Here is a 288358-nt window from a genome sequence, read left to right as displayed (position 1 = left end):
TTGTGTGGTCAGATCAACAAAGAAATGCTACATGTGCTGCAGTGCATACAGTGTACTTACAAACCCTTTCAAGATACTACCTCAATTCTAGTTGTCAATCACTACATACTGTATAACATTGTTCCCATAATTTGCCTATTGGTTAGCTTAGTGTGAGAACTTACACTGTACATCCAACAGGCCTGGATACACTGTATCATCGTAGGTGAATGAAATTTCGGAGGAATTGGTATTCTGTCCAACAACAGCAGTCAATATGAAACGGTAGCCCTCTAGTATTACTTTGGTAAATGAGGAGACATCGCAGTGGTAGAGGGAAGTGTTTGAACAAACCAAGGCAGCACTGAAAGATAGAGGAAAACAATTGTTGTGGGTTAATGGCAACCTCTGATTTGGACTGAAATGTTAGTTCACAATTACAATGGAGAAGCTGACAAAGAACTGTTGACAGGACTTTACATCTGTATGGGTCTGACAGTGCATGTCAATTTTCCAATTTCTACTTGAAATTGTGTCAAGAGAGACTTAATATTCACTAGCTATATAACCTACATTGGATAACATAGGCCCTATTTGGTGAGAGATTAAGCAACCAATATGCTGCAGCACCTACCCAGAATATTTTCTTGTCATTTCCACATTGAACTGTGGCTGCAGAGATGGTTCACTGTAGTTCCAATAGATCACATTGTGAAAATTGTGGCACATGAGGCTCACGTTGACGGGAGGAGGAACTGTAGGACAAAATAGTAGAAAGTCAGTCCGAATCAACAAGCTCAGTCCAGACAGAGATGTATACTTACCATATAATGACTACGTTTCTAAAACTGTGCTATATCTATAACAGCATAACATACTAGCAATTAAATCTATCCAAGTGATGTTGCAACGACCTGCATAGAAGCGGTTCCCAATTAGTCAGCTGTGGGCCAATGTTTTCTTGAGCGGATGTTAAGGGGACCAGAACATAGTTATAAATAATTTGTGCACTTCAAAATTACCGCAAGAATCCCAAAAAAACAGAACCATGATTCAAACCTGGATTACATTGGGATACAATCATATATGCCTCTCTATTTATGTGTGGGAATACCTGGGAACAGATTTCCTAAATGGAGATTTTACAGTCTTGTCCAACAACAAAACATTATTAATTATTATTTTTGTATTATTATACATTATTTTAGCTCAGAAAACTTGGGGTGCGGGGCAAATAACATTTTGTTGAAATATAATTTGATCTGAGAAATTAAGCTTATTGATTGCACCCAAATTGGCCATTTTAATTTATAGGATTCATATAACTCTTCAATAAATGTAGTACCTAACATCCGATTTGGACCATACATTATACCAACAATCCAATACACTGATCAAAAGCCACCCACGTACCCTCCACACCCCACCCAAACAGCCAGTATACAGTATCGGTTTTCTATGTTTGACAAGTAGTATGGAGCTGCTGCTTGGAGTATTGCTTCTTCATCTGGTGATGTCCCCCCCCCCCTGTTCAGAGAAATTAGCCATTGAAGTCGCTCATATTATTTACTATAAATTAGTGTGAAAGTACCAAGTTTTGCCCACTAGATGCTGCTGTTCTTGCTACTACATTTCTTCATGTGGCTGGTCTCTTGTGTTTATTAAATTAAATCACAACCTTTTCTTTGCAAATTTGGGTAGAAAACCAATAGTTTTTGCTAATGATGGAAATAGATTGTATGGTCCTCCTCAAAATTGAAGCCAGTCCTCCATGAAAACAATTTAGTTTGTCATTTTGTTAGGCTTTTTTTGTGTCCAGGACACAGCCTTTTGTGTGTGCTTTAATCTCTCCTAAAAGGTATGGATTAGTTAGACCATTTCTGGTGAACAAGCAAAACATTTGGCTACAGCAGATCTAATGGTTCAATTTTATGGTCACTAATGTTCTTCAATGGTAAAAGTCCCAAACACACACTGTATAGTGTTTTGAAATGGTAATAATGGTATTGGGTTGGGTTTTATGGTAAATGTCACTAATCACATATAAATACATTTTCTAATAATTGTATTGAAAAACATATATGACTGTCATGCAATGGTTCACAACATTTTAGTCACTAGTCCATTTCTCCATCATAGTTTTGGGCAAAATCTTCATATGAGAATTGCACCATACAGCCCTCAGAGAGCTGCCATTTGTTGGACTATTCAAAGTCAGTTGGGTTGAAGCATTAGGTCGCAAAGAGAAGGACAAACTGAATTGCTTTCATGGAGGACTGGCTTAAACACACAATTAATTTTCATCATGAGCAAAAGCTATTGGTTTTCTACCCAAAGTTGCAAAGAAAATGTTGTGATACATTTAATAAACCAGCTGAATGGATAAAAGCATGTGGTGGCAGAACCAGGAACAGAAACAAGTGGGCAAAACCTGGTACTTTCACACTAATTTAATTCCGAAGTACTTAGATGGCTAATTTCTCTAAAACAGGTGCGGAGGGGACATCAGATTCACAGGGAATACATTACAAATGGTGAAGAAGCAATACTCCAAGCTGCAGCACCATACTACTTGTCAAACATAGAGAACTGATACTGTATACTGGTTGTTGGGTTGGGATTGGAGTGAGGTGTGGAGGGTCCGTGAATGGGTTTTGACAATTTTGTTTGATTCCTTGTGTCTCACTCAATTGCAGGAATAAGTTTGGTCCAAATCGGATGTTGGGTACTATAATTTGATGAATATTATGTGAATCCTATCATTTAAAGTTGACAATTTGCGTGCAATCAATTACCTTAATTTCTCTGAGACCAAATTAAATTGCAACAAAATAATGTTTCTGGGATGCTAAACTTATTGGTTTCTAATAGCAGAAACAATTTCAGAACAATTTGAGATGGTGAGTGTCATAGCTTGCTGAAATGACATGGAATGACCCAGATGCCATGTGTTCTGGTGTTTTCCTGATTGTTTTGTCCCGAAGCAATGTATTTTGAGAGTTTGGCCCATAGAATTAGGCATTGAAATACTAGAATGGATATGAACCTTCTTATGATGGGATAAAGGTCAGGCATTTTGGTCAGGAAGTTGGTCAAACATGGTTTGCCAGTGCTGTGATAAGATATTTTACACTAAGGAATTTGAATCATTTATCTGCACTTTATGCTTGTTTGCTAATTAGCCAGCCAGTTTTAGTTTTATTCCATTAATAATTTAGATGAACTGACAATTTGCCAACATTCCATTCAAACAATGTAATCAATTCACAGCCATACACTGGCTGAAATCAGTTGAAGATTAGACAAATTGTAAATGCAACAAGTACTGATACTGTATCATATAATAGCACACATCTTTCCAAGGAAACAAAAACTACATTTATGGTCTGTTTACATAGCCTCTAAAATATATTTATACAGAAAATGTGTATAAAACATGTATAAACTACAGGCTCTGTCGCAGCCGGCCGAGACCGGGAGGTCCGTGGGGCGACGCACAATTGGGCTAGCGTCGTCCGGGATAGGGAGGGTTTGGCCGGTAGGGATTTCCTTGTCTCATCGCGCTCCAGCGACTCCTGTGGCGGGCTGGGCGCAGTGCGCGCTAACCAAGGGGCCAGGTGCACGGTGTTTCCTCCGACACATTGGTGTGGCTGGCTTCCGGGTTGGAGGCGCGCTGTGTTAAAGAAGCAGTGCGGCTTGGTTGGGTTGTGCCTCGGAGGACGCATGGCTTTCGACCTTCGTCTCTCCCGAGCCCGTACGGGAGTTGTAGCGATGAGACAAGATAGTAATTACTAGCGATTGTATACCACGAAACTTGGGGAGAAAAGGGGATAAAAAAAAATTAAAAAAGAAAAGAAAAAAACATGTATAAACTGTATTTATAATAATGACAACATTTGATATATCATACCATCATTTTATTTTCCTGCATAAATAAAATTAGGATTAAGCCTCTACTGCCAGTCATTCCAATTTACCAAGCCTCACCCCAGAATATTGGGCAACCAATCGCAGTACTCCGTTGCTTAGCAACCATCTTTAACCAAGCTCGTGTCTGACGTCTTTGGACAAGATCTCGTTTCAAAAGCATGGAAGCCAATGAGGGCTATGGCAAAAACTGAGTTCTTAAAAACAAAATGAATATACTGTATATTATTAACATAGCTTTAATAGCCGTGTTTATGTGCATTTGCAACCTTTTGTAGCCTCATGCTACCATGTACTGTAGTGAAGGGAGGGTGGGGAATCAATACAGTTACATATTGGGATATTATGTTTGATAATATATCGTATTGACGATATCATTTTTGTGCTAGTTGGCTGTACCTGCACCAAAACGCCAGTATTTTTCCTTTAAAAGGTTGTTCTCCATCTTTTTAAAAATGGGGAGCCAATTTGTTTTCAGAACTTTATTTCCATGATTAATAAAAACTTGTTTTCAAATGGCTCTCTCTTGTCCCTCTGCAGCAAATTGTGTTGCACCCCACCTTTTGTCTTCAGAACAACCTTATTTCATCAGGGCATGGACTCTACAAGGTTCCTCGGGGATGCAAGCCCATGTTGACTCCAATGCTTCACAGTTGAGACAAGTTGGTTGGATGTCCTTTGGGTGGTGGACCATTCTTGATACACACAGGAAACTTGAGAGTAAAAACTCAGCAGCGTTGCAGTTCTTGACACAAACCAGTGAACCTGGTTTGTGTCAATACGCCATTCAAAGGCACTTAAATATTTGGTCTTGCCCATTCACCCTCTGAATGGCACAATTGTTTCAAGGATTAAAAATCCTTCTTTAACCTGTCTCCTACCCTTAATCTACACTGACTGAAGTGGATTTAGCAATTGACATCAATAAGGGATCATAGCTTTCATCTGGATTCACCTGGTCAGTCTGTCTGTTTTGTATATTTAGTTTATACCTCCACAGTTTACTGGGCCTGTATATTGTATGTAAACCTATAATGATGGTTATTCCTTTCTATTCTTTTCCATAGAACCACTTATACACTCTCACTTTTACTGTGAGCCATCAATACAGAGGAGCGTGGTGTAGCGAACCATTATCTGAATAAACCTTGTCTGAAGATATCTTGGACTTCTTGCCGGACAGACCTGTGGTGGCTGAACGTTATCTATTGGCACCTAATATAACTGTAATAGAGCCCGTTCTACATTGTCCTCTCGGTCCAGCCTTTACTATTTTTCAGACCAACTGCAGATACAGATTGATGATCGGTCTAGCTTCTTATTTATTTGTAAAAGATTTTGCTAAACTCAATCCACAGGTAAAGCATGCTCGTCTCTATCAATTAAAAGAAAAAAGATAACTGATTCAGATCAAAATTGTAACAGGGAGATCCACAAAAATGTTTTTTACTTCCCCGAACAACTCTGGGGATCATTATGTCTGATGTTGAACACTATGTCTGAAAAGTTTAAACAGAACACAGCAGCACTTCACAAGTGCAGGTACTGTCTTTTAAGTCCCACAACTCCATTTAAAAAATGTATAAAAATATACTCCATGCAGAGTATGTCGACTTTTCTATGCAGGTATACTATAGAATATATTTAAAAAATGTCAATTGAAAAAATTCCCATGCCAATAAATTATGGTTTATGATAGCTGGTTGCTAAAATTCTAAAAGTTTATCTTATTTCAGTTTGTGACAAAACAAGCAATGCATAGTGTAGAGAATAATTGCACCATCTAAACCACTGTGAAATACACTGCTCAAAAAAATAAAGGGAACACTTAAACAACACAATGTAACTCCAAGTCAATCACACTTCTGTGAAATCAAACTGTCCACTTAGGAAGCAACACTGATTGACAATAAATTTCACATGCTGTTGTGCAAATGGAATAGACAACAGGTGGAAATTATAGGCAATTAGCAAGACACCCCCAATAAAGGAGTGGTTCTGCAGGTGGTGACCACAGACCAATTCTCAGTTCCTATGCTTCCTGGCTGATGTTTTGGTCACTTTTGAATGCTGGCGGTGCTTTCACTCTAGTGGTAGCATGAGACGGAGTCTACAAACCACACAAGTGGCTCAGGTAGTGCAGCTCATCCAGGATGGCACATCAATGCGAGCTGTGGCAAGAAGGTTTGCTGTGTCTGTCAGCGTAGTGTCCAGAGCATGGAGGCGCTACCAGGAGACAGGCCAGTACATCAGGAGACGTGGAGGAGGCCGTAGGAGGGCAACAACCCAGCAGCAGGACCGCTACCTCCGCCTTTGTGCAAGGAGGAGCACTGCCAGAGCCCTGCAAAATGACCTCCAGCAGGCCACAAATGTGCATGTGTCTGCTCAAACAGTCAGAAACAGACCCCATGAGGGTGGTATGAGGGCCAAACGCCCACAGGTGGGGGTTGTGCTTACAGCCCAACACCGTGCAGGACGTTTGGCATTTGCCAGAGAACACCAAGATTGGCAAATTCGCCACTGGCGCCCTGTGCTCTTCACAGATGAAAGCAGGTTCACACTGAGCACATGAGCACGTGACAGACGTGACAGAGTCTGGAGACGCCGTGGAGAACGTTCTGCTGCCTGCAACATCCTCCAGCATGACCGGTTTGGCGGTGGGTCAGTCATGGTGTGGGGTGGCATTTCTTTGGGGGGCCGCACAGCCCTCCATGTGCTCGCCAGAGGTAGCCTGACTGCCATTAGGTACCGAGATGAGATCCTCAGACCCCTTGTGAGACCATATGCTGGTGCAGTTGGCCCTGGGTTCCTCCTAATGCAAGACAATGCTAGACCTCATGTGGCTGGAGTGTGTCAGCAGTTCCTGCAAGAGGAAGGCATTGATGCTATGGACTGGCCCGCCCGTTCCCCAGACCTGAATCCAATTGAGCACATCTGGGACATCATGTCTCGCTCCATCCACCAACGCCACGTTGCACCACAGACTGTCCAGGAGTTGGCGGATGCTTTAGTCCAGGTCTGGGAGGAGATCCCTCAGGAGACCATCCGCCACCTCATCAGGAGCATGCTCAGGCGTTGTAGGGAGGTCATACAGGCACGGGGAGGCCACACACACTACTGAGCCTCATTTTGACTTGTTTTAAGGACATTACATCAAAGTTGGATCAGCCTGTAGTGTGGTTTTCCACTTTAATTTTGAGTGTGACTCCAAATCCAGACCTCCATGGGTTGATAAATTTGATTTCCATTGATCATTTGTGTGATTTTGTTGTCAGCACATTCAACTATGTAAAGAAAAAAGTATTTAATAAGTACGTAAAGAAAAAAGTATTTAATAAGAATATTTAATTCATTCAGATCTAGGATGTGTTATTTTAGTGTTCCCTTTATTTTTTTGAGCAGTGTATATTTTCAACAACCCAAAATATTGTATTTTCAGCTGTTTGAAGCTAGTGTACAAAACCGAAAGTAAAAGATGCAAAAAGGAAACTTAACTGGAAGCATAGAAATAGAGCACATAGAACAGACACCACTTCTTAGATATGTTTTCAATGAGAATGACCAATCTATAACTCACATTTCTATGCGAATTTGGTACATATTGCAACTTTAAGTTTGCTGGGAAATATTCAAGATATGGGCTGCATTGTGTGCAAGTTAAATAAACCTATAAATCTTCCATCACAACATAAGACGTTATTGTAAGTGATTGCAGGCAAGCTAAAATGTTGGTGCAGCAGGTATCCTAGTGGTTAGAGCGTTGGGCCAGTAAACAAAAATTTGCAAGATCAAATCCCTGAGCTGACAATGTAAATATCTGTAATTCTGCCCCTGAACAAAGCAGTTAACCCACTGTTCCTAGGCCATCATTGTAAATAAGTTGTTCTTAACTGACTTGCCTAGTTAAATAAAGGTTCAATTAAATTTAAATAAAAACATCTCACTTGCAGTAGAAGCCTGGCACTATTAGCTAAAGAAGGGGAAAATATCAGCCTGTGAAGTCAGAAAGGAAATTACCTTACTGTCAAGGGAAATAATTGGAATTGGACATAACAAAGCCTTGATTTAAAAAATTATAATTACAGAATAATTACTCATGTTCCAGTGGGCCATTGTGTATGGTATGTAGTGGACATACAGAGGTGGTACTACAAACAATTGGACATTTCCAATGGTGGAAAAAGTACCCAATTGTCATACTGGAGTACAAGTAAAGATACCTTAAAACCTCTCTGGTGGGACATTAGCATCCCACCTGGCCAAAATCCAGTGAAAATGCAGAGCGCCAAATTCAAATACATTACTATAAAAATACAATTTTCATGAAATCACACATGCAATACACCAAATTAAAGCTACACTTGTTATGAATCCAGCCAACGTGTCAGATTTCAAAAAGGCTTTACGGCGAAAGCAAACAATGCTATTATCTGAGGGTAGCACCCCAGCAAACAAACCCAGACAATCATATTTCAACCCTCCAGGCGCGACACAAAACACAGAAATAAAGATATAATTCATGCCTTACCTTTGACGAGCTTCTTCTGTTGGCACTCCAATATGTCCCATAAACATCACAAATGGTCCTTTTGTTCGATTAATTCTGTCGATATATATCCAAAATGTCCATTTATTTGGCGCGTTTGATCGAGAAAAACACCAGTGCCAACTCGCGCAACATGACTACAAAATATCTCATTGTAACGGTCGTCTTGTGGTGAATGAGCGGACCAAGGCGCAGCGGGTGATGAATACATGATGATTTATTTTAAGACGAAGACGAACACGAAGAACACTTTGAAAATTACAAAACGAACGTAGACTGACCTAAAACATGAGAACTTACAAATACACGAAGAACGCACGAACAGGTACAGACTACAAACAAACGCTACAGTCCCGTGTGGTACGAACATACATACAGACACGGAAGACAATCACCCACAAACAAACAGTGAGAACAGCCTACCTTAATATGGTTCTCAATCAGAGGAAACGTCAAACATCTGCCTCTATTTGAGAACCATATCAGGCAACACAATAAACCCAACATAGAAACACAATACATAGACTGCCCACCCCAACTCACGCCCTGACCAACTAAACACATATAAAAACAAGAGAAAACAGGTCAGGAACGTGACACTCATAAGTTACCTGTAAGCTCTGTCCAAACATTTCAAAATACTTTCCTAATACAACTTTAGGTATTTTTTAAAGTAAATAGTCGATCAAATTTAAGACGGGATATACTGTGTTCAATACCGGAGGAAAACAAAGTGTAGCATGCTTTTCAGGTCACGCGCCTCTATAAAAGAGTACACTTCCCTCTACCCTCGTTCTGAACAGTGCTACTTCTTAATTTCTCAAAGGAAAAACCTCAACCAATTGCCAAAGACTTGACATCCAGTGGAAGCGATAGGAACTGCAAAAAGGTCCCTTAGAAATCTGAATTCCCAATGAAAACCCATTGAAAAGAGAGTAACCTCCAAAAAAAAAAATCTGAATGGTTTGACCTCGGGGTTTCGCCTGCCAAATAAGTTCTGTTATACTCACAGACATGATTCAAACAGTTTTAGAACCTTCAGAGTGTTTTCTATGCAAATCTACTAATGATATGTATATCTTAGCTTCTGGGCCTGAGTAGCAGGCAGTTTACTTTGGACACCCTTTTCATCCGGATGTGAAAATACTGCCCCCTATCCCAAATAAGTTTTAATAGGAAATGACTCAAGTAAAAGTGAAAGTCACCCAGTAAAACACTACTTCAGTAAAAGTATTTGGTTTTAAATATACTAAAGTATTAAAAGTAAATGTACTTGCAAAAATGTACTTAAGTATCAAAAGTAAATAATATTATTTTAAGCAAACCAGATGGCACAATTGTTCATATTTTTTAAATCTACGGATAGCCAGGGACACACTCCAACACTTAGAAACAAAGCATTTGTGTTTAGTGAGTCCGCCAAATCAGAGGCAGTAGAGATGACAGGGATGTGCAAGAATTGGAGCATTTCTGTCCTGCTAAGTATTCAAAGTACTTTTGGGTGTCAGGGAAAATGTATGGAGTAAAAAGTACATCATTTTCTTTAGTAACGTAGTAAAGTAAAAGTTGTCAATAATAGAAATAGTAAAATACTTTAAAGTATTTTTACTTAAGTACTTTACACCACTAAACATTTCATCACACATCACTGTGCCGTTTTGCGAAAATATACTTCCGGATTTAGTTCCACAACATTAATGTTACTTTAGAGTGGGGGAAAGGCAATGTACTGTAAGTCCTCCGTTCTGTGGAGCACAACACACTAGAATAGAGGTTGACCGATTAATTTGCATGGCGGATTAATTAGGGCCGATTTCAAGTTTAAGTTTTTGACCGCTTCTATATTGCAAAAACTGAAGAAAAAATGTAACGCCAGGATCTCTGAACAAATAGGTTCGGGAAAGAAAACATTCCAAAACTGAGAGGTTCCGGTGTTGTGCCCAAAATTTCCCCCCTGCCAGAATTCTCCCCAATTCGCGTTCTTCATTGCAACGACTTGCTTGCTAGTTTTTGATTTCAGATCAAGCTAGACACCCCATTCCACCTCTCACTGCCTATAGACATCTAGTGGAAGGCGTATGAAGTGCATGTATATCCATAGATTTCAAGCAAATGAATAGGAAGGCCCTGGAACAGAGCCTCGATTTCAGATTTTTCACTTCCTGACAGGAAGTTTGTTGCAAAATGAGTTCTGTTTTACTCACAGATATAATTCAAACGGTTTTAGAAACTTGAGTGTTTTCTATCCAATAGTAATAATAATATGCATATTGTACGATCTAGAACAGAGTACGAGGCCGTTTAAATTGGGCACGATTTTTTCCCAACGTGAGAACAGCGTCCCCCTATCCCAAAATATAACACACATACATTCATTTTTAATTTCGGTTGCCTATCCTGGCGTGAAGTTTGTTCTATAGAAAGTATTTGACTCTGATGTGTGCCACAGAAAGTATTTCGCTCCAGCCACAAAATTAAGGAAATTAGAAGGGGGGATTCTGGCGGGGGGAGGGGGGATTTTCGACACACCTGTTTTTGTTAGGCAAGCAAGTCAGTTAAGAACAAATTCGTATTTACAATGTCAGCCTTTCAGAAGGCAAAATGCCTCCTGCGGGTACCGGGGCTAGGATTTAAAAAAACATAATTTTTTTTTTAATATAGGACAAAACACACATCACGACAAGACCGACACCACAACATAAAGAGAGACCTAAAGACAACAACATATGGCAGTGACACATGAAATCACAGCATGGTAGCAACACAACATGACAACATTATGGCAGAAGCACAACATGGTAACGTTAGCAGCCCAAAACATGGTAACGTTACAAACATTATTGGGCACAGACAACAGCACAAAGGGCAAGAAGGTAGAGATAACAATACATCACGCGAAGCAGCCACAACTGTGTTAGGCCAAGAGATCCTACAATATATTTATATATGAGTATACTTTTGGAATAGCTATATAATTTCCAATAACATTAGCATATTGTACAGTGGCCTTCAGCCTGCATTATGTTGTTGAAAGAATTAAGCAGGAATACTGTACTAAATACTTACAGTAACATCAGCTCCAATTGATTAATCAAAGCGTCATTTAAAATGACTTACCGTAAGAGACGACCTGTTGGCTTAAAACCAAGATCAGGGAAATGCGGAATATCCTTACCCCGGCCATTTTTAAATTTTGTCGAGTCTATGTAAAACTAAATGAAATGTATCTGAATGCCCATATGAATAGGCTATACCTATTTGAGAGCCTTTTGTCTGTCTAACTAAAAATACAGACAAAATGCATTTCCAGCACAGCCAACCCCCAGGATATTGCTCAAACCGGCAGGCTACACAGTTAACAAATTCCAATGAAATGTTCCAGTCGCAACTACCAGACCCGCATACTACACATTTTTACAGGAACAGGAAAAGTCACGTGCGGCGATATGCTGCTGCAGTGCGTCGTGATTAAGTTTCAGATAGCTACGCATCGAGGATCAAAGGTGAAAATGTCGATCTTCGTGGTCAATCTTTGTGTAAATACTTACACATTTCGAATACAATCTTGGTACCAATAATTACTTATATTACACCAGATGTATGTCTCTGAACCGATTATTTTAAAATTGCACACAGTCAGGGATGGCCTGAGCCTTTTGGGGGCCCTAATAACATTTTAAAAAGCATGAATTCTCCAATTCTACACATTTTGCCATCGGGAAGAGAGAACATTTTGCCATTTTACAGCACATTTTCTGCAATTCCACCCATTTTGCCATGGGGTGGAAAGAAAATGTTTGCAGTTTTGAATCAAATTTCCTGCAATTGTTAGCTGGCATGGCTAATTGAGTGACTATCAGTGACTGAAATAACAGGAGGAAAACTGCTTATGCACAACCAAATGTCGAAATGGAACTTTGTGTATTCTACTATTCTAACAGTTGAAACCCCTACTGAGTCGTTGTTCCCCCCCATAAAATTTCTTATATAAAAACTAAAGGTTAAATTGATACACACCTTTCTAGGGTTAGGCATCACACAACCAGATTTCCACGTTACAGCGCTTGTTATGGAAGACAGACCTGTGCTAATTAGTTATCTGCGTCTTTTAAGACCTGTATGTAAATGTAACATGTTGTCACTGAAAAATACTGTTGGCTACAACTCTTACAACCGGTTAAAATAGTGTACAATAAGTATATATTTGTGAAATTATTTTGACGTGAGGGATTTATGTTTCCACAACCGAACTGCAATTGAGAATCAATATACGTTTAGATGGAGTATTTGTCTTCTGTGTTGACTTCGAGAGGCAATTTGCCCTTTAAACAGAAAATATAAGGTCATTGGACTAAGGAGTAACATTATGCTCCTTTAGTCCAGTATTGGGCTAGTTAGTGTTCTTAACGAGCTAGGTATCTATGCTGGCTGTTAGCTTTTGTGGACTATACATTTACAGTCAGTGAGATTAATTTCTGACAGAATTATCAAATTCGGTTTAAGCCTCACAGTTTGATCAGATTCAATAGCAGCCTCAGAGGCTGCCATGTAAATGTTTTTTTGGGGGGCAAGTCAGTTAAGAACAAATTCTTATTTTCAATGACAGCCTAGGAACAGTGAGTTAACTGCCTTGTTCAGGGGCAGAACAACAGATTTTTACCTTGTCAGCTCAGGGATTTGATCTTGTAACCTTTTGGTTACTAGTCCAATGCTCTAACCACTAGGCTACCTGCCACCCCATGCTAATTAGGCGTGCCTTATAGGCTGATGCATAATATATTAAGTAATTATTTTTTCTTTCTTTTTTACAATATTGATAGATATATGAATATTGATATTACATTTTGATGAATGGATATAATATTTATAAAAAGGTATGCTATCAAAATGACTGATGCTGAATCTCTTCTCATCTTTTCAAGTTAACATGGAGGATTTTGGGGAAAATTCTGTGAAGGACAACCTACAGAAAGAAAATTAGTGTCGAAGTGTCGAAGTGAAGCTAGGGTGCCTAACTGTTTCAGCGTTTAATAATACCACTTAACTACTTAATATTCTCCAGCTTTCTTTCATTCTCCTGTACTTAAACTGTAAACAAGTTATTTGATATATGGAAAACAATGAATTTGTACTTTGTAAGTATTTTTGTACTTGTTTTGATGAACCATACCATCAGATAGTAAATCAGTCTTACACACAAGATTGACCTAAAGAGACCCTCATCTCATTCATGATTATCATGCACTAAATATCTGCTCGGAGCACATGGAATATACCAGCCCTTTTAAATAAAACTCACCATTGTCTTTGGGACCAGATTCGGACAATTGTCATTAATAAAAACATGGCGACGTCCTGCGCATGTGCTACACAAAAACAAACATAGTTTTCTGTTAATGGACACCCCTCCCTAGCACCATTCACTTCCCATGATTTTCCAAACTTTGTTCTTTTAATCTTGTACAATTCATTGTGCTAGATTAGAGCAACTGAGAACAGGAGCTGGATAGTGGTTTCAGATCACAGGAGAGTCAATTTGTCATGTTCTTGGGCAGTCCAACTGATTCTTTGCCCAATTATTGGCAGACGATCTGATTTGATTGGTCAAAAGACTAATAATCATGACGTGTTTGCTGTGGTGAGTGATCTGAATATTCAGTTTGTAGCTGTACATCTATGAAGTCCCCATTGAGTGGCATAATGTACAACATCCCTAACTATAACGGGTAAGACTCAATTGTGTAAAGGACAAGACAGACCAGCACAAATGTCAGTCATACGCAGTAGATCACCTGCTGGGTGTCGACAAACAGTGGCCATTTAACATGTATAGTCATTGGGAAATGATCAGAAAATTACTGCTAATATTCTGTGGTCTGAGGCTGCGCAACCGCTGTGCAAGGCCGACGTTAATGTTGGTCTGTCGGGTCCTTAACAGGAAACAAAGTAAGACGAGACAAGCCATCATCTTCAACAGTGCATTTATTGTCACAGGTCTAATTGAACATTGACTCCACAGTGCTTCTATCAGAACACAAGCTGGGAGGATTAATACCACCAAAATGTACACAAGAACCAATGTGTTGGAATATAATAGCAAAAAAAAAAAACAGTGCTTAAATAATGAATTAAATAATAGTTAAAGTGCAAACGATTTCACCAGGAGGCAAATGTAAACCCAAGGGGGAAACCTTGATGGTATCCTTGTTGCAGTCTCGGTAAGAGTACTCATGCATATGTCCCCACAGGTAAGGCAGGGAAGTCCTCGGGGTGGTCTGAGTTTGGGACTAGGACGAAAACCTGGAGAGAAGCACAACAGGACATACAGTTGAAGTCGGAAGTTTGCATACACCTTAGCCAAATACATTTAAACTCAGTTTTTCACCATTCCTGACATTAATCCTAGTAAAAAAATCCCTCTTAGGTCAGTTAGGATCACCACTTTATTTTAAGAATGTGAAATGTCAGAATAATAGTAGAGAGAATTATTTATTTCAGCTTGTATTTATTTTATCACATTCCCAGTGGGTCAGAAGTTTACATACACTCAATTAGTATTTGGTAGCATTGCCTTTAAATTGTTTAACTTCGGTCAAACATTTTGGGTAGCCTTCCACAAGCTTCCCACAATAAGTTGGGTGAATTTTTGCCAATTCCTCCTGACAGAGCTGGTGTAACTGAGTCAGGTTTGTAGGCCTCCTTGCTCGCACACGCTTTTTCAGTTCTGCCCACAAATTTTCTATAGGATTGAGGTCAGGGATTTGTGATGGCCACTCCAATACCTACAATACCACTCCAATACCTAGTTTGTTGTTCTTAAGCCATTTTGCCACAATTTTGGAAGCATGCTTGGGGTCATTGTCCATTTGGAAGCCCCTTTTGCGACCAAGCTTTAACTTCCGGACTGATGTCTTGAGATGTTGCTTCAATATATCCACAACATTTTCCCTCCTCATAATGCCATCTATTTTGTGAAGTGCACCAGTCCCTCCTGCAGCAAAGCACACTAACAACATGATGCTGCCACCCCTGTGCTTCACGGTTGGGATGGTGTTTTTCGGCTTGCAAGCATCCCCCTTTATCCTCCAAATATAATGATGGTCATTATGGCCAAACAGTTCTATTTTTGTTTCATCAGACTAGAGGACATCTCTCCAAAAAGTGCAATCCTTGTCCCCATGTGCAGTTGCAAACCGTAGTCTTCCTGTTTTATGTTGGTTTTGGAGCAGTGGCTTCTTCCTTACTGAGCGGCCTTTCAGGTTATGTCGATATAGGACTCGTTTTACTGTGGATATAGATACTTTTGTACCTGTTTCCTCCAGCATCTTCACAAGGTCTTTTACTGTTGTTCTGGGATTGATTTGCACTTTTCGCACCAAAGTACGTTCATCTCTAGGAGACAGAAGGCGTCTCCTTCTTGAGTGGTATGACAGCTGCATCGTCCCATGGTGTTTATACTTTCATACTATTGTTTGTACAGATGAACATGGTACCTTCAGGCATTTGGAAATTGCTCCCAAGGATGAACCAGACTTGTGGAGGTCTACAATAATTTTTCTCAGGTTTTGGCTGATTTCTTTTGATTTCCTCATGATGTCAAGCAAAGAGGCACTGCGTTTGAAGGTAAGCCTTGAAACACATCCACAGGTACACCTCCAATTGACTCAAATGATGTCAATTAGCCTATCAGAAGCTTCTAAAGACATGATATAATTTTCTGGAATTGTCCAAGCTGTTTAAAGGCAAAGTCAACTTAGTGTATGTAAACTTCTGTGATACAGTGAAATAATCTGTCTGTAAACAATTGTTGAAAAAATGACTTGTGTCGTGCACAAAGTAGATGTCCTAACCTACTTGCCAAAACTGTAGTTGGTTAACAATACATTTGTGGAGTGGTTGAAAAACGAGTTTTAATGACTTCAACTGTATGTACATAAGTGGTGTTAGAGGATAGGATAGGATTCTAATACAGATTTATTTCATGCTTCTAGAAAGAGAGGTTTCTTCACCTCACTAAATTGTACATTTATCGTTGTCTTATAATTGTTGTTATTGTCTTGTCTGTATTTCGTTCAATAACACTTTGTTTTATTATTATTATTATTTTTTTACCATTGCCAGCCATGTTCACTTAAAAATAAAACTGCTCTGCGATGAATGGGAGGGATATATGATATACAAAATTACCATCACTAAAATTTGAATTATACACCTGTTGCACTGTGCATCTTCCCAGTATCAATCAATGTTATTACCCCCAAAAGTTGTTCAGTTGTGGTGTGTGCTGTACTCACTGGTTCCCCCACATATATTTCCTGTGTGTGTGTGACTCACTGATTCTCCACCTCCATCTCCACAGGCTGTTGGGCGCCCTTAGGATGCCTACTGCATCAGGCATCACGCCCATCCCTACATCACTACCAAGGGGACAGCAACCATGCTAAACCATTTATCACAGCACTAGCATTTATAATGAAAAATCATGAAACTGTTATGTTTACTTTCGTAACTTATCTCCATATGGTGCTAACCTCACCCCATGTCCATAGGGTCTTAAACAGAGCTAAAGTTTGAGGTCCCATGGCCTCCTCTCTTCTCCTCAGGGGAGATGCCTCTGAAAGACAGGAAAACAACTTTACATTTACCATGTGGTAAACAATGATGACACATGATCTCATTTGCTAGATTAATAAGCAATCACATTCCACTGTGGCGTTAGTATTCTCTCTTCCCCCTCAGGTTGAAGCTACCGGTAGTATCCATGTTTCTGTGTCCTCCTCTTCTCCCTCTGCCCTGTCGGACCTGGTCGTCAGTCTGCGTAATAGGCTGGCCTGGTGGCCTCCTATTACGCTCCTATTACGTGGTCTAAGGCACTGCATCGCAGTGCTAGCTGTGCCACCAGAGATTCTGGGTTTGAGCCCAGGCTCTATCGAGCCCAGGTCCATGGGGTGATGCACAGTTGTCCGGGTTAGGGAGGGTTTGGCTGGCAGGGATATCCTTGTCTCATCACGCACTAGCGACTCCTGTGGCGGGCCGGGCGCAGTGCACGCTGACCAGGTCGCCAGGTGTACGTTGTTTCCTCCGACACATTGGTGTGGCTGGCTTCCGGGTTGGATGTGCGTTGTGTCAAGAAGCAGTGCGACTAGTTTGGGTTGTGTTACGGAGGACGCATGGCTCTCAACCTTTGCCTCTCCCGAGTCCGTACGGGAGTTGCAGCGATGAGACAAGCCTGTAACTACTAACAATTGGATAGGCCGGCCTGGGGAGAACATCAGTGAGAGAGTACAGTTAATCAATTTTAATCAATAGAGCTAATAAAACATTTTCACTAAGCAATACACAATAAAACATTTGGTACGTACATACCACAACCAGAAGCCATTGATTACAGGCAACATTCGCACTGTGCTAAAGGGTAGAGCTGCCGCTTTCAAGGAGCGGGACTCTAACCGGGATGCTTATAAGAAATCCGATGAACCATCAAACAGGCATAGCGTAAATACAGGACTAAGATCGAATCATACTACACCGGCTCCGACGCTCGTCAGATGTGGCAGGGCTTGCAAACTATTATAGACTACAAAGGGAAGGATAGTCGAGACCTGCCGAGTGACACGAGCCTACCAGACGAGCTAAATAACTTACATGCTCGCTTCGAGGCAAGTAACACTGAAATATGCATGAGAGCATCAGGACGTGTATTCCGAGCACGCGCTGACCAACTGGCAAGTATCTTCACTGACATTTTCAACCTCTCCCTGTATGAGTCTGTAATACCAACATGTTTCAAGCAGACCACCATAGTCCCTGTGCCCAAGAACACTAAAATAACCTGCCTAAATGACTACCGACCCGTAGCACTCGCATCTGTAGCCATGAAATGCTTTGAAAGGCTGGTCATGGCTCACATCAACACCATTACCCCAGAAACCCTAGACCCACTCCAATTTGCATACCGCACCAACAGATCCACAGATGATGCAATCTCACACCGCCTGGTATAGAGGTCCTGGATGGCAGTGATACATCCTGACGGGTTGTGTCACTGCCTGGTAAGGCAACTGCTCGGCCTCCGACCGCAAGGCTCTACAGAGGGTAGTGCGTACAGTCCAGTACATCACTGGGGCCAAGCTTCCTGCCATCCAGGACCTCTATACCAGGCGGTGTGAGAGGAAGGCCCTAAAAATTGTCAAAGACTCCAGCCACCCTAGTCATAGACTGTTCTCTCTGCTGCCGCACTGCAAGCAGTACCCGAGCGCCAAGTATAGGTCCAAGAGGCTCCTAAATAGCTTCTACCCCCAAGCCGTAAGAATCATGAACAGCTAATAACCCCCCACCCTCCACCCTCTGGAACGCTGCTACTACTTTCTGTTATTTTCTAAGCATAGTCACTGTTAAGATTGTCAATGTCGTTCTCCTCCTCAGACGAGGAGGAGCATGGATCGGACCAAGATGCGGATTGGTAATTGTACATGTTTAATGTAAATAACAAGAAAACACTACAAAATACAAAACAACAAACGTGACTAACCTCAAACAGTCCTGTGTGGCCCAAACACTGACACAGGAAACAAACACCCACAAAACACCAGTGAAACCCTGGCTGCCTTAGTATGACTCTCAATCAGAGACAAACGATACACACCTGTCTCTAATTGAGAATCATACCAGGCCGAACACAAAACCCCACATAGAAATAGAAAACCTAGACTAACCCACCCAACTCACGCCCTGACCAACTAAAACAAATACATAACAAAGGAAAACAGGTCAGGAACGTGACAGAACCCCCCCCTTAAGGTGCGAACTCCGGGCGCACCAGCACAAAGTCTAGGGGAGGGTCTGGGTGGGCGTCTGTCCACGGTGGCGGCTCTGGCGCTGGGCGAGGTCCCCACCCCACCATAGTCACTCCCCGCTTCCGTATCCCCCGCCCAATGACCACCCTCCAACTAAACCCACCTAAATGAAGGGGCAGCATCGGGATAAGGGGCAGCACCGGGATAAGGGGCAGCAGCTCCGGGATAAGGGGCAGCAGCTCCGGGATAAAGGGCAGCAGCTCCGGGATAAAGGGCAGCAGCTCCGGGATAAAGGGCAGCAGCTCCGGGAGAAGGGGCAGCAGCTCCGGACTTCGTGGCAGCTCCGGACTGAGTGGCAGCTCCGGACTGAGTGGCAGCTCATGACTGTAGGGCAGCTCATGACCGTAGGGCAGCTCCTGACTGGCTGGCGTCTCTGGCAGCTCCTGACTGGCTGGCGTCTCTGGCAGCTCCTGACTGGCTGGCGTCTCTGGCAGCTCCTGACTGGCTGGCGTCTCTGGCAGCTCCTGACTGGCTGGCGTCTCTGGCAGCTCCTGACTGGCTGGCGTCTCTGGCAGCTCCTGACTGGCTGGCGTCTCTGGCAGCTCCTGACTGGCTGGCGTCTCTGGCAGCTCCTGACTGGCTGGCGTCTCTGGCAGCTCCTGACTGGCTGGCGTCTCTGGCAGCTCCTGACTGGCTGGCGTCTCTGGCAGCTCCTGACTGGCGGGCGTCTCTGGCAGCTCCTGACTGACGGACGGCTCTAGCGGCTCGGGACAGACGGGCGGCTCTAATGGCTCGTGGCAGACGGATGGCTCAGACGGCGCTGGGCAGACGGATGGCTCAGACGGCGCTGGGCAGACGGATGGCTCAGACGGCGCTGGGCAGACGGATGGCTCAGACGGCGCTGGGCAGACGGATGGCTCAGACGGCGTTGGGCAGACAGATGGCTCAGACGGCGTTGGGCAGACCGATGGCTGAGACGGCGTTGGGCAGCCGGGCAGTTCAGGCACCGCTGGGCAGACGGCAGACTCTGGCCGGCTGAGACGCACAATCGGCCTGATGCGTGGTGCCGGAACTGGAGGTACCGGGCTGAGGGCACGCACCTCAGGGCGAGTGCGGGGAGGAGGAACAGGGCTCTGGAGATGCACTGGAAGCCTGGTGCGTGGTGTAGGCACTGGTGGTACTGGGCTGGGGCGGGAAGGTGGCGCCGGATATACCGGACCGTGAAGGAGGACACGTGCTCTTGAGCACCGAGCCTCCCCAACCCTACCAGGTTGAATGGTCCCCGTAGCCCTGCCAGTGCGGCGAGGTGGAATAGCCCGCACTGGGCTATGCAGGCGAACCGGGGACACCACCTGTAAGGCTGGTGCCATGTACACCGGCCCGAGAAGACGTACTGGAGGCCAGATACGTTGAGCCTGCTTCATGGCATCCGGCTCGATGCTCAACCTAGCCCTCCCAGTGCGGCAAGGTGGAATAGCCCGCACTGGGCTAAGCACGCGTACTGGGGACACCGTGCGCTTTACCGCATAACACGGTGTCTGACCAGTACGACGCCCTCTCACTCCACGGCAAGCCCGGGGAGTTGGCTCAGGTATCCAACCCGGCTTCGCCACACTCCCCTTTAGCCCCCCCCAAGAAATTTTTGGGTGAGCCTCTCGGGCTTCCAGCCACTCTGCCTTGCCTTTGCCTCATAAAACCGCCTCTCCGCTTTCGCTGCCTCCAGCTCCGCTTTGGGACGGCGATATTCCCCTGGCTGAGTCCAGGGTCCTTTGCCGTCCAGGATCTCCTCCCAAGTCCATTCCTCTTCTCTCCATTGCTTTAGTTCCTTCCTTCCTTCCTCAATCCGCTTGGTCCTGTTGTGGTGGGTGTTTCTGTTAAGATTGTCAATGTCGTTCTCCTCCTCAGACGAGGAGGAGCATGGATCGGACCAAGATGCGGATTGGTAATTGTACATGTTTAATGTAAATAACAAGAAAACACTACAAAATACAAAACAACAAACGTGACTAACCTCAAACAGTCCTGTGTGGTCCAAACACTGACACAGGAAACAAACACCCACAAAACACCAGTGAAACCCTGGCTGCCTTAGTATGACTCTCAATCAGAGACAAACGATACACACCTGTCTCTAATTGAGAATCATACCAGGCCGAACACAAAACCCCACATAGAAATAGAAAACCTAGACTAACCCACCCAACTCACGCCCTGACCAACTAAAACAAATACATAACAAAGGAAAACAGGTCAGGAACGTGACAGTCACTTTAATAACTCTACCTACATGTACATATTACCTTAATTACCTCGACACCGGTGCCCCCGCACATTGACATTGACTCTGTACCGGTACCCACTGTATATAACCCCGCTATTGTTATTTACTGCTGCTCTCTTATTTGTTATTCTGGTCGCTTACTGTTTTTTTGTTGGTATTTTCTTAAAATTGCATTGTTGGTTCAGGGGTTGAAAGTAAGCATTTCACTGTAAGGTCTACCTACACCTGTTGTATTTGGCGCATGTGACAAATAACATTTTATTTGATTTTAAGTAAACTTGGAATCATGCAATGAGATGTTGTGTGGTCCTCCCGCAATGACTCGTTGGGAAAGCATTACATTTTTTAGGCTACAGATTACCCTCACCCTAACTTCACAGGGTGGTGAAAGTGCAAGGTGATGAGCTTGCTGCTCCTTTCCAATAAATATTGAGGGTCCTATTCTGGTGACATGACGATCGATGCTTGGCTGCTATTTTACAAATAAGAATAATCTTATTCTTTTGTCCATAATAATCTCATCATGTAGGCTATACCTGCACTGTATCTGCGAGCTGTTGGCTAGAGCGCATCTACCAGAGTGGGCACACTCGCTATACACTGAGCGTGTGTACGTAAATCCGAGAAACTCCATTTAGTATTATATGTTATGATGGTTTCTTATTAAGGCAAAAATGAAAGGAGGGTGATTGGTCTGGGTTGATGGGTGCGCGTATGATGTGCTTGTCTAGCAACCCAAAGTTTGGGAGTTCGCGTCATGGAAAACTTTAGCATTTTAGCTGATTAGCAAATCTTCAATTAATTACTACTTTTTAGCTATTTTGCAACTACTTAGCATGTTAGCTAACCCTAACTCTTGTAGCTAACCCTTCCCCTTCCCCTTCCCCTAACCTTAACCCTTTAACCTAACTCCTAAACTTAACCATAACCCCTAACCCCTAGTCTAGCTAACGTTAGCAAGATAGCTAACGTTAGCCACCTAGCTAGAATTTGTAACATATCATACGAAATGGGTGATGGACATCCACAAATTAATACATACCATACGAAAGGTAACATATGATAATAAATGGAGCGTCTCGGATTTAAGTACAAAATAATACGAAATGCTGTGAGACCAGGTTGCACAATCACATCTGTATCTATTTCCTCAACTAAGTATCAAACACACGCAAACGTCTCAATGACAGATAAATATTTTATGGCTTCAAAATCCCAAAGGGTTGTCACTGATGGCCATCCTATGCCGTTTAGACCTAGCTTCATAATGCCATCTTAAAATCTCATGAGCTTCAACTGTTCTGATCAGTTGAAACCGCGAGTGAAACAGAGTGGAAGCTTACGAGTTCAGGATGGTCATGCGGGGCTACTATGACTATGAATTTGAGAGAGGAGTATCTCCTCCCAACAGCAGTATCTCTTCCCCACCAGATGTTCATGACCACAGAAGTGAACTTAAATGACCTGATGGATCTGGCCACTGTTTCAACCTTCATTGGGGATCCAGATTGCCCTATTGGAAATGACCCCGATCCCTATGAAGCTCCCTTTTTCCCAGATTATTCTTACAAAGTTACCTTTCGGGAGTTCCATTCAGAAAATTTCCCAAAAACCAGAAGGTTTTCAGTTCTGTCTGACAACAGCTCAGATATATCATGTATGGTGATGTTTATGGTTTCCATAGCATCAAAGGTTGTGGCAGAACTGAGGTGAGCTGTTGTAACTTCTCAAGCGTTATGTCATTGTTCTGTGTTGGACTGTGACATACATTTCATAGAATCCTGTTATCACCACACCTTAACACAAGGCCATTATGTTTTGGAACTGTTGCTTGTATAAAAGGACTGTTGTGTAAACAATATTATTGTATTATCAATCATTATTAATACTTATTAGCCTCTCCTCGTCCGAGGAGGAGGATTACGACTGCCGTTACACATAGGCTGGGATTCTGTAGCTGTTGCAAGAGCACATTTTTCACTGGCTTTCCACTGTTTTCAAAAACAATGTTTGATAGGCAGTTTAAACTTTTTGAATTCTATCATTATTGGGTGCATGGGCATCTCGACCCTCATAGTTAACATCCATTTGAAGAGCATAACCTGAAGTCTTTTTGAGTCGTTAAATCCGAGTTTCCTCTTGATTGCTAGCAATAGCATAAATTCTTCATTTAAGCTATTGTTCTTGGCAATGGGAGCACTCTCTATACATGCACTCTTTCTTCAGGTTCTCAGAGCACAAAGACTCAAACTTTTTCAATGTTGCTGCAGCTGATCACTTTGTGAGGCTGTAGTTTGTCTGCCATGAACTGGAGGTTGGCGTGGGTTTTGCAGAGACATGTGTCCCGATCCTGGACTGTTGGCTTGACAACCCAAAAAGGACTTGAATTGTGCCATTCAAGAAGCGCTTCTGCTTTTTCTTCTAGTTCCTCGTTAGTGTGTCCCTTTTCCCTGTTGCTCTGCTGTTGTCATCACGTTCATAGAATCTAGTGATTTTCTCTTCTGTGGCAGTGCTAATTCTGTTACACTGATTTTTCCTGGAGTATTGAAGACTTGATGGCCTGTTTTCATTTGTCCTCATTGCTTTTGCTGAAAATCCAAATTCTGTTTGCAGCTTTGACCAGCCCATACTTTCTCAGGATGTTGCCTCTGAGCATTTTTGAAGCCACTTGTTTGTCCTTGGCACTGCACATTTTTTATACTTTTGTTTTAACTCTGCAATGATGGCATTTTGATACAATAAAATCCTTCTCAAATTCTTCGGAGTTCCCTTCATTTTCTTCTTTGTCTTTGGGGAATCTTGTCTCTTTTTCTTCATCAGTCGATCATACCTTTTGTATTTCTCAGCTTTCCGTAAAGCATTATCAAGTTTGACATTTGTCATACTAAGATCTCTGTATGCTTTTGAGCGACCTCTTCCAACCTTTTTCCTTCCAGCAAGTATTCGACTTCTCATTCCTGTTGCAGATGATGAGGAAGGGGTATCAGGGTTTGCATCAGGGGCAGGTATGTTGGCCTCATGTTCTGGCTGCAAGTCATCTGGTGACTGAGGTGATGTGTTGCCTGATAGGTAGGTCTCCATTGCAACTGTTCTCTTTAAAGTCTGTCTTCTATTTCGTTGGTTACATTTCCATTGCCATCTCTTGTTACTTTGTTCTCACTTTGTAAGCTCAGAGATAGATTTCACTTCTCCCTTCCCTTTTTTCTTCCAGTATCTCTCCCTGTCTTTTTGCAGATGTTCCTGGTATCGTATAGGATCATTTTTTTATTTTGTTTCTATATGTCTGTGCTGTTTTATGTGGAATCTTCTAAAAAATAAAGACAAACTACTTAGTTTTCAACTTGTGCACACCGTGGAGCATTTTCTAGATTCAATTAATTTAAACCATGATTAAATAAGCTTAAAGTTTTTTTTAAAGTACAGTAAAAACTAATAAGGTAATGGATGTGTCATTTCCACCACTTTCTGTCATTTCCACCACACTTAAGTTTGATGGAAATGACTGTGATGGAAATGACATTTCTACAGTTTCTGGAGAAAATTGACATACAGCTTAGCATGCTTTGATTAGTATTACAGCTAGGATATCGTTCACACTAAACACATAAAATATTTCAAAAATTCTACCACAAATTACAGAAATTATAGCCTGTTTGGAAATGACTGACAATTAAAATATTCTCTACACAAGCCATATTTACTTCGATTTTTCTTCAACCTCTGGACATCACATCTGGAACAACTGTCCACTGCAGCCATGTGCTTCAGTGTCACAATATGTTTCCATGGTAACTGAATTAACATTCTCTTAAACTTTATTAATGAGGAAATGACACCACTCCCAAAGGACAGGTATATTGTGTGTAAAAAAAAAAGTATGTAAAGGGCATACTCACACTAAATATTGATTTGGATTTTATTTAATTGACTCTTTCTGTAGTACATAACATTATATAATGGGCAATTATAAATGACACCACTCCCAAAGGACAGGTATATTGTGTGTAAAAAAAAAAGTATGTAAAAGGGCATACTCACAATAAATATTGATTTGGATTTTATTTAATTGACTCTTTCTGTAGTACATAACATTATATAATGGGCAATTATAATTGTTTTCTCATAGAAAAACATAGTAGAAGCTTAAAAGTCTGGGTTAGGGACAAGGGGAAAATAGTGAAATTTAGGTATAAAATGCATCTAAAGTAGCTAAAATACTTGATAGGGAGGTGTTTTAAAAAAGTATGGGGTGAATTTAACTGAACTTAACATATTTTTTATAAAATCCCCCAAATTGATCCGAGGACATGGAAGTGCCCGTAGTTCACCCTAATATCAAAGTCTCTGTAAGAGTGTGTGGTTTCATAGCGTAGCTTGCCACTGACAGAGAGGTAGCGGAGCAGAAGACCCGGGAGATGGCATCCAACAACCCTTTGCGCCTCTGTAGTCCTAGTCAAGAAGGACGGCTCAAGGCACTTCTGTGCAGACTACAGGCAGCTGAACTATGTGACCATGAAGGATTCCTATCCCATCAAGTGCATCGATGAATACACAAGGCACAATTTTTCCTTTTAATATGTCAGTCACTCAATTAGCCATGTCAAATAACAATTGCAGGAAATTTGGTTCAAAACAGCAAACATCTCTCCACCCCATGGTGTAACGGATGTGAAATGGCTAGCTGGTTAGCGGGTACGCGCTAGTAGCGTTTCAATCAGTTACGTCACTTGCTCTGAAACCTAGAAGTAGTGTTGCCCCTTACTCTGCAAGGGCCGCGGCTTTTGTGGAGCGATGGGTAATGACGCTTAGTGGGTGTCAGTTGTTGATGTGTGCAGAGGGTCCCTGGTTCGCGCCCGAGGTCGGGGCGAGGGGACGTACTAAAGTTATACTGTTACAATGGCAAAATGTTTATAATTGCAGAAAGTGTTATAAACTTGCAAAATGGTATAATAGTAGGAAACGTGCTTTAAAACGGCAACATTTCCTCTACGCCCCATGGCAAAATGTGTAGAATTGAAGGAAATAAACTTTGAACATTTTCTCTCCCAAGAGAGTAGTGCAACCAAATCACGCTGATGGCCCACAAAAATAGATTCAATGATATTCATATGGTGTAATTATTGGTACCATGATTGTATTCGAAATGTGTAAGTATTTACACGAAGATTGACCACGAAGTTCGCCATTTCCCCCTTCACCAAAATGGGGGATCGGGCAAACAATGCCTGTAGTACCGCGGTCGGCCTGGAACTTCGTCTGCAATGAGAGGGTGCAGTCGTTCTGCGCTGGTTCCCTGAGTTAAGGTTAGGTTTCTGGGAGAGGAAGCTGATCCGAAATGTGGAAACTTCACTACGACGCAAGGCGACATGGTATCACTGCACGGGAGTTTTCCTACTGCCAGTAAACGTTTGTAGCAGGCGGGTCTAATGGCTGTTCCAGGAACATTTCATTGGAAGTTGCGTTGTGTAGCCTGCCGATTGGAGCAACGTCCTGTGGTCTGGCTGTACCGGAAATGCCTCCATTTATTTAGACAAACAAAGGGCCATCTAAAATAGTCATCTAAAATAGTAATAGCTTATCATATAGACATTCAAATACATTTCATATAGTTTTACATAGGACTATAGACTCGACAAAATAAAAAATGGTCGGGATAGGATTATCCCACATTTCCCTGATCTTCGTTTTAAGTCAAGGTCTTGTCGACTCTTACGGTAAGTAATTCTTGCCCTAAAATAGTTGGCTATAAATGTTGTTTGTGAATAATCACTTGGAGCTGATGTTATAGGAAGTATTTAGTACAGTATTCCTGCTTACATTTTTCAACAACATAATGCAGGCTATAGGCCACTGTACAATATGCTAATGTTCTTGGAATATATATTGCTATTCCAAAAGTATACTTAGTATGAAAATATGTTCTAGGATCTCTTGGCGTAACTGCTAAGGTGTTGGGGTTGACAGTAGCTGGACCTGTGTTCGAGTCCCGGTCGATGCTACCCCCCGAATTCGCTACAATATTGTCAGTCCATGTGTTTGCTTTTATTCAGGCGGTGGACTGATACACATACCGTTGGCCTTAAAGTAGTCAGTTGTTGTCAATAAATAAGGTGCTAGTTTGCAATAAGTGGTGAGCACAGTTTATTGTCAGTTGGTTTTGCATTATATTTGTATGCCAGTAGCCCAAGGCAATTTTTTTGTTCCTTCAACCTCAGTGGGGAATTCACTGTAGATTTCACACTTACACCACAGAGAAACATACAGTTACAGTAGACCTCTCTGTGGTCTGACACCTCTGTGATCTGACACATGTCTAACTTCATGTGTGGGTTATTACTGTGCCCTCAGTGGTTTTTATGGAGTGGTCTAGTCTAGAGTGTTGTGCTCCACAGAACAGAGGATATTGCCTTTCTCCACTCTAAAGTAACATTTATGTTATGAAACTAAATCCGGAAGTGTATTTCCTCAAAACAGCACAGATGCAATGTGAGGAAATGTTCAATTGTTTGTACGTGCACTACATACCATACATAATGGCCCACTGAAACATGAGTAATTCTTCTGCAATTCATTTATTAAAAACATTTTGTTATATCCAACATTCAATTATCCCCTGACAATGAGACCAGTTCCTTTCTGACTAAATACAGGCTGATATTTTCACCTTCCTCAGCTAATAGTGCCAGGCTTCTACTGCAAGTGAGATGTTATGTTCCCTGCAATCACTTACTATACCATATGTTGTGCTGGAGATTTATCAGGTTGTTTAACTTGCACACAATGCAGCCCATATCTTGAATATTTCCCAGTGAACTTAAAGCTGCACGTAGAAATGTGAGTTATAGATCTGTCATTCTCATTGAAAGCATATGGGGCGGCAGGTAGCCTAGTGGTTAGAGCATTGGGCCAGTAACCGAAAGGTTTCTAGTTTGAATCCCCTGTCGTTCTGCCCCTGAACAAGGCAGTTAATTAACCCACTGTTCCTAGGCTGTCATTGTAAATAAGAATTTGTTCTAAACTGACTTGCCTAGTTAAATAAAGGTAAAATAAATATCTAAGAAGTGTGCTTCTTAGGGGTAGAAGCCCCCCAAGCCCCATCTACCCCCTACCCCCATGTGCTTTGTTTCCCGTTCTTATATTTATTTTTGCGTCTTTTACTTCTGGTTTTGTACACAGTTTCAAACAGCTTTGCAATATTTTTGGTTATTGAAAATATATTTCACAGCAATTTAGATGGTACAATATTCTCTACACTATTCATTGCTTGTTTAGTCACATAAACAGAAATTCAAATCAAACTTTATTTGTCACATGCGCCGAATACAAGTGTAGACCTTACCGTGAAATTCTTACTTACAAGCCCTTAACCAACAGAAGAGTTAAGAAAATATTTACCAAATAAACTAAAGCAAAAAATTATAAAAAGTAACACAATAGCATAACAACAATGAGGCTATATACAGGGGATACCGGTACCGAGGTAATTTGTACATGTAGCAACAGTGTACAAAACAAATGGAGGGGGGGGGGTCAATGTAATAGTCCGGTGGCCATTTGATTAATTGTTCAGCAGCCTTATGGCTTGGGGGTAGAAGCTGTTAAGGAGCCTTTTGGTTCTAGACTTGGCGCTCCAGTACCACTTGCCGTGCAGTAGCAGAGAAAACAGTCTATGACTTGGGTGACTGGAGCCTCTGACAATTTTATGGGCTTTCCTCTCACACTGCCTATGATATAAGTCCTGTATTGCAGGAAGCTTGGCCCCAGTGATGTACTGGGCCATACGCACTACCCTCTGTAGCGCCTTACGGTCAGATGCCTAGCAGTTGCCATATCAGGCGGTGATGCAACCGGTCAGGATGCTCTCGATGGTGCAGCTGTATAACTTTTTGAGGATCTGGGGACCCATGCCAAATATTTTCAGTCTCCTGACGGGGAAAAGGTTTTGTTGTGCCCTCTCCATGACTGTCTTGGTTTGTTTGGATTATGATAGATCGTTGGGGATGTGGACACCAAGGAACTTGAAATTAGGCAAACTATTAGAATTTTAGCATCCAGCTATCATAAACTATAATTTATTGGCATGGGAATTATTTAGATGTAAAAAAAAATTGTTATTCTACAGCATACCTGCATAGAACAGTCAACATACATGTAAGCATACAGTATATATTTTTATTCTTTCTTGAAATTGAGTTGTGGGACTTTGGTGGTTCCTCAAAGACAGTACCTGCTCTTGTGAAATAACAGTGACATGCTGCTGTGTTCTGTTGAAACCTTTCAGACCTAATGATCCCCAGAGTCATTTGTAGAAAGAAAAACATTGTTTTGTGGATTTCCCCGTTACAATTTTGCTCTTATTAAGTCAGTTTTTATCTTTTGTTTTCCTTTAATTCCAAACTGATACAGGCGATTTTGATTTACCGGTGGATTGAGTTTAACCAAATCTTTCACAAATAAGGAGCTAGGCCGATCATGAATCTGTATCTGCAATTGTGTCTAAAAGATAGTAAAGGCTGAACCGATAAGACCATGTAGAACAGGCACTATTACAGATATATTAGGTGCTATGGGATAGGGTTCAACCACCACAGGTCTGTCCGGCAAGAATAAGTCCAAGATATCTTCAGAAGAGTATTCAGATAATAGTTCACCACAACACACTACTTTGTAAAAGTGAGAGTGTATAAAAGGGGTTCTATGGAAAGAATAGAAAGGAATAACCATGATTGTAGGGTTACATACAATATTCAGGCCCTGTAAACTGTAGAGGTATACAGGTAGCCTAGTGGTTAGAGCGTTGGGCTAGTAACCAAAAGGTTGCTGGATTGAATCCCTGTGCTGACAAGGTAAAAGTATGTCGTTCTACCCCTGAACAAGGCAGTTAACCCACTGTTCTCCTTTTGTGGCCGTCATTGTAAATAAGAATTTGTTCTTAACTGACTTGCCTAGTTAAATAAAGGTTAAAAAAAATACACTGAGTTTACAAAACATTAAGAACACCTGCTCTTTCCTTGACAGTCTGACCAGCTGAATCCAGATGAAAGCTATGATCCTTTATTGATGTCACTTGTTAAATCCACTTCAGTCAGTGTCAATGAAGGGGAGGAGACAGGTTAAAGAAGGATTTTTAAGCCTTGAGACAATTGAGACATGGATTATGTGTGCCATTCAGGCAATATATAAGATTTAAGTGCCTTTGAACAGGGTATTGACACAAACCAGGCACACCGGTTTGTGTCAAGAACTGCAATGCTGCTGGGTTTATCACAGTTTCCTCTGTGTATCAAGAATGGTCCACCACCCAAAGGACATACAGCCAACTTGTCACAAGTGTGGGAAGCATTGGAGTCAACATGGGTCAGCATCCTTGTGGAACACTTTCGACACCTTGTAGAGTCCATGCCATGACAAATTGAGCCTGTTCTGAGGGCAAAAGGGGGGGTGCAACTAAATATTAGGAAGGTGTTCCTAATGTTTGGTATACTCAGTGTACATGCTATTATCTATGTCTATAACGTACTAGTATTAACAGAATATATATCCTAAACAATGCAGATGGCACACAGCATAAATGAGCGATGCATGACTGGCTAAATAACTACACTGCCTTAGCAACACACAATTAAAGAGCAATGTCATGTACAATACTTACACTTAGATGCACACGCTAACACAAGTACTGATAAACTTGGATGTCAGACACAAGCTTGGTTAGAGACGGTTGCTATCCAACGGAGCACTGCAATTGGTTGCCCAATATTCTAGGGCAGACCTTGGCAATGGGTCAATTGGAATTAATGGCAGTAGAGGCATATTGCCTTACTTTAATTTTCCTGTAAAAATAAAATCAGCATGTGATATCAGAAATGTTGTAATAGAGTGAATGTCAGTATACAGTATCAGTTCTCTGTTTGACAAGTAGTATGGAGCTGCAGCTTGCAGTATTGCTTTTTCAACATTTGTAATGTATTCCATGTGAATATGGTGATGTTTTTCCCCCATTTAGATCAATTAACCATCTAAACAGTTTGTAATTATTTGCAAAAAAATGTGTGAAAGTACCAGGTTTTGCCCACTAGATGCTGCTGTTCCTGGTACTGCCCGAATGTTATTTTATCCATTTTGCTGGTTTATTAAATTAATCACAACATTCTTTTTGCGACAACCCTAATAAAATAATACAATTATAAACCATTACATGGCAATCATATGTTTTTCAATAAAATTATTAGAATCTCAATATGTGATTAGGGACATTTACCATTAAACCCAACCCAACTCAATAACATTATTACCATTGCAAAACACCATTGTGTTTAAAAAAAAACTTTTACCATTGAAACCATTAGAACTGCTGTAGCCTAATGGTTTGCTTGTTTACCTGGAAGGGTCTAACTAATCTAGACCTTTTTGAAGAGAATAAACCACACATAGAGGGACGTTTCCTGGACACAAATTAAGCCTAAAAGAATTACAAACTGAATTGCTTTCAGTAGGACTGGCTAAAATTGTGAGGATGACCATACAATCTATTTTCATCATGAGCAAAAGCTATTGGTTTTCTACCCAAATTGGATTAATTTAATAAACACAAGAGACCAGCCACATGGGCATCTAGTGGGCAAAACTTTGTAATTTCACACTAATTTATGGTAAATAATTCAAGCAACTTCAGAGGCTAATTACTTTGAACAGGAGGGAAAAAATATCACCAGATTCACAGGTCTCTAATGGATGAATTACAAAGGATGGCTGTTTGGGTGGGGTGTGGAGGGTACGTGGGTGGCTTTTGATCAGTTTATTGGATTCTTCATGCCTTACTCATTGTTAGTAAAACTTATGGTCCAAATCGGGTGTTAGATACTACATTTATTAAAGATTATATGAAACATATAAATTAAAATGGCCAATTTGGATGCAATCAATTGGCCTAATTTCTCAGAGATCAAATTATAGGAATTCTAATTTTCTGTTTCTAACTACAGAAAGGATTTCAGAACAATCTGAGATGGTGTGTGTCAATCCTCTTTCTTGTGCTTTTTGAGGTGTAATGACTCATCTGTATTCTTCAGATACAGGAGACAGGCCAGTACATCAGGAGACGTGGAGGAGGCCGTAGGAGATACAGGGTTCCGCAATAGGTGGCCTGCGGGACAAATTATTTGACCCCCCCCAAGTTTTCTGAGCAATAATAATAATAATAATAATAATACAAAAATAATAATAATGAATAACAATGTTTTGTTATTGGACATAAGACTGTAAAATCACCAATTTAGGAAATCTGTTCCCAAGTATCCCCACGCATAAATAGAGAGGCATATGTGATTGTATCCCAATGTAATCAAGGTTTGAATCATGATTCTGTTTTTGTTAAATAATGTATCTGTTTTTTTGTGTTCTTGAGGTCAATTTGCAGTCTACAAATTATTTATAACTATGTTCTGGTCCCCTTAACATCCGCTCAAGAAAACATTGGCCCACCGCTGACTGTAATTGGGGACGACCCCTGGTATACAGGTTGTTTCAACATCACTTGGATAGATTTAATTGCTAGTATGTTATGCTGTTAGATATATTATAAACTGGGTGGTTCCAGCCCTGAATGCTGATTGGCTCCCAATTACCTTTCCTTCTTACATCAGCTGATATCTCAAAGTGCTGTACAGAAACCCAGCCTAAAACACCAAACAGCAAGCATTGCAGGTGTGGAAGCACGGTGGCTAGGAAAAACTCCCTAGAAAGGCCAGAACCTAGGAAGAAACCTAGAGAGGAACCAGGCTATGAGGGGTGGCCAGTCCTCTTCTGGCTGTGCTGGGTGGAGATTATAACAGAACATGGCCAAGATGTTCAAATATGACCAACAGGGTCAAATAATAATAATCACAGTGGTTGTCGAGGGTGCAACAGGTCAGCACCTCAGGAGTAAATGTCAGTTGGCTTTTCGTAGCCGATCACATTCAGAGTATCTCCACCGCTCCTGCTGTCTCTAGAGAGTTGACTGCAAGGAGTCATCAGGCCAGGTAGTCCTGAGTGTGAATGTGTGAGAGAGTGAGAGATAGAACTTAAATTCACACAGGACAAGACAGGAGAAATACTCCAGATATAACATATAACATAGCCCCCCGACACATAAAATACTGGAGGCTGAGACAGGAGGGGTCGGGAAACACTGTGGCCCCATCCGACGATACCCCCGGACAGGGCCTAACAGGCAGGATATAACCCCACCCACTTTGCCAAAGCACAGCCCCCACACCACTAGAGGGATATCTTAACCACCAACTTACCAGTATATGGCCAATATAGCAAGGCTAATGGCTGGATCCAGGCACTCCGGGATGCATCGTGCATAAGAACAGCCCTTAGCAGTAGTATATTGGCCATATACCACACCCCCTCGTGCCTTATTGCTTAATTATAGCAAAGTTTTAGAAACGGATTCTGACTGACTTTCTACTATTTTGTCCTACAGTTCCTCCTCCCGTCAACGTGAGCCTCATGTGCCACAATTTTCACAATGTGATCTATTGGAACTACAGTGAACCATCTCTGCAGCCACAGTTCAATGTGGAAATGACAAGAAAATATTCTGGGTAGGTGCTGCAGCATATTGGTTGCTTAATCTCTAACCAAATAGGGCCTATGTTATCCAATGTAGGTTATATAGCTAGTGAATATTAAGTCTTTCTTGACACAATTTCAAGTAGAAATTGGAAAATTGACATGCACTGTCAGACCCATACAAATGTAAAGTCCTGTCAACAGTTCTTTGTCAGCTTCTCCATTGTAATTGTGAACTAACATTTCAGTCCAAATCAGAGGTTGCCATTAACCCACAACAATTGTTTTCCTCTATCTTTCAGTGCTGCCTTGGTTTGTTCAAACACTTCCCTCTACCACTGCGATGTCTCCTCATTTACCAAAGTAATACTAGAGGGCTACCGTTTCATATTGACTGCTGTTGTTGGACAGAATACCAATTCCTCCGAAATTTCATTCACCTACGATGATACAGTGTATCCAGGCCTGTTGGATGTACAGTGTAAGTTCTCACACTAAGCTAACCAATAGGCAAATTATGGGAACAATGTTATACAGTATGTAGTGATTGACAACTAGAATTGAGGTAGTATCTTGAAAGGGTTTGTAAGTACACTGTATGCACTGCAGCACATGTAGCATTTCTTTGTTGATCTGACCACACAATGTTCAGAGCCGGGAGATTTTGAACATATTTACTGACCTCAGATTTTTTCACAAAGTAATAGTCTTTTGTGTTTTTTAGGCTCATTGGATTTCCCACCTGTCAACATCTCTGCTGTATCCGATCAAATGATCAAAGTTCAATTCATTCACCCGTTTCACATCTACAAACATGCCATCATCAAAGATGAAAGACCGGATCATAAGGAATTTAATTACATGGTTATCACAGAATATCACTTGGTAAGAACTGACAGAAAATTATGACTTCGAAATGACTGGGGAACACTTGTAGAACACTTGTAGAAGCTGAGTTGAAGTCGAAGTTTACATACATGTAGGTTGGAGTCATAAAATGTACTTTTCAACCACTCCACAAATTTCTTGTTAACAAACTATAGTTTAGGCAACACCATGGGACCACGCAGCCGTCATACCGCTCAGGAAGGAGACACGTTCTGTCTCCTAGAGATTAATGCACTTTGGTGCGAAAAGTGCAAATCAATCCCAGAACAACAGTAAAGGACCTTGTGAAGATGCAGGAGGAAACAGGTACAAAAGTATCTATATGCACGTTAAAACGAGTCCTATATCGACATAACCTGAAAGGCCGCTCAGCAAGGAAGAAGCCACTGCTCCAAAACCGACATATAAAAGCCAGACTACGGTTTTCAACTGCACATGGGGACAAAGATGGTACTTTTTGGAGAAATGATGAAACAAAAATAGAACTGTTTGGCCATCATTATGTTTGGAGGAAAAAGGGGGAGGCTTGCAAGCCGAAGAACACCATCCCAACCGTGAAGCACGGGGGTGGAAGCATAATGTTGTGGGGGTGCTTTGCTGCAGGAGGGACTGGTGCACTTCACAAAATAGATGGCATCATGAGGTAGGAAAATTATGTGGATATATTGAAGCAACAGCTCAAGACATCAGTCAGGAAGTTAAAGCTTGGTCGCAAATGGGTCTTCCAAATGGACAATGATCCCAAGCATACTTCCAAAATTGTGGAAAAAATGGCTTAAGGACAACAAAGTCAAGGTATTGGAGTGGCCATCACAAAGCCCTGACCTCAATCCTATAGAAAATTTGTGGGCAGAACTGAAAAAGCGTGTGCGAGCAAGGAGGCCTACAAACCTGACTCAGTTACACCAGCTCTGTCAGGAGGAATGGGCCAAAATTCACCCAACTTATTGTGGGAAGCTTGTGGAAGGCTACCCAAAACATTTTACCCAAGTTAAACAATTTAAAGGCAATGCTACCAAATACTAATTGAGTGTATGTAAACTTCTGACCCACTGGGAATGTGATGAAGGAAATAAAACCTGAAAGAAATCATTCTCTCTGCTATTATTCTGACATTTCACATTCTTAAAATAGGTGGTGAACCTAACTGACCTTAGACAGGGAATTTTTACTAGGATTAAATGTCAGGAATTGTGAAAAACTGAATTTAAATGTATTTGGTTAAGGTGTATGTAAACTTCCAACTTCAACTGTATCTACCTGCTGCAAATTGTTTTCACTTGCAAGCAAAGCAAGTTTTTCAAAAGGAAACACATGTATAACCTTCAAATATAAATATTTGCATATTTATTTTTTATGAACATTGTTGTAATATAGCCTAAATACACTGCTCAAAAAATTAAAGGGAACACTTAAACAACACAATGTAACTCCAAGTCAATCACACTTCTGTGAAATCAAACTGTCCACTTAGGAAGCAACACTGATTGACAATAAATTTCACATGCTGTTGTGCAAATGGAATAGACAACAGGTGGAAATTATAGGCAATTAGCAAGACACCCCCAATAAAGGAGTGGTTCTGCAGGTGGTGACCACAGACCAATTCTCAGTTCCTATGCTTCCTGGCTGATGTTTTGGTCACTTTTGAATGCTGGCGGTGCTTTCACTCTAGTGGTAGCATGAGACGGAGTCTACAACCCACACAAGTGGCTCAGGTAGTGCAGCTCATCCAGGATGGCACATCAATGTGAGCTGTGGCAAGAAGGTTTGCTGTGTCTGTCAGTGTAGTGTCCAGAGCATGGAGGCGCTACCAGGAGACAGGCCAGTACATCAGGAGACGTGGAGGAGGCCGTAGGAGGGCAACAACCCAGCAGCAGGACCGCTACCTCCTCCTTTGTGCAAGGAGGAGCAGGGGGAGCACTGCCAGAGCCCTGCAAAATGACCTCCAGCAGACCACAAACGTGCATGTGTCTGCTCAAACGGTCAGAAACAGACTCCATGAGGGTGGTATGAGGGCCCGACGTCCACAGGTGAGGGTTGTGCTTACAGCCCAACACCGTGCAGGACGTTTGGCATTTGCCAGAGAACACCAAGATTGGCAAATTCGCCACTGGCGCCCTGTGCTCTTCACAGATGAAAGCAGGTTCACACTGAGCACGTGATAGACGTGACAGAGTCTGGAGACGCCGTGGAGAACGTTCTGCTGCCTGCAACATCCTCCAGCATGACCGGTTTGGCGGTGGGTCAGTCATGGTGTGGGGTGGCATTTCTTTGGGGGGCTGCACAGCCCTCCATGTGCTCGCCAGAGGTAGCCTGACTGCCATTAGGTACCGAGATGAGATCCTCAGACCCCTTGTGAGACCATATGCTGGTGCGGTTGGCCCTGGGTTCCTCCTAATGCAAGACAATGCTAGACCTCATGTGGCTGGAGTGTGTCAGCAGTTCCTGCAAGAGGAAGGCATTGATGCTATGGACTGGCCCGCCCGTTCCCCAGACCTGAATCCAATTGAGCACATCTGGGACATCATGTCTCGCTCCATCCACCAACACCACGTTGCACCACAGACTGTCCAGGAGTTGGTGGATGCTTTAGTCCAGGTCTGGGAGGAGATCCCTCAGGAGACCATCCGCCACCTCATCAGGAGCATGCCCAGGCGTTGTAGGGAGGTCATACAGGCACGTGGAGGCCACACACACTACTGAGCCTCATTTTGACTTGTTTTAAGGACATTACATCAAAGTTGGATCAGCCTGTAGTGTGGTTTTCCACTTTAATTTTGTGTGACTCCAAATCCAGACCTCCATGGGTTGATAAATTTGATTTCCATTGATAATTTTTGTGTGATTTTGTTGTCAGCACATTCAACTATGTAAAGAAAAAAGTATTTAATAAGAATATTTCATTCATTCACATCAAGGATGTGTTTTTTAGTGTTCCCTTTATTTTTTTGAGCAGTGTATATTCCTTTTTTTATTTCCCCAGAAACACAGCTTTGACTGCTCCTACAAGCAACCCCATGTGTGTGAGGCTGAAATACTAGTCGATGGAGAGATGGATAGGCACTGCATCAATATCAAAGGAAAAATGAACAATGTTCATGTCTCAGCTCACCAGAACATATGCATTGAGGGGAAGCATGGGGATTCTGGTAAGACTCTTAATTTCTCACATGATTGATACGTCAAAGTCATATTAGCTCTCTACGTCTGTTATCGTTTAGTATACATTGTCTGTAATCATTTGATAAACTACATCTGCTAATATCTGATACGTGCTTTGAAAGTTATATGTGTCTGTATTGTCATTATGGCTGATTTGATCAGCAAATGCTCAATTAGGACGCTGTACAGTTTTGAATGTGAGTCTAACTGCTGGACTTGTCCCCTGTAGGTCCTAACTACACTGCCCTCTACATTGTGATCCCTATCGTTGCCATGGTGGTGATTGCGTTCATCGTGTGGCTTATATACAGTAAACTGAGAAGTGTCTCATTCCCTCAACCAAAGATTTTGGTGTGTTCAGCCTTTCAACTGTTTGGCCTGCACTGCAGTGGATTTAGTCATAAAGCTACTACATATAGACTAGGTTATAGTCATGCAGAGATAGTTTCAGGAGAGCACTTGGTGGTACATTGTAGAAATGAGGAGTGTCATGTTCGTATTGGAGTTATCAAACTATTGATATGCTACTTCCTGTAAACACTGTCAAAACAATAGCAAATTTAAAAACATATTTCACCGACAGAATGTTTGACTGAATGTTGCATATTCTCCTTCTCTGGTAGGCTTCCGTGCTGTCACATATGAGTTCAGGTGAGTCCCTTATGCACCCTGAAAGAGACATTCTGAGTGAGTTACAAACAGGTGGCTCCCCACTGCTGCAGACCCCCGTGGAATCTTTGCCAAATGACTGTGATGGTCTCATCAGTACCCCCCAGGAAGAGGTCCTCCGTCTCCCCATTGGACTGAAGGACAAGGAGTGGAGCGGTGGGGAGGTCATGTTGCCTAACGAGGGGTCAGGCTCTTCACTGCAGGTAACGAGAGAGTTGGGACTGGAGGTGAAGAGTGACTTCTCTGAGCTGTCGGACTATGACTGCCCCCATAGACCTGTGATTATTCCTGTGATAGAGGAAATGAGTCCTGGGGACACTGTTACAGGATACAAGATCTGAGTTTCTCTCAAGAGAAAGGATGGTGATTTATTTACATATGCTCAGCTCGTGCATCTACTTAACCGCACCTGAATCTGTTTGGGGGAGAGCAGGGTATTCAGTTTAGTCTTTGATTGGTTGTTCTAGGCCCACAGCCTGGAGTCCTACCAATACTTTTCCTGTTCCTTTAACTATTTAAATGGGCAGCCTATGGTGGAGATGGAGAGGATAATCAGAGGGGTAACCTGGGACTGTTGCTTACTCAGGTGAACCAGGGATAGTGAAAACCAAGTGGTCTTGAATGCTGGGAACTGCCCCATTGTAATGTTGAATTTCATTAGACCGAATTAATGCATTTCCGACAGCACATTTGTAAAAATAAAAAGTGTTCCTCTTGTCCATCCTTTTACTGTGCCTACTTGAGTGACATGAATGTTTTCTAAGGTAGCAAGAGAATAAGGGTTGAGAGAGCAGAATGAATGATATTCATTAGGTTATTGTCTTGTGCTGTGTATATTAGTTCTCTTTGCACTTTTTACATGATTGTCATACATGTACAATGTTTCAAAATGTATTATTAGGTCCTATTATATTCAGATGACCAAGTTATACCAATGCAATTGGATTGCTGTGGTGATAATAATGTATGTTGTTATTAGTGACTTGCTGTTTGCCCTATACCTAATTATTTAGTTTTTAATTGTGTATAATTTTGACACTATACTTTTCATACAGCTAAAATGATATATTAAAAAATGATTAATGTTAAGGATTTTTCTATTTTGTGTGCAAACTAATTCTGTTGTACTTAATGTTTTAAATCACCTTTCCCCAATAATTTCCCTTACCTTTGTTTTTTTGTATTTTCTTTGCATAATATACAATAAAAAGCTAATTAAATGGATTATTGTAATTACTATGTCAATAAATGCAGATTTGAAAGAGCAAACAAATTGTTATCCTTGCAGGGTAGACTGAAGGACATTTGTCAATTAAATTCTATTTCATGTCAATTAAATTCTACCGTAAAGCAGTCAGACTCTGCAGATTCTGCATTGCGAAAAAGTCCAATAATGCTGGCCTGCTTCCTACAGAGTTGCACTTAAACAGCATGATGTGCCACACCTGCATGCTATTCAACCGATCACTGCTCGCCCGTCCAGCATCACTACTCTGGACGGCTCTGACTTAGAATGCGTGGACAACTACAAATACCTAGGTGTCTGGTTAGACTGTAAACTCTCCTTCCAGACTCACATTAAGCATCTCCAATCCAAAATTAAATCTAGATTCGGCTTCCTATATCGCAACAAAGCATCCTTCACTCATGCTGCAAAACATACCCTTGTAAAACTGACCATCCTACCGATCCTCGACTTTGGATATGTCATCTACAAAATAGCCTCCAACACTCTACTCAGCAAACTGGATACAGTCTATCACAGTGCCATCCGTTTTGTCACCAAAGCCCCATACACTACCCACCATTGCGACCTGTACGCTCTCGTTGGTTGGCCCTTGCTTCATACTCGTCGCCAAACCCACTGGCTACAGGTTATCTACAAGTCTCTGCTAGGTAATGCCCCGCCTTATCTCAGCTCACTGGTCACAATAGCAGCACCCACTCGTAGCACGCGCTCCAGCAGGTATATCTCACTGGTCACCCCCAAAGCCAATTCTTCCTTTGGTCGTCTTTCCTTCCAGTTCTCTGCTGCCAATGACTGGAACGAACTGCAAAAATCTCTGAAGCTGGAAACACTTATCTCCCTCACTAGCTTTAAGCACCAGCTGTCAGAGCAGCTCACAGATTACTGCACATAGCCCATCTATAATTTAGCCCAAACAACTACCTCTTCCCCTACTGTATTTATTTATTTTTGCTCCTTTGCACCCTATTATTTCTATTTCTCCTTTGCACATTCTTCCACTGCAAATCTACCATTCCAGTGTTTTACTTGCTATATTGTATTTACCTCGCCACCATGGCCTTTTTTTTGCCTTTACTTCCCTTATCTCACCTCATTTGCTCACATTGTATATAGACTTATTTTTCTACTGTATTATTGACTATGTTTTGTTTATTCCATGTGTAACTCTGTGTTTTTGTATGTGTCGAATTGCTATGCTTTATCTTGGCCAGGTCGCAGTTGCAAATGAGAACTTGTTCTCAACTAGCCTACCTGGTTAAATAAAGGTGAAATAATTATTTTTTTTAAACCTCAGAGTTGTTCAGCAGGAGAGCCACGTTGAGTGTGGACGTGTACCAGATGGTCAGGCATCTTATTTGCACCAAGCTGGGGCTGTCTGCCTGGTGCAGCAAAGAGAACGAGTGGTCTTTACAGGTACACTCTCGGGCTGATGACGCCACAGGCCACCAGCTCATGGACACCTGCACATTATAACAGGCTGTGGTCAGTCACGTGGGCTAGTTTGAACTCTGGCCTGAGGAGGCTGGAAACTTCCATCCATATCAAGCAGTACAACAGAGCCTGACCAAGGTGCCTGAGGGCCAACATCTCCAACAAGGCCCTCGCACAGCACAGCAAGCGTGATTGGCACTCAACTGTGTGTGTGGAGAGAGAAACAGACCACACAGTCCATTTAAACAGAGAAGCACATCTCAATGAAGTCAGGCCAAGATGGTGCCTCTGATCCCTTTATGAAATGGATCCTGTTCCCCAGCCAGAGACTGAGGAAATCTTCAGGCCTAAGTAAGCAGCTTTTGGATGATGAAGAGAGAATGTCCAATCAGTCTTTTTTATGTTTGTAGCTCTGTCCAGGCTGAGCTGTTCCATGCTCTGTTTAAGGCTGTCCTGACCAGCTGGAATGGAAGATATTGGCTCAGGAGCCTTGTTAGCACAGGGTCACATCTGTAAACAACAGAATGAACAGTAAATAGAAACAGTTCATCCTGGACCTCACTCAAAGATGACTCCCACATTACATCTATCAAGTCATTAGAAGTCTAACATGATTTTAATCTATATACTTGGCGCATTCATGTGTCTTTCCACATGTTTTTTATTTTTTTTAGGTCAACGTGTGTGATTAAAACCTCTACAGGTTCAGTGTCCCCCCGCGGGACGGTTGAGCTAATGTAGGCTAATGTGATTAGCATGAGCATAAGTAGCAAAAACAATTCCCAGGACATAGACATATCTGATATGGGCCGAAAACTGAAATTGTCAATCTAACACTGTTCAATTTACAGTAGCTATTACAGTGAAAGAATACCATCCTATTGTTTGAGGAGAGAATGTATTAATAAACCAATTAGGTACATTTGGGCAGTCTTGATACAACATTTTCAACATATTTGCAATGGTTCATTGGATCCGTCCAAAATGTTGCGCATACACTGTTGCCATCTAGTGGCCAAAATCTAAATTGCGCCTTGGTTGGATTAATACTTTATAGCCTCTCTTGCATTTCGAAGATGGAACAAATACAAATATGCATGTTTTTTTCTGTGTATTATCTTTTACCAGATCTAATGTGTTGGATTCTCCTACATTAATTTAAAATGTCCACAAACTGCTTCAGGTCCTGAGCTACAGGCAGTTAGATTTGGGTATGTCATTTTAGGTGAAAATTGAAAAAAAGGGTTGGATCCTTTTAAGTGACATATTGGCAGACATTAGCCTCATACATGCTGTAATTACCTGATTGTTTGGAGGTGTTATGCAAAACCACAAGAGGGCCTTGGATGGAAAACAGATTAGTTAGCAGTGTTTTTAGAGACAAGCTATTGCTTAGAAGTATATTTCTAGTATGTTCCAGGGATTCTGAGAACATCTATTAAAGATGTGAGATGTGTGCCAGTAACTAGTTTGAGTGTTTGTTGGTTGTGATCACTGATCAGGAACGCAGGACACACCCAGCTGTGGTTTATTAACTCCCTCCCTGAGAGATGAGTGTGTCCCTTTGTTTCAACTCGGGAGGGTCATTGGATACTATGTGCAGTTCCTTATGGAATCACATTCACGTGCCCGCGTGGACACACACACTTGCTGTTTAATAGTGCAGAACAAAAATGTCGTTATGGACAGGATTGCACAAAGGCTGTTATTTATATGCATTGGCTTGATAAAAAGGGTGATACAATTAATAGTTTGTTCAAGTTAGCCTTTGTTCAAAATGTTTGGAGGTCAAATTTCAATTTATCAGCCAATCAACGTAATAGTTTTTAATGAAGACTCCCTCATGACTGGTTCAGTTACAAAACAAATCAAGAGGGTCTTCCTGTCAATCACAGGTCTCCCCATAGAGCCAGAGCTTTGTTTTGGTCTCCCCATAGAGCCAGAGCTTTGTTTTGGTCTCCCCATAGAGCCAGAGCTTTGTTTTGGTCTCCCCATAGAGCCAGAGCTTTGTTTTGGTCTCCCCATAGAGCCAGAGCTTTGTTTTGGTCTCCCCATAGAGCCAGAGCTTTGTTTTGGTCTCCCCATAGAGCCAGAGCTTTGTTTTGGTCTCCCCATAGAACCAGAGCTTTGTTTTGGTCTCCCCATAGAACCAGAGCTTTGTTTTGGTCTCCCTATAGAACCAGCGCTTTGTTTTGCAGGCAGTTGAGCCCCAATAGAGAAATAGAAATCATCCCAGACTGCCAAGACCATGCAGACCAGACCCAGACTTTTTCATTCCTCCTAAGGGGCCATATCCAGACCTCTTTAGTTCTCATTCAAACCATGTACCACAGCGTGGCCAATGTGTACAACAGTCCCAATGCTCTGTTAACTGTTAATAATCCTAGCTTGCAATACGGTTTTGGAAAGCTTAGGAAGTCTACCTTCATATCACACAAAAATTATTTTACAACTACAAAAGATACAACTTACTGTGTGCTGTTCTAATCACTCCGCCATTTCATAGATGCAAAAATTCTAAGTTCGCCTAATTTCAGTTGATGTGACAAAACAAGCAATTTATAGTGTAGAGAATAATTGAACCATCTAAACCACTGTAAAATATATTTTCATTAGCCAAAAATATTGTATTTTCAGCTTTTGAAGCTGGTGTACAAAACCAAAAGGTGAAAAGAATCTACTTAAGAATGGGAAGCATATAAATAGCGCACATAGAACGGATCTACCGCTTCTTAGACTTGCTTTCAATGACTGGTCTATAACTCACATTTCTATGTACATTTGATTGGGTTGCACAAAAAGTTATATATTGCAGCTTTAAATTGAAGTTGAAGGTTTATCAAATCATATGCAAACAAGAATAGTTTTAAGATCGAGTATTTCACGCTTTGACCAATAACCCTGGAGCCCGAAGTGCGATTTTCCTTTTTGTAAAAGATGATAAAAATCATAATTTCGTCTGGACTGTCAAAAACACATTAGGCCTAGAAGAAAGCAGTGCTCCTGATAGGGCTACAAATCATAAACTGGGAAATAGAACTGGAAATGTATTTGTGAATAATAACGTTTCACTGACGTCCCTCTCCCGTAGCAACTACCGATGAACACTGCTTACAACACTGGAAAGGGGTTAGGGGAAAAATGCTTTTCCTGACGTCGGGACTTGGGAACTACTTGTCCCAAAAGGCCACGCTTTGACTGATGCTGCGTTCATAACAACTGGGAACTCCGAAAAATACGAAGTCAAATCATGACGTCAGTAATATTCAGGACAGAAAGTCTGAGCTTTATAAAGATGCCCGAGTTCCGAGTTGGAATTCCAAGTTGGATGACCGTTCAAAACGACTTTTTTTTCCAATCGAAGCTCGTTTTTTCCCTAGTTCCCAGTTGTTTTGAACGCACAGAATTCGGAGGTTTCTGAGTACCCAGTTCTGAGTTCCAGTTCTGAACGCGGCATTTGTAAAGTTGATATATTTATGGTACTTAGGTTTGTTCGGTCTGACAGCGGATTTGCACCGTTTACTCAATGTGTAGCTTGCCTGGCCTGTGCCTTGCGTGGACCTATCTACCAGCTCACTGGGCAAGCTACATCAAGCGCACCTATCAAATGCAATGGGCGTAGACTGAGTGGAAAATAGAGACCCAACTCGGCGGAAAATATGTCTCCCTCCAGCAGGTGACGTTTTTCGTTGTATGGGAGGTCAATGAGTGTCGAATTTGGTCAAAAACAAACATGAATGGCTTATTTGCTACGTGAGGTTTATTTGATAGAATAAAATGTTCGTAAGGCTTAAGTTGTTACGAGTGTAGTAATATAAGTAGGACACGTGACATCCCGGCAACTTTGAGAAAAAACACTTTATATTGGAGTTGTCTCGAGGATGCCTATGCATATTCATGATATGAGTCTCTCCATTGAACGCATGCAGTTGACGTCAACAACCCTCGTCGAATTGAGTACCACAGTTCGAGTCATAATACTGTAACGACCCTGGGTTTATAAACGCGGATATCGACTCTGCCGTTCGAGCATTCTTTTGCGGCACAGTCGATAGCGCGCCGGACCTCGGGCTAGAAGGTCGAGGGTTCGAGACCTGCTCCCTGCTGTTTCATTACAATACATATAAAACTAGCGGTAAAACCCGGAAATTATTCCAATTGTTTTTCCAATATACATTTTCCGTAAGGGGTTTTAGAACTACTTTATGTAAGTCTATGTTTCGTGTAGGATTACCCTTGCATGACGTTTTGCCTGTAATGAAACGCTAATCAGCCGCTAATGTGGCTATCATACAGAACTACACTTCCTGTCGCAACCTTTGACGTCATCACTTAAGCAGGGTAGGAAAAACATCCACATTTCTCCATGCAAACTCATTGCCAAGTAACCTAGAAAGTAGATATTATAGCCTTTTTAGTTTCTCGTGTAAATAATGGATAGTGTTTTCTTGGTTAACACTTTTCAAGTCACCTTGCTAGCTACCCTAGAATTTTACAATTAATATAATTTGTTTAATTACCCTGGCCTTTGTAGCTAACCTTAGGTCTCTTTGTCGATCAGAAGCAAGGATGGTTCTGTACCACTACTCCGATAAGCACATGTGCATTTTATCGTTTTCCGACCTCTAAGCGAGAGACGTTGCTGGAGCTGTGTGATAAGGGAAGACCTGTTTGCTAGCACCTAACCACAGATTTGACCTAAACAAAATTGTTTTAACTAGATGCTCCCACCAGACAATAGTTAGCTAGCTATATCCCGGCCCTGGTGGGCTAACTTTAGCTTACATGTCACCGCTTGAAAAAGTGGGACTACACAAAACACGTGCTAACGTTAACTCAATGTACTCGTCAACAACAAAATGTCACAAGTCATTATACTAGCCTATGCTGGTTTTCTTTTTACTTGAAAGGGAGGTAACTTGCGTTGTACACGTATCTACAGTCGTTGGTTACCTAGCTCATTTGCATAAGCATCTACAGTAGTTAGGCACTTTGTTTGGCAACATTAAATACATGTTTTTTTCCACATCAACCTACACACACTACCACACAATGACAAAGCAAAAACAGGTTTTTAGAAATTATATAACAATTATTTAAAAAACGGAAATACCTTGTTTACGTAAGTTTTCCAACCCTTTGCTATGAGACTCGATAATTGAGCTCAGGTGCACCCTGTTTCCATTGATCATCCTTGAGATGATTGGAGTCCACCTGTGGTAAATTCAATTGATTTAACATGATTTGGAAAGTCTATATAAGGTCCCAGAGTTGACAGTGTATGTCAGAGCAAAAAGCCTGCCACGAGGTCGACGTGATTGTCCATAGAGTTCCGAGACAGGATTGTGTAGAAGCACAGATCTGGAGAAGAGTAAAAAAAAAAAAAAAACTGCAACTTTGAAGGTCCCCAAGAACACAGTGCCCTCCATCATTCTTAAATGGAATAAGTTTGGAACCACCAAGACTCTTCCTAGAGCTGTCTGCCTGGCCAAACTGAGCAATCGAGAGGAGGGAGGTGAAAAATAACCTAATGTTCACCTTCCAGAAGGACAACCATCTCTGCAGCACTCCACCAATCAGGCCTTTATTTTATGGTAGAGTGGCCAGACGGAAACCACTCAGTAAAACGCACGACAGCCTGCTTTGAGTTTGTCAAAAGGCACCTAATTGACTCTCAGACCAGGAGAAACCAGGAGTGTTTAAACCCTTTACAATGAAGATCTGTGAAATTATTTGGATTTTTACGATATGTCTTTGAAAGAAGGGTCCTGAAAAAGGGACGTGTCTTTTTTGCTGAGTTTATAAACAGCCTTTGTGCTATCCTGTCCATAATTACATTTTTGTTCTGCACTATTAAACAGCACGTGTGTGTGTGTCCGCGTGAATGTGATTCCATAAGGAACTGCACATAGTATCCAATGACCCTCCCGAGTTGAAACAAAGGGACACACTCATCTCTCAGGGAGGGAGTTAATAAACCACAGCTGGGTGTGTCCTGCGTTCCTGATCAGTGATCACAAACACTCAAACTAGTTACTGGTATACATTTCACATCTTTAATAGATGTTCTCAGAATCAGTGAAACATACTAGAAATGAACTGCTACGCAATAGCTTGTCTCTTAAAAACACTGCTAACTAATCTGTTTTTCCATCCAAAGCCCTCGTCTTTTTGCATAACACCTCCAAACAATCAGGCAATTACAGCAGGTATGAGGCTAATATCTGCCAATATGTCACTTAATCACACACGTTGGCCTGAAAATACAAACCAATGTGGAAAGACACATGAATGCTCCAAGTATATAGATTAAAATCATGTTAGACCTCTAATGACTTGTTAGATGTACTGTGGGAGTCATCTTTGAGTGAGGTCCAGGATGAACTGTTTCTATTTACTGTTCATTCTGTTGTTTACAGATGTGACCCTGTGCTAACAAGGCTCCTGAGCCAATATCCTCCATTCCAGCTGGTCAGGACAGCCTTAAACAGCTAATGGAGCAGTTCAGCCTGGACAGAGCTACAAACAGATAATAAAGACAGTCCGTGATTGGATGTTCTCTATTCATCATCCAAAAGCTGCTTACTTAGGCCTGAAGATTTCCTCAGTCTCTGGCTGGGGAACAGGATCCATTTCATAAAGGAATCAGAGGCACCATCTTGGCCTGTGGCATCATCAGCCCGAGAGTGTACCTGTAAAGACCACTCGTTCTCTTTGCTGCACCAGGCAGACAGCCCCAGCTTGGTGCAAATAAGATGCCTGACCATCTGGTACACGTCCACACTCAACGTGGCTCTCCTGCTGAACAACTCGGAGGTGTAGCGTCTCACGCTGATCAAGTGCAACTCTGTAGGAAGCAGGCCAGTCTTTTAGGACTCTTTCACAGTACAACATCTGCAGAGGCTGACTGTGTCTTACCCCTTGTGTTGGTCTGGCCAGACACATGACATCATACTGGGGAGGGAAATGGGTGCACCTTACTATGAAGAGACCAGGCTAGGAATCATCCACAGCTCAGTGCTGCTGGGAGAATCCAATGTGGCCTATAATGTTCAAACTAATATAGACAGTAACGGGATTCTCCCTTTTTCATATCTCCTGTCTGAAGTCAAGCTACCAGAGACTTCCTGTATATTTGTAATTTTTATATACTGTACTAATGCAGATTATTTTTTCTATGCTAACATTGCCAATTTACCACTACCTATGTCTGTGACTACAATTTTCATAATCACTGTTGACCAAACGGAATGTTTCTCCTTGTGGTCATTTCAATATAATAAGGTCAAGGATTCAATCTTTGCAGATGGTATATTTTCGCACTTCTTTTTTAGGAGTAGGTTAGATTTACATAATAGCATGTCTAAAATTGTGCCATTACTTTTTTAAATATATGTTTTAGATATTTTCACTTCATTTAGACAGTAAGGAAATCAGAGGGGGAGACCGGTAGGTGGGAGGAACAGTGGACACGGGGATTGAACCCTGGTCCCCAGCGGGGAGTCTTACATGCGACTTGTTCCAGGGAATGTTTCCACTACAACACGGCTCTGCACAGAGAGTGCCATTTCTTGAAAAGAAAGTACATGTTATGTCGTTCTTTCTCTAAACATCAACAGCCTTGAAGGATACAGATGGGAGGACTAAGTTGTCCAACACTGGCTCACTGCCATAAATGGCCCCTGCTTTCCACTGGTACCAAAAGTCCTGTTCCCCTCATGGGAGGGAGACATGCATGCAACCTTTTTCTGCGTGACACTTCATAATTAAATGCTCTGCAAATTGCCACCAACTCTGTTCGGCGAGTTGTTTTGTATGCAGTTAAGAACATGTGCCTACTGGGTGCACAGTGCAAGCACATATGAAAGTAATATGAACAATAAACATGGTTGATGACAATGTTTACCAATTTCGAACAAACCCCTAAACTAAGAAATAGAAATCATGGCCCATTGTTAGTAATGCTATTAATACACCTTTTTTTTATCTTCAGTCAATCGCCATAGAAACTCAATATGTGATTTGTGTAAACTACATGCTTGTGTGTGTATAATGATGAAGCAGAACATCTTTTAGTTTTCTACACTGGATGTGGGCAGGACATGAATGTTTTCTCCTTCCATTAGCTTTTTTATTTAACTAGGCAAGTCAGTTCTCTTATTTACAATGACGGCCTACCTCGGCCAAACCCTGGCAAATTGGGACTCCCGATCACAGATGGTTGTGGTACAGCCTGTGATTGAACCAGGGTCTGTAGTGACACCTTTAGCAGTGCAATGCAGTGCTGCAGACTGCTGCACCACCCGGGAGCCCTGGCTTTATTGCTTTACGACAGGGAACACAACCTGATTGTTTTGTATGAATAATGGAAAGCAAAGCTCCCTTGCAAAAGAGACCTTGCTCTCAATCTGACACTCTGCTTAAATAACGGTCAAATAAAATAAAAAAGATAATCTTCCTCAACTTTTAATGGGATTGTGCTCCATCATTGTTTGAAAGAGAGTAAGGGGCTGCAAAAAATAACCACTTGGTGGCAGTGTAGACATATCTGAACTACGAGGCCAGTGTGTTGGCAGACACTTGTCCTAGTAAGTAGATTCAGGAACACAGGCATTCTGTTCCACCAGGGAGAGCACACGTCCCAGTACTCCTGTACATGCCCCTCTAGTCTTTTGCATTTTGGTCGACTCAACTGGGTTTATTGACCACTTGATATTTTTCCTTGTGGTCCTCTGTAAATTAGGTTATTTGCCTGAGGAGTTACCATTCAAATAGGGAAACAGTTTTTTTCCAAGTTTGAATTTCATGCCACACTTAATATTAGGGTTAGTTGCACAAACAACACTTGGTTGAATTGGATTAACATTTTTGGGGTACAAAATAGTGTATTAACTTTTACACCTGTAGCTATATAAAGTCTTCTCAGTAATATCTACAATTATTTAGGCTACCCTTCCCTTTCATGCAGCATATTCAACCCATCAATGTCTCCAACAGTCCTTTGATCCTGACACCTCTCCATCCATTCCTCCACAAAGACATGGAAATATTGTTGATATTAATGCAATTTCATAGATTTTTTGTGAGCGCTTGGCTCAGCAGCATTCTTGTGTTGTTGCTAAGGACAGGAATTGTTGAATATCATGTCACACATAACATTACATTGACCTTCCCTGCTGGGCTTTGAACTGATCCCATGGTCATTGTGACATTTACTGTGGCAACCGGGGGCTGGGAAATAGGCAGAGGCAGAAACAATTCATCCCATGTCACTCTTTAACTGCTTGACTACGTCTCCTGCCTTGACTGTTGCCTCACTCTCTGGGAAGGTATTCTTGAGACAACCCTCTTTTAAAGGTCTAGCTGTATGGTGACCTTAAGTTTCTTTTCATATGTATTTCCATTATGTTATTGACATATCATCAAATTATATGTGAACAATATCAGTATTTTAGTGGAAAATAGTACCAAATATCTTATGTCATTGCCACTATATATGAATTATTGTTGATAATGGCATTTCCCCATTTACTTGCAGTACACACCTCTTTTGAAGTATTAAATTACTAATCCAAAATTAAACATTTTCCTTGATCCTGCAATCCTGCCCCAACTGTTTTGTCAATTGATATTCAAATAATACATTGTTTATGTCAAGATGTCACATCTTCACCTGCTCTGACGCAATTGTATGTTGTTCGTCTACAGTGCCTTCAGAAAGTATTCACACGCCTTGACTTTTTCCACATTTTGTTCTGTTACAGCCTGAATTTAAAATGGATTAAATATATATATACACACACATTTCAGCTTTTAATTTTTAATTAATTTGTTTTTATATATAGAACAAATTAATTAAAAATTAAAAGCTGAAAGGACATAATTTGGTGATATGTCAAGAGTCAATAAGTATTCATAGAGCCATGACTACATGGAGCTCTATTCCACATCAGGTAACTGATGCAAGCAGTAGAATCACATTTTTAAAACAGATAAAATACACATTATGAAACAGTGGGGACTGTGAAGCAACACAAACATAGGCATAGACACATGCACACATACACATGATAACATACGTACTATACACACACGTACACATGGATTTTGTGTTGTAGATATGTGGTATTAGAGTATGGGCCTGAGGATTCACACTTAGTGTGTTGTGAATTCTGTAATACATGTATTGTAATGTTTTTAAAATTGTATAACTGCCTTAATTTTGCTGAACCCCAGGAAGAGTAGCTGCTGCCTTGGCAACAGCTAATGGGGATCCATAATACATACAAATACAAACCCCTTTGTTATGGCAACCCAAATAAGTTCAGGAGTAAAAATTTGCTTAACAAGTCACATAATAAGTTGCATGGACTCACTCTGTGTGCAATAATAGTGTTTAACATGATTTTATTTATGACTACTAATCTCTGTACCCCACACATACAATTATCCGTAAGATCCCTCAGTTGAGCAGTACATTTCAAACATATGTAAATTAAACCACAAAGACCAGGGAGGTTTTCCAATTCCTCTGAAAGATGGGCACCTATTGGTAGATGGGTAAAAGGCAAAAAACAGCAGACATTGAATATCCCTTTGAGCATATTAATTACACTTTGGATGGTGTAGCAATACACCCACTCACTACAAAGATACAGGCGTCCTTCCTAACTCACTTGCCGGAGAGAAAATAAATCGTTCAGGGATTTCACCATGAGGACAATGGTGACTTTAACACAGTTACAGAGTTTAATGGCTGTGATAGGAGAAAACTGAGGATGGATCAACAACATTGTAGTTTCTCCACAATACAAACCTAATTGACACCGAAAAGAAGGAAGCCTGTACAGAATAAAACTATTCTAAACATGCATCCTGTTTGCAACAAGGCAAACAAAGTGTACATAAAGTGTTATAATTGGGGGAAATCCAATACAACACATTACTGAGGCCCACTTAGTATAGTCAAATCAAATCCAAATTTATTAGTCACATGCGCCGAATACAACAGGTGTAGACCTTACAGTGAAATGCTTACTTACGAGCCCCTAACCAACAATGCAGTTAGAAAAAAAAATAAGAATAAGAAATAAAAGTAACAAGTAATTAAAGAGCAGCAGTAAAATAACAATAGCGAGACTATACACAGGGGGGTACCTGTAGAGAGTCAATGTGCAGGGGCACCGGTTAGTCGAGGTAATTGAGGTAATACGTAGGTGTAAAAGGGGGTGGGGGGCAATGCAAATTCTCTGGGTAGACATTTGATTAGATGTTCAGGAGTCTTATGGCTTGGGGGTAGAAGCTGTTTAGAAGTCTCTTAGACCTAGACTTGGCGCTCCGGTACCGCTTGCCTTGCAGTAACAGAGAGAACAGTCTATGACTAGGGTGGCTGGAGTCTTTGACAACTTTTAGGGCCTGGATGGCGATGTCCTGGGCCGTACACACTACCCTCTGTAGTGCCTTGCGGTCGGAGGCCGAGCAGTTGCAATAACAGGCAGTGATGCAACCAGTCAGGATGGATGGCTGCATCATGTTATGGGTATGCTTACAAATCGTTAAGGACTGGGGAGTTATTTAGGATTAAAAAAGGAGCTAAGCACAGGCAAAATCCTAGAGGAAAACCTGGTTCAGTCTGCTTTCCACCAGACACTGGGAGATGAATTCCCCTTTCAGAAGGACAATAACCTAAAACACAATGCCACATCTACACTGGAGTTGCTTACCAAGACACAGTGAATGTTCCTGAGTGGCTGAATTACATTTATTACTTAAATATACTTGAACATCTATGGAAATACCTGCAAATGGTTGTCTAGCAATGATCAGCAACCAATTTGAAAGAGATAATAATAATGGCCAAAGTATGGAAAGGTCTTAGAGACTTACCCAGAAAGACTCACAGCTGTAATCGCTGCCAAAGGTGCTTCTACAAAGTATTTCCTCAGGGGTGTGAATACTTATGTAAATTAGATATTTCAATACATTTGCAAAAATGTCTACAAACATGTTGACACGTTATCATTATGGGTTATTGTGTGTAGATGGGTAAAACTATATTTAATACATTTTGAATTCAGGCTGTAATGCAACAAAATGTGTGGAATATGTCAAGGGGTATGAATACTTTCTGAAGGCACTGTAGATATTATTGCATTGATGCAATGGGACAATACCCCCCAACCAACCAAAAGCCTCTTAGGCTTGTTCAGCGAGAGCTTAAGGAGGGCTTAAGAACGACCCTTTAGAAACGGTACTTCAGGGCTGCGTCTAGCCTTTACAAATCCATACTCTACTGTTTGTTGCCACAGCGATGAGACCAGGAAGAGCATGGGGACCGGGTCCCAGTTTCTGTTTAACGAATGGCCAGTGCTTTGAATGTCCTTGTTGGATATGGTGGCTGGGAGGCCCAGGAGCCATGTGGCTGCTCTGCAGACTTGGGGTGCCCTATGATGACACGTTCCAACTTCGCTATCAGCTCCCCTGCCTGGTGTAGACAAAGGTATCTGCAGGCTCTGAGCCAAGCACATAGATTTGCAAACTGTTGCGAGTCAGTTCCCAAGGCCAGGGGATGTGGGTTCCGTGACAATGGGGCCCTGAGTAGAGGGAGGGCTGTTTCACCCTGGAGAGAGATTGGCGCTTCTGCCCTGTGGGACACTTGTGGCTGTGGGAGGAGGGGGTGGAGGGAGGAGGGTGTTTATGGCATGGGGTGGGTGATAAGATATGAGAGAGGGTCCAGTCGTTTAGCAGCAATTTTGCATCAGGCTTTAAGCATTGAGTCATTTTAGTTTCAATATATTATTATTGATTCCTGGTTACAAATCAATCTCCAATTCAACATGCATTAGTAAATCAATATCAGCAATATCAATATTTGGGATTTGTTTAATGGCGTTTTGTCGGATGGCGTTCTTTTTTAGTATTACACCAAATGTAATTTTGATTATTGTAATGATTTTGTTTAACTTAAGTGGGAAGTTTTGAGGGGAAGATTAATTTGACATGTCTATCAAACAACTCCCTTTCAATTCGAATCACAAATGATGTTGTTTGTAGTAGATCTTGGCTTTCACTAGCTCCTCAGGCCACATTGCTGGCAGGCCCCAATGGCGGCACGAGAAAAAAGGCTATTGGTGTGAACACACAGTGTTTACTCTCCTCTGGCACTAGGGCACGGACAGGGCTGAAAGAGACCCAGAGAAGAGGCGCAGAGGCAGGGCCAGTGGGGCGCCTCATCACTCTCTCCACACTTCTGCTGTCATGCTCTTTGTGTGGGGAGCATTACTCAGACTCCAGGCTGCAGGCTCCCAGGTAACTGGAGTCTGTGGGGAGCGCGGCTGTGGCCCGCAGAGACTGGCTTTTGTTCACACCAGAAGAATCAGGCTACCTTACTTTTATCTGGCACCCCCAACATCAGTCAAACATAGGAGGCAACAACTTTAATGGAACTTTGTTTGTCTTTGCACATAAGGTATTTACGTCCATTATATTGCCTTACTGATGCCTTGATGGAAGGGTTTAACACTTTTAATTTGTGAAATTCCATCTGCAAATATACCCACCTAAAGAAAAACTTTGATTAGTCATGAAATGAAAAGTCAATTTGATAATAAATAATGAGAAAGAAAATGGTTTATTGTAGCTGAGAATTGTCAAGGAGAGATCAAAGTAAAACTGTAGCTGCATAGCCAAACCCTTGAAGACTTACTGTATTGATCGTGTTTGCTATTCTTTCCAAATCAGAGACATTTCATGTTGTTTTGATAATGTGTTGACTTGCAACAAGTTATCGTATTCTATCAAGGCGACAGAGAGAAACCGTCTAATGACAGGGTACAACTTCCTTTTCAGTTTTCTGCAATGACAAGGCAGCACTTTGTTTGGTAAAATACTTTGTGATTCAGTATGGATTTTAATGACTTTCTGTCTCATGATTTTTTCATACCTTCTCATTTACTTTCATTGACTGTTCAAATTGATATAAAAAAGCTTACCCCCTGGTGTCAAAGCATATAGAAAACACAATTGAATAAACAAAGAGGGAACATGTTAAATGTTTCTTTAGTATCAAGCTGTGTTTTTTAAATGTTTGTTTTCCAGACATCATTCGCCTTGTAATTAACTTTGCCTTAATTCACTTCAAGCAATTCTATATCCTTTTTCATTACCTTGACTGTTGCAAAGATTTAGTTTTATTTCACATTTTTAAAGTGCAAAATTACTTTTCCTTTCCGTCATGTATTATGAACTTCTGAAGAAAGTGAAAAGTTCAATTCACCAATATCACTGTTTTCTTAGGTAATCAACCTAAAGCAGAACAACACGGAATATTTAATGATGAAGGTACTGGACATGACAGTTATGAGCTTTTGCAAAAGAGGAGTGCATTTGGTCAATGATTTATCACTCTGGGCCAGACTGACTGGTTAAGTGCCATCACGACGTTACTGGGGACTGTCCTGTCCATCGTCCTATTTTAACACCTCGTTAGGGGGAATGAGAATAATTTACCCAGCAGCCTCGTGGGCCTGACTACATGGGCATGGTCTTCGGCTCCGATCTCCACAGAGAAACAGTGTGGAGTGGTCAGTGCGGGCCTGACCTATAACCCCTGCCTGTCATGCCGACCATCAGGTCAACAGTTGGTCCACAGAGCACGAGGGGCTGGCCTTTCTGTTGGTGTCAGGAGGCGCTGCCTGATATTATCCCAGGGTAATTAAGCAGTCTGCAGGTCAATGTAGACAAATAAATCATACTGATAGTTTAAACGCTGCCGCTCAATGCCCCTGATTGAGCAAAAACAAGGGAGCCGTCCCATGCTTGTTACTGCCTCGCTTGAGGTCCACCAGGGCGCTTCACATTACATCCCCAAAAGCAGCAAGTGGGAAAGCTTTGTGAAGGATCAAAAGCTGTGCAAAGAGACATGAGCCTTAATTGTTCAACTTTATTTTTAAGATAAAGGCAGACGGGGCATCAATTTAGCCTGTCTTTATTAGAGAACAAAGCAGAATGGGCTAACAGAATGCTAATTGGCAGAGGGATGATGAAAGTGATGTGGATTACTACATCAGAGGAGATATGGGTTTTGATCACGTTGCACATACAATATAAGCACTTGCTCGCATTTTCTCAGACTTAAGCACAGCTATTCTACAATATACTGTATCACAACTAACATGGTCATATCACATGTTTGTTGGAAGAACAACTTAATATTGTTTGTTTTATTAATTGATTTAACAAAGTTGCTATGCATATGGTCTATATCAAATGGCCTGTACAGTTGTTAAAGGCCCAGTGCAGTTAAAAACCTGATTTTCCTGTGTTTTGTATATATTTCCACACTATGAGGTTGGAATAATATTGTGAAAATGCCATTTTAGTGTAGAAGTAGTTTGTAAAGACCGCCTGAAATTTCAGCTAGATTTGGTGGGATGGAGTTTTGGCCTGCCCACTCAGACCACTGCCAGACAGTCATAGCAGAATTCTTGCTTGAGAAATTGGTCTTTGCTAAGAAGCTATGTTCGTTCCTTTTTTACCATTTTATTTGAAAATAATCACAGTAAGGTACTTCATTGTTACCCAGAAATGATTTGATACTGAGATATTATTATTATTTGTATTTTTTATTTAACCTCTATTTAACTAGGCAAGTCAGTTGAGAACAAATTCTTATTTACAATGACGGCCTAGGAACAGTGTTCAGGGGCAGAACGACAGATTTTTACCTTGTCAGCTCGGGGATTCGATCTAGAAAACTTTCGGTTACTGGCCCGACGCTCTAACCACAAGGCTATAAAACAGCTGTGTTGGACCTTTAAATGACAATGAGAAGCATATTATGGTGGTATAAAGCTGCCTTACTGGAATGACTTTAATTCTGAGATACCTAAACTTTCCTATTACACATTTTTGGAAGCAATAGCCTACTGTACGTATACATAGTATAGTTTTGGTTGGCTCTGAGTACTATTTCTATATTAAGTATTGAAAATAAACTCCAAATAGAGATAACTAAGTAATCCCCCAAAATAGTTATAGGGTGATAAAGTAGCCACAATTAATTTGAATTTTTATCTTATAAATATAATAAATAAGCAAACGAAAAAGTAAATTACGTGGTACCTAGCTGCCATAATACATTTCTGATTCACATACACACTGAATTTACTGTGGGATAGAGTAACTAAGGTCTGCATATGGAAATCAAATTGGAAAGCAAAATCTGGTGCAATGCATCAAAAGGCTGCATTTGACTGCAATAAAGTTGCATATGGTCCCTGACAAATAAAATAATTAAAATGTGTGGATGGCTGACATTCAAATACCAAGACAGTCACTGAATATGACCATTTATAGAGATATTGTTTCTGTTTTATCTTACAAAATACTTGTGTTCTGGTATCATAGTATTAACTATATTTTTATTGAAAGAAGAAAGCCAACCAGTTCGCTACTACTGTTAAGTAACCAGTTTAACTAAATCAAAGTGGAGGAGAAAGGCTTTTCCCACAACATGTCTGACATAAATATATTCTTTTTTTTTTTTTTCTATTTGAAAGGCATCCATAAGTTAAGTGGGCTTCCTTTTGGTCTGCCTAATGGCTAGTCTGAGGAGATGAAGGAAGAGCCTATACCATGTCAAATCGGCCTTTCTATCCAGGGTCAGGACATTCTGTCTGGGTCCACTCGCATCTCTGCCTCAGAAGTTTTCCCATTCACTCACACAATGTAACTGTCAGTTCCTGCGTCCACTGGCTCCAGCACTCACAGGGCAACACAATATTTCACAGCACCAAACAATCGCCTGTCTGCCCGGACTAACCATATGGTTACTATGGGGCGCAATATTGACACACATCACTAATTATTCATAGAAAGGGAACTGAACAGAGGTGGCATCCCAGGTCCCTATTCTGTCACAGCTTTGTACCTCTGAGTCTGGGATTCTATTTGGGACATATTAAAAAGACCATTCCGATTTACAGTGCCTTCAGAAAGTATTCAGCCCCTTGACTTTTTCCACATGTTGTTACAGTCTGAATTTAAAATTGATTAAATTTAGATATTTTTGGTCACTGGCCTAATACACAAAGTGGAATTATGTTTTTATTTTATTTTTTTACAAATGAATGAAAAATGTTCATCTGAAATGCCTTGAGTCTAAGTATTCAACCCTTTTGTGGCAAACCTAATTAAGTTCAGGAGTAAAAATGTGCTTAACAAGTCACATAATAAGTTGCATGGACTCACTGTGTGTGCAATAATAGTATTTAACATGCTTCTTGAATGACTACCTCATCTCTGTACCCCACACATACAATTATCTGTAAGGTCACTCAGTCGAGCAGTTAATTTCAAACACAGATTGAACCACAAAGACCAGGGAGGTTTTCCAATGCCTTGCAAAGAAGAAATAAGTGTTCATTCAGTATTGTTGTAATTGTCATTATTACAACAATACTGAATGAACACTTATTTTAAATTAATATAATACATCAATAAAATCAATTTAGCCTCAAATAAATAATGAAACATGTTCAATTTGGTTTAAATAATGTAAAAACAAAGTGTTGGAGAAGAAAGTAAAAGTGCAATATGTGCCATGTAAGAAAGCTAACGTTTAAGTTCCTTGCTCAGAACATGAGAACATATGAAAGCTGGTGGTTCCTTTTAACATGAGTCTTCAATATTCCGAGGTAAGAAGTTTTAGGTTGTAATTATTATAGGAATTATAGGACTATTTCTCTCTATACGATTTGTATTTCATATACCTTTGACTATTGGATGTTCTTTATAGGCACTTTAGTATTGCCAGTGTAACAGTATAGCTTCCATCCCTCTCCTCGCCGCTAACTGGGCTCTCACCAGGAACACATTGACAACAGCCACCCTCGAAGCAGCGTTACCCATGCATAGCAAGGGGAACAACTACTCCAAGTCTCAGAGCGAGTGACGTTTGAAACGCTATTAGCGCGCACCCCGCAACTAGCTAGCCATTTCACATCGGTTACACCAGCCTAATCTCGGGAGTTGATAGGCTTGAAGTCATAAACAGCAGCTGCTGGCAAAACGCACGAAAGTGCTGTTTGAATGAATGCTTACGAGCCTGCTGGTGCCTACCATCGCTCAGTCAGACTGCTCTATCAAATCATAGACTTATTTATAACATAATAACACACAGAAATACGAGCCTTAGGTCATTATTATGGTCGAATCCGGAAACTATCATCTCGAAAACAAAACGTTTATTCTTTCAGTGAAATACGGAACCGTTCCGTATTTTATCTAACGGGTGGCATCCATAAATCTAAATATTCCTGTAACATTGCAAAACCTTCAATGTTATGTCATAATTACGTAAAATTCTGGCAAATTAGTTCGCAATGAGTCAGGCGGCCCAAACTGTTGCATATACTCTGACTCTGCTGCATTGATCGCAAGAGAAGTGACACAATTTCACCTGGTTAATATTGCCTGCTAACCTGGATTTCTTTTAGCTAAATATGCAGGTTTAAAAATATATACTTCTGTGTATTGATTTTAAGAAAGGCATTGATGTTTATGGTTAGGTACACGTTGGAGCAACGACAGTCCTTTTTCACGAATGCGCACTACATCGATTATATGCAACGCAGAACACGCTAGATAAACTAGTAATATCATCAACCATGTGTAGTTATAACTACTGATTATGATTGATTGATTGATTGTTTTTTATAAGATAAGTTTAATGCTAGCTAGCAACTTACCTTGGCTTCTTACTGCATTCGCGTAACAGGCGGGCTCCTCGTGAGGCAGGTGGTTAGAGCGTTGGACTAGTTAACCGTAAGGTTGCAAGATTGAATCCCTGAGCTGACAAGGTAAAAATCTGTCGTTCTGCCCCTGAACAAGGCAGTTAACCCACCGTTCCTAGGCCGTCATTGAAAATAAGAATGTGTTCTTAACTGATATGCCCAGTTAAATAAAGGTGTAAAAAAAAAATGTTTTTTAAAAATGGCTAAATCAGCGTCCAAAATTACCGATTTCCGATTGTTATGAAAACTTGAAATCAGCCCTAATTAATCGGCCATTCCGATTAATCGGTCGACCTCTAATCAATACACTCAGTCACTACAAAGATACAGGCGTCCTTCCTAACTCAGTTGCCGGAGAGGAAGGAAACTGCTTAGGGATTTCACCGTAAGGTGACTTTAAAACAGTTAAAGGAGAAAACTGAGGATAGATCAACAACATTGTAGTTACTCCACAATACAAAACTAATTTGTAGAGTGAAAAGAAGGAAGCCTCTAGAATAAAAAATATTCAAAAACATGCATCCTGTTTGCAATAAGGCGCTAAAGTAAAACTGCAAGAAATGTGGAAAAGAAATTACCTTATTGTCCTAAATACAAAGTGTTATGTTTGGGGAAAATCCAGCACAACACATCACTAAGTACCACTCATCATAATTTCAAGCATGGTGTTGGCTGCATCATGTTATGGGTATGCTTGTCATCAGCAAGGACTAGGGAGTTTAAAAAAAATAATAAAAAAAATAAATGGAATAGAGTTAAACACAGGCAAAATCCTGCTTTCCAACAGACACTGTGTCATGCCCTGATCTGTTTCACCTGTCCCTGTGATTGTCTCCACCCCCTCCAGGTGTCGCTTATTTTCCACAGTGTATTTATCCCTGTGTTTCCTGTCTCTCTGTGCCAGTTCATCTTGTATGTTTAGTCAAGTCAACCTTCTTGTTTTTGCCCATACTCCTTTTGCTATTCTCTTTAGCTAGTCTTCCTGGTTTTGACCACAGCCTGACTCTGGACTACTTTCCCGCCTGCATGATCATCCTGCCTGTCCTGACCTTGAATCTGCTTGCCCTTCGATACCTATTGGACACTGAACTGGTTTTGACCTTTAGCCTGTACACGACCATTCTATCCCTTTTTGGATTAATTAACATTGTAAGACTCCAACCATCTACCTCCTGTGCCTGCATCTGGGTCTCGCCTTGTGCCTTGATACTCTGGGAGATATTCACCTTTCAGCAGGACAATAACCTAAAACACAAGGCCAAATGTACACTGGAGTTGCCTACCAAGACGACATTGAATGTTCCTGAGTGGTCTAGTTACAGTTTTGACTTAAATCCGTTTGGAAATCTATGGCTAGACTTGAAAATGGCTGTCCAGCAATGACCAACAGCCACTTGACAGAGCTTGAAAAATAAAAAAAAGAATGTGTGAATATTGTACAATCCAGGTGTGCAAAGCTCTTAGAGGTTTCTCAAGAAATATTTACAGCTGTAATCGTGTCACGCCCTGGTCTGTTTCACCTGTTCCTGTTATTGTCTCCACCCCCTCCAGGTGTCGCTTATTTTCCCCAGTGTATTTATCCCTGTGTTTCCTGTCTCTCTGTCCCAGTTCGTATTGTATGTTAGTCAAGTCAACCAACGTGTTTTTCCCATACTCCTTTTGCTATTCTCTTTTGATAGTCATCCCGGTTTTGACCCCTGACGGACTCTGGACTACTTTCCCGCCTGCCTGATCTGTCACGCCCTGAACTTAGATATCACTGTTTTTCTATATATTTTGGTTAGGTCAGGGTGTGACTAGGGTGGGTACGCTAGTTTTGTATGTCTAGGGTTTTTGTATGTCTAGGGTTTTTGTATGTCTAGGGGTGTTGTATGTCTAGGGGTTTTGTATGTCTATGTTGGCCTGATATGGTTCCCAATCAGAGACAGCTGTTTATCGTTGTCTCTGATTGGAGATCATATTTAGGTAGCCATTTTCCTCATTTGTGTTGTGGGATCTTGTCTACATTGAGTTGCCTGAGTGCATACCAGTAGCGTCATGTTTCGTTTGTGCTTGTTTGTTGTTTTGTTAGGTGAGTTTCTGTTGATTAAAATTATGTGGAACTCTACTCACGCTGCGCCTTGGTCTCATTTGAACGACGATCGTGACAGAAGATCCCACCAACAAAAGACCAAGCAGCGTGCCCAGGAGGAGGGAGTATCCTGGACTTGGGAAGAGATCCTGGATGGGAAGGGATCCTGGACTTGGGAGGAAATCCTGGCAGGACAGGATCGCCTTCCTTGGTGGGAGTCGCCTAGGAGCATGAGAGGACAGCAACCAGCAACCGGGGAGGTAGGCCACAGAAACCCCAATAATATTTTTTTTGGGGGGGGGGGGGGTCACATGGAGCAGTCGGCGAAGTTGAGGGGTGAGTCAGAGACTGTCGAGGAGTTATTGGACAAATTGGAGGAGAGTGAACGGAGGGGAGAGTTAGAGACCTTCGAGGAGTTGTTGATCAAATTGGAGGAGAGTGAAGAGAGAGCTGTTGGTATGACGTAGTATGCACGGCATTCGCCCTGAGGAGCGGGTTATGCCACCTGTGCCAATTCCTCGTACTCGTCCTGAAACGTGCGTTAAAGTTCCGGAACAATTTGATGCCGGCTATACACATCAGGTCTCCAGTGTACCTTCACAACCCAGTGCGTCCTGTGCCAACTCCTCGCACTCTCCCTTAAGTGCGCTTTCCCAGTCAGGTGTGTCCTTTTCCTGCTCCTCGCACTCTCCCTCAAGTGCGTGTCCACAGTCCAGTACGTCCTGTGCCTCCTCTCCGCACCCGCCTTGAGGTGCGTGTCATCAGCCCGGTGCCATCTATACCGGTCCCACGCATCAGATCTCCAGTGCGTATCCACAGTCCAGAGTTCCCAATCTAGAGCTTCCGGCAACAGTTCCCAGTCCAGAGCTTCCGGCTACGATCTACAGTCCGGTTCCTCCGGCGACGATCCGCGGTCCGGAGCCTCTGGCGACTATCTTTTGATAGTCTTCCCGGTTTTGACCCCTGACGGACTCTGGCAGAATTTCCCGCCTGCCTGATCATCCTGCCTGCCCTGACCTTGATTCTGCCTGCCCTTTGGTACCTTTTGGACTCTGAACTGGTTTCGACCCTTTTGCCTGTCCACGACCATTCTCTTGCCTTACCCTATTGAAATAATAAATATTGTAAGACTCCAACCATCTGCCTTCTGGGTCTCGCCTTGTGTCATGATAAATCGCTGCCAAAGGTGATTCTAATATGTATTGACTCAGGGATTGAATAGTGTTTTATTTGTCATAATTAAGACAACAATGTGGAAAAAGTCAAGGGCTGTGAATACTTTCTAAAGGCACTTGTATATGTTCTATTTGCTATGTTTTTCACATAAGTTTAAATGTGAGGTAAGTCATCTGCGAATTAATTCGGTCCATGTTGGGGCGGCAGGTAACTTAGTGGTTAGAGCGTTGGACTTGTAACCGCAAGATCCCTGAACTAAAAATCTGTTGTTCTGCCCCTGAACAAGGCAGGTAACCCACTGTTCCTAGGCTGTCATTGACAATAAGAATTTGTTCTTAACTGACTTGTCTAGTTAAAAAATATATATTGGTCTTGCTATACATCTTAGTGAACCACTGGGCCGATACTTAAAATGATGTTGTCGTATCTTGTATTCCCATGGGATAATTCCCAACACTGTAAACGCTGGACACACTATTTCAACACATGCTCATTTACTTAGAAATGTCTGCTGACGCTCGGTGGATAGTTTATTAGGTATACCCATCTATTACTGGGTCGGAACCCCTTTGGCTCCAGAACAGCCTGAATTCTTTTGGACATTGAAACGTTACTCAATTGGTATTAAGGGACCTAACGTCTGTCAGGAAAACATTCCCCACACCATTACACCACCAGCCTGTAACGTTCACACAAGGCAGGATGGGGCCATGGACTCATGCTGCTTACGCCAGATCCTGACTCTGCCATCAACATGACACGGCAGGAACTGAGGTTCATCGAACCAGGCATTGTTTTTCCACTCCTCAATTGTACAGAGTTGGTGATTACGTGCCAACTGGAGCCTCTTGTTTTTTGCTGATAGGAGTGGAACCTGTTGTGGTTGTCTGCTGCAATAGCCGATTTGTGACAAGGACCGACAAGTTGTCCATTCCTAGATGCCGTTCTGCACACCACTGTTGTACTGCACTGTTATTTGCCTGTTTTGCATGTTAGCTTTCACGATTCTTGCCATTCTCCTTCGACCTCTCATCAACGAGCTGTTGAATGTTTTTTGTTTGTCGAACCATTCTCTGTAAACCCTAGACACTGTCATGCGTGAAAATCCCAGGAGGCCGGCCGTTGCTTAGGTCACTTGTTTTGCCAATTCTAACGTTCAATTGAATAATAACTGAATGCCTTGATGCCTATCTGCCTGCTTTATATAAAAAGCCATGGTCACATGACCCACTGTCTGTAGGAGCTAACCATTTTCGTCAACGGGTTGGTGTACCTAATAAACTGAGTGTAAATTGGGAGTAATTGTTATTAGTGATGATGGTGAACAGTCCACTCACCACAATAGAACATTTGGTAGATGCGGTTATTAAGATGATGTCACTTGTCTGATTTTAACTATTGGCGTGTGTTTAATATCTAATTGATATGATACTCTTTGTATTTGCATGGATTTTAATTACTGGCCAGTAGATTTACCCTTATGAGTGCACTATGTGTTTTAACTTTGTGAGCAGCTTGCATTACTGATATATCACAGCTGAGTATGCCACCGTGTAAAATAAGAATAGCTAAATTAAAGGCCTTTATTGCATCAGTAAGTTGGATAATTGCTTGCTGCCTGTTGTAGTGTGAAATTGTTCTGAGATTGTGTAATTGGGCTCCAAACCTTGTCTATTATTATTTTTACCTAATGCAAAACATTTCTAAGACAACTGAAATAGATTTGTCATTACATTCTTTGTGGGAACTTTTCTTTATTATCTGTGTATTTCAGACCTTTTTTGTTGTTAAAGTTTTTCTTACAATTCAATTTTAATTTTTTACAATTCACAGAGAATAAGTTCACATTTGCCCTTGCTTGAAAGTGAACTGTTTATATCTGCTATCTGTGTAAGGCTTTGTCCCGGCTGACCCCCTATGAGGTCGGAAAATCCACTGGTCCATCAGCCCATGACAGACCCATGTTGAGCCAGACTGCATCAGACTACTCCAATGTAGAAAATAGTAAAAATAAAGAAAACGTGTGTCCAAACGTTTGACTGGTACTGTATATCTATATACTGTGTGTATATATATATATATATATATATTTATTTATTTAACCTTTATTTAACTAGGCAAGTCAGTTAAGAACAAATTCTTATTTACAATGATGGCCTACCTCGGCCAAACACGGACGACGCTGGGCCAATTGTGCGCCGCCCTATGGGACTCCGAATCACGGCCGGATGTGATGCAGCCTGTAAATATACAGTACCAGTCAAAAGTTTGGACACTCCTACTCATTCAAGGGTTTTTTCTTTATTTGTACTATTTTCTACATTGTAGAATAATAGTGAGACATCAAAACTATGAAATAACATATGGAATCATGTGGTAACCAAAAAAGTGTAAACAAATCAAAATACATTTTAGCCACCCTTTGCCTTGATGACAGCTTTGCACACTCTTGACATTCTCTCAACCAGCTTCACCTGGAATGCTTTTCCAACAGTCTTGAAGGAGTTCCCACAAATGCTGAGCACTTGTTGGCTGCTTTTCCTTCACTCTGTGTTCCAACTCATCCCAAACCATCTCAATTGGGTTGAGGTTGGGGTATTGTGGAGGCCAGGTCATTTGATGCAGCACTCCATCACTTCTTCTTGGTCAAATAGCCCTTACACAGCCTGGAGGTCTGTTGGGTCATTGTCCTGTTGAAAAACAAATGATAGTTCCACTAAGCACAAACCAGATGGGATGGCGTATCGCTGCAGAATGCTGTGGTAGCCATGCTAGTAAAGTGTGCCTTGAATTCTAAATAAATCACAGACAGTGTCACCAGCAAAGCACCCCCACACCATCACACCTCCTCCTCCATGCTTCACGTGGGAACCACACAGGCAGAGATCATCCGTTCAACTAAAACAAAAACAAGGCGTTTGGAACCAAAGATCTCAAATTTGGACTCATCAGACAGATTTACACTGGTCGAATGTCTGTTGCTTGTATTTCTTGGCCCAAGCAAGTCTCTTCTTCATGTCATTTTTATTTAATCTGGCAAGTCAGTTAAGAACAAATTCTTATTTACAATGACAGCCTACACCAGCCAAACCCAGACAACACTAGGTCAATCGTGCGCCGCCCTATGGGACTCCCAAGCACGGCCAGTGCCTTAGACCACTGCACCACTCGAGAGCCCTTCCTTCAGTAGTGGTTTCTTTGCATCAATTTGACTATGAAGACCTGATTCACACAGTTTCCTCTGAACAGTTGATGTTGAGATGTGTCTGGTACTTGAACTCGGTGAAGCATTTATTTGGGCTGCAATTTCTGAGGCTGGTAACTCTAATGAACTTATCCTCTGCAGCAGAGGTAACTCTGGTTCTTCCTTTCTTGTGGCGGTCCTCATGAGAGACAGTTTCATAATAGCTCTTGATGGTTTTTGCGACTGCACTTAAAGAAATTGTCAAAGTTCTTGACATTTTCCGGATTGACTGACATTCATGTCTTAAAGTAATGGTGGACTGTCGTTTCTCTGCTTATTTGAGCTGTTCTTGCCATAATATGGACTTGGTCTTTTACCAAATAGGGCTATCTTCTGTATACCACCCTTACCTTGTCACAACACAACTGATTGGCTCAAACGCATTAAGAAGGAAAGAATTTCCACAAATTAACTTTTAACAAGGCACACCTATTAATTGAAATGCATTCCAGGTGACTACCACATGAAGCTAGTTAAGAGAATGCCAAAGGTGTGCAAAGCTGTCATCAAGGCAAAGGGTGGCTACTTTGAAGAATTTCAAATCTCAAATATATTTTTATTTGTTTGACACTTTTTTGGTTGCTACGTGATTCCATATGCGTTTTTTCATAGTTTTGATGTCTTCATTATTATTCTACAATGTAGAAAATAGTAAAAATAAAGAAAAACCCTGGAATGAGTAGGTATGTCCAAACTTTTGACTGGTACTGTATATATATATGTATGTGATGGGATGTATAGACAATATGGACAGTATGTGGATGGAATATGTAGTATATCTGAAGAAAAGTATATGTACAGTAATAGTTAAAAAGGATATTTAACACAACAGGCATGTCTGACGCCGAAAAAGAAAGACAGTTATTGCCTACTTCACTCATGTTCTATTTTATTTTTGCAAAAAAAAGTATGGTGTAGTTCCAGCAGTTAGCTACACCGCTGCATGGCAAAAAAAAGTTATTATCTACTGAAAACACTACCTAGATTTGAATTTAGTTCACTACTCCACAACACTGGACCACTCAGCAGCCAGGATGATTGACACCCTTTCCCGCCATGCCTCACTCAAAGGGTAGAGACTCTTAACTGTAACTTGAAGTGTTGAGCAGGATGCGTTCATCCAGGGCAAAGCATGGCCCCTCTGAACTGTAGGGGTTCCTCTTCACTCAGCTGCTGTCCTAAGCCATAGAGACCCTTACATGGAGGAATGTTGATATGTCCTGACCAGTGGTGGAAAAAGTACCCAATTGTTATTCTTGACTAAAAGTAAAGATACCTTAAAAGATAATGACTCAAGTAAAAGTGAAAGTCACCCAGTAAAATACTACTTGAGTAAAAGTCTGAAAGTATTTGGTTTAAAATGTACTTAAGTATCAAAAGTAAAAGGATAAATCATTTCAAATTCCTTATAAGCAAACCAGACGGCACGATTTTCTTGATTTTTTAATTTATGGATAGCCAGGGGCACACTTCAACACTCAGACATCATTTACAAATGAAGCATTTGTGTTTAGTGAATCTGCCAGATCAGAGGCAGTAGGGATAACCGAGGATGTTCTCTTGATAAGTGCGTGAATTAGACATTTTTCCTGTCCTGCTAAGCATTCAAAATGTAACTTTTAGTACTTTTGGGTGTCAAGGAAAATGTAAGGAGTAAAAAATACATAATTTTCTTTAGGAATGTAGTGGAGTAAAAGTAAAATTTGGCAAAAATATAAATAGTAAAGTACAGATACAGCAAAGTACTTTAAAGTATTTTTACTTAAGTACTTTACACCACTGGTCCTGACTGGAGGTACTGCTAGGAGATGTGTGAGTCTCACTGCTGATCTGGCGCTCCAGCTCACCACCAAGGAGAAGTTAGCTTGTTGGCAGAGGGTGAAGGTGCCCACAGCTCCAGATGTTGGTTTGGTGCAGATTTTCCTCAGGGCCGTGTGATGCTGGGCGCCACATCTGTCCAGGCAGAAACGGGCCATATTGCGTCCCATCTGTCGAGTGGACTCAGTGTGGGCACAACCCTGCACAAGAACAGGGCCATTTCAATAAACGCCATAAATATTGTAATTCATAGGCATGAAACAGCAGGTTTTTAATACTGCTTTGAGAATGGAGAGAGCCTCAACCTTTGGCAGCTGAGAACCATGCCGCTTCTGTCGCTCTGGTGGTGATGCTAAACATTTGCCTTCGATTCTTCAGGCAACCTGGCGGTACCAAAAAATCCATGTCTCTCTCATGTCTCGTCCCAAGTAAAATAGAGCACAGGGCCAAGGGGATAGTATTAATATGAATGTCACCCCTGTCCCAATGTGACATCAGGGAAATTGACTTCGTAGCCCTGTGCTGTTCTCAGCCATATGCTGATGTTTTTATATTCCAGAAAAATGAGTTGAGGGACTCGTAAAGTTTCTTAAACTCTGAATTATACCCTGATGCAGCGGGATGAACGGAGCCTTCTGTCGCGCTGCAAAGACTTTTAAGTGGAAGACATTTCTCCTTTGGAAGGGAACTAGATGTGGCATTGTCCCAGCTTATCTATTTTTCATGCCTTTATCTGCACTTGTACTTTAATTAGGTAGTAAACATAGTTATACATCCCAGGGAAGGAAAGAACTTTCCTCATGCTAAAGTTATGCTGATATACACTTTTTAGATGTTGAGTAGTTTTGATGACCTTGCATTCAAGGTGCCGTAAGTTAGTGTAACATTAGTCTCTGTCTACTATCTCATCTTCTCCTCACAGTTTATTTCCAACAGGGTTAGGGCTATTCAACTCACCTGGTTTCCCAGACCTGAATCCCTGATTAGATGGCAAGAATGAAAACCAGAAGTGCTTTGGCCCACCAGGAGCAGAATTGAATTGTCCTGCTTTGGGGAAGGCATTGTATTGATAAAGAATCCATATCATAGCCTACTGTATACAATGTACCATGGCCCATGGGGCAAAGCCTTCATAATGTAACTCTCTCTGTCTCTCTCTGTCTGTCTCTGTCTCTGTCTCTGTCTCTGTCTCTGTCTGTCTCTGTCTCTGTCTCTGTCTCTGTGTGAATAGGTGAGACCAATCCAAGTAGGACTAAACCCTGTCCTTCCAGTCAGCCAGCCAGACCGTAACAGGGTATTTGCTTTGTGAAACCAGATCCAGGGTGAGTTTGACCACAGTCCAGAGAAGGGTGCCACACCCAGACACCCTGCACGGCAGCAGCTATAACTTGATGACTTTAAGCTGTGTCATTGCTCAAACCGTTCCCTGGGTTCTCAATCAGCACGGTTATGTAAGTCGTCAGATTTTTTAAACGCGGCGCTTCAATATCATTTGTAACAGATTATCTCTCCTTGCGCGGGCTGACAGATGCTTGGTCCAGCTGGTGGAGAAAAACTTTATAGCCCAGTTGGAACGAGGGTCCTTACACCCTCTACAATGTTGGCCACCATTGCCTTTTTTAATGAGTCACGAATTGCCTGTTTATCTTCTGCTCCCTGCTGTTTCGGCATTTTCCCTTCCAGAACAATCCCAGAAACACATGCTGGTACAGACGCAGGAGCAATGTGTGGAGACTTGGAGCCAAATTGTTACAAGGAACAAAGTTTTTTTTTCTTGAGCATAAAAAAAAGAGGGATCACATGTTCCCTAATAAAACAGCATTTCAAATGTTCATTGTGACCCCGGCAATATGGTCACCCAGAGAAAGCTGGACCAATCTGAAGCCTCAACAAACACATAAATGACTCTATAATTGGTGCGCTTTGTTTATCATGTGCTGGCTCTGCTGAAACTACGCTAAACACTTTGTGTAATGGCGCTACATTATGACAACACATGGCTCGAGCAAAAGAGACCAAAATTGGCAAAGTGATGAAAAGTAGCAGGTGGTGTTGACAATTTTGTTTGAAAAAGTTATGGTGACTACAGATAATAGAAGTCTTGAGCCCAACGTCAGTGTTGCCATCTGACCAAGGGAAGGGTCCACATTGCTATTAGCGATAAGCCTGGGTTTGTACAGACAAAACAAGTTGGAAAGGTATCAAATATAGCTAGCTGACACAGAAGGGAGCTTTGTAGCCTCTGTAGATTAACCAGTGGATATTCTCAAAGCTGTCCATTCATTTGCATTCATCATACCTTTTTAATCTAAGAGGTTGAGAACACTCATTAAAGGAGGAACAGGTGGCAGAAACAACTGTTTTCCGTTCTTGAAAACTTTGCTAAATAATTTACTGAAACATTTGGCTACCAAGTCAGTTGAATTATCCATTCCTCTGCTTTTTGTGACAATTTTGTTTTATATTTCATATTTTTTTATGGATAGTGGCTTCCATAAACACTTACATGCATTAATAGAGAAAACAAGTCAACATGTAGTGCCCCCTCGGGTCAATTGAGATATTGCGTGTGACTAACACATTTCAATTCATTACTATAGCTCCCGCCTTTGGCCAATAGGTGTAATTTTGTAAATGCCGGATCCCTATGGCAAGACGCATCATTCATCCAAGTTTAATCAAAATGGGCTCAGTGCTGTCTGAGATATCACGTGTGACTACCGTACTGTATGTACGAACGGACGAACAGAAACAGATTCACAGTCCCCTCCCCAATTTCCTAATTTTAGTGGTAGTAGCTAACAGTATTCATGTGGCCATCAGGCTGGATAAACTGTATTTATTTGTAAACTGGGTGGTTCGATCCCTGAATGCTGATTGGCTAACAGCCATGGTATATCGGACCGTATACCATGGGTATGACAAAACATTTATTTTTACTGCTCTAATTACGTTGGTAACCAATTTATAATAGCAATAGGGCACCTCAGGGGTTTATGATATATTGCCAATATACCACAGCTAAAGACTGTGTCCAGACACTCCGCGTTGCATTGTACTAAGAACAGCCCTTAGCCGTGGTACATTGGCCACATACCACACCTCCTCGGGCCATAATGCTTAATTATCCTATGGTCTCTCCAGTGTCTTGATTAACCCTGCATTGTGAAGAGGAAGTATGTTTTGCAACAATCACCTTTTCAATGGCTTGAAATGCCCAAAGGTTTATGATAATACTCTTACAACAATACACATGTGGCCCAAAGGAAATAGCAGGCCTAACCCATGATGTCCAGTATGGCCCATCTGTGTTACAGAATGCCCCAGATCTTTGCCATACTGTGTCGCTCTAAAGAGAGTGAATTACAATCCCTGAAGAACTGACAAAATATCCCTGGAATCTTGGCAGGGGAGAGCTATAGCACAGCACCGTGAAATTCTTATTCTGCGATTGTCCCTTTTGTGGGGAACGACAAGGTTAGGTTTTGCATTCTTTTCCTTGTACAGGTCACTGCGGCAGAGGCGGCCAAGTAGAAAAGATCCTTGTGGGGGAAACAATGGCAAAAGCCACCCCATAAATGTCTCTCCTTCACTATCGCCCCATTGACTCCATGATTCCCTACCAAGATGTCAGTGTTAGACCAGCTCTCTTTAAAACAGCTTAATTAGCTGAAAGCCGAGCGATGTCTAAGCATTTGTGCTGAAATAAAAAAGAAAGAGCCAAAAGCATCCCTCTCCCCCTCGCATTGTCCCTGTGCTGTCTCTTGACAGAAATCTTGGTTTCTGCGAAAGGGAATACAAATAAAACAACATTCCTTCCTGTCAGAATTAACTGCCTGACAACAGAATGCGGAGTGATATAGGAAGTCCTCTGGTTCATTCACCACTCTCTCATTAGGAATTCCAACAATCCTTTATCTAATGAGAAATTGTCGGTGTTTAAAAAATAATTTACACTGTACGATGAAATAGCATGAAAAATAGAAAATTCTCAATTAGTTTTATCACAATAAATTAAATTGCTTAGCTAGTCTATCCATGCAGTTGATATGACAATGAGCATTAGAGGCCTGAACAGTAGTTACAGAAGCAAGTTATTTTTGTGCATGTAATGTACTATAAATTTCACTGAGGTCTGACTACTTCTGCAATCAAGATAAGATTTTGCCCTAGATGTTTAAAACATTTTTTACATGATAATCTGAGACCCTGGTGTGAGTTAGACATCTAGAGACTTGTTGGGGAGGCCCTGATCGAGAGGTACAGTGTTGTCCACTGCAAGTTCTTTGAACCTCATTCCTTTTCAAATTTGACCCCCATCATTTTTTTTATTCCTCTTTCACTTAAAAAAAATGGAAACAGATTGATTCTCATGTGAACACAGCTGAAGCGAGGACCCTGGCCTTCCAGCCCGCTTTGAACCTCCAGCCGCCGTGTTTACTGGTGTTTGTTTTCCTCCATGTGAAGACTAACCGTGGAAATCAGAAAACAAACTCCCATTCAGCGGGCCATGTCAAAGGTGAGCGCCAGCCTATATTGTAGCCGTGGAACTAACACCACCCCTCGGTTTAGCTGGGCCCATTCTCAACTATCCCCTGGTCTCCGTGGTGATGTACCTGGCCGCTGTGGCTTTAAGTGTATCTTGTTTGTGTGGGAATGGCCCAAAGGACACTTTGTCATTGTGATGAATGGGGATGGTGCCCTCTGTGACAGCTAAACAATGGACCCATGTGCAGAGGAGGGGAACTTCCAGTCAGGCTCTGAGTGACGTGTCTTCATGTCTCCAGTCTCAGCTCTCACTCATCAATGATTTGTATTTTCTTTGATATTTTCAACGGTAGAGAATCAAATCAAATCAAATTGTATTTGTCAAATGTACGTAATACAACAGGTGTAGACTTTAATGTGAATGCTTACTTACGAGCCCTTTTCCAACATTGCAGAGTTAGAAGTAAGAAACATTTGCAGAAATGGTAACACAATAAAATATCAATAACGAGACTATATACAAGGACTACCAGTACCGAGTCAATGTGTAGGGGTACGAGGTAGTTGAGGTAATTGAGGTAATATGTACATGTATGTAGGTAAAAGTGACTAGGCAATCAGGATATATTAAACAGAGTAGCAGCAGTGTGTGCCTGTGTGTGTGTGTGGTGTCGATATACGTGTGTGTGTGTGTGTTTTAGTGTCAATGTAGTATGTGTGTGTGTGTGTGTGTGTGTTTGTGTTTGTGCATGTGTGTGTGGCGTCGATATGCGTGTGTGTGTGTGAGTGTATGTAGTGTGTGTGTGTGTGTGTGTTGTAGTGTCAGTGTAGTATGTTTGAGTGTATAGGTAGAGTCCAGCGAGTGTGCATAGAGCTGGTGCAAGAGAATCAGGGGGGACTAAGCATGCACCCCTGAAGGGACACTGTGTTGAGGGTCAGCATAGTGGATTTGTTGTTGCTTACCCTCACCACCTGGGGGAAGCCCATCAGGAAGTCCAGAAGCATTGATTTCGAGGACGGCATACGATCAGCTCAGTAGAGACAACTACTTCACAAATCCACAGGTTCCACTATTATATAATACTGTATTCTGTTAATATTGGCCTCATTCTTAATCAGGGGCTAAGCCAAGATTCAGGCAGTCTGCTCTCTTCACTTAAAATGCTATTTCATTGGTAGTCATTTGAAAAATGTGTATTGCTTGGATGTTTGAAGGTTATTTAAAGCCCTTAAATGGAATGTTAGTTATACCGACCAGTTACATTTTGAATCTCAACACTTAAACACCTCTCTTGACCTTTTCAGTGAAGTTTAGAGAACTTTTTTTGTTTTTCCCTATTCTTAGATTAAAAGGAATGCAATGAATTTAAATATTGAAGATTCTTATCTTGCTTTGATGATCAGTCCGATACATTTCTTGGAACCAATGTTGTTCAAGCATGAAGTTCAGACTTAGGGCAGCAATGTGTTACTTCGCCAGTATCGTCAATTTCCTGACTGCCAAAAGATATAAAGCCCACATAACTTATTTTTTTAACAACCGCGGGTACTGAGAGCTCTTTGGACGGAACCATACTTAACCCTCATGTGGCAGACCACCCGCCAGTGTCTGAGTCTCAGACTGACCATTCATAAGTGGCACTGAGACCTAACTGAATATGATATAGAGCAGGCTCTCAGACGGCACTGCAAAGGCGAGGTGGAGATTTATGAACTACAGAACCCAAACATCTTTAGAATATGTGTTGTATGGTTCCAGACAAAGCCTCCTTAGGCCACAATGAGAGTGCATCATAAATTGCCTTGTATTTGAGGTAGAGGGTTTTATATGGAAGCTCCCACATACTAAATCCCTGTGGTTCCCAGGTTAAGTCCCTCTGAGGGCCTCTCTGTCAGTCTCTCTACATTTGTAGAGAGATCTTGGGAAACTTGTGTAAACGTTGGCTTTAAAGGGACTTTGATGTCATGAGCTAGATTTCCATACAATTGGCGACAGATTTTCATGCGAATATTCTAAAATCTGCATAGAAACAATATGCATATTTTCCAACCAGAGATGTGTTTCCATGAAATTGACACATCTGCACGCTGTTGACTAGAGCGCACATATAGAATATATGATGGTTATTATATAAATATTTGTGCATAAAAGCATTTCCAGTGACATTTCTTGCATAATACATTTTACTGACCAAAAAAAAATCCCGCCTTGTCTAGCGTTTTGATTTGTGGACATTGTGGACATCAAGCCTGTCATGAATGTACTACTCAGATAAAAAGGTTGGATGGAAACCTGGTTAGTGTTTGCAATGAATTTGGAAATGTACCAACTTTTTGTGACCATAGAACTAGTGACTAAAATATTTTACCACAATTCTTTTCTGAAGCATAAGCTTTCATTTTCTGAAGCATAAGCTTTCATTTTCTGAAGCATAACATTTTGTAAAGAAGATATTCATGATGATATGGATGGAGTTCTATCACAAAAGTTGAGACAATAAAGCAGTTGGTAATTGTTTTACTTTAAAAACTAAAACTAAAAAGTGTAGCAGAGTATAGTTTTTTTGGGGGGGTGGCAAATGAATTCAATCAAAAATGTACATGAGGTGAACAATGTTTTATATAGAGCCAATGATATACACACACCGGTCCCCAAGTGGTAGCAGACTAAAAACTGACATTTGTTGACCCAGCATTTGTTGACAGCCTAAAGCTGTTTATGGGAGGCATCCAAACCCACACTTTCTCCCCCAAAAACCACCACATTGTTTCATCCCCACTGTGTCGCCCTCAGATGACCTTTCCCTGATGACCCTAAATGACTAAAAAGTTGCTGGACAATCACAGTGGATTAATAATTATTTGAGCCTCATGGGGAAAGGACTGTGGCTTCACTAAAACACAGCCAGGTTAGGTCAGCACATGCCAACGTTGATAGATTGACTCAGGCCAATCCTCTTTTAGGTTGCCATTAAAGCCAGGCAGGTAGAGTGATACCCCTGTGACTGATGAGCTCCCATGTTGTGCCCTTGACTGTGTGGGAATGGGAACAAACAGATAGGGGACAAACAAAGGCCATGCTCTTCCTCCGCAGCCTATTAATTAAAAAGTCCAGTCCACAATGGATATCTGCAGATCAGAGGGAATGTGTAAGCCTTCTCCCTTTAAGTCCTATTGTTACATAGTGCGCCCGTGGAAGCATACTAATGGCTACTTGTCTTAAGGATCGTAACCTGGACATTCATATTTACTCTTTTGTGCATTTTAAGCACCGTCTCAAGTGGTTGAAATACTACTAGACCTGTCAACTATATAATATCTTGGCTGAGGCTGCGCGACCGAGTCCCGCCACCCCCCGGATGCCTGTTTACCAGAACTAAACAACCAAATCACGCTCTGGGCATGTATTACTATACCTATGATGTAGCCTACATCTCTGCCTCATATTTCTGAACAGCGAACTAAAAACCCCACAGCGATTTGAATGAACATTCCAAAAAGATGTTGGCTATATTTCGTAGGCTAATTTAGGATATAGAACAGGGCTATACCCTTACGGGGGCCAGATGTAAAAAAAAATATATATATAAAAAAATAAAAGGTTCATTGCAGGGGGGCTGGACATTTTCCACATGCAATTATTCTTCGGAAGAATTGTATAAAAAAAGCAAAGCACGCACACCAATTTAGCTACTTTCTTAAAATTATATGTTGCTAAACATAATAAGAGACAACCAACGTGAGTTGAGTTGCATCCCAAAAAATGTGGTCACCATTGAAAAGGAAAAGGAGCAATGCTCTCCCCATTTATATAAAAAAAAAAATACTATTAAAATCTTCCAAAAAGCTATTAGATAATTTTAAAATCATTTGAAAACTATTCATCTCAATAAGTAACACCAAATATATGTCAAATCAGGTAATGCCAAATTAATGCCAGTATGCTTTCAATTAATTTTCCTCAGTCATTAGGTGCATTTTTTGTCACAGTCCCTTCTAAGGAGTACGGTATGTACGTGTTCCTGAGAATCTTAGCTTTCAGGAATGGGGTCATAATATTTTGTAGCTTAAACCGTTCCAATGCTAAAGCCAAATTCATGTGAAGAGAAAATAATTAACATGCCACACAATAAAAAACGCTAGAAACCACACTATAGACCAGGGGTTCCCAAACTTTTTCACTCACCTTTCCAGCATTGAGGAAAATCCAGCATGTCCAGTGATCCTTCCGACCGGCCGGGTCAGAGCAGCTGTTTATTAAGCTAGGGGGGGGTTTCTTGAGGGCTTGAACGCAGCCCGCGACGCCATTAACCATTGTGGCTGGGACAGCGGATTGTCTCAGGCTTGTGGCTGTCTAGATCCCTGCTGTTTGTTGTTTTTGTGTTCAATCTTCCCTGCGACCTGCCCTGTCTGGAACTATGAGGAGTAACAGTGTAACGTTGCTACCATGACAAAAAACAAAGCCGGCAGGAGTACCATTGAGGACAGTGGTGTCTCTCTTTCACAGGTGAAGGATCTTTTAAACAAACAAAATTAGCTCAACAAGCAGTTACAGTCTCAAGTCTTCTGGTGTATGACGCTACAAACTTGGCAATACTGTATTTGGGGAGTTTTTCCCGTTCTTCTCCGCAGATCCTCTGTCAGGTTGGATGGGGAGCATAGTTGCACAGCTATTTTCAGGTCTCTCCAGAGATGTTCGATCGGATTCAAGTCCGGGCTCTGGCTAGGCCACTCAAGGACATTCAAAGACTTGTCCCGAAGCCACGCTTGCGTTGTCTTGGCTGTGTGCTTAGGGTCATTGTCCTGTTGGAAGGTGATCCCTCGCCCAAGTCTGAGGTCCTGCGCACTCTGGAGCAGGTTTCATCAAGGATCTCTCTGTACTTTACTCCGTTCATCTTTCCCTCGATCCTGACTAGTCTCCCAGTCCCTACCGCTCAAAAACAACCCCACAGCAAGATGCTGCCACTACCATGCTTCTGTAGAGATGGTGGCAGGTTTCCTTCAGATGTAACACTTGGCATTCAGGCCAGAGAGTTCAATCTTAGTTTCATCAGACCAGAGAATCTTGTTTCTGATGGTCAGAGTCCTTTAGGTGCCTTTTGGCAAACTCCAAGCGGGCTGTTATGTGTCTAGAGTGGCTTCCGTCTGGCCATAAAGGCCTGATTGGTGGAGTGCTGCAGAGATGGTTGTCTTTCTGGAAGGTTCTCGCATCTCCACAGAGGAACTCTGGAGCTCTGTCAGTGTGACCATTGGGTTCTTGGTCACCTCCCCGACCAAGGCCCTTCTCCCCAATTGCTCTGTTTGGCCGGGCGCTTAGTATCTTAGTGGTTCCAAAGTTCTTCCATTTTAGAATGTGTTCTTGTTACCCTTCCCCAGATATATTCAGCCATATTCATTGACCTGGCCAAGGCTTTTGACTCTGTCAATCACCACATCCTCATCGGCAGACTCGACAGCCTTGGTTTCTCTAATGATTGCCTCGCCTGGTTCACCAACTACTTCTCTGATCGAGTTCAGTGTGTCAAATCGGAGGGTCTGTTGTCCGGGCCTCTGGCAGTCTCTATGGGGGTGCCACAGGGTTCAATTCTTGGACCGACTCTCTTCTCTGTTTACATCAATGATGTCGCTCTTGCTGCTGGTGATTCTCTGATCCACCTCTACGCAGACGACACTATTCTGTATACTTCTGGCCCTTCTTTTGACACTGTGTTAACCTGTCTAGGATGAGAGTGCCGCTAGCGGCACTCCCCCCCCCCCCCCCCCCCCACTGAAAAACCAGTGCCGCGAAATTCAAAAAAAATATTTTTTTTAAATATTTAACTTTCACACATTAAAGTCCAATACAGCTAATGAAAGACACAGATCTTGTGAATCCAGCCAACATGTCCGATTTTTAAAATGTTTTACAGGGAAGACACAATATGTAAAGATGTACATCTATTACCTAAAAACACATTAGCATAATCCACCATCTTTTATTTGTCCACCAACACCAGTAGCTATCACCAATTCGGCTAAACTAAGATATTTATAGCCCCTAACCAAGAAAAAAACTCATCAGATGACAGTCTGATAACATATTTATGGTATGGGATAGGTTTTGTTAGAAAAAAGTGCATATTTCAGGTAGATGGCATAGGTTACAATTGCACCCACCGTCACAAATGGACTAGAATAATTACTATGAGCAACGTGTTTACCTACTTACTAATCATCAAACATTTCGTAAAAATACACAGCATACACTAATCGAAAGACACAGATCCTGTGAATACAGACAATATTTCAGATTTTCTAAGTGTCTTACAGCGAAAACACAATAAATCGTTATATTAGCATAGCACATAGCACATAGCAGCCCAGCATTGATTCTAGCCAAAGTGGGCGATAACGTCAACATCGCCAAAAATATATTAATTTTTTCACTAACCTTCTCAGAATTCTTCAGATGACACTCCTGTAACATCATATTACACAATCCATATAGAGTTTGATCGAAAATGTTTATATTTAGCCACCAAAATCATGGTTAGACAATGTGAAATGTACCCAAGCTGGTGAGAAAATGTCCGTGCGCCACTTAGACAGTGATCTACTCTTATACATAAATACTCATAAACGTGACTAAAAAATATAGGGTGGACAGGGATTGATAGACAATTTAATTCTTAATACAATCGCGGAATTACATTTTTTTATTTATCCTTACTTTTCAATACAGTTTGCGCCAAGCGAAGCTACGTCAAAAAACATGGCGTCCTAAGCCACTAACATTTTTCGACAGAAACACGATTTATCATAATAAAAATGTCCTACTTTGAGCTGTTCTTCCATCAGTATCTTGGGCAAAGGATCCTTTCTTGGGAGTAATCGTCTTTTGGTGGAAAGCTGTCCTCTTGCCATGTGGAAATGCCAACTGCGTTCGGGATGAACTGGAAGCGTGCCCAGCAATTCACAGCGTTTCAGCAATAAATGTCCCAAAATCGCACTAAACGGATATAAATTGCTATAAAACGCTTTAAATTAACTACCTTATGATGTTTTTAACTCCCATAACGAGTAGAAACATGACCCGAGTAATATTACTCCCTCCACTAATGCTTGGAACAGGTGCGGCTCGGTGTCCTCTAGGCGCATGACGCAGCTCCAAAAGAGTGACTAGCCTCAGGGTTTTTTCATTTGTAGTGCCTGTGAACGCGCAATCGACCCCATTCAAATCGTCATCACGTAAAGGCATCCAGGGGAAGACGTAAGCAGTGTCCGTATACTCATAGCAATAACAGTGCCCTTTTAACTGACTCCAGATCAGGGGCCAAAATTTCTGAAATCTGACTCCATGTCAGGGAAATTGCTGTAGAATGGGCTCTGTTCCACTTAGAGACAAAATTTCAACTCCTATAGAAACTATAGACTGTTTTCTATCCAATAATAATAATAATATGCATATTGTACGATCAAGGATTTTGTGGGAAGCCGTTTCAAAAATTACACGATTAGCATAAATAGTCACAACAGCGCCCCCATCCTCAACAGGTTAACAACCCTCCAGGCGAGCTTCAATGCCATACAACTCTCCTTCCGTGGCCTCCAACTGCTCTTAAATACAAGTAAAACCAAATGCATGCTCTTCAACCGATCGCTGCCTGCTCCTGCCCGCCTGTCCAACATCACTACTTTGGACGGCTCTGACTTAGAATATGTGGACAACTACAAATACCTAGGTGTCTGGTTAGACTGTAAACTCTCCTTCCAGACCCACATCAAACATCTCCAATCCAAAGTCAAATCTAGAATTGGCTTCCTATTCCGCAACAAAGCATCCTTTACTCATGCTGCCAAACATACCCTTGTAAAACTGACCATCCTACCAATCCTCGACTTCGGTGATGTCATTTACAAAATAGCCTCCAAAACCCTACTCAATAAATTGGATGCAGTCTATCACAGTGCCATCCGTTTTGTCACCAAAGCCCCATATACTACCCACCACTGCGACCTGTACACTCTCGTTGGCTGGCCCTCGCTTCCTACTCGTCGCCAAACCCACTGGTTCCAGGTCATCTACAAGACCCTGCTAGGTAAAGTCCCCCCTTATCTCAGCTCGCTGGTCACCATAGCAGCACCTACCTGTAGCACGCGCTCCAGCAGGTATATCTCTCTAGTCACCCCCAAAACCAATTCTTCCTTTGGACGCCTCTCCTTCCAGTTCTCTGCTGCCAATGACTGGAACGAACTACAAAAATCTCTGAAACTGGAAACACCTATCTCCCTCACTAACTTTAAGCACCAGCTGTCAGAGCAGCTCATAGATTACTGCACCTGTACATAACCCATCTACAATTTAGCCCAAACAACTACCTCTTTACCTACTGTATTTATTTATTAATTTATTTTGCTCCTTTGCACCCCATTATTTCTGTCTCTACTTTGCACTTTCTTCCAATGCAAACCAACCATTCCAGTGTTTTTTTTAGTTTTTATTTTACTTGCTGTGTTGTACTCACTTCGCCTCCATGGCCTTTTTATATTTTTATTTATTTATACATATACCTGTTTGCCTTCACCTCCCTTATCTCACCTCACTTGCTCACATTGTATATAGACTTATTTTTTTTTCACTGTATTATTGACTATATGTTTGTTTTTACTCCATGTGTAACTATGTGTTGTTGTATGTGTCGAACTGCTTTGCTTTATCTTGGCCAGGTCGCAATTGTAAATGAGAACGTGTTCTCAATTTGCCTACCTGGTTAAATAAAGGTTAAATAAATAAAATAAATAAAAATAAAAATAAATAAAAGTCCCCCCTTATCTCAGCTCGCTGGTCACCATAGCAGCACCTACCTGTAGCACGCGCTCCAGCAGGTATATCTCTCTGGTCACCCCCAAAACCAATTCTTCCTTTGGCCGCCTCTCCTTCCAGTTCTCTGCTGCCAATGACTGGAACGAACTACAAAAATCTCTGAAACTGGAAACACTTATCTCCCTCACTAGCTTTAAGCACCAGCTGTCAGAGCAGCTCATAGATTACTGCACCTGTACATATCCCATCTATAATTTAGCCCAAACAACTACCTCTTTACCTACTGTATTTATATATTTTGCTCCTTTGCACCCCATTATTTCTATCTCTACTTTGCACCTTCTTCCACTGCAAACCAACCATTCCAGTGTTTTTTTTTACTTGCTATATTGTAGCAAGTAATGGCCTTTTTTAAATATTTTTATTTATATATATTTTATTTGCCTTCACCTCCCTTATCTCACCTCACTTGCTCACATTGTATATAGACTTATTTTTCACTGTATTATTGACTGTATGTTTGTTTTACTCCATGTGTAACTATGTGTTGTATGTGTCGAACTGCTTTCCTTTATCTTGGCCAGGTCGCAATTGTAAATGAGAACGTGTTCTCAATTTGCCTACCTGGTTAAATAAAGGTGAAATAAAAAATAAAATATGTGCCTCGACACAATCCTGTCTCGGAGCTCTACGGACAAATCCTGGGTTTTTGCTCTGACATACACTGTCAACTGCAAGACCTTATATAGACAGGTGTGTTCCTTTCCAAATCATGTCCAATCAATTGAATTTACTCCAATCAAGTTGTAGAAACATCTCAAAACATCTCGATCAATGGAAACAGGATGCACCTGAGCTCAATTTTGAGTCTCATAGCAAAGGGTCTGAATACAAATGTAAATTATTTTTTACATTTGACCATTATTTAACTACGCAAGTTAGTTAAGAACAAATTCTTATTTTCAATGACGGCCTAGAACAGTGGGTTAACTGCCTTGTTCAGGGGCAGAACGACAGATTTCTACCTTGTCAGCTCAGGGATTCGATCTTGCAACCTTTCGGTTACAAGTCCAACGCGCTAACTAACCACTAGGCTACCTGCCGCCCCTCCAAATAAATAAGGTATTTTTGTTTTTTTACCTTTAATACAATTGCTAAAATTTCTCTAAACCTGTTTTTGCTTTGTCATTATGGGGTATTGTGTGTAGATTGCCAATGATTATTTTTTTTTTTTATCAATTTGAGAATAAAAAAATGTGGAAAAAGTCAAGGGGTCTGAAAACTTTCTGAATGCATTGTATCTTCTGCATTGTATCCTGAAGCTGTGCGCCAGGAGGGAAAATAACTTATCCCAGTCATGAAAGCTCCCAGAGCATTTACATTTACATTTAAGTCATTTAGCAGACGCTCTTATCCAGAACGACTTACAAATTGGTGCATTCACCTTATGATATCCAGTGGAACAACCACTTTACAATAGTGCATCTAAATCTTTTAAGGGGGGGGGGGGTTAGAAGGATGACTTTATCCTATCCTAGGTATTCCTTAAAGAGGTGGGGTTTCAGGTGTCTCCGGAAGGTGGTGATTGACTCCGCTGACCTGGCGTCGTGAGGGAGTTTGTTCCACCATTGGGGTGCCAGAGCAGCGAACAGTTTTGACTGGGCTGAGCGGGAACTGTACTTCCTCAGAGGTAGGGAGGCGAGCAGGCCAGAGGTGGATGAACGCAGTGCCCTTGTTTGGGTGTAGGGCCTGATCAGAGCCTGAAGGTACGGAGGTGCCGTTCCCCTCACAGCTCCGTAGGCAAGCACCATGGTCTTGTAGCGGATGCGAGCTTCAACTGGAAGCCAGTGGAGAGAGGGGGACATTGCTTACGTCTGCTATGACAGGCTCATTGTACACCCTCCGTCCCAAAAGCCTGGAAGGGATGAGAGAGACAAACCTATGGGTTCGTAACTTCAACCCAGCAACACACACACACACACACTTACACACACCAACTGATTAATGTACTGCTGAATGTATTTTTTCTCTTGCTTTCTTTGCTCTTCCATATTATGTCTATATCTGATACACTACCCAGGAAAGGGCTGAAAATAGTCCATATTAATATATGTAGCCTTAGAAATAAGGTTCATGAAATCAATAACTCGCTAACATCAGATAACATTCATATATTAGTCATTTCTGAGACTCAGATAATGAATTTGATGGTAAGGCAGTAGCAATACAATGATATAACATCTATAGAAGAGACAGGAATGCTTATGGGGGATGTCTGGCTGTATATATTCAAAGCCATATCCATGTAATGCCTAGAGAAGATCTTATGTCAAGTATTATTGAAGTGTTGTGGTTATAGGTTCACCTGGCACATCTAAAGCCTTTTCTTTTGGGGTGTTGCTATAGGCCACCAAGTCCTAACAGTCAATATCTAAATAATATGTATGAAATGCTTGATAATGTATGTGATGTAAACAGAGAGCTCTACTTTCTTCTGGGACCTGAATATTGACTGGTTTTCATCAAGCTGTCATCTCAAGAGGAAGCTTCTCACTGTTACAAGTGCCTGTAATCTGGTTCACGTTGTTAATCAACTTACCAGGGTGTTTACAATCACTACAGGAACAAGATCATCCACATGTATTGATCACATTTTTACTAATGCTGTAGAGCTTTGTTCTAAAGCTGTATCCGTACCCATTGGATGCAGTGATCATAATATAGTGGCTATATCCAGGAAAGCCAAAGTTCCAACAGCTGGGCCTAAAGTAGTGTACAAAATATTTTGCTGTGACTCTAGTGTGGATGATGTTAAAAAAATATTTGTTGTTCTGATGTGATTAATAAGGAACATCCAGATGCTGGACTTTATGAATTTATGAAATTGCTTCTTCCAATTATTGATAAACAATGCACCTGACTGGCTGACTTACTGCGAATTGAGAAATTATGTGACTAAACTCAACAAAAAGAAGAAGAAACTGTATTATGAAGCGAATATCAATGATATGAAGAATGATGGAAAAAAAATGAAGTTATGGGCAGAAATACAAATTCAACTCTTTCATTGAATCAGATGGCTTATTCATCACAAAACCATTTGATCTTGGCAATTATTTTAATGATTACTTCATTGTCAAAGTGGCAAAGTTAGGTAGGAAATGCCAACAACAAACAGTAAGCCATCGTAGTCATGCATAAAAAAACAAAAAATGAAAGAAAAGCATTGTAAGTTAACATTATCGATCAATAATGACAAACATCCTGGCATTGACAACTTCGATGGAAAGCTACTGAGGATGGTAACTGACTCTATAGCCTCTCCTATCTTTAATCTGAGCCTAGAGGAAAGTCTTTGTCCTCAGGCCTGGAGGGAAGCCAATTACAGCCTACACAGGTCAAACCCAGACAACGCTGGGCCAATTGTGCGGCACCCTATGGGACTCCCAATCATGGCCGGTTGTGATACAGCCTGGATTCGAACCAGGGTGTCTGTAGTGATGCTTCAAGCACTAAGATGCTGTACCTTAGAACGCTACGCCACTCAGGAGCTTGCTGATAGCTCTTAGCAAACTGTTGGAAAAAATGGTGTTTGACCAAATACAATGGTATTTCTTTGTAAACAAATAGACAACTGACTTTCAGCATGCATATAGAGAAGGGCACTCAACTCATGTACTGCACTGAAACAAATGACTGATGATTGGTTGAAATAAATTGATAACAAGAAGATTGTGGGAGCTGTACTGTTAGATTTCAGTGCAGCCTTTGATATTATTGATCATAACATGTTGAGAAAACGCATGTGTTATGGCTTTACAACCTCTGCCATGTTGTTGATTCAGAGCTATCTATCTATCTATCTATCTAATAGAACTCAGGGGGTTTACTTTAATGGAAGATTCTCTAATGTCAAACATGTAGTGTAGTGTACTGCAAGGCTCTACTCTTTTCTATTTTTACCAGTGACCCGCCACTGGCATTAAACAAAACATGTGTGTCCATGTATGCTGATGATTCAACCATATACGCATCAGCAATTGCAGCTAATTAAGTCACTGAAACCCTTAACAAATAGTTGCAGTCTGTTTTGGAATGGGTGGACAGTAATAAACTGGTCCTGAACATATCTAAAACTAAGAGCATTGTATTTGGTACAAATCATTCCCTAAGTTCTAGACCTCAGCTGAATCTGGTAATGAATGGTGTGGCTGTTGAACAAGTTGAGGTGACTTAATTTCTTGGTGTTAGCTTAGATTGTAAACTGTCATGGTCAAAACAAATAGATTCAATGGTTGTAAAGATTGGGAGAGGTCTGTCAGTAATATAGAGATGCTCTGCTTTTTTGACACCACAAAGCAAGTCCTGTAGGCTCTAGTTTTATCTAATCTTGATTATTGTCCAATCATATGGTCAAGTGCTGCAAAGAATGATCTAGTTAAGCTGCAGCTGGCTCAGAACAAAGCGGCACATCTTGCTCTTCATTGTAATCAAAAGGCTAATATTAATATTAATGCTATGCAGTTGAGGAAAGACTGACTGCGTCACTTCTTGTTTTTATAAGAAACATTCATGTGTTGGAAATTCCAAATTGTTTGCATAGTCAACTTACACACAGCACTGACACACACACTTACCCCACCAGACATGCCACCAGGGCTCTTTTCACAGTCCCTAAGTCAAGGAAAATTCAAGGAAACATATAGTATTATACAGGGTCATGAGTGCATTGAACTCCCTTCCATCTTATATAGCGCAAGTGAACAGCAAACCTGGTTTCAAAAAACAAATAAAGCAACATCTCACAGCACAACGCCTCTCCCCTATTTGACCTAGATAGTTGTGTGCATGTACTGACATGTATGTGTAACTGATGCACACACACTACACGCTAATGTTTTTAAATGTATGTAAATTGTAAAGTCTTTTGTCCGTTATGTCTTTTTCGTTATGTGTCGTACCCCAGTAAGACTAGCTGTCGCCATTAGCGTCGGCTAATGGGGATCCTAATAAATAAAAAAAATCGAATTATTTCCTGCAGTTCTACACATTTTGTCATGGGGTGCAGAGAAAATGTAGCAGTTCTAAAGCAAATTTTCTTGTGATTCTATACATTTTGCCATGTCTAATGTTTATTCATGTGATATCTAAGTGACTCAAACATTCCAACAAAATCTATGGGCTAAAAAAAAACCTGTCTAAAAAACATTTGCTGACATGGGCTAGTTGATCTGGGCATTTCTTACACGTTATAGATAGCTCTCTAAGGTATGCAATGACTGACATGACAAGAGGAACTGATGATGCACTACTGATGATGCACTACCCAATTTTGAAATTGTACCTTGTGCATTCTACTATTACAACTTTAAGTTGAAAGCCATACTGAGTTTTCATGTTCAGAATTGATCAAAGGGCCAGTCTAAATTATACTGAACAAAAATATAAACTCAACATGTAGCAATTTAAATGATTTCACTGACTTATATTTCATATAAGGAAATTAGTCAATTGAAATTAATTCAATTGGCCCTAATCTATGGATTTCACATGACTGGGCAGGGGCACAGTCATAGGCCCACGCACCTGGGAGCCAGGCCCAGCCAAAGAGTTTTTCCACACATAAGGGCTTTATTACAGACAGAAATACTTCTCAGTTTCATCAGCTGTCTGGGTGGCTGGTCTCAGACAATCCCGCAGGTGAGGAAGCCAGATGTGCATGTCTTGGGCTGGCGTGGTTACATGTGGTCTGTGGTTGAAGCCGGTTGGACGTACTGCCAAATACTCTGAAACAATGTTGGAGGTGGCTTATGGTAGAAAAATTAACATTACATTTTCTGGCAACAACGCTGGTGGACATTACTGCAGTTAGCATGGCAATTACACACTCCCTCAAAACTGCAAAAAAAAATGTCCCCAGCACAAGGTGCACCTGTGTAATAATCATGCAGTTTAATCAGGTTCTTGATATGCCACACCTGTTAGGTGGATGAATTATCTTGGCAAAGGAGAAATGCTCACTAACAGGGATGTAAACAAATTTGTGCCAAAAATATTAGAGAAATACGCTTTTTGTGAGTATGGAAAATTTCTTGGATCTTTCTGTTGCACCCTCTGTTGATGTGATCAAGGGGACATCAACAGATTTTTGTTAGAATTTGAAACAGCAACATTGCCGTTAATGGCCCAATGCTCAGACCACTAGGCTATCTGCCAACTTCTACTTCATCACAATCCCGGATCCGGGAGCACCCCCATCAGTAAAAAAGCTGACTAGCATAGCCTAGCAAAGCGTCACAAGTAAATACTAGCATCTAAATATCATTAAATCACAAGTCCAAGACACCAGATGAAAGATACACATCTTGTGAATCCAGCCATAATTTCTGATTTTTTAAATGTTTTACAGGGAAGACACAATATGTAAATCTATTAGCTAACCACGATAGCAAAAGACACAACTTTTTTTCCCCACCATTTTTTTCCTGCATAGGTAGCTATCACAATTTCGACCAAATAAAGATATAAATAGCCACTAACCAAGAAACAACTTAATCAGATGACAGTCTGATAACATATTTATTGTATAGCATATGTTTTGTTAGAAAAATGTGCATATTTCAGGTATAAATCATAGTTTACTATTGCAGCCACCATCACAACTCTCACCAAAGCAACTAAAATAACTACAGAGACCATTGTGTATTACCTAAATACTCATCATAAAACATTTCTGAAAAATACACAGCGTACAGCAAATGAAAGACAAAGATCTTGTGAATCCAGCCAATATTTCAGATTTTTTAAGTGTTTTACAGCAAAAACACAATATAGCATTATATTAGCTTACTACAATAGCCAACCACACAACAGCATTGATTCAGGCCAACAATAGCGATAACGAATAAACCAGCAAAAGATATTAATTTTTTCACTAACCTTCTCAAACTTCTTCAGATGACAGTCCTATAACATCATATTACACAATACATATAGAGTTTGTTCGAAAATGTGCATATTTAGCGGCACAAATCGTGGTTATACAATGAGAAAAGTAGCCAAGCTGCCAACAATATGTCGGGAGAAATCTTGGGAGAGGCACCTAATCTAATCAGTAACTAATCCTAAACTTGACTAAAAAATACAGGTTGGACAGCAAATGAAAGATACATTAGTTCTTAATGCAATCGCTGAGTTAGATTTTTTAAATTAACGTTACTACGACATACAGCGTGCGTTAAATCGAGACCGCACCGAGATTAATGGCGGAATATGAGTTTAACATTTTTCAACAGAACAACGAATTAACATCATAAATAGTTCTTACTTTTTGATGAGCTCCCATCAGAATCTTGGGCAAGTTGTCCTTTTTCCAAAAGAATCGTTGCTCGGTTGTAGACTGTCGTCTTCAACGTTGGAATTAGCAGTAAACATTAGCCATGTGGCAAAGACGTGTCCAACTCACTAAAACGCAGCACTAATAAATATCAGAAAATCGCAATATACTGATATAAACTGATATAACTCGGTTTAAAATAACAACATTATGATGTCTTTAACACCTATATCGAATAAAAACAGAGCCGGATATATCTAAGGGCTATAACGGGAGCTTTCTAGAACGACATCCAGAGGTCCTTTTTGCGTCATGGCGAAGAGAAGAAAGGACAGACCCCACGTTGCCAGCCCATTTATAAGCTCTCAGATCTGCCTAGCAACACCATTTCAATTCTCACTATTCGCTGACATCCAGGGGAAGGCGTATGCAGTGCATCTCAACCAATAGAAGACAAGCAAATTAATAAAGGGACCTCAGAACAGCCTGCAGATTTCAGCATTCTCACATCCTCATAGGAAAATTGCTCTAACTCCAGTCCTGTTTTACTCACAGATATAATTCAAACGGTTTTAGAAACTAGAGAGTGTTTTCTATCCAATAGTAATAATAACGAGGCAGTTTAATTTGGGAACGAAATTATTACAAAGTGCCAACAGCACCCCCTATTGAGAAAAGGTTTTAATTAATTAAGCGCAAGAGTAGCTATAGCAAGTTTGATTTGCCTCAGTAGAAACCTACACTAGGCCACAATTCAATCAATTGCAGAGGGGCTCACTAAGAATGTTAATACTGTATCAGAATTGTTAAATGCACACCCTCACAAGCTGTTCCTCTCATTAATTGGGGCCATAGTCCACAGTATAATATCAAAGGCAAATGTTTTGCAAAGACTTGGAATCCCTCTAGTCATATGCCAATCACAAACTTTTCCCAATATTGTTGTCGCCAAATTAAGCCAAGGAACAGGCTAGATTGATTACATATTTTACCCAAGCAGTTCCATGCATGAACCTGCTTGGTTTCAAGTGGACTAATATTAAATGCACTGTATCGTCAGAGGCTCTGATATGACCGTGTACTCCTGCCCTGGCCTGAGGCTTTGTGGGCTGTCACTGCTGACAATAACTATAGTGTCAATACAGCTGAAGCTGTCAGTGGAAGGCAGTGTCCCAGCAGTCATAAATCATCTTGTAGTAGACAGCTCTGCTACATGCTCCTCTAATCCGTTGCATGGAGAACAGACGGGAACGCTCGCTGCCGTCATCCCAGAGGTGACCATGAAGGTGACAATGCGTACAATCATGGCTGGCCTGACTGGACTGGCCTTAAGGATATATACACCAAATCAAAAGACCATTTCAGAAATACTTTAGTTACACTGATATTATTATGACATTATGTTCAGTGTATCTTTTGACAGTCTTTGGAATTATAAATGAATTACCAGTATGTTAATTTCAGCATCAACGGTCTCTGTCACCATGTCAGTCAATGTGTTCATGTGTTTATAAGATTTCCTCCCCTCACTAAAAACATAGTCCATCTTTGTTTTTTAATCATCTGAGGCTATGGTTTGACTCAAAATGATTTCAAATACAGTGGGGCAAAAATGTATTTAGTCAGCCACCAATTGTGCAAGTTCTCCCACTTAAAAAGATGAGAGAGGCCTGTAATTTTCATCATAGGTACACTTCAGCTATGACAGACAAAATGAGGGAAAAAAATCCAGAAAATCACATTGTAGGATTTTTTATGAATTTATTTGCAAATTATTGCCCCACTGTATTTACCAGTGTAGTTCTAGTAGAATTGTTTAGTTGCATGTTGACCTTTGCCAAACCTTTTTCTGACAGCACATGGATTTGAAAATTCCCTCTCCTACTGTCCTCGTTTCCAAATGACCCTCAAAGCTGGTAGCCTAGTGGTTAGAGCGTTGGGCCAGTAAACAAAATGCTTGCGAAATCAAATCCCCGAGCTGAGAAAGTAAAAATCTGTTGTTCTGCCCCTGAACAAGGCAGTTAACCCACTGTTCATAGGCTGTCATTGTAAATGAGAATGTGTTCTTAACTGACTTGCCTAGTTAAATAAAAAAAATCTGTAGCATCTGATAGCATTTCATCAGAGGCACGTAGCATCCTAAAGCATTTCATCAGAGGCACGTAGCATCATAAAGCATTTCATCAGAGGCACGTAGCATCATAAAGCATTTCATCAGAGGCACGTAGCATCCTAAAGCATTTCATCAGAGGCACGTAGCATCATAAAGCATTTCATCAGAGGCACGTAGCATCATAAAGCATTTCATCAGAGGCACGTAGCATCCTAAAGCATTTCATCAGAGGCACGTAGCATCCTAAAGCATTTCATCAGAGGCACGTAGCATCCTAAAGCATTTCATCAGAGGCACGTAGCATCCTAAAGCATTTCATCAGAGGCACGTAGCATCCTAAAGCATTTCATCAGAGGCACGTAGCATCCTAAAGCATTTCATCAGAGGCACGTAGCATCCTAAAGCATTTCATCAGAGGCACGTAGCATCCTAAAGCATTTCATCAGAGGCACGTAGCATCCTAAAGCATTTCATCAGAGGCAAGTAGCATCCTAAAGCATTTCATCAGAGGCACGTAGCATCATGAGCATTTCATCAGAGGCATGTAGCAGGCAAATAAAGAAGATGTATAACAAAAGCTGAAAGCAAACAGATGATATTGTCATCACTTGCAGCCCTATTAGGCCAAATGAATGATGATGTCTTTAACTAACTGACAGATTACTTAGTGACTTGGATAAGGCTGTTTCCACACTTAGCAGGGTCCCTCCAGGGACAGCCTTACACAGTCCTCAGACTGCCAGAGCTATTTTTCACCCAATTTATTTCCAAATGATGGCTAACCTGAGGTCCTCCCTCTGGGCTGGGTTTATGCAATGATTAATGGCATGTTTAGCGGGCCTCTACCTGGGGGACTGGTCCATCTGCAGAGGGATGTCAGGTAGAATAGGGCCGCTTGCAAGTCAGAGCTGTTTGACTGGCAGCCTCCCCTCGCCTCAGGCTGCTACAGTGCGGCTACAGCAAGGTCTTAAGTGCCTTCTGGGCAGCGGCTTCTGCTGGCTATGACCTGTCACTGCCTGGCTGCCTATAGGCGTTGTACATACTGTAGAATGCTCATAGGGGCTGTGCTGATTCTGTCTGTTACTCTAGTCACTGATAAAGCAATCCCCACTACACACTCCCGCAAACCCTACATATATCACAATGACTTACAGATTCAAGATTGTTTAATCCAATGATGATTCTCATCACCTGATCCGAAAACTTTGTGACCATGCAGCTCCTGTCGACTCGGCACAGGTCTCTGCATGAAGATTATTTAGATGTCTATTATACGCATGAACGGCTTGTCTTTTTCATTTCATCACAACCGAACCCCCTCGAAAAGACCCAGATGCTGGTGGGACAGTAATCGAATTAGGTTTTGGACAGGTTCGTGGCCACTCGCTGTCAGGTTCTCTCTTCTTGGAGATGATCAGGACTAATGCTGTGTTGATGGTGATTAATGAGTGTGTTAATTCAGTGCATCGTCCCTCCACTGATGGACACATCACCGGGCCCTCTCGGCCTGCCAGAGTGCAGCCTGATTTCCTCTGGGTCTGGAGCCAAACAGGCATACTGAGCTAACGCTGCATGGGAAAACTGGCATCGGTTCAGTGGCCACTATGGCTATGACGCATTGTGATGGGAACCTGCTCTCAAACACAGACATGTTTATTAGTGATGGGGAAAAACTGATCCAGTTACAGATGGGATATTATTTTTGACGATATATCGTATTGTTTTGACAATATCGCAATATTATTTTTGCTCTAGTTGGCTGTACCTGCACCAAAACTCCAGTATTTTTCTTTCGTAGCTTTTTAATTTGTTTGCAGTACTTTTATTGACGTGACTGATCAAAACTCGTTTTCTCATGTGTCTCTCTTGTTCCTCTGCAGCAGACAAATGGTGAGCAATATGTTTGGAACCTCAAATCTCAATAAAATCATAGTATCGAATCACAATACATATGAGGTCCCTGGCAATTCCCAGCCCTAATGTTTATCAACAATGTGAATATACAGTAGTTAAAATGTCACCTAAAATGTATTTTTAACCCTCTTACTCTGGACATCTGCGTCATACAGTTTCTTTAAGCAATATTATTTTAGAAAAATGTTCTGCTTCATATTGAAATCGGTTCTGAAGCATAAAGAATCTGTCATTGTTGGGCGGCAGGCAGATCTGGATCAAAGAACCCTGCAGACAATGATAACAGCGCTCCTGGCCCCAGTCGCCTATGAGGCCCCGTGTGGAAGAGGTTTTGTCCTCTGAGATCTGAAGAAAAGCCACTTTGGACTTTGGAATAGGTAAGGGGTATGGACGGGTGGGGTGGAGGGGGGACAGGAAGGGGGTACGGAAGATAAAATCATATTTTCAGGGCGGACGTCCAAAAAATCTCCCCCCCTTCTCCTCTTTCCCCTTCCATCCTCCGGAACACAATGGATATAAGCGTTTACGCCACCATAAATCAAAGGTACCCACTGCTCAAGAGCAGCTGGCACATTTGCAAATAATTGTAATTATTAATCATGCTGATTTCACACCCTTCAGAATTTGGGGTGGGAGCTTTCAGTGGTGAGCCGGGGCTGGCGCCTGCAGCCTGGAGGCCAGGCTGAGAGAGAGGAGCAGGCAGGGCGTTGGGCCGCTGCAGGGCTTTGATGATTGTCTCATGACACTGCTGAGTGGCACACAATGGCTGTGCAGCCGCAGCACAACATGGGTCCAGAGGAAAAAGGAAGAAGGTGTCCTCCGCTTTATTCTGACCCCCAGGCTTGTTATCATTGCTACGCAATAGTTGTTCTTTATTCATAAATCACAGAAATATGTTACAGTACTTTTTAAAACATTCCCTTTTGTGTGCAGTATGTTATTTGTTAGATGTGTGACATCGAAAAAAAAGTGCTTTTCTTTATCTGTGTCAGAATGTCTTCCGTGTGTTTTTGACAACTTGAAATGAACCCTGACAAGCAATTGTCAATATTGATACAACAAACGATATTCTCCAATATTCCAGCATTGCTCAAAATTGCTTTACTGAATACAATACTGAATAAAAGACACACACACACACACAAAGCCTTGGAAGACTTGTATTTATCACACACATTATTTTATACAGATGTCAATGATATTCCATTCCTACTCAGAGTCTCTATGTTCTCCAGATGACTTCGCTCCCATATATGAATGTGTTTCTTTTGATCTGCCAGATTGTGGGATCTTTTCCCACTGTTACTGTGACAATAGAGTCATAATCAGTATTTCTTTACCATCTGCAAACATGACTTCGTGGTCAGTCCAGTAATGTGACAAACCAAGCACTGCTAACACACATCTCAGCTCAGACAACACAACAGATGGCCTGGACACTGGTCAAGAGCATGCCAGTGAAAGTGAAGGCAAAGTATCACTTTTCTCAAAATACTTGGTCCTACTTTAAACCAACTGTAACTCTAAAAGCTGAATGAGCCTTCATAAAGCCTTTAAAGGCCTTTACTGTAAATGCTGTGCTATTTAAATGGTGGCAAAACGGTTATGCTGCCCACTTTAAATAAACTACATTGCGATTTCTACCCCTTACGCCTTTCAGGTATAAAGAAGACGGTATAAAGAGAAGGCAGTATAAAGTAGACTGTATGAACTAGTCGGTCTAAAGAGAAGGCAGTATAAAGAGAAGACTGTATAAAGAGAAGGCAGTATATAGAGAAGGCTGTATAAAGAGAAGGAGGTATAAAGAGAAGGCGGTCTAAAGAGAAGGCCGTATAAAGTAGACTGTATGAAGTAGGCGGTATAAAGAGAAGGCTGTATAAAGAGAAGGCTGTATAAAGAGAAGGAGGTATAAAGAGAAGGCGCTCTAAAGAGAAGGCCATATAAAGTGAAGGCGGTCTAAAGAGAAGGAGGTCTAAATAGAGTGCGGTATAAAGAGAAGGCTGTATAAAGAGAAGGCTGTATAAAGAAGACTGTATAAAGAGAAGGCAGTATAAAGACAAGGCCGTATAAAGTAGACTGTATGAAGTAGGCGGTATAAAGAAGGCAGTTTAAAGAGAAGGCTGTATAAAGAAGACCATATAAAGAGAAGGAGGTATAAAGAGAAGGTGGTCTAAAGACAAGGCGGTATAAAGACAAGGCCGTATAAAGTAGACTGTATGAAGTAGGCGGTATAAAGAAGGAGGTATAAAGAGAAGGCGGTCTGAAGAGGAGGCAGTATAAAGAGAAAGACGTATAAATAGAAGGCAGTATAAAGAGAAGGCTGTATAAAGACAAGGCCGTATAAAGTAGACTGTATGAAGTAGGCGGTATAAAGAAGGCAGTTTAAAGAGAAGGCTGTATAAAGAGAAGGCTGTATAAAGAAGACCATATAAAGAGAAGGAGGTATAAAGAGAAGGTGGTCTAAAGACAAGGCGGTATAAAGACAAGGCCGTATAAAGAGGATGAGGTATAAAGAAGGAGGTATAAAGAGAAGGCCGTATAAAGAGAAGGCCGTATAAAGAGAAGGCTGTATAAAGAGGATGAGGTATAAAGAAGGAGGTATAAAGAGAAGGCCGTATAAAGAGAAGGCAGTCTAAAGAGAAGGCTGTATAAAGAGGATGAGGTATAAAGAAGGAGGTATAAAGAGTAGGCTGTATAAAGAGAAGGCGGTCTAAAGAGAAGGCCGTATAAAGAGAAGGCTGTATAAAGAGAAGGCGGTCTAAAGAGAAGGCCGTATGAAGAGAAGGCGATCTAAAGAGAAGGCGGTATAAAGAGAAGGCTGTATAAAGAGAATGAGGTATATAGAAGGGGGTCTAAAGAGAAGGCGGTCTAAAGAGAAGGCCGTCTAAAGAGAAGGCTGTATAAAGAGAAGGCGGTCTAAAGAGAAAGCCGTATAAAGACAAGGCCTTATCAAAAGAAGGAGGTATAAAGAAGGGGGTATGGTAAAGGTTGCAGGTTTTTATCTAGATATAAAAAGGGTATGAGACACAAAAGTCAAAACACAACATAATGAACAGCACAACACAACACGAGGTGGCGAACAACAAACACAGGTTGGAATAACAATGATACTTGAACATGGTTAAAATGTTTCATCAATAAGCTGTCCTAGCAATGTAACTACAGTAGTAGCAGAAATGTATGTGTGCACTCATATGCAAGCGCTACAAACATAAACGGTTTGTTAAGAGTTCCATTTGTGTTTGGCGCGGTGGAGAAGGCATTTTGAGTAGTGACTTCGACGTGGGGATGGTGCAGCAGAGTTCACATCACCACACAATTATAATAGTGTTTAAAGTGTGAACAATTCATCCATGAATGTTTCAAGACAGCAGTGGGGAGTGGGAGGGTGTGGCAGCAGTCCTATCCTCATAGCCCCCTCTCCATCAGATTAAAGCTACTGACAATCGTATGTGTGTGTGTGTGTGTGTGTGTGTGTGTGTAGTCTCTGGGAGGGGCACTGATCTCTCTAGGAGGTGACCACATTGACAGTAGGAGATGGATGAGCCTGGATCAACCCCATCCAAGACCACAGCAGCCCTGTGCATAACATAGGAGCTCCCTGGGCTCAGGAACAAAGACCCACGCAGGTATTCAAATGGCCCTCTTAACAATGTGATCTGGAGAGAGTGGAAACTGTGTCCCTACCTTTAATGAGCTGCTAATAGGGAAATCATGTTCTTTTCTCTGCCTGGATAAAGACAGATGGAGAGGGTGGAATTTGTCTCTCTCTCTGATTGACTGATTGATCAGGTTGGATGTGAGGAGGTGAATTATGACAGTCCTTTAGATGGCTGCTGGTCTTCACTGTCAGAAAGTGACAGTGGTGCCTCGTGTCACCTAGCCTTCCTGTTTTTCGAGAGATGTTCCAAGCTGTTGCCTTACGCCCCAGCCACGCTCATCCCATGTGGTTTAATCTGTGTCTATTATTGGTCAACTGTCATTGTCAGTCACTTTGTGTTGCTTTTTCGTGTATTGTGTCCGAACAGACTGACACAATACATTCATACATGCACTATATAGATGTACTGTTTATTTTGAGATTTAGATGGAATTGTCTGAGTATGTATAATTATAAAGTGGCAGTTTAAAATGCACCGCCATGGAAACATGTAAATAAAATCGGCTCATAAATGTAGAACTTTTCTGAAAAGAAGAAAACTAGCTAAAGCAAAATATTTAAACACATGGCTGCCCAGATCATTTGATTACCTGGGCATACTGCAAGCATCTCTACAGGTGTAGGATCTTAATTTGATCACCATGTTGCAGGAGAACTTGTAGTGTATTTCAGGATTAAAAAGGCGTCTGAAGTTTGTGATTTCCACTTTGAAATTTCAGACTTGATTTTCCCTTTACAAAATATGTATCAACCCTACAAAATGATCCTTTAATTATAATCCACATTATAATCTACATAATAATTATAATTTCCTGTTGCGGCAGGAATATTTTCCTGCTCTAGCAAACTGGCTCAAATTAAGATCCTACATCTGTATTTTCTCATTGAGTCTATCCACTGAGCCTGGCTGTTAAAAAGGAAGTGACATGCTGTAGTGTCCTGTGTGGCAGATGTGTGAAGTGGTATTAAAGCTCAGTAGACCAACAACACAAGAGAGAAGTGTGCCATTTTGGCTCATTGTCTGGAGTGGTGACAGAACTGCACAGAGCTTCCTCAGGCTGAGCCTGCAACACCATGGGGTCTGGAGCATGTATTCACATGCAGCTTCCAATAACATTAGGATCCAGTGGAGATGGTGTTTTACATTTAAGGCTACTTAATGACTTTCTAATGGGATAATCAGGCTGTGTCCTGCCCCCTGAGTGACAGGGATAGGGACAGATGGGGGAGTTCCTTTCTGACAGGCCAATGGCTCAGAACGGATGAGAGGTTTGAGTGATGAGGCATCGCAGGACATTTGAAGCTTGGAGTCCCCCCTGTCAGAAAGTGACAGTGGACACCTTGTCGCATATCCTCTGCTTGTGGAGAGAGGGTGCTGCATGGTGAGCCCTCTCAACAGGCCTGAGAGGGGGACCAAAACAACCAAGTTTAAATGCAAGTGTGTCGATGAATACCCTCTCACCAGTTACTGATGACTTCCTATCCAAACCAGGCTGGGCCATCATGCATGTGTTTTGTAGTCACTCTTGCAGGTCAAAACAACTCAAGGACACATATTTATGACACATCCAAATCTTCTATATTGAATAATCTCCTAGACTAGTACTCATAGTTGAGTCAGATGGTAATGTGGGCATAATGCATGTACACCTACAAATAAAGTGACACTTTACATACCAAATGCTTGGATCAGGGCCTTTTTATAGCAGTGTGTCACTATCCCCCCTGATTGGGACTGTCATGGTGACCAGCTGCTGGATTCCATCACAGCATCCAACACCTATCAGCCAACATCTGCTGCCTTTACCATAGCAGGTTAGATAGAGGCAGCGAGCTAATTCCACCCATACTATAACATCTCTCATTGCTGTGAGATGGAAGACAATGAGAGTGCCATGCTGTAACCATACTGACTGCTGTACTACCCGTCCACAGGGCTCAATAAACCAAACTACAGCTTAGGAACATAGCGGGGCTTGACGGCTGGTAAACATCCCCTTGTCTTTATTGTTCAACTCTTGGTTGTGAATTCAGATTAGAGAATGTCTAGTAAAGGTTTTCCTCTGTAAAAGTAAAAGTTAGTGTGGGACGACTTTCACATTTGCTAAGTAGGCTTCTAGCACTCTTAACTCCACTTACTCCATAGCTTTCCCTTTTTCTCTTTCTTTCTCTCTGTTTTTTTTCTCTCTCTCCCTCTCTCCCTCTCTCTCTCTCTCTCTCTCTCTCCCTCTCTCTCACACAAACACACACACAAACATACGCTACATCCCCCCATGTGATGTCTCTTCACAGATTAGGTGAGCTCCCAGGAGAGCCATTTGGTACAAAGCGCTAACATCTGGCAGCCATTACATTCCCAGATCAGTTGTGATTTGTCCATATGATGACTGGCCCATCCAGACGTCAGGGCTCTCGTTGCCATGCTGCAGGCAGGCCACTGGTGCTGTCGCTTCTGTTTTCATACCACTGTTAATTCCTGCCTATAATTAGCTCTGTTCACTGCTCCTAGCTCTCCATTCAACATTTAGGATTTATAGGGATGCATGGGCTGTGTGGTCCCTCTCTCCCAACAGTGTGCACTCTGGATGAAGGCGGATTCACTTTATATTCAATACACTGTCATTTAGATCGTAGCTATCATCTGATAAAGTGGCTGTTGGTATCAATCTAGTGTCTTCCCCTTTAAAAGCAGCCTTTCCAACTCATACAAATGTGTTGACATATATTTACATGTTTGTTTGTTGCGGCAAGCTGTCTGTCCGTTGTTTAAGTTGAAATTGATCAAAATCACCAACTGTGACGGACTCACTTTGGCACATGATTACTTTGGTGAGGCTTGCCAACTGCCGCTCTGCCAAGAGACTTGTGAGATGGAGTTAAGTGAGATGAGGGTAAGGAGGGACTGTGGTGTTGGCGCATGGCTGCTATTAAATAAACTCTGTCTGTTTGATAGAGCCACGACTGAGCCGACAGCGTCTTCTCCCTTACCTGAATCTCACCATACCTTAACTGTCCACGCGCGGTAAACTCCCATCAAGTCTATGTAATTTGATCACGGGCCCTCGCGGTCCCATCTGCATCCTCCTCATTTCCATAAGCATCATGTGGCGCTAAGGCAAGCACATTTTGCCAAGCTGTCAGCGCATCAGCCGTCTCCCTGCTAAACAGCTTCCCCATTATAGAAGCCAATGAGATGTGTCAGCTGAAGGAGCTACAAGAGGACCCTGCCATTCGGCCCCTAATTAGTGGTCCAGACTAGCCTTTGTGTGTGTGTGATTAACTATTCATTGTATCAATTCTGTTCAATCTGATGTATTTTGAAATCATATCCCTTCTAGGGAGCAAATCCATTTGCTTCCCTAATCGGAAATCATCAACAAAAAAAATCTGTGTCTTAAGGGTACCTGTGGTCCCCGGCCCCAATGAGGATGTCTTAGCTGATAGTCGACTTGTGTAGGATATTTGAGGGATTACTGAGCATGTCATACTCCCCAGTCTTCCAGTGCTGTAAGCAAGCTTACTGTAGATTTAAGATTTTGTAGATGATGGACCCTAGATCTAGTAGGAGACCCTCAAAAGGTTATAATCATCATTGATTCAAAAGTTCTGATTCATTTTAGTCTCATAAATTCAAATGAATTTATTCTATTTATTTTCCCCGCATTTAAAATGTATCGGCTTCTTTGTATCTGCCGTGTCCGTTTAACTTCTGTGGTCTTGGACACAGTGATGGCTTGCTCCTCACACGTCCATGTTTCACTTTGTCACACAGCAACTTCCTGCTGAGTGGGGCCAAGCCACAGTGCCCTCTGCCAGGCTAGGAGCTGGCACACAGACCACTGCCCACGGGCACCCCCTCTACCCCTTTAACCCTTCTCCCTCCTTTCCCCTCTCTGGGGAATGTTCCTCCACCTTCTGTCTACTAAGATTCACCCTACACACACACATGATGGATCACTGCGACTAAACGCTCTGTCTCACTAATGTCCAAGACTATGATAATGAGGAAATGCTTTCAACAAACAAAGTTCTGTTTGATGTGCATGAAAACACTATTTTGATTGTCTCTATTGATATAGGCATCAGATAGTCAGGTGATCATGAGTCATGTTGTGTCCTATGATCATTGGAAATGAGCCCCGCTGTCCTTACAACGATGATCCTTTGCTGAAAAGGACAAGAGGAAAATCTATCTTTTTATTCCGGGTAATAAACCTTGGGAAATTACAGGTAATCACTCAGCAAAGACTCTCCTGTTGATTCCCTTTATTGAACACAGACAGCACAAAAATCTTGTTTTATGTTGAACATGTCCCCAATATCATCATGGAGAGTGGCTTTATTCAGGGCAGATTTTAAGCATGTGGTGGCCTATGATTTAAATAGATATATCTCTCCTCACTGCACCTGCTCCCCCAACCTAGCCTTTCTGGCCAGAAGGTTGGGGTGGCGCGAGGGCCATGGTTGTCTGTGGTTGACAATCAAGGACAGTTCGTTTTCAGCGGTGTCAGGACAGTAACATTCTCCCAGGGAGTCCCTTAACCATAGGCTACTGGCAGACAGACAAACACTCTGTGACAGCCATTTATGGCCAACTAGTGAACGCCATCTGTCAGACACTGTGGGAGGACATTACTGCTCACAGAAACGGTAGCTTGATTTCTCTCTCTTCTGTATTTACACAAAACTGACACCAAAGCCGACTTGCATGTTGTGTTGGAAGTGTGTAAACAGCCTGCTATTCTAGCAGGTGTCTGGTTGACTGGTTCCGTGGATTTGAGTGAGATGATCGCCCCCATTTTGCAGTTGAAAATGCCTCAGACGTCTGGCATATTCCGTTATTTGTCTGTAAAGGTATCAATATATCAATAATATCTATCATAAACATAATTCTCCATAAATCAGATAAATGCAAGTAATGAGTCACCCAGAATTGCTAGGCCCTATCGCGAGCTTGAGGTGATATCTGCATTTGTCAAAATAGAGTTATATACATAGCCTTGTTCTGTTCCATGTTCTCTACCTATGTATCCCAATTGCTGTTGTTAAATTCAAAAGAATTGAAGATCAGAATTGTTGACACCATTCAAACCAATGAGGGTTCGGAACTTTAAACCCAATTATCTCAGGGTCATCTTTTTTGCAGATAGAAATTTATAGTCCCAAGCACTCGCTACATTAGATCAAGTTTATAATTTGCCAAGCTGGGTTGATGAGACAGTGGATTGCGCAGTCAAATGGAACTGAGTAAATAGACATTTTAACGTCAGATTTAGCCTGTGGTAACTTGTGGAATAGACACGGGCTGGAATGCACTCTTAACCAATAAGCATTCAGGATTAGACCCACCCATTGTATAATTGCAGATAGAACCTTATAGTCCCAAAGTCTCGCTACATTAGCTTGTGCAATGTAAATATAAATATGGCAGTATTTTATATTTGAGTTACATTTCTGTCAGAAAGCATGGACATTTCTAAATATGACTATGCAACACAGTTAGATTTTTTTGTGATGCTGACAGGCTCTGGGAGAATTATAGACTGATCCTTTTACAAATCCACCAATCCTCTAAATTGTGTAAACAATATATTATGACCAAACAACAATTGAACAAGCATAGAAAACATTTCCTAGTTCCATTTCCCCTCCAATCAAAACTTGAGGAAGGGAAACGTCAACATAGACCTCTCTAACTGCACAATTAACATGCAAATGAGCTCAGACACTAATGGCTGTGGCAAAATGTGCTTATGATGGAAATATGCTTTCTGTTTTGGCTATATGGGATAATTATTTGTCTATGAAATCAGCTGATGACAGGCATTCCCCTGTGGCAGAGAGGCAATGGCTGCTGCACCTGCCACCTAATTCAGACCCCAGACAGACTCAGAGTGCACAAGAACTGGCAAACATAATGAACTGCATTCACCCTGTCACTGGAGTCAATAACTTATCCCCACAACTGCTTTTGTTCTATGAGGGGGCAGCAGCTCCTCTGATGCAGCCAATGCCCCTTATTCAACTGAAATGTATTTTCAATTGCAGCCCCCAGTCTTGCCCGGCACAAGCCCTGCTTTGACGCAGAGCTTTTAGCTCTGGGCCAGCAGCATTGTTAGCATGCATATCTATTGTGCGGAACCTTTGAGGGGAATCTGATCTTAACAAGGCCACTCTCAAAGTGTATAATGTGGAGTGTTTCCAGTAACAGGTGTGTCCACTGAAGATGACTGGCCATTTGTCACTGCTGAAAAGAAGGGGGCTACTTAGCAGGGTTGTCTTTTCATTTAAACCCTTCAAGAAATTACTTGGGAGCATGAAAGTCCTTCTCATTGGTTCTTTAGTGACCCTTATGTTGTTTTAAGGCTATTTAGGCTCCCAATCTGCCTGGTTCTGAATAAGCACCAATAGCTGGTGTGGTGTAGCGAATCTCTATCTGTCTCACTCTTTCAGCCAGAGAATTGTAAGCCTGAACAATTAAGAAGTTTAAAAAAAATATCTACTGGATTCATATACAGCCCTATTTTTTACAGTTAATAAAAGTTGTTCGACCTGCATAGTCTAAATCAAAAACTAATAATCAAAGTACATTCAATATTTTTTGTATGGGAGCATTGCCTTCCCATGCATCACTGTTCTACCACAGCAGCACTTACTATAAACAAACTACTTTTGTTCACAGAGGTGTTATCATCATGACAATCAGCATGTCTGATGAATCTCCAGCAGGGAGCAATTTTATTAGCTGCAAAACTGTAATTAAAGAAAACAAAGGGAGTTGCATGGAGAGAAAACTACCAAGTAACGTCTAATTCATAGCAACCAAATAGGTTATTAGGCCGATACAATTACCTACAGTTTTCCTCCACAATCTCACAGAGATATTGTTCGAATAAAGGGCAAAACAAAGAAATTCAAACAGACTCAAAAAATTAGAAGAGTACTCATATCTTAACCCTCAAGCAAATGACTGGTCATTTTGACCCCAGAGGCATATTTTTGATCATACTGTATCTCAAAGGTGTTTTATTCACCCTTCCATTTTTCCATTACTTTGTTAATCCACTTGTTATTATTCAATTTAAATAATTGTTTAGTGTTTCTGTATCAATGTGGACTTTGGGGCCATTTTGACCCCAGACAAAAACACCTATTTCCGCTTATAGTATTTTGATCAATAAGCTCTTTATTTAAGTCTAGGTTTCTCTGGAGACATAATACCAAGTTATCCATACCCTCAGTATGGGTGGCAAGTGGTTAGAGCGTTGGGCCTGTAACCGAAAGGTAGTTGAATCGAATCCCCGAGCTGACAAGGTAAAAATCTGTCTTCTGAGCAAGGCAATTAACCCACTGTTCCCCGAGGATGTGGTTGTTGATTATGGCAGCCCCCTGCACCTCTCTGATTCAGAGGGGTTGGGTTAAATGCAGAAGATACATTTCAGTTGTACAACTGACTAGGTATCCCCCTTTCCATGTGATTTTGACCAGATAGACAGATCACCTGGTGAGCCTGAGCCCCTTACGTACTTACCTATGGTTATACGCATATATAGCAGATGTGACTGTATAGGAACTCAAAATGACCTTAAATGTATGCTTAGTTGCTGTCAAAACAGCTCATGTGTGTGTATTCTGCTAAAAACTGTTATTCTACTGAAAATGTTATATAAATACGAGAATTCCTATAATATCCTTGTAATGACATTTTGGTTGCTATAACATTTGGTTTGAAATGACATTGAGGACTTGGGCATGCTTTATGAAGCATGCTACCATAGCTCATTAGCCCCTATCACTCCCATTGGCTTGCTAACAGCAATGCTAAAGCTTCTGTGGGATAAGTAAATAAAGAAAACCAAGTCATTGTCTCTCAGGATCAATTGATTATTCACTTTTAAGACATATCATTAAGTACATGTTGATGTACTGCCCCTTTATATGGCAGTTGTTTTTACCAAATAAATATGACAAAATTCATATTTTCTTCAAAATTCTGAAAAATAAATGATACTATGATCAATTGATAGTAAATCAGCTTTTTAGTACTATTGTGGATTGTACTTCGGAAAGAAGCGACACATTACAAAAGGGAACATGTATATTTTTGTTTTACATAATGTGCTAATTAACTGTAATTTTGTTAAAATAACTGTCTGTTTTTGGTTATATTTTATTTCAGATAGCATGTCCAATGATGTTAAAGGTCCAATACAGCCGTTTTTATCTCAATATTAAATCATTTCTGGGTAACAATTAAGTACCTTACTGTGATTGTTTTCATTAAAATGGTAAAAAATAAACAAAATAGCTTCTTCAAGCAAGAATTTTGCTCAGACTGTCTGTGAGTGGTCTGAGTGGGAAAATGAAAACTAGCTGTTATTGGCAGATACGTTTGGAACTCTATTTCTTATTGGTCTATTAACTAATTTACCACCTGGTGATGTCACCTGGCAGGCCAAAACCATCCCACCAAACAGCTCTTACACTAAAATGGCATTGTCATCATTTTCACAATTTCACAGTATTATTCCAACCTCACAGTGTGAAAATATAAATAAACCATAGGGAAATCACTTTTTAACTGCACTGGGCCTTTATGATAAGAAATAAATTCATATTTTGCTGACTGTTGCTTTTTCCAATAGTTCATTATTGTTGGTGTAAAATGTGTTGGAGGAGTGAGGGTCAAACATCATAACATCTGTGTCTGAGTGAGAGTTCAGTCCCTTTCTGTCCAGATAGTTGCCTCTCAAGGGTAATCACACAACATGTTTGAAATGTATTCATGATATTTTTGTTTAACTAGGCATGTCAGTTAAGATCAAATTCTTATTTACAATGACAGCCTAGGAACAGTGGGTTAACAGAACGACAGATTTATACCTTGTCAGCTCGGGGATTCGACCTCGCAACCTTTCGGTAACTGGCCCAAAGCTATAACCACTAGGCTACCTGCAGCCCCAATATTTATTCTTTATTATTTACAAAGGTCAGATTATCCATATGAGTCCAATATATTTTCTGGAAACATTTACAAAATTGCATGCATGTGAACTCCCAATTTGGAGTAAGGTAAATCAATGTTACTACTTATGTTGCAGTAGTGATGGTAGAACTGCACATAATAATATTCACATGCATTGCTAATACTTTATACTTTATGATATAATTCATATTATGAACTACATCATCAAGCAAGCATCATTGTATATTAGCAATATCATAATTTTAATAATACTTCGCAGAGTAACAGGTTAAGATATGAAATAACTGCTGGCACATTTTTCTCACACCACTGGATTGTAAATGTTCTTTACTGCATGATAAATCTGAACTGATAAACTAAACTTTTTTTCTTTTCTTTTCTTTTTTTACATATCTCATGATTATAAGATTACTGCCAGGCAGAATTCTTCTCTGGCACCGTTTTAAGAACAAAATATTTAAAAGCTTCGTTTTGATGGTGCTTTTGCAACCCGTCTATATAAACCCCATCTGGCATGGACAGTCTAACCGTAACTGTTTGTATCCGTCAGACAACGTGTAAAATGAACTCCCCCTTTCACTCTCCCAACCTACAGCAGTTACTACGAGGAAAGAACTTGAGCTTTCCAACGACAAAGTTACAAAAGGCTTACTGGCTCATTTACATGCTCGAATAATGGCTGCTGAATGCATAATCTCTTGCATTTAGGATCCTGTAATCCCAACGAAGTCTTCTGATGTGTTTCGATCCACATTCCCCCATGAACAATTAACTTGTAATCTCCACAGACATACATTCTGTTTCTGCCTATCTGATCAGCGATGCGCCAGTGAAAGGACTCCAGGGACCTGCCAAAGCGCTTTCTGATCCCATGGAGGTTCATGTAGCATTTAAGGGCTCAACAGTTCCATAACGCGCATCTAATTATGAAATAGTTGAAGCACATTGTATGATCAGAAATATGTCGTATTAGTAATTTATTTGTTTAAAATATAGGCCTAGGCATATGGGACATGTTTGTATTTACATGTATTATTTATAGATTCTTAGTGAGGCTACTGTAGACCTATTAAAATGGTTGAGTTATTGTTGTAAGAAGTTGGCCTAATATCAACAGTTAGAAGTGGGGCTGGTGTTGGGATGTGCAATTATGATAAATATCATTATGTTATTAAAATATCATGAAATTGGAGTTAACAATGAAAGTATGTAATAATGTTTTGAGAAAGTTAAGCCAAACCATTCATTATCGGGTGTTTAGATCGATAGGCCTACTCTCGAGAAACTTTTCCGTCAACACAAGAAAATCACTATAATGCAAACATGAGGATTTTGTATGATTCTGGACAGAAAATGTTTATCTAGGTGAGCTACATACAGTATAGATCTAGCAATGTACATGATGGTTAAAATGTGCATTCAGATGTGATCAAAATAATGAGGGTCTAATAATTATGTTGATTAGTATAACATCTTAGATATATGTATATTTATTTTCTAGCCTACTGATAAAGATTAGCTTAATGAAGATTATTTTCAGTATGAGGATAAATACTGGGAATGTTCCTTTGTGGAAAATGTCAAATGTCTTCTGGCTAAAGGGAATCTAAAGGCAATCAAGGAGAATGCCCACACTTTCCTGCAGATGCTCCCAGGTGTTTAAGCAACGTTTTTACTGGTGTTAGTTGCTGCATCAAAACTCGTCTAACCCCCATGGGTGTAATTTGTATTCAAAACTCCTTCGTCTTCTATTTCTGCACTTGCGAAATCTAGTGGACGTTCAAACAACAGATTGTATTAGGCCCACGTGTAAACTTTGCCAACTGCACTGGATAATTATTTTGCCAGCCTGCAAAACAAATACTTTGCTGTCACTACACAACAATGAATGAACAGAAACAAATACAAGTTAGCAAGTATCCTACGTTGAGGAATCATTAGGTCTACCTCTTATGTGGACTGTAAACGTTGTATACAGTCTATAGATATGTTAGGACACGGTCTACATATTCATTAAAAAGTGACATTAAAATACAGGCATTATTGGCAGACTGCATGATTCCAATCCCTCAAGGCATCCATATTAGGCTACTAGACCAAACGTATATTTAGAAATGGCTTTAATCTATGAATAAATAATCCACCGGAATAAATGTCCTTAATTGAGGCCATACTAGATACATTATGGCATGGCATGGACAGACAAAGCAGCATATATGGTTCATTATATCAGTTTTATTGAAATTTCATCCAGGAACACTGGGCAATAATAAATATTTCATCAATCATCAAGAATGTACAAAAATAAAGACGCAAGGTCTCTGGGCATAACAAATTATTTCCAGCAAAACAATCATGCTTTAGTTGTTCTGAAGCCATGCTAAATAAGTTCTACATACAAATGGACACCGAATAACGCCACAAAGCTAAAAGCATTTTCAGAATTCTATGGAGTAATCAAGATCCATATAATGTCAACCTTTTTCGAACTAAATATATAATAATACAATGTTCATACACTGTAGAATGCGATTTCACCATCCTTGTTACAAGGAAAGGACATTCTTCACTTTCACAAATGATGTAAAAAACAAAAGTATTAAATCTGCATGCAACTTTTTCGCCCTTTCAGATCAGTAAGTATGTTGTGCTACGATCACCTTCAGTGCTCGAAACGTAAGGTTACATTCAGACATCTCCAGCTTAATGTTCTATAAATTGTTGTTTTTTTACAAAGAAACATATGTACACTGTGTGAATGCATCTCTGGTGACACCAAATAACCGGCAAAAGTTTTACCATGAAAAAAGTATTTTCACGGGATCTTTGTTACAGGGAGGATATTTATGGTATCTCATACGCAAAAACAAATAAACAGACAAAAGATAAACAGACATGCATTGAGGTCAATTCTTCATGTCCAATTCACAATTTACTGTACACGTTGACACCATTCTGTATCGGATGTCCCAAATTACTTCATCACGTCCTTGTTTTCACTTGTAAGTCTCGTCAGTCCCGCTGAACTGATAGGAATATGAGGGGGTGGAGGTACTTGACATATGGGGCACGGGCAAGGTAAACCTGACCAGTGCTGGAAACCGCTGCCGAGTTGAAGCGGGGGTGCAGGGGCACTCTTCATTAGGGAATGAGGTGCTCGGATGGAGGTTAGTCCCGGTAAAGTGGTGGTGAGGGTGGAGGATGTGGACGAGGACAGCGCGCTCCCGAGCAGTGGATGCACCTGATGCGCTGGGTTGCCAGAGTGCCCGCTCACTGTCCCGCAGTGGAACGTAGAATGATGTCCACCGTAGATTTCTCCAACCAGCCTTTTCATCTCGTCCAGTGAGCTGTTGAGCATCAGGATGTAGTTTCTGGCGAGCAGGAGAGTGGCAATTTTCGACAGCTTTCTCACGGACGGACCGTGTGCATAAGGCATGACTTCCCGGAGGCCGTCCATCGCCAGGTTCAAGTCATGCATCCTCTTGCGCTCCCGTCCGTTGATTTTCAGCCTCAGATGCTGAACCTCTTGCTCGGTCACTTGCTTCTTGAGTTTGTACTTGCTCCCGCCAGGTGACTTTTCCCCGTGCCTGGAAAGGTGCTCGCTCGTCATCTTCTGGAGGAGTTCGTTCTGCGTCGAGGACACTGAATTGAGGTGGTCTCTGAGATACATCCCATCCATGTCTGGTGAGGAAGATCTGCTCGAGCTGGAGTCAGAATGCATTTTATTAGCTCGGTTTGGGTAGGAGGTCGCTGCTTTCCTCTCTATCTCTGCCCTGTTTTTAAGTCACACTCGATCACCTGATTCTGTCGTTTGAGTTCCGTCCTCTTTTTGGGAAGGAGGTGTAGGTAACAACGAAGGAGTCGACACAGTGGGCTTGTTGGCCGGATAGCTGCGAGTAATCTTATCTCGCGGGTGCACCTCTTGGTCTGTGGTGAGGTAAAAGAGCGCTCGGAGTATTTATAGTGCTGCTTGAGAGAAGGGAAACAAAAGGAGCCCTCCTATTCATTTCATAATGGTCTTGTTAGGATGACGTCCCCATTATTATACAGGGCGGTGTCCTTTGACTGTCCCATTGACCAAAGGGACATCTATTCCTATTCATTGTAATGCCACCGTGGGGGGAACACTTCAGTCCTGGATCATCTGAAACCAAGACAACTTAAAAACTCTCTGCGGCTCTCTAGAAATAATAACGGGTTAGTTTGAAAGTATTGTTTGATCAGCTTCACTTTGTTTGTAATGCATTTAAAAAAAGTTTTTATTAAAACTGTGTAGCACTCAAATTCTGGAAAACTTGACATGTGGTGGAGCCTGGTCATGCATCGTGTTTTATTGATTGTGTGTTTGGGATCGACTACTATATTCTCTAAATCGCTAGAAAATATGTTAATTTGCAGTATGCACAATCTAACGCTGTCGAGAGAGAATGAATAACATTGATGAGTTTCGCTGCGGTTTAGGATAGACTGTCAATGACGGACGCACACCCGGACGTGATTTTTGCTCACGAGCAACATAATATGATATATTCCCTAATACCACATTAATAGCCTGATAAGCAAATCGATTCTAAGTCTATTCAGCCTCATGACGTTTCGGTAATTAGCAGCTAACAAGGGGACTTGGCGAAAACGGATAAGATATTGATTTAGAATTTGATAAAAGCAAATAAGGTAGCCTATCTCACACGTTCCCGGTACATAAATTAGACTAATTCATGACATGCTATCATTATAACGTGCTATAATATGTACTTTATTTGTTCATGAATTCATTTTCAGATCCTGTATGAAAATGCATCTGTTTGACCTGGTTTGACAAATCTCTTACTATTCTCAGCCATGCAGGAATCCGCATAACATTGCTTATATGTTATCTGACTCTCATGGTTGTATTTGTTATAAGTGAAGTGACCTTCCACCATAGGTAAACACCTGCCATAACATGACATTTAGATCGGAAATTAATTTATTATATCATCACAATTATAGGCCATGTATGACAGCCAAAAAATAGTTATCCCCATCAGAGGCCAAGCTGGAAATGGATTGGGCCAGGACGCTTGATGCACAACTGCAACAGAGTAGGTAGGCTACTCAACTTCCAATCAAAACTACATGTGGTTTTCATTTAGTTATACAAATGATTCACACAAATATGCTGTGTCATTGCTTATTAAATATAAGATTTAGTATTATGTTGAAAATAATTTTTAATTGATTATGACAACAACCACAACAACAACTATTATTATTATTATTATGTCTATATTAACAACAATGTTATGTCATTAGCCTGTTGTAACTGTTGTAATTCTTGTTGCTACATAAGGTGTGTAAAAATACAGACGTAATAGGCCTACCTTCTTACCCCTACAAATCTCATTAAGTGCCTTATTAAATTTGTGGGTAAAATGCGTCCACCTCCAGAATGGAAACCAAAGTTAGGCTTGAAGATGAATTGCTCAAATGTAGCAACGTAACCCGGTTTTCCTAAGGTGGTTGGTTTTAGTAGGCCTATACTCTATGCCTGCATAGCCTAATGATATTACATTAGGCCTAAATATATTGCTCATGTGGTACATGTGGCAGGCCTTCATGGCGTATTATACCACCATTCTGAACCTTGAATTGCGTATAGTTTAAATTAAATATCTGTTCAATTCAAACAGAAAATTCGAAACTTTTTATTGGCCTAGCTATAGGCTAATAGGCTGATTATTTACTTACTTTTTCTAAATATGTAATTTACATTAGCCTACATAGGAATTCCAATCCTTCAATAAGATAACTTTCAACGAATATAATGAATCCTTATACTGTAGTAGTCTCGTTTAATTTGTGGAGAGTATCAGCAATATTGTGATAAACTAGTCAATACATAAAACATGAAACATTAACGAATAAGACATTTAAAAAGTATATAGGAAAATGTTCAACATCATAATAATGCTAATTATTATAAAAGTAATAATACAAGTAATAATGATAATGATAATAATAATAATAATAACAATAATAACACCACCAATCCTCTAGTCGTGAATAATGTTATAATTGTGTTAATAATGTTCATCCTTAAAAGAATCTTATCCTGTAGAAATGTTGATGTAGAACTATAGAACTTGTTGATGAAAACTTGTGTCCCAATGTACAGAAAAAGACCACATTTACAGAAACCACTCATTATCACTAAATTATTAATTAGTAATTTCATCTGCATTATATTGGACACCAATGTATACAACCATTTGAAGGATGACTGAAACCTAGAAGATAACTAGATAGACATTTAACTAACTCGATAGAATTCGATAGAAATTGAACCAACTCTGTGATGAAGTATCATAAAACACATGGGAGATACTGGGAACAATATTACTGAAGTTTAAGAAAACATTGAGACTAGATAGTTCCTATCTTCAAAGGGGTATACTCTTTTGTCATGGAGGAGAGGAATAATTGAATGCACAGTAATTGGAGGGGTACAAGCATCATCCATCCAATAGTGCCAGCCACAAAAAAAAAATCAATCTCATATTCTACTTGGTGTTCCACAGCAATAAAATCCCCCACCATGTCATTGTTGGAATAGAAAAGAAACCATCCCTCATAAAGGTGCTGCAATGCAAAGAAAAGCGCTGGACTTCTTTGCTCTCTCTTGGTGGCATTTGAAAGTTTAAAGCTTTGAATACCAATTGCTTGAACTGGACATATGTGAATCCCTTTTAATCCTACTAATCCTGTCCCCAAGTGTTTCTTTGTCTGTGGGGCAACCACATAGATCTAAGTGAAAGTGTTCCTAATCCAGGCAATGTGGAGAAATGTCTCAATGAGAGAGAGCCAGGGGGAGAGGGAACTGCTCCGAGGCGCAGGGAGGTGAAAAGAAGGTGTTATGGTGGTTTGTGTGGCTGTGGAGTGGGGGGGGCTCACCTACTCACAACTGCCCCAGGGGAGGGAAACACCAATCAGCAGAATGAGTGAGGCCCCTCCCACCCTCCCACCAGTGCACTAGGCCCACGCTGCTTACCCTGCACCAAGGACCAGGACATTGGCCTAAATTGAGGATAAAAAAAAAAATCCCTCTTACTTAGCGGTACAGTCCCAGCAGGTTGCCTCTAATGTGCCTCAATTCATTTCTTAAGCCCCTCCGCTTTTTCATTATTCACCCCATCCCACGCTTTCTCTCTTCCCCACGCTCTCGGCGGCTTCTCCCAAAACAGACCTGATGCCATTTAGTCATACAACCCTGTTGGTCAGCTTAGAATGCTGGCAGAGAAAACAACTCCTTCAAAAGAGTCTGGTTTTTGGGCATAACAAGTGCTGTCTGAAAAAGCTTCATTGTGTGTAGCCATATGTTTTACCTGTTCATATACAGCTCATGCTAGATACTTGAAAGTTGTTCTTCAACTTTCAAATATCTTCTGTCCGATCAAAATCATCTGTAATAATCTTCTGTACGATCAAAAAAATGTGAATATAAAAAGTTCCGTATTGTGTCATCATCAAAAACAACATATAACACGCATCACATTTAATTTCCTGTGTTGCAGGAGTTAAGATGCTGTGCTCTCTAAAGCCCCGTTTATACCTGGTTCTAACATGTCTTGATCTTGTCCACATTCTGATTGAGCCCACAATTTTAGACAAGTTTAGACAATTAAAAGATGCATTGGGATCTGATCTTATAAGTGTAAACAGACAAGATCAGATCAAGATCAGGACAAGAACAGGACAAGATCAGGATTAAGGACGCATGTTAATGGCAGGTAAAAACAGGGCTTCTGTCACCATGGCCAGAATTGGAATTAAGTACTTTTATTGTGGACAGAATGAAACCTCTTGATGGACCACATTGTCAGCCCTGCATGGTCGAGGAAGTTGAACAGCCCTCCAGCTCTCCACAGTGTCTGGGTTGGATTGAAATGTACTGTATACAAAATAGTGTACTGTACACGAAAAAGTGGACTTTTACGTGAGCCTGTCTCCGAATTTAGAATAAGTAATTTGTGTCTATTTCACAATAATCTGTGATAATAGGTTGGTGTCTGAGGACCAGCACAATCCTCTGGCACAATGACCAACACTGAGCCACCCTGGATTTACTGCTTACGCCGTGGGTGAAGTGAGTTACACCATGGACAAAATTGTTTTCTTTGAGTCTTTGAGATTCTTTGGGCCTTACTGTTATAAAAAATGCTTCAACTATCTTCTGTTCATAAAGTTTCACTCTTAAGTTTCATCAATCAGAACAGACAACAGAAGAACAGATACAATACCTGATCAACAGCTTTTAATGAAAGTCCATGTAACTTTTTTTTGTATTAACCTGCGGCCATTCGAAAATGAATGTATTCAGATTGAAACAGTAATTTTATTCAGCAATGCATCCTGAACACAGAATATACACATGACCAAGTTCAAGGTCGGGGTCGTGTTCAGGAGTGTGCAGCATACTGAATATTCCTTACTCTAGTTTACATGTCTATTTTACACAACATATTTCTATCTGAACGGCCTGTTACTTTGGGACACTCCTGAACAGACCCTTGGTTCCCTGGTCTCAGCACGTAAGTCCTTTAAGAGGACCTATTCAGCAGAGACACAATATAATTAGCAGCACAACAAACCACATTTTTCAGCTGCTCCAGGGTGGCCCGCACGGCCCAGTAATGGCCCAATAACCCACGAAGGCCCAACAGTAGTAAAATGTGAATGAATCAGCAATAGTCAGCATGTAAAGTGAGTGTACTCCACCATCATCTTTGAAACCAGACAGAATGAGTTCAACATCCCTGGATTGAAAAGCCCTGGTCTTGGTGGGAAACATCCTGCCACTATAAGTCTGAGCGAGGGGTCAAGGTCAGAGCCGTGTCTTGGAGGCCGTCAATGTTTTGCTGAATGTTGAAGGAGTTGGTTTGATAGTGTTGCACAAGACAAATGTAATTAAATCGCTATTCTTTTCATTTTTATTTTGTTGCATCCATAACTCTGTCTATGAATTTGAGTGTTTACATTTCTCCAGACCCATCCCTCAGCTTTTCACTGAAATAGAGGCGGGGCGGCCGATTTTGTTATTGTTTCAATTAAGGATTCTATCTTTAAGACTTTTCCAATCCAGATACTGTACCATGGTGTTGCTGAGTTAAATACGATATATCAATAAAACTTTATGTTCCTTGATTCTGTATTCTGTTATATGACAAGTAAACAAATCTTCAAATTAGAAATATCTAATTAACATTACGATCAAACAATAAAAGCTCCCTAATTAAATGGCTCACAAGGAGCTTCACCATGAATATTTAGGTTCTAATTAATATTTGGAGAGTTGTTTTGTTCTGAGAAGACATTTACATTAATTAGGCAAAACAAGAACATTTACATTTCAGTGCTAAATATGCTCTTTCATGTTCTTTGTTGAATTGAAAAGTTCAGAAACAAAACTCTCTTAAGCTGTTTGAGGCATTCAGGGGTATTTAGTTCACAAAGCTGTAACTCACTTATTACTCACGCAATCAAAACTCCCTACCCAGGCCATTAGCACTGTTACTTTTTAAAGGCGTTGAAATATTGAGGCAAGCACTTGATCTAGTTGAAAACACTTTGAAAACTCTCAAGTAAGTCATGTCTTCATGATTACATTTTGAGCTTTGAAAAAGAATCTTGGAAATGCATGTAGCAGATTATTTTTACAAGAGGAAGCCTACAGTATGTCCAAGTCTGTTCTCACCCATCTCAATCTTTTCCATCCATTGATAGGATGGGCATTAATGTTGAAACATGTAAGTAATGACCTGTTGATTTTGGAGTTGTACGATGATAGAGTGGCATTACTGGTGAGGTCAGAGGTGTCAGGAGGAACAAACACCCTCAAAACCTCCCTTATAGTGGTTGTATAGTGGTTGAGTGCTGGTATGCCTGCTTGGTTGTGGTTCTGTGCCTTCTCTCAAGCAGCCAGATGGCCCACAGGCCCTGGTTTAGCTTTAGCATGGCTCTGTCTGTCTGGTAGGTAGAGTTTGCTCACTAGAGACTTGGACTCCATCGCTGTACCAGCCCCTCAGCGCCTTCTTTTAACCGTCCCTTTCACTGGGGACAATTGTTCATCTCCCATGCCTCTTTTCAGGCTCAGTTTCAGCCTGGCAGCCCCTATTCTGCTTTTTATGTCACTTTGTGTCTGGTTCGCCCCCTTCCTATGGGTGCACATGACCAGAAAATGAAGGTTTGCATGGGGGCTCCCCAAGAAGGGAGTAGGAGAGAACAGATTAATATGTAAGCTTGGCAGATAAGCTGGACAGAGGAGGGGTGCATTGTGCTAGAGTGGGGTTACATGTAAGGAGAATAGGGACTGGCCTTGCTTTGGCAGCCAACAGGGGCTGGTGAAAAGCTCACTGTCCATTGTCTGAGCCAATCTGAGAGGGGTTGTTTCATTAATTACACATTCGCACATATCGACAAAGTGGGAGGTAAGGAGTTGAAAATGCAGATGTGTGTGTTTGTGACAAAAAACAGGCTGAAAAAAAGCCTTGATCCTGTCCAAAGGCATTTTGAACCAAAATGACCTTGCAGTCTTCAGTAAAAGATGGAGGAGAGGGAGGGGTTCTCCTCCCCACCCATACTGCTGAAGAGCATGGTGGCCCTGCTTGTTCCTTATCAATGCCCATCGTAAGCAATAAAATGATCAGGTCCTCCAGAGTCCTCCTTGTATCTTGAAGCACTACCATCATATATTGCCTGGGTCGTTCCACGAAAAGAGTGCCTTTTGCGCAAGGGCGTTATGCACCCATTATTTTAGAGACCGCACTCCTCTGGAATTTTGCATTTTTCAAACACCTGAAACTGTTTTTTTAAATGCAATTTAGAGTCATAATCATTATGTCTAATTATATGTAAAAAAATATATATATATATGTATTTTATTCTGCAGCGGTTATCTAAGCATACCTCTTTACTTGTTCAATTGTCATTTTAATGAGGGTGTTATTCTGACTTGTGAATTACATATCTCAATATATTGCACTAACATGCCTAGGATATTGCATCCAAATGACACTATGTGGGACCATAACACACATCAATACAGGCATGTATCATGGTATCATAATTAATACACAAATATCATGATATTATCATAAAGTGCCAGAATACATTTAAACCAAGTATTTTTCTGCGTATCTAAGCATACCTCTTGAGCTGTCTGTATCCTCCTGACTGGTGGGTCGTATTTTAAACAAACTAAATGTGCTTCTCTGCATCTGCTAAAATCTGGATAAAGGATTGAAAGGAATGACAAGAAACTGCCATGTGGAGAATCATAATTGACTAGTTTCAGCAAATGTCATCTTGTTCTTGATACCATATCTTGTTTTGAGGTGTTTAGACTGATTTCATGTCAATGCTACTATGGCTCAAATATGCTAGCTAGTTATCCAACAACTGTAACAATGTATTTGAGAGACAACAAGTGCTCATTGTGCAAATGTATTTATGTTTTCAATAAACATTGGAGACTAAATATAGTTTACATGTTGTCAACAATCTAAGCCAACCCTGTCTGTTTTGTCCCATAGTTGTGCAAATGTTGGTTTTGTTAAGATGAAATCATCAGCCCTGTTACTTTATTTGGCACTTAATAGGCACTTACTATAGTCAAATTTGTATTTAACCACTTGAATTGGGAAAACATATTTTTTATTAAGTTGAACATGTGTTCTTTATGACATCATTTTAACAAAAAAGAATCCTACAAAATTACACTTCTTAAAAAACACCACGAACTGCCTACACTGCTGCTTAGCCACAGAACACGTAGGGCACAATAGGTCAAGACAGCCCAGAGAAGTATCATTTACTAATAACACATTGGGTAAACATTGTCTTTATCAGCTAAGAGATCCCCATCATGGATGGTATGTAATGCTTTCCAGTTGGAAGGGAACTTCTTCCTCCCAGTCACCATTACCATCGCTCTCCAGGCCACTAGCACACCCCTTGTAGACAGTCTGGGAGGGGACTCACTCTACATCTGTTCATAGCTATTTTGAATAGCTTTTTGTCATTCTTGATTTTGCAAAAGAATGTAACAATTCAGCTTTGACCAAATAGGAAAGTCCAGTGTTATCAAGTAGAGAGTACATTGTGATCACTCTGAGGAAGTTAACTAAACTTTAAGAGCAGTTACGATTTTTGCAAACATTTACCATTCTTTTACAGAATGAGGAAGTAGTTTGTGGCCATGAAGATTGTGTGACAACAATATGAACGAGCTACCCTGCTCATCTCAAGGAGCTTACTTGCAGCACCTTACTCTCCAAAGAAACTGATTGAAAATGTGCATTTATGAGCAGCCATGATTTTATAGCAATATAAAGCCTGTCAAACTCTCACCCCCAGTCTTTTTCTTTACTCTAGGCTGGATGTTAGTCCTGGGTGTCATTCCTGAACAGACTCTTAATGTTGGTGGCCGTTCCTCTCCTTCTACGCTCTCCTGTCTTTTTTTCTTTTTATCGCACCCAAACACAAGAGTCGCAGGCGGGGATGTCTCAACCAAACACAAGAGTCGCAGGCGGGGATGTCTCACCCAAACACAAGAGTCGCAGGCGGGGATGTCTCAACCAAACACAAGAGTCGCAGGCGGGGATGTCTCAACCAAACACAAGAGTCGCAGGCGGGGATGTCTCAACCAAACAGCAGCAACAGAAAGGGCTGCAGAGGAACAAGAAAATAAACGCACAGCCTTCCTGTAAATTCAGCAAATTAAGTCAAATCTCCCCGTACAGTATATACATGTACATGGAAACTTGTCTCCAAACTGTTACAACAAATGTACCAGAAATTAATGACTGAAAGTTTTCCTCTAGTCACAGTATAAAGAGTAGGAATAGTATGAAAGTATCATCTAGTCAGGCTGCTGCTCCAAAAGCTGATAGAGATTCTGTTGGGAAGGTTATAGGATGTGTCTAAAAAGAACATGTGAGCCTTGCCTCCGGCCTGTCAATCACACTACCCTGATGACTATAAGCTGGCCGTCATGTAGTCATTAGAACTAATGAACCCTTACATGAAACAGAGCACACCTCTCACTCTCTCCTCTTCACCTCCCGGTTCACCCTGTAGCAGTCCCCTGGGAGCCTAGACCAGACCCACCACTGAGACAACATAGCTCCTTAGCACTCACTTTTTAAAAAACATTTTTTTATTTCTTAGCACTCACTTGTCAAGGGCCATTATTTTGCGTCAGATACCAGTATGGCCTCCAGCTCACTTCATGGTTAAACTAATGTTGAGGTAATTAATGCACAAGGCAGACAGGAGGTAGTCGCAGCCTCACCTGTATAACTGTAGCATTGAGAGATAGTTGATATGCTTTTGACCAATCATAGGGACTCCTCTTGTCAATCACTAAGTTGTAGTTGGATTGGAAAAAAGTGTAACATCAGTATATAATTTACAGTATATTATTTATCTATAGAAAATAAGCAATTATCTTGTGTGGGAGATCTGGAAATAAATGCTGTACTATCCCAAATGTTCTGTGGTGTATTTCCAACATAATTACTTTATCTATTTTATTTGCATGGAATTGCATTTTTTTTAGTACAGTAGTTCCTTATCATTTCCAAACTATTTCAGTGCTTCAATAGAACCCGTACACTCTGTACATTCTTCAAATCATCTGCCGTGGAGTGAGACATTTTTGGCAAGTGTAATGAGTTTGAATATTCTTCTGGATACCCAAATTCCTTTTCAGATGGTCCACATAAAAATTGTACATTAATAAGACAAAAGCAAATTGAGCCACACCAATTCATTCATGGCTGTGGTTGTTTGAATCTTCGCCCATAAATGAATAGCTAATAGGCCTGTGATAGGAGATGCAGCAATTTGGGGTATTAGTCTCATTTGTCGCCGTTTCTTGTCAAAGCAGAATCGTCCTCTCTGTGTAAGGAGAAATTTTCAAAGAAACAAATAATTTGCATATATAAATGATCCCTCTGAGAGTAGCTTTAAAGGGATTGTGTATGTGTGTGTGTGCATGCGTGTGCGCACATAGGGGTGGAGTGGGGGGGAGGGTGTAGAGCGAGAGGTGGCTAAGCAAGAGAGACAACGTGTCACACAGACCATAGCGGCAGTTGTTGGAGAAAGCTCTCCGTGTTCCAAAATGATGGAACATACGGGTTAGAGAAAAAAAAGGATGAATGGTGCAAATCTTTCAGTAACGGTGGGGAGCAGTGAGAGACGGATCATTTGGGGATATTATGAGAGTCATTCTAGCCCGCCCAGGCAATGGAAGGGAGTATGGGACATGTCTGTCTGTGGCTCTCTCTTAGGGCCTATGTTTTTGTGCTCCTCCTGGCCCCGCTCTGTTTTGTCAGCACATCAGCTAATGGAGAAAGTTAATTGTGTTGGTTGTGAGGCCACCTGTCACACCAGCCTCATTTCCATACTAATGGGGTGAGAGTGGCACGGACAGAATGCCTTGCCGATGACTGGGAATCATGTGGGTTCTATTCACCAGCTTACTCCTAAAGATATATACATGTACGCATGCGTTAAATGTACGCACACACACACACACACACACACACACACACACACACACACACACACACACACACACACACACACACACACTATCAGAGATCCTAAAACTGATCTAAGTTACTAGAAGTACAATTGAAATCTCAAATCTCAAAAGCTGAATAATAGAATCAACCATTTTCATATATTTTTCTTCCTAATAGAAATGGACAACAGCCTGAAAAACAGACCAAAAAGATCCCAAAATATGTCATGTTTGTTGTTGGTTTGATCAGATTGTAAATCTAAACATATATTCAACACCAGCTTCTCTAATAAAATACATAAAAACAAAAGGGCTGAGTTTGAATGTGTGTTTTTACAGGGCCATCTGTACTCTTATAATTGTCCTCCAGTCCCTTTGGATACATCACTCAGTCAGTCAGTCAGTCAGTCTGTCTGTCTATTCCTGTCAGTCACAAGGTACTGGTGTAGGATCTTAATTTGAGCCAGTTTGCTACAGCAGGAAAATAATCCTGCAGCAACAGGAAATGTGAATTATTATATGGATTATTATTAATGGTCATTTTTGTAGGGGTTGATAAAAATAATTGTAAAGGAAAATCAAGTCTGAAATTTCAAAGTGAAAATTACAAACTTCAGAAGCCTTTCTAAACCTCAAATACACTAGAAGTTTGACGTTTCCTGCATCTCCTGCAAGAGGGTGATCAAATTAAGATCCTACATCTGTACCGTATCAGATGTATTGAATCTGTAGAATTACAAAGGTGCTCTTTAACTGATGATGAATAGTCTTGCGCCATAGCAATCATGTAGCTTAATGTCTTTAATCAAATAGTCTTAAAGCGATGTTTACAACTTCTTAAGCAAGAGGACAAAGGCCATCAATAGTTTTCTCAAAGTTGGATACTGTAACATATTCTGTTAGGCACATTTGAACAGAATCTTAATGGGACTTACTTAAAGTAATATACTTGTTCCTGTCCTTTTTACAAATTGTGTGTTGAATAATTGACAGTTTAGGCCTGTCAACAGAGTTAAGCATCTTTATGTGACATTGTGCAAAAACATTAAATCACAGACTTTCATATGGGGCTGTGGTGTGTGTGGCTGTGAGCTATAAAAGCCAACAGCGCACCCCACATTTTTCAAGTTTGTTTGACATATTTAAAATGCTAATAACCAGTTTATTATGTGCTATATCAAATGCAAATGCTTTGTTTTACTGCTGCAAAGTTCAGCCAACATTTGCATTAGCATATCTTATGTCTGTCTCCTTAGCATGCAGTGGTGGAATGAACCCAGCCAACAGCTCTATAAATTACATGAAACAGTCGCATTAGATAAACAAGCTAAAATGATGTTGCCATTAAGACCTGCAGCAGTGTCTCTCGCCTAAATGAAGGTGCCTGGCCCTGGCAGCATATGGTACACAAATTCCTTCAAATCAACATAATCCAAACATTATCTGGACGTGTCAAAAGAAGCAGATGGATTTGAAAACAATCATGTAAACAGCCTCTTTACGACATTGAAGAAAACGGCTAAATGTGTCTCTTTTAATATTCTCCTGCTTGCCAGCTCATGTGAAGGAGAAAGATGGGGGTTCATCCCATACATCTCTATTTAGTGGTAAACACAATGTAACTTTAGTTAATTATCAATTTACTTAGATGCACTGACTTCAATTTTAGAGATGTAGTATATCATACCAAAATTGTCTTTGATAGGTAGGTGATTATAGTTGGTTATTGTACTGTTTCACCATGAAAGGGGTTGTGTTAGCATTGTGTTGACTAATGGAGCTGGTAATAGTTTTTATGGTAAATTGGATGCAAATTATTTAAATGCTGTGTGGTTACTGTACTTTGTAAAATACAAAATGACTTTAATATTTCAACCATAAATCAATTAAACAGTGACACATTTGTTAGATAGGTTTAACTTTTTGTTACGCCGTTGACTGCATGCAGAATATCATCCCTGCACATGCTGCATGTATTACGTAAAACTTTGGATTTGACCTGTTGAGCGAGTATGGACGCACTGATCCAGGGACATCTATTCTTACCCTAATCCTCACCATAACCATGAAATGCCAAATGAATGGGATGACACAGTAAACAGTATAATGATCAGGGCACCACTCATGGTCATGGAACCCCCTAGTTCGGCCAATCATCCTCAATCTAATCCCAGCATTAAGCTAACAAAGCAAGCGCCTTCCTCCCCAACTTTCAACAGATGGCCTGACGTTCGTCTCCCTGGATAGGACGCCTAGCTGTGTGGACCACACTGGGTCACCAGAGGAACGAGGAGACGTGGCCACAGCCCTGTCTTCTGCTGACTGCTTGTCTTTGGGCAAGTCTCCACTCTGCCTCAGCATCTCCCTCTCTCAGACACACTCACCCCCGCACTGCAGCAACGTCTGGCAGATTGCAACAGAGACACCACTCTCCATCTGCACCTAAAGATCCGCATGCCCTGACAATGAGGTGACCATGTCATCGCCGGCACAGAAGCAGAGAGGCTAGTGGGGAGGGAAGGATGCTGTGTGTGGGTTAGGAGGGAGGGACACATTAACAAGCTATAAGCTCAACTGCCTTATCCATAATGCATTGTCTGGGCCAATTTACATGGTGTTGGACCCTTTGGGAAAAGAGGATCATCAATCACATTACTTTATTAGCTTTTCTCCCTTACCCTCTCCCATTTCTCCCTTACCCTCTCCCATTTCTCCCGTACTCTCTCCCATTTCTCCCGTACTCTCTCCCATTTCTCCCTTACCCTCTCCCCTTTCTCCATTACCCTCTCCCAAGTCTCCCTTTCCCTCTCCCCTTTCTCCCTTACCCTCTCCCCTTTCTCCCTTACCCTCTCAAATTTCTCCCTTACCCTCTCCCATTTCTCACTTACCCTCTCCCCGTTCTCCCTTACCCTCTCCCATTTCTCCCTTACCCTCTCCCCGTTCTCCCTTACCCTCTCCCATTTCTCCCTTACCCTCTCCCATTTCTCCCTTACCCTCTCCCCTTTCTCCCCTTTCTCCCCTTACCCTCTCCCCTTTCTCCCCTTACCCTCTCCCCTTTCTCCCCTTTCCCTCTCCCCTTTCTCCCTTTTCACCCCTTTATCCCTTTCTCCCTTTTCTCTCCTTTCTCCCTTACCCTCTCCCATTTCTCCCTTACCCTCTCCCATTTCTCCCTTACCCTCTCCCCTTTCTCCCCTTTCTCCCCTTTCTCCCCTTACCCTCTCCCCTTTCTCCCCTTACCCTCTCCCCTTTCTCCCCTTTCCCTCTCCCCTTTCTCCCTTTTCGCCCCTTTGTCCCTTTCTCCCTTTTCACCCCTTTCTCCCCTTTCTCCCTTTCCCTCTCCCATTTCTCCCTTACCCTCTCCCCCTTCTCCCTTACCCTCTCCCATTTCTCCCTTACCCTCTCCCCTTTCCCGCTCCTCTTTCTCCCTTTCCCTCTCCCCTTTCTCCCCTTTCTCCCTTTCCCTCTCCCCTTTCTCCCTTTCCCTCTCCCATTTATCCCTTTCTCTCTCACTGTTCTCCCTTTCCCTCTCCCCTTTCTCCCTTTCCCTCTCCCCTTTATCTCTTTCTCTCTCCCTGTTCTCCCTTTCCCTCTCCCCTTTCTCCTTTTCCTTTTCCATCTCCCCTTTGTCCCCTTTCTCCCTTTTCTCCCATTTTCTCCATTTCCCTCTACCCTTTCTTACTTTCCCTCTTCTATTTTTTTTTGTTCCCCCGTTTTGTCATGGTTGTTGTGCCGAGTGCAACTGGACCCATAAAAAACTCCAAACAGCTTAATTGCTGGGTTGTAAAAAATGTGCACGTTTGTGATGCCCAGAGTTAGGGATTTGAGGGAGTTGGTTACAGGGGTAGGAGGGAGTATTAGTGTTGGTAGTGGAAGTTAAAAATGTTTTATGTGGCATCACCCTCATCAAATACATTTACATGATTTCCCCCTGAATATATTCCCAACCGAATTACAAGAATCTGGACCAGTTTCAGGTTAAGGATCTGTTAGGGTCAAACACGGTTTTGTCACCATGAACTTGTGATACATGCCTGGATTACTAAACAGTCTCATTTTCAGACCAGTCTTTATAACAACAACAAAAACAACTAATCATGAATATTCTCATTATCATTAAATCCCTAGTTATTAAAGCAGAATTTGTCTGATGATGACTGGCCAAATAAATAGGTGAGGATAATTTTATAACAGTAAGTATATTGACAAAGGAAACACCAATTGGTTCCACATTTAGGTCAAGGAAATTGTTTTTTCTTTAGCGATAGAATTTTGAGAATGATGAATTGGAATTGGCATAATCTACAGAATTTACATGATAAAGAATGAAATTGAAGTTAAAGTTGTTAATATTTGTAAATCAATTAACTGAATTCATAAATTCTGATCTCATTACCAATAACTAACATAGCCTAATAAGCCACATTTATAAAATTAAATATGCGGACATTCTTTGATGAAAAATGTAATGTAATTATTTGCTAATGTAGCAAAATGTGGCAATGTATAGAGGCACTGTTGATATTTTTAAGTAAAATATGGAACACAAATGTTTTGAAAACAGTAGAAGCATTTATCAACACCTGAAATAAACATGTATATTTTATTCTAATAGGGGAAATTAAGAAAATAAATAGAGCACAGAATCTATTATCAGTTAAGATTTTTTTGTGTTTATATTTTTCTCAAAATTCCACTTTTAAAGAAGAGAACAAAAAAATAGATAATTATTGATGAAAAAGTGGAGTAAAGGAAAGATGGTTTACAAGACGTACAGTCTTGATGCGCTTGTGGAAGACGTAAAAGTAGCAAAATATAGTGTTTTTCCTATAGGTTGCAGCAAATGGAGAAAGTTGTGAGAGGCAGGCTACACCACAGTCACAAGCCATGCAGTGTGCTGCCCCAGCCTCACCTCTACAGCACCTCTCTACTAATGCCAGTCAGCCATACTAATACTGGTAATCACTGCAAATGAGAGGGATAGATGAGATGGTGAAGGAGCGCTGCTGCGGTGTGTGAGGGGAGGGCAGGGAGAGGAAGTCGGGGGTGGGCAGGGAGGGAGAGGAAAATCAACGGTGTCCTAAACCCATCAAAGTGCCAGTTTGTTTAATTGTTGGCACATCAACAGAGCAGACGAGAGCTCCCACCTTCCTCCCTCCCTAACTCACTCATTACCATCACCCCAACTCTGTCCATAATACACCAGACTCCTCAACACCCTGACAATGGGACAACAAACTGCCCTGAAAAAGGGGATTATAATTGCAATCATATATGTGGGTTTTTTAACATGCACAGCATACTGTACCATTAGTATCACAAATAAGTAATAATTTGCTAATGACAACATTATGTTGAGTCAGTTTAGGGGCAATTAAAGTGAGTGATATTTACATATGCCTAATGAATCACAGTGCGTGGCAGCTTGAGGGAGGCTAATGAATATTCATCCAGGCATTCTCACCCGCCGCAGCAGTTTATAAACTGAATTATGGTTGATTTGCCCTTTTAAAAAATGAACATGGGCGCATCTCCCACAAGGAGGGAATGAACAATAAAGGCTGATTATAAAAATGTTTTAGTGGTAAACTGCCGGTGAGGAGATCAGAGGCTGATTTTTATAGACTTCCCCAGCTTTCATAAAGAGCACGCCTTTGCGTCTTTGTGAAAAGTGAGGGACCAATCTGCCCACCTCCTTTTGGACTCAAGATGGCACTGGGGCCAATGGTATGGCAGTGATTTGCCCTGTAATTTCCCATGCTTGGCAGTTTAGTTCTAACCCCTCAGGTGCAGGTTCAACAGGCAATCAGTACATCACACAACTTACAGTATATGTTTTATCATGCAAATACTACTGTCAGTTTAGCAGGTGCTACACCACATGATAAAGGACAGGCAAGAATATACAAAAGGCTGTAGAATGTTCATAAATATAATTTTATTATTATGTTATTTGTGTGTGCAAAATGCATTTACTGCACTTTAAAACTCAAAATGTCAAGTTATGTGATCTTAACAGCACACCCAGCCATTTGGTTTATGTTTATGATACAAACTTTTTTCTTCCCATTGCTCACAGTAGATGAAAGGTACTTTAAATTTGTTTCATGAAGTTCTGAAACACTGGGACCCCTGTATACCATAATATAGTTCCATGAGTGTCACTTTGGTCCTGTTCACTATAGAGTGTCTTCAGAAAGTATTCATACACCTTGACTTATTCCACATTTTGTTGTGTTACAGCCTGAATTCAAAATGGACTAAATATATGGTTTTCTCACCCATCTACAAACAATACCCCATAATGACAAAAAGAAAACATGTTTTTAGAAATGTTTGCATATTTATTGAAAATGAAATACAGAAATATCTCATTTACATAAGTATTCACACCCCTGAGTCAATACATGTTAGAATCACCTTTGGCAGCGATTACAGCTGTAAATCCTTCTGGGTAAGTCTCTAAGGCCTTTACACACCTGGATTGTACAACATTTGCCCATTATTCTTTTTAAAATTCTTTAAGCTCTGTCAAATTGGTTGTTAATCATTGCTCGATAACCATTTTCAAGTCTTGCCATAGATTTTGAAGCAGATTTATGTCAAAACTGTAACTTGGCCACTCAGGAACGTTGACTGTATCCTTGGTAAGCAACTCCATTGTAGATTTGGCCTTTTGTTTTAGGTTATTGTCCTGCTAAAGGTGAATTCCTCTCCCAGTGTCTGGTGGAAAGCAGACGGACCCAGGTTTTCCTTTAGGATTTTGCCTTTTGCCCATTCTGTTTATTTTTTATCCTGAAAAACTACTCAGTCCTTAATGATTACAAGCATACCCTTTTCTCCTACCACAGCCATTAAACTCTGTAACTGTTTTAGTCACAATTGGCCTCATTGTGAAATCCCTGAGCATTTTCCTTCCTTTCCCGGCAACTGAGTTAGCAAGGATGCCTGTATCTTTGTAGTGACTGGTTGTATTGATACACCATCCAAAGTGTAATTAATAACTTCACCATGCTCAAAGGGATAATCAATGTCTGCTTTTTTTAACCAATAGGTGAACTTCTTTGCGAGACATTGGAAAACCTTCCTGGTCTTTGTGGTTGAATCTGTGTTTGAAATTCACTGCTGGACTGAGGAATCTCACAGATAATTGTCCGTGTGGGGTGCAGAAAAGAGGTGGTCATTAAAAAATCATGTTAAACACTATTATTGCACACAGTGAGTTCATGCAACAATTGTTAAGCACATATTTAGGCTTCCCACAACAAATGGGTTGAATACTTATAGACTCAAGACATTTTAGCTTGTCATTTTTTATTAATTTGTAAAAATTTTGAAAAAAAACATAATTCCACTTTGACATTATGGGGTAGGGCCAGTGTAGGGCCAATGACAAAAAAATCTAAACTTAATCAATTTTAAATTCAGGCTGCAACACAACAAAATGTGTAAAAAGTCAAGGGGTGAGAATACTTTCTGAAGGCACTGTAGGGCAGTGATCGAATACAGTAAAGCATTTGCTCTGTATGACTGTGGTTACATTTCTCATTGGTAAAGTCCATTGACCACCAGCCTCCCTTTAGAAAGGCAGCAGATAAAATGTTGCGGTTGGCTAAATACTGAATTCAATCAATGTAAAATACTAAGCAAGAACAAACTTGTATATTGTTCGTGTGCACCCTATCTCCACATTGAAGGCCCATTGACCAAACCATACAATTAGAAGTCTTATTCTATATGGACCAAACCCTCATTGTATACCATGTATCAATCAAGATTCTCTCATCTTTGTCTTGGTATGAATAAGCCATGGATTAATACACTGCAGTAACCAACCTTAACAATAAGATTGTAGTTATTAAACAGCTACATGTGGAGTGAATGCAACCACTTGATGGTGAGGGAACCAATCAATATTGAAATTCAAGACCTGCCTATACACCCTATCTATTTCATGCTGTTGAGAACTGTTTTTGAGTAAGATATTTTGGTACCATCTGTGTTTTGTACTTTCATGGAGTATTTAAACCATTGCAGAATATGGAGCATCTGCTTTGTGCATGTCAATTTGGATGATAGGCCACCTTTTATTCTGTGACATTCTCACCATGTAACATGTCTGCCCCCTTGTGTTACTTTTTGCATATTTCCCAAAAATCACTTTATACAACTTTATCCAATAGATGTCACTGCTGCTTAGGATTGATATCACCAAGCATTAGCTTTAGGCTAGCTAGACAATAGCAAAGATTGTCTATTATATTGAAAAGATAGTCAAGTGACCGCTCTAACAATGGAAATACATGTCCTCAAAGATGGAAGGCAGGCGGGAGGAGGCAAGATCAGGTGGGACCATTCTAGCCAATGAGAGGGCAGAGACGGGTGTGAACAACAGGCCATAGAGATAGAAGACTCCTCTTTGTATCTGTGCCATTATAGCGCCTGTGACAGCATGAGCAGCGCCATTTAGGCTATCTCCATTTTAAAGTAGTCCATTTTCTTCTTCTTTATTGGCTGATTGCGCCCAACTCATAGGAATCTCCACCCAGTTGACTACTTTAAAATGGTGGAAGCCCTAAATAGCAATGTCCATAATAAAGTGGGTTATATTCGGATGAGTCCTCTATCTATCTCTATGACAACAGGCACAACTCCCATATAAAGTCGTTTTTTTCCCCACTTATATCAGTGCATTTGTAACAACCGAACCATTACGAAACGTCTATTCGATCAAATAAGCCTCACGTAGCAAATTAGCAATTATATTTTTGTTGACCATATAAGACACCACACAAAAAATGTCCCACTTAGTGGGCGTATTTTCGTAGACGATTTTGGGCGGAGTAAAACCTCTCTCTTCGCCTCTTCCTCTTTGACTATAGTGACACAGCGCTAGTAATGACTCAAGTTTAACTTCAGTATTGTACTGTATACCGTATGAAATCAAATTGTTGCAGTTTAATTGATCAAGCTGTCTGTCATGATTTTGGGCCATGGATTTCATTAACAATAATGCCATTGCAATTCGTATAGATTTTGTTCTACACTGCACAGTTGTTATCTGGTAGAGGACCAAGTAAATTCTTTCCTGACTTCCTCTACAGTTGCAGCAAAATACCTTCATCAGACTGTATTACACCAGAGGGGGAGCACTTAAACACTCTTAGTTACAATGCAGTTAAAGTATGATGCTCTGTGTAGTTGGGGGTTGGTTATGAAAGCTGGTACAAATAATTGTCTATATAGAGTAGACATGAGGTTACGTGTAATTACACATATCCTTTTATATGCATTACATTTGTTCATAAACTCAAATGAATTGTGTGTAAACCCCTCACCCTAGAATAATTATTTGAGATTAATCAGATATCTCCATGTAAATGTGTTTGCAAATCCTTGAGTACAGTATGTGTAGCTTACCTACACAGTTGAGAGGATAGAGAGGCAGACCAGCAGCCATTCTAACCAATTGGACAATGAAGTATCAATTATATTATATTGCGTTCTTATTCTATTCATGGCAATGCATTTTGGGGCGGCAGGTAGCCTAGTGGTTAGAGCGTTGGATTTGTAACCGAAAGGTTGAAATATCGAAGGTAAAAATATGTTTTTCTGTCCCTGAACAAGGCAGCTGTTAACCAACTGTTCCTAGGCCGTCATTGAAAATAAAAAATTGTTCTTAAGTGACTTGCCTGTTAACTAAAGGTAAAATAGATTGTGGAAATACATTTCTCCCATAATACGAATAGCGTATGTAGGCCGAAGCCTACATTTTATGCATGAATCTAATTCAGTGTTTAGGTCAGATTCAGGACTTCTCTCATTTCAATGTAATTATTTGTTCTAGGGCTGGCTGTCTGTCTCACAAGGGTCAGAAAATGACGCTCCCTCTTTGTGGTCACTAACGCTCGTCTGTGCACGGTAGGTGGGACCAGGCATTTCAGTACGCTATTCGTCACCAACACGACCCGGAGAACGTAGCCTAATGGCGTTTCGCTCAGACACCACCTATTGTGTGTGAGATGTAACTACGTCTGAAGGTTGTGACAGAGATATGTGGAAAGTCCCTAACACTGGAAATCCCCTTTAGTCAGTTTTTTTTTCTCCGTCTACATTAACTAAATTAAGTTGGGGGACGTGATCTATGCTTTGACGGTCTATACAGTGAATCAACCAAAATAGAATTGATTGTGCAGAAGGCTGAATGGCGTTGTGTGGACTGCTGCGGTTAACCTGATTGAAGTGGCAGAGGACTACCCGGAGCATCCTTAGGCTTTGTTGGTAGTCTTAGTACCGACATATTGCACAGGTAATATTCATTCATATTATATATATTTATTTACCAAGGATTGTAACTCACTTTCGTTTAAGCATTTGAAATATATCTACTATTGGCTAACATTGAGAGGCCTTGGTCGTAGCATTGAGTTTCTGGGGACACAGACAGAGGTATGCGCGTTGGCATGGGCGCCATGGTTCTGACAGCCATTGTTTACGAAGACGTCACCCTCAAGCAATTAAAAAAACATTACCCAGTGGAATAAATAATTAATGTTACATTGTAACTATGTTTTTGACAATACTCGCGATGCAATGTTACAATGTTTCTACCGTTGCTGTCAGAGGAATTACGTAATCCGAACGTCAGCAGACTCCTGTTATTGTGTTTTGTGTAAACCGCAGCGCTCACCATTGTGCCAACGCTTCAATGTCTGCCAATATCGAAAGAGCGACAGTCTCCTTATTACATGGATATTTAGATGTTCTCCTACAATGACATTATGCGCCTTCAAGGTAATCTATACTGTAATTGATGAAGGATGCTTGAATTGTTTTGTTGCTTGAATTGTTTTGTTCTAAATAATGTATACGGTGCCCATAATATACAGTTACAGTATATATCACCAATTTGTAAGTCGCTCTGGATAAGAGCGTCTGCTAAATGACTTAAATGTAAATGTAAAATGTAAATATCACATTGTAGGTAGGTACCTCTCCATAAGGTCTTAACAGCTTATTGTCATATTATATGAAATGGGTACATATATCTGACAGACTGTTCTACAGATGGGAGATGACTTATGACTTATGTTTGATGAGCAATGTGTTATTCTTGATGTTAAAACATTACTTTCAAGTTCCTGTTTCAATGGTCCTCCATCTTGAATACTGAAAAGAACTGTAAGGGTTTTTAATAGTTCCATCCTGTGCAGTTCTTATGCATCATTGTCAGTATTACCGACTTTTCTGTGATGGTGGGTGTGAGTGGGCCTTATGTTTTCTACTAGCTACTGCCTAGCGGTGTCCTTTGGCTTTGGGTCTGGAAATCACCATCAGTTTGTAGAAGGCGTCTGTCATGTGCCTCAATCCCATTGGGGCGGCAGAGGCTGTGGGGAAATTCTAACTTGGAAAAGAACACAAAAGCCCTCTTGTTTGTCTTTATTCATTATCCACAATTTGTCTAGTATTAGAAGTGGCCCATATAGTCCAGTGATCAGAACCACGTGCTGCCAATGAAACCAACCAAAAACTTTTTATTTTTCTCCTCTTCAGTTCTGCGTTTGTACACATTACATCTGGTGAACACCATGTCCCAGGGACAGAATTTCCTGCCCAAGTTCCTCTTTGTGAGTAACCTGCTGAAAGCGGTCAAGATCCGGGAGCGGGTGCCTAACGATGTGGTGAAGCCAGCGGCCAGCGGAGGACTTATGCACCACCTGCGGGGCATGCACCGCTACACCCTGGAGATGATCCGCATGAGCCAGTTTCCCCAGGCCTTCCAACAGGTCATCCAGGCAGCCATCTTGGACAGGGCCATGCAGAGCTCCCTAGAGCAGGAGAAGAAGCTCAACTGGTGCCGCGAGGTCAAGAAGATGGTGCCATTGAGAACCAATGGTAATGTATTAGTTTGGGTTTCTGTTCCTCTTGCTGGTAGTAGGGGAGGGGGTATTTTTCAAAGGAGTTTGAAAGACCTTGACACTGAAGAGTAAGAGTTACTCATACTGTTTCCCCTATGAGTTCTTTCAGCAGCAGTGGCAGGGTAACTTGGGGGAGTGTGGTGCATTGGTACTAACGTTAGCACAATGACATACTAGCTGTTAACATAGACTTCCAGTCATTGAGCCAACAAATATCCATTTAAAAGTGCTGGGCCAACGCTGCTAAATGAATATAGGGGAAACACTGGTACTCAAACATTATGGTAAATTACAAAGGTGAGATTTGTTATCTTTTAGAATGACCATTAGCAGCTCTTGATTTGACTGGTACCTAACATGACTCTGAAGATTTACAGTACAGGATTTGTTCAGCGTATCTAAATCCTGACGTCTAGGGTAATTATGTGGGAGATCCCAAAGCAGTAATTCTATGGTGTCATAGTGATAATTTCCCCTCCATTTTTCTAAAGACCATGTTGACTGAGTTTATTCTGTTGACGCATTCAAACTCTGTAGTGCTCAGTTTCCGTCTGGTTAGATTCATACCTTGCAGTGGAGGTTTGGGTATACCCCTTCTCTCAATAAGTAGCTAAGTGAGTTGGACCTTTATTCACAAATCATACAGCAAACAGCCCCACCTGTCTTGACTCATACGTGGGTGAGTTACCATGTCAATCCTGTAATTCCATTGAATCATTGCAAATATGGAATGTTATTGTCAGGAGGAGATATAACCAGGTTATTAGGCTTGTTTGTGTGTTGTCTTATTGAGGGTAAATATCTTATCACCTGTGGAATAGACATCTTGAACTTTTGGTAATTTAATGCTGTCATAACAAAGTAACAGTACATGAAACATGAATCATATCCTATTGGCTTTTCTCTACATGTTGAAACTACAGTATTTCCAGTAAAATGATAGTGATAACAAAAGTTTGTCTTCCTGGAAATCCAATTCAGAAACAGCCTTTAACATGATACATATTTCCTTCCTAATGAAAGGATAACATTTTCTCATAGAAGTTTCTGGAGGGCCCAGCTAGGCCTTGATTTGGGAAATCAGCATATACAGTAGCCTCTCCTCTGAATGACACAGCAGCCATGACTTTCAGCAGAGGACTTTCAGACTGAGGAGGACCACCCTGTCTGTTGCTGGCTGGCTGCTGACTCACTGGAATTAATATATTGTGTCAGGTGACTGGTGAATAAGAACAGGACAGGAGAAGCAGAGCAGGACATGAGAGACAAAGCAGGACATTGTGAGCCAGTGGATTCCCACTGTTGCCAAATAATGGATGGTCATTCTGTTGCTGACAAAAAATTCACAGTATTCTAAACGAGAATACTGAGAATACCACATACTGATTTTAGGCAAAATCACAACTTTAATGTGTCACAGAATGGCCAAACAAAATATAAATGAAAATGTTGATGTGTGCATCTATAGGAACCCTTAGGGTGAGTGTATATCCCAAAAAGCGAAATTCTAAATATTGACATGGTGGAGAAATTAAGCAAGTAAGAGGCATTATGGATGTTGCATGAAATGGACAAGCTTTTTGGGAAGATTGTAAGTCTTAGGTCGAAACATGGATAGCCATTTCGAAGGATAGGCTTGGTTGAACACAAAACAATACTTTTGATAAGATTTTCATTTGCAATATTACTTTAGAAGGAAATAGCTACCGTTATGGATGTTACACCCTCCGTTATGAAAGTTACGTCTGAAATAGACATAAAAATGTTTGGTCATCTGGAATGTTTTTAAGATGTCAGCAGAAGGCATAGTAGCTTAGGACTATATAATTACAGGTAGCCTTGATAATATACTGTATAGGCTAAGGCCATACACCACATCCTATCAGGGTCATTGTTTTCCTTTATGTACACTACCGTTCAAAAGTCTGGGGTCACTTAGAAATGTCCTTGTTTTTTAAAGAAAAGCTAATGTTTTTGTCCATTAAAATAACATCACATTGATCAGAAATACAGTGTAGACATTGTTAATGTTGTAAATGACCATTGTAACTGGAAACGGCAGATTTTTGTGGGGAATATCTACATAGGCCTACAGAGGCCCATTATCAGCAACCATCACTCCTGTGTTCCAATGGCACATTGTGTTAGCTAATCCAAGTTTATCATTTTAAAATGCTAACTGATCATTAGAAAACCCTTTTGCAATTATGTTAGCACAGCTGAAAACAGTTTTTATGATTAAAGAAGCATTTAAACTGGCCTTCTTTAGACTAGTTGAGTATCTGGAGCATCAGATTTTGTGGGTTCGATTACAGGCTCAAAATGGCCAGAAACAAAGATCTTTCTTCTGAAACTCGTCAGTTTATTCTTGTTCTGAGAAATGAAAGCTATTCCATGCGAGAAATTGCCAAGAAACTGAAGATCTCGTACAACGCTGTGTACTACTCCCTTCACAGAACAGCTCAAACTGTCTCTAACAAGAATAGAAAGAGGAGTGGGAGGCCCTGGTGCACAACTGAGCAAGAGGACAAGTACATAAGAGTGTCAACAGTGAAGAGGCGACTCCGGGATGCTGGCCTTCTAGGCAGAGTTCCTCTGTCCAGTGTCTGTGTTCTTTTGCCCATCTTAATCTTTTCTTTTTATTGGCCTGTCTGAGATATGGCTTTTTCTTTGCAACTCTGCCTTGAAAGTCAACATCCCGGAGTTGCCTCTTCACTGTTGACGTTGAGACTGGTGTTTTGCGGGTACTATTTAAGGAAGCTGCCAGTTGAGGACTTGTGAGGCGTCTGTTTCTCAAACTAGACGCTCTAATGTACTTATCATCTTGCTCAGTTGTGCACCGGGGCCTCCCACTCCTCTTTCTATTCTGGTTAGAGACAGTTTACGCAGTTCTGTGAAGGGAGTAGTACACAGCATTGTACGAGAGCCTTCATTTCTCAGAACAAGAATAGACTGACAAGTTTCAGAAGAAAGATCTTTGTTTCTGGCCATTTTGAGCCTGTAATCGAACCCACAAATTCTGATGCTCCAAATACTCAACTAGTCTAAAGAAGGCCAGTTATATTGCTTCTTTAATCAGCACAACAGTTTTCAGCTGTGCTAACATAATTACAAAAGGGTTTTCTAAAGATCAATTAGCCTTTTAAAATGATAAACTTGGATTAGCTAACACAACGTGCCATTGGAACACAGGAGTGATGGTTGCTGATAATGGGCCTCTGTACGCCTATGTAGATATTCCATAAAAAATCTGCCGTTTCCAGCTACAATAGTCATTTACAACATTAACAATGTCTATACTGTATTTCTGATTAATTTGATGTTATTTATTGGACCAAAAATTTGCTTTTCTTTCAAAAACAAGGACATTTCTAAGTGACTCCAAACTTTTGAACGGTAGTGTATATCAAAATGAACCTTTACCAACTGAATGTAGACACAAATATGTAATTTTTCTTGTATTACACCTTATTGGAAATATGATATAACATTATGCAAATGAGGTAAAATACTGTAGATGTGCATATAACACCAATCCATTTTACTGGACCCTGAATGAAGTCAGCATATTTTGGGGGTTTCATTTGAATAACACTCCAGGACTAATCACAGATTGTGGATAAACACTCTTTTCATCTTTCTATCTTAAAAAAACTACTACCATGTATGGGAAATTATATCACATAATGTTCAATATATCAATATTACTTCTGTAAAAGTCTAAGAATACATCATCTCAGAACAAGCACACAAAATGTGTGAATGCACATGCTTTTGAAGCTAAGATATGATAAATCCATATCCATCACATCCACAACCGTAATGGATGTTACGACTATCATAACGCTGAAAAAGGATACTCATATATAAACAACTTGATGAAAGTTAACTTTGCAGAGAAAGTTTCAAGACGATCCGATGTACGGGGCATGGATGTTACATTGCTCCCCCCTCCCCCCCATCTTCACAAGATTGTAAGACTAGCAAATACAACTGAAGACATTCCATTAGGTCTGTATTACTTCATTAACATCTCAACCTTTTAACAAACACTAGTGGACAGCTGTGAGTGGGAAAACAAGCTCTCCTACTCTGTAATGGCCCAAATTCAACTGGTTAAATAAAGCTTGCACTCTAACATTTAGACCTTGGAAAATTATGAAAGTGGTTTCATTTGCAAATGACAAACTTTATTTTGCATGCTCAGGTTGACTTTCCCAGGGAATTGCCCATTTGCCAACATACTTTTATAGTCTGAAGGCAGACATTCAAAGGCAGGGTTACCTGGGTTGCCGAGGTTATTTGATTTTTTATTGTCTGAATAATATACAACTGTAGGGGTCTGTTCACAGTGTTCGGCAGAGTGCAACATTACAGAAAGTTCAGATAGAAATGTATTATGTAGAAGAACATATACAATTGCCATTTATCATTTAAAATAGGCAATTGTGTCAGATCTCATTCTATTTCTATCTGCAACATGTCAAATCTTTTCAAATCACTGAATACACCCCCGGTATAGGTTTTACGTCTACATATGAAGATTCTGACAACACAACAAGCATAGTGTTTTTACCAGAAATATGTTTTTCTTCAGTATGATTCAACCTTAAGATGGAACATAATCAAGATTTCCTGTTCTGTGCGGAGGTTTGTTGTTGCTTGGGTAGAATGTTCCCTTTACTGACGGAAAGCTTTCTCCTCATACATCAAATTATTTAAAGGATAGAAATAGAAAAAACATCTTAGGCCCCTTTCCCTTTTATCCCTACTAGGCTCATGTCCTGCCTCTATTGGCAGCAGGTATCTACAGACTGGGGTGCAGATATTACATAGGTATAATAGTGGTGTACATATTACATAGTGGTGCACACAGTAATACATATATAGCGGTGCACATATAGCAGTACATATGTAAAAACAGTAGTGCAACACAGTGTCCACCTCTACAGGCCCAGACTGGTTTTTCAGCCTGGCGGAAGACAAAAAAGAGGAAGGCAGAAGGTGTTCCATGTCAGTACTCAGAACTTCCTTTTTTAAGTAAAGAAATATGCGTGTGTAAATATAAAAATATATCATCCCACGCGAAAATGAGACCTCTACTGGTCGTCGGCGAAGCTCGTAAAGAGAAAGCGTTCCAGCCGAGCCAAGCTCCGCCCCTCTGGAAAGTCCAGAGTCTGATGTCTATGGAGCAGCAGACAAGGGAAGAAAGAGTCGAATGGCAGCCTCACGGCACTTAGTCACAGAGAACCACACTCAGGGAAATTCCTCTCTTTAGTGTGGCAGGCAGCAGGGTATTTCAGACGAGCTAGGCTCCCCGTACTCACTGATGTTTCACAATGACAAAAAGACCCGCCGCCCTGCAATAAGAGTCAACATTTTCTCCATACAGTTTACCATTGATTTCTTAAACTTGGATTAAAACCTGCATACGCAACTCGTAATTTACCTGATTTACTCATTCAGGCCCTGTCTGTCACCCTCTCCAGTCATCACTAAAGGCTGTTCTTTCATTCTCTTATTTAGTTTAGGTTATTTCAGTGTTAACGTGCCAAGGGACTATACGACTGTCTAATTAAAATACAGTTAGAGTTTAAACCAATACTGTATGTGTCTTAGGCCTAGTGGTCCAGTCTGTTTTAGCCATGTTGTATGGCATGATGACAACAATAGAAGACTGATGCATAAAGTGTGGGACCAGGCTAGTGTGTCAAAGCCCACAGTACCTGCAGTACTTGCACAAAGTTTTTCTCTGGTCTCTCAAAGAAGATTAAAAAGGAATGCAATAAAAGGACACCACAAAAACTAACAGTGCTGATAGAGTCTGTGACATCAAACTTTTTCAGGCCTTTTTATATTTCCTCTGTAAGGTGATGAATGATGGTCAGATATAATGGATGCCTAAAGAGCGCTGTGAGAGCTTGTCTGGAAATCCCCTCTCCTTTTAGACTATTTTCTCCAAGCGATACAGGTCTTTGTCTGTGATGGATAGTTTTGCCGTTAATGACCCGCAGTATTACCTCTGGTGATGTGAGGATGGGCACTTTGTATTTCACATAAACACAGATTCATATTAAAGGACTGGAGATAAACTTAACATCTACTGTACATGTCTGGCTCAAACCAGACGGAGTTCTACAAAGTTGAATGCGTCAACATAATAAAGTCAGTCGACATATTTGTTGACACAGGCTTGTTATTAATAAAGGATGTGATATCTTCCTCACGCTAGTCTAGGTCAAGAAACATGTTATTCTTGTTTACATGTGTTCTAGTGGGGATCCTGTTCCGTATGTAATATCTACCCCCATTTCTCATGGCTGTATATGTGTGTTGCAGGAGATGGGAACTGTCTTCTCCATGCTGCATCTCAGTACATGCTGGGGGTGCAGGACACAGACCTGGTCCTGAGGAAGGCCCTGTACAGCGTGCTAAAGGAGACAGACACGGGCAACTTCAGAGCCCGTTTCCAGACTGAGCTGCTGCAGTCTCAGGAGTTCACCCAGACTGGCCTGCGTTACAGCACCATGGTGAGGAACGGAGGCCCCGCTACGGCTAGGATGGTGTTACTATAGCAGACCTGGGTGCATAATGATAACTGCATAATGTCAGATACTTAGAAAGTATAGTAAGATGCGTGCTTGATTTAGTTTGGAGTTTGCACTTTTGGGCCTATTCCATTGGTGTCATTGTACCAGGCAAGCTAAGTCAAGTGCAGCCCAAGTATTTGAAAGTGTTTGACGTATTGTATATATTTGACCAAGGTCTGTTAGTAGTATCACCCAGGTCTGTTAGTAGTATCACCTGTTAGTACTATCACCCAGGTCTGTTAGTAGTATCACCTGTTAGTAGTATCACCCAGGTCTGTTAGTAGTATCACCTGTTAGTGGTATCACCTGTTAGTAGTATCACCCAGTTCTGTTAGTAGTATCACCTGTTAGTAGTATCACCCAGGTCTGTTAGTAGTATCACCTGTTAGTAGTATCACCCAGGTCTGTTAGTAGTATCACCTGTTAGTAGTATCACCCAGTTCTGTTAGTAGTATCACCTGTTAGTAGTATCACCTGTTAGAGGTATCACCTGTTAGAGGTATCACCCAGGTCTGTTAGTAGTATCACCTGTTAGTAGTATCACCCAGGTCTGTTAGTAGTATCACCTGTTAGTAGTATCACCCAGTTCTGTTAGTAGTATCACCTGTTAGTAGTATCACCCAGGTCTGTTAGTAGTATCACCTGTTAGTGGTATCACCCAGGTCTGTTAGTAGTATCACCTGTTAGTAGTATCATAATGTTCAAAGCAGCCTAACTCAAAAGTGTTTTTTATTTTCAGAATTGGGAGGAGGAATGGGAGAAGATCATCAAGATGGCATCACCTGTATCCAGCAGCAACGGGCTGCAGTTTGACTCCCTGGAAGACATACACATCTTTGTCCTCTCAAACATCCTCCGCAGGCCCATCATCGTCATCGCAGGTACAGCCTTTCTCAATGGAGCCTTTCATCATTCAGTTCATCAGAAGTTATGTTTACATTGTACAAGTATGCTCCGTCTCTATTCTGTTGGTTCAATTGTACAGGTCAAACTCAAGCACCCATTTTTGAAAGTGTTTGACAAATTATTTTGACCCTAGTCTGGTGTGTACAGTTTCTGTACCTCTTTCTGTAGGTCTGTCTACTATTGCAGTAGAAGCAGTCTGTCAAGTATGGTGTCCAGTATCTAACTCATGGCTGTATCCTTACAGACCAGGTGCTACGCAGCATGAAGTCCTGCTCCTCCTTCTCTCCCCTCAATGTGGGGGGCATCTACCTGCCTCTGCACTGGCCTCCAGGGGAGTGCTACAAGTACCCCATAGTGCTCGGCTACGACTCCCAGCACTTTGCCCCCCTCATCACCATCAAAGACAGTGGCCCAGGTGTGAACAGTAACTGTCATTGATAGATTACCCTGTTGAGGAGTGCTTGTAGAATGAGGGTGGATGTGACCTATATACCGCATCCTACTAAATTTAGTCATTTCTTCTGCTGTTTTTGTTGTACAGCGTCATTGGGTCCCAGAAAAGTGGTAGTATATACCTAACACCTATTTATTATTCATGTATTATTATGACTGTGTGCCCCAGAGATCCGAGCGGTGCCGCTGATCAACCCGGGTCGTGGGGGCTTCGAGGAGCTCAAGGTGCACTTCCTGATGGAGAAGGAGCAGACGCAGAAGGAGAGGCTGCTGAAGGACTACCTGATGCTGATTGAGATCCCTGTCATTGGACTGGGCTATGACACCACACGCATCATCAACGCTGCCAGGTGGGTGGGACACTAAAGGCATGGGGAACTACACTAGAACAGGATATTAAGCACAGTTTAAAAAGCACTACAAATCTGTTTTTAAAAGTATGTTTGTGGCATAATAGTACTTCATTTGTATTTACTTTATTTAATCGGGTGGGTCAGTTGAGAACCAATTGTCAATATTGACGACCTGGCCGAGAGGTGTGTGATTAGCCCATCAATAGTTCTGAGTGTGTTCCATGTTGCCTCTCCCAGGCTGGATGAAGGGAACCTGCCTGAGGACATGAACCTGATGGAGGACTACCTCCAGTTGGTCAACCACGAGTACAAGCGCTGGCAGGAGGACAAGGACCAACTGTGGGCCGCCCAGCCCCATAGACCACCCCCCTTCTCCGTGTCCCAGCTGTCCCTTATCGAGATCCGCTGTGCCACACCACGATGCACCTTCTACGTCTCCGTGGACACCCAGCCACACTGTCACGAGTGCTTCGAAAAACGCCAGGGCCAGCCCAACGGGAGGATAGAGGCCGCTCCTACGAAAGGCGGTGGTCAGGCTTGTGAGCCAGAGTGTAGTAGTGGCTGCCGGGCGGTGTTATCCAGCCCGCGCTCCGTCCCTCCCCCACCCACGGCGCCCAGCCTCAGCCTGTACAGCGAGACCCACGCCATGAAGTGCAAGACACCCGGCTGCCTTTTCACCCTCAGCGTGGAGCACGATGGTCTGTGTGAACGCTGCTTCAACACCCGGCAGAATGCACCCACTGCTGATGGCTCCTCGGGCATCCCCCTGCCTGCGCACCTCGGCTGGCCCCAGTGGGGCGCGGGACGGGAGCAGGAGACAGAGCGGTGCAACGTGTGCCACCAGAAGGCCTTCAGGATATTTAACGGACTGTGCCCCCCGTGCCTCCAGAGGACTGCTACGGAGAGGGGCGAGGATCCCCAGCCACCGGCAGCAGCCAGGATAGAGGCCTCCTCTGGGTCGTTATGGACTCAGCCCCAGCCAAGGGACTCTGAGCGCTCAGGCACCTCGGCTCTCAACGGCCACACGTCTGGCCGGCCCTGTAAGAGGTCGGGATGCCAGTTCTTCGGGACTCAACAGAATCTTGGATTCTGCACCATTTGTTACCTGGACTATCAGACCAACCACCGTAAGTCTAATCAGCCGCTCGTTCATAGTCATTTTAACAAGAAATGCTTTTCTAATAATTTCCCAGCAAAACATAGATTTCATCAAAGGGAATCAGGCCACATCAAACCCACAGCTGTCATGTCTACTATTAATCTACTTATATCAGTATACTTAGAGACAACATGAAACAAACAAAATGTTTACACCAGACAGTACTGGGAAAGCTGCAAATTTACTGGAATCTCAAGATAAGTTGATATTGTGTGTGGTCATATGTGAGTTTGACGTGTGGTTTTGCTGTGTTCACCTCCCCCAGTGGCGACCCCTCATCCTCCCCCTGCTCCAATCCAGAGCCGTCACGCGTCAGAGGCAGGTTTCCAGGATGCTTCGCGCTGTCGGGGCCCGGACTGTGGGGCCATGGGCAAGGTCATGCTGGAGGGTTACTGTAACAAGTGCTACGTAAAGGAGCAGAGCACCAGGCTCAACCAGGCTGCTACCAGGGCTCCCGGCACCCACTCCCCTCCACTGGTCATGGTGAGTGTCTCCCTCCCTCTCACACAGGGCCCAGTGGCTGTACACCACATTTTGAATTGCAGATAATTTTTTACACTGTTTCAGAGAGTAAATAAAAGTCTTAGATCAGATATAATGATTTGCTTCCACAAGTGACAATGTTCCTCTGTTTTTCTCTCTCTCTGCAGCGAACAGCTAAACCAGAAAGAACCAGACAGACTCAGACCCAGACCCAGGCGACATGTAGGCGGAGTGGCTGCAGTAACATCTCCCCCGGCTGCACAGACCTGTGTCCAGAGTGCCACACGCGGAACACGCGGGGGCAGAGAGAGAGTCGCAGGGAGAGGGCAGGGGCACCTAAAGAGAAGACAAAGCAGCGCTGTAAAACCCTAGGCTGTGACCACTATGCTAACCAAGAGAAGCAAGGCTACTGTAATGAATGTGACCTCTTTAAGCAGATCTACAGGGGGTGAGCCCAAAAGTTTAGGGAAGATTAAAATGGCCGTGCCACGATGCTAGTCAATGCATCTCTGAAACTAGTGACCTTACGGCCAAAAGCCCATTTTAAAATGTGTTCATGAAGAGCGGGGGTAGTAGAAATGGCCGGCAGAATACCTCTTCGTGCAATTATTATTATCTCACGTGTACAGGACGAGAGATTAGGTATACGTGTCAGAAAACTGACAACATATGTACAATATGTATCTAAGTACATACTGTATCATGCTGGACTACTGATTGTATCTTGAAAAAAGCGCAATGTGTAAACGGCTTAATAATACGGCCAAGGAATTATCGATCAAGCAGCTAGCTACCTACACAATAATGTGATAAACCACAGCTTTTGTTTAAGAACCTCATTGACCAAAGTCCTGACAAGTGCAAAGCTGTGCCAAAGCCATCACGCACTGCCAAAATGAGTTTAGTCAAAATTCGGGTTTAAACAGGAGTAGTTACAGTCTCAAAAACTGCACCTACCTAGACAGCTAATGTACAGTATCTGAGCATTTGCGAGTGGGCAGGACCCTTAAAAGTATGGTGCTACTTGTACAGAAATCAAACATGGAGGTTCTGTGACATGACAGAGAAAACAGTAGTTAGAACTCAATAATATTCAACCTCTCCCACCGCCGCATAGATGTCTGCTGGCAGTACAGATGCTGTTGCCTTTTGTGGTTGTGTTCTTGTTTGCTGTTGACCACTTTTGTATCTGTACTGTAGAAATACAAGTTAATGCTTGCCCTGAGAGTAGTACCGCGTTACAGTATGTTCTATATGTGGCCTCTGTTAATGCTGGGCAATTACCTTCACACAGACTCCTAGTTAATGACTAACTTACAGAGAAAGATAAGAGCAGAGTTCAGTTGATCTCGTCCAAGGGGATTGCCAGTGAAGAAAGGAGTGTGTGTTTGAAAGGAAAGGAAAGAAAACATAAGTGCAGGAGAAATCCCCTTAGAGCTCAATACCTCAGTCAGAGGAGGGAGGGAGGCCATGAGAAGGTAAACAAATACACCTGTGAGGAAAAAACGAAAGACTTGGTTCACACCATGTAGCTGTGGCATGGCAGCCAGTGCTCTTAACTACCATGAGCTGGTAGGCTCCAGCCTGCAGTAAAATACCTCTCCACCCGTAGAACCTGGCTTGCAGTACAGTACCACTTCATCATAGGGGCTCTGCTGAAATCTGCTCTGCTCACACGATGCCTCACTCCAGTACTCACACCTGTGTGATATGCGCAAGCAAACTGACATTCCTTTTCTTCTTTTATATCTATATATTTGAACTGACATTTTTGTTCCTGCCAAAAAACGTGCCATCATCTACAAAGCATTCTCGTGACCTCTTAACCAACGCAATGTTGAAACAAAGGAACGTCTGTTCAATATGCATATCTGACGTCTGTTAAAAATTAGATTTATGGTAGCCTAGATAGAGATCTGGTAATAAACATAATATAATATAAGGGCAATTAGTTGTCAGTTCATTACGAGACATCAAAGGAGTACGTGCTCTTTGGTTATGGGTCGGAACTCTGATCATCACGTACTACTTGCACAATACTTAATAAGCTGCTCCGGAATTTAGGATGGTACTTTCCTTGACATGCATAGGGACATTCCAATGTTAGACGTAAACACGCAAAGTTGTAACAAAACATGCAAAAGTTGTGAGATACATTTTTGTGTAACCTTTCAATAATAGGGTATTGTATGAAAAGCTTTGTTTTGTTTGTTAAGTATTTATTCATATCAAATATTATCTGTATTGTGCGTTTCAATACTTATTTATATGTTGTCCTGAAATGAATTATTTTTATTAAGAAAACCTGACATTGTCTTGTTGCTTATTTCAACACAGTGTGTGTATACATGTGTGTGCGTGTGCTTGCGTATCAACAAACTGTGTGTGTGTGTGTGTGTGTGTGTGTGTGTGTGTGTGTGTGTGTGTGTGTGTGTGTGTGTGTGTGTGTGTGTGTGTGTGTGTGTGTGTGTGTGTGTGCTTGCGTATGAACAAACTCTACAGAACATATTTCTACATTTTGTATGTGGGTAACTGGATATTGCTCAATGACTGGTTTTCAAAAATGACATTATTCTGTTTTTTTTGTTTTTAGAGTGATTCTATTACTGATGTGTGGTGTGTTTTCCAGTGGAGACATATGGGCCTATGGGCCTGTGCCAAAGTGCAGCTCAACACTACCACATTGACTTGCTCATATTTTTAGCTAAACCATCCACATTACGTTTCTAAAGCATCTTGGTTCTCACACACACATACGTGTTTCACTTTAACAAAATTCTCATTTAATTTTTTTTCACTCTTTCTAACAATGTAATTCTGAAAGTAAACCCACACGTCTGACCTCTCATGGCCTTGGCCCATAGTGCTTGAAAAGCAGGCAACCCCCTTCAGAATCCTCACAGTTGAGTCACAGCTGAAAGGAAAGTCTTCATCAGAAGCTACCGCTGCTGAGGGAGAGTTAGGGTGAGGGAGGGGATATATGTTGTTGGGCAGAGGTGACATTTCAGGAGTGCGTGGGAGGGAGGAATAGCGTTAGCGTGGGTACTAGGGGAGAATCTCAATTGCATACTCCTCTCGTCCTCTCTACTTGCCTCCCTACCTCTTGAACTTCTCCAATGGGTTTTGAGAAGGAGAGAGGACGTGAGGAGAATGCAATTGAGATTCTCCCTAAGTCAGCCAACAGCCGTTGACATGGCAGGTGGGCAGATGTGGTGGTCTGAAAATAACTTTGCATTCAAAGTGGGTGGCTGTGTTATCATCTGGCAGTTACACCATTGTTGCACATTATCAAGGGTTAAAACGTAGGTTTATGGTAGGCCGATGTGAAATTCTAGCTCAGGACTCTTGTATTCTGTTTCAATTCAGGAAGTTGAGCTGCGAGCTCTGTTTTGCAATCGGCAGTGGGTGTAACCAACGCTGACCGTGTTATCCAAAAGCAAGACAAACAAGGTGATCAGGGTAACTATGTACACTATGCCTATGGGGTAAATAACCTTAAGTACCTGCTGTAAATGAGACGTACAGTTTCATTTTGCATCATGACCATGTATGAGTATGAAGTACGGTATGACTAGGACCAGGAGTTTTGGGGCACTTTTTGAGGCACTGCTTTCACTGGCATTTCCAGCATTATTCACTAGAGTTGCTGAAGGTAGGAAATCCTAGGAAATGTTCTGTAATTGGCACAAGCTGTCTCCAATCAATCAATCAATCAATGTCTGGCATGTAGTTGAGGGATTGCCTAAGCCATGGGAAGCGTAGCTCTGTCAATATTAAATCGCACAAAACCTATTATTTTGCAAGGAATACTATTTGTAGATCAGAGGTGATACTCTCCAACGGACTCAGAAGTTGTAGGTAAAAATATGGGCAAGTCAATGAAACCGACCATGAAAGTATATTGTATGAAATTCGAGGGGTAGCTGTAGCCCCAACTGGGACTTGAACCCAGGTCCAGCAACTGTCAAACCAACCAGTCTGAATGTCTTCAGTATTTGGTCCCATATTCCTTGCATACAATGACTATATCAAGTGTGTGACTACAAACATTTTATATGCATTTGCAGTTTGTTTTGGTTGTGTTTTGGATGATGCTTTACCCTTTTGTCACCCTTTGCAGACAGTCATGTTCTTTTGATGAATGTATTTGCAATTTTGCTGATATATGGTTTTGATGAATGTATATACTGAACAAAAATATAAACACAACATACAACATTTTCAAAGATTTTACTGAGTTGTATAAGGAATTTAAATAAATTCATTAGGCCCTAATCTATAGATTTCATATGACTGGGAATACAGATATGCAGCTGTCGGTCACAGATACCTTTAAAAAAGGTAGAGGTGTGGATCAGATAACCAGTCAGTATCTGGTGTGACCATAATTTGCCTCATGCAGCGCGACACATCTACTTCGCATAGTGTTTTCTCCCCAATTTTTCGTGGTATCCAATCGCTAGTAATTACTATCTTGTCTCATCGCTACAACTCCCGTACGGGCTCGGGAGAGACGAAGGTCGAAAGCCATGCGTCCTCCGAAGCACAACCCAACCAGCCGTACTGCTTCTTAACACAGCGCGCCTCCAACCCGGAAGCCAGCCGCACCAATGTGTCGGAGGAAACACCGTGTACCTGGCCCCCTTGGTTGGCGCGCACTGCACCCGGCCCGCCACAGGAGTCGCTGGAGCGCGATGAGACAAGGATATCCCTACCGGCCAAACCCTCCCTACCCCGGACGACGCTACGCCAATTGTGCGTCGCCCCACGGACCTCCCGGTCGCGGCCGGCTGCGACAGAGCCTGGGCGCGAACCCAGAGACTCTGGTGGCGCAGTTAGCACTGCGATGCAGTGCCCTAGACCACTGCGCCACCCGGGAGGCCTACTTCGCATAGTGTTGATCAGGCTGTTGATTGTGGCCTGTCGAATACTGTCCCACTCCTCTTCAAAGGCTGTGCGAAGTTGCTGGATATTGGCGGGAACTGGAACACACTGTCGTACACGTCGATCCAGAGCATCCCAAACATGCTCAATGGGTGACATGTCTGGTGAGTATGCAGGCCAAGGAAGAAGTGGGCCATTTTCAGCTTCCATGAATTGTGTACAGATCCTTGGGACATGGTGCCGTGTCTTATCATATTGAAACATGAGGTGATGGCGCAGATGAATGGCACGACAATGGGCCTCAGGATCTTGTCACTGTACTTCTGTGTATTCAAATTGCCATCGATAAAATGCAATTGTGTTCGTTGTCTGTAGCTTATGCCTGCCCATACGATAACACCACCAACACCATGGGGCACTCTGTTCACTACATTGACATCAGCAAACTGCTCACCCACACAACGCCATCTGCCCAGTACATTTGAAATCAGGATTAATCCGTGAAGAGCACACTTCTCCAGCGTGCCAGGGGCAATCGAAGGTTAGCATTTGCACAATGAAGTCGGTTACGACGCCGAACTGCAGTCAGGTCAAGACCCTGGTGAGTACAACGAGCACGCAGATGAGCTGAGAGTTTGTGGAGAATAGTTTTTCTCGTGCAAACCCACAGTTTCATCAGCTGTCCGGGTGTCTAGTGTCAGACGATCCCACAGGTGAAGAAACCGGATGTGGAGGTCCTGGGCTGGCGTGGTTACACGTGGTCAGCGGTTGTGAGGCCAGTTGGATGTACAGCCAAATTCTCTAAAATGACATTGGAGGCGGCTTATGGTAGAGAAATCAACATTCAATTCTCTGGCAACAGCTCTGATGGACATTCCTGCAGTCAGTGTGCCAATTGTACGCTCTCTCAAAACATGAGAAATCTGTGGCATTGTGCTGTGTGACAACACTGCACATTTTAGAGTGGCCTTTTATTTGTATTTGATTTATTTAACCTTTATTTAACTAGGCAAGTCAGTTAAATTACAAACAAATTCTTATTTATAATGACGGCCTACCGAAAGGCAAAAGGCCTCCTGCGGGGACGGGAGCTGGGATTAAAAAAAATCTAAGATATAGGACAAAACACACACCATGACAAGAGAGACAACACTACATAAAGAGAGACCTAAGACAACAACATAGCAAGGCAACAACACATGACAACACCGCATGGTAGCAACACAACATGACAACAACATGGTAGCAGCACAACATGGCAGCAGCACAACATGGTAGCAGCACAAAACATGGTACAAACATTATTGGGCACAGGCAACAGCACAAAGGGCAAGAAGGTTGAGACAACAATGCATCATGCAAAGCAGCCACAACTGTCAGTAAGAGTGTCCCTTATTGAGATTTTGAATGAAGAGATTGAGATAAAACTGTCCAGTTTGAGTGTTCCAGTCACTAGCTGAGCTGCAGCGGACTGAAAAGACGAGCGACCCAGGGATGTGTGTGCTTTGGGGACCTTTAACAGAATGTGACTGGCAGAACGGGTGTTGTATGTGGAGGATGAGGGCTGCAGTAGATATCTCAGATGGAGGGCGTGAGGTCTAAGACGGTTTTATAAATAAGCATCAACCAGTGTGTCTTGCGATGGGTATACAGAGATGGCCTGTTTACAGAGGAGTATAGAGCATAGTGATGTTCCCTATAAGGAGCATTGATGGAAAATCTGATGGCCGAATGGTAAAGAACATCTAGCCGCTTGAGAGCACCCTTACCTGCTGATCTATAAATTATGTCTCCGTAATCTAGCATGGGAAGGATGGTCATCTGAGAGGTGCGATTACGATAGAGGAAACCAAGTCTAGATTTAACTTTAGCCTGCAGCTTTGATATATGCTGAGAGAAGGACAGTGTACCGTCTAGCCATATTCCCAAGTACTTGTCATTCATTCAAGATGGCATAGCAGTCAGACGTCCTTTGTCCTCGTCTTGTCGTGTCCCGTGTATATATCTATTTACATATTTTCTTCGCATATCTTTTTATATATATTTTTTTCTAAAAACTCAACTTCAAAACACTCTCCTGCAACCCGACTCACCAATTTAAAAAAAGAAGAAGTATTATTCACCTCAAATCTGAAATCCACAACAGAAGCTAGCCAGAAGTTAGCCAGTTCACTGAATCCCGGCTTAGGAAGAAATCTCCACCCCTAACTACAACATTTTCAGACAAGATAGAACTGCCAGAGGGGGCGGTATTGCAATCTACTGCAGAGATAGCCTGCGGAGTTCTGTCCTACTATCCAGGTCTGTACCCAAACAATTTGAACTTCTACTTTTAAAAATCCACCACTCTAAAAACAAGTCTCTCACCGTTATGCTATAGACCACCCTCTGCCCCCAGCTGTGCTCTGGACACCATATGTGAACTTATTGCCCCCCATCTATCTTCAGAGCTCGTGCTGCTAGGTGACCTAAACTGGGACATGTTTAACACCCCAGCCATCCTACAATCTAAGCTTGATGCCCTCAATCTCACACAAATGATCAATGAACCTACCAGGTACCACCCCAAAGCCGTAAACACGGGCACCCTCATAGATATCATCCTGACCAACTTGCCCTCTAAATACACCTCTGCTGTTTTCAACCAAGATCTCAGCGATCACTGCCTCATTGCCTGCATCCGTAATTGGTCAGCGATCAAACGACCTCCACTAATCACTGTCAAACGCTCCCTGAAACGCTTCAGCGAGCAGGCCTTTCTAATCGACCTGGCCCAGGTATCCTGGAAGGATATTGGCCTCATCCCGTCAGTAGAGGATGCCTGGTTATTTTTTTTAAATGCCTTCCTCACCATCTTAAATAAGCATGCCCCATTCAAGAAATGTAGAACCAGGAACAGATATAGCCCTTGGTTCTCTCCAGACCTGACTGCCCTTAACCAACACAAAAACATCCTGTGGCGTTCTGCATTAGCATCGAACAGCCCCCGCGATATGCAACTTTTCAGGGAAGTTAGAAACCAATATACATAGGCAGTTAGAAAAGCCAAGACTAGCTTTTTCAAGCAGAATTTTGCTTCCTGCAACACAAACTCAAAAAAGTTCTGGGACACTGTAAAGTCCATGGAGAATAAGAGCTCCTCCTCCCAGCTGCCCACTGCACTGAGGATAGGAAACTCTGTCACCACCGATAAATCCACTATAATTGAGAATTTCAATTATCATTTTTCTACGGCTGGCCATGCTTTCCACCTGGCTACCCCTACCCCGGTCAACAGCACTGCACCCCCCACAACAACTCGCCCAAGCCTTCCCCATTTCTCATTCTCCCAAATCCAGTCAGCTGATGTTCTGAAAGAGCTGCAAAATCTGGACCCCTACAAATCAGCCGGGCTAGACAATCTGGACCCCTTCTTTCTAAAATTATCTGCAAAATTGTTGCAACCCCTATTACTAGCCTGTTCAATCTCTCTTTCGTGTCGTCTGAGATTCCCAAAGATTGGAAAGCAGCTGCGGTCATCCCCCTCTTCAAAGGGGGGGACACTCTTGACCCAAACTGCTACAGACCTATATCTATCCTACCCTGCCTTTCTAAGGTCTTCGAAAGCCAAGTCAACAAACAGATTACCGACCATTTAGAATCCCACCGCACCTTCTCCGCTATGCAATCTGGTTTCAGAGCTGGTCATGGGTGCACCTCAGCCACGCTCAAGGTCCTAAACGATATCTTAACCGCCATCGATAAGAAACAATACTGTGCAGCCGTATTCATTGACCTGGCCAAAGCTTTCGACTCTGTCAATCACCACATCCTCATCGGCAGACTCAATAGCCTTGGTTTCTCACCTCGCCTGGTTCACCAACTACTTCTCTGATAGAGTTCAGTGTGTCAAGTCGGAGGGCCTGTTGTCCGGGCCTCTGGCAGTCTCTATGGGGGTGCCACAGGGTTCAATTCTTGGGCCGACTCTCTTCTCTGTATACATCAATGATGTCGCTCTTGCTGCTGGTGAGTCTCTGATCCACCTCTACGCAGACGACACCATTCTGTATACTTCTGGCCCTTCTTTGGACACTGTGTTAACAACCCTCCAGACGAGCTTCAATGCCATACAACTCTCCTTCCGTGGCCTCCAACTGCTCTTAAATACAAGTCAAACTAAATGCATGCTCTTCAACTGATCGCTGCCTGCACCTGCCCGCCCGTCCAGCATCACTACTCTGGACGGTTCTGACTTGGAATATGTGGACAACTACAAATACCTAGGTGTCTGGTTAGACTGTAAACTCTCCTTCCAGACTCACATCAAACATCTCCAATCCAAAGTTAAATCTAGAATTGGCTTCCTATTTCGCAAAAAAGCATCCTTCACTCATGCTGCCAAACATACCCTCGTAAAACTGACCATCCTACCGATCCTCGACTTCGGCGATGTCATTTACAAAATAGCCTCCAATACCCTACTCAATAAATTGGATGCAGTCTATCACAGTGCCATCCGTTTTGTCACCAAAGCCCCATATACTACCCACCACTGTGACCTGTACGCTCTCGTTGGCTGGCCCTCGCTTCATACTCGTCGCCAAACCCACTGGCTCCAGGTCATCTACAAGACCCTGCTAGGTAAAGTCCCCCCTTATCTTAGCTCGCTGGTCACCATAGCAGCACCCACCTGCAGCACGCGCTCCAGCAGGTACATCTCACTGGTCACCCCCAAAGCCAATTCCTACTTTGGCCGCCTCTCCTTCCAGTTCTCTGCTGCCAATGACTGGAACGAACTACAAAAATCTTTGAAACTGGAAACACTTATCTCCTTCACTAGCTTTAAGCACCAGCTGTCAGAGCAGCTCACAGATTACTGCACCTGTACATAGCCCATCTATAATTTAGCCCAAACAACTACCTCTTCCCCTACTGTATTTATTTATTTATTTTGCTACTTTGCACCCCATTATTTCTATTTCTACTTTGCACATTCTTCCACTGCAAATCTACCATTTCAGTGTTTAACTTGCTATATTGTATTTACTTCGCCACAATGGCCTTTTTTTTGCCTTTACCTCCCTTATCTCACCTTATTTGCTCACATTGTATATAGACTTATTTTTCTACTGTATTATTGACTGTATGTTTGTTTTACTCCATGTGTAACTCTGTGTTGTTGTATGTGTCGAACTGCTTTGCTTTATCTTGGTCAGGTCGCAATTGTAAATGAGAACTTGTTCTCAACTTGCCTCCCTGGTTAAATAAAGGTTAAATAAATAAAATGAGGTGACTACCTCAATCTCTAAACCCTCAGAGGTAGAAATCACACCTGTGGGGAGAGGGGCATTCTTCTTAGAAAACCACATGACTTTTGTTTTGAAGGTGTTCAGAACAAAGTTAAGGGCAGACAAAGCTTTGTTGAAGAGCATTCAACACAAAATCCGGGGAGGGGTCAGCTGAGTATAAGACTGTGTCATCTGCATATAAATGGATGAGAGAGCTTCCTACTGCCTGAGCTATGTTGTTTATACAATGCACTCTTTGAGAGAGGTAGTTAGCAAACCAAGCCAAAGACCCCTCAGAGACACCAATACTCCTTAGCCGGCCCACAAGAATGGAATGGTCTACCGTATCAAAAGCTTTGGCCAAGTCAATAAAAATAGCAGCACAACTTTGCTTAGAATCAAGGGCAATGGTGACATTATTGACGACCTTTAAGGTTGCAGTGACACATCCATAACCTGAGATACCAGAGAGAATGCTATAGAATGCTATAGTCATCAAGAAAGCTAGTCAGTTGATTATTGACAAGTTTTTCCAACACTTTTGATAAACAGAGCAAACTAGAAATAGACCTATAACAGTTAGGATCAGCTTGATCTCCCCCTTTAAATACATTGTCCTCAGCACATGGTGCACCTGTGTCATGCTGTTTAATCAGCTTCTTGATATGCCACACCTGTCAGGTGGATGCATTATCTTGGCAAAGAAGAAATGCTCACTATCAGGGATGTAAACAAATTTGTGAACAAAATTTGAGAAGAAAATAGGTTTTTGTGCGTATGGAAAATGTCTTTGCTCTTTTATTTCAGCCGATGAAACATGGGACCAATATGTTACATATTTTATTTTTGTTCAGTATATTTATGTTTTGAGATGGCAACTACAGTTTGAAAATGTATTTACTGTTTTGCGAAAGGCCATAAAGTTCTGTGTCTTGTGTAAACTGTTTTGAAAATCGACATTGTTCCAAGAAATGCTTGTACACGATTGACAAAAACAGTAACTGAAGTCTTCCATGATAAGAAAAGAGCTTTGACAAGAGAAAAACATTAATATGAATGTGCTGTTCCTCAAATGGCGACTAAGAAATGAAGGCACATGTCATTGGGTCACAGGAGCATCATGCCCATTGAAACTGAGAAGGGAATAGTTTCAAAACAGTTGCATTCTAAGGACAATACAATGTACAGCCACTCCCATTGATTGTTATCTGCGCTGACATTTTCAAAGAGCCAAACCAAAAGCTGCTCATATGTAAATGAGGCATGAGAAAAGAAGTGGGGAACAGGTGTGATTTGCATGTTGATTTAAATGTGAGTCCATCTACAGATTAAAACAGTGAGCTGACTAATTCTCTGCACATGAACTGTTGGATGGATCCCGTAAATCCGATCTCACTCCCTTAATTAACCCTGTGCATCTTCACCTCAGGGGGTTGTCCCCAGTGAAAAAAGCGTTTCTGAATAGACCTATGTAGAACCAGAGACAGTCCCTTTAAAGACACTCAAAGTGTGCCATGCATCTGAGTCTGCCAAAGTCCTTGATTAGAGGTTACAGACATAGGTGGGAGGAGGAGCAGGTACTGGCCCAATCTGTTAAGAGCATTGGGCCTGTAACCAAAAGGTCGCTGTTTCGATTCCCCATATGACTAAGTGAAAAATCTGTCAATGTGCCCTTGAGGAGGGCACTTAACCCTAATTGTTCCTGTAAGTCGCTCTGGATAAGAGTGTCAGCTTAACAACTAAAATGTAAAAATGAGATCATGGTATAGGTATATATCAGATTTTGAGAATGAGTTTACTTAGTTGTTTGTCCTAAAATCAAATATGTTTCTACAATGACGAAAGTGCAGATTAGAAAACGCTGTCGTGCTATCGCCTATCACCATTTGCGTGCTGACTCCATGCTAAATTATCAGGCCACTTTGCCACTAGGCATCCTCATAGAAAGGTGTTGATTGAGCTCATTTCATTCACAGAGCGGCTGTGAGTTGTCTACTTAGACATACCAATTTTGTTTTAACTGGATGTTCAACACAGTAGGAATTTCAACTATACCAGTGAAAGAAAAACAAGGCATTGTGCCAAATCAATGTTTTATTATTATTATTAGAATCATCACTAGCCATCTTTACTAGACTAGGCAGCCGATAGTGGGCACTAGATCTGCACTATCGTCTAGGCTTGATATGCATTGGCGTGAATGCTAATTGATTTTAGCTTTGTCAAATTGACTTAGTCTAGTAGTGAGGACACTATAAAACGTAGCTAGCTTCATAAACATATTTTGGGGAATTCTGAAATGTATTGGAATAAATGACCAAACTATAAAACTAGCTAGCCAGTAATGGGTAACTGTAGCAACATTCTGACTGGTTGCATCACTGCCTGGTATGGCAACTGCTCGGCCTCCGACCGCAAGGCACTACAGAGGGTAGTGCGTACAGCCCAGTACATCACTGGGGCCAAGCTTCCTGCCATCCAGGACCTCTATACCAGGCGGTGTCAGAGGAAGGCCCTAAAAATTGCCAAAGACTCCAGCCACCCTAGTCATAGACTGTTCTCTCTGCTACTGCACGGCAAGCGGTACCGGAGCGCCACGTTTAGGTCCAAGAGGCTTCTAAACAGCTTCTACCCCCAAGCCATAAGACTCCTGAACATCTAATCAAATGTCTACCCAGACTATTTGCATTGCCCCCCCCCCCCCCACATACCCCCCCCCCCACATACTCTCTGTTATTATCTATGCATAGTCACTTTAATAACTCTACCTACATCATTTACATATTAACTTAATTACCTCGACTAACCGGTGTCCCTGCTTATTGACTCTGTACCGGTACCCCCTGTATACAGTGTCGCTATTGTTATTTTACTGCTGCTCTTTAACTACTTGTTACTTTTATTTCTTATTCCTGTTTTTTCAGCTGCATTGTTGATTAGGGGCTTGTAAGTAAGCATTTCACTGTAAGGTCTACACCTATTGTATTCGGCGCATGTGACTAATACAATTTGATTTGATTTTGCAGCTAGCTAGCTACGTTCACTTGCTAAGTACATTAATAGCTTTAGGTTGGTTGTTTTAAAGTTCAATTTCAAGATTTCCACCAAGAACTTTGCTTTCCGATCATAACTCTCCATCGCTTGGTCAAGGGACATTTAGCGTACCCTCAGATGTTACGATGTAAAATGTCATGCAAGGGCTCAGGGTTTAGGGCCAAAGGCTGAAACTTTCAGATGATGTACCTGGGGTGGCAGGTACCCTAGTGTTAGAGTGTTGGGCCAGTAACTAAAAGGTTGCTCGATCAAATCCCTGAGCTGACTAGGTTTTTAAAAAATCTGTTATTCTGCCCCTGAACAAGGCAGTTAACCCACTGTTCCTAGGCTGTCATTGTAAATAAGAATGTGTTCTTAACTGACTTGTCTGGTCAAAAAAATGTTTTAAAAGTTTGAGTGAATTGCTTTCATGAACTTTTTCTCTCACTGCCCTGAGTTTAAGACAAGGGTTTAGCTATCTTGGAATTCAGAACATTTCCAATAACTTTATTTTCAAGAATATAATTTCTTCTTAACTTTTTGCTTAAGGAGAAACATAAGAAATAGCTCAAGAAATGTTGATCTCCACTATAAAAAGCATCTAGATTTTATCTCGCATTTCTTTTAGACTAAAATTTAGTTTTCAACAGTGGAGATTTGTATAAAACTGCGTTTAGGTCATGAGACCTTTTCTATTTCCTCTCTCAGTGAAATTCCACATTGCCTTTTTATATAAAGGAATCATGTCATACTGAGTGAAATTTGGGAATTACCCACCTGGGATTATTTTGATTGTTCTACCATTGTTCCCATCAAATTGAATAAATGTATTTATTTCCCAGTTTAAGTGTCTCATCTGGGGAGTTTACAGACACATGACATGAAATCATTAGGTGATTTCCATAGCATGATTAACATTTTATAGGAGTATGTATCATCAATTATACAATGGGTGGGTCTAATCCTAAATGCTGATTGGTTAAAAGTGCATTCAGCTATGACTTTAAAATGTTGATTTACTTGTTTCCATCTGATTGAGCAGTGCATTCAGCTATGACTTTAAAATGTTGATTTACTTGTTTCCATCTGATTGAGCAATCCACTGTCTCATCAACCCAGCCAGGCAAATTATAAACTTGATCTCCACTATAAACAGTATCTAGACATTATCTCACATTTCTTTTGGACTAACAGTTAGTTTTCAGCAGCTGAGATTTTTTTAAACCTTGCTGTCTGTTTCTCCAACCCAGTCTCTCATTAAGTATGTACTATATGTACAAATGCCAAGAGTGTGTGCTATTAGTACATACAAACATTGTGCTAATTTGTACATATAGTACATCATTAATGAGAGACTGGGTTGCGACCATCTCTCCGACATTTGCAAAAAAACAACAATATTCAAATTCGATCTCCAGTTGTCCCATGGCAATGAACGTGTAGGTGTCGGAAGTCGGAACGAGACAGACAGGCAGGCAGCGTTTCTCATCCAGTCAAAATCATGAATCAGTTGTAATAATTTCTATGGATATATACAAAGAAATGTAAATTGAAAAAAGGTCAAACGAAACGAAGTGCAGTTAGTCTGCAGTCTTTAAACTTCAGTGTTTGAAGTGATTGTGTTAGCTGAGTTGTTGGCTAGCTCCTCTGAACAACAGTGTCCTGACGAGAGAGCACATTTTCTATGCCAGGCGAAATCGCGCCTCATTAGCTCAATGTTATGAATGTATCCAAATAACTGTCACTAGAAAACAGCTTAAACAAATGCAAATGCAGCTACTGTTGTTATTCTTTTTATGTTTGACGTGACTGTAAGTTAGCCGTAGTTGGCTAGCTAGCAAGCAAGGGATAAGAACGTTGCATTTATCAAAATACCTTTTTAATTAAAATATGACAATCATTATTTGATTGTGTTGGTAACCTGTTGTATAAAAGTGATAATGCTCTCAAAGCCGGTGTTTGGAGTATATGTTGGCACAGTTTACCGGATTTGAGACAGACCCTTGCCAATATCCTCCAAACACCGCTTATCAGGCATTATCACTTAAATAATCCATTATTCCCAAACATTTTCTGTGTGGTCCCAGAGTTAATTAATACTTTTTGTGTCACTGGTCTTTCACACAATCCCCATAGTGTCAAAGTGGAATCATGTTTTTAGAAATGTTTACAAATGAATTTAAAATGAAAAGCTGAAATGTCTTTAGTCAATAAGTATTCAAACCCTTTGTTATGGCGAGCCTAAAGTTCACGAGTAAAAATGTGCTTAACAAATCACATAATAAGTTGCAATGACTCTGTGCAATAATAGTGTTTAATATGATTTTTGAATGACTACCTAATCTCTGTACCCCACACAATTATCTGCAAGGTTCCTCAGTCGGGCAGTGAATTTCAAGCACAGGATTCAACCACAAAGACATGGGAAGTTTTCCAATGCCTCGCAAAGAAGGGCACCTATTGGTAGTTGGGTAAAAAATGTAAAAGCAGACATTTAATATCCCTTTTGAGCATGGTGAAGTTATTAAATACACTTTGGATGGTGTATCAATATACCCAGTCACTACAAAGATACAGGTGTCTTTCCTAACTCAGTTGCCGGAGAGGAAGGAAACCGCTCAGGGATTTCACCATGAGGCCAATGGTGACTTTTAAAACAATTACAGGTGAAAACTGAGGATGGATCAACAACATTGTAGTTACTCCACAATACTAACCTAATTGGCAGAGTGGAGAAGGAGGCCTCTATAGAAATGTATCCTGCAAGGCACTAAAGTTAAGGCACTAAAGTAAAACTGCAAGAAATGTGGCAAGGAAATGAACTTCATGTCCTGAAAACAAAGCGTTATGTTTGGAGCAAATCCAGCACAACACAAAACTAAGTACCACTCATCACAATTTCAAGCATGGTGGTGGCTGCATCATGTCATGGGTATGCTTGTCATCGGCAAGGACTAGGGATTTTTTTAATGATAAAAATAAATGGAATAGAGTTAAGCACAGACAAAATCCTAGAGGAAAACCTGGTTCAGTGTGCTTTCCAACAGACACTGGGAGACATTAACCTTTCAGCAGGACAATAACCTAAAACACAAGGCCAAATATACACTGGAGTCGCCGACCAAGACAACATTGAATATTCCTGAGTGGTCTAGTTACAATTTTGACTGAAATCCACTTGAAAATCTATTACTAGACTGGAAAATGGCTGTCCAGCAATGACCAACAACAAACTTGACAGACATTGAATAGTTAAAAGATAATAATGTGCTAATATTGTACAATACAGGTGTGCAAAGCTCTTAGAGACTTTCCCAGAAGGATTTACAGCTGTAATCGCTGCCAAAGATGATTCAAACATGTATTGACTCAGGGTTGTGAATACTTATGTAAATAAGATATTTCAGAATTTCCTAACATTTCTAAAAATAGGGCCTCCCGGGTGGCGCAGTGGTCTAGGGCACTGCATCGCAGTGCTAACTGCGCCACCAGAGTCTCTGGGTTCGTGCCCAGGCTCTGTCGCAGCCGGCCGCGACCGGGAGGTCCGTGGGGCGACGCACAATTGGGCTAGCGTCATCCGGGTTAGGGTGGGTTTGGCCGGTAGGGATATCCTTGTCTCATCGCGCTCCAGCGACTCCTGTGGCGGGCCGGGCGCAGTGCGAGCTAACCATGGGGGACAGGTACACGGTGTTTCCTCCGACACATTGGTGCGGCTGGCTTCCGGGTTGGAGACGCGCTGTGTTAAAGAAGCAGTGCGGCTAGGTTGGGTTGTGCTTCGGAGGACGCATGGCTTTCGACCTTCGTCTCTCCCGAGCCCGTACGGGAGTTGTAGCGATGAGACAAGATAGTAATTACTAGCGATTGGATACCACGAAAATTGGGGAGAAAAGGGGATAAAATTTAAAAATAAATAAATAAAAACATTTCTAAAAATATGTTTTCACTTTGTCATTATGGGTAATTGTGTGTAGATGGGTTTAACACAACAAAATGTGGAATAAGTCAAGGGGTATGAATACTTTCTGAAGGCACTGTAAATGAGAGGTCTACCGATTATGATTTTTCAATGCCAATACCGATTATTGGAGGACCAAAAAAAGCCGATACCAATTAATCGGACGATTTTTAAAATATATGTATATCTATATATATTTGTAATAATGACAAATACAACAATACTGAATGAACAATGAACACTTTTATTTTAACTTAATATAATACATAAATAAAATCTATTTAGTCTCAAATAAATAATGCAACATGCTCAATTTGGATTAAATAATGCAAAAACACAGTGTTGGAGAATAAAGTAAAAGTGCTTCACCTGTTTGGCGAAGTAGGCTGTGATCCGATGATAAATTAACAGGCACTGCATTGATTATATGCAATGCAGGACAAGCTAGTTAACCTGGTAATATCATCAACCATGTGTAGTTAACTAGTGATTATGTGAAGATTGATTGTTTTTATAAGATAAGTTTAATGCTAGCTAGCAATTTACCTTGGCTCCTTGCTGCATTCGCGTAACAGGTGGTCAGCCTGCCACGCAGTTTCCTCGTGGAATGCAATGTAATCACCGTCCAAAAATGCTGATTACCGATTGTTATGAAAACTTGAAATCGGCCCTAATTAATCGGTCATGCCGATTAATCTGTCGACCTCTACTGTAAGTGCATCTGAGGGAATTTCCTTGTGTAGACCTACCATACTTTTACCAAGTAGGTGATGCTGCCATCGTGTGGCTTGTTCTGTCAATCCCGCCTAACATTAATATTTACTACACACTTCTGGTTTCACCAAAAATGTATTGTGAGGAGCAATTATGAGAACCCATTTTTATCGTCTTCATTCAAACATACCTGATCATAAGTATCATATGTCCTCAGTATCATAAAAAAAGCCAAAACAATATTATTTCCCAGTAAAGACTGACATCTAGTGGTTACTGTTCAGAGTCACGTTTAAAAAAGGGGGAAATTATACTTTAAAAAAAAATTCTATATTTAACTAGGCAAGTCAGTTAAGAACAAATTCTTATTTTCAATGACGGCCTAGGAACAATGGGTTGACTGCCTGGTCAAGGGCAGAATGTACCTTGTCAGCTCAGGGATTTGAACTTGCATCCTTTTGGTTACTAGTCCAACGCTCTAACCGCTACCCTGCCACCCCAACTTCAGTTATGCTATCCTGTTCACATAGGTTCAACCAGACCCAGGTCTTGTCCTGCATGCTTTTTTAATATTATATTTTGCTGTATAGCTTAAATTGTAATTTATTTCAAAGGCAAAATGCTGAAACAGTTCTCTTCCTGGATTTCAGAGTTTTGAAATCCAGAGCATGTACAGTGTACACTAAGAGGGTGTGTCAATTCCCTTGATTTGTATGTGCAACGTGAGATCATTAACTCTAAACACTAAACAGTCTTCAGAGTTTAGATGAGGACATGTCTGACCTGATCCCACACCAGATGCTTTTCTCTGCCTGATGAAGCTCCTGTCAGAGCATGCTGAATAGAAAACAGTTCTCGCTGTATCAAGAACTCTCAAGGTGTGGCGTACTGGTACTGACTCATGGGTGTGTTTACACAAAGATCAGACTGAATCATAAAAACTGAAAACAGACAATGGACTCATTTGATTCATATAGTTGGCTATCTACTGTACATAGTACAACTGTGTTTTTCTAGAGAATAAATTCCCCCCTCCACAGTGAAATGTTGCTTTAACTGTCTTTGTATTATCTAAATGTATTTTCCTTATGGAATGTGCTCTAGCTAGCTTGCTAGCTTTCTTTTGTGTATCAAAAGCTTTCTCCTTTGTTCTCAATGGGAATCTCACAGCAGAAGCAAGGGCTACATTCTTTCTAAAGACAGTCTTCACTGTCTGAGTGGAATTACTTTGACCACTTGGTCAATCTATGATAGGACCAATACGTCCCGCTTTTTTTTTACTGGTTGACTGATTTCTCCCGAGTTTTTGCAAGACCAAACTGCAGAGGCATCGCCATTTCCACTAATCCAAAACACATGGTTGATTTACTGATTAAAAGAATGCAATTAGATAAGATGGCTCAGTTACTTATCTAGTCATGTCTCTGTCCTCTGGCCTGTATCAATTCAGCAAGAGGATAAAGCAGGATGCAATTGTGTTATCATTGAAGTTGGAATACTCTGTTACTGTTAGTTGTTACCTCAAGTACCTCATAATATTCCAATTCTTCTAGCAATATCTGATAGCACCATGATGGACTCTTTCTTAGTGAACTGTATATACTGTACGTGCAAAACATGCAATTAGGATAATTTTGTAATAACACACACAAACAAACACACACGAAGTCTGAAGATTTAACTTGTGAAAAAAAACTATCTGTAAAAAAAGACACAACTGAAAATGATCTATTTAAACTACTAAATAAACAACGATGGTTACCAGAATGTTATTGAATATCGATATGACCTTTTCCATTTCAACTGACATGACTTGATGAGTTATGAGTCCATAGGAAGTCCTTTTCGATATGTCAACAACACCTTTTATGGAAAATGAAGGCACGTCTGAGTATGACATTACACTACTAGCCTTGTGTAGCAGACTCATAGGGCTCTCTTGATGCTGTTAAAAGAGATGTATTCTACAAGCCTTAATAAGTCAAATGCTGAATGAACTGTACATCTAACAGTCTGTGGTTGGGTGCTTCAAGTTGGTTACCATTATCAACAAATGTAATGGACATACGTTTTAAAAACATTGTATTTTCCCTTTATTTGTGTTTTAGGTTTCAAAAGGTGTCACTAACAATACAATACAGCAATACACATTGTCATACCCATTCATTTTCAATCAAGAAAATAAAAATATAAAAAAGGACAAAATATCTTGCTTTGAGATACAGCTTTGTGTTGCATAATACAATGACTATAAAGGGAATTCTTAAACTAATTTAATAAAAGCAAAAATACACATCTCTTCCTTGCACCATACTGTACATTAGGGCTCTCCAACTCTGTTCCTGGGGAGCTATCCCCTGTAGGATTTTGCTCCAAACCTAGTTGTAACTAACCTGATTCAGTTTATCGACTAGCTAATTATTAGAATCAGGTGTGCTATATTAGGGTTGGATTGAAAACCTACAGGATGGTAGCTCTCCAGGAACAGGGTTGGAAAGCCCTGCAGTACAGTATACATTCATGTTTCCATTTTCTCTACTGCACTTATGATAATTCAGTTTAGCCATTCAATGGCCTCAACAATTCAAATTAGAATTAAAGTGATTAAAGCTTTGAAAAGCAACATCTTAAAACATCCATTAATACGAGACCAAATAACAACGCTGCAGTCAAATGCATTAGCATTGTGTGTAGGACATACACCCTCTTACTCAGCTGGTTAGAACCCTTGACATAATCCATAAACTCTAAAGGATGGACTCCTTCACATTGATATTAAGTGCACTTCTGTGATTTTGAATTAAACTAATTTACAATGGAGAATTATAGCAAGGGTCTGGATAAGATTATGGAGGATTATGCAAATGTTTTATGTATAATCTGAAATATTGCATCTGGGTCACTTCAACTACTCTACACAAACGTCAAGCGTGGAAAACATCCAATGTGATAGAAACAAAGCCTCTGGAATAGCCATACCTGGCAGCCTCCCTTGGTAACATGTGGGCCACTCAAATCAATATGCGGGTCAGTATAGGGTCGGAAATAGGGCGTTAGACAGAGATACACATCTATGGGATCCTTCCAACGGAGAGGGCATTCAGCATTGTTGGAAATGACAAAATTGACATCCAATGATATGTCTAAGTGTCAGGGTCCTCTGTCCTCTGCAGTGGCAGAGGTGCTTCTGTCCTGGGGCTGCATCTCAATAGTCTAGAGTGGGCTTCCTCTCCTTGTCTCCTCTCCTTCATCTGCACTGATGTGAAAGAACCTGGCAGGTGTCCACTATTTTGCTTAGACTTACCCTGTATTTTCATCAGTGCAGATGAAGGGAAGGAGATGCGGAGAATTTAAGCATTTTCAGACAATTGAGATGTAGCCTGGGGGTGTCTGTGGTTCCTCTAAGCTGATGTATAGATGTATTTGGTCTTGGCGAGGCCGGTGAGCTCGTCCTCGTAGCGAGGCAGGCAGCAGAAGAGGATCCCACAGCCAATGGTGAGGATGGTGGCCCCCCAGCCGAAGCCATAGGCCCAGGTGTAGTCATAGTGGCCCTCGAAGATCAGGTCATTGAACTTGACTGGGTAGATGATGAGGGCGATGAACTGAATGACCACTGTGGTGAAGAACAGACAGAACAGAGAGGTTTGTCAGTGGTGGATAATTCCAAACAGGGGAGGAGGCTGACTCTGTGTAACTGTGACACATGAGTGCGAGAGCCTGCCAAAACTAGCGAGTGGGTGTGTGTGTGTGAAATAGTTTTGTACGCGAGTACTGTAGCTTTACGGGCTTAGATGAAACCACCAGCTATGTGTCATTTAAATCAGAAGGTGGGTAACTAAGTCAAGGAAATCAGAAAGAAAGTGTACTGTGAGGTAAAGTTGAGACACTGAGACTGATATTTTACACTTTCACTCTATGGATGGCAAATCACACACAAAGTGGGATCAAACAATGGATCACACATAACGATGACACTACTGTTACTATTTTATGTCCACAGGTAGTGATGATGCAGTCAGAACTAGTTCTAAATAGTAATACTTATTTACTACATTCTAAACACTGGCAAAACGCAATCATTCCCATGATAGGACTATGCATCAGCTTTATACTCAGACAACTCTATGATGTCTGACAGAAAGCTTCAGTGTAATTCTGACTGACTGTGTAGCCTCTCTCTTTCCCTCTGGGCATAGGCAGGGCTGGGCTATCAGGTTTCACACTAGGGTGGCAGCTGCAGAAGGGGAGCAGTGGGAGTGGCGAGGAGGGGGAGTGGTAATTCTCAATGACCTATGATCAGTGCTGTGACTCAGCCAGACGTTGAACATTCTCCCAGATTCCATGGTAACGCCATACCACAGCCCTTCTTCCCTGAACCTCAGAGCAGAGTAGGGACACAAACAACTCCCACTCCCTCTTGTCCTTGGCAATGGTTCAAATCAGAGGAAGACTAGCTTTAGGACTCTCCAACTCTACCGTAGCTTTGGATGCCATGCTACCTGAGCACCCTCTGAAAGTGGAGGAGCATAGAACGCACTAAAGTATGAGAGTGTTTGTAGTTTGAGGCTTGAAGCCAGACATTTTGAGGCAAGCTGAATTCACAAAGGAAAGGTAGTTGTTAATATTTCACTACTCTTGTCTTCAATAACTAACCTCTCCTCCATTAGCCCAGGCACGTGAAGTACAAAAACATAAGGAGGTGGTTTCCCTGACACAGATTAAGCCTAATACTAGACTAAAAAGCATTTTCAATGGAGATTGCTTTTCAGTCCAGGAGTAAGATTAATCCGTAAAACTGCCCCAAGAACAACAGGAACATTTGATTTATCTTACCAGTGATGAAGAGCAAGGCCCCAATGACGGGCAGCAGGCTGATGTTGAGGGTGCAACAGAGGGCGATACAGGAGATGATGAAAGCGATGATGAGGATGATGAGGCCGATGATCATAAGAGCTGCCACAGCCTGGGCCCAAGCTGAAAACACATCAACAAACAGTGTTTACTATCTATAGACAAGACTTGGGCTAAACATATTTCTAGAAAGATTGTTAAATCCCTATATACTTTGAGCTGGGAAGTACAGATGTAGGATCTTAATTCCTATTTGAGATTTAAAAAGACTTCTGAAGTTTGTAATTTCAACTTTAAATGTTCAGACTTGATTTTCCTTTACTAAAAATGTATTAACCCCTCCAGAAATGTGAATGAATTATAATCCACATAATAATTCACATTTCCTGTTGCTGAATAATTATTTTCCTGCTGTAGCAAAATGGCTCAAATTAAGATCCTACATCTGTATACTACGGAGCTGGAATTAAATGTATTTTGGAATTTGAAGGATAAGAGGTTCGGAAAAATTGGAGTGATTTTTGGGAAAGTGGATTGTTTTTAGCAAAGCACTTGACATAGAATTGCATAATGTATTTCCAGTTGTACACACGTGATTTGACTATACTTGTCACAAATAACTCTTTACACATAGCCCTACATTTTGAAATATCTTGAAAACTGATAAAGGTGCGTTCAGTAAACATAAACTCAGTCTGGAAGAAATATTGTAACAACATTTTTTTTTATTACGTAACACCACATTCTCCCAAAAACAACTGCAGCCCTTATGCACAAGGAGTCTCCACAGGAAGAGAAAGGGGTTTGATTGCAGTGATAGGTTTAACTGAAATGGGAACAAACATTTGTTCTACAGTATCACAACTGTATGGTATTTCAACACACATTAAGTCGCTCTGGATGAATGACAAAAATCTTTCATGTAATTACACCCATTACAGGTGGTAGGTTATTAACTGACATACGGTCACATCTGCTGCATGCACATGCAGAGCTCACACCTGAAATGATTCACCCTCTCTCTCTGACATCAGGATCAAATGGCAGGCAGCCTACGCCTGAGCCTCAGGCATTGCAGTCATGCACTAACATCCCTCTAACTAACAATGGGGTCCTAGTCTATCAAGTTTTATTCCCTGTGTGCTAAAACATAGTGTAGAGAGTATTATTAATCATTATATAGAAGTACAGAGAGGTGGTGTGAGAATGGATAATATGTCTCTTGTGGTCAGAAGATGTAAGTATTCTCACACGGAGACACTCAAAATGAAGTGCTTTTCTGGATATCAAGTCCATGTTTGAGAACAACTTTGGTGTATTAGTAGCCAACTGTTACAGTTGTGTGACTGTCGCAAAGGATCTCTTTAAATGTTAGTGTCAGTCAGCAAATCCAATCCAAACCGTGTGGTGAGCTTACAGGGCCGAAGGTAGCTCACAAATAGACCGGACAGTGTTTATACTCTCCAGATGGGGAACATCTGTCTTGTGTCTTTCTGAATCAAGTTCAAAATAAACAACCAATGGCTATCAAATTCTGTTAGTTAGAATAAGTATGGGTCTGAACATGAAGTGCTTGAATTAGTTGAGTCGTCATCTACAGAGATTATAATTCATTTTGGCACTGTTTTGTTCATACGTGCACTTTTGAGTGTTGATTTCATTCATGCACCATGCATTTTAAATGACAGCTACTGATTTGGGTAACACTAATAATCACACAAAAACGCTCAACTTCATTACTATAGTATACAATTTCAAAGAAATGTATAAATTGTGTGACAATGTTAATACAATGTTGATAGAACGTTGATACAATGTTAATACAATGTTGATAGAACGTTGATACAATGTTAATACAATGTTGATACAATAGTAATTACTGTGTTATTACACAATATACAACAAAAAGTTCACACTGGTTTGGTTGTGAAGACAAACAAATCCCATAACAGCATCAATCCAGCATGACACCACTAATTCCAGAGACTCCATCCATGCTATGTTCACACCGAAGAAGGGACAGGGAGTGGCCCTTGGATTGGACAAAATCCTGCTGACGTTGTTTAACAAAGTTGTGTTCCAGTGGTAATATGCCTATACTAGTTCACCTTGATGGCACAAGTCAGAAAGCGACATTATAGCCAACTGCACTCACTCAAACATTCATTACGTTTGGCCAGCAGCACTGACTCTACATACACTGCAGAGTAAAAAGGAATATATCTTTGCTCTTGATTTGTATTTGTTCCAATTGCATTTCTCAGAGTCCATTTCCACCTGTCTGCTTTGTTCACCACTGGGCTATGAATTCCCACAGTATAGGGTAAGTGAATGGTTGTCTTTATGTAAGGACGCCTTTAACCCCTCCTGAGAAGATCAACAATGTTGCCATTGTTTACCGAGGGCTGAAACTACTAGTCCATTTGGACTACTACTGTACCTGACAGACAACACAGCTGTTCTAACTGACTGACTGCAGGAGTACTTCCTGAGTTCTGAGTAAGAAAGAGCATGTGTTCAGTATGTACCAGACATGGATCTTTTTCACTGTCCAGTGAAGACAAAGAGACAATTTCTCACTTCTCTTTTCTCACCACAGCTTGTCTGGCAGTGGTTTATAGCAGGACCTCTCCAGCTTGGTAAAGGCACTCATCACACTTCTAAAAATAGCCCTGACAACATGATTGAGAAAGCCATCTTGATATGAATTCATCCTGCCTGTTAACACCAATATTCAAAGGCAATTCGATATTCTATTCGGTTATAGTCTATTCTATTGTTTAGAATGGGAAAATTGGTTTCACGTTGAAAGTTTGACACATCCTGCCATTGGCTATGATTGAAATTCTTACAATATATTTATAACAGCCAACATTTTAACTTAGTATGAGAAAACGATCTGAGTGGATAGTGCTTGATCAGAAATATTTTCTGATTACCATGATAAGTTGAGATGTAGTGGTTGATCTATTATAGTACCTGTACAATTTGGAGGAAAACAGCAACACAAATAAACAGCTACCAGTTTGGATTTATCTAAGCAAATGACAGGCTAAAGAGAATGGGAAACAGCCAGGATAAATAAAGTGTTGTTCAAAGTTCAGTCTGACTGGCTGCCACTTTGCCATTGAAAAACTCCCAGCAGAGCATTCATTTGCTTGTTGTAAAGAAATTGTGGACTTTTTGGAAATAAAATGTGGACCAAAATAAATAACTAGGTTGTTCATAGGGATATGTTTTTTAATTAAGTAGGCTAGGCCTATGCACTTGCCCTACAAACAATTAAAAACGAATTAAATACATCCATGGAATACCTTTTTTTCTGTATAGGTAGGTTATTAGTTATGATCTTCAGCCCTGTAACTGTCAGCACTATAGTCTCTAAATCCATGTCTGAATACATAGGCTACACATTTATTTTTCTTGTCACTATGATTAGGGCTGTGGAGTGGATCATTGTTTTTCCCCCGCAATATGAAACTTACAGAATTCCATGAGAGATTTGCAGTCCCAGTTGTCATTCCGCCCTCGACAATGGCTCCACATACTTGCGTAGTGGGACTTTGCACCCTCGTCCTCAACCCATCCCGAGTTAGCAGCAATGGCAATAATATCAAATATAATCGCAAAAAGCAAAAGAAGTGGTACGATCCACCTGCATCTTGGATACGCAATTCCACAGCGAAACATATTCGACAAACAGAAAAGACAGTGCGGATAGAAGCGGTCGAGCGTCCAGATAACGTCTGGGTCTGTGTACACCTTTTTTACTGATCAAATATAAAAGCCACACCCGAGTTTGCAATGTAATCAGTGCACAGTGAACCTGTTTAATAAACCTGTAAAACTGGTAATGTACGAAGGGCGAGAGTCAACCCAACCAGCAACTCCAAGCCCAACCCATTGACAATCTGTCTCATATTACCCAGCTCATTGTAACTCCTTCAGTGCCACACAGGCTATAAAGCGTGGTCTAGTCACTGTATTGACTCTTTATGACACCTGAAGGTCTACTGTAGGCTACTTTCTTTCAGGAAACACACTGGTTGAAGTAGTTGTACAATCAGTGTGGAGATTATAAATGATAAATGTTATTAAAGGTTCGGTGGAGCCGTTTTTATCTCAATATCAAATCATTTTTGGTTACTGTGATTGTTTTAAATTAAAAAGGTAAAAAAATAAATAAAAATAGCTTCTTAGCAAAGAGACATTTCCTCAAGCAAGAGGAAATATAGCTGTTATTGGCAGAGGTTTGGAACTTTCTTTGATAATGGTATATTAACAAATTAATAGGTCACCAGGCAGGCCAAAGCTCCATCCCACCAAAACAGGCTGAATATTTCAGGCGGTCTTTTCAAAAAGCTCTTTCATTAAAAGGGCATTTCCACAATTTCATAATATTATTCCAACCTCGTAGTTTGGAAATATATATAAAACACAGAAAAGTCACCTTTTTGACTGGAACATGCTATCATACACGTTGATCCAGAGCATCCCAAACATGCTCAATAGGTAACATGTCTGGTGAGTATGCAGGCCATGGAAGAACTGGGACATTTTCAGCTTCCAGGAATTGTTTACAGATCCTTGTGACATGGGGCTGTGCATTATCATGCTGAAACATGAGGTGATGGCGGCAGAGGAATGGCACGACAATGGGCCTCAGGATCTCGTCACGGTATCTCTGTGCATTCAAATTGCCAATGATAAAATTCAATTGTATTCATAGTCCGTAGTTTATGCCTGCCCATACCATAATCCCATCGCTACCATGGGCACTCTGTTCACAACATTTCCATCAGCAAACCGCCCGCTAACACAACACCATACTCGCTGCCTGCCATCTGCCCGGTACAGTTGAAACCGGGATACATCCGTTAAGAACACACTTCTCCAGTGTGCCAGTGGCAATCGAAGGTGAGCATTTGCCCACTAAAGTCAGTTATGACACCGAACTCCAGTCAGGTTAAGTCCCTCGTGAGGACGATGAGCAAGCAGATGAGCTTCTCTGAGACGGTTTCTGACAGTTTGTGCAGAAATTCTTTGGTTGGGCAAACCCACAGTTTCATTAGCTGTCCGGGTGGCTGGTCTCAGACAATCACACAGATGAAGAAGCCAGATGTAGAGGTCCTGGCTGACGTGTTTACACGTGGTCTATGGTTGTGAGGCCGGTTGGAAGTACTGTACTGACAAATTCTCTAAAACAATGTTGGAGGTGGATTATGGTAGAGAAATTAACATTCAATTCTCTGGCAACAGCTCTGGTCGACATTCCTGCAGTCAGCATACCAATTGCACACTCCCTCAAAACTTGAGACATTTGTGGCATTGTGTTGTACACATTTTGGAGTGGTCTTTTATTGTCCCCAGCACAAGGTGCACCTGTGTAATGATCATGCTGTTTAATCAGCTTCTTGATATTCCACAACTGTCAGGTGGAAGGATTATCTTGGCAAAGGAGAAATCCTCATTAACAGGGATGTACATTTTTTGTGCATAACAGTTTGGAGAAATAAGCGTTTTGTGCACATAGAAAATGTCTGGGATCTTTTATTTCGGGCAGCTACTCCATAGAATGTTTCAGGATTACATATGTCATGTTTTGCGTTGTGTTTGAAGTAGCAACAGTGAAGCTCGGTGATTACAAGTTACCAAAGTAAAAATTGTCTATGGTAAAAATTCCTGAAAACAATGGTTAGCAATGGAGTAAGTGTTATGTTTAAAATCTTAAAATCCTAAAAAATATATATAATTAGAAATAGGCTGGGTTTAGCCAATGATTTTATAAACATCACCCCTGTAATAATTTCGCTGATTATGTTGCAAAGAAACAATACACCAAATGGAAAACACAAACGAGAGTTTCTATTGGACAAATTCAGGTAGGCCCCTCCCGTTTAATTCCGTTTGCTCTGTTTGTTTCCGTTTGGTTAAACGGCAAATGGTTTCCGTAATGAATACACGCCTGGATTGCAGTTGCTATGTGCTGGCCATTGAGAGGCTCTAAAGCCGCTGGTTGGCGATACTGACATTATTGTGGAGCAGTCCTCCATAGGAATGAATGGAATTCTACAGTATTTTTATTAAATGTTTTAAGGACAAAATTACATGTATTTAAGTATGTTTTGTTGTAGTGGGGATTAGTAAACTCGAATGTAGACAATAATAAATGCATTTGTATAGCTTCCAACATATAGCTTTTACAACGGTGTGGGAGTACCAAGATGGAGGCGTGATAGCTTCAACACAGCGCCCCCTATTAGTCATTGAGTGTAAATATACATCATTGGGTTTAGCCATAATTGTGACTTGGTGGCTGTGGTAACTAGTGACGACCGTGAAGCCGGTGCGGTTGCATGGAGGGTGAGAAGGAATATAATGCATGGAATCAGATTCCATGGAATCGATCGGATGGAGAACGACTGTGTTTGCATGTCTAAATATCACTCAGTCTCGGAGATAGATTGTTTATTCTGAAATATTACTATCTTCATCCCAACAATATTTCCATGCTTAGGACTAAAACTGTAAAACACAATTGCAAGCCACTCTCGCAGACCACCTGCGTATGTCTTCAAAGCCGATCCATGGCCACAGTTTCAGAATTCCCAGAACGAATTAAGGGGGAATGATATGGACCATACATACTCAAATCAAGACAGCCCAGTAGAATGGCATGTCTTTTCGCAATAAATGCAGGTGTTTCGTTATGAGAATGATCAGGTCGCTCGGTTGCATCAATATCTAACAGTCCGAAAACCCTGGAATGGCTATGCGACGCTGTAAATGAACGCTTCCTACAGCTCAGCGGATTTCACGTTCAGTCTTACGTCACTGGCCTGGGAGTGAATCATCATAAGAGAATAGGAATGCTGCGCCCGTGAACTGGACCATCGCACTTATTTTAAAATAGCTCACTTTGTCATCTTAGTCTTATCATGGAAGAAATACTACGGAAGCTACAGAAGGACGCATCTGGAAATAAGCACAAAGCAATTCGGGATTCGTGCGTCTTCGCCTGTGGTGAGTAGCCTGTATTATTAGGTTGCTACAGACATTAGCCAATGTTGGACCTGTCATGTAATCGAAAACTGACCAAAGATAGGCTAAATATGAAAACTATTGTGTGGTACAGGCTTCCTGAAAAGCCCCCAACACAAACCCGTTTAATAGGTTCGCCATTCAGATGGTCAACTATTTTGACTATCGGCTATTTGTACCCGCTATGCCTGCTGTTGACTTTCCGGAAATATTCTCATCATGTTACTGGAAAGTGTAAAACGATCGTAGCATTATGTGCCATGGCCAGCTTGGCAGCACCGATATGGGTTGCTGTTGTTAAATGTTAAGTCCGTGCAACTAACGGTTGCTGTCGTTGCATTTTATGTCAGAGTAGCTAATACAGCACTCATTCACCTATTTGGCCACATTACTGGTGGGTATTTCTATTGCTATGAACGCAATTGACAGGTGGACAATAGTTGCGGCATAAATCATAATGTTTATGAATGTTGTTGAATGACGTATTGTAATATAATGTACTTTTCACGAGCCCAACACGTAGTGTGCCATATTGACTCTTTTAGGAAATTTAATTCACAGAATATGACAGGTATGCCGATTCAATAACAGCACAGCAGTTTCCACATCAATACAGAGCACATTTGCATGTTAACATTTCAGGCCAAGCTCTCTTACTGTCAACAATAACATTTTGCTTTCATTCAATACCAAAATGCAAGGTTGTTGTGACAGACATTACTGAGTACTGTAATTGTCCACCCCTTGGTGGAACCTGCTTTTTACAAGGCGCCTGTCACCTCTCTCTGAGGGAATACAGAGTGACATGATGGCACAGGCTGCCTGGCAGACAGCTGGCCTCATTGCTGCCACTGCATATCAATGGACAGCAGGTATTGCAGATTAATGCAATATTGCACATCGAGCACATGAATAAGGGCAAGGATAACTTATCCACTCCCACACACATACTACATTATTCAAGCTCCCATTTCAATGTGAATATCATCATATGGTAATACATTTTTATGAACTTCCTGTTTTTCTAGAGCACCTGGACCAAACTGACCTGTGTTTCTTATTCTGATACTGTACCATAACAAATACTGGGAACCATGGGTCCAGTTCTATGTGATTTGATATTATAACTTTAATATTTTTTGTTTGTTTTTGTGTTGTATATGATTACAGAAACCCTTCAGAAACAAACTGGATCAGCCACGATTCCACCGTCTCGGCTCAGGTAAGTTAGGAAACTGACTTAAGGCATCATCAAAAGTTGATTTGACGTCAGTCATGTTTGTGTGTTGAGGAGCTACTTAATTATGCAGCAGCGTGATTGTTGTGATGTTTCACATCCAAAAAGTCAAGCTCTCCACAGTCCTCCCTCTCCCACACATGCAGATGTAACCGGTGTGAAATGGCTAGATAGCGGTGTGCACTTGTAGCGTTTCAATCAGTGACTTCACTCCCTCTGAGACCTCAAAGTAGTTGTTTCCCTTGCTCTGCAAGGTCTGCGGTTTTTGTGGATCTATAGGTAACAATGCTTCGAGAGTGACTGTTGTTGTGTGCAGAGGGTCCCTGGTTCAAGTCCAGGTTGAGGCGAGGGACGGAAGCAACACTGTTACAAAAACACAGTCATGCACACAGGCACACAAGCATCACACACACACACACACACACACACACACACACACACACACACACACACACACACACACACACACACACACACACACACACACACACACACACACACACACACACACACACACACACACACACACACACACACACACACACACCCCTGCTGTGCTGGCAAGAAGGCAGTGTGAAAAACATGATGTATCATAGGAAGAACTGTGAGAGTGCTAGCACTCTTAATTAGTTAAACATTTGCAGTATTCACCTTTCTTCAAAGTTGCTAAAATTCTACAATTAATGATTTAGACTGTTTTGGTTCAGTTTGCATAAGAGTTTTCTCCAATAACCTTGCTAACATGAGTAGTTACTGTTTTCTTGTTTCACTCTTGCTCTTATTTCTACAATTATTAGTTTATTCCAAATAACTTATTACACAGTTTAATCCCCCAAAAACATTCTCTGGCTCACTCCCTTTGTGCCAGCTCAGCAACCGCAGAGACCCACACCTCTGAATCTCCTCCCTCCGCTTTCCTCAGTGATATTTCTGTCAGCAGAACATGCTGGAACTGAAAATGAATCCAATGTGTAAATACCAGTGAAGTATCATCCAGATCTGGAATAATGATATTAGCAAACTTGGCCCAACCCTGACTCTTCTGTTTGATGCTGTACTAGTGTTTGTGTTCAGGGAGGAGATTATAGAGACAACAGTCAACTCTCTCCACAAAGAGCCACTCTTCATTACAATCACTCAGTTAAAGGCATAGAGACTGAGCCACCACAACCCTCATATTCATTGGGTCATGATGAGGTTTTAATTTAAAACCACGAGGTGATCCAGCTTGGCTCGCTACACTGAGGGAGCACTCTTTGTCTCTGCAGTGTCAGAGTTATGCCTTCCGGATAAATTGGAGATGTGATAAGTCTCATCTGGGCTGGTGTTAGATCTGGATCTGGCAGTAATACCAGCACCTCAGTGTCTGTCTGTCTCCATCTAATCATATTATGCTTGCTGCCCTGTTATTTGGAATGCTGTCTGGTCATGTAGAGACCTTTTCATTGCCCTGCCTGGTGTGCCCTGTGATGTTAGTCTGGCAGTGCTAGTGGTAGCCTATTACAGGAGCTTGTCAAGAATCCCATTGCCGGACCCCATTGTCATTTTCTTTGAGGTTTCACCTCAGATCTTTTAATTCAAAGTTCAACAGCCTGATTTAATTTGTCACCTCAGTTAGCTTCCATCAATGATCTGACTGCCCCCTTTGAAACACATAGGACTCGTCTTCTACTGTCATGCAATTGAATCAATAGGTGAAACTTCCTAACATCAATAACATGAGTAGTTAACAGTAGGTATAATGAGCCTGAGCCTCGGCCATTAATAATATAGTGAAATACAGTGGGTTTTCAAGCTCAGTGACCTGCACACTGACCAGTGGTTGCATAACTCTTTCACTGCACCGACATTAGATATTTACAGTACATTGATACAGTATATCCATGACAGACCAGGAGCAGCCTCAGAGGGAAATATCTTTCCATCCCCTTTGATAGCAGTAATCCATGAAGTTGAACCTTCTCCGCTAGGCTTTTAGTCCATACTCAGAAATAAGTCGGCACTGTAGATGACTGGTAGCCTAATGGTGTTCTTCTATGGTTATGATTGAGTGCATCCAGTAATACTGAAGTTATCATACTCTTTATCTAAATCTAGTTATATAGTTTATGCTGAAGTTGTCATTTGATGTTCAGTATGTTGATTAAGGAAAAGGTTGTGTTGATTTTAGATATGGCATGCTAATTTCCTTTATACGTGGCAGGATACCTATTGTGATTATTTGTATTAATGTGTATTGCACTGTTGAGGAGGGCTTGCAAGTAAGCATTTCACTGTACTGTTTACACCCTGTATCCTGTGCATGTGACCAATAAACTTTGATTTGATTTGTTGTTCAGCTCAGCATGACGCATACGTTTGATACTGTAGAGAGAATACTTCTCCTTATTAAACAGGACAAACATGTCTAGTTAAGAACACTTGATATGTGTTCTCTCCCTGTAGCCACTTGGAAATGTAATTCCAGTTGGGTAAAAAGGGCAAAGCTTGTTTTGCTTTCCTTCAAAGGAAATGTATCTTCCTTCCTGCAATGTTCTCAAAGGAAAGCTTTTCCGTTTCTTTGATTTTCTGCATCAGCAATATCATTTTGAGTGCAAGCAGCAACAAGAATTCTCCCAAAACATATGAGTTAAAATGCCATTAATAAATCAGTGTTGTGGATTTGTGGCCTTGGTTTCAGACAGATTAAATGTCTCTTTTTGTAGGCTGTTGTGATATTATAATATTAAATTCCCAGCCTGTCCCCTGAAATATGGTTGATGTGAAATTATCGTTCTTATTTTTGCATCAGATTTGTTTGTGCTTTGTTTGCTCTTGTTTTGTTTAATGTGGACATGTTAGCTGTAATCTCTTGTTGGAAAGCCCCATAGGTAATATTGTCAGAGCCCTCAATCCAACCTTCTCCATCCTAAATATGAAAGCTTTGCCCCTCAGTGTTTGTATTTTCTCTTGGTAGCTTAATCATTTGTTCGCCTTTGCAGAGAAAGATGCCTTCTCCCTCTTCAGCTGGCACTGGAGTCCAAGAACATGAAACTGGCCCAGACTGCCCTCACAGGAATGCAGGTACAGTCCAGCAGCTATACATGCAGCAACAATGTACTGTACAAAGCAGAAGATATGGTTGAACCAGGTACAGGAAAAGGTCATTAATAGCCATGCATTTGTGAAACTACAGTACATTCTGAGAGGAAATTTAGGTTCATTACAATCATTACTGCTGCAGACCCAACCGATTACCCTTCAGTGAAGCCTAATTTACATTATTTTTTGGCATGAATTCTGATATTCTACACACAGTATACATTTTCTGACTGTGTATTGTCCAACTTTCTCCCTGTTTTATTTTTTTCTCTCTCCTCCATTTTGTGCCATTCTCCATCCTACTCCTTCTCGTTTGACTGCAGAAAATCCTGTGTGAGGACAGGTTTGTGGCTGTGGAGGCGGAGGCTCTGGAGAGCCAGCTGTTGAGTCAGATGCTGGATGCAGTGAGGGTGACCCCCATGCTCCACGAGGATCTGCAGGTCGAGGTCATGAAGGTCAGTCCTCTCTGCACACTGGGATTATTGAAGCGATCAGATGACTTAGTCTCTGTTATAGCTGGTCTAAACATTGATTAAAGGAGTGTACTTTACAATCCAATGAAGAATTTGACTTTTTCCCCTCTGATGCCGATGTGTGAAGACTGCTGATGTATTGTATTCTATTGTATTGCACTAACGGTCCCCATGTAGTAAAATGAAGCCAGGACCATCACCTGGCTTGTTGCAAGTCAGTTGTACTCATGGATACAGTACGTGCGGTCTCAGTTTGCCACAAATCACTCTACAGTAATTATGCTCCACCATACCCTTCTCTCTGCATCATACAGTACTGGGCACAGAGCCAACTCAGAATGGGGCATCCAGTAAATCATGTCACACAGCAAGATGTAACTGAATGGACTTCAACATGTTCAATTGGGGGACATTTTTGAACTGATGCAAACACTTGCTGGTGTAGTAAATCTGGCCAAAGTTGTTCAAAATGTGAGAACAGTGAAAGGTCGTCTTTGCCATGTGCACACCAATTCACAGTACTGTATTGATTACTTGTGGTTTGCTTTTGTGGCTCTCATGATCATGCCACTTGTACTTTTTTAAAACTGTAGATTATTTTACTGCCTACTTTACTAATAGCTGTAAGTGGACTGCACCTCATGTCTCTAGTGTCCACAGAGTTATTACTATAAGATCAGTGCAGTGTTCATTCTGCCTGTAAGACTACTCTGGGTAACCATGGGTAACCATGTCATTTGTCTTCTGCTCCACACTTACCTGAGACCCTATTGTTCCTTCATCCCAGATATGGCCATGCAAAAACAGCACTTTTGTCAAAAGAGACAGTAACTATATACTTCTAGCTAAATGTATTTTAAACTCTGTGCTATGCAGAGTATTTGAAGTGATGCTGTCTGTTTTGACAGCAGTGCCACAGGACTTTTCTCCAGTCACACAAGGCATTGTGTTTGTTCTATACAGAGTTTATGTTCCCTGGTGGAGATGATTATCTCTGAGAGCCTGGCCTTTATGCAGCTGTCCCCAATCTTCTTTCCCTGTTCATTTCGATGGGTGTTTTACAAGCCTTTGTCTCCTTGCCCTACAGGTCCTTCTCTGCATCACGTACTCCTCCACCTTTGAGATCAACGGAGACTCCATCCTGAGGATTGCTGAGGTAAGCCTAGCCTGACGGAGGTATCACTGATATGCAAAGGGAGGACAGGGAGCCAGTGTCAACCTGCTGGATGTTGCAGTCTATTTCAGATCTGGATAGTATTGATTCTCTTTCAAACACTTTAGCTGCACCTGAGCTTACCTACAGAAATGGAATAGTCCCAAAGTGCAACCCCCGCCCCCCCTGACACTCCAGACAAGCTCAGTCAAATACTTACAGTAATTTGAAAGAAACCCAATAGTGTTTGGACCCAGGTCTGGTCTGTATCTGTTCAGCCTTGCGCCAGGCTGCTGATTTAAGGCTGACTCTTGACATAATATGTCACAAAACACCATCTCAGTAGCATCAACTCCCTGCTACTGCTAGGAACAGCCTAACGAGGACCATCCATCACAAAGGTGAATTTCTGTGTTGCTGCTACGTGTCCGACGTTTATGGTAGTCAGTCATGGTAATCTAATGTATTATGAGTGAGTGGGAACATGAAGTGCTTGTTGTCATTCAACGAGAGACTACTAGTTTTCAAGCAATTATTTTCACTTGAGAAATACTGCACAAAACATTAGCTAGATATAAAGACTAAGACCTCCTCGGAAAAAAACACATTCATTACGCATTTCTTGATTTATCTTATTAATTCAGACTATTTTGAGGAAGTGTTTCTGACTATGTTGGCTCGAGAGGGACAAACAACAGTAAAATGTACGCTTTTTTCTAGTTTTTCAAGTGAGGGTCTTTCGGGAGTATGAGAGCACAGACGGTCGCTTCGCCTAGCCGAGTTCTGCTAGCAGCAAACCGAATCTGTATGCGGACGTGTTAACTCTGCTCTTGTACTGTTAACAGCCGCTCATAAATAACTGGACCTAATGCAGCCCTGGATGTAATGTATGCTCCTGCTCTGTCAATCTGGCACCGGGAACAGAAGGTGTAAAATCATGTTTACCCTGAGGGTTTTAATTTTAATAGAGATTACCCTCTTTAACCCTGCATGTTAAGATGCATATAACTTATACATCCCATTCTTTCCTAACACATTAGAATGTCTACAGGTAAAAACTAAATTATCATGATTATTTTGAGATACATTTTAATGTGTTCTGTGGGTGAATACTATTTCTCATCCATCTCTTTGCTGACGTTTTACAGAGATGGTCCATGCCCCGCTCTTCCTCATCCCTGGTACAGACACAGACAGAGGACCTTGAATGTCTCTTACTAATTCCTCTCTGTAACCTTAACAAACCAGGTCAAACAAGGTGCTCTTTCCTCCTCTAATCTCGTTGGCATGGAAACATGACATTAAAGGCCACTGATGTCTGAAGTGGTCTTTCCACTACGTCAGCACCAGGCAGGAGGGAGAAATAGCGAGAGTTGTCTTTTTTTTTTTCTGCATTTTAAAATAAATTTTTTAGGGGATAGATCAGCTTTAATATTGTAGCTCCATCAATGTAATTGTCTGCATCAATAGTACCCACAAAACACCAGCCTCAACGTCAACAGTGAAGAGGCGAATCCGGGATGCTGGCCTTCTAGGCAGAGTTCCTCTGTCCAGTGTCTGTTCTTTTGCCCATCTTAATCTTTTCTTTTTATTGGCCAGTCTGAGATATGGCTTTTTTTTGCAACTCTGCCTAGAAGGCCAGCATCCCGGAGTCGCCACTTCACTGTTGACGTTGAGACTGGTGTTTTGCAGGTACTATTTAATGAAGCTGCCATTTGAGGACTTGTGAGGCATCTCTTTCTCAAACTAGAGACACTAATGTACTTGTCCTCTTGCTCAGTTGTGCACCGGGGCCTCCCACTCTTTCTATTCTTGTTAGAGACAGTTTGCGCTGTTCTGTGAAGGGAGTAGTACACAGCGTTGTACGAGATCTTCAGTTTCTTGGCAATTTCTCGCATGGAATAGCCTTCATTTCTCAGAACAAGAATAGACTGACGAGTTTCAGAAGAAAGATTTTTGTTTCTGGCCATTTTGAGCCTGTAATCAAACCCAGAAGTGCTGATGCTCCAAATACTCAACTAGTCTAAAGAAGACCAGTTTTATTGCTTCTTTAATCAGCACAACAGTTTTCAGCTGTGCTAACATAATTGGAAAAAGGTTTTCTAATGATCAATTAGCCTTTTAAAATGACAAACTTGGATTAGCTAACACAACGTGCCATTGGAACATAGGAGTGATGGTTGCTAATAATGGGCCTCTGTACGCTTATGTAGATATTCCATAAATCAGCCGTTTCCAGCTACAATAGGCATTTACAACATTAACAATGTCTACACTGTATTTCTGATCAACTTGATGTTATTTTAATGGACAAATAATGTGCTTTTCTTTCAACAATTTTTATTTTTGTGTGTATGTGTGTGTGTATATATATATATATATAGATAGATAATGACACAAATATTAATTTTCACAAAGTATGCTGCCTCAGTTTGTATGATGGCAATTTGCATATACTCAAATGGTATGAAGAGTGATCAGATTAATTGCAATGTCCCTCTTTGCCATGCAAATTGAGTCCCCCCAAAAACATTTCCACTGCATTTCAGCCCTGCCACAAAAGGACCAGCTGACATGTCAGTGATTCTCTCGTTAACACAGGTGTGAGTGTCAACGAGAACAAGGCTGGAGATCACTCTGTCATGCTGATTGAGTTCGATTAACAGACTGGAAGATTCAAAAGGAGGGTGGTGCTTGGAATCATTGTCCTTCCTCTGTCAGCCATGGTTACCTGCAAGGAAACACGTGCCGTCATTATTGCTTTGCACAAAAAGGGCTTCACCAGCAAGGATATTTCTGCCAGTAAGATTGCACCTAAATCAACCATTTATCGGAGCATCAAGAACTTGAAGGAGAGCAGTTCAATTGTTGTAAAGAAGGCTTCAGGGCGCCCAAGAAAGTCCAGCAAGCGCCAGGACCGTCTCCTAAAGTTGATTCAGCTGCGGGATCGGGGCACCACCAGTACAGAGCTTGCTCAGGAATGGCAGCAGGCAGGTGTGAGTGCATCTGCACGCACAGTGAGATGAAGACTTTTGGAGGATGGCCTGGTGTCAAGAAGGGCAGCAAAGAAGCCACTTCTCTCCAGGAAAAACATCAGGGACAGACTGATATTCTGCAAAAGGTACAGTGATTGGACTGCTGAGGACTGGGGTAAAGTCATTTTCTCTGATGAATCCCCTTTTCGATTGTTTGGGGCATCCAGAGAAGACAAGGTGAGTGCTACCATCAGTCCTGTGTCATGCCAACAGTAAAGCATACTGAGACCATTCATGTGTGGGGTTGCTTCTCAACCGAGGGGCTGGGCTCACTCACAATTTTGCCTAAGAACACAGCCATGAATTAAGAATGGTACCAAGCATCCAGGAACAGTTTGGTGACGAACAATGCCTTTTTCAGCATGATGGAGCACCTTGACATAAGGCAAAAGTGATAACTAAGTGGCTCGGGGAACAAAACATAGATATTTTGGGTCCATGCCAGGAAACTCCCCAGACCTTAATCCCATTGAGAACTTGTGGTCAATCCTCAAGAGGCGGGTGGACAAACAAAAACCCACAAACTCCAAGCATTGATTATGCAAGACTGGGCTGCCATCAGTCAGGATGTTGCCCAGAAGTTAGTTGACAGCATGCCAGGGCGGATTGCAGAGGTCTTGAAAAAGAAGGGTCAAAACTGCAAATATTGACTCTTTGCATCAACTTCATGTAATTGTCAATAAAAGCCTTTGACACTTATGAAATGCTTGTAATTATACTTCAGTATTCCATAGTAACATCTGACAAAAATATCTAAAGACACTGAAGCAGCAGACTTTGTGAAAATTATTATTTGTGTCATTCTCCAAACTTTTGGCCACGACAGTATATTCGTTTTTTTAATATTCCATCATTAATAATTAATATGCTTAATAATGGCAACAGTTCTTGCAAAGGATTGTTACATATCGCCAGGATTGCCATAGCATTACATTTTTGTCAAGCAATTATTATTTTAGAAAACAATTATTGTGATTCATCCTATATTGTACCTAACATCCCTAGCAAAAATATGTTGTCTTTTATTATCAGATCTACTGGTCTGGGGTCAGGTTGACCAGGATTCAAAGAGTGACGCATGTTTCATGTATTTGTTATACACAGAACTAACAGATGCATATCTTTGGGATCATCACTTTTCTTAGTGTCAACACACTCCTTGAGATGTGACCTTGACTATGACTATACTTCAAGATACAGTACCCCAAAGAAAGATGTTTCTTTTTAGAGAACAACAGAGTTGATATTTGGAATCAGATTTAAGGAACTGAAGTTGCCTTCTGACCTTTGACCTCAGTACCTGGAGCCCCGCTGAACTGGTCTGGTCACTTCATTTATATAGTCATTGGTCTAGGCGGTCATCTCATAATTGGACTGACCAAGCTATTAAAGTCTTATTTTAGTCGTATAGTTGATTCATACCATGAATCACTGCTCAGGATGGATTACAAATGCACAACGATTACTCTTGGTTAACAGAAACGTAAGTAATGCAGTTGCCTTTCACATTTTAATCTGCATGTTAATTACCAGAGCGACTGGGAGTCTTATTTTAGATTGGATCCAGCAGATAAGGTGTGAACGATGAGACAGAACACTTTTCCACTCTGTTCTATCTCACCTGCCGGATAACTACTCTGAATGGTGACACCTACTTTTATTGTACTAGAGGAGAGGGTTTAGAGAAAGTTCCAGTTTTATTTGCTGGGCCTCTAGCTGTGTGTCATCTAGTGATGGGGGAAACATTTATACAGTTACATATCGGGATATTATTTTTGACGATATATCATATTGACAATATTGCAATATTATGTTTGCGCTTGTTAGCTGTACCTGTACCAAAACTCCAGTATTTTTCCTTCATAGCTGGTTCTCCATCTTCTTTTTAAATAGGGAGCCAATTAGTTTTCAGTACTTATCAAAACTATTTTTCTCCTGGCTCTCTTGTTCCTCTTCAGCAGACATATGGTGATCAACATGTTTGGAACATCGAATCTCTATACATACAGTATAGAATCGTGAGAATCACAATGCATATAATATTGGCACCAAAGTATTGTGATAACATCGTATCTTAAGGTCCCTAGCAATTCCCAGCCCTAGTGTCAACCTCCGTATGCCACAGAGACCAGCTTTCAGAGGCGGTCATAATTCAATTAGCCACTGGGATGTCATGTAGATTTATATACTGATTTATATAGAGTGGGAAGAAATGAAAAGTGTGAAGTGACGGAAAGCAATTATGTCCTATACTGTCTCCTTAGGGCTTGGCATCTCACTTGCTTTAATTCAATTTGGCTATCGCACATTTTTATAAAAAAATTAATACATTTTACCCCCTTTTTCTCCCCAATTTCATGGTATCCAATTGTTAGTAGTTACTGTCTTATCGCTACAACTTCCGTACGGGCTCAGGAGAGACGAAGGTCGAGAGCCATGCGTCCTCCGAAACCCAACCAAGCCGCACTGCTTCTTAACACAACGCGCATCCAACCCGGAAGCCAGCCGCACCAATGTGTCGGAGGAAACACCGTACACCTGGCAACCTGGTCAGCGTGCACTGCACCCGGCCCGCCACAGGAGTCGCTAGTGCGCGATGAGACAAGGATATCCCTACCGGCCAAACCCTCCCTAACCCGGACGACGCTAGGCCAATTGTGCGTCGCCCCGTGGACCTCTCGGTCGCGGCCGGCTGCGACAGAGCCTGGGCTCGAACCCAGAGTCTCTGGTGGCACAGCTAGCACTGCGATGCAGTGCATTAGACCACTGCGCCACCCGGGAGGCACGCACAGTGTTGTTTTAAAGATTACATTTTCATTCGCTCCTGAGGTCAGATTTTCTTCAGTCAGCTAGCTTTTTCTTGAAAGAGGTTTTACCTTCATTTATAGTCGTTGGGTGTAACGGTAAGCCCCCTGCTATGTTGTAATGTGTGTTTCCTGTTTTCTAGGTGTGTATCGAGACGTACATGTCCAGCTGTCACCAGCGCAGCATAAACACGGCCGTGAGGGCCACCCTCAGCCAGATCCTGGGGGACCTCGCCCTGCAGCTCAGACACAGACAGGTCAGCCACCCCAGGCACCTTTGACCTCTTACATTATCACCCACTCAGACTAGAAGCAAATTGAATGAATATAGGTTGGGTGGGGAGGGGAGGGGTTCTAGAGTGAGGCACATCTTCATTTCACACTTGAGAGCTCATACGAGAGCTTGTAATCACCTCATAAAATGGCTACATAAAATACAGTACTGTGTTCTATACATTTTGGCAGACTGTTGTACTGCTGTGATTATAAGAATCACTAATAAGATCACAAACTCTTTGAATATGCATGGGAATGCATTGCATGCATAATCATAGATGAATTGAAGCCACCATACAGTGTCTGAAATTCTATACTATTGTCTTGTGGGTCTCTGCAGGGAGTGGATGGAGAAGACCCACCAGTGCCCGCACACCAGCGCAGAGGTACTTTATAGCCCTGTTATATAGCAAAAGCCTTCACTGCCCTTCGCATGCCAGGTGGAATATACCTCCACAGGGACTATAATGTCCCTTTTTATGAAGCAGTGATTACAGGTTGTTTAGACATCACACGTCTTTTACTGCAAGGCTGGGTGATTCATACCTCGAGTCCACGTCTAAAAGTGTGAGAGATGAGACTTACGAGGGGTTGATGCATTGTGTCTTGTGGTTCAACTGTTCTGTCAGACCTGGGTCAAATGCATTTGTCAAACAGAGCTGCGTTTCATTTAGTTTGCCCTGGACAATGCACCCAATGGAATAGTCCCAAAAGTTCAAACGCCAAACTTGGAATCACTATAAAGGAAAAAACGCATTTCTTCCTTGCACCATACTGTACAGCAGGGCTCTCCAACTCTGTTCCTGGGGAGCTATTCTCCTATAGGTTTTTGCTCCAACCCTAGTTGTAACTAACCTGATTCAGCTTATCAACTAGATAATTATTAGAATCAGGTGGGCTAGATGAGGGTTGGAGTGACAATCTAGAGGACGGTAGCTCCAATGTTCCCAAAAGTTCAAATGCCAAGCTTGGAATCGCACCTCAAATGCTTAAGTATTTAACATAGTTAACCTATATATAAGGTATATTATCAGTTGCATTTGTTCTCCTGAGTGTGATGTCTAGGTAATGGTTGTTGGCCTGTATGTTTTTAGATGTGTCTCCCACTGCACAGTCCCTGTGTGATGACGTTGTGACTGTGATAACCGTCTTCTGCGAGAAGCTAGAGGGGGTTGACCAGTAAGAATGATTCTTTATGTAGAGTTTATAGCCCTGAACTGTATGTTTTTCTCTCATCCGGAGAACACATCATTCCTCCCACCTTGTCTACCCTGCTAGCTGTTTTAAAGGTCACCTCTACAAAGCATGATTCAGTTTTACAGCATTGTTTTATAGAGATGTTTCTTGCTTGGCTTTTATTAAGGTGAGACACTGAGGCTGCATCCCAAATGCCATTCCATTCATAGTGCACTATTGACCAGCACCCATAGGGAATAGGGTGCAATTTGGGATAAAAGCCTGAGACTCAGACTAATGGCCTGTTTGTTTTCACAGTGAGAACCAGCTGCTCCAGCTGCTCTACCTAGAGTGTATCCTGTCCATGCTCAGCAGCTGTCCTCCCACCATGCACCTGAACAGAGGCTTCACAGACCTGATCTGGTAAGGCCTGGCTGTGGCTGACACATACAGTATACTGACAGTCACGCTTCCCTGTCTGAATACCTGCCTCCTTATCAGTCTGATTTCTTATCTTGAGGGGACCCTATATACGGTCTTCATAATACATACATGGCACATTCATAAGCAGAACATGAGCACTTCATAAAGTATGCTCCTTCAAGTAAAGTGTTACCATATTATCTGTCTACATAAAACATGTGACATGTCTTGTCCCTTGCTCTCAGGAAGCAACTTTGTCCGTCGTTGGTGGTGATCATGGGAAACCCTGTGAACGACAAGACCATCACCTCGGCCCACGGCCACGGAGGGGGGTGTCAGGATCCAGACCCCTCTCTAGGTGGTGTGTCTGACCAGGGCCGGGGATCCGGCTGCTCCTCCACCACCCCGGCCATGATCGGCCCCGTAGTGCGGACCATCTGCTACGTGGCTGCTGAGCTGGTGCGCCTGGTGGGCTGTGTGGAGTCCATGAAGCCTGTTCTGCAGTCGCTGTACCACCGCATCCTGCTCTATCCCCCCCCACAGCACCGTGTGGAGGCCATCAAGATCATGAAGGAGGTGGTCAGAGCCCCAGACTCCTCACTGTTCACCAGTCACCTCAAATCCCCTAACATAATGTTTATAGAGCAATCAATTGAATTAGACAGTGGAATGTTGCTGCTTTATCGACAGAACCAGTTTGAGTGTTGCAGAAGGGATGCAATGAACAAAAATGAACCAAAGTGTCTTTGTATGCGTTTTGTAGATTCTGGGAAGTCCTCAGCGCTTGTTTGACCTGGCTGGTCCCTGTGTTATAGAGCCTGAGTCTAGGAAAAGGTCATTCTCCAAGAGGAAGTCTCACCTGGACCTGCTCAAATTGTGAGGACCCACATTCTCTTATTTTATTTACCGGTATAACCTTTACCGGTATAACCTTGTGAACCCAAATATATGCATCTACCTGCTGTATAAGCCTGTAACCCATACATCATGTACTATAGTGAAAAGGAAGTAGTACTGTTGTAAACTGGTACATAGTGTTTATGATGTGTTTGTGTGTGCCTACAGGGTGATGGATGGCATGACAGAGGCCTGTATGAAGGGGGGCATCGAGGCCTGTTACTCCTCAGTGGCGTGTGCCTGTGCCCTCCTGGGAGCTCTGGATGAGTTGAGTCATGGGCGTGGCCTACAGTCAGAACAGGCCCGCATGCTGCTGCGCCGATTGGACGAGCTGAAAGAGGGGGCAGAATCCACGCGGGAGTCCATGGAGATCAATGAGGCGGACTTCCGCTGGCAGCGCCACGTCCTCTCGTCTGAGCACGCTCCCTCTGAGCCCTCTGCCACCTCCGCCACGGAGCGCAGCCCTGACATCAGCATCAGCGTCACCACAGATACGGGCAAGACCACTCTGGATGGGGAGCTGGGACAGACCACTCTGGATGGGGAGCTGGGACAGACCACTCCAGAGGGGCAGGAGTGTGGTGAAGAACCCCGGCTGCCTTCGCCTTCCTCCTGCGGGCCAGACGCTGACCCTGAGCTACGCCCCTGTGTGAGGGAGCCAGGCGCCGAGCCCGGAGGACCCCCAGACGTGGTGCAGCGCAGCCACGCGCTGGTCTACCCCGACATCACTAACTTCCTGTCCGTGGATGCCCGGGCGCACCCTCACGGCTCGCGCTACAGCGAGAGCAACTTCAGTGTGGATGAGGGGGAGATGTCGCGCACTGAGTTTGATTCATGTGACCAGTACTCCATGGCGGCGGAGAAGGACTCGGGCCGCTCGGATGTGTCAGACATGGGCTCTGATAACTGCTCTCTGGCTGACGAGGAGCAGACACCCAGGGATTGTCCCGGTCATCGCTCCCTGAGGACAGCAGCCCTTTCCCTGAAGCTACTGAAGAACCAGGAGGCTGACCAGCAGAGCGCCCGGCTCTTTGTCCAGTCTCTGGCCGGCCTGCTGCCTCGCCTGCTGGGGATGCACAGCACGACAGACGTGGACACGTCCCTGCAGAACTTCTCCTCCACATTCTGCTCTGGCCTACAGGCGGGTAAGCGATACAGAGAGGAGATTAAGGGAGATGGCATGAGACAATGAAGAGAGGAAGTGAGATAACATCAGATATCCGTGTATTTTAAGGCTTATGGGGATACGAGGTAAGATAATTGGCTTAATTGTCCTAGTTTCATCAATGGTTTCTATTTGACCCTGTATCTGACCCTCTCTCCCAGGTGGCATCCATTCACCAGGCTATGAGGGCAGTGAGAACCTGAACTGTCAGGCCCTGATGAACGCTGACGGCCTTTACCTGGTCTCCTACTACGCCTTGCTCCTCAGCCTCAAACTCTGCTGCCAGGACTACTACCGCAGGAGGCCCATGCCTGTACTGGTCAGCCTGGTGAGTGGTGGTTGTGGAGTAAATGTGTTGGCGCACTAATGCTGACATCCCCTGTGTATGGTAGAGAGGAAGCCTGAAGACAAGTGTTGTGATCAGCTGAACATGATATAGTACTGTAGCCAATTATTTTGTTTATGCGGTTTATATATTTTAAAACGATCCCACCAGGCCTCACGGTATCCCCATTGAATTCTCTCTCCTGCTGCAGAAAGAGTTTGTTCGTCTCATCCAGAGCAGTGGGGTGCTGGTGGTGCTGTCTCAGGCCTGGATCGAGGAGCTCTACCTCCAGGTTCTGGACAGGAACTTGCTGGGGGAGGCTGGCTACTGGGGCTCACCAGAGGAACACTCCTTACCCCTCATCACCATGCTAACTGGTAGGATGGGACACAGCTCTCCCACACTGTTTTATTTATGATGATTCTTTATATGTCAACATATAAATATTAACATAATGCTCCTTTGGGTCTTTGAAGTGTTCTGCTATGTTTTTATGACGGCTCTCATCACGTTGTGTCCTCTGTCTGTCTCTGGTCAGACATCGATGGGCTGGGCAGTAGTGCCATCGGAGGTCAGCTGATCCGTAAGGCCAACACACAGTCCCCCTTCAGCTGTGACAAGAGTGGCAGTGACACCCTCATGGCAGGTACTGACACCCCCAGGTACTGACACCACCAGGTACCCCCAGCTGTCCTTTCTGAGTCGCTTTGCCAAGGCAGTTTGACTATTTTGCTTCGATATTTAGGCATATTGTAGTGTGTATTTTTTTTGCTTTATTCAAACATCGGGGGGAGATAGATTAGGAGGAGACAGTGGGAAGGGTGGAGACAGGGACTGAACCCTGGTCTCTGGGGTTGCATACATGTGCCTAGATCAGGGTTTCCCAAACTCGGGTCCTTGGGATTCCAAGGGGTGCACTACACAGCTGATTCAAATAATCAACTAATCATCAAACTTTGATCATTTGAAATAGCTGTGGAGTGTTAGGGCAAAAACCAAAATGTGCACCCCTTGGGGTCAAGAGGGGCAAGTTTGGGAAACGCTGGCCTAGATGCTGTACTCTACATGGAGAGAGAAATATATTGTTCTCCTTGTGTCCCTCACAGGAGAGAGAATGGAGAGCTGCCAGCATCTGCCTACCTCTTTTATTACCACTGAGAACAAAAGATGCACCATCGAGCACTCGAGCAACCTCGTTACCATGGCAACCGCGGCTGAGTTGCCCATTAGGCTTTTAAAGCTTTCATGTAATAAGCTAGCTATGTACACATAATCAACAGGGACGACTATATTAACATGGAACGGAGAATAGGGACCGTTGTCAGTTCTACTTATTTCCCTGTATGAAATGTTATTGTCACAGTGCCTTTTTATAGCGCTTAAATCTCTCAAGGTGTCTAACGGGACTGTTGTTTACTGCCTGTCTGTTCACTGCCTCTCAGCAAATAAGGCCACAGCACATTACAGAGCTGGTGAGTCAATACACAGATAGATGTAGTGTAGGTTCTGTCTTAACTCCCATTGGTGCTTTTAAAGGCATGGGGTCTTTGTCAAAACATGTTGATGTACTGTCTGCTGTTTTAAGGGTCTGACTCAACCCCATTGTGCTGTAGCATAGGTCTTGGTAAATACAAAGATGACGGTCTGACTTACTCAACCTTCCTTCATACTGTATTATGCTTAGTTCTTGATCAATCGTCTACACAGCTGTACTACTTATGCTGTCTAGAATTCTTAGTTGCTACACACATTTTTTTACTTTATATTAATGATATGCTGTCGTGGCCAAAAGTATTGAGAATGACACAAATATACATTTTCAAAGTTTGCTGTCTTTAGATATTTTTGTCAGATGTTACTATGGAATACTGAAGTATAATTACAAGCATTTCATAAGTGTCAAAGGCTTTTATTGACAATTACATGAAGTTGATGCAAAGAGTCAATATTTTCAGTGTTGACCCTTCTTTTTCAAGACCTCTGCAATCCGCCCTGGCATGCTGTGGGATGCTTCTGGGCCACATCCTGACTGATGGCAGAACATTCTTGCATAATCAATGCTTGGAGTTTGTCAGAAATTGTGGGTTTTTGTTTGTCCACCTGCCTCTTGGGGATTGACCACAAGTTTTCAATGGGATTAAGGTCTGGGGAGTTTCCTGGCCATGGACCCAAAATATCTATGCTTTGTTCCCTGAGCCACTTAGTTATCACTTCTGCCTTCTGTCAAGGTGCTCCATCATATTGGAAAAGGCATTGTTTGTCACCAAACTGTTCCTGGATGGTTGGGAGAAGTTGCTCTGGGAGGATGTGTTGGTACCATTCTTTATTAATGGCTGTGTTCTTAGGCAAAAATGTAAGTGAGCCCAGTCCCTTGGCTGAGAAGCAACCCCACATATGAATGGTCTCAGGATGCTTTACTGTTGGCATGACACAGGACTGATGGTAGTGCTCACCTTGTCTTCTCCGGACAAGCTTTTTCCCGGATGCCCCAAACAATCGGAAAGGGGATTCATTAGAGAAAATGACTTTACCCCAGTCCTCAGCAGTCCAATCACTGTACCTTTTGCAGAATATCAGTCTGTCCTTGATGTTTTTCCTGGAGAGAAGTGGCTTCTTTGCTGCCCTTCTTGACACCAGGCCATCCTCAAAGTCTTCGCCTCACTGTGTGTGCAGATGCACTCACACCTGGCTTCTGCCATTCCTGAGCAAGCTCCGTACTGGTGGTGCCCCGATCCCGCAGCTTAATCAAATTTGGGAGAAGGTCCTGGCGCTTGCTGGACTTTCTTGGGCGCCCTGAAGCCTTCTTCACAACAATTGAACCGCTCTCCTTGAAGTTCTTGATGATCCGATAAATGGTTGATTTAGGTGCAATCTTACTGGAAGCCATATCCTTGCCTGTGAAGCCATTTTTGTGCAAAGCAATGATGATGGAACGTGTTTCCTTGCAGGTAACCATGTTTGACAGACTATGAACAATGATTGAGCACCACCCTCCTTTTGAAGCTTCCAGTCTGTTATTCAAACTCAATCAGCATGACAGAGTGATCTCCAGCCTTGTCCTCGTCAACACTCACACCTGTGTTAACGAGAGAATCACTGACATGATGTCAGCTGGTCCCTTTGTGGCAGGGCTGAAATGTTTTTTTTTTTGTATTCAGTTAATTTGCATGGCAAAGAGGGACTTTGCAATTAATTGCAATTCATCTTATCACTCTTCATAACATTCTGGAGTATATGCCAATTGCCACTGAGGCAGCAGACTTTGTGAAAATTAATATTTGTGTCATTCTCAAAACTTTTGGCCACAACGGTACAGTACCAGTCAAAAGTTTGGACACACCTACTCATTCAAGGGTTTTTTCTTTATTTTTACTATTTTCTACATTGCAGAATAATACTGACGACATCAAAACTATGAAATAACACATGGATTCATGTTGTAACCAAAAGAGTGTTCAACAAATCTAAATAGCCACCCTTTGCCTTGATGACAGCTTTGAACACACTTGGCATTCTCTCAACCAGCTTCATGAGGAAGGCTTTTCCAACAGTCTTGAAGGAGTTCCCACATGCTGAGAACTTGCTGGCTGCTTTTCCTTCACTCTGTGGTCCAACTCATCCCACACCATCTCAATTGGGTTGAGGTCAGGTGATTGTGGAGGCCAAGACATCTGATGCAGCACTCCATCATTCTCCTTGGTCAAATAGCCCTTACACAGCCTGGAGGTGTGTTTTGGGTCATTGTGCTGTTGAAAAACAAATTACCTTCCCACTAAGCGCAAACCAGATTGGATGGCGTATCGCTGCAGAATACTATGGATCCATGCTGGTAAAGTGTGTCTTGAATTCTAAATAAATCACTGACAGTGTCACCAGCAAAGCACCAACACACCATTTGCTCCATGCTTCACGGTGGGAACCACACATGCAGAGATCATCCGTTCACCTACTCTGCGGCGGTTGGAACCAAAAATCACAAATTTGGACTCCAGACCAAAGGACAGATTTCCACCGGTTTAATGTCCATTGCTTATGTTTCTTGGCCCAAGCAAGTCTCTTTTTTTATTTTTATTTTTTTTAAATTTTCTCCCCTTTTCTCCCCAATTTTCGTGGTATCCAATCGCTAGTAATTACTATCTTGTCTCATCGCTACAACTCCCGTACGGGCTCGGGAGAGACGAAGGTCGAAAGCCATGCGTCCTCCGAAGCACAACCCAACCAAGCCGCACTGCTTCTTTAACACAGCGTGCCTCCAACCCGGAAGCCAGCCACACCAATGTGTCGGAGGAAACACCGTGCACCTGGCCCCCTTGGTTAGCGCGCACTGCGCCCGGCCCGCCACAGGAGTCGCTGGAGCGAGATGAGACAAGGATATCCCTACCGGCCAAACCCACCCTAACCCGGACGACGCTAGCCCAATTGTGCGTCGCCCCACGGACCTCCCGGTTGCGGCCGGCTGCGACAGAGCCTGGGCGCGAACCCAGAGACTCTGGTGGCGCAGTTAGCACTGCGATGCAGTGCCCTAGTACACTGCCCCACCCGGGAGGCCCACATTCAGATATTTTTATGTACATATTCTTATTCATTCCTTCACACTTGTGTGTGTGTATAAGGTAGTTGTTGTGAAATTGTCAGGTTAGATTACTTAGATATTACTGCATGGTCGGAAATAGAAGCACAAGCATTTCTCGACACTCGCATTAACATCTGCTAACCATGTGTATGTGACATACAATTTAATTTTATTCAATTCCAGGTGACTACCTCATGAAGCTGGTTGAGATAATACAAAGAGTGTGCAAAGCTGTCATCAAGGCAAAGGGTTGCTACTTTGAAGAATCTCAAATATATTTAGATTTGTTTAACACTTTTCTGGGTTACTACATGATTCCATATGTGTTATTTAATAGTTTGTCTTCACTATTATTCTACATTGTAGAAAATAGTAAAAATAAAGAAAAACCCTTGAATGAGTAGGTGTCCAAACTTTTGACTGGTACTGTACATTGCATTTGGAAAGTATTCAGACCCCTAGACTTTTCCCACATTGTTACGTTACAGCCTTAATCTAAAATTTATTGAATTGGTTTTTTTCAATCAACACACAGTGCCCCATAATGACAAAGCAAGAACTGTTTTTTTTTTTTCTTCATTTTTGCAAATCTATAAACTTAACCTGAAATATCACATTTACATAAGTATTCAGACCCTTTACTCAGTAGTTAGTTGTAGCACCTTTGGCAATGATTCTTGGGTAGGACGCTACAAGCTTGGCAGACCTGTATTTGGAGAGTTTCTCCCATTTCTTCTCTGCAGATCTTCACAAGCTTTGTCAGGTTGCATAGAGAGTCACTGCACAGTTATTTTCTGGTCTCTCCAGAGAGGTTCTATCGGGTTCAAATCCGGGCTTTGGCTTGGCCACTCGAACATTCGGAGACTTATCCCAAAGCTACACCTGCGTTGTCTTTGCTGTGTGCTTAGGTGAACCTTTGCCCCAGTCTGAGGTCCTGAGTGCTCTGGAGCAGGTTTTCATGAAGGATCTCTCTGTACTTTGCTCCGTTCATCTTTCCCTCGATCCTGACTCGTCTCCCAGTCCCTGCCTCTGAAAATATCCCCACAGCATTATGCTGCCACCACCATGCTTCACTATAGGGATGGTGCCAGATTTCCTCCTGACGTGACGCTTGGCATTCAGGACAAAAAGTTTGATCTTGGTTTCATCAGACCAGAGAATCTTGTTTCTCATGGTCTGAGTCCTTTCAGTGCCTTTTTGCAGACTCCAAGCGGGCTGTCATGTGCCTTTTACTGAGGAGTGGCTTCTGTCTGGCCACTCTACCATAAAGGCCTGATTGGTGGAGTGCTGCAGAGATGGTTGTGCTTCTGGAAGGTTCTCCCATCTCCAGAGGAGCTCTGTCAGTGACCATCGGGTTCTCGGTCACCTTTCTGACCAAGGCTCTTCTCCCCTGATTGCTCAGTTTGGGCGGGTAGACAGCTCTAGGAAGACTCTTGGTGGTTCCAATCTTCTTCCATTTAAGAATGATGGAGGCCACTGTGTTCTTGGGGACCTTCAATGCTGCCAAAATTTTGTGGTACCCTTCCACAGATCTGTGCTTGTCTCTGAGCTCTACAGACAATTCCTTCGACCTCGTGACTTGGTTTTTGTCCTGACATGCACTGTCAACTGTGGGACCTTATATAGACAGGTGCCTTTCCAAATCATGTCCAATCAATTTACTACAGATGGACTCCAAGTTGTAGAAATATCTCAAGGAGGATCAATAGAATTTATTTTTTTATTTTTATTTTACCGTTATTTTACCAGGTAAGTTGACTGAGAACACGTTCTCATTTGCAGCAACGACCTGGGGAATAGTTACAGGGGAGAGGAGGGGGATGAATGAGCCAATTGTAAACTGGGGATTATTAGGTGACCATGATGGTTTGAGGGCCAGATTGGGAATTTAGCCAGGACACTGGGGTTAACACCCCTACTCTTACGATAAGTGCCATGGGATCTTTAATGACCTCAGAGAGTCAGGACACCCGTTTAACGTCCCATCCGAAAGACAGCACCCTACACAGGGCAGTGTCCCCAATCACTGCCCTGGGGCATTGGGATATTTTTTAGACCAGAGGAAAGAGTGCCTCCTACTGGCCCTCCAACACCACTTCCAGCAGCATCTGGTCTCCCATCCAGGGACTGACCAGGACCAACCCTGCTTAGCTTCAGAAGCAAGCCAGCAGTGTTATGCAGGGTGGTATGCTGCTGGCAAACAGGATGCACCAGAGCTTAATTTCGAGGCTCATAACAAAGGGTCTAAATACCTATGTAAAAAAAGTTATTTTTGTTTTTTATATGTAATAAATTTGCAACAAAAAAAATAAAACCTGTTTTTGCTTTGCCATTATGGATTATTGTGTGTAGATTGATGAAAAAAAAATATTTAATCAATTTTAGTATAAGGCTGTAACATAATAAAATGTTGAAGAAGTGAAGGGATCTGAATACTTTCAGAATGCACTGTACACCCATTGATTCTTGAAGAATATAACTCATAAATGAGCTTACTTCAACAGTCACCTCATCAGAACCAAAAATATATATTTTTTTACTCCAATGTTTGTTAATAATGTTGATGTAAACAAACACTGTATAGCCTCAAAGAATGACTGTTAGTGATCCCGTTAACAGAATAGATTTGACAACATCCAGTGTAATTGCAGCTCCAAATTCAAACTACAGAAATATCAAGATTCACGAATATAAAAGTGTAATACATCAAAATTAAGCTTAACTACTTCTTAATCCATCCGCAGTGTCAGATTTGAAAATGGCTTTACGGCGAAAGCAGACCATGCAATTATCTGAGGACAGCGCCCCGCATACAAACACATAAATCATTTTCAACCAGGCAGGTGGCGACACAAAAGTCAGAAATAACGATATAATAAATGCCTTTGAATATCTTCTTTTTGAAATCCCAAATGTCTCAGTGACACAATGAATGGTTGTTTTGTTCGATAAATTCCTTCTTTATATCCCCAAAATGTCCATTTATTTGGCGCGTTTGATTCAGAAATACACCGGTTCCAACATGACTACAAATTACCTAATAAGTTACCTGTAAACTTGGTCCAAACATTTCAAACAACATTCCTAATCCAACCTCCTAAAACATAAATAATCGATCGAATTTAAAACGGGATAAACTGTTTCCAATACCGGATAAAAACAACGTGAAGCGCGTTCCAGTTCATGCGCACCAACATTAGAGTCCACCTGGAGTGACACTTACAAAGAACAGCCATATCTCTTCATTTCTCAAAAGAAAAACATCGAACAATTTCTAAAGACTGTTGACATCTAGTGGAAGCCATAGGAGCTGCAACCAGGTTCCTATTAAATAGGGCTTCCCATAGAAAAACATTGGGAAATACTATGACCTCAATTCATCCCCCTCCCCTCCCCCCCTGGATGGTTTGTCCTCTGAGTTTTGCCTTCCAAATCAGTTCTGTTATACTCGCAGACATTATTGTAACAGTTTTAGAAACTTTAGAGTTTTCTATCCAAATCTACCAATTATATGCATATCCTAGCTTCTGGGCCTGAGTAACAGGCAGTTTACTTTGGGCACGCTTTTCATCAGGACGTGAAAATACTGGCCCCTATCCCTAATAAGTTTTAAACTATAATTATTTTATATTGTGAATGGTCAGTTCTTCACCCTAGCTCTGTCTATGAATTTGAGAATGTTTACATTTCTGCAGGCCCATCTCTGTTTAGTTTTCTTTTCCAAAACAGAGGCAGGGTGACCCTTTCAGCTGCAGATTCTAGCTTTAAGGGTCTGACCCAACCCCCGTTTGATCCTGTTTCATACATATTGTCTTGGTCAATGCACAGATAAGCGTCTGGCTCACTCACTCACTCAACATTCATTCATATTATTTCAGGCATAGTGTTTGCTCGCTACATCCTGATGGGCTGCTGGAAGAACCTGATGGACACCCTGTCCACCCCCCTGACGGGACGCATGGCGGGCAGCTCCAAGGGCCTGGCCTTCATGCTGGGGTCTGAGGGGCTGAAGGAGCAGAGCCAGAGGGAGAGAGACACCATCTGTCTCAGCCTGGATGGACTACGCAAGGCAGCCGGACTCAGTTGTGCTCTAGGTAACAGGACCCAACATCATGGTGACCGTGGATAAGGCCTGCCTGACTGAATATAATCTTCAACAGGAAGCGTTTAGTTAACCCATTAGCTAGTGTGTTTAGATCAGAGGCTGGCTGGGTCAAAGGCTCAAAGTATTTGAAAGAACCAAAACGATTTGATCCCAGGTCTGGTTTAGATGTGTTTAGTACAAAAACATCACGTTTTGAGAGAATCAAACTCAAGCACAGGTTTTGCTTAGAATTTGAGCAATATCTGAATACTTCATAGGTCTATTTGTGTAGCTATTGAAATGTCCGTGAAAACGTATATGAATCAGGACCATATAATGATAAAGTATTGCCCTGGCGTTCTGTGACCGGTGCCGTAGGCCCTTTCAGCCCAGCTTGTCTTTGATTACCATCAGCTCTAATGAATATTCATGCATTCTCTAGGTGTGGCTGCCAATTGTGCCTCGGCTCTGGCCCAGATGGCGGCAGCCTCGTGTGTGCAGGAGGAGAAGGAGGAGAGGGAGGTGGGCGAGTCTGGAGATGCCATCACACAAGGTACTTACAGCACACCACATAACATACTGTACAAAGGGATTAACTTGCCTTTTTCAAACACACATACCGTACATTACTGTGCAAGACACATAGAGGATAAAGAATCCCTCCATTTCAGAAAAGATCCCATAGTTACATGGTCACATTTGAGTTTTTGATACGGTGCTAGCTAGAGTGCTGGGATCTGATCTGATCCTGTGTCTGTTGGGTGTGTGTGTTCCCAGTCAAGCAGCGTGTGGAGCAGAAGCTGGAGCAGATGGGACGTCCTCAGGGGGTGCGGCTGCACACGGCCCATGTGCTCTGCATGGAGGCCATCCTCAACGTAGGCCTGGAGATGGGCAGCCACAACCAGGACTGCTGGCCCCACGTCTTCAGGTAATACAGCCAAGCTGTGGCAGGGCAGGCGATGCAGAGATCAAAGTCAAAACCCTCTCCATAACCACTGAGAAAAAGGCATGACAGCATATTACATTGGATTCTCGGTACAGTTGCAGCCACAGGTTACTAACACTCATCTATAATGTGAACTCTCATCTGTAACGACACACTGAACTATACAGTAGCGTATCGGTCTCTGTCTACCCAGGGTGAGCGAATATGTCAGCTCTCTGGAGCACAGCCACTTCAGCGATGGCAGCTCCCAGGCCACCATGACCATCACCCAGGCCCAGCAGGCTGTAGACCTTGGGCTGGATTTGTGCGGCGAGCCTAGTCCGGACAGAGATCTGGCCCTCAGCAGCCAGCCGGTCATCCAGCCCCAGTCCATCCAGGAGCTGCTAAGAGAGGGTAGAGGGGGGAAAGGCCTGGACCGTAGCCTGATGACTGGGACCAGCGCATCCAAGGCTGTCTGCACCCTATCTACACAGGCAGACAGGTACTGCAGTATAGGCTACAGAACTGCCTGAATAGCATACTAAGTTTCATATTCTCCTCTCGCTCTCTTTTTCATTGACTTTCATGCCTGAATAGCAATATGAAACAAACAATATAGTTATTGTTGACTGACTAGGCTGAAATACAAAAGTTGTAATTTAAGTCAGTGACAGAAACAGCACCCCATGTTAAATGGCCACCTGGTGGCAGTGTGGTACATGAAAGTATTTCACTGTATTTGACCCAGACCAGTATGTGATTTGGTACTCTTGATTGTACAAATTAAGAGTCACTTGGTCATGCAGCACTTTCTCTTCTGGACATAGGCCAATTACACATGGATAAGTTATAGCCTGCAGTCAGGGCCAGATTAAGAAATCATCATGAAGCGACACACAGATTTGTACAATATTCTGAGGAAATATAAACTGTATATTATAGGGTACAATAAGCGACTAAATACACTTTCCAGTGTCACACTGTCTCACCTAATGAAGAAGATGAAGCTGTAGGCTACTCACTGGTGATGGGCTCGTCGGGGCAATAGCACATCTCATGATAAACTACTTTGAAAAACAGTGCTGCTGAAAATTGGGAGTTGTTGAGAAGCAGTTTTTCCTATTGGTTCTACAGAAAGATTAGTCTTCTCTTTTCAGCGGTAGACATTTGCTTTTCAAACTGTATGTGTTTCCCGCAATTGTATTTTGAAATTTGCAAAAGGCAAACTGACAGCCGCAACCAACCATATAAATATAATCCATAGATGGCAGTTCCCATTCAAGTCAGGTCTGGCAGCCATTGCTAGTGTATCCATGAGTTTAACAGTCAAATTGCCAGGGTTAGAGGTTCCAAAACCCTTCTATGGATTATATGTCTATGGTCACAATGCAACAAACTGTCCTATATTTGGCGCCGCATGCAGCAGAAATTGCGGCCTTCCCGACTGTAAGCATACCGGTAACTTCCAAAATAAAGGAAACACTTGAGTAAATGAGGAATAGAAAGTATACAGTATGTTATGTGTGGGGTGCATTTTCCTGCCATGGTTTAGGTCCTCTTGTAGAATCTATGCCAAGGCTCTTTGACGCTGTTCTGGCAGCCCGTGGTGGCGCAACACCCTTTTAAGACATTTTAAGTGTTTTGGAAGTTACCTGTATGTGCCTGTGATAACTTTGTCCCCAGTTTTTTTTTTTTTTTTTTTTAAGCTATTGGTCCTCTGTGGCTAAATTATGCTCTCTGGTGTATTTTGAACGTTCAGAGTGGGCTTCTGTGGTTGGATAAAAATAAATAAACCATTTTATTTATCTCTTTTTGGGGGGACTCTTGGGCCCCCTACGGGCTTGAGCCCCTGCATTAATCCGGCCCTGCCTGCAGTGCTAACATAACTACATAAGCACTAGGCCGCTTTTAGAGAAAATAATAAAAACACTTATCTGGCAGATGTTTCACTGTCCTACTAGTCCCACAGCTTTCTAATTGGCTTGTGGTGATCCCTTTCTGCTGTTTGAAGAATATAGTGGCAATAATTTGGATTCCACTGTATGACCTTTTTTGCAGGTTATTTGAGGACTCTGTCAGTAAACTGAACATGGTTAGCCTGGTGGGTTTCCTGCACCAGCTGAGGAGAGCATCTCAGTCCCAGCTCTTTGACTCAGTCACTGAGACAGGAGACTACTCCTTAGCCATGCCAGGTACCAAACACAGCACATGCTTATCCCCAACAGACTTAGATCAAAACCCTGGGTCAAATTTGCCCAGTAAAATGGAACCAGCAGAACAGTCCCAAAGGTCATCAATGTTGCCTGTGTGTTTTTAGGAGAGGCCAAGTCCACCATGGACAGGCGTAGCGCCCTGCATCTGTTCCGGCTGGGGGAGGCCATGCTGCGGATCGTGAGGAATAAGACCAGACCCCTGCTGCACATGATGAGGGCCTGGAGCGTAGTGGCACCGCACCTGGTGGAGGTAGGAGCACAGGGAATGCATCTCAACTGTGTAGCCTCCTTGCTGATGTCCTTTCCTCCACGATCACTAATATGGTATAACCTAATAGGTTCACCCTTTCTGCAGGTTATATTAGGCCTATACCCACTGGGCACAGACATCAGTTCAACGTCTAGTTTTGATTTACATTTGGTTGAGTTGTGAACTAATGTGAAATCAACAAACATTTCATGCGGCCGTTGGATTTAGTTTGGTGAGAAAATACGAAATTCCCTTAGTTTTCCAAGTTGATTCAATGTCATTACATATAGAATGTTTTTGTTGAAATGACATGGGAACAATGTTGATTCTACCAGTTTTTGTCCATTGGGCATTGTTCTCGTTACTGTTTCTCTCTGTCCCATCCTAGGCTGCCTGCCACAAAGAACGCCATGTATCCCAGAAGGCTGTGTCCTTCATCCATGATGTTCTGATGGAGGTGTTGACCAGCTGGGCAGAGCTTCCCCACTTCCACTTTAACGAGGCGCTCTTCAGACCCTTCGAGCACATCATGCAGCTGGAGCTGTGTGACGAGGACGTGCAGGACCAGGTGAGTTGTCCCACACACACACCTCTTGTAATTAGTTGACCCGGTAGTTAAAACGTCCTATTGTTTGTCCCTCAGGTGGTCACATCCATAGGGGAGCTTGTAGAGATGTGTTCCCCTCAGATCCAGTCTGGCTGGAGACCTCTATTCAGTGCCCTGAGGACTGTGCATGGGAACAAGCCAGACATGAAAGACTACCTGATAGGAGAATATTCCATGGGTATGTATGACAGGCAGCCTTTGAGTTTACATCTCAATGTTTCCATGTGTTATTGTATTCCCTAAGGTACTGCATGGTTACAGTATTTCTATTGTATTCACATACATTCTGTATCTTTGGGTTGTCTGTAATGATGGCTTATGAGAGAGAGTTTCAGCAGGAGATACTGTATGTTGGCACAGAGCCTCATCTCCTCTCTTGAAGGAGATTCCTGTATATCACTGTTTTTATTGAGGTTCTTTTCTGCTTGGTCTGTAATGCAGGGAAGTCTCAGGCGCCTGTGTTTGATGTCTTTGAAGCGTTTATCAACACCGACAACATTCAGGTCTTCGCCAACGCAGCAACTGACTACATCATGTGCCTTATGAAGTTTGTCAAAGGTTTAGGTAAGTCAGGTAAATGAGATGATTACAACATTTTATTTTCTGTGGATATGTAATACTATTGTCATGATCTTCACATTTTTAGGAAGAGACATTGAATGTTCATGTTATTTGGTAAGAAATAATGGAAGTGATTACTCTGATTGCCATCAGTGAGTGTGTTGGCCTTGTTCCCAGGAGAAGTGGACTATAAGGAGATTGGGGACTGTGTCAATGCCACTGGCTACAGTTCTACAGACCTGTGCCTCCCTGCTCTGGACTACCTGAGGAAGTGCTCCCAGGTAGGAAAACACTGGCCCATGGGCCACCTTAGCTATTTTCAATGGGCGTCACACGAAAATGAGTTCTCTTATCAGACAGGCTTCCAGAAAGTCTATTAAAATAGATAAATAAAGGGTCACACAACCCCGCTTAAGGAAGACATTGCCATCTACGTTTAGTGTATCCACACTGTATGATGAGGTTTTCTTCTGCAGCTGCTTGCCAAAATCTACAAGATGCCTTCCAAGCCAGTGTTCCTGGGAGCCCGGCTGGCCAGCCTGCCCATGAGGGCCCAGGAGAAGTCTGTCAGCAGTGAGGATGGCATGGACTGCGTCCTGGCTGAGTTTGACGATGACACAGGCTTGATCCAGGTTTGGATCCTGCTGCTGGAGCAGCTGACTGCAGCGGTATCGAACTGCCCCCGGCAGCACCAGCCCCCCACCCTGGAACTGCTGTTTGAACTTCTCAGAGCGCTCACCAACTTGCCAGGTTAGAAGTGATACCATAATACCAAAGGACAGATCAGATTCAACACTCTCCACTAGAGTTTGGTTTACATGGTCTGGGTGATCATTTTATAAGATGAACATAGTCATTATGAATGTAGCCTACATGAAAACCAATCGTCAGTAATTTTTTTCCACCTCCATAGGACCGGGCTTTGCCATATTCTCTGTGATCCAGCTTCTTCTTCCTGTGATGTCACTCTGGCTCCAGCGTAGCCATGGCGACCATGCGTACTGGGACATAGCCGCAGCCAACTTCAAGCACGCCATTGGGTTGTGCTGTGAGCTGGTAGTGGAGCACATTCAAAGCTTCATCCACTCAGGTACAGTGGCCATGGAATGACCCCTGAGTGGTGGTCAAACATAGTGTACACAAAGCTGTCAGCAGAGATGGAAGTGCACTTAGGCAGTTAGACAAAATGGGTCTTTGTGAAACTTATGTAACCCAGGGGCTGTATGTATCCAGGGTCTCAGAGTAGGAGAGCTGATTTAGGATCAGTTTAGCCTTTTAGATCACATTGAACATTTTTATATGGGCAAGGAAAACTTGATCCTGACTCCTATTCTGAGATCCCTGATACATACGCCCCCAGATCCTGGTTGTCCCTCTGTCCGTATCCTTCATATCTCTGTGCTCCTGTAGATATTGGCTATGAGCATCTGATCAACCTGATGCTAAAGGACCTCTTCAAGCTGCTGGTGGCCTGTGTGGCTGAACCTGCTGAGACGATCTCTAGAGTGGGCTGCTCCTGCATCAGGTGACCATGCACTTGCGCTGTGCACGCTCACACACACACAGAATGTGTATGACTGAGCTGTAGATGACAGGTGTTTCTCTTCCTGTGGCAGGTACGTGTTGGTGACGGTAGGCCCAGTCTTCACTGAGGAGATGTGGCGACTGGCATGCTGTGCCCTGCAGGATGCCTTCTCTGCCACCCTGGAGCCTGTCAAGGTAAATACCTGGGCGGTGCCATGGTTCTGACTAGAGGTAGTGCAGCTACGACCGGAATTTACTTTTTCGTAGCAGGTTAGGATAATTCACGTGGGAGGTTAGAAGATTTAAGGTTAGGAAAAGGGTTAGGGTTACTGAAAATGCTACTAACCTGCTACGAAAAGTAACTTCCGGTCGTAGCTGTACTCCCTGTAGTCAGAACCCCCGGCTACCCCCTGTGTCAATGGTGTTTTATCTAAAAATAATAAAAGGTGCAAACTTCCTCTCAAATTTTTCCATGGTTGTTATTTTAGACCAGTGGAATAAACTGTATAAAAATCAAGCCACACACTCTATATGCTCCCAACAATTTAATGGGTAAACCTAACCAACGTTTCGTCAACGCTGTGCCTTCTTCAGGGTTGAGGCCAGTGGAATAATCCGCACCCGTTTAGAAAAGGATGTAAAAAGCTTTCCCTGGTAATGATCTGATGAGGTGATATTAATGCCATGAACAAATTACAATAATAGGACACAAAATCACCTCATTTAAAGGCCCAGTGCAGTCAAAATTCCAACACCAGATGGTGAATTATTTAATAGAACAATAAGAAAGAGTTCCAAACCTCTCTGCCAATAACAGCTAGTTTTCCATTTCCCCTCCCCACTCAGACCACTCACAGACAGTCCTAGCAAAATTCTTGCTTGAGAAATAGTTTTTTGCTAGAAAGCTATTTTAGTTTTTTTTCTAACATATTATTAGAAAGCTATTACAGTAAGGTATTTGCAGTGCATTCAGAAAGTATTCAGACCCCTTGACTTTTTCCACATGTTGTTACGTTACAGCCTTATTCTAATATGGAATAAATTAAAAATGTTCTACATCAATCTACACACTTGTTAACCATAATGACAAAGCGAAAACGGGTTTTTAGAAATGTTGGCACATTTTATAAAAATACAAAAACGAAATACGTTATTTACATAAGTATTCAGACCGTTTGCTATGAGACTCAAAATTGAGCTCCGGTGCATCCTGTTTCCAATGATCACCCTTGAGATGTTGCTACAACTTGATTGGAGTCCACCTGTGGGAAATTCAATTGATTGGACATGATTTGGAGAAGCACACACCTGTCTATATAAGTTGACAGTGCATGTCGGAGCAAAAACCAAGCAATGAGTGAGAAGGAATTGTCGTAGAGCGCCGAGACAGGATTGTGTTGAGGCACAGGTCTGAGGAAGGGTACCAAAACATTTCTGCAGTGTTGAAGGTTCCCAAGAACACAGTGGCCTCCATAATTCTCAAATAGAAGAAGGTTAGAACCACCAAGATGGGCCTTGGTCAGGGAGGTGACCAAGAACCCAATGGTCACTCTGACAGAGCTCCAGAGTTCCTCAGTGGAGATGGGAGAAGATTCCAGAAGGACAACCATCTCTGTAGCACTCCACCAATTAGGCCTTTATGGTAGAGTGGCCCACTCCTCAGTAAAAGGCACATGACAGCCCGCTTTAGAGTTTGCCAAAAGGCAAACTAAAGAGGCTCAGAGCATGAGAAACAAGATTCTCTGGTCTGATGAAACCAAGATTGAACTCTTTGGCCTGAATGCCAAGCGTCACGTCTGGAGGAAACCTGACATCAACCCTACGGTGAAGCATGGTGGTGGCAGTATCGTGCTGTGTGGATGTTTTTCAGCGGCAGGGACAGGGACACTAGTCAGGATCGAGGGAAAGATGAACTGAGCAAAGTACAGAGAGATCAATGATGAAAACCTGCTCCAGAGCACTCAGAACCTCAGACTGGGGAAAAGGTTCACCTTCCAACAGGACAACAACACTAGCACACAGCCAAGACAACACAGGACTGGCTTTGGGACAAGTCTCTGAATGTCCTCGAGTTGCCCAGCCAGAGCCTGGACTTGAACCCGATGGAACATCTCTGGAGAGACCTGGAAATGGCTGTGCAGCAACGCTCCCTATCCAACCTGACAGAGCTTGAGAGGAACTGCAGAGAAGAATGGGAGAAACTCCCCAAAAACCGGTTGTGCCAAGCTTGTAGCGTCATACCAAAAATGACTCACGGCTGTAATCGCTGCCAAATGTGCTTCAACAAAGTACTGAGTAAAGGGTCTAAATACTTTTGTAAATGTGATATAAAAAAATTGCTAAAATTTCTTTAAAAAAAAACAGTTTTTACTTTGTCATTATGGGGTATTGTATGTAGATTGATGAGGAAATATATATTTTATACATTTTAGAATAAGGCTGTAATGTAACAAAATGTTGAAGTCAAGGGGTCTGAATACTTTCCGAATGCACTGTACTTCTTTCCCAGAAATTATTTGATATTGAGATAAAAATGGCTGCATTGAGTCTTTAAAATTAACCCATTCTGATTATGGCTGTGGTGTGTGGCTGTGGTGTGTGGCAGCAGGTTAATGCATGTTTACATCTAGCCCCACTACATTCTTACAGTAGGTAGGCTACATTTAGAAGGATACGTCTAGCTACTAAGTATTTTTCTCAGTCACAGCCCTGCACAATATGAGAGGACCAAATATAATCTTCTTTAAAGCTTAAAGCTGCAGCCTTTTTAGAGAAAATAAAAAGCTTGTCTCTACTTGTGTGTGTTTCTGTGTCTCTACCTCTTGTGTAGAACCTGCTGGCGTGTTTCCGTAGTGGTTCAGACTGTAGTAGAGAGGGCTTAAATGCATGATGCATTACTACCAATAACAGACCTTAAATATAGGGACCTTGCGAGAAATTACTCTACTTAAGAATGCATTGTGTCTTCACTAACAGCATTGTTTATTCAGACTGTCTTAAAATGTAGAGTGGTAGACCCAAATGCACGCAAGCATACTGTATGGACAAGACCAACTTTCTCAGACTTGTGCTTTTTTTGTGCTTCCTCCTCTGCATTGCTTGCTCTTTGGGGCTTTAAAGCACTTTTTGACAACTGTAAAAACGGCTTTATAAATTAGTCATAGTTGTTGTAAAAGGGTCATCTACATTCAGGACAGGTCATTAATTCCCTAGTAAATGTCCATTATAATTTAGATATTTAGTTCCAGTAATGAATGTTGGGATTACTGTCATTCATTCATTTCTTTAGAGATAAAAAATGATGTATACTTATGTATGTTTACTTTCACTGTCTCAACTGTTTGTATGATGTTCCATGTGTGTCTGACTGAGAGAGTTGCAGTTGATCAGTGTGTTCTAGATCCTGTTGATTGGATCACATTGTATGTAACCTTGTGCTCCAGACTGTATAGCTTCAGCATGCATGCCAGAGTGCCACACGGAACCTGTGTGTGTTTCTGTGTCTCTACCTCTTGTGTAGAACCTGCTGGCGTGTTTCCGTAGTGGTTCAGACAGCTTCTCTGGGGACGCCTGTGAGGTTAAGGTGGCCGCCCCATCCCACTCCCCCTCTGCTGAGGCAGAGTACTGGAGAATCAGAGCCATGGCCCAGCAGGTGACCCTCCACCACCACACACTAATTTACTCAATCTGAAATCACCTTTAAATTTCAATCGCCCTGTTGCACGGATCTTCTGCGGTCCAGATTGAATCTAGGCCTAGGCTACATGCATGTTGATGTGAAATGACGTACACATGTGTGGCTGTCTGTCCACAGTCAGACCTGTGTCAAATACTACTATTCATCAATCTAGCTGTTATTAGACAACATTTCAAACCTCTTTGTATTAAGTCTCAAATATTCTATGTAGACAGTACATTTCATTATTCATGTATATTGTTCAGTATGACTCTATAGTTGTTGAACATGTCTCCTATCTTCCTCCTGTCTTTAGGTGTTTATGCTGGACACCCAGTGCTCCCCTAAAACCCCCAATAACAAAGAAGGCTTTGAGCATGCCCAGTCCTGTGTGCTCATCATAGAGCTCCCCTCAGACCAGCAATCCAATGGTCACACTCAGAAAAGGTTGGCAACGTTTAATCACATAGCTGGTGTGGTGGCTTTTATCAGTGGGCCAGATTTACAAGGGTACAAGTAGTGCAAACACTTTGGAAATCTGGCCCAGTGTGTGAAGTTTGTATACTGTGTGTTCAACCTGTCGTGTACAGTACATCGTCAACTTTGAATCATTGCTCTATTCTAATCTATTCACTATCTATATATAGTGTGTTACAGTTTATGTCTGGGTTCACAGCCCGTTCTCAGAATGTAGTTTTCCATGTGCAATATATTCTGAGACTCATTCCATCTCCTTATGTGCTGATTTCTCTCTCTTGTGCTGGACTTACAACAGAAAAATTGGGTAAGAGCACTTGGATGACACCCATACCATGATTCTGGTTTACTGTGAGCAGCATTTACGCCCACCTGTCTGTGTTCATTATTTACATTTTTCCTTTACGCATCCATTCAATGTCATGGACCATATTATGTCATGTCAACATCTGTTATCAGATGACATAAGCTCCTGTGCAGATGATGAAGACTTTGTCTTATCCACCATGTGTAGATATGAAATTCTTTCCCTTTTATAAAATAAGAAAATTCCCAGAGTCCTCTGACCTCTGATACAGTATTATTATTTTGATCAAGCTCTTTGGGATTACAATGTGGTTTTATTAAATCTGCTTTTGACTTTCAGTTAAGGACCTTTTCTTTAATGCTGTTTATCAGAATCCTCATATGATGCCCAGAAGGATGGAGAAATTGATGTCTGAGATTTAAAGCTAGAGTCCTTAATTGAAACAATAGCAAATCGGTCAATCCACCTTTTTTGTTTCGGTTAACAGCTGAGGGATGGGGCTGGAGAAATGTAACCACTCTCAAATTCATAAACAGAGCTATGGATGCAAGGACTGACCATCAATAATATCAAAATTATAGTTTTAACCATGTTTTGAGGCTACTGTTTGTTTAAATTTTTATTGTTTACAAACAACCAAGCTTATATTTTGGGTTCTGATGGGGTACGACAGTTGAACTAAGCTCATGAGGCATTTATAAGTGATATTCTTCAAGAATCAATGGGTACAAATCATTAATTTATAAGTCCAAAAATGGATGAGGCAACTAAGGATTGTAGCTTTAAAAGCAGTGTGTGGTAAAACTTTAAAGCTTAAATCCCAGTACGTTGTTGCATGTTTCTGACAATCAGACAAACCAAATATCAGTCAAATTGGAATCTATTTACATAAATGGTTTCAGTAACCTTTTTCTCCATCTAATCTATAGGATTCCTTTCAGAACTATAGTGGTTAGCTTACTCTCTCATCAAGTGTTGCTCCAGAACCTGTATGACATTCTGCTGGAGGAGTTTGTTAAGCACCCTGGTGATGCTGAGACCCAGGAGAAGACCACTCCAGTATCTGATCCTAGACCATCTGGTTTCCTGCGCTACATCTCCATGCAGAACCTGGCCATCATCTTCGACCTGCTGCTGGACTCCTACCGCACAGCCCGAGACTTCGACACGCGCCCGGGCCTCAAGTACCTGCTGATGAAGGTGTCTGGGGTGTGTGGCGCTGCCAACCTGTACCGCCAGTCTGCTATGAGCTTCAACATCTACTTCCAGGCCCTGCTGTGTGCCACGCTCACCAACCAAGAGAGCATCACTGCTGAGCTGGTGAAGAAGATCCTTTACGAGGAGGACGAGGGCAGCTCCGACTCCTCCCAGCAGTGCTCCTCCGAGGACGAGGACATCTTCGAGGAGACGGCTCAGGTGAGTCCCCCGCGGGGGAAGGAGAAGCGCCAGTGGAGGGCCACCATCCCTTCGCTCAGCATCCAGCCGGTCAGCAGCGCAGACTGGGCCTGGCTGGTCAAGCGGCTGCACAAGCTCTGCATGGACCTCTGCAACAACTACATCCAGATGCACCTGGACCAGGAGAACTTGGTGGACGAGGCAGTGCCCGTCTTCCGGGGGGACCCCCTCTTCTTCCTGCCTTTCTTCCCCTCCACCCCCGAGACTCCCACTCCCTCCGTGGGAGGCCTGTCCGGCCGGGGAACACCCTCAGATGACAGCGTGCGCTCCCACCTGGCAGAGACGCCGTCGGAGGACACCCACAGCCCTACTGCTGGCTACTGCATGGACAGCCTGCCACACCTGAGAGGGGAGAGGAGAGACCCAGCGGGCCGCAAGAAGGAGTGGTGGGAGAGTGCTGGGAACAAGCTATACACCATCGCCACCGACAAGACCATCACCAAGCTGATGATGGAGTACAAGAAGAGAAAGCAGCAGCACAACCATACCACCTTCGTGAAGGAGACCAAGGGGGGAGAGAACAGGGGCGAGGCAGGGACGATGAGGGGCCCAGAGTCCTCCAACCCACAGAGACCCCAGCAGCTGGTGGACCCGGGGCCCATGAGACACTCGTTCAGTGCCGGGCCAGAGGTGCTGAGGCAGGAGAAGATCAGACCCCGCTCCGGTTCTACAGCAAGCTCCCACAGCGTCTCCATTAGAGACTCAGAGGCTCAGATACAGGTAGGACTGCAGGGGAAACATGGCCAGATACAGGTAGGACTGCAGGGGAAACATGACAAATACAGGTAGGACTGCATGCAGGGGAAACATGACAAATACAGGTAGGACTGCATGCAGGGGAAACATGACCAAATACAGGTGGGACTGCATGCAGGGGAAACATGACCAAATACAGGTGGGACTGCATGCAGGGGAAACATGACCAAATACAGGTGGGACTGCATGCAGGGGAAACATGACCAAATACAGGTGGGACTGCAGAGGAAACATGACCAAATACAGGTGGGACAGCAGGGGAAACATTATCAAATACAGTTAGGACTGCAGGGGAAACATGACCAAATACAGGTAGGACTGCAGGGGAAACATGACCAGATACAGGTAGGACTGCAGGGGAAACATGACCAAATACAGGTAGGACTGCAGGGGAAACATGACCAGATACAGGTAGGACTGCATGCAGGGGAAACATGACCAGATACAGGTAGGACTGCATGCAGGGGAAACATGACCAAATACAGGTGGGACTGCAGGCAGGGGAAACATTATCAAATACAGTTAGGACTGCAGGCGAAACATGACCAAATACAGGTAGGACTGCAGGGGAAACATGACCAAATACAGGTGGGACTGCATGCAGGGGAAACATGGCCAGATACAGGTGGGACTGCATGCAGGGGAAACATGGCCAGATACAGGTGGGGCAGCATGCAGGGGAAACATGGCCAGATACAGGTGGGACTGCATGCAGGGGAAACATGGCCAGATACAGGTGGGGCAGCATGCAGGGGAAACATGGCCAGATACAGGTAGGACTGCAGGGGAAACATGACCAGATACAGGTGGGGCAGCATGCAGGGGAAACATGGCCAGATACAGGTGGGACTGCATGCAGGGGAAACATGGCCAGATATAGGTGGGACTGCATGCAGGGGAAACATGGCCAGATATAGGTGGGACTGCATGCAGGGGAAACATGGCCAGATATAGGTGGGACTGCATGCAGGGGAAACATGACCAGATACAGGTGTGGCAGCATGCAGGGGAAACATGGCCAAATACAGGTGGGGCAGCATGCAGGGGAAACATGACCAGATACAGGTGGGGCATCAGGGGAAACATGGCCAGATACAGGTGGGGCAGCATGCAGGGGAAACATGGCCAGATACAGGTAGGACTGCAGGGGAAACATGGCCAGATACAGGTGGGGCAGCATGCAGGGGAAACATGGCCAGATACAGGTGGGACTGCATGCAGGGGAAACATGGCCAGATACAGGTGGGGCAGCATGCAGGGGAAACATGGCAAGATACAGGTGGGGCAGCATGCAGGGGAAACATGGCCAGATACAGGTGGGGCAGCATGCAGGGGAAACATGGCCAGATACAGGTGGGGCAGCATGCAGGGGAAACATGACCAGATACAGGTGGGACTGCAGGGGAAACATGACCAAATACAGGTAGGACTGCAGGGGAAACATGACCAAATACAGGTGGGACTGCATGCAGGGGAAACATTATCAAATACAGGTGGGACTGCATGCAGGGGAAACATTATCAAATACAGTTAGGACTGCAGGGGAAACATGACCAGATACAGGTGTGGCAGCATGCAGGGGAAACATGGCCAGATACAGGTGGGGCAGCATGCAGGGGAAACATGACCAGATACAGGTGGGACTGCATGCAGGGGAAACATGGCCAGATACAGGTGGGGCAGCATGCAGGGGAAACATGACCAGATACAGGTGGGACTGCATGCAGGGGAAACATGGCCAGATACAGGTGGGACTGCATGCAGGGGAAACATGGCCAGATACAGGTGGGACAGCATGCAGGGGAAACATGACCAGATACAGGTGGGACTGCATGCAGGGGAAACATGACCAGATACAGGTGGGGCTGCAGGAGAAACATGACCAGATACAGGTGGGGCCGCATGCAGGGGAAACATGGCCAGATACAGGTAGGACTGCAGGGGAAACATGGCCAGATACAGGTGGGGCAGCATGCAGGGGAAACATGGCCAGATACAGGTGGGGCAGCATGCAGGGGAAACATGGCCAGATACAGGTGGGACTGCATGCAGGGGAAACATGGCCAAATACAGGTGGGGCAGCATGCAGGGGAAACATGGCCAGATACAGGTGGGACTGCATGCAGGGGAAACATGGCCAGATACAGGTGGGACTGCATGCAGGGGAAACATGGCCAGATACAGGTGGGGCAGCATGCAGGAGAAACATGGTCAGATACAGGTGGGACTGCATGCAGGGGAAACATGACCAAATACAGGTGTGGCAGCATGCAGGGGAAACATGGCCAGATACAGGTGTGGCAGCATGCAGGGGAAACATGGCCAAGTTCTCTTTTCATGTTTGGATAAACACTTGCATGCAAGTGTAAGCGCAAAACTCTGTCCTCTTTCTCGTTCTCTTTATTTTGTTCTCTTGTTCCCTCGTTCTCTCTCTGCCTCTCTCGCTCTCTCTCTAGGCATGGACTAACATGGTTCTGACCATCCTGACTCAGATCCAGCTCCTTCCAGACCCTACCTTCGTGGCCCTGCAGCCCGCCGTGTTCCCCTGCATTAGTCAGCTGACCTGTCACGTGACTGACCTCCGTGTGCGCCAGGCAGTGCGAGAGTGGCTGAGTCGCTTAGGAAGAATGTATGACATCACTATGTGAGGAGCAGCTGCATTTCTTACAGTGTTTGTAAAGGGGAGACTAAGGCTCAGCCAATGAGAATCTGCATTGCCACTTTTAGCCGCATTCAGTTTGATTGTAATTTACAGGAAGTCATGCAGTTTATCTTTGCTAGGTTTTGCTTTAACGCTGTCACTCCTGAATGAAATGGAAGTGAGCTTTTTACCAAAAATAGAATCGTTGTGTCTTTAAATTAGCTGACATAGCTATTTATTGTAGACCCTAATTTATGTTTACTACATATTATTTATATAAATTCTTTACAACTGCAAATATGCTATTACATTAAAAATATATATATTTTTTATTTATATTTGTGATTTGACATTGGAACAACTGTATATAAATCAGATATTGTGCCATATGAATATATTATTTCCAGTTAGCTTTACACATTTCAGTAGTAAATTGGTGTACTGCACTCTGACAAGATTCCAATCTATAAATCAGGCAAAATGATTTACCAAGCCCAGGCCCCTCTCAGTGAAATGGATGATATTCTCTTTAGTATTAATTAACATTAACACATTTTGTTTAAGAGAGGAGAGGAGATGAGATGCCTTGATGACACCAGTCAGTCACAAGGCCTTGGTGAAAGTGACCCAGTCCCCTCTAGGTAAACAGACCACGTGACCCTAATCCAGTGATGCAGTGGTAAAAAAAAAATAGGTGGATAAACTAATTTGCTGTCGCAGGGAAAAAAGTATGGCTCCCTATACTTTTGGAGAACAAAAAATCGGCAAAAGGTAGGGAAACTGTTGGGCCCAAAATAATTTTACTCGCGTTTACCCTCCACTACACCACTGCCCTAATCCATCCATTCTTTAATTTAGACACATGATAGAATTACAGCCTTGCTATTATCTAAGCACGCCTGAGATCTCACCATATAGGTCAATGAGTCTTACTCATCAATGTCCAATGAAATCAGAGAGCAAATCCCCACATGCTGATCCTCATTGAGAGCGCTGTTGATAAACAACCCAACAAATACTGTAAGGCAGGATTAGGTTTCGTTCATATACCCTCAAACCTCAACAACAGTTTGGGTTGGAGCCATGCTCAGACCTGGCCTGTCTAGAAACGGTCATCCTTAGATAATGTTAGACCCAAACATGATGATTCTCCAATCATTACGCCTTTCCCTGACCATACCCGGACTCCTCGCCAGCCCCTCTATAGGAAATGTCGGAATTGCTATCGTGTTGTCTGACCTCTCTGACCCTGCTCTAATAGCTGACATCTGCTTGGGTATTAATGAAAAGGGACAGATGATTGAACACTCAGTACATGTATCACTATAAAATATGTTCGCCATTGCTGTTTGTGTAAATTTGAGCAGTCAAAGGACAGCCTTTTATGTACCCACCCACACAATTCTGTCTAGGATTTTAGTAACTTTAGTGGACTATTTATTAGTAGATATAATATGCACCTGCTCTCAAAACATGTTCCCTTGAGAATCTCATGTACATTTGTTCCCTAATGTTTTGATACAGTTGACATTTTCATGCTGGCCTCCAAAGATTAGTTGAATCTCTGGTAGTAAATGTCTGCGCTTAAAAGGTATTAAAAATAAATATAACTTATTAGGTTTTCAGCTCTACTGTACTCTAAAATAGGCAAGAATTGAAAAAACAGATCAGAAAAAATGTAAGTTGGCCAAATGCATTTGTGAATATAGTACATTTTTATATGGAAGCACTCTCAAGCTCATTATAGTAACACACTTTTACAATGAATCAAGATGATTTCATATAGAAGAAAACTGAAAAATAAGTACATTTAAATGTAGATATCTAGAAAGAAACATGTTATGATGTTAGAATTCTGTCATGAGAGTTAATGTAATATTTTACTATTGAAAAGTTTAGTAATTGCTTTCATTGCATAATTTATTGAGCGTATTCTCATCTGGTCTCCATTGCAGTACTGGGGGTAGAATTTTCAGTGTCAAGTTTACTTATTACAGTGCTTTATAGTGTATTTTCTTCTGACTACCTGGGACAGTCTTTTGCATACATACTGTTTATTATAGAATGTACCTTTTTTTGTTTACTGTCTTAATGTAATGATCAACTTTGGGAGGTGAAAATGACTGTACAATGACCAAAGACCTGCCCACTGTATGTGTCTAGGGGCTCTATTCAATCTGGATGGCTGAAGCATTACAGATTGGGTGATTTAGAAATGTAAAGGTAATTTCCGATTGAGCTGACATATACAACGTTTACCTTGAATACAGTCTCCACTGATGCAGGAATATTGCTGTTAAAATGTAAATTTGTATGGTATGTATTAATTTGTGGATGCCCATCATCCATTTCATATATGTTACAAATTACAATTCGTATGATGTGTTATGAATTGCAATTCATACAATGTTACAAATTTGCAATACGTATGATATGTTACGAATTCCAATTTGTTGCGGTTAAATTTAGCTAGCTGGCTAACGTTAAGGTTAGGGAAAGGGTTAGCTAACATGCTAAGTATTTGCAAAGTAGCTGAAAAAATAGTAGTTGCTAAATGCAAAAGTTGTTCATGATGAGATTTGAACACGCAATCTTTGGGTGGCTATACGTTTGCGTTATATTACAACCAAACATCCTCCTTTTGTTTTTGCCTTAGTTAACCTGTCTTATTTAATCATACCAAACGAAACATACCAACTAAATTGAGTTTTCCCGAAATGTAAATGTTTTATGTTACGTATAGTCTGAGACCAGGCTCATCATGCTGTAAAGCTGAACTTCAGCAATAAAGATTGAATGGAGCTCTTGATGTAAGCTGCTGATGATTATTAAGTTCCATTCGTTCGTATACTTTTACAGCATCATCTCTGGAAATTTAGGCTGAGCATGCAGCTTGTGAATGTGTTATATAGAGGCACTATCTTCTAACTGTTGATCCTTTCCAAGAAACGTCTCATCTGCCATAGCTTCCTATCTGCTGATTGAGGATGAAAAGGGAGCAGGACCCAGAAAGAGTGCGTAGGCATATAAGCGGCTTTGAGAGAGAAACTGTCGACTATTCTTTATTGTCTGAGTTGATCATTTGTGGGTAGATTGTGACCCAAATGTTTGTTCAAAGTGATCAGTTTATGGGATGATGGATGTTGATATTAAAAACAATGGAGTGTTTGTGTATCTAACTGTCAATATCATTGCTTCCTATAACACATTTTTACTCCTCTGCCCCAAACTGTGCTGATGCATTTATTTGAAACCATCAATAGTCCAATTCCATATGTTCTGCAGTGTGGGAGCACATTACTGTATGGCACATGAATACTGTATGATCAGGATTCAAAAAAGATTCAAGGCAATTCCTTTGGAGCAATTTAAACAATATTTGACAAATGGTATCTTTTGGAACCCATAAGTCTGATCCCATGAGATGGCAATTGTTTTAAACACAGTTCAATGTGTTTTGTTTTAGAACCAAAAGCACATGATTCAATTAAAATCACTTGACATCAATGGTATTATTATACCTTTATTTCGAACAAGTAACACAGACTGAGACCAAGGTCTCTTTTACAGCTGGGCCCTGTAGCTAGAGGTGTATTGTGTAATGCTAAATTTAAGGCAATTTGAGTGAGAAAGTGTCTTAAAATGTAGAAAGGAATGTGTGGAGCATGCCTGAAGGTTTCTGTAACGTTTTCATGCACTAAGACAACTGTTTTGATAACAGATTAATTCTGCCATCTTAAGTGTTTGGCCAAATGAAATTCAATTAATTGATTATTACAAACATTTGGTTAATATATTGTTATTAATATGAAAATGTCTTATGAACATTTTACTGTTCGGCAACTAAGTGTACATATACCGTCAAACTTCTGCCAGTTTGTAAGTTCTGTACATTTTCCTCTGAATGACTATGGTCGGTATTATGGATGAACTGAATGGCACAAGCCTGGCAGGAAGAATGTCTTGCTTAGGGCTCTATTCAATCCCTATCGTGGAAGTTCTGTGTTACAGCATGAAATTTAAAGGCAACGTTTCAGCGTTAGTGGAGACTGCATTCATGGTAAACGCTGCATATGTCGGCTCAATCAGGAATTACAGTACCTTTAAATATCTATCACACTATCTGTAATTCTTCAACGACACAGATTTAATAGAGCCCCAAGAGGGCCAATATTGTCACAGTGATTTTTAAAAGCTTTTTTCTGCCTTTGATAAAAAAATAACTATTATAATGTTTGTGTTTTTTCTCTGGCTGGACTCCCTTGCTGATGTCATTTGTCTTCAGATTGTATGTATTCATGTTTGTATTCATACTCAGTATATTTCAAAGCGCTTTTATGTTGTGTTGTAGAATAAACAAACAAATTGATTACCAAATCTGCTGATTTATTTTATACAATTGATATTGGTCTCAATATGTAACTCTCTCCATCTAAGAGGGGTTCTTCAGAACCTTTTCTCAAAACAGTGTTTGTGGGTGAAAGGGTTTTACCTGGTTCTCCGACAGGGACAAGCCAGAATAACCGTTTTTTTCTTTCTAAGTGCATTTTCCCACTCCAAGTTAAATCCGCCTCACTCGCCACATCAGTTGACCAACCACCCACGTAACCATTATTTACAATGTAGGCCAAATGTGGAGCTGCTGTGAGTAAATCCAAAGAGATTGGCGAAGCCTGGCTGTGATTGGACACTGTTACGTCCTCACTGATCTCTTAGCTGGACCCATGCTTGTCATGCCCTCATTTGTAAGTATTGTACACCCTGACACGAGAGTGATAATCGCTCTGATTGTCGCTCCACTCTGCGCTCCAAGCCCAGGCTTTCAGCCCAGCATCATGCGGATGTTACTGGATAGCGGTTGGATGAAGTTCGGGCCAGCGGGCAGAGATAGTCTTGACTGGGTCCCTGGGTCTGGGCCGTCGCCGCTCCCCTCTCTCGACAAACATGCTCAGGTGAGTTGATCAACAGGATGTACATTAAACAAAATGGATGAGATGTTTAACAGTATGTGAAATAGACGTAACTAGTGTTGTTCACACCTTTTACTCTGATATCGCCAGGGTGACCACTGGAATGAGTTGACCCCCAGTGAGGACATCATGAGCAAAGAGTTCATCCTTTATGTTGTCGTAGCAACAACCTCTCTCCTTTTCATCAGCCTCGTTGGCTTCCTGGTCTACAGGAGATGCTCTACCAGCAAATTGGCTCTGACCAACGTCATCACCCTGGACCTGGAGGAGCTCCAAGATCTGCAGGACCTCCAGGACCCAGAGAGCAGCACTGACTTCCTGTCCTCACTGGCCTTGTACAGAGACCAGATCCCCAGCTGCAGCTCTGAGACAGACATGACTGACGGAGTCTTCCTCATGGTCTACCTGCCAACACCCTATGAGGAGACCCTCACTAAGTTAGCCCGGGCTGCTAGCATCCGAAGCTCCAGAGGTGTGGATCGATCTGCTAGTGTCCGAAGCTCCAGAGGTGTGGATCGATCTGCTAGTGTCCGAAGCTCCAGAGGTGTGGATCGATCTGCTAGTGTCCGAAGCTCCAGAGGTGTTGATCAAGCTGAAGGCACTAGAACCTCCAGAGGTTTGAATCGAGCTGCCACTGTCAGAAACTCGAGAGATGTGGATCACCCTAAGATAGACCGATCTGCCTCCGTCAGAAGCTCCAGAGGTGCGGCTCGAGCTACCAGCATCAATAGCGCCAAAGGCGTCGATCCACCTGCTGGTCAAGGGAGAACAGATGAAACACGGACAGATGGAGACTCAGTGAAGGAACAGTCCACGGACTAAGGGCAGGATTCAATTGGATAGCTCCTTTCTGGCAATGCACCATGTTAAGCTAATGTTAACGCGGTCACAGATATCGCATTCAACGCAGATCTTCCGCAGTCCGGATTGAATCCTGGCCAATATCAAAATAACAATATTTGTTTGTGAGAGGAGGAAGGAGCATGCATCTCTGGATCTTCATTCCTTAATTTCTTGCTGCCAGGAGCTGAAACCATAGAGCAGCTTCTCTTTGTGATTGTAAAATGTACCTTTGTAGCCTGGTGGAACAATCTGTTTGTGCTCTTGCTAACTCCTCTCTGTATTCCTTCATTGTCATACTAAACATGTATGGCATGACCGAAGAGTTGGCAACAGCACATACAGTATGAGACCAGGGTTTCTCCTAGGCTATGTGTCGTACAGCATATTGTGCAGTTTTTCATGATATAGTGTTAAGCAATGCATGGAGGTCACTGGTCAGAATTACTCAGAATAAGCCGATCAAGATGGTACTGTTACTGTGCGTTTCATACTGTTTAACACCTGCCTGAGGAGCTTTTGATAGTTGCAGAACTGTCTATAAAGCTATTTCTTGTGCCATCTGGTCATGTTTAAAAAAGGAAAGAACATATCTTGCTATTCTTATTTATAGTTTTATTAATATATACTCCCTTCCTGAACTGCACATAGTAAGCTGTATAGCTATATATAGAATAATCTTGATCAAGGAAAATGAAATACCAAATGTAAATATGAGGTCTATTTGAGATATTTCTTTAAATATTTATCATTAACTGAAGAAAAGTGATATTTGATAGTCCAAATACGTATCAAGTACCATGTACAATTAATTGTAAACACATTAAAGTCTATTTTGACATCTAATATTGTTTTTGCGTCTTTATTTTACAAATAAATACTTCTGTAAACAGTTCACTGGCTGGCTGCTGCAGACTGACATTTACCGACCGTTGGGACAAACTATCCACAAGTTGCTTAGTAAGCTGAATGTAATATTGGCCCTCGACAATGCTGCACACTTTAAGATCAAGGCCATCTGAGAGGCCCATTATGTGGCAGCACAGGGCCAATGCAGGGTAGAGGCAGATAATATGAACTTACATTGTTTTACTTTTGCTATGAGTTGTACCTAGATGGAGTGGCCAGTGAGCTATCGAGACACCCAGCTGAACCCTAGGATGGAGGGGCCAGTGAGCTATCGAGACACCCAGCTGAACCCTAGGATGGAGGGGCCAGTGAGCTATCGAGACACCCATACTGTCCTCACTGATGCAGCACCTGTGTGTTGGGAGTTTGTGGAGGTGGCCTTTGTCACACCGTGACTAGGGGCTAAGACATGCACACAGTTTGCAGTCAGAGGAAATGCATGTCTCGTAAGAGGCAACAGGAGTAAGAGAAGGACAGGAGACTGAGGACTAGTTCTCCGCTGTGGCTTTGTGTCAGACCTAAAGACCCAGAACACACACATACACATTTGTACTGGAGTGAATGAGAGGAAGGCTGGATGAGAGACAGTGAGGTGTGGAAGATTTACTACAGTGCCGTGGTATGATATGATGCAGATGGCCATCTAGTGGCCATCTGGTGATACGGTAGTAGACTATTGCAGTACTCTTTAGTTCACACATTCATTTTTATTTAACTAGGTAAGTCAGTTAAGAAGACATTCTAATTTACAATGACGGCCTACCAAAAGGCATAACACTGTACAGAAAGTCAATCAATATTTATTCAGCGCACAACCAATCATCTCTTAAATAATTATGAATAGATCCACCATTGAGCACAAAAACAACACTTGTTACAGAATATTTTACATAGAAATAACAAATCATGCCTGATAACATGATCCAATAAGACAGAAAAATAGAAGAACATTTAAAGGCTGTGGACATTGTGAACTGCAGTCAAGGGTGTGTGAAAGAATCAATGATTTGATGACAGGATCATGTAATCATTTCAAGGACATGAAGGGCAAGGCTCCTGCTTTTTTGGTTTACTGACGGTGTCCAAACTCGTGCCTTCATACATGACCTTGTTCTTGATGCCATCCTGGATCAACCTTTGCTGCATACGGAGCTGGGCATTGGTAATTCTACAGTAGAACCTGAGAACGCCAGCAGAAATAGACCATCAGTGTAAAGGGCTGGTTAATACATAAGGACCTGCATAAGGGTTTAGGCTGTATAGGGGTATATGCTTCATAGGGGTGTAGGCTGTATTGGCTGCATAGGGGTATAGGCTGCCTTGGGGTATAGGCTGCCTTGGGGTTGTAGTACTACACAAATAGATGAGAACATCTCATGAATATGCTGAATAAATATTCTAAAATGAGACAATAATAAAAAGTGGTCACCCCGCCTGTGTTTTGGTAAAAAGCTGAGGGATGGGCCTGGAGAAAAGTAACCACTCTCAAATTCACAGACAGCGCAATGGATGCAAGGACAGCAAAAGTATAGTTTTAACCATGTTTTGAGGGTATACAGTGTGTTTACATTGTTTTAGTCCAATGTTTGTAAACAATCTAATATTTCAAGAATCAGTGGGTCTATATCATTCATTTGTAAGTCCAAAAATGGATGTAGCAAATAAGGATTCTCACTTTTAATGGACATCAACTAGCCAACAAGTAGGCTAAGCTTATAAATCATCAACACGGACTTCAAAACCTACCATGATCCCAGTGTGGTAAGCATGAATCCTGCAAAACCTATGTCAAAGGACCGCTTCACTCGACCTGTGAATGACAAATTAAAGGCATGTGTAAGAAATGGAGAAATACTGTGAGAAGCCACAGAGGAAGAGGTGAAGGAGAGGATTTACTCTGCCCAAAATCTGTCCTCGTGAGACAAGCCCTTTTTTGTTTGGAGGTCTATGAGAGAGTGTTGAATTACATGAGGCTTATTTGATTGAAAATAAGTTTCATAATACCAGTCAAAAGTTGACACCTACTCATTCAAGGTTTTTTCTTTATTTTTACTATTTTCTACATTGTAGAATAATAGTGAAGACTTCAAAACTATGAAAGAACACATATAGAATCACGTAGTAACCAAAAAAAAGTGTTCAACAAATCAAAATATATTTTAGATTCTTCAAATAGCTCGATGACAGCTTTGCACACTCTTGGCATTTTACTCAACCAGCTTCACCTGGAATGCTTTTCCAACAGTTTTGAAGGAGTTTCCACATGTTGAGCATTTGGTTGGCTGCTTTTCCTTCATCTGCGGTCCAACTCATCCCATCTCAATTAGGTTGAGGTCGGGTGATTGTGGAGGCCAGGTCATCTGATGCAGCACTTAATCACTCTCCTTCTTGGTCAAATAGCCCTTACACAGCCTGGAGGTGTGTTGGGTCATTGTCCTGTTGAAAAACAAATGATAGTGGGACTAAGCGCAAACCAGATGGAATGGCGTATCGCTGCAGAATGCTGTGGTAGCCATGCTGGTTAAGTGTGCCTTGAATTCTAAATACATTTCAGACACTGTCACCAGCAAAGCATCCCCACACCATCAAACCTACATGCTTCATTGTGGGAACTACACATGCAGAGATCATCCGTTCCCCTACTCCGCGTCTCACAAAGACACAGGGGTTGGAACCAAAAATCTCAAATTTGGACTCATCAGTCCAAAGGACAGATTTCCACCAGTCTAATGTCCATTGCTCATGTTTCTTTGGCGCAAGGAAGTCGTCTTCTTATTGGCGTTCTTTAGTTGTGGTTTCTTTGCAGCAACTTGACCATGAAGGTCTGATTCACACAGTCTCCTCTGAACAGTTGATGTTGAGATGTGTCTGCCACTTGAACTCTGTGAAGCATTTATTTGGGCTGCAATCTGAGGTGCAGTTAACTCCAATGAACTTATCTTTTGCAGCAGAAGTAACTCTGGGTCTTCCATTCCTGTGGCGGTCCTCATGAGAGCCAGATTCATCATAGCGCTTGATGTTTTTTGCGACAGCACTTGAAGAGTGCAGTTCTTGACTGACGTTCATGTCTTAAAGTAATGATGGACTGTCGTTTCTCTCTGCTTATTTGAGTTGTTCTTGCCATAATATGGACTTGGTCTTTTACCAAATAGGGCTATCTTCTGTATACCCCCCCCCCCACCCCCCCTACATTGTCACAACACAACTGATTGGCTCAAACACATTAAACAGGAAAGAAATTCCACCAATTAACTTTTGACAAGGCACACCTGTTAATTGAAATGCATTCCAGGTGACTACCTCATGAAGCAGGTTGATAGAATGCCAAGAGTGTGCAAAGCTGTCATCAAGGCAAAGGGTGGCTACTTTGAAGAAACGCAGACATACAATTATTTTTTAATTGTTTAACACTTTTTTGGTTGCTACATGATTCCATATGTGTTATTTCATAGTTTTGATGTCTTTACTATTATTCTAAAATGTAGAAAATTGTTTTTTTTTTTTTTTATGAAAACCTTGAATGAGTAGGTGTGTACAAACTTTTGACTGGTACTGTATGTGGATGCACAAGGCAACTTCCATTGTTAGAGCAGTCACTCGGCTATCTTGTCAATATAATATATCATCTATGGAGAAACCTATGACAGAAGTAAAATAATATTCTTACTATGCTCATATTAATGGACAGTAGATTAGATTTCACCCAAACAAATCGCTCAAGACAGAGTTACATGTATCTGGCACGAGATTAGGTTATGGGTTCTGAGATTACACTCAAACAAATCATTGATGTATGCCAGTGAATCTGCAGGAAAAGCAAACTTACTTGTGGCCAAAAAGTGCAAAAGGCCAGCAGCCAGGGATCCCCCAGATCCATGTAGAAGAGCCTCTCTGGCACAAGGTGTATTTTGAACGTCCAGAATACCCAGCACCTTGAAACTCTAAATGGCATACGGTACATAAAACACATTATGGGAGATGAAACTACACAGAGAATAAGCAGAGAATTACTGAGATATATAAACCGTGATTAATTGTCTTGTATCACATGATATCACATTCATACTGTTAGCTAGCAGACAAGAAAGAGTGGTAACTAGCTAGTTCAAAATGTAATGAAGAAACACATAATCAGCTATAGCACACTACCGTTAGCTAGCTACCTACTTAAGCAAACTAGACAACTGCTGTAGCGACATCACCACCAATAATATTCTTGACCTTCAACAACTGAGTTGCTGCTAGCTAAGTTAGCATTGTCACAGACAATGTTTTCTGAATGACATTGTCTAGGACACTTACCTTATTTTTGTCACTCTCCTCTTCACCGGCCATTATGGCATTAGATTGACCCTGTTATGGTGAATTTACCTTCAGCATCGCCTGTACTTACTTTCGTAATCGCACTATACACTGAGCATGCGTACTAGCAGGTTCGTTAGAAATTAACCCACGAGTTCATAAAAGGAAACAGTGGTCAAAAGCTTTTGTGTTCCGGGAAGATTTTCTCCAAGTATTGCTGACACAGAATTATTTATTGAAAAATAAGCTATGCTTTCAAAAATGTATTTGACATATTGACAGTTTTTTTTATATGTCATAATTCTTTCAAACTGTTATAGCATGTTTTACCAAAATCTTGAGCAGTATCCAACAGTGGGCTATTCACAGAATAACTAAAATGACTACCCCAGTTGTACCAATGAACAAGTGTGTGATTAATAGGGTTAATCCTGTCAATGAAATTCTATCTCAACAAAATGTACTTGCTTGGACCTTGATAACATGTGCAGCATTAGCATCAAAACATGTCCTTCCGGTGTACAGCAGGGATCCAAATCTATGACAATTATGTCAATCTGACCCTATAAAGCCATCAACTCTTGAGGGATTAGGGTGTCTAATGAATTATTATTTTGATGCAATGTCATCGTCCACATGCAGAAGTCTAAACTGAGCAAAGTAGAGGTCAGGAGGAAGTCATTGTGTCAAAGTAATCCATTCTGTTACCAACATGGGATTCTATTCAAGGTTGTTGTGAAGGGGGAGAAATCATGAGCTGAGCATCCAACCCTGGATACTAGCCTCCTCCACTGTATAAATGCCCAAACACACTGCCCATCAGGACACAACTTTCTGCTGAACCCGTTGAGTCCTTCAGGTAAACCTATCTGTATTGATCAGACTTCTCTTACTGTTATATATAGTTATTTCAACAATTTGCAAATAATAAGCAATTTACACTGTACCATTTCTAATGCCAGAGAAAATCTTTTGTTTTCACTTACGCTCTCTTTCAGGATGTTAGGTCTTCATGTAGGCACCTTGATCTCCCTGTTCCTGTGCATTCTCCTGGAACCCATTGAGGGGTCTCTCATGCAGCCCTGTCAGCCCATCAACCAGACTGTGTCTCTGGAGAAGGAAGGCTGCCCAACGTGCTTAGTCATTCAAACCCCTATCTGCAGTGGCCACTGCGTCACCAAGGTACAATGTATACAGTGGCTTAGTATCATCTGAATGTACTATGCAGTGGTTAGTATTATCTTATTTAGCTAGGCCATAACTTCCTTAAATTGTCACTGTGTTCTTCATAATTGCGTATCAAATACTAGAAACAACCTTAATGCGTAAAAACAAAAGAAAACATTGATCTACATTTACCTTTCCTCCTGTGTATGTATTTACCAGGAGCCGGTTTTCAAGAGCCCATTTTCCACCGTGTACCAGCATGTGTGCACCTACCGGGACGTCCGCTATGAAACGATCCGCCTACCTGACTGTCCCCCTTGGGTGGACCCTCATGTCACCTACCCTGTGGCTCTGAGCTGTGACTGCAGCCTCTGTAACATGGACACTTCTGACTGTACCATCGAGAGCCTGCAGCCAGACTTCTGCATTACCCAAAGAGTACTAACGGATGGTGACATGTGGTGACATGTCAGCCAACATGCCTGCCTATGTAATGACATGTTATATTACACCCGCCCATGCTATGACATGTAGGTCCAATGTATGGGGAACTCAAACTGAACTAAAATTTCATAGGTACTACAGACATGGGCTTGTAGGTTGTATGTGAATGTACTTGTACTCATATTGGGATCTGAATAAACTGGCTCTAACTCTGACCACTTTCAGTGTCCTCTTTTTAGAGGGACTCCGGGAGAGAATGGGAACAAAAGAGGAGAAAGAGCAATCTCAAATATCCACATGATCAATTTATTGAAGGAAAGAAGTCCATATTTTTCTGAAAAGCGGCAATACAAGCCCAACAAAGATAGTGCAATGCAGAATAGGGCTGTGTACAATACAGTATGTTATGCATTGTATATTAAAAAGCAAGGCATGTAATCTTCACATTTTAACTACAACAATAAAAGTAAAGTAGGTTTATTTAAATTTTTTAACCTCCTTTTTCCTCCCCAATTTCGTGAAACATAACCCGCCAAACCGCACTCCTTAACACCCACCAGCTTAACCCGGAAGCCAGCTGCACCAATGTGTCGGAGGAAACACCGTTCACTGGCTCCCGAAGTCAGCGAGCAGGCGCCCGGGCCGCCACAAGGAGTCACTAGAGCGTGATGAGCCATGTAAATCCCCCCTGGCCAAACCCTCTCCTAGCCCGGACAATGCTGGGACAATTGTGTGCCGCCCCATGGGATACTCCAGGTCACGGCCGGTTATGACACAGCCTGGAGTCAAACCCGGGTCTGTAGTGACGCCTAAAGCAGACCACTGCGCCACTCGGGAGGCCCGTAAGGTATAATTTTAACAAAGAAAAGAACAAGGCCGCACACTGTTAAAGCTCTCAATTCACCGCTTTTTTGACAACATTTCAATCCAATAATTTTAAGGAGTTGATTGGAGTTATACATAGTGAATCATACAGATACAGTCCATTATCTTGGATCTGTCTTACCTGGAGCCTTCTACTCCACTATCCGTCATGGTCATAGTGTTTGTGACCTGACTCTGCTCCTGGTCACCCATGAACTTGTCGAAGCAGGGGAAGGCCAGAGTGTCCTTAGCTCCCTTTCTCATGAACACATAGAGTAGAGGATCCACAAGGGGGCTGAATCTCTCAAAGATTGTCCCAATCTCCACATTGTGTTGGCCTGTTACCCCTGATATCAGATATTGTATGATGAGGGGTAGGAACAGGACTGTGTAATTGCCCAGCACAAGGGCCAGGGTACCAATAATCCGTCTCTGTTCGACAGCTGGCACAGAGATGGAGACGGACAGAGCTTTCAACGTGCCCACAAGGAAGAATACAAGCAGTGGAAAGGGTATGAGGAGGTTAACTGCAAACAAAATAAGTGAAATCTCAAAATTCGGTGTGATGTAAAATATGGAGATTTGGATGAAAGGAAACACCCAGATAATAGAGGACACTATGAGCGAGAATTTGATGTTACGGCGAAAACGGTACCAGAGAGGAAATGCAATCATAAGATATCTCTCGAGAGCAACACATACCATGAAACCAATGCTTGCACTGATACCAAAGAATTCAATCAATTCTACTATAAATTGCCAGGTACCAGACAGTATGAATGGCCTCATGCAAATTTGAATGAGATCTGCAATAAGAAGGTTGATAACATAGACTGGAGCGATGTGATCAGCTCTGATCAGGAAGTACATGGCATAAATGGACAGACAGATCAGAGGAAAACCAATGGAGAATGTTGTCCACTGTACAATGGTTTCAATGAGGGTCCTATTTGATGCGATGTCGTCCGAAATATTGTTGAGGCTTGCTTCCATCCTTGATGGTGCTTGTTGTTGCAGGAACTAGTGAATGGCAGGGTTCTTCAGATTCCAAGTTCAAGGTCCTTAATATTTTCCTGCTGTGCCTACACTAAGAAAAAAAGTGAAATAGCTGGTGTTTTACTCTATAACATCTAAGATCCTGGTCATTATTCTTTAAAATAGGTCTAGTTTTGAGATGCATTATTATTCTAAATCTAAAAGCATTTCCCTTCAAAAGAAACAGGAACTATGCTCAATATAGTTCTACGTTCTGTGTATTCTTTGTAAAACTGAACATGTAATACAAAATGACCTGTCAAAGTGCAATGTCTATAGACATTAACATTCTTACATTGTGTAAATGTTAGGATACCTTAAACGTCTCTTTTTATGCAATTAACTAATCAATTGAGCCATTACTACATTTATGAATATCATATAATAGAAAAAAATAAGAAAAACTAAGTCATCACTGCGCATTTCAGTGTTTAACATGTGTAGCACAAGAAAAATTCAAATAGCCCTTTAGCAACCATGTGGAATCTACAGTATGGTCTTACCTGGAGGTTAATTTAGATGAATTGGCGTTTGTCTTGTAGCTCCTATCAAATCAACAAATTATCAGGAAGTGTAAATGCAAGTTAGAAACCTGCAAAAAATTGTCCAGTAATTATTATTATTTTTTAACGGCACAGATACTCACGGGGCACACCCAGTGACAATGCAGCATGTACGTCTGAGCCTTAAATACTGAGACAGGAAGTCCACCATTCCAGGATGTCAAAACTCATTGCACAATTTGTTGTACTACAGCATTTGTCAGTCTTTGATAGCTGATTTGCTAGGGAGATCATATGACATTATTAACAGTGGTTAAAAGATCCCGGACCTAATCCACTCCACACTAAGCTTCTACTTCACTGTATTTCAGAATGACAACAGGAATATTACATCTGACGTATAACATAATACACTTCATGGACACATCTTATAATATGCATACACCATTTTGGGTGAAGAAGCTGTTAGTTTTATATTCACAGACTTGATGTGCTGTAGTACAGGCAGCTACTTGAGAATAAAAAAACAAACTTACTAGTGATATTCCACCATACTTTTATAGGTCAGTCACAATGTCTAGGTCCATCAGACTTAAAACCAGTATGTTGAGACAATGATGAAACGTGAGAACAGTCCGCCGCCACACACAAATGCAACAAACTAAATATTGTGCAAATACTTCAGAGAAATGACTTCCTTGTCACTAATGTTGAAATTGTGGGCTCACATACAGTACCAGTCAAAAGTTTGGACACACCTACTCATTCATTTTGACTATTTTCTTCATTGTAGAATAATACGGATAACATCAAACCTATGATAGAACACATATAGAATCATGTACTAACCAAAAAAGAAAAAGAAGTGTGAAATAAATATTTTATATTTGAGATTCTTCAAAGTAGCCACCCTTTACCTTGATGACAACTTTGCACACTCTTGGCATTCTTTCAACCAGCTTCATGAGGTAGTCACCTGGAATCCATTTCATTTCATTAACAGGTGTGCCTTGTTAAAAGTTCATTTGTGGAATTTCTTTCCTTCTTAATGTGTTTGAGCCAATCAGTTGTGTTGTGACAAGGTAGGGGTGGTATACAGAAGATAGCCCTATTTGGTAAAATACCAAGATGTCAAGAACAGCTCAAATAAGCAGAGAAACGGCAGTCACCATTACTTTAACACGTGAAAGTCAGTCAATACGGAAAATTTCAAGAACTTTGACAATTTCTTCAAGTGCAGTCGCAAAAATCATCAAGCGCTTTGATGAAACTGGCTCTCATGAGGACCACCACAGGAAAGGAAGACCCAGAGTTACCTGTGCTGTAGAGGATAAGTTCATTAGAGTTATCAGCCTCAGAATTTGCAGCCCAAATAAATGCTTCAGTGTCAGGCCTTCATGGTCGAATTTCTGCAAAGAAACCACAACTGAAGGACACCAATAATAAGGAGAGTCCTGCTTGGGCCAATTAACACGAGCAATGGACATTAGACCGGTGGAAATCTGTCCTTCGGTCTGATGAGTCCAAATGTGAGATTTTTGGTTCTAAACGCCGTGTCTTTGTGAAACGCAGAGTAGGTGAACGGATGATCTCTGCATGTGTGGTTCCCACCGTGAAGCATGGAGGTGGTGTGATGGTTCCTATGCTGGTGACACTGTCTGATTTATTTTAAATTCATGGCCCTCTTAAATAGCATGGCTACCAGCGATACGCCTACAGCGATACGCCATCCTGTATAGTTTGTGCTTAGTGGGACTATCATTTGTTTTTCAACAGGACAATGATCCAACACATCTCCAGGCTGTGTAAAGGCTATTTGACCAAAGAGAGTGATGGAGTGCTGCATCAGATGACCTGGCTTCCACAATCACCCGACCTCAACACAGTTTGGAATGAGTTGGACCGCAGAGTGAAGGAAAAACAGCCAACAAGTGCTCAGCATATGTGGGAACTCCTTCAAGACTGTTGGAAAAGCATTCCAGGTGAAGCTGGTTGAGAGAATGCCAAGTGTGCAACACTGTCAAGGCAAAGGGTGGCTACTTTGAAGAATCTAAAATATATTTTGATGTTTAAAACTTTTTTGTTACTACATGATTCCATGTGTGTTATTTCATAGTTTTGATGTCGTCACTATTATTCTACAATATAGAAAACAAAAAAAGAAAAAGAAACCCCCTTGAATGAGTAGGTGTGTCCAAACTTTTGACTGGTACTGTAGTTCTTTGACAGGAAAGTTAATGAGTTCAACCACTCTTGAGTGTAGTTGGTTAGGATGACTGAGCTTCTTTAAGATTCATTGATATGTTCCAGGAATGTCTTTAAATGACATCAGTGTCTGTTAGGAGGAACTAGGCCCTGGCTTATAGACTGAGCAAAGTACAAAATGCAAATTGACTCTTTTCATTACCATCAGCATAGCTCAACTGGAACTTAGGGAAATGTGAGTCTGTATAGCTTCTGTGAAACCGCTTATCTAGCAGTTCTAGGAAGATAAGTGACCATGCTATTCAGCACCAATAAAACATGTATATAAAAAAGCCAAAAGCAAATCAATCCAATTCATAGCACGGACCTGGTACCAGACGCATCATCTACTGTGGGGATCATCCAGGTACAGTAATTTACGTTCACCCATCAACAGCAAGGTAAAACACACTGAGGAGGAACTCACAACGCTCTTTCCATGCGGTTCTCTCCAAAGCTACTTCAGGTAAGGTCATGGATTATCTCGGTCTATTTTTGGCAGGGGGAGGCAATACCAAAGGATCTAAATGCTATGGGGATGAATGGAATTCAGGAAACATTTTAAATATAAAATATCCATGAACACGAGACAGAAGTATATGAGTAGCCTTTAAGCAACAGTTAGACCATGGTCTTAATAAAGAAGACAAGTAGAGTGACATAGAAGTGATATTGGGAGAATGCCTATGTTCTGTTTGTAGCCTAGAATGTACTATAGGCTGTCACTGACAGACTAAACAAATGTGATATTTAAAATGTTGTACACATCCTCCTTCCAAAAGGTGTTTAATACATTCTTCCTGTTGCTGTCATTCTAGTGTGTGAAAGATGAGGACACGGTCACAAAATGACTATACCGGTAAATGCAACTAAACACCACAACAACATATCATAAACCACCTCAAATGACCAGAACCCCATGGATAAAGATATGAATATAGGGTCTGTTAACAACAACACAAACAACACCGACACTACTTTTGACCGTGTTGCTGAGGTCATTGGCTGGATAACCTTTGCCATTGGGCTACCTGCCATTGGATTGGCCCTTTACACAATGAAGAACCTGGTCAAGGGTCCCAACCCTGTTCCTGTCCATGTCATCAGCCTTCTTGTTTCAGACATTTTCAGTTTCATTGGAAGACCACAGGCTGCCACTGGGAGTATCCTATCGGCTGACACTGCTACCCTGATCTTCTATTTTGGCATCATATCCAACATTACTTTTATGGTTTGCATTGCACAAGAGCGACACCTGCTGGTGGCGTACCCCCAGTGCTACAGCTGCTGCAGCAAGCTTAAACAGTCCTCCATCATCTCTCTGGCTATGTGGGGAGCGCCCTCTGCTGTTCTGGCCCTCGCAGTGTTTAAATACTTGTTCTGGTTTGCAGTGGCCCTTCTCACTCCCTTCCCTTTTCTGTTGTTTTTCTTCCTCGACTCGTGGAGAGTGTTGCTATGTTTCAGGTCAACTTCTACAGCGGAGAAAAAAAGGTCTGTGGGTGTACTGGCGGCAATCCTGACCAATTATACCGTGCTGTTTCTTCCCTTCATTCTGAACATTCTGCTCGAGTCGTTGAAGGAGGAAGTATGCTACTTAGGGCTGATTGCCAATCTGTTGCTGTATCTGAGTCCTCTAGTGGACCCGTTCCTCTACATCTTCATGACTAAGGGCCCCAGAGAGGTAGTGGAGTCCTTACTTTGCTGTAAAAATAATCTGAGCAGGCAGCCAGAGGAGACACAGACTGTGGTTACTCTGTCAGAGACGGTCACTGAGACCCGCCTTTAACACTGACTATAAATCAATTCAAATTCAGAATTCCTCAATTCTGTCAATAATCGTCCTCTCCTGTTACAATGGTGCTTAGGAATAATTTTTAAATGGTTGTTTGACTTTGATAGATCAATCCTCATTATTCAATAAACTGATGCTACAGAGAGCACTGTTCATGGAGATATTTTTCATTTAAACTCCACAGAGCAATGTGTTCACTACTCCACTAGGGGTCATCACACCTCAGCGGTGTAACAGAAACAGGACTTCCAGAGGAAAAGGCCATCACGACAGATATATCTGCAGTGTGTCACTCACGTCACCACCACAGAGTAGATCTAGGGGACTTGGTCCTTTGGTGCCTTGGCTGGTGAAAACATGTCAACACAGAGATCTGAATGAGAACAGTTGACACTGCCAGCAACCGATCAAGGACCTGGTGGTCTGACAATCTAAGCTACCTCATTCCAAATGGAAAATTCTGGCCAACAGGATTGCGTATCTAGCGTCAAAAAGGCACAGTGAGTAAATATTAAGAATTACATTTAGTAGTTAGCTCTATGGCTTTTGAGTTATGAAGGACAGCTCACTTTTCCAGAACTTCTACATTTGAAAAAGTTCCATGAAAATCCCCATTGAGGTAGCACATCCTGAGCAGGTTGGTCAGTTTCACAGAACATTTATCATCTTGAGAGAAAATACAGTAAGCTTGAATCTAGTTTTTTTTTGGAGTCATGAATGGTGGGAAATCTACAGTGTCTCTTTGCTAACATTAATCAGTCTGGAGCCTTCATATACTGTGGGAAAATATCCTGTTTGGGCAACAACTGCTACTTCAACAGGAAAACTCATGTTAATACAAGTTGAGTGTTGTTCAATAGCCATAGGTACGTGCCAAGTACAATCCCAAACAATGGAGGCCAATCAGATTTCCATCACAGAGATGTTATAGCAGTCAAGTGCAACAGCAGCAGCCCAGATGGAGGAAGAGGGAGTCCGCATACAAATAGGCTGACTCCCTCCTGGCTATTTGAAATGTAATTAAGCTATACTGACATCAGCACCATGCTCAGTAGGGAGAATACCTTTAGTTTATAACTCATTAAAACAACAATCTACGTCATATATTTTTCTTTAATAACTTTAAAATGGGATACAAATCTTTTCAGTTACACAGAAGACTCTAAAAACAGTGGAAAACATCTAAAGTAAGTTAGTTATTCTAGGTTAAGAAGGAGTACGCTGCTTTACAAAGAGAAACAGGTCAACTATAGAGAAACAGTGCAGAGCTCAACGAGCAGGTACAGTAAAAATCTTCAGGCACAGCTGCCACGGGGGTAGACATCAGCTGTGTGTGTTGTAAGAAAAGTGTGGAGGAGTTTGGCCCAGGTGGTAGCTTCTCGGTAATCGTAAAACACACTCAAAACATACACACACAAACAGATTGTAAACAAAAGAGGATTAAAAATTCTATATAGAGTGATGACTAAAGTGTCAGAAAAGCAAAAGAAGCAAAACATATAAAATATTTTTTTGAGTCCTGAGTATATAAAATAAAGGCCAATAAAATGAAGAAATGACAAAACATGATCTGAAAGTTGTTTTTCTATATGTAAAACAACAGTACTCTGAGCCTGTAGCCATTACCTCAAGTCTGCCTGTCAAGTCAGTGTAGGCGGGGCTTCAATGCAGCTGGTGGATGGCAAGTCTCATCAGGAGCGCAGTAGGCAGGGACGGTGGGTAGGGGGTGGGTTGGGTTTGGGGTAGTGTCTATTGGCAGAGTGGTGTACAGTACAGTAAGCCTGTCCATGTGGGGGGGCCCTGCCGGAGCCTGTCACTGAAGGCGATGGTGGACCCTGAGACTAGTCCTATCGGCGTGGCTGATGTCGGGGAACTCTGGGCAGCCTGGAGGGAGAAGAAGAGGAGAGGGAGGGGGAAGGCATGGAGCTCATGGAGGCCAGAGAGGCGGAGGCGTCCTCTGCCTCCTCCAGCTCCCCCTGGAGCTCTTGGCTGACGCTAGACTGCAGGGCGGCCGGGGTCAGCCACTCCTTGGGAAGGCAGCTCTGCAGGAAGGGCACACAGGAGCTGAAGTAGGCCAGCCGGTTCACCCAGCGTGGGATCTCCCTGCCACACAGGATCTGATGGACAGACAGGAAGAGTGCAGAGTAGAACAGTGAGACATGCACCACTGATACTAGAGTGCTAGGCCTTACTGGAAATGGATCTGATGACACTGTAGCGGTAAGGCACTTGGCCCTGCTAAGCAGGATAGAGCTAATGGTCCTTGAGGTATTAGAATGAACTGCACTAGACTGTATTCAATTGGAACCTTATTCATCTGATGGACTGGATGCTATTTCAATGTGAAAATAGTGCGTCTGTATCGTCTTGCTAAGTGCGGACTTCATTACAATGTAATGACTTCATTAATGGACACTAGCCAGGACCTTTCCTTTTATCACCCCAGTGAATGGAAGAGTTTACTTCTGTTCGAGACTCTGACAAAGACATCTATGTTGAATTGTTATCTGTCCCCTATCACTTCTCTAACACCTATGACATTCTTAGAATTTCTCACATCAGAATAAAAATATATTTCCTGTGAAAATAGTGCAACCATAAAACCAATCTTTTCAAACCTTGTGGTCCAAAGCGAACACCAAACAACTGACCCAGTAAATGCAGAGAAACACAAATGGCCCTTTCTTTCAAAGCGGTATTAGCTGTAGATTTTATCTTTAGTCCTCCTGACATCAAATTGAATTATTCCATTTTGGAAAAACCCAGTCTTGGATGGGAAAAGCCTCTGGCTGTGAAAAACTAGCCAAGTGTGATAACAGCAGCAGCACTGAGGCAGAGAAGAGAAGGAGGATAATCATTCCCACTGCCTCATTCTGGAGGCCCTGGCCTGATGGGATGGAGCTATAAAATAGCCTTAATGACACAAACAAGCCTGCTATGATGGGCTTCAATTGTGCATGGGTTAACATCCTTGTGAGCAGTGACATTCATGTTCTCAAATGCACAATGTGATTGTTAGTCTTTGCCTACATTTCACATGAAAAGGCAAGACATGGCTCATGAGGCTTGATGTAGGCTACCAATGACAGACAAACATACGTCTATATAGGCTTCCCATGAGAACTAGGCCACTAATCAGTGGACTGATTCTCCACGGTTGAGTAATCCGTTTCAGTGGGAATGCTGTGTTCTCCCATACAGTATCTTCATTTCTGCAAAATATCACCTAAAATAGACCACATAGAGAAAAAGACAATTACAGGCTGCCGTTCTGGATGTAGGATTTCAGTACAGGAACCTTACAGGTCTGAAATAAAGATGGGGATAGAGATGGGGATCTAGAGATGGGGATCTGTGGTGGACTTTGCAGAGCTAATCCCATTCCAAGTTCTCTCTCACAGATTCCTTCACTGCGGAGCAAACGTGCATAATCCCAGGAGCAAATCAGGCTGGCAGAAAATGAAACTGTCAAACAGATACTTCCCACACAACAAGGAAGGGAGAGAAGCGCTGCATGCCTGAGGCAGACCGGGGGAGGACATTCCCATTCTATTCCTGAACAATTCTATCATCCAATAGGGAGAGGACTCTACAACAAGTGTACATATCTAGGCTATGCATAGGGGGGGGGGGGGGAGATCATAAATGACTAGAAACAACACTCTGACTCAGTCTACACAATATAGCCATACATTGTCATACTAGACGTGTGTGGTTGTAGAAGTGTTAACAAGACAATGAGGTAAATGAGTGTTTCTACACTTCAGGGGGAGGAGGAAGAGGAGCTGGTTTCACTGTAAATATGTTCTTATCCAGAGTGTCATCAGGCCCACTGCCTTTGCCTTTCAAATGCAGAGACATCATCAGTGTCAGAGACATCATCAGTGTCAGAGACATCATCAGTGTCAGAGACATCATCAGTGTCAGAGACATCATCAGTGTCAGAGACATCATCAGTGTCAGAGACATCATCAGTGTCAGAGACATCATCAGTGTCAGAGACATCATCAGTGTCAGAGACATCATCAGTGTCAGAGACATCATCAGTGTCAGAGACATCATCAGTGTCATAGACATCATCAGTGTCATAGACATCATCAGTGTCATAGACATCATCAGTGTCATAGACATCATCAGTGTCATAGACATCATCAGTGTCATAGACATCATCAGTGTCAGAGACATCATCAGTGTCAGAGACATCATCAGTGTCAGAGACATCATCAGTGTCATAGACATCATCAGTGTCAGAGACATCATCAGTGTCATAGACATCATCAGTGTCATAGACATCATCAGTGTCATAGACATCATCAGTGTCAGAGACATCATCAGTGTCATAGACATCATCAGTGTCAGAGACATCATCAGTGTCATAGACATCATCAGTGTCAGACATCAACATTAAAACATACAGTCAATAATACAGTAGAAAAAAAAGAAAACATTTAACTTTGCAAGGAATTCTATTCAGTCACATTGTAAAATAGAGCAGAGCAAATGTTATGGTAAACTTAATTTCTCTTCCAAGGAGGATGTTACTTTAGTAAGCATGAGGCCAAAGCCCAGAGAAGGGAAGAGGCCCCGTCTCCAGGAGTAACCTTGTAGCGGTATTAATTAAGAACCTATGCATTGTGTGAGCATGCATGTGTGTGAGAATGGGTGTGTCTGTAGGTGTTTGCTAGTAGGTGTGTGTGTTGTATTTGCATATGTAGGTGTATGAGTCAGGAGGAGTTTCTGTCAATGGTGTATGACAGGCCTGGCAGCTGGGGCAGTGTGTCTGGGCTTGTAGCAGAGCTCTCTAATCCCTGTCTGCCACACAGATGCTGGGTGTAATCATACTCATTATTCACCCGCTCCACCAATCTGCTCTAACACTGTACTTATAAACTCATATTGCTTGGCTTCTACTCAATGCACTGAACTAACACAGGTTGAGATATTTGTCGTCTGTCCCGTGGGAGGTGAGGTATTCTCCTTCTCTGCTCTTTGTGAGACTGTGCTAGGCTGGACCTAGCACCTGGCAGGTTCAACATCAGGGAAAAGTGGCACTACATCCAGGCACCCTGACCTAGAATGTTCTAGCCCAGCCCTGGTGACAAGAGGAGAGCTGGGGGGGGGGGGGGGGGGAATGCTTGTCTTATGTGGACCACTGTGACGCACCCTAAACAACACAGGGATATAGGCCTATGTCTTTCCTTAAGGAGAGCTTGGGCATAAATAATATATGTACGTGATTGGGTGAGAGAGGGAGCGAGAGAGAGTTGGTATGTTCAGAGTGTACCTTACCTCCGACAGGGCTGAAGAGAAGTGGTTACAGTTCTTGTGCATGAGGTGGTAGGCATTTCCCTTGTACTCTTTCCCCAGCTCCTCCATGATGCGCTCCACATCCTCCTCTGTGAAGTCTGTGCTGCCCAGAACAATGGCCTCTCTGACGCCAGGAACAGGATCCACACAGAGAGAGAAGGTCACTTCTAAGCACATTTTTTCATCATACAAGAAAAGGTCTTACATTTTACCATGAGAAATTATAATTCCTACCTATTGTGAGTATTCAAGATTTTTTGCCGAGCTCAAGGGCAGTTTTGCGGATGTAAAATGTTGCCTAATACTTAATCTACCCTTTTTCATCTTTTAGATAAAAAATGCTACTGTATGCATGGAATCTACACAACAGACCGGCCCATCTGCACAATGACTACACAGGCAGAGTTCACTTCAATTATAGATGAAGCTCTTCATCTTCACAGAAGTGACTCAGCCTAACCAAAATGAGCCGTGGGGGAGAAGTGGACCACAGTGTTAGCCACTATAGTATCTTCGGAGCATTGCTGTACTAAGACAGGAGCAGCCTCATCACTCAACAACCACCATAATCTGAAGATCAGAATCCCCTTCATTCACCAAGGACATTTACACTCTCTGAATTGTACTTGGTGATATGGTGCTGCTCGTGAAGGACAACATTTAGAGACAGAATACAGACAGGAGTTTACATAGTTCACATACATTATATACAAATAAGTAAGTGGACATAGAGCTATATAGATAAAGGTAAGTTAAGGAAAAGAGACCTGGAAATGCATGCTGGAGGAATTAGGTGAGAGGGCATGACAATAGTAAGGCAACCCCTGGAAATTATTCTATAGTAGATACTGCAAGTTTTTTTAAAAAGTAGAATGCCAAAACAATTGCGTCATTCAACCAACATTACTGTGGTGTTTATAGTCTCTCCCAGTAGTATCCTCCTATTGCTGATACACAAACACACAAAGTTTACTTAGAACATGTTCTACTCATTGGCATCAGTAGCAGAGACACTCCAGTGCCATGGGGCTGCTTAACTGTCATATGTGCAACCAGGGGGGAAAGAGGGGGGGGGGGGGACTCTAGACCTTCACTCCACACACAGTGATGCATACAAAGCTCTGCCGCCCTCCATTTAGCAAATCTGACCAAAATTCTATCCTCCTGATACCTGCTTACAAACAAAACCTAACGCAGGAAGTACCAGTGACACGCTCAATACAGAAGTGGTCAGATGACCCGGATGCTACACTACAGGACTGTTTTGCTAGCACAGACTGGAATATGTTCCGTGATTCATCCAATGGCATTGAGGAGTATACCACCTCAGTCATTGGCTTTATCAATAAGTGCATCGACGATATCGTCCCCACAGTGACCGTACAGTGGTTCCTCATTTAAAAGTTGCGTCATACTGCGGTGCATTCTGTGGCACGTTATTTAATTGTCAGCCATTTTTTTCTGTTAATGCAAGTTAGTATTAGTTTGACCACCAGAGGGCAACTTTGAGAAGCATTCGATAGTCTTCCATATTGGCATTACCAGAGACGGGGAGGGCACGCGGGACACCGGGGTTCAATTCCCCGACGGAGAGGAAGGAGTAGGCTGTCCTTGTCAATAGGAATGTGTTAACTGATTCCATATGTGTTATTTCATAGTTTTGATGTCTTCACTATTATTCTACAATGTTGAAAATAGTAAAAATTAAGAAAAATCCTGGAATGAGTAGGTGTGTACAAATATGGCGCTGTACAACGTGACGGGCGGGAGTAGGCTACAGCATAAGTCGATTGGAGGATTCTAAATTAATATCTAAGAGGCATAACATTTCCAAACCCAAATTGTAGTGTAACAGATCTTTCAGTTGAGCATACTAGCTCTTTGCCTTCTCTACTATTCTACCATAAGTTGATGCTGTTGCTACTGTATGCAACTTCTTGCTAGCTAGTTAGCATAACAAATCACTAGTTAGACATTTTTTGACTTTGGGTGTGTTCTTCAATTCAATCTGGAGTGCCTGCGCTCATAAATTCAGAGTATTGTCAGATTGTAAGTTTGTAAATTCAGACCGTTTCGCTCTCGGAGCGCACACTAGACGTACGGGCCGAGGAATAGGGTTGAATTTAGCGTTCTATAATAGTGAAGACATCAAAACTATGAAATAACACATATGGAATCAGTTAAGAACACATTCTTATTACAACGGCAGTCAAGTACACAAGCTAACGTTGGCTAGCTTGCTAGCTACTTCCAGACACAAATGAGTCCACTAACCATTTTACTCGCCCTAGCAGAGCTGGTTAGGCAGTTTCCGTGTTAACCAGAGCGTTGGTGACTGCTGGAAACAATTTAATTGCGCTTTTTTGCCGAGGTTTACTGGCACCGGCCATATTCAACGGGTGTTGAGCGCTCGTAAATGCATTATTCTGCACTCTGGTACACTCAGAGAGTGCTCTGAAGTCGGTATAGATAGGAGCAAATTTCCGAAAGCACCCGAATGGCCATTGACAACGCACAACGACTATACCGTTTAACCACGCTAAGAATGACGGGAATAATCAAGTCAATAAACGTTGGGTAGTTAGCCTATAGTTAATATACTGGCAAGTCTGTTGTATAATTACTAACGTTAGGTAGCTAGCTAACATACCGGTACATACTGCTGTAATGATATGCTATGTGGTTCATAAGGACTGCGTAGCTAACAAATTGTCAGCCAACATAACGTGTAAGGTAACTTATTTGAAAAGTCATTACTTTATTACATTGAGTAGCAAGCTATCCCTTGGTCGTTAGGGCAAATCTGGTCTGTGATAGGTGGGGTTCACACCTAGCTCGGCTATTAGACTATTCTTTAGTAAAAGTTTGAATAGTCCATTGTTCAGCTATTAGCTCCCCTTCCCAACAAATTGTTGTTACTCCCATCTCGTGCCTCGCCCTCTTCCACGTGTCATTCTGCGCCTGAGTGGCTCGCTTGTGAGCGTGCTGGCAGGATATGGCAGCACCTTCAGGTGTGCGTCAAGAATTTTGCAGAGCAAGGTTGTATGAAGGTCTGGTTATTCACAGGCAAATTGTTATATGCTATGGAGGTACATTTGTGTCTTTTTGTCGAGAGCAAAACTTTTGTCAATAACTGTTCTGAAAGCAATTTTTTTCCAATTCAAAGGAAGTCATAGTGGACACCTACAAAGGACTGTGAGATGATGGCATCTCAGGTAACCAGCACTGGGAATTCTTCCGTCCAACTTTCACATAGCTCCTACGATTCAGTGTCGGTTCATAACATTCTACTATATTAAATACATACCGTAGAATGATAAATCATGCAATTATTATTCTCAAGCTAACCAAAAGCATTTAGCTATGAACGCCTGTTCTCGCCGTTTTCAGTTGAATTAACTTTCTTTCATGGCAACTCATAAGCAGGCCATGTCCTATTTGTTTCATAGTCGATATATAATCATATTTCATGACAGTGTAACGGTTAGATTTTTTTACTGAAGGATGAAAGAACACAATATGTCTGTCAGGGAATGCTATTCTGATATGTCAGAAGAAGAGTTCGACCAGAAAGTCAGGGCCATGAAGGCAAGGATTTCCAATGCGGGCTTTAGAATGGTCAAAGGAAGTCTCAGAGCAATGGGCCATCGTGTACAATGGCAAAGAGTTAGGGTGTCTTAGCAGCGTGTAGATGATGCTGGTATCATTGCCAGAATGATCCAGCTTCTTTGCATTGCTCGGCAAAAAAAAAACTCTGTTCCTGTTCCCCTGTCTCTCGTCCACATTGATACAAATCATAAATTGATAAGGTACTAAGATGTATAATGTCACCAAATCTAAGAAGTTAAATTAACTTTTTTATTCTTACTTATTCATAGACACATTTTCAATGATGTATGAACTTGGAGTTGTAATACATACAGTTGAAGTCAGAAGTTTACATACACCTTAGCCAAATACATTTCAACTCAGTTTTTAACAATTCCTGACATTTAATCCAAGTAAAAATCCCCTGTTTTAGGTCAGTTATGATCATCACTTTATTTTAAGAATGCGAAATGTCAGAATAATAGTAGAGAGAATGATTTATTTCAGCTTTTATTTCTTTCATCACATTCCCAGAGGGTCCGAAGTTTACATACACTCAATTAGTATTTGGTGGCATTGCCTTTAAATTGTCTAATTTGGGTCAAATGTTTCAGATAGCCTTCCACAAGCTTTCCCCAATAAGTTGGGTGAATTTTGGCCCATTCCTCCTGACAGAGCTGGCGTAACTGAGTCATGTTTGTAGGCCCTCCTTGCTCGCACACGCTTTTTCAGTTCTGCCCACAAATTTGCTATGGGATTGAGGTCAGGGCTTTGTGATGGCCACTCCAATACCTTGACTTTGTTGTCCTTAAACCATTTTGCCACAGATTTGGAAGTATGCTTGGGGTCATTGTCCATTTGGAAGACCCATTTGCGACCAACCTCTAACTTCATGACTGATGTCTTGAGATGTTTCTACTTTTATAAACTCGGACAAAACAGAGATGCTTGTTCTAGGTCCCAAGAAACAAAGAGATCTTCTGTTGAATCTAACAATTAATATTGATGGTTGTACAGTCGTCTCAAATAAAACTGAAGGACCTCGGCGTTACTCTGGACCCTGATCTCTCTTTTGACGAACATATCAAGACTGTTTCAAGGACAGCTTTTTTCCATCTACGTAACATTGCAAAAATCTGAAACTTTGTCCAAAAATGCAGAAAAATTTATCCACGCTTTTGTTACTTCTAGGTTAGACTACTGCAATGTCTACTTTCCGGCTAAAGCACTAAATAAACTTCAGATAGTGCTAAATACGGCTGCTAGAATCCTGACTAGAACCGATAGGGGCCAGTATTTTCACGTCCGGATGAAAAGCGTGCCCAGAGTAAACTGTCTGCTACTCAGGCTCAGATGCTAGGATATGCATATTATTAGTAGATTTGGATAGAAAACACTCAGAAGTTTCTAAAACTGTCTGAAAGATGTCTGTGAGTATTACAGAACTCATATAGCAGGCAAAAACCAGAGACAAATTCCCACCAGGAAGTGGGAAATCTGAGGTTTTAGTTTTTCAACTCTTTGCTTATCCAAGATACAGTGGAAATGAGGTCATGTTGCACTTCCTTGTTTGATGCTTCTACTGTGAAGTGGGGGCAAATGAGAGGGGATTGAGTAAGGTCTGCCATGAGCTGAACATAAGCTGACCATGCGCGTTCACGTGAGAACGAGCTTTGTTCAATCGCATTTCTGAAGACAAAGGAATTCTCCGGTTGGAACATTATTGAAGATTTGTTAAAAACATCCTAAAGATTGATTCTATACCTAGTTTGACATGTTTCTACGGACTTGAATATGACTTTTCGTCTGAACTTTTGCCTGGACCTGCCCGCGCGTCGTGAGTTTAGATTGTGTACTGAACACGGAGGAATTTGCACATAAATGATGGACATTATCGAACAAAACAAACATTTATTGTGGAACTGGGATTCCTGGGAGTGCATTCTGATGAAGATCAAAGGTAAGTGAATATTTATAATGCTATTTCTGACTTCAACATGGCGGATATGTCGTCTGAGCGCCGTACTCAGATTATTGCATGGTTTGCTTTTTACGTAAAGCTTTTCTGAAATCTGACACAGCGGTTGCATTAAGGAGAAATGGATCTAAAATTCAATGTATAACATGTGTATTTTCATCAACATTTATGATGACTATTTCTGTAAATTAATGTGGCTCTCTGCAAAATCACAGGATGTTTTGGAATTACTGTACATAACGAGCCAATGTAAACTCAGATTTTTGGTTATAAATATGAACTTTACCGAACAAAACATACATGTATTGTGTAACATGAAGTCCTATGAGTGTCATCTGATGAAGATCAAAGGTTAGTGATTAATTCGATCTATATTTCTGCTTTTTGTCACTTCTCTTTGGCTGGAAAAATGGCTGTTATTCTGTGAATAGGCACTCACCTAACTTAATCGTTTGGTTTGCTTTTGTCGTAAAGCCTATTTGAAATCGGACACTGTGGCTGAATTTACAACAAGTGTATCTTTAAAATGGTGTAAAATACATGCATGTTTGAGGAATTTTAATTATGGGATTTCTGTTGTTTTGAATTTGGCGCCCTGCAGTTTCACTGGCTGTTGAAGAGGTGGGACGCTACCGTCTCACGTACCCTAGAGAGGTTAATAAAATAAAAAAAGATGTCAGCTGTTAATTTACAGATTTACACCACATAAACACTCAGCCATTTTTCATTGGACTATCTGTTGCTACCAAGTCATGATTTCCCTGCAATAACCAAGTGGTGAGACATAACCCTCTATATTTAAATGTTTCAGGTTTACTCCGATAGTGGTTATGGAATGCATGTGATGCAGACACCTCAGAGCCACACACAACTTGCATTTCTATAACCTCGGACCCACCTCAGTGTTCACTATTCAAGGAAGACCACAGGGCCACAGAGATTAGCCCCCCCCCCCCCCCCCCCCCCCCCCCCAAACAAAACCCTCACTCTCTGTAAGAGTGGAACACTAATGGAGAGATGTTTGGAGTGCTGTGACATGTCAGTACAACAACTTACTGCAGTTTGGAGGAAGGATACCTTGACCTGTCGAATTCTATCCACCTCTTCTGTGTGGGACATGTGTTCCTACCTTGTCTGCGGGCAAATCTGCAGCATTTTCAGAGAGTTGGAATAATCACCGTTTACACCTCAACAGCTGTGGCATATCGGAATGCTCCAAACACCTGTGCACATTTGTTTTTGCCTTAGCACTACACAGCCGATTCAAATGATCAAGTCATCATCAAGCTTCAAGTGGTATTTATGTCTAATAACGACATCTCCTATTGTTTGTCCTCATGTGTCTGTTTTTCACCATAAAGTACTCTGTAACCACTTAGTGTGGATACCAGGTGAGACCACACACAATAACAGTCCCCCCCCCCTTCACTTCATCCCCTTCTCCCTAAATCCTCTAGGTTATATCAGCTGTGTTGGTAAACCCTTCCCGCATCTGAACTGGCTGATACAGAGGGCACAGCATGATCATAGGTAGGAGGTCACTTGTTCGGGTCAACAGGAAGTATTATTAAAGAGATGCTTTACATTGAAATACAGTGATGTAGTAGTCCCAGAGTTAATGATCCAAGGTCAGTTTTGCATTTCACCTCCTGATGATTATGATGACTGACCGTGTTAGAATAAAAAAAAAGGCTTAATCATGCTCTCTATCCATCTGTCTCTTGTCTGCAGGTATGTTTTGATATGAGAGAGAAAGCCAGTCCCGTCATTGCCACTTCACCCACTCTTAAGATAACCAGCCTTGGGCCCCCAGTTGGCCCGAAGGTTAGGAGACACCGCTAGAGACACTAATCTGAAAACAAGGCTCCCTAAATTCTAATCAGCACATCGAATGTGCGACCCGGGCTGGGAAAATTCTGGATCATTGCTACTCTAACTTCCACGACGCATACAAAGCCATCCCTCGCCCTCCATAAAGGCAAATCTGACCACGACTCCATTTTGTTGCTCCCAGCCTATAGACAGAAACTAAAACAGGAAACACCCGTGCTCAGGTCTGTTCAACGCTGGTCCGACCAATTTGATTCCACACTTCAAGATTGCTTCGATCACGTGGACTGGGATATGTTCCGGATAGCGTCAAACAACAACATTGATGCATACGCTGATTCGGTGAGCGAGTTTATTAGCAAGTGCATCGATGATGTTGTTCCAACAGCGACTATTAAAACCTTCCCCCATCAGAAACCGTGGATTGATGGCAGCAGTCGCGCAAACCACTGCTTTTAATCAGGGCAAGGCGACCGGAAACATGACTGAATATAAAAAAATGTGTAGTTATTCCCTCTGCAAGGTAATCAAACAAGCTCAGCGTCAGTATAGACAAAACAGAATCGCATTTCAATGGCTCAGACACAAGAGGAAGTGGCAGGGTCTACAGTCAATCACGGATTACAAAAAGAAAACCAGCCCCGTCGCGGACCCAGATGTCCTGCTCCCAGACAAACTAAACAACTTCTTCGCTCGCTTTGAGGACAATACAGTGCCACCGACACAGCCCGCAACCAAAACCTGAGGGCTCTCCTTCACCGCAGCCAAGGTGAGTAAAACATTTAAACGTGTTAACCCTCGCAATGCCTGCCGGCCCAGATGACATCCCCAGCTGCGTCCTGAGAGCATGCACAGACCAGCTAGCTGGTGTGTTTACGGACTTATTCAATCAATCCCTATCCCAGTCTGCTGTTCCCACATGCTTCAAGAGGGCCACCATTGTTCCTGTTCCCAAGAAAGCTAAGGTAACTGAGCTAAACGACTATCGCCCTGTAGCACTCACTTCCGTCATCATGAAGTGCTTTGAGAGACTAGTCAAGGATCATATCACCTCCACCCTACCTGACACCCTAGACCCACTCCAATTTGCTTACCACCCCAATAGGTCCACAGACGACGCAATCACAATCACACTGCCCTAACACATCTGGACAAGAGGAATACAGCTCAGCATTTAACACCACAGTACCCTCCAAACTCATCATTAAGCTCGAGACCCAGGGTCTCGACCCCGCCCTGTGCAACTCGGTCCTGGACTTCCTGACGGGCCACCCCCCAGGTGGCGAGGGTAGGGAACAACATCTCCAGCCCGCTGTTCCGCAACACTGGGGCCCCACAAGGGTGCGTTCTCAGTCCTCTCCTATACTCCCTGTTCACCCATGACTGCGTGGCCATGCACGCCTCCAACTCAATCATCAAGTTTGCAGACGACACTAAAATGGTAGGCTTGATGACCAACAACGACAAGACGGCCTACAGGGAGGAGGTGAGGGCCCTCAGAGAGTGATGTCAGGAAAACAACCCCACACTCAACATCAACAAAACAGAAGGAGATGATCGTGGACTTCAGGAAACAGCAGAGGGAGCACCCCCTATCCACATCGACGGGACAGTAGTGGAGAAGGTGGAAAGTTTTAAGTTCCTCGGCGTACACATCATGGACAAACTGAAATGGTCCACCCACACAGACAGCGTGGTGAAGAAGGCGCAACAGCGCCACTCCAACCTCAGGAGGCTGAAGAAATTTGGCTTGGCACCAAAAACGCTCAAACTTTTAGAGATGCACAATCGAGAGCATCCTGTCGGGCTGTATCAGTGCCTGGTAAGGCAACTGCTCCGCCCACAACCGCAAGGCTCTCCAGAGGGTAGTGAGGTCTGCACATAGCATCACCGGGGGCAAACTACCTGCCCTCCAAGACACCTACACCACCCGATGTCACAGGAAGGCCAAAAAGATAATCAAGGACAACAACTACCTGAGCCACTGCCTGTTCACCACGCTATCATCCAGAAGAGGTCAGTACAGGTTAGAGGTCAACCGATTATAATTTTTCAAAGCCGATACCGATTATTGGAAGACCAAAAAAAGCAGATGCCGATTAAATGTATCATTTTTTATATACACTGCTCAAAAAAATAAAAGGAACACTTAAACAACACAATGTAACTCCAAGTCAATCACACTTCTGTGAAATCAAACTGTCCACTTAGGAAGCAACACTGATTGACAATAAATTTCACATGTTGTTGTGCAAATGGAATAGACAAAAGGTGGAAATTATAGGCAATTAGCAAGACACCCCCCCCAAAAAAGGAGTGATTCTGCAGGTGGTGACCACAGACCACTTCTCAGTTCCTATGCTTCCTGGCTGATGTTTTGGTCACTTTTGAATGCTGGCGGTGCTATCACTCTAGTGGTAGCATGAGACGGAGTCTACAACCCACACAAGTGGCTCAGGTAGTGCAGTTCATCCAGGATGGCACATCAATGCAGGCTGTGGCAAAAAGGTTTGCTGTGTCTGTCAGCGTAGTGTCCAGAGCATGGAGGCGCTACCAGGAGACAGGCCAGTACATCAGGAGACGTGGAGGAGGCCGTAGGAGGGCAACAACCCAGCAGCAGGACCGCTTCCTCCGCCTTTGTGCAAGGAGGTGCACTGCCAGAGCCCTGCAAAATGACCTCCAGCAGGCCACAAATGTGCAGGATATCCCTACCCTCCCTAACCCGGACGACGCTAGGCCAATTGTGCGTCGCCCCACAGACCTCCCGGTCGCGGCCGGCTGCGACAGAGCCTGGGCGCGAACCCAGAGACTCTAGTGGCGCAGCTAGCGCTGCGATGCAGTGCCCTAGACCACTGCGCCACCCGGGAGGCCGTGAACACTTATTTTAACTTAATACATCAATAAAATAAATTTAGCCTCAAATAAATAATGAAACATGTTCAATTTGGTTTAAATAATGCAAAAACAAAGTGTTGGAGAAGAAAGTAAAAGTGCAATATGTGCCATGTAAGAAAGCTAACGTTTAAGTTCCTTGCTCAGAACATGAGATCATATGAAAGCTAGTGGTTCCTTTTAACATGAGTCTTCAATATTTCTAGGTAAGAAGTTTTAGGTTGTAGTTATTATAGGAATTATAGGACTATTTCTCTCTATACGATTTGTATTTCATATACCTTTGACTATTGGATGTTCTTATAGGCACTTTAGTATTGCCAGTGTAACAGTATAGCTTCCATCCCTCTCCTCACCGCTACCTGGGCTCGAACCAGGAACACATCGACAACAGCCACCCTCGAAGCAGCGTTACCCATGCAGAGCAAGGGGAATAACTACTCCAAGTCTCAGAGCGAGTGACGTTTGAAATGCTATTAGCACGCACCCCGCTAATTAGCTAGCCATTTCACATCGGTTACACCAGCCTAATCTCGGGAGTTGATAGGCTTGAATTCATAAACAGCAGAGCTGCTGGCAAAACGCAGGATAGTGCTGTTTCAATGAATGCTTACGAGCCTGCTGGTGCCCACCATCGCTCAGTCAGACTGCTCTATCAAATCATAGACTTATTTATAACATAATAACACACAGAAATACGAGCCTTAGGTCATGAATATGGTCGAATCCGGAAACTATCATCTCGAAAACAAAACGTTTATTCTTTCAGTGAAATACGAAACCGTTCCATATTTTATCTAACGGGTGGCATCCATAAGTCTAAATATTGCTTTTACATTGCACAACCTTCAATGTTATGTCATAATTACGTAGAATTCTGGAAAATTAGTTCTCAATGAGCCAGGCGGCCCAAACTGTTGCATATACCCTGACTCTGCGTGCAATGAACGCAAGAGAAGTGACACAATTCACCTGGTTAATATTGCCTGCTAACCTGGATTTCTTTTAGCTAAACATGCAGGTTTAAAAATATATACTTCTGTGTATTGATTTTAAGAAAGATATTGATGTTTATGGTTAGGTACACGTTGGAGCAACGACAGTCCTTTTTCACGAATGCGCACTGCATCAATTATATGCAACGCAGGACACGCTACATAAACTAGTAATATCATCAACCATGTGTAGTTATAACTAGTGATTTATGATTGATTGATTGTTTTTTATTAGATAAGTTTAATGCTAGCTAGCAACTTACCTTGGCTTCTTACTGCATTCGCTTAACAGGCGGGCTCCTCGTTAACCGTAAGGTTGCAAGATCGAATCCCTGAGCTGAGAAGGTAAAAATCTGTCGTTCTGCCCCTGAACAAGGCAGTTAACCCACCGTTCCTAGGCCATCATTGAAAATAAGAATGTGTTCTTAACTGACTTGCCTAGTTTAAAAAAATCGCCGTCCAAAACTACCGATTTCCGATTGTTAGGAAAACTTGAAATCGGACCTAATTAATCGGCCATTCCGATTAATGGGTCGACCTCTAGTACAGGTGCATCAAAGCTGGGACCGAGAGACTGAAAAACAGCTTCTATCTCAAGGCCATCAGACTGTTAAACAGCCATCACTAACATTGAGTGGCTGCTGCCAACATACTGACTGAAATCTCTAGCCACTTTTAAAAATTTTAAAATTGGATGTAATAAATGTATCACTAGTCACTTTAAACAATGCCACTTTATATAATGTTTACATAGCTTACATTACTCATCTCATATGTATATACTGTACTCTATACCATCTACTGCATCTTGCCTATGCCGTTTGGCCATCGCTCATCCATATACTTATATGTACATATTCTTATTAATTGCTTTACACGTGTGTGTATCAGGTAGTTGTTGTGAAATTGTTAGATTACTTGTTAGATATTACTGCATGGTCGGAACTAGAAGCACAAGCATTTCGCTACACTCGCATTAACATCTGCTAACCATGTGTATGTGACCAATAAAATTTGATTTGATTAATTGGGATGAACTGAGAGAATTAGAGTAGCACTGTAATTCATTAATCATTTGCTGTCTGCCTCTGTTCTTAACTCTTTCCCATTTCACATTCTCTACTGGTTGAAATTAAGTATCTCATTGAAATACTATCCTGTGTTCTCAGATTAATGCAGATGAAGGGAGTTAGATGCAGTGTTTTCCGAATGTATATTTGAATTATAAATCAGCCTTTACTTAAATCATGTTTCTAGTCTATTGCATAGTTACAATGTGTAATCATTGATGTCCCAGGAGCGGTAAACACTGTTGAAGTGTATAATTGTAATACATACAGACACAGCATCATTCAAAGAATGGAGTTTGATACACTTGGTATTGGATATGACTGAAAAAGAATGTCTTTCAGAGATTGATACCTGAACTGCAATTTTATTTGCCAAGGAAAAGTACATGATCAGTGAATATATTCAATGTACAGGCTACAATGTGGGGGATCTCATGTGTGGTAATAACTACAGTACATGTATATAGGACTTGCATCCTTGGCACAATAGAGTTATTATATTCTACTCTATCCATAGGCTTCATTAATGCATTTCAGACTTGAAGTTGATACAACAACTATGATAGCTGAGGTCCATAGGTTCTGAACTAATATTCTTAACAATCTAACGTTTTAGGGCCCATACACAGATCGGCTACATACGCTGGGTACCTTTAAGTCCCGCGGTGTAAGCTCGCAACGTTTAAAGGAGGAACCACTGTACTTACATATCCCAACCAGAAGTCATGGATTGCTGGCAACATTCGCATCGAGCTAAAGGCTAGAGCTGCCTCTTACAAGGAGTGGGACACTAATCCGGACGCTTATAAGAAATCCCGCTATGCACTTAGACAAACCATCATAAAAGCAAAGTGTCAATACAGGATTAAGACTGAATCCTACTACACCGGCTCTGATGCTCGTCGGATGTGGCAGGGCTTGAAAACTATTACGGACTACAAAGGGAAACCCTGACTCGAGCTGCCCAGTGAAGGGAGCCTACCAGACGAGCTAAACGCCTTTTATGCTCACTTCGAGGCAAGCAACACTGAAGCATGCACAAGAGCACCAGCAGTTCTGGACGGTAGGCGATATGACCAAGACCTTTATACAGGTCAACATTCACAAAGCCACGGGGCCAGGCGGATTACCAGGACGTGTACTCATTAACATTTTCAACCTCTCCCTGACCGAGTCTGTAATACCTACGTTTCAAGCAGACCACCATAGTCCCTGTGCCTAAGGAAGCGAAGGTAACCTGCTGAAATGATTACCACCCCGTAGCACTCACGTCGGTCGCCATGAAGTGCTTTGAAAGGCTGGTCATGGCTCACATCAATAGCATCCTCCCGGATACCATAGACCCACTCCAATTCGCATACTGCCCCAACAGATCCAGATGATCTCAATCGCATTCCACACTGCCATTTTCTTTTCTTTTTTGAACCTTTATTTCAACAAGGAACACAGCCTGAGACCAAGGTCTCTTTTACAGCTGGGCCCTGCGTAGACATATTTACACATTCAGTTTAGGTACAATTATTAAGAAACTACACAAGACAAACAAAACGATCACAGGTAACACAAAAAAAATACAGCAATAGGTTACATTTACACATACGGGAATAACCTAACAGCACAAGAACTTGCATTACCCGAAACAGTTACAAGCAATATAAAAATTAAAATTAAAATGGGCAAGGGGGACAAAAGTCTCAAGTTTAAGTTTAGTCTGCAGGCTATTCCATAGGCAAGGAGCGTAACAGGAAAAGGCAACCATTCCCAACTCTGTGGAAATCACATGGGCCTCAAGTGTAATCCATGCTTGAGACCTGGTTTTAGGAATTCTAATTCTAATATTGATGAGTGATGATAAATAAGAAGGTAGCTTATTCAGAAGTGCTTTATAGACAAACACGAGAGCATGTTGTTCTCGTCTCATGGACAGTGAAGTCCAACCCACATTTTGATAAAAAACACAATGGTGAGTTCTGTAGCTAGCACCCGTAATAAACCTAAGTGCGCAATGATAAGTAGCATCCAGCGATTTAAGTGTTGATGCCGTAACATGCATGTAAATAATATCCCCATAATCTATAACAGACATAAAAGTAGCTTGCACAATTTGTCTTCTATTTGTAGAGGACAAACATGTCCTGTTTCTATAGAGGAAGCATAGCTTGATTTTTAGCCGTTTACAAAGTTTGTCAATATGCATTTTAAAAGACAGCTAATCATCCAACCATATCTCTAAGTATTTATATGCAGAGACCTGATTAATTTGAGAACCATCTAAGCTTGTAAGTGCAAGTGTATTTTCAACCAACTTTTTGAACCTATTAAAAATCATAAAATGTATTTTCTTTTCATTTAAAACAAGTTTCAGCTATATAAAATACCCTTGTAATATCTTAATCTGTCTCCAATAATGATAATGCTTGGTCAGCCGATGAAGCGATAGAGTACATGACAGTGTCATAAGCATATAAATGAATTTGACACTTTCTTATCTCATCACCGATATTGTTTATGTAGAGAGTGAACAGTAATGGACTAAGTATAGAACCTTGTGCGACACCTTTAACCAACTCCAATGGCTCGGACTGGATGCTGTCGACTCTAACAGCCTGACTTCTATCCTTTAGATAGGTGTTCCCTTTGTCCAGGTGGGAAATGACTATGTGAGAATGCTGTTCATTCACTACAGCTCAGCGTTCAACACCATAATGCCCACAAAGCTCATCACTAAGCTAAGGACCCAGGGACTAAACACCTCCCTCTGCAACTGGATCCTGGACTTCTTGACGGACCGACCCCAGGTGCTATGGGTAGGCAACAACACGTCTGCCACACTGTTCCTCAACACTGGGGCCCCTCAGGGGTGTGTACTTAGTCCCCTCCTGTACTCCTTGTTCACCCACAACTGCATGGCCAAACAACTCCAACACCATCATTGAGTTTGCTGACGACACAACAGTGGTAGGCCTGATCACCGACAACGATGAGACAGCCTATAGGGAGGTCAGAGACCTGGCAGTGTGGTGCCAGGACAACAACCTCTCCCTCAGTGTGAGCAAGACAAAAGGAGCTGATTGTGGACTACAGGAAAAGGCGGGCCGAACAGGCCCCCATTAATATCAACAGGGCTGTAGTGGAGCGGGTCGAGAGTTAAGTTCCTTGGTGTCCACATCACCAACAAACTATCATGGTCCAAACACACCAAGACAGTCGTGAAGCGGGCACGACAACACCTTTTCCCCCCCTCCGGAGACTAAAAAGATTTGGCATGGGTGTTCAGATCCTCAAAAAGTTATACAGCTGCAACATCGAGAGCATCCTGACTGGTTGCATCACTGCCTGGTATGGCAACTGCTCGGGATCTGACCATAAGGCGCTACAGAGGGTAGTGTGTATGGCCCAGTACATCACTGGGGCCAAGCTTGCTGCCATACAGGACCAATATAACAGGCGGTGTCAGAGGAAAGCCCCAAAAATTGTCAGAGACTCCAGTCACCCAAGTCATAGACTGTTTTCTCTGCTACCGCACAGCAAGCGGTACCAGGGTGCCAAGTCTAGGACCAAAATGCTCCTTAACAGCTTCTACCCCCAAGCCATAAGACTGCTGAACAATTAATCAAATGGCCACCGGACTATTTACATTGATCCCCCCCATTGGTTTTGTACACTGCTGCTACTCACTGTTTATTATCTATGCATAGTCACTTCACCCCTACCTACATGTACAAATGACCTCTAACCTGTACCCCCGCACATTGGCTCAGTACCGGTACGTCCTGTATATAGCCTCGTTATTGTTATTTTATTGTGTTACTTTTTATTATTTTTTACTTTTGTTTATTTGGTAAATATTTTCTTAACTCTTCTTGAACTGCACTGTTGGTTAAGGGCTTGTAAGGAAGCATTTCATGGTAAGGTCTACACTTGTATTCGGCTCATGTGACAAATAAAGCCTAATTTATGCAAACAAGCGAGAGAGCACCACACACAGACTTAACCAGGCACGCACACACAATCAAAAGTAGCCAGACACCAACTTGGGGCTTGCATGAATGCATGCACATCTATGCATGCACATCTGCAATGACACGCTGTAGAAACACCCCAACTCCCCCACACACACACGTTCTTCTGTACTCTTATACAGGCAAGTGTATTCATAACATTCTATGTCAGTCCAGCTGGGATTTTCCTCTTCTTCCTCCTCCATCACTATCATTGTAACAGTGTGCTTCATTGAACATAGCTGTAAAGGCTCGACACTTCAACACGGCAGAGTGTCCTTTACAAGGCAGTAAATAATGATAACATATTTTAGGGAGCATTATTGTCACACAATGATTGCAAGATAAAGACAAGAAATTGGCCATGAAGGTGGTCTCCACAACAATTGAAGAAAAGAAAAAAACTGTCAGTAACCCGTAGCTATTCATGTGATCCTCAGTGTCGCTTGAAGCAGAAATCCTATGTGACTTCACGGTATTCTCGTGATCCTATGTTCCGCTTTAAACCGAAAAAATTAACTTTACCAATATGAATAGAAATTACCAGTTTTCAGAATCCATCACAAGCAGTGAAGAAAGAACACATATGTCAGCAACAGTACTGGTTCCACTTCAAACAGGTTTAAGAATGTTATCATGTTTTAGCTCAAGTATTTGGCAACTAACCATACCTTGTTTTTCGATATACAGTGAGAAAACACTAAGTGCCCTCGATTTAAGCCATGATACTCACTTGAATTTGAATGTCTCCCCGAGTTCTGTGGCATCCCCTGGCGTTATCTCGAATATCCCTGAAAATGGATATGGGTGTCCTCCATAGGCGAACTCTGAAAGGTCAGAGGTCAGGCCACTGATCAGATCACACAGAAGAAGTCAAACACACTATACAAAGATTCATAGCACATAACAGTAGTACTAGTAGCGGTTGGTGGGAAATTAACAGGGCTGTGGGGTGGTGTTACTGTGTTGAGGTAAGTGTGGAGATGAGTGTGGGGCGGGTGGGGGTGGTGTTGCTCTGTTTGAGGTGAGTGTGGACCAGTGATCAAATCTAACTATTGGTCGCACACAAATATTTAGCAGATGTTATTGCGGTGTAGCGAAATGCTTGTGTTCCTAGCTCCAGCAGTGCAGTAATATCTAACAATTAACAACAACATATACAGATCTAAAAGTAAAATAATGGAATTGCTGTGTTTGAGGTGAGTGTAGGGCGAGTGGGGTAGTATTGTAGTCTGTTGTGATGGGCTGAGGCAGTCTGAGGATGCCAAGTCGCAGACGCGGTAGGTATTTATAGCTCTATCAGTCCGTGTCTAGCTCTATCAGTCCGTGTCTAGCTCTATCAGTCCGTGTCTAGCTCTATCAGTCCGTGTCTAGCTCCCAGCTCCACGATGAATGCAGCGGATGGGGATCTCCAAAACCCTGTTCCCACCCCTCTCATGTACTCATCCAGCCTGCTACTAACTCCTGATCTGAACGCTTGTGCTGAATTACAATAACTCATGCACTTTCTCCATGAATGACATAGATACACACATCACATCCATTTTATAGAATGTATAAACAGTGTCAGTTTTGGCAAACTCACACTCTCATAAAGACAGACACACAGTAAATAATTGCCAGCTTGCGCTGCTCATAAAGTAATGTAATAGGCAATAATTATGTGCCTAATCCACACCATCTGTTGCTGGGATTGTCAGTCTCCCTGAATCAGCTCAATTAAGGGTAAACAAGCCAGGCATTAGAAATACCCAGGTCCATCCTACCATGCAACTGAAGGGGTTGCCATGAGGATATATTTCAACTCAGAGCTTTCTTTTAAAATGTGTAGATGAAAGCAGCTTTTAATAGGCTGAGCTGTGAGGTTGAAACCACAGGCGAGACGCTGATTTAACAGATTGAACCACCAGTGTTTTTAACTATAATAACACTTCCAGTTCTCCTTCTTGATCAATAAAGCACTGGTTGCTGAACACATCCTGGCTGAAGGCCAATCCTCCAAGATACAGGCTAGACAGAGCAACTGGGAGGCTGATTCTAGAATAAAGCGGTTTTAAAAAGATAAGACTCAGAGATATGACAGACACAGACAGTAAACCAGGTGGTCAATTTCCGCAAGAAGTAAGAGTGAAACGTGAAGCTCAACTTCTCTGCGATTTTGGTGCCCTGGCTACCACGCTGTAACACCGTGAAACGAACGTGGGCAAATGCGCAGATTCTGTGTGTGACAGCAGTCTTGAATCTTGCTAATCTCAATATCTGCAGTGCAGCTCATAGGAATGTAATTTAGCTGGGTCTACTTTTTTTTAATTTTAATTTTTTATTTTATCCCATTTTCTCCCCAATTTTTCGTGGTATCCAATCGCTAGTAATTACTACCTTGTCTCATCGCTACAACTTCCGTACGGGCTCGGGAGAGACGAAGGTCGAAAGCCATGCGTCCTCCGAAGCACAACCCAACCAGCCGTACTGCTTCTTAACACAGCGCGCCTCCAACCCGGAAGCCAGCCGCACCAATGTGTCGGAGGAAACACCGTGTACCTGGCCCCCCTTGGTTGGCGCGCACTGCGCCCGGCCCGCCACAGGAGTCGCTGGAGCGCGATGAGACAAGGATATCCCTACCGGCCAAACCCTCCCTACCCCGGACGACACTATGCCAAGTGTGCGTCGCCCCACGGACCTCCCGGTCGCGGCCGGCTGCGACAGAGCCTGGGCGCGAACCCAGAGACTCTGGTGGCGCAGCTAGCGCTGCGATGCAGTGCCCTAGACCACTGCTCCACCCGGGAGGCCGTGAACACTTATTTAGGCCTGCTGGGTCTACTTTTTTAATTAGAGGAAGAACCTCTAATTTGATCCTGAAAAACAAACAGCCAGAAACAATAAAATGGCAAAAGTGTTTGTCTGGTTTGTAGTGAAGCTGGTAATTAGCTAACAAAGATTCCTCCGGTTGAGTTGATGTGGCTTGTATTTTGGGGGGGGGGGGGTCTGAGACGTGTAGGCATTATGAGTAAAGACGAGTTAGCAGCTACAACAATTTTAAACTCTTCTTACAAGTTTATACTTCCATCCTTATTTTAATTCTACCACCATCTGTTACAGTCCTGATGTCAGGTACTAATAGTACCATAGTATCGGACTCAAAGCCCTCTACTTGACGAGGCCTTGCAGACATAGGAGTTCTACCCAGCAGCACCTGACAGCCCAGCAGTTCAATGGAGTGCCTGGTTGTGTGGTTGAGCTTTGGTCAGTCAGCCTCACCCAGGGCTGTTATCATAGCAGCGGAGGTTTCCTTACCTCTACCGTAGATCTCGATCCCTGAGTGAAAGACGCCAATTCCCAGATTGGTGGTGAACTCGTTGATCCAGTACTGAAAGAAAACCGAAACACCCGTGATCATTACGACTGCCTCCAGACGAAAAGTATGAGTAATATGCAGATACACAGGGGACTCTTTCAAATGATTACTACAGGTTAACAGGTGGTGTGAATGAAACATGTAAAAGTCACTTTTCTATAAAAGGACAGTGTGTGGAAAACACAAGCTTGACAGTCTGAACAGTGAGCAAAAGACTAATCATCTGTTGCAAGATGATGTGCATTCTCGCTCTATTCAATAATGATACATGTATGCATTTGATAATGATAGGTTGATAGACCCTGTATGATGTGGATGACATATTCATCATACCAATTCTATATTACAGTCTAACATTGCTTGTTCAGATACTTCTTAGTTTCCTTATTTTTCTGGATTATGTGTGGTGTTTTTTTATTTTTTTATTGCTAGGTATTACTGCACAGTTGGAGCTAGAAACAAGCATTTCGCTGCACCTGCGATAACATCTGCAAATTGTGTACGTGACCAATAAACTGATTTTATTTCGATTTTTTAATTGCCATCTGGTGCCCCTGTGTTCTCATCAGCCAGGTCCCCAGTGCTACTACTGCTCCGAGTTGATGGAGAGAGCCATCAGTAAGAGAGCTAGTGTCATTATCTAAGGAGGTTGAAGGCTCTGTTCTACTGAATGAAACACCACTTTATTAGGCCTCACAGGGCTCTGATGTGCCAGCAAACAGGGGAGTCTAAGATGGAGCATGTTAATGATCGTTAACTCTAACGGAGTTCCACATGCCCTCAGTGTGCTGAGAGAGACAACTGGAGGAGAAGCAGGAGATAGATGTTATCTCCCTCGTAATTTGTTTTGAATAGGACATTTCTGGGCTATTTTAGTGTAATGTAAGGTTAAACAGTACGCGTTAGGCTATAGCCCTAACTTCATGTTCTCAATCCACTTATTCTAAATGAAAAACAAGACAACAATAAATCACTGCCCAACAGCACACAATCGGCAGGCATAGTTTTCTGTGAACTAAAATCCTCCTTCTCTGGTCGATGCCCCAGAGTCCCATGCAGTCAGTCTACATAGCTGACATTGTTCAGAGCTCAAACTGAGATGTGTTGGGGAAATGTCAAATATGAAAGGTTACATCTGGACCATCAGTCCTTCCACTGCACAAAGCAGTCTCTCAGATCTGACATACAGACAGGAGCGCTTCATAGACGACTGACTCCGAGCCAAAATTGGAAAACCAAAGTGCCAGTGACCTAATAAAGCGTCTGCATACTAGGTTTGGTTTGCTCCTAGCAGACTTCTACTGGGCGAAGTGAACATCTGTTCCACGGATACTTCCTTAAGTCCACTTGAAAAACAAGAAAAAAGGTGCAATAGTACCGTTTGTCCCTCTTGAGACGCTGTAACCAGGATGAAAATAGTCAATTAATCCAAGATAAAATAATAAAACATTTGAGTTATATGATTATGCCGAGGTCTTAGTCGCGCAATTTTACATCTAGCTAATATGTTTGGTGCAGTATTTCTCAAGTGAAACATTTGTATGAAAACAGGTCTCTCGTTGAATGACAACAAACACTTCATTGATGAATCCCTACTGTTGACCAATTACCGACGAAGGAGAGTTGACTTCGGCTACCGAACTTCAGCTTGCCTCAGGGGAAAATGTGCGCACGAACAGGCGAAAACCTTGACGAAGACCAAAACGTCACAAAATGTTATCATAAAATACATTGAGTATACAAGACATGAAGATCCTGCTCTTTCGATGACGAACTGACAAGATGAATCCAGGTGAAAGCTATAATCCCTTATTGATGACACTTGTTACATCCACTTCAAATCAGTGAAGATGAAGGGGAGGAGACAGGTTAAAGAATGATTTTTAAGCCTTGAGACAATTGAGACATGGATTGTGTGCCATGGGCAAGACAAAATATTTAAGTGCCTTTGAACAGGGTATGGTAGTACTTGCCAGGTCAACAGTTTCCTGTGTGTTTCAAGAATGGTCCACCACCCAAAAGACATCCAGCCAATTTACACAACTGTGGGAGGCATTGGAGTCAACATGGGCCAGCATCCCTGCGGAACACTTGACACCTTGTAAAAGACATGTCCAGACGAATTGAGGCTGTTCTGAGTGCAAAGGGGTGCAACTCAATAATAGGGAAGGTGTTCCTAATGTTCTGCATACTCAGTGTATGCATGAACTGTTTCGGCTAGGAAGCATGCGGACGCCTTTATCCCCTAGTAACCATGGAAACCAATTGGACTCAAGCACAGACGTGCATAAATGCATAACACCCCCTTCCCAGAAGTCCAAAAGCCTGCTCAGTGCTCATGTCTGCTAATGCGGAAGGACATAGATTAAGTGACAAAAGAACCCTGATTAAAACCTCCTGTGAGCGATGTGGACAGTAATTTGATATACTTCTGGTCGTGCCCGCCCCTGTAGATTAAATACAGACGGATCGTTAGAACTGCCACATCATTATATTGTTGGCAGGCCCGTCTGTGGCATTGCAGTGGATTCAGTCTCACTTTCAGGTCCAAGCCTTTACTCACCTTCAAGTTATTCAAGATGATGTTCGTTTGTCTATTTGACAGAAAACCCGTAGACTACCGTAATAAGCCTGTATTTTCCCCCATTCTTACTCTTGCACACACCCCTGCTAACACACATTGTCATGTCCTTAACTCCTCACACATGTATTTGTCCTTGAGAACTACTATTAGTGCTTATTTATCTTCTGTTATGCATCTGCATACTGTGTCAGGTGTGGGTCTCTGCTGTGGTGTTTTGGGAATTAGCTAAACAGTTGCTAGGCAGACTTCTCCAGTGTGACAGCATGCGTCACAACTCAGAGAGAAGAGAGAGCTTGACAGCTGCTAATTAAATGGCGGCCTCCTGGCTCCCACTTTCACTGCAGTCTCCCAGAAAAAAATATTCATACCGATAGGAAAACTTTTTTATAGCATAATCACACCTCAAAAGAATAACAGGAGCCTCTTTCCTAACAAAGAGGGTCTTCAGACGCCTCAGACTTTTCGCAAAAATACCCTCGGCTACAGAAATTAATGCAATGTAAACTTGCGAACTTGTCATGTTAGACCACTACCTCCAGAGGAAGCGCACGACACTCGCCCGACAGTTGCCAAACTAAGCAGGGCAGTGTAAACAAAATTGTCTCATTGAGCCAACACTTCTCTAATATGTTTTTTTTTATAGCAAAGCAATATTTTTGAAACAGCTGAACTGTACAGACATTTTCCTTTATTGAAATTGTAGGAACCGCATTTTACATTATGAAAATAAAGGTTTACCTCAGCCTAAATATTTTGTTTCATCTTGTTAAGACACTGCGGAACCGGAATTGTCCAGAGCAGATTATGGATAAATACTTTTTTCACCTTTCTATCTGTAAAACACTCAAGACATGTATGTAAAATAAATTTGCCACATTTTTTCAAATAAAATGTTATCTAGAATAATATGTTTTTTATAACATATCAACAATTCCCTCTGGGCAAGTCTGGAAATTATATCTAATGATAACCACACAAAATTGTGAATGCAGATTATTCTGATGCTGAGAAAAAAAATGTGCGTGTTGGAAGAGTCTGACTTTCGGGAAATAGCAGTTAAAAGACAAGTACACGGAATTAAGACTACCAAACGTCTATTTAGACCCAATGACCATCTCTTCAAACTAAATTAACTTCTTCGGGGTAGGGGGCAGCATTTTCACTTTTGGATAAATAGCATGCCAAAATTCAACTGCCTGCTACTCATCCCCAGAAGATAAGATATGCATAGTATTAGTAGATGTGGACAGAAAACACTCTGAAGTTTCTAAAACTGTTTGAATCATGTCTGTGAGAATAACAGCATTTATGTAGCTGGCGAAACCCCGAGGACAAACCATTCAGAATTTTTATTTTTTTGAGGTCACTGTCTTTTCAATGAGTTTTCATTGGGACACCAGATTTCTAAGGGACTTGTTTGCAGTTCCTACCGCTTCCACTGGAGGTCACCAGTCTTTGGAAATTGGTTGAGGTTATTCCTTTGTGTAATGAACAAGTACGGAAATCGTAAATGAGGGTCACTTGAAGTAAATTGTTTGAGAGAGGCACATTACCAAAAAAGTTGCGTCAGTTTGTTTTCTTTTTGTATTGAACACAGATCATCCCGTCTTCAAATTGATCGATTATTAACGTTTAAAAATACCTAACGTTGTATTACAAAAGTAGTTTGAAATGTTTTGGTAAAGTTTACATGTAACTTTTGATATATTTTGTAGTGACGTTGCGCAAGTTGGAAGCTGTGTTTTTCTGGATGAAACGCGCCAAATAAATTGACATTTTGGATATACACTGCTCAAAAAAAATAAAGGGAACACTTAAACAACACAATGTAACTCCAAGTCAATCACACTTCTGTGAAATCAAACTGTCCACTTAGGAAGCAACACTGATTGACAATTTGTGGCCTGCTGGAGGTCATTTTGCAGGGCTCTGGCAGTGCACCTCCTTGCACAAAGGCGGAGGTAGCGGTCCTGCTGCTGGGTTGTTGCCCTCCTACGGCCTCCTCCGCGTCTCCTGATGTACTGGCCTGTCTCCTGGTAGCGCCTCCATGCTCTGGACACTACGCTGACAGACACAGCAAACCTTTTAGCCACAGCTCGCATTGATGTGCCATCCTGGATGAACTGCACTACCTGAGCCACTTGTGTGGGTTGTAGACTCCGCCTCATGCTACCACTAGAGTGAGAGCACCGCCAGCATTCAAAAGTGACCAAAACATCAGCCAGGAAGCATAGGAACTGAGAATTGGTCTGTGGTCACCACCTGCAGAACCACTCCTTTATTGGGGGTGTCTTGCTAATTGCCTATAATTTCCACCTGTTGTCTATTCCATTTGCACAACAGCATGTGAAATGTATTGTCAATCAGTGTTGCTTCCTAAGTGGACAGTTTGATTTCACAGAAGTGTGATTGACTTGGAGTTACATTGTGTTGTTTAAGTGTTCCCTTTAATTTTTTGAGCAGTGTATATCGACGGAATTAATCGAACAAAATCACCATTTGTGATGTTTATGGGACATATTGGAGTGCCAACAAAATAATTTCGTCAAAGGCATGAATTATATTTTTATTTCTGCGTTTTGTGTCGTGCCTTCAGTGTTGAAATATGCTACTCTTTGTTTACTGTTGTGCTATCATTAGATAATAGCATCTTATCCTTTCGCCGAAAAGAATTATTGAAATCTGACATGTTGGCTGGATTCACAACGAGTGTAGCTTAAAATTTGGTATCTTACATGTGTGATTTAATAAAAGTTAGATTTTTATATCATTTTATTTGAATATGGCGCTCCGTATTTTCCCTGGCTATTGGCCAGGTGGGACGATTGCGTCCCACCTACAACCAGAGAGGTTTAGTAGACAAGTTTGCAACATTCTCTATGAAATGGGCATTGAAATTATGTACAATTCAATGTAGCTTTGAAATTATTGATGCATGTCCATTTTATAGTGGCTAAAATCCATACAAAATGTTGATAACAGTAGTATGATAAACTAAAGAAAACATACATTCATCAAGTTTGACATGGTTTACTTTTTGAAAATACTAAATTTAAAAATGGACCAAAATACCAACAAATGTACAGGTACAGTTGAAGTCGGAAGATGACATACACCTTAGCCAAATACATTTAAACTCAGTTTTTCACAATTCCTGATATTTAATCCGAGTAAAAATTCCTTAAGCCATTTTGCCTCTACTTTGGAAGTACGCTTGGGGTCATCATCCATTTGGAAGACCCATTTGCGACCAAGCTTTAACTTCCTGACTGATGTCTTGAGATGTTGCTTCAATATATCCACAAAATTGTACACCCTCATTATGCCATCTATTTTGTGAAGTGCACCAGTGCCTCCTGCAGCAAGGCACCCCCACAACATCATGCTGCCACCCCCGTGCTTCACGGTTGGGTTGGTGTTCTTCGGCTTGCAAGCCTCCCCCTTTTTCCTCCAAACAAAATGATGGTCATTATGGCCAAACAGTTCTATTTTTGTTTCATCAGACCAGAGGACATTTCTCCAAAAAGTACAATCTTTGTCCCCTAGTGCAGTTGCAAACCGTAGTCTGGCTTTTTTATGGCGGTTTTGGAGCAGTGGCTTCTTCCTTGCTTAGCGGCCTTTCAGGTTATGTCGATATAGGACTCGTTTTACTGTGGATGTAGATACTTTTGTACCTGTTTCCTCCAGCATCTTCACAAGGTCCTTTGCTGTTGTTCTGGGATTGATTTGCACTTTTCGCACCACAGTACGTTCATCTCTAGGAGACAGAAGGTCGCCTCCTTCCTGAGCGGTATGACGGCTGCGTGGTCCCATGGTGTTCATACTTGCGTACTATTGTTTGTACAGATGAATGTGGCACCTTCAGGGGTTTGGAAATTGCTCCCAAGGATGAACCAGACTTGGAGTTCTACTATTTTTTTTTCTGAGGTCTTGCCTGATTTCTTTTGATTTTCCCATGATGTCAAGCAAAGAGTCACTGAGTTTGAAAGTAGGCCTTGAAATACATCCACAGGTACACCTCTAATTGACTCAAATGATGCCAATTAACGTATCAGAAGCTTCTAAAGCCATGACATAATTTTCTGGAATTTTCCAAGCTGTTTAAAGGCACAGTCAACTATGTAAACCTCTGACCCACTGGAATTGTGATACAGTGAATTATAAGTGAAATAATCTGTCTGTTAGCAATTGTTGGAAAAATGACTTCTGTCATGCACACAGTAGATGTCCTAATCGACTTGCCAAAACTATCGTTTGTTAACAAGAAATGTGTGGAGTGTTTGAAAAACTAGTTTTAATGACTCCAACCTAAGTGTATGTAAACTTCCGACTTTAACTGTAGGTGCAAAAACATAATTTCAGCCTTAACCACTAAAAAACCTGCTCGACCAGGTCTGTCCTAAAGGCAGTGTTAAGCTAGGCTAGCCAGGCTATTAAAACGATCACCCATCAACACCATTACAGCCTTAGCAGCAGCAAGGAGCCCAATTAACTCAGGGAGATCTCTTAAACACAGCTAGGCTGAGTGAGCTGATCCAGCACAGATCAGCGACACACGAGAGATTCCCTGCTACTGATAGAGAAGACACAGCTCATACTGTAGGCCTACATCTGGTGGTGAAGCAAATAAGAAAATGCATCACTATTTGATTGTGAAATATCAAGGAAATAGCGATATAAGAAATGGTTATAAATCGCCTAGCTAATAGACTGTAGTGGCAAGCCTATTTCTTGCATGTAGTTTTAGGACTGGACACATTGTAACATACATGTGAAATAGGACTGTTAAAACATACTTAACATCAAGTACTTAGGAACAGTACATGCAGAGGCTAGCACTGAACAGTGGTCTATTAAAAGGTTAGCTCTCTTCCCTTACCACCCTTGGGTTGCGTTCAGTAGGGTACACCACACCAAACATTTTGTTGGAAAAGGTAGTACATTAACGTAATTTAGCAGACGCGCTCATCCAGAGTGAGTGCATACATTCTCATACAGGTCCTCCCCCATGGGAATCAAACCCTACCAACTGAGCTACACATAGTAGCTCCCCATTTCAAAAAGTTCTCTCCCTAAGGAACACAACCCTGGTCTCTGTGTGGCTAGCTCCTCTGCTGTGTGGCATATTGGCTGTGGCTGTCTGTGTCAGTGCGGAGTGACTCAAGGCCTCTGACAGTCTACTCTGCTCCCACCACATCCAGACACATGCTCTGCTGCTCGTGCAGCCCGCCAAAGGCCCTGGATCGGCTGGAGGCCTCCACAGACCTAATTTCCTTCTGTCTGCTATGAGCAGAAAGCACATGGTGTGTAGAACGAGAGATCCTAATAAACAGGAGATATGTCTGGAAAATGACATAATAGTTTTTCTGAAGCCAGCTCACTGTTAACTTATCAGGCCTAACGAAGCCAAATAGTACCAAAAAATACAATTTCCAAAAGCACCAGATGGGGCCAATGATTTACACACACACAAGATGACCAATAAGTGGTGCTGCGTTAACAGCCGCCGTGCCTCCATCTTGGCACTCCCCACCAGTGTGAAAAAATATTTTGGAAGTTATAGAAATGCATTTGTCCTCCTGCTCAGTTGTGCACCGTGGCCTCCCACTCTTTCTATTCTGGTTAGAGACAGTTTGCGCTGTTCTGTGAAGGGAGTAGTACACAGCGTTGTACGAGATCTTCAGTGTCTTGGCAATTTCTCGCATGGAATAGCCTTAATTTCTCTAAACAAGAATAGACTGACGAGTTTCAGAAGAAAGGTCTTTGTTTCTGGCCATTTTGAGCCTGTAATCGAACCCACAAATGTTGATGCTCCAGATATTCAACAAGTCTAGAGGCCAGTTTTATTGCTTCTTTAAATCAGCACGTTTTCAGCTGCGCTAACATAATTGCAAAAGGGTTTTCTAATGATCAATTAGCCTTTTAAAATTATATACTTGGATTAGCTAACACTGCGTGCCATTGGAACACAGGAGTGATGGTTGCTGATAATGGGCCTATGTAGATATTCCATTAATAAAATCTGCCATTTCCAGCTACAATAGTCATTCACAACATTAACCATGTCTACACTGTATTTCTGATCAATTTGATGTTATTTTAATGGACCATAAAAAAGTGCTTTTCTTTCAAGGAAATTTCTACGTGATCCAAAACTTTTAACGGTAGTGTATACTTAAAATAAATTGGTTGCAATTTTTATGAGCTGAAATAAAAGATCCCAGAAATTTGATAGCCACAATAATCTTATTTCTCTCAAATTCTTAGCAAAAATTTGTTCATCCATCCACCGGACAGATGTGGCATATCAAGAAGCTGATCCTCAGTTTCATCAGATTTTAGGGTGGCTGGTTTCAAACAATCCCGCAGGTGAAGACAGATGTGGAGGTCCTGGGCTGGAGTGGTTACACATGGTTTGCGGTTGAAGGGCCAAATTGGATGTACTTCCAAATTCTCTAAAACGACGTTGGAGGCGGATTATGGTCGAGAAATTAACATTCAATTATCTGGCAACAGCTCTGCTGGACACTCCTGCAGTCAATATGCCAATTGCCCACTCCCTCAGAATTTGAGACATCCGTGGCATTGTGTTGAGTTACAAATCTGCAGATTTTAGAGAGGTCTTTTGTCCCCAGCACAAGGTGCACCTGTTTAATGATCATGCTGGTTAATCAGCTTCTTGATATTCCACACCTGTCAGGAGGATGGATTATCTTGGCAAAGGAGAAATGCTCACTAACAGGGATGTAAACTCATTTGAGCACAATATTTTAGAGAAATAAGCTTTTTGTGCATATGGAACATTTCTGGGATCTATTTCAGATCATGAAAAATGGGACACTTTCCATGTTGCGTTTATATTTCTGTTCGGTATAATTGCATTCTAAACTGAAGATCATGATTAGCTGATTATTGGAGTCAGGTGTGTTAACTGGGGCTAGGGAAAAAGTTTGACACCAATCAGGCCCCTGAGGACTGGAGTAGCCCATCTCTGAGATTGGACCAGTGTCTCTTGAATTAGAGATGCAGCTGCCTGATCTGTGTCATCGAAGATAGGGAATCCTCAATTTACATCCCCAATCCTCCAAAACATCAGTTTGGGAAAACAGGCCGACAATATCGTCACCAGGGCCCATACATTATGTTTCCCAATGATACATTCCTGTTTGTAGCACAGGATATTAAAATCTATTAGACTACCCACGGTCTCCTGCTGTTAATCTACCATGTTCACGGCAGTGACAACTGCAGACTGATGCTTCTGCTCTGAAGAGGGGAAAGTAGGCTACTTTAAAGAAAAGCTACCATTTTAGAGGGTGTTCTTTCCTACTTACACACTTTCTCTCCATTCCCGCATAAGCAAATGAAAAGCAATGATGCATAAACAGAAGCACGCTTGAAACTAACTGGCAGAGCTGTTTTTCCATGCATAAGTGTGTATTTGCATTGCAAAACCAATCAAGATGTGTTTCAAATTGAGAACAGTTAGATAATCTTTTCCATCCCGCTTGACATCTTTAGTCATGCAAATTGAGTACAGGCTCATTTAGAGTGCTAGTAGTATTGCAGAACTTCTATCTGCATTGAAAAATATATATTTTCCCTGTGACATTAGCACTGAGGTTAACATACTATTATTGCGTCTCCAAATTTCCACCGTTGGTAAATTAGACAGACATGAGTAGTGATGCAGATGCAGGTTGACTCAGTCACTTGTCTAATGTATGCTTGAAATGCTAGGGATAAGCTCTCTTTAGAATCAAAAGGAGAACTTGAATCTGCTCTTTCAGAAAATCTGCCACTAGGCATTTGGTTTGAATAAAGTGAATAACTAGAGACATCTCAGTTTAATTTGGGCATGCTCTTCATCCAAAATTCTGAATGCTGCCCGCTACCCTAGAGAAGTTAACAAATTCTTAGTTACAACGACGGCCTACCCCGGCCAAACCTGGACGACGCTAGGCCAATTGTGCGCCGCCCTATGGGACTCGCAATCACGGCCAAATGTGATGCAACCTGGACCCGAACAAGGTACTGCAGTGACGCCTCTTGCAATGAGATTTAGTGTCTTAGACCACTGCGCCACTTGGGATCCCTGTATACATCTTGTTTTTATATACTTTTATTTTATTTTGGATCCTGCGGCTTTGTTTGGCTTAGTTGCTGTAAGCGCTGCCGTCTGCCCCGGGATCCTGACAGATTGCTCATTGCGGGACAGACACAGAAGCCCAGCTAGCCTAGCTGGCTCGGCGGTCTCAAATGGAGGTCGCTATATGAACATTTCCAGCGCTGCAGGAGCTGTGTTTACTTTGCTTTGTTCCGGGACAATGTGGACCGCGCTGACTTTCAATGTAGCAACTGCTTGCTTGTGGAGGACTACAGGGACGAAGTGGCTACTCTCAGCAAGCAGGTAGCAAACCTACACAAGCTACTGGGGAATCCATGACCGCCTACTTTTTATTTCACCCCAGTAGCCGGACGCCGCTCTTGTGGAAGTGGCGCGGCCATGTCGGCTCTCCACGGCGAACTGGCCGGTGCTCAGCAGGGATCCATCCCGAAGCGTTCTCCCCCTTCCCTGGAGAACGGAGCTGTTCTCGACCCAACCAACCAGCCATGGAGATACGTCACTCACCATGGAAGTCAAAGAAAGCGTCCTCTGGCAACTGGGATCTTCTTGGAGATGTTAAGCCCGGACCTGACACAGACCAGAAAGGGTTTGCCGACCCTGGATCCAGAGTTTCCGGCGCTTTCTTCATTAGCGGCTTCCCATTCAAGATCAGATCCGGAGGTACCCGCGTATTCATCTTCAGTTCTGTCTCCCTCTCCGATGGCTTCTACCTCAGATTCAGATCCTCAGAGCTCCCACCCTCATCAGACCGTGAGGCTGCCTGAGAGACCGGCCCATTCAACATCACCAACTATCATCGTCGTCAGCTCTATGGTGAGAAACATCTTGGTTTCCAATGCAAAAACCCTGTGCTACCCAGGAGCACGAGTACAGAACATCACAAGGCTGATTTCGACTGTTCTACGACAGATGCCGTGACCTGACGCTGTCGTAGTCCATGTGGGGCCAAACGACATCAGGAGTGCTAGCTCGGAACATCCAAAAACTGATTTTACCATTAAAAGACTCCAAAAAACAGCCAATCATTTCAGGTCCAGTACCATCGTTGGGTGTGAAAGATTCAACAGGCTACTGGGATTACACATCTGCCTAAAATATTACTGTAGCTCTGCTGGAATCACTTTTATAGGTAACTGACAACTTCTGAAAACAGAAAATACTCTACAGGAATGACAGAGTCCATCCAAATCATCTAGGCTCCTGGACTCTGTGCACTCATTTCAAGGCTGCTGTCACGTTCCTGACCTGTTTTCCTTTGTTATGTATTTGTTTTAGTTGGTCAGGGCGTGAGTTGGGTGGGTTGGTCTAGGTTTGCTTTTCTATGCTGGGATTTTGTGTTCGGCCTGGTATGATTCTCAATCAGAGACAGCTGTAAATCGTTGTCCCTGATTGAGAGTCATACTAAGGCAGCCAGGGTTTCACTGGTGTTTTTGTGGGTGTTTGTTCCTGTGTCAGTGTTTGGGCCACACAGGACTGTTTCAGGTTAGTCACGTTTGTTGGGTTTTGTAATTTGTAGTGTTTGTTGTTTTTCCATTAAAACATGAATACTTACCACTCCGCATCTTGGTCCAATCCATGCTCCTCCTCGTCTGAGGAGGAGAACGACTACGACAGCCGTTACAGCTGCATTGAAACAATGACTTATCAATGACCCAAGACCAGCTCAGTTAATCACTACCATTGTGACAATGAGTCATCAAAATGCTGCATTAAATGTACATTATCATAAGGGCGTTGGCAGGAGAGGTCGACCAATTAAATCGGTATGGCCGATTAATTAGGGCCGATTTCAAGTTTTAATAACAATCGGAAATCTGTATTTTTGGACACCGTTTTTCTTTTTTTTTTACACCTTTATTTAACTAGGCAAGTCAGTTAAGAACACATTCTTATTTTCAATGACGTCCTAGGAACGGTGGGTTAACTGCCTTGTTCAGGGGCAGAACGACAGATTTTCAGCTCGGGGATTCAATCTTGCAACCTTACGGTTAACTAGTCCAACGCTCTAACCACCTGATTACATTGCACTCCACGAGGAGCCTGCCTGTTACGCGAATGCAGTAAGAAGCCAAGGTAAGTTGCTAGCTAGCATTAAACTTATCTTATAAAAAACAATCAATCAATCATAAATCACTAGTTAACTACACATGGTTGATGATATTACTAGTTTATCTAGCATGTCCTGCGTTGCATATAATCGAAGCAGTGCGCATTCGCGAAAAAGGACCGTCGTTGCTCCAACGTGTACCTAACCATAAACATCAATTTGCGGAAAAAAAGCATAATCATTGCACGAAAGTACCTAACCATAAACATCAATGCCTTTCTTAAAATCAATACACAGAAGTATATATTTTTAAACCTGCATATTTAGCTAAAAGAAATCCAGGTTAGCAGGCAATATTAACCAGGTGAAATTGTGTCACTTCTCTTGCGTTCATTGCACGCAGAGTCAGGGTATATGCAACAGTTTGGGCCGCCTGGCTCATGCGAACTAATTTGCCAGAATTTTACGTAATTATGACATAACATTGAAGGTTGTGCAATGTAAAAGGAATATTTAGACTTATGGATGCCACCCGTTAGATAAAATACGGAACGGTTCCGTATTTCACTGAAAGAATAAACGTTTTGTTTTCGAGATGATAGTTTACGGATTTGACCATAATCATGACCAAAGGCTCGTATTTGCGTGTTATGTTATAATTAAGTCTATGATTTGATATTTGATAGAGCAGTCTGACTGAGCAATGGTAGGCAGCAGCAGGCTCGTACGCATTCATTCAAACAGCACTATCGTGCTTTTTGCCAGCAGCTCTTCGCTGTGCTTCAAGCATTGACCTGTTTATGACTTCAAACCTATCAACTCCCAAGATTAGGCTGGTGTAACCGATGTGAAATGGCTAGCTAATTAGCGGGGTGCGCGCTAATAGCATTTCAAACGTCACTCGCTCTGAGACTTGGAGTAGTTGTTCCCCTTGCTCTGCAAGGGCCGCGGCTTTTGTGGAGCGATGGGTAATGATGCTTCGAGGGTGGCTGTTGTTGATGTGTTCCTGGTTCGAGCCCAGGTAGGGGCGAGGAGAGGGACGAAAGCTATACTGTTACACTGGCAATACTAAAGTGCCAATAGGAACATACAATAGTCAAAGGTATATGAAATACAAATGGTATAGAGAGAAATAGTCCTATAATAACTACAACCTAAAACTTCTTACCTGGAAATATTGAAGACTCATGTTAAAAGGAACCACCAGCTTTCATATGTTCTCATGTTCTGAGCAAGGAACTTAAACGTTAGCTTTCTTACATGGCACACATTGCACTTTTACTTTCTTCTCCAACACTTTGTTTTTGCATTATTTAAACCAAATTGAACATGTTTCATTATTTATTTGAGGCTAAATTTATTTTATTTTTGTATTAAGTTAAAATAAGTGTTCATTCCGTATTGTTGTAATTGTCATATTTTTTTTATTCTTTTTTGTAATTATTTTTATTATTTTTATTATTTTTATTATCATTATTCTTTTTTTCTCTCTTTAAAAAAATGTATAAAAATCGGCCGAATAATCGGTATCGGCTTTTTTTGGTCCTCCAATAATCAGTATCGGTGTTGAAAAATCATAAATCGGTCGACCTCTAGTTGGCAGACAATGTAAGTAACTTAATTTGTCCCTCGAACTGCCCTGAATACTTTTGTTGATCCTACAGCTATTGTATGCAGTAATCATGTGCCTATGAACTATGAGTTATACTGTTAGCATTGAGGTGGTGTGCCCTACTAGGAAGACCACTGTGTGCAGCTCACCCTGCACTATCAGCTCCAATATAAATAACATGAGCAAGTCTACTTCTGATAAGCTTCCCAGTAAAGCATTAAAAACAATCAAGCAACCCAGAAGTGCTAAAAATAGCCAATATTAACATTTGCAGCCTGAGAAACAAGGTCCATGAAGTCAATAACTTGCTTCTAACAGATGACATTCATATTCTGACCATCTAAAACTCACTTAGATAATACCTTTGATGATACAGTGGTAGCAATACATAGTTATAACATCTACCGAAAAGACAGAAATGCCAACGGGGGCAGGTCTATATTCAGAACCACATTCCTGTAAAGCACATATGTCAGAGTCAAGGCCCGCGGGCCACATCCGGCCCGCGAGAAGGTTTTTTACGGCCCCTGGGATGATCTTGATTTATTATTAGAACCGGCCCGCAGACCGCAGCAAGCCGGCAGCCCGCAGATCTTTTACACGCACCAATACTACATTTCCCACAATGCAACGGTGACGCACCGAGCAGTAGGCTGCTTCATTTCAATATTTATTGGCACAGCAGTCGTCAGCATCACAGTAAAATTAACTTTCAGATACCCATCAAAAATGGCAAAACGGAAGGTGGACACTGAGAACCGGGGGTTTCAAACAAGGTGGGAGTCGGAGTATATGTTCACGGAGGTAGCTGGAAAACCTGTGTGTCTTCTGTGTGGAGAAAGTGTGGCGGTACTGAAAGAGTATAATCTGAGACGACATTATGAAACGAAACACGCGGACAAAAACAAGAATATGGACATGGAACAAAGGCTACAAAAGGCAGAGGAATTAAAACGAGGCCTCAAATCTCGACAGGCTCTGTTCAAAAAAGCCAAATCACAAGGCCAGGCTGCTGTCAAGGCCAGTTTTATTTTGGCAGAAGAGATCGCTAAATCAGCCCGGCCATTTACGGAGGGGGATTTCATCAAAAACTGCATGATTAAAGTTTGTGACGAAGTTTGCCCAGAAAAAAGGCAACTCTTTTTAAATGTGAGTCTGAGCAGAAACACCATTGCCGAGAGAGTAGACCAGTTGTCCATCAATCTAAAAGAGCAGCTTGTGAAAAAGGGAAAAGATTTCATTGCATATTCCTTGGCTGTGGATGAGAGCACCGACATTTCTGACATTGCCCAGTTGTCAATTTTCATCCGCGGAGTGGACTCCAGCCTAAGCGTGACAGAGGAGTTTTTGGCTTTACGTCCTATGCATGGCACAACTACGGGGCATGATTTGTATGAAGAGGTGTCAAGATGTGTAAATGAGATGGAGCTGCCTTGGGAAAAACTCGTGGGTTTGACAACCGACGGAGCACCTGCGATGTGTGGACACAGGAGCGGACTGGTGGCGAAGATACGGGAAAAGATGCAAGAGGAAAACGCGACAGGTGAGCTGACAGCTTATCATTGTATCATACACCAGGAAGCGTTGTGCGGTAAAGCCTTGAAAATGGAGCATGTAATGAGCATCATCACGCGCACAGTTAACTTTATCAGAGCCAAAGGTTTGAATCACCGCCAGTTCAAGGCATTTCTGATGGAGTTAGAAACGGAGCATGGTGATTTGCCTTATCACACAGAGGTGCGATGGCTAAGCCAGGGAAAGGTGCTTCAAAGATGTTTCGAGCTTCGTGAGGAGATTTGTCTGTTCTTGGACAGCAAAGGGAAAGACACAACACAACTCCGAGACGAAATGTTTCTGTGTGAAATGGCTTTTCTGTGTGACATTACGAGTCATCTGAATGCAATGAACTTGCAGCTGCAGGGTCGGGATCATGTCATCTCTGATATGTACAGTACAGTGAAGGCATTTAAAACCAAACTGACTCTGTGGGAGACGCAGATGCGGAAAGAAAATTTGAGCCACTTTCCCAGCTGCCAGACCATGAAAGAGAAGCTCTCTACCAGTGCGTTCCCGAGCGCACAGTTGGCTGATAAAATAGGTATGCTTGCCGCTGACTTTCGACGCCGATTTGCTGACTTTGAAGCACAAAAAAGCAGGTTGGAACTGCTCGGTAACCCATTTGCTGTTGACGTGGAAAGCTCACCACCAAACGGAGTTGATTGACCTCCAATGCAATGATGCACTGAGGGCAAAATATGCGGCAGTGGGTGCTGCGGAGTTCGCCCGTTTCCTCCCCGACACAATGCCCCAGCTGCGCATCCAGGCTGCTCAAACGTTGTCGATGTTTGGCAGCACATACCTGTGTGAACAACTGTTTTCTTTGATGAACCTGAACAAAACATCACACAGAAGTCGACTTACTGCTGAACACCTCCACTCAATTCTGAGGATTTCCTCAGCTCAGAGCCTTACCCCGAACATTGATGAACTTGTGGAAAAGATGGGACACCACCAAGTATCACCCTCAACCTCAAACAAGTGAACATTACTGTGCAATCACATATTTAGAGTTTTTACTCAGTTCAAGTTTAAAAGTTAAAGTTTAATATTTGTTTTCACTGCATGTTACTTCTCCTTAAACAAAGTGTTGTTTTTGATTAATAGATTTTTGCACTTTATTTTATTGTATTTCAATCCAATTATATTTTAAAAATATTTCAGTTGAGTGGATGATAGAAAATTGCTATTATTGTTTTTTTCTTTGAAGTAAATTTAGCCCACTTTTGCTAAAATAGAAAATATAGGCTACTGATGGTGCCTTGAATACCGGTTTCTTTCATTTAATGTTCATGTTATGGGGATTTTTATATAAAGGAAATTTGTCTTTTGTGTCTGTTAAAAATTAAAGATTACTGACAGAGCCATAAGAAAATATTGCTTTATTTATCTGATCATATTGGAATATATTTGTTAGGTTTTCAGTAGGTTCAATTAGGTTCACTAGACTATATGCGTCATTTAAAAAAATTTCAATGAACATTCGAACAGTCCGGCCCTCGGCTTGTAGCTAAATTTTTTATTTGGCCCTCCGTCCATTTGACTTTGACACCCCTGCTGTAAAGCTTAGAGATGATCTCATGTTAAATACTGTTGATGTAATATGGCAATAGGTTCATCTGTCTCACCACCTTAAGGCCATTCTTGTGGGAAACTGCTATAGACCAAATGCTAACAGTCAGTTTCTGGATAATGCGTGTGAAATACTTGATAATGTATGTGATATCAACAGAGAAGTATATTTTCTGGGTGATTTAAATATTGACTGGCTCTCATCAAGCTGCACACTCATGATTTTTTTTTTTAACTAACCAGTGCCTGCAACCTGTTCAGGTTATCGGTCAACCTACCAGGGTAGTCACAAACAGCACAGGAATGAAATCATCAACATGCATTGATCGCATCTTTACTAATGCTGAAAAAAAAAAAAATTTAAGCAGATTCCAAATCCATAGGCTGTAGTGACCACAATATAGTAGCCATAATTAAGAAAACAGAAGTCCCAAAGGCTGGGCCTAAAGTGTATAAGATGTCATATACAAGAAGTTTTGTATTGATTCATATGATGTTAACAATATTTGCTGGTCTGTGGTATGTAATGAGGAGCAACCAGACGCTGCACTTGACACATTTATGAAATTGCTTATTCCAGTTACTAATAAGCACGCACCAATTAAAAAAATGACAGTAAAAACTTTTAAATCCCCTTGCATTGATGAGGAATTTAACAATTGTATGGTTGAGAGGGATGAGGCAAAAGGTACTGCAAATTAAGAAATCATGTGACTAAACTATTTTTTATTTAAACTATACTATGAAAAAATATATATATTAAAGAATTATTCTAAAAAGCTTTGGAGCACATTAAAATAAAATTGTGAAAAAAGGCTAACTCGGCTCCATCATTTAGTTAATCAGGTGGCTCATTCATCACAAAACCCAATGATATTGCCAACTACTTTAATGACTTGTTCATTGGCAAGATAAGCAATTGTAGGTATGACATGCCAGCAACAAATGCTGACACTACACAGCCAAGAATATCTGACCAAATTATGGAAGACAAGAATTGTACTTTTGAATTCCATCAATGACAAGCCCCCGGGGTCTGACAATCTGGGTGGGAAATTACTGAGGATAATGGTGGACGATATTGCCACATCTTCAATTTAAGCCTACTAGAAAGTATGTGCCCTCAGGCCTGGAGGGAAGCTAAAGTCATACCGCTACCTAAGAACACTGTAATGACTGCAACACTTAACAAAGAGCTGCAGTTAGTTTCGGAATGGGAAGCAAGGAATAAGTTAGTCATACATTTATCCAAAAATAATAGCATTGTATTTGGGACAAAACATTTACTAAACCTCAACTACATCTTGTAATGAATAATGTAGAAATTGAGCAAGTTGAGGTGACTAAACTGCTTGGAGTAACCCTGGATTGTAAACTGTTACGGTCAAAACATATTGATACAACAGTTGCAAAGATGGGGAGAAGTCTGTCCATAATAAAGCGCTGCTCTGCCTTCAATAACAACACCATCAACAAGGCAGGTGCTACAGGGCCTAGTTGTCACACCTAGACTACTGTTCAGTATTATTTTTCTTTTCACCTTTATTTAATCAGTTGAGAACAAGTTCTCATTTACAACTGCGACCTGGCCAAGATAAAGCAAAGCAGTGCGACAAACAACAACAGGGTTACACATGGGATAAACAAAAGTACAGTCAATAACACAATAGAAAAATCTGTGTGTGTGCAAATGAAGGAGGTTAGGCAATAAATAGAACAATAGTGGCGAAGTAATCATAATATAGCAATTTACACTGGAGTGATAGATGTGCAGATGAGGATGTGCAAGTAGGAATACTGGTGTGCAAAAGAGCAGAAAAACAAAAACAAATATGGGGATGAGTTAGGAATTTGGATGGATGGGCTATTTACAGACGGGCTGTGTACAGCTGCAAAGATTAGTAAGCTGCTCTGACAGCTGACGCTTAAAGTTATTGAGGGAGATAAGTCTCCGACTTCAGAGATTTTTGCAATTTGTTCCAGTCATTGGCAGCAGAGAACTGTGAGGAAAGACGGCCAAAGGTGGAGTTGGCTTTGGGGATGACCAGTGAAATATACCTGCTGGAGTGCGTGCTACGGTTGGGTGTTGCAATAGTGACCAGTGAGCTGAGATAAGGCGGAGCTATACCTAGCAAAGACTTGTAGATGACCTAGAGCCAGTGGGTTTGGCGTCAAATATGTAGCGAGGACCAGCCAACAAGAGCATACAGGTCGCAGTGGTGGGTAGTATATGGGGCTTTGGTGACAAAACAGATGGCACTGTGATAGACAACATCCAATTTGCGGAGTAGAGTGTTGGAAGTCCAAGTCAAGGATCGGTAGGATAGTCAGTTTTACGATGGTAAACTTGGCAGCATGAGTGAAGGAGGCTTTGTTGCGAAATAGGAAGCCGATTCTAGATTTAACTTTGGATTGGAGATGCTTAATGTGAGCCTGGAAGGAGAGTTTACAGTCTTACCAGACACCTAGGTATTTGTAGTTGTTCACATATTCTAAGTCAGAACCGTCCAGAGTAGTGATGCTAGTCAGGCGGGTGGGTGCGGGCAGCAATCGGTTGAAGAGCATGCATTTAGTTTTACAAGGATATAAGAGCAGTTGGAGGCCACGGAAGGAGTGTTATATGGCATTGAAGCTAGTTTGGAGGTTGGATAACACAGTGTTCAAAGAAGGGCCAGATGTATACAGAATGGTGTCATCTGCGTATAGGTGGATCAAAGAAATACCAGCAGCAAGAGCGACATCATTGATATATACAGAGAAGAGAGTCGGCCCGGGAATTGAACCCTGTGGCACCCCCATAGAGACTGCCAGAGGTCCGGACAACAGGCCCTCCGATTTGACACACTGAACTCTAACTGAGAAGTAGTTTGTGAACCAGGCGAGGCTGTCACTAGAGAAACCAAGGCTGTTGAGTCTGCCAATAAGAATAGAGTGATTGACAGAGTCGAAAGCCTTAGTCAGGTCGATGAAGACGGCTGCACAGTATTTTCATTTATCGATGGCGGTTATGATATCGTTTAGCACCTTGAGCGTGGCTGAAGAGTACCCGTGACCAGCTCAGAAACCAGATTGCATAGCGGAGAAGATACAGTGGGATTCGAAATGGTCAGTGATCTGTTTGTTCACTTGGCTTTCAAAGACTTTAGAAAGGCAGGACAGGATGGATATACAGTTGAAGTCGGAGGTTTACATACACATAGGTTGGAGTCATTAAAACTCGTTTTTTCAACCACTCCACAAATTTCTTGTTAACAAACTCTAGAATTTGGCAAGTCGGTTAGGACGTCTACTTTGTGCACGACACAAGTCATTTTTCCAACAATTGTTTACAGACAGATTATTTCACTTATAATTCACTGTATCACAATTCCAGTGGGTCAGAAGTGTACATACACTAAGTTGACTGTGTCTTTAAATAACTTGGAAAATTCCAGAAAATTATTTCATGGCTTTAGAAGCTTCTGATAGGCTAATGTACATCATTTGAGTCAATTGGAGGTGTATCTGTGGATGTATTTCAAGGCCTACCTTCAAACTCTGTACCTCTTTGCTTGACATCATGGGAAAACACAGCTGTCATACTGCTCAGGAAGGAGATACGTTCTGTCTCCTAGAGATGTTTGTATTTTGGTGCGAAAAAGTGCAAATCGATCCCAGAACAACAGCAAAGAACCTTGTGAAGATGTTGGAGGAAACAGGTGCAAACATATCTATATCCACAGTAAAACGAGTCCTATATCGACATAACCTGAAAGGCCCCTCAGCAAGGAAGAAGTCACTACTCCAAAACCGCCATAAAAAAGCCAGACTACGGTTTGCAACTGCACATGGGGACAAAGATTGTACTTTTTGGAGAAATGTCCTCTGGTCTGATGAAACAAAAATAGAACTGTTTGGCCATAATGACCATCATTAAGTTTGGAGGAAAAAGGGGGGGTCTTGTAAGCCGAAGAACACTATCCGAACCGTGAAGCACGAGGGTGGCAGCATCATGTTGTGGGGGTGCTTTGCTGCAGGAGAGACTGGTGCACTTCACAAAATAGATGGCATCATAAGGATGTAAAATTATGTGGATATATTGAAGCAACATCAAGACATCAGTCAGGAAGTTAAAGCTTGGTCGCAAAAGGATCTTCCAAATAGACATACTTCCAAGATTGTTGTCCTTAAGCCATTTTGCCACAAAGTCAAGGTATTGGAGTGGCCATCAAAGCCCTGACCTCAATCCCATAGAACATTTGTGGGTAGAACTGAAAAAGCGTGTGCGAGCAAGGAGGCCTACAAACCTGACTCAGTTACACCAGCTCTGTCAGGAGGAATGGGCCAAAATACACCCAACTTATTGTGGGAAGCTTGTGGAAGGCTACCCAAAACATTTGACCCCAGTTCAACAATTTAAAAGGCAATGCTACCAAATACTAATTGAGTGTATGTAAACTTCTGACCCACTGGGAATGTGATTTAAGAAATAAAACTTAAATAAATCATTCTCTTTACTATTATTCTGAATATCACATTCCTAATTTTTACTAGGATTAAATGTCAGGAATTGTGAAAAACTGAGTTTAAATGTATTTGGCTAAAGTGTATGTAAACTTCAACCGTAGGTCTGTAACAGTTTGGGTCTAGAGTGTCTCCCCCTTTGAAGAGGGGGATGACCACGGCCGAGTTCCTATCTTTAGGAATCTCAGACGATACGAAAGAGAGGTTGAACAGACTAGTAATAGGGGTTGCAAGAATGGCGGCGGATCATTATTGGAAGAGAGGGTCCAGATTGTCTAGCCCAGCTGATTTGTAGGGATCCAGATTTTGCAGCTCTTTCCGAACATCAGCTATCTGGATTTGGGTGACGGAGAAGCGGGGGGGGGGGGGGGGGGGGGGGTAGTTGCGGGGGGTGCAGAGCTGTTGGCCGGGGTTGGGGTAGCCAGGTGGAAGGCATGGCTAGCCTTAGAGAAATGCTTATTGAGATTCTCGATTATCGTAGATTTATCAGTGGTGACAGTGTTTCCTAGTCTCAGTGCAGTGGGCAGCTGGGAGGAGGTGCTCTTATTCTCCATGGATTTTACAGTGTCCCAAAACTTTTGGGAATTTGTGCTGCAGGATGCAAATTTGTTTGAAAAAGCTAGTCTTTGCTTTCCTAACTGACTGCGTATATTGGTTCCTGATTTCCCTGAAAGTTGCATATCGCGGGGGCTATTCGATGCTAATGCAGTACGCCGCAGGATGTTTGTGTGCTGATCAAGGGCAGTCAAGTCTGGAGTGAACCAAGGGCTTTATCTGTTCTTAGTTCTCCATTTTTTTGAATGGGGCATGCTTATTTAAGATGGTGAGGAAGGCACTTTTAAAGAACAACCAGGCATCCTCTACTGACGGGATGAGGTCAATATCCTTACAGGATACCCGGGCCAGGTCGATTAGAACGGCCTGCTCGTAGAAGTGTTTTAGGGAGCGTTTGACAGTGATGAGGGGTGGTCGTTTGACCGCGGACCCATAAAGGACGCAGGCAATGAGGCAGTTATCGCTGAGGTCCTGGTTGAAAACAGCAGAGGTGTATTTAAAGGGCAAGTTGGTCAGGATGATATCTATGAGGGTGCCCATGTTTACAGATTTGAGGTTGTACCTGGTAGGTTCTTTGATCATTTGTGTGAGATTGAGGGCATCTAGCTTAGATTGTAGGATGGCCAGGGTGTTAAGCATATCGCAATTTAGGTCACCTAGCAGTACGAACTCTGACGATAGATGGGGGGGGGGGGGCAATCAATTCACATATGGTGTCCAGGGCACAGCTGGGAGCTGAGGGGGGTCTATAACAAGCGGCAACAGTGAGGGACTTATTTCTGGAGAGATGGATCTTTAAAAGTAGAAGCTTGAACTGTTTGGGCATAGACCTGGATAGTATGACAGAACTCTGCAGGCTCTCTCTACAGTAGATTGCAATTCCGCCCCCTTTAGCAGTTCTGTCTTGTAGTGTGGTCAGGTGCCACAGAGGGACTAAGGAAAATTGTAATTGGCTCAGAACAGGGCAGCACGACTGGCCCTTAAAAGTACAGGGAGCGCTAACAACATGTACGTCAATCTCTCCTGGCTCAAAGTGGAAGAAAGATTGACTTCATCACTACTTGTTTTCGTAAGAGGCGTTGACAAGCTGAAAGTACCGAGCTGTCGGACACCCATGCATACCCAACAAGACATGCCACCAGAGGTCTCTTCACAGTCCCTAAGTCCAGGACAGACTATGGGAGGTGCACATTACTACATAGAACTCTATTCCACATCAGGTAACTGATACAAGCAGTAGAACCAGATTTTTTTTTGCTCTGCATGGGTAACGCTGCTTCGAGGGTGGCTGCCCAGGTAGGAGCGAGAAGAGGGAGGGAAGCTATACTGTTACACTGGCAATACTAAAGTGCCTATACGAACATCCAATAGTCAAAGGTATATGAAATACAAATGTTAGAGAGAGAAATAGTTCTATAATTCCTATAATAACTACAACCTAAAACTTCTTACCTGGAAATATTGAAGACTCATGTTAAAAGGAACCACCAGCTTTCATATGTTCTCATGTTCTGAGCAAGGAACTTAAAAACGTTAGCTTTTTTACATGGCACATATTGCACTTTTACTTTCTACTCCAACACTTAGTTTTTGCCGTATTTAAACATGTCTCATTATTTATTTGAGGCTAAATTGATTTTATTGATGTATTAAGTTAAAATAAGTGTTCATTCAGTATTGTTGTAATTGTCATTATTACAAATAAATAAATAAATATAATACATTTAAAAAAACAAAAAAATAAAATAAATTACTTTATTTATTTATTTATTTATTAAATCGGACGATTAATTGGTACCGGCTTTTTTTGGTCCTCCAATAAATCGGTTTCGGCGTTGAAAAATCATAATCGGTGGACCTCTACTAGGTATATGCCTTATCTCAGCTCACTGGTCACCACAGCAACACCCACCTGTAGCACGCGCACCATCAGGTATATTTCTCTGGTCATCCCCAAAGCCACCACCAGCTTTCCTTCCAGTTCTCTGCTGCCAATGACTGGAACGAATTGCAAAAGTCACTGAAGCTGGAGACTTACATCTCCCTCACTATAACTATAAGCATCAGCTGTCAGAGCAGCTTACCGATCACTGCACTTGTACACAGCCCATCTGTAAATAGCCCACCCAACTACCTCATCTCCATAGTTATTTTTTTGCTCTTTTGCACCCTAGTATCTCTACTTGCACATCATCATCTCCACATCTATCACCCCAGTTGTAATGCTAAATTGTAATTATTTCACCACTATGGCCTATTTATTGCCTTTCTACATTTGCACACACTGTATATACATTTTTCTATTGTGTTATTGACTATACATTTGTTTATCCCATGTGTAACTCTGTTGTTGTTTTTGTCGCACTGCTTTGATTTATCTTGGCCAGGTCGCAGTTGTAAATGAGAACTTGTTCTCAACTAGCCTACATGGTTAAATAAAGGTGAAATACATTTATTTGTATTACTTTCAAGCCCTTTACCAACAATGCAGTTAAGAGCAAAAAAGTAAATGATAATAATTAAAGAGCAGCAATAAAATAACAGTAGCGAGGCTATATACAGGGGGTACCGGTACAGAGTCAACGTACGTGGGCACAGTCATCTCTTTACAGGAATACTTTGGGGGGGGGGGGAACATTAGATGGCTATAATTGTATCACTCAGACTTCCAAGTACAGACCATAGCATTGCAAATAGACTAAAATAGCACAGACGCTTTCATATTCAGCAACACCTAGAAGGGAAAAACGCAAAACAGAAGCGGTTACTACAGCTGAGGGCGTACACACTACACTAACGCCTTCTCCTCCTCAGCTTTGAATCCCTCTGACCCCAATTACTTTAAAGCTTATTAAAGGCATCCTTCAAAGTGCAGAGAGAGGTTGGCCTCCCAGCTCTGTGATTATGAGCAGGCCTGTCTGGCACTGTTCTAATGTGATTCTAAGTGGAGCTGGAGAGCTCTGTCTATCCAGGGGAAAGGTCCTCAGACTCCCAACGCTGAATAAACTAGTCTGCTGAAGCCGCTATCATTAAGCAGGCAGGGAGATTTCCTCGCAAAAACAAATCGCAAGCCTATTTGACTTTTTGTATTCAATACATGATGGCTGGCTAATGGGGGAAACAAAGATCCCAAGTCAACCCATATCCGCCTCAGGATAGCAGCCAGACAACCCCTGTGAGTATCCGGCATGTGATTTGAACACGTTTCCAGAATTCTTTGAGACACTGCAATGCAAAAAATGGGCCGTGTGAATGCTCTCTCCTCGGCTAATCCTAATACCAGTTCATCTTGACAAGGCAAATGGTATCACCACGAACAGGTGGCACACAGTATCATTTCCTAATTAACCAAGGTTGCAAAAACACTCAGCTCTCCAAGGGAAATCCAGTTATGCAGGAGAAATTATATGCACTGGAGTTTCATCGCTCTTTATTTGATCAACCACTGTACACTAATTGGGGGAGTCAATGAATGAATCATCGAGCGAGCCTATCTTAAAACAGCATCAGTGTCTTAACCATCAGTCTGAGTCACACAACAACAACCTCTCAGTATTGTGTTGGTCATGAAATGATCTGTGTGAAAACTGTAAGAGGGGAGTGAAGAAAAACACCAGACTAAAGCTGCGAGAGAGCTACTTAATGCTCAGTAGCAATGCAATTTCTCTTGATTATGAAAATGTGTCATCCATAGTCCATGGATAATGTAACGTATGCTTACAATGCATGCATGAATTCAAAAGCATCAATGAGACAAAGGAAAGACAGATTCCCCTCAATGAAGGCTCATTTCTGCAGCAGCCATTGAAGGAAAAACAGAGCCTGATTCCATTAGGACTAGGATGTAGGAGCTCATCCCCCTCAGGACACATGAAAAGCCCTTTTTTCCCCTGTGCTGCTGCTTTCCTCCTGATGGGAGCCTGCAGGAGCAATGAGACTCCTGTCAGATAGATCTAAAGCAGAGAAAGGAGAGCACAACAACCCCAATCTGCAAATATTTAACAGCTGACATGCTGGGATGCTGCTTCTAGTCAAACAAGCCCTGGGCTTTCCCCAGATCTGATTGAGATATACCTCCCTGGCTTGGTTTCTCTGTGAAAGGGAAAGGCAATATGGATAGAGTGGGGTGAGATGAATCACAAGGGAGGAGAGGCATCAGGCATCCAGACACTGGCTTGATGTGAGAATGTAGGTTGAGGTCTTTCCTGTTCATTTCCTAAACGTACATGTACCGCCACTGTTATTTGATTGAAGGACAGAGGGGTTTGTTGCTTTGAGAGTGCACTTATTTCCCATAGGATGTTGGGTTAAGGTGGCAATAAATCTCCCGTGGGCAGCTCCTGCATATAGACCGAAGAATCTGCCGAAACTGAATGGGTCACTGTTTATATGGACGTATCAGGATTGGGTCGAAGGCCGAGTTTCCTTTTGTGACGGTGGAGACTTCCCAAACGCCGGAACCTTCAATTTCTAACACGTATAGACCCAGAAGTAAATCATGCAGCTGAACAAATTAAGCAAGATTTTCCTTCTGAGATTAGGGTGGCTATCATCTGCTGGAGATGGCTTTATTACAGCCTACTTTAAAGAAAACTCTTGGTTTCAACACTGAATCACGTCTGGGATTCTCCTGAACTTTATGTTGGCTCGTTAGCTTAAACATTTCTGTCACAGCTCCTAAATAACATTGCCTTTTCGCTTCTCCTTCCAGATCACAAAATAAACCAACAGGCTATATGGCAATAGCCTATATAAAATCAGGTCTAAATGTGCTCATGATAATCACAACCTACCTCAACTCGCCCACCCCCAAAAAATAAAATCTATCCAAATTACATTTGTAATTTTCTCGACTTGCGCCTATTGTATGTCTGCCTCATAGCGGAAGGAGCCTCACAATGGTGGAACATTTTGAATCCGGTGAGTTCCAAGAAACGCTCTGGATAAGAGCGTCTGCTAAATGACTTAAATGTAAATGTAAATGTAAACTCATAATGAGGTAGGATACTACTGAGTACTAACAGGGCTAGCTCAGCTGGACACATGCTTTTACTGAGCAAGTGAAATCAATACCATTAGATGTCTGCAGGCTACCTACCCCCACTAAGGTTACCACATTTGCTGTGTCCAAGGTTCAGTCAGGCCAATGTCAATGATCTAATAAAGGGTGTGGAATGTGGATACAGCAGGATGGGTATACAAGATGCTCAAGTAGGCTACAGATCTTTAATTGGCAAATAGTGAATGAAAAAGGAGGCTTAATAAACTGAAAACCAATCAGAAGAACAGACAGTAGAATTTTGGTCCAACATAATGGTCATCCCCTCAGCTGGCTAGGGGACTGTGTTTGGAGGAGGTATGACAATGTCCAGTCATGGACATTGGCCAGTCATGTGAAAGAAGAGATGCTGTCACTGTCCAGAGATGGCTAATGGCCAACCATGCGGGAGAGAGAAGACCTCTTACCATGCCTTCTGTGGCTAGCATGACAGATTTGTAGGCCTCACCCCTGGCAGTGCTGACAATGTGCACTCACAAAGACAGGCATTCCATCAGCAGCCTCTATGAGCAAGATCCAATAAAATAGAGCTAATAACTTATGGAGCCTGTACCTTGTGGCAAACACAAGCAAAGCCAAATGTGAAAAGGCTCAGTCTTTTTTTACATGTCCAATTTGAAGAGAAAATATTTGGGGTTCTATTCAATCCGTAACACAGACATTCAGCTTTACAGCATGATTAAAATATAGAGGCAAAGTTCCCACGTTAGGGGAGACTGTATTCACAGTAAATGCTGCAGATGTCAGCTAAATCAGAAATTACATTTAAATTCAGTGATAAAGATTGAATAGAGCCCTTTAGGCTACGTTTCAATGTGGTGAACCTAATCTTTAAACTATAGCCATAAAGCCCATTACTGTTAGTGCAAGTGAGTGATATAGGCTATTATACAAAAGGGAATCAACACTAAAAGATCCTCTAAATAGATCAGAGGACATTTAATGCAAATACTGTACAACTATAAAACTGTAGGATAAGCTGAACCAGCCTATGCATACAAGACTAACTTGGCCACAGACAGTCCTGTACCAAACTCATTCAGTGTCAGTTTACATCTCATCAACACCAGGACAGGTGGTGTCAAGCAGCAGCCATCTAAAACACAGCATTCAGTCAGCCTATTTTAAAAGCATGGTAAATCCATTCACTTGAGTCAATGTGCAGACATCAAGACTGAGAGACAAGGTTAACAAGAAATGTCACACAGCAACATAAATCCACCATTGAAACAAGACACAAACACCAGCAAACATAAATGATTAAAGTTCCAAAACACCCATTAATAGCCTACATCTTTTCCACTTGGTTGTCATCCACAGCTATGATACTCAAGCCAGAATGCAATTTACCAATCTAACAAGTACCATGCTTGGATAAGTTTGACAGGCAAACTGAGTGTCCAGTACTTTGGGTCAGCTGAAAGGTTAAACAGGACTGGTGAAGTCTGAAATACAACCTTTCCAGCAAACCAGAGCTATGGAACCTAGAACACGGGAGCTATTGAGTTAGACTGGAAGGAAAGAGGTGACACTCCAAAAGCATTGGTCATTGACATATTGTGACAAGGAGCTTTTTTTATTTATTAATTACTTTATTGTTCTGAAGACCTCTGCACTCTTCCAATAGTAGTCTGCTCCTTAAAACAGGAGATACTATAATAACCAAGTCCCGATTCAATTGCTTAAGGATGAGCATTGTGAGGTGTAAAGATCATTCACATCAACCTTCTGATAGACCGTTTTCAAGAGAATTACTGGGCAAATATTTTACTAATAATAATTTGGTATCGTTTAGACAGTATTGAACTGTATTTACATATTCCTGTCATGAAATCAAACAGACAACTACAGCTATTAGAATGTTGTGACTTAATACATTTAAACACCGGAGCACATTGGGGTAGACCTCAAATTCAAATACTTTTTTGTTGCAACACTGTGGGTAATGTTTTACCCATAGTCTGCTTAACAGGGCCTAGGCTAATCAGGGTCAGTCAGCAGCAGATTTGTAGAGAAACACACTCATCTCGCACAGCTCCTTAAATGGACATTCAACTTAAATTGTTCATTCACAGGATAACAAGCCAACTTCATGATACATTATTCAATGTCTGTCATTTGTATACATGTGTTTTCAATCAGACAGGTAATTATATATAAAAGTAGTAAAGTACATAAATATACTTTTTAAACATTTTGGTCACTCATAGTAACGTTAGTAAACTAATTTGGAAGACGTTGAGTCCAAAATCTGGTTTCCAACCGACGGCAAATTTTGATTTAGACAAATTAACAAAACAGATGCCCCAGGGACAAACATCCCGATCCTGGCTGGCAGCCTAACTAAACCGTTAGTATGGGGGTTAACATTTCCATAGCCATACAGCAGCCATAGTTCGCGGATCTTCCAATGCTCCATACATCCTCAGTTTCAGACACGAATCTTGTTAGCTAGCTGGAGAGCTAGCTCACTTTATAGCCAACTTAGCTCGCCAATTAAATAACGTTACCGAGTTAGTAATAGCTGCGAGTTAGTGTATTCTGGTAAGTGTGTTGTTAAATGTACCGTATGCGGTTAATGAAAATTATACCTTTACCTACACACAACTTACCATATCATAGACGTTCAAAATTATCGGCTCGTTTGCCATCACTGGCATCAGGAATTTCTTCGGATCCTGGTGCACTTTCGCCAGTTTGCTTCGATCCACACACCCTCTTCTAGTTAACTAGTAATCTTTTTTTCTCTAGTTAGCTTGCTAACTACTTGACTTAGTTAATCGTACTAACAGGCAAATTAAACATTCAGTTCACCACAAGAGCCCCGCATCCGAAAGCTTTGTCCAATTTTCTCCATAAGCAAACAGCTGTGCACGGCAGTCGGCTAGCTGGCAGGCTAGCTACTGGAGACAGTTCGCGATGAAAGGGAGTCGTTAACGAAAGTGAATATTTTCTGCGTGAAATTGCCATTCAAACACCAAAATGACATTTCTTCTAATAAACCCAAATCATGTATACTACTTTCCAAGTATAATTTTTTTCCCCCACAAAAATATCCAACTGAAAATCGACTATATTCTCAGGTAACGGATGGACACTGTTGTGCTGTTTCGAACGATACATCGACAGTCGTTTAGTCAACCTGGAAATCGCGATGAGATTGACAGGATCGGCTATCCATTACTCAACCTAACATTTCTAAATACAACATTTTATGAAGCCTCAGAAATTTTGTCAAATAGCTATTGCTTTAAATGATCCAGCCAATCTAGCAAAATCGTCATGAAAATTGAAGGTTAGACATAACTACCCAGCCTTGGTTTATATTCTCCTTGGATTATTATCAATTATTTTAAAGAGTACTCATATACCAAGAAATAAAGATACAAAAAGTTCAACATTACTTTTAGGATTGGTTCTTAAACATCAGTCTTTAGGTGTCTTTTGGCAAACTCCAAGCGAGTTGTCATGTGCCTTTTAATCAATCAATCAAGTTTATTTTATATAGCCCTTCGTACATCAGCTAATATCTCGAAGTGCTGTACAGAAACCCAGCCTAAAACCCCAAACAGCAAGCAATGCAGGTGTAGAAGCACGATGGCTAGGAAAAACTCCCTAGAAAGGCCAAAACCTAGGAAGAAACCTAGAGAGGAACCAGGCTATGAGGGGTGGCCAGTCCTCTTCTGGCTGTGCCAGGTGGAGATTATAACAGAACTATGCCAAGATGTTCAAAATGTTCATAAGTGACAAGCATGGTCAAATAATAATCATGAATAATTTTCAGTTGGCTTTTCATAGCCGATCATTAAGAGTTGAAAACAGCAGGTCTGGGACAGGTGTGGGTTCCATAACCGCAGGCAGAAGAGTTGAAACTGGAATAGCAGCAAGGTCAGGTGGACTGGGGACAGCAAGGAGTCATCATGCCCGGTAGTCCTGACGTATGGTCCTAGGGCTCAGGTCCTCCGAGAGAGAGAAAGAAAGAGAGAAGGAGAAAATTAGAGAGAGCCAAGATTTTCAAAATGTTCATAAATGACAAGCATGGTCAGATAATAATCAGGAATAAATGTCAGTTGGCTTTTCATAGCCGATCATTAAGAGTTGAAAGCAGCAGGTCTGGGACAGGTAGGGGTTCCGTAACCGCAGGCAGAGCAGTTGAAACTGGAACAGCAGCAAGGCCAGGTGGACTGGAGACAGCAAGGAGTCATCATGCCCGGTTTGCCGTGACGTATGGTCCTAGGGCTCAGGTTCTCAGAGAGAGAGAAAGAAAGAGAGAACGAGAGAATTAGAGAGAGCATACTTAAATTCACACAGGACACTGGATAAGACAGGAGAAGTACTCCAGGTATAACCAACTGACCCTAGCCCCCCGACACATAAACTACTGCAGCATAAATACTGGAGGCTGAGACAGGAGCGGTCAGGAGACACTGTGGCCCCATCCGAAGATGGGGAGTGGCTTCCTTCTGGCCACTCTACAATAAAGGCGTGATTG

At 42.0% G+C, this 288358-nt stretch overlaps 12 protein-coding genes across 19 annotated transcripts in view; 6 read left to right on the top strand and 6 right to left on the bottom strand.

Annotated features, from left to right (window-relative positions):
* The window catches only part of LOC129828824 (interferon gamma receptor 1-like), a 19728-nt gene extending 7840 nt beyond the window's left edge, over nt 1-11888 (bottom strand). The window contains exons 1-3 of the mRNA XM_055890055.1: nt 11570-11888; nt 614-734; nt 165-343 (exon numbers count right to left, since the gene is read on the bottom strand). Coding sequence (XP_055746030.1) covers nt 165-343; nt 614-734; nt 11570-11636 — 367 coding nt within the window. The 5' untranslated portion in view covers nt 11637-11888. The remainder of the gene's footprint in view (nt 1-164; nt 344-613; nt 735-11569) is intronic.
* Nucleotides 11889-26835: 14947 nt separating this feature from the next.
* On the top strand, nt 26836-40039 carry LOC129828822 (interferon gamma receptor 1-like). Its single transcript, XM_055890052.1, has 7 exons — nt 26836-27243; nt 34005-34125; nt 34396-34574; nt 34818-34978; nt 37968-38133; nt 38376-38497; nt 38770-40039. The coding sequence occupies exons 1-7, from the start codon at nt 27174-27176 to the stop codon at nt 39154-39156; spliced, it is 1206 nt and encodes a 401-aa protein (XP_055746027.1). The 5' UTR covers nt 26836-27173; the 3' UTR covers nt 39157-40039.
* Nucleotides 40040-48044: 8005 nt separating this feature from the next.
* Nucleotides 48045-51031, top strand: si:ch73-52p7.1 (uncharacterized protein LOC100321084 homolog; the record flags this gene model as incomplete). The annotated part of the gene is given in 1 exon segment (XM_055889500.1): nt 48045-51031. A coding segment is annotated over 1 exon segment (840 nt), but the record flags the coding sequence as incomplete, so codon positions are not given.
* A 57083-nt stretch (nt 51032-108114) lies between these two features.
* Nucleotides 108115-109854, bottom strand: LOC129828821 (oligodendrocyte transcription factor 3-like). The gene has a single exon (XM_055890051.1). It carries the CDS (start codon nt 109618-109620, stop codon nt 108874-108876), a length of 747 nt encoding a protein of 248 aa, XP_055746026.1. The 5' UTR covers nt 109621-109854; the 3' UTR covers nt 108115-108873.
* A 20548-nt stretch (nt 109855-130402) lies between these two features.
* Nucleotides 130403-144628, top strand: tnfaip3 (tumor necrosis factor, alpha-induced protein 3). 2 transcript variants are annotated; one of them, XM_055890049.1, is made up of 9 exons: nt 130403-130771; nt 132016-132357; nt 138720-138910; nt 139710-139851; nt 140121-140291; nt 140499-140679; nt 140920-141809; nt 142107-142324; nt 142492-144628. In XM_055890049.1, exons 2-9 carry the CDS (start codon nt 132051-132053, stop codon nt 142774-142776), a joined length of 2385 nt encoding a protein of 794 aa, XP_055746024.1. In that variant the 5' UTR covers nt 130403-130771; nt 132016-132050; the 3' UTR covers nt 142777-144628. The 2 variants fall into 2 exon arrangements, with proteins under 2 accessions (XP_055746024.1, XP_055746023.1); XM_055890048.1 differs by lacking the exon at nt 130403-130771 and adding an exon at nt 130938-131256.
* A 17618-nt stretch (nt 144629-162246) lies between these two features.
* On the bottom strand, nt 162247-168937 carry perp (p53 apoptosis effector related to pmp22). The gene is made up of 3 exons (XM_055890047.1): nt 168514-168937; nt 165011-165151; nt 162247-163790 (listed from the first exon to the last, which is right to left on the bottom strand). Exons 1-3 carry the CDS (start codon nt 168716-168718, stop codon nt 163579-163581), a joined length of 558 nt encoding a protein of 185 aa, XP_055746022.1. The 5' UTR covers nt 168719-168937; the 3' UTR covers nt 162247-163578.
* A 2682-nt stretch (nt 168938-171619) lies between these two features.
* Nucleotides 171620-216540, top strand: arfgef3 (ARFGEF family member 3). Of its 7 annotated transcripts, none has more exons than XR_008755306.1 (33): nt 171620-172051; nt 173240-173291; nt 176288-176369; nt 176711-176842; nt 177948-178016; nt 183996-184109; nt 184469-184514; nt 185223-185307; nt 185623-185727; nt 185973-186303; nt 186491-186603; nt 186793-187769; nt 187951-188117; nt 188326-188491; nt 188653-188760; nt 196566-196781; nt 197214-197324; nt 197549-197699; nt 197911-198198; nt 199755-199888; nt 200014-200159; nt 200548-200727; nt 200803-200944; nt 201208-201339; nt 201505-201608; nt 201804-202077; nt 202241-202417; nt 202738-202852; nt 202944-203046; nt 206372-206503; nt 206844-206974; nt 208241-210110; nt 210296-212070. XR_008755306.1 is itself a non-coding variant. In XM_055890041.1 (33 exons), the coding sequence occupies exons 1-33, from the start codon at nt 171967-171969 to the stop codon at nt 212168-212170; spliced, it is 6594 nt and encodes a 2197-aa protein (XP_055746016.1). In that variant the 5' UTR covers nt 171620-171966; the 3' UTR covers nt 212171-216540. The 7 variants fall into 7 exon arrangements, 4 of the variants coding, with proteins under 4 accessions (XP_055746016.1, XP_055746015.1, XP_055746014.1 ...); XR_008755304.1 differs by having other exon boundaries at nt 208241-210657; nt 210691-212070; XR_008755305.1 differs by having other exon boundaries at nt 208241-211015; nt 211053-212070.
* A 458-nt stretch (nt 216541-216998) lies between these two features.
* On the top strand, nt 216999-218819 carry LOC129828465 (uncharacterized). Its single transcript, XM_055889499.1, has 2 exons — nt 216999-217115; nt 217224-218819. The coding sequence occupies exons 1-2, from the start codon at nt 216999-217001 to the stop codon at nt 217953-217955; spliced, it is 849 nt and encodes a 282-aa protein (XP_055745474.1). The 3' UTR covers nt 217956-218819.
* Nucleotides 218820-219569: 750 nt separating this feature from the next.
* Nucleotides 219570-223340, bottom strand: LOC129828818 (cytochrome c oxidase assembly protein COX20, mitochondrial). The gene is made up of 4 exons (XM_055890046.1): nt 223185-223340; nt 222709-222823; nt 220629-220692; nt 219570-220062 (listed from the first exon to the last, which is right to left on the bottom strand). The coding sequence occupies exons 1-4, from the start codon at nt 223215-223217 to the stop codon at nt 219915-219917; spliced, it is 360 nt and encodes a 119-aa protein (XP_055746021.1). The 5' UTR covers nt 223218-223340; the 3' UTR covers nt 219570-219914.
* Nucleotides 223341-224111: 771 nt separating this feature from the next.
* On the top strand, nt 224112-224989 carry lhb (luteinizing hormone subunit beta). Its single transcript, XM_055890045.1, has 2 exons — nt 224112-224366; nt 224571-224989. Exons 1-2 carry the CDS (start codon nt 224184-224186, stop codon nt 224814-224816), a joined length of 429 nt encoding a protein of 142 aa, XP_055746020.1. The 5' UTR covers nt 224112-224183; the 3' UTR covers nt 224817-224989.
* A 91-nt stretch (nt 224990-225080) lies between these two features.
* On the bottom strand, nt 225081-232238 carry si:ch211-132e22.4 (ovarian cancer G-protein coupled receptor 1). Its single transcript, XM_055890043.1, has 2 exons — nt 227198-232238; nt 225081-226746 (listed from the first exon to the last, which is right to left on the bottom strand). Exon 2 carries the CDS (start codon nt 226650-226652, stop codon nt 225798-225800), a length of 855 nt encoding a protein of 284 aa, XP_055746018.1. The 5' UTR covers nt 226653-226746; nt 227198-232238; the 3' UTR covers nt 225081-225797.
* Nucleotides 232239-232328: 90 nt separating this feature from the next.
* On the bottom strand, nt 232329-287010 carry desi2 (desumoylating isopeptidase 2). Its single transcript, XM_055890044.1, has 5 exons — nt 286479-287010; nt 256189-256261; nt 253628-253721; nt 236523-236664; nt 232329-233350 (listed from the first exon to the last, which is right to left on the bottom strand). Exons 1-5 carry the CDS (start codon nt 286524-286526, stop codon nt 233081-233083), a joined length of 627 nt encoding a protein of 208 aa, XP_055746019.1. The 5' UTR covers nt 286527-287010; the 3' UTR covers nt 232329-233080.
* Nucleotides 287011-288358: the final 1348 nt, after the last annotated feature.

The sequence above is a fragment of the Salvelinus fontinalis genome, chromosome 30 (assembly GCF_029448725.1).
Source record: "Salvelinus fontinalis isolate EN_2023a chromosome 30, ASM2944872v1, whole genome shotgun sequence".
NCBI lineage: Eukaryota > Metazoa > Chordata > Actinopteri > Salmoniformes > Salmonidae > Salvelinus > Salvelinus fontinalis.
The sequence above is the reverse complement of the archived record's forward strand: the minus strand, read 5'-3'. Positions and strand labels throughout refer to the sequence as shown.

Coding starts and splice junctions, on each gene's coding strand:
- LOC129828822 (XM_055890052.1), top strand. CDS start 27,174: ATGGTCGGGATAGGATTATCCCACATTTCCCTGATCTTCGTTTTAAGT. Junction 27,244..34,004: donor AGGTCTTGTCGACTCTTACG/GTAAGTAATTCT, acceptor TTTGTCCTACAG/TTCCTCCTCCCGTCAACGTG. Junction 34,575..34,817: donor AGGCCTGTTGGATGTACAGT/GTAAGTTCTCAC, acceptor TGTGTTTTTTAG/GCTCATTGGATTTCCCACCT.
- LOC129828821 (XM_055890051.1), bottom strand. CDS start 109,620: ATGCATTCTGACTCCAGCTCGAGCAGATCTTCCTCACCAGACATGGAT.
- tnfaip3 (XM_055890048.1), top strand. CDS start 131,223: ATGTTCTCCTACAATGACATTATGCGCCTTCAAG. Junction 132,358..138,719: donor GGTGCCATTGAGAACCAATG/GTAATGTATTAG, acceptor TGTGTGTTGCAG/GAGATGGGAACTGTCTTCTC. Junction 140,292..140,498: donor CATCAAAGACAGTGGCCCAG/GTGTGAACAGTA, acceptor TGTGTGCCCCAG/AGATCCGAGCGGTGCCGCTG.
- perp (XM_055890047.1), bottom strand. CDS start 168,718: ATGTTTCGCTGTGGAATTGCGTATCCAAGATGCAGGTGGATCGTACCA. Junction 165,152..168,513: donor CAAATCTCTCATGGAATTCT/GTAAGTTTCATA, acceptor ATGTGTTTTCAG/CTTGGGCCCAGGCTGTGGCA. Junction 163,791..165,010: donor GGCCTTGCTCTTCATCACTG/GTAAGATAAATC, acceptor TCTTCACCACAG/TGGTCATTCAGTTCATCGCC.
- arfgef3 (XM_055890038.1), top strand. CDS start 171,967: ATGGAAGAAATACTACGGAAGCTACAGAAGGACGCATCTGGAAATAAG. Junction 198,199..199,754: donor CTATCTACACAGGCAGACAG/GTACTGCAGTAT, acceptor CCTTTTTTGCAG/GTTATTTGAGGACTCTGTCA. Junction 202,078..202,240: donor AGCGCTCACCAACTTGCCAG/GTTAGAAGTGAT, acceptor CCACCTCCATAG/GACCGGGCTTTGCCATATTC.
- LOC129828465 (XM_055889499.1), top strand. CDS start 216,999: ATGCGGATGTTACTGGATAGCGGTTGGATGAAGTTCGGGCCAGCGGGC. Junction 217,116..217,223: donor CTCTCGACAAACATGCTCAG/GTGAGTTGATCA, acceptor TGATATCGCCAG/GGTGACCACTGGAATGAGTT.
- LOC129828818 (XM_055890046.1), bottom strand. CDS start 223,217: ATGGCCGGTGAAGAGGAGAGTGACAAAAATAAG. Junction 220,693..222,708: donor TTTGCACTTTTTGGCCACAA/GTAAGTTTGCTT, acceptor TGTCATTCACAG/GTCGAGTGAAGCGGTCCTTT. Junction 220,063..220,628: donor CTTACCACACTGGGATCATG/GTAGGTTTTGAA, acceptor TGGCGTTCTCAG/GTTCTACTGTAGAATTACCA.
- lhb (XM_055890045.1), top strand. CDS start 224,184: ATGTTAGGTCTTCATGTAGGCACCTTGATCTCCCTGTTCCTGTGCATT. Junction 224,367..224,570: donor GTGGCCACTGCGTCACCAAG/GTACAATGTATA, acceptor TGTATTTACCAG/GAGCCGGTTTTCAAGAGCCC.
- si:ch211-132e22.4 (XM_055890043.1), bottom strand. CDS start 226,652: ATGGAAGCAAGCCTCAACAATATTTCGGACGACATCGCATCAAATAGG.
- desi2 (XM_055890044.1), bottom strand. CDS start 286,526: ATGCCAGTGATGGCAAACGAGCCGATAATTTTGAACGTCTATGATATG. Junction 253,722..256,188: donor GATCGAGATCTACGGTAGAG/GTAAGGAAACCT, acceptor CTGACCTTTCAG/AGTTCGCCTATGGAGGACAC. Junction 236,665..253,627: donor GGGGAGACATTCAAATTCAA/GTGAGTATCATG, acceptor TCCTGGCGTCAG/AGAGGCCATTGTTCTGGGCA.